Source organism: Dipteris shenzhenensis, chromosome 21, assembly GCF_047967505.1.
Source record: "Dipteris shenzhenensis isolate YYH24624 ecotype China chromosome 21, Dip_SZ_1.0, whole genome shotgun sequence".
NCBI lineage: Eukaryota > Viridiplantae > Streptophyta > Polypodiopsida > Gleicheniales > Dipteridaceae > Dipteris > Dipteris shenzhenensis.
Window position 1 is genome coordinate 45,550,099 of NC_141616.1, and position 288,358 is coordinate 45,838,456.

The 288,358-nt window shown below is 42.9% G+C and overlaps 5 protein-coding genes and 1 pseudogene across 9 annotated transcripts; 3 read left to right on the plus strand and 3 right to left on the minus strand.

Annotated features, from left to right (window-relative positions):
- The first annotated feature begins 4,263 nt into the window (after nt 1-4,263).
- Nucleotides 4,264-26,630, plus strand: LOC147888933 (serine/arginine-rich splicing factor). Of its 2 annotated transcripts, none has more exons than XM_087392520.1 (8): nt 4,264-4,463; nt 4,973-5,983; nt 6,317-6,368; nt 6,496-6,597; nt 7,031-7,104; nt 7,233-7,430; nt 25,709-25,795; nt 26,384-26,630. In XM_087392520.1, the coding sequence occupies exons 2-7, from the start codon at nt 5,018-5,020 to the stop codon at nt 25,787-25,789; spliced, it is 1,473 nt and encodes a 490-aa protein (XP_087248646.1). In that variant the 5' UTR covers nt 4,264-4,463; nt 4,973-5,017; the 3' UTR covers nt 25,790-25,795; nt 26,384-26,630. The 2 variants fall into 2 exon arrangements, with proteins under 2 accessions (XP_087248646.1, XP_087248645.1); XM_087392519.1 differs by having other exon boundaries at nt 25,709-25,775; nt 26,384-26,629.
- An 18,361-nt stretch (nt 26,631-44,991) lies between these two features.
- On the plus strand, nt 44,992-129,141 carry LOC147888934 (cyclin-dependent kinase C-1-like). The gene is made up of 14 exons (XM_087392291.1): nt 44,992-45,429; nt 45,741-45,822; nt 60,224-60,314; nt 87,037-87,090; nt 87,197-87,306; nt 87,471-87,543; nt 115,026-115,146; nt 115,349-115,466; nt 126,590-126,729; nt 126,858-126,915; nt 127,383-127,453; nt 127,579-128,094; nt 128,340-128,409; nt 128,660-129,141. Exons 1-14 carry the CDS (start codon nt 45,320-45,322, stop codon nt 128,768-128,770), a joined length of 1,725 nt encoding a protein of 574 aa, XP_087248417.1. The 5' UTR covers nt 44,992-45,319; the 3' UTR covers nt 128,771-129,141.
- A 36,759-nt stretch (nt 129,142-165,900) lies between these two features.
- On the plus strand, nt 165,901-170,822 carry LOC147888935 (hypersensitive-induced response protein 1-like). 2 transcript variants are annotated; one of them, XM_087392189.1, is made up of 6 exons: nt 165,901-166,057; nt 166,647-166,850; nt 166,971-167,091; nt 167,236-167,327; nt 169,556-169,652; nt 170,273-170,820. In XM_087392189.1, exons 2-6 carry the CDS (start codon nt 166,662-166,664, stop codon nt 170,638-170,640), a joined length of 867 nt encoding a protein of 288 aa, XP_087248315.1. In that variant the 5' UTR covers nt 165,901-166,057; nt 166,647-166,661; the 3' UTR covers nt 170,641-170,820. The 2 variants fall into 2 exon arrangements, with proteins under 2 accessions (XP_087248315.1, XP_087248314.1); XM_087392188.1 differs by having other exon boundaries at nt 165,942-165,965; nt 170,273-170,822.
- A 33,029-nt stretch (nt 170,823-203,851) lies between these two features.
- On the minus strand, nt 203,852-234,002 carry LOC147888936 (Calcium-dependent lipid-binding (CaLB domain) family protein). 3 transcript variants are annotated; one of them, XM_087392626.1, is made up of 7 exons: nt 233,887-234,002; nt 207,478-207,582; nt 207,155-207,281; nt 205,653-205,724; nt 204,796-204,838; nt 204,299-204,656; nt 203,852-204,207 (listed from the first exon to the last, which is right to left on the minus strand). In XM_087392626.1, exons 1-7 carry the CDS (start codon nt 233,924-233,926, stop codon nt 204,188-204,190), a joined length of 765 nt encoding a protein of 254 aa, XP_087248752.1. In that variant the 5' UTR covers nt 233,927-234,002; the 3' UTR covers nt 203,852-204,187. The 3 variants fall into 3 exon arrangements, with proteins under 3 accessions (XP_087248752.1, XP_087248754.1, XP_087248753.1); XM_087392628.1 differs by having other exon boundaries at nt 204,299-204,659; nt 233,887-233,988; XM_087392627.1 differs by lacking the exon at nt 205,653-205,724 and having other exon boundaries at nt 203,853-204,207; nt 204,299-204,659.
- Nucleotides 234,003-261,577: 27,575 nt separating this feature from the next.
- On the minus strand, nt 261,578-267,195 carry LOC147888937 (putative chloride channel-like protein CLC-g). The gene is made up of 7 exons (XM_087392224.1): nt 266,579-267,195; nt 266,301-266,501; nt 265,152-265,329; nt 263,725-263,987; nt 263,310-263,582; nt 261,999-263,139; nt 261,578-261,910 (listed from the first exon to the last, which is right to left on the minus strand). Exons 1-7 carry the CDS (start codon nt 266,857-266,859, stop codon nt 261,755-261,757), a joined length of 2,493 nt encoding a protein of 830 aa, XP_087248350.1. The 5' UTR covers nt 266,860-267,195; the 3' UTR covers nt 261,578-261,754.
- A 12,919-nt stretch (nt 267,196-280,114) lies between these two features.
- Nucleotides 280,115-283,087, minus strand: LOC147888938 (protein CLMP1 pseudogene; annotated as a pseudogene).
- Between the last annotated feature and the right edge of the window lie 5,271 nt (nt 283,088-288,358).

The window sequence follows — 288,358 nt, forward strand, 5'->3', positions numbered from 1 at the left end:
ACAAGCACATTAGCTAACAAGACAACAAATCAAAGGAAAATCAAAGGCACAAATGACTTGATGCACTTGCAAATACACAATGATGGCAACAATCAAACACAGGCAAAGACTACTACATTGTAGCTTCAACCACTCAATCACACGCAACATGCACGGCATTAAAAGAAAAGAAGATATGCACTAGAACAAGCAAGATAACACAAGAAGAGAAACAACTTCAACGTCCAATAGTGACTCACAATAGCTATGGCTGACAATATATAAGCAAAGGCAACTCAAACAAACATTTGACCAACAGTAAAAGCCCAATAGATCATAGCAATGCGTGACATGTACAACAAAAGGAACTACATCATCTTCATCTCCATCAAAGAGTTGTCGCCATTACCACCACTACAAAGTCTCCCTGCATAAATTTTTACTAACCACTTTACTTAGCTTTCACATAAACTGCCAAGTGGTAGTAGGGTTTTAGAAAGCCTAGAGAGGTCAGTGATTTAGCAAGTGTCGTGTGGCAAATAGAGTAGGCCTAGAGTGGCATGTGTTAGCATTGACACATCATCTGGCTAGCTCAATAAGCACGTGTTTTGATTGCCACATCAGCAAATGACACATTAGTAGTGGTCATGTCAGTAGTGCCATGTCAACCTACCACCTCAGCTTATGCTAAATCATCATGTGGCACACAAGCACACTTTTGCAAGCAGCATGTGAACACACAATGGTACATCATAATATTTACCACTCCTTGGACAAAGTTTGGAAAATTTTTCAAATGGCTATAAATTTTGATCCTCGAGGAATATTGCAATGGTGTGAAAAGAAAATGATCAATAGATCATGCTCTACACACTGACCACATCAGGCAAATCTCCACTCTAAGTTCAAAATCATCCAATCCTCATCATCTACTCATGTACAACCATCACATTCATGCATGGATCTGAATCCATGTACTGTCACATCTGATGATGTCGATAAATAGTAGGATTCCAATAAAAGTGACCATGTTGATTTGTAGCAGGTAAGTCATCAATATGAGGCTCTCACATCTCTAGCTACATATGGAGATACATGCGTTAGTGCATCTAGCTTCTTAGGTGATTTCATTCCAACATCTATCATTGATGCTTTCACTTCTGACATCGAGCATATCATGTACTTAGGTTTTGCTTCCATCACTATTTCAGATCTATGAATTAATCATCAGGACATTACAACATTGGGTCAATCATGCCGCAGTGCACCATGCTTGGATCCAGTGATCACCATAATCCTAGATCATTCACAAGCACAAGGATATTTATCCATCATTACAGTCCTACCCTAGTGTAGTGGACATTCTCGGCCCTAGAGCAACCTAGGGAACCTTAGTGTTCCAACATGCACTTATGGCTATAGTATACAATCCATACTTGATGCAAATTAGTGGTTGGATCTTGGACTTCAAATCCATCCTAACATCTACATTTGGCACCCCATATACCTTAGGGGCATCTTATGCATTTTTTATTGTATTTCAAGTTTCAAGGAAAATGCTATCAACTTTGTTATGAGCCTATGAAAAATGCTACATCTTATACTAAAGGATGTTTAGCCATACACATAGCAAATCACATTCAACTCATAATAGTTGTGAATTCATGCTTGATAGGCTTTCATGCCTTATAACTTTTTCAAGCCTCTTTGGTAGAGCATAGTACCATACTTCACCTTTGGCCCCATCTTTTATGCAGCCCCTAAATCACCCTATCCATAGTGACTATGTAGTATGCAGTCTTCTATGACATTGCATCATCCGATAGAGATTACTTCATTGTAGTAGTATTGTTAGTTCTTTTGGATTGCTTCTGACAACCTTGTACGTCACAATCTTTGATCAACGAGGACTTCATTTTATGCATATTTCCTTCCTCTTCCCTTTGGCATATTTTTTGGGTATTCTTCCCAAAGGGAAAAAATGAACTACAACTTAAAGAATGAACTACAACTTAAGAGGGGGAAATGCACATTATGTACATGATCATATAAGCTATACTCATTGTACAAACTTCCACTATGTAGCGATCCTCCATCTAGAGATGATTGATTTGAAGCTCCTCCATTTTTTCTTTGGTTTTGCCAAGTCTTGGCAAGGAGATGATGACATGTTAATTTCATAGCATATACATTGGATATAAAGTAATAAGATTTTGTTTGCCTCCTCCAGGGTCCTACATCTTGAGTACATGTCAACGAGGAAGGTCCCAACCACTGCGTCTGATAGAAGACCATTTTGATAACAAGGGGAGCAAGATAATGTTGAGTCTAACATAGACATGCTTCAATTTGTCCAAAGACAGCATGTCTTCTTTGGCTACAATATCAAGGATTGATAAGGTCAGTTGTCTATGTCTCCCACAGTGCTTAGCATTACTTATACAGCCTAGTTTGAGTCGAAAGCCTCTAGGGAGCAAGTGTAATTCTATTGAGCCATGCACTAAAGACTACAAGACCAGCTATATGTTGGGATCCACATGTAGTGAGGGTAGATTAGAGACCTATATGGAAAGTATTCAAGATTAAGCATATAAATCCCTTTGGGATTATTTCTTTCAGTAAGAAGCAACTCATCATTGCACTCTCTTAAATAGAGGAACGGCACATGACTAATGCTTAATGATGTGTGAGATAGTCTAGCTCATGAGATTTTTGGTAGGCTAGGTGAAATTAGCCATCCAATGGCCAAATACAATAAGATTGATAAGGTCTATTTCGCCCTCATTGCAACTCAATGTTTCATGCAATAACTCACAATTGCACGCTCTTGAATAGAAGCACAACATACGATTAATGCACACTGTCCTGTGAGGTAGTCTAGTGATAGTCTTCCTCATAAGGTTCTGGGTAGGCTGGGTGAAACTAGCCATCCATGGCCACATACAACGTGATTGACAAGGTTTATTTTTCCCTCATTGATACTAAATGTTCCATGCTTAGACAAAGCAAATTCAAGTACGAGACCACTATGTTAGGAAGCAAACCTTGAGCAAGCACATAGGGCATTACCTTCGTATTGAGGGAGGGACATCGACTACTACATGTCTGCATTTGAAAGCCTTTAAATTCTGATGCAATAAGAGGCTTTCGATTAGACACTAACATTTTGGGTGGAATCTAGTACTATTTCACGTATAATTGAGCACCATCTAGGACCGAACGATTGCATTGTATGGATGCCACTTAAAGCTAGTTAGAGGGCAACTTCAAGTGATGCTTTGAGTTCAAACAATTACTTCTTTTCTACTTCTTCTTTTCCCACTTACGCCCACTATGAGGGGCACATCTGCTTGGGGCCTACATTAAGTATAATCTCATGAAGCACCTCTTCTTTAATGTAAAGCATCATGTATAATCTCATGTGCACTTTTATAACTATGTTGAACTCAAATTTAGATGGTAGACATCTTGTATGTTTATGCCGCATACCCTTATTCATTTTTAGATTGACAATGTCTTTTAAGGCGATCATACTCCTTAATTCGTCTATATTTTATATAAAATTGACATTATTCTCTCTCTAGAACTCAATGTTCTCTTTCTAAACGTGTCACCTTCAGAAACCTCCCAAAAAAGAGGATTTAGGGTGGTTACACACAACCAAAGGGTGCCCCAGAGGTGCCCAACTTGTGGGCGGCCAAGAAAAGCTTTGGAGAGTCTTAAATGGGCAAGGGGGTTACACACCGCCCAAGCAAGAATCTTTATAAAAAGGGAGCATTTTATGGGAAATGATCCTGTACTTGAATCTGATTGGTTGAAAAATGGGTGCCCAAACTTGGGTAGCCAAAGTTTCCTGCCCAAGAAATATATTATCATGGGCACGAGGTGGCATTTGACTCAGCTTTTGGACTCCCCTAAATTTTTGCTGTGTGTAAAGGGGGGAGCGCCCATCCACACCAATGGAGAATCCTAATTGGCTCCCCCCATTTATGATGGGCAGGCACTCTTTGGTGTGTTAAGGGCCTTAAGAAACAAAGAAATTGGCAAGTGGGAGGAGAGGCAAATCAACGTGCAACTGCACAACCAGAGAAGGCGGCCGTGCACGCCTGCCACGTGGTTGCGTGCTGTCCACCAAAATTTGAATTTGCCGAGCGTACCTAAGCAAAGAAGGCATACGCGGGCTTGCCATGTGGCAACTATGGTAAGAAGACACTCTCGTAAACTATAATACATAAACTATAATATATATATATATATATATATATAAGACTATTCCATCAAGAAGACACTACTGCCATTCTCTCTACAAAGTATTTGGGACAAGTGCTCTTATCTTACACAAATGAGCACTGCAAACCAAATTGCAGGATCACTGAAACAACAATCATAGCAACTTGTCGAAAGCGTCACGCCATGGACACACAAGAATACCTGGACGTTCCACGGCAGATTCCTTATTAGCAGGCTGTGAATGGGATTGCAACGTAAGTGCCGCTCAGCTGTCACAGCTTCAGGATCTAATCGCTTGATTTTTTACAGTTACAATTTTCGAAACAGAACTCAGTAAAGAATGCCATAGATTTTTACAAACTTGCAGTACGGCTATGATTATGTAACAAGGAACTGTACGTAGTAGAAAGGGAATTTCGTATCTTTGCAAACCGCAAATTTTGTAGAATTTGCCTTGTGACAGATGAAACTACGATGCATATCAGTGTCTTTAAGGCAGCCTATAGGGTGGAGTGGTTTCTCACACACGTCTCACTTTAGTGCTCGTTGTTTTTGTTACAGACAATTTCTCGTTTTCCCAAATATCAAAACACGATACGTAGTAGAAGAAAGGGAATTTCGTATCTTTGCAAACCGCAAATTTTGTAGAATTTGCCTTGTGACAGATGAAACTACAATGCATATCAGTGTCTTTAAGGCAGCCTATAGGGTGGAGTGGTTTCTCACACACGTCTCACTTTAGTGCTCGTTGTTTTTGTTACAGACAATTTCTCGTTTTCCCAAATATCAAAACACGATACCTGTAACCATGGAAGAAGATAAGGCTGCAGCTTACTATGACGAGCTGCTTAGAAAGGGTGGAGGTGCTGCACGGTTTAAACAAGGTCTTGGTTATGGCACACAAGCATCGGACACGCTGGCAGATAGCAACTCCAATCCTTCATCACGCAACTTTGTCAAGGGTGGGAGCCCTCGGAATAGTTATGCAGCGATTGAGAAAGAAACGAGGCTTGCTACTGTCAGAGATAAATTAAAAAAGAGACATGAAGCCAATGATGTTCGACTTGAACATGATGTCAAACAGGGTATAGGGGAGAGGGTATCTTTGACGGAGAGTAAGACTGTCTCCCCTGAAAGAGATCATAAACACTCAGAAAGTAGAAGTAGAGGCTCACAGGTGCGAGATAGCAGTCACTCTGCAAAAAGGCACTCCAGCTTTGATGTAAAACGGAAAAGAAGACACAGGCATAAAAGTAGCAAGTCACCTAGTCGTAGCTCTTATAGTGGAGACAGCTCTAGTGGGCAGAGCCCTGATACAAGAGACAGGAGGAGGAGGAGGAGGAGGAGCAGAAGGCGCTCTCAAAGTTCCAGCTCCTTGGAGAATAGGGGCACTTCATTTTCTCATTCTCGTGCCCGAGAAAGCAGCACCTCCTCAGCTGACAGAAGGGCAAGAAGAAAGCGGGGGACACCAAGAGCAAGAAGGAGAAGCCATAGTGGCAGCATAAATTTCAAGCGGTCCTCAAGAAAGGCCAGAAGGCGATTGTCAAGTGCTAACAGTTCCGAAGATCAACACCGTTCACATGGAGAGTCCAACCTTGGCACTCAGAGGTCTTCAAATCGTAGCCATAGAAGTCGCTCACCACGCATGGGAAAGAAAGAAGAGAGTGAGTATAGAAGGGATGCAAAACATAAGATGATTCAGAGGGACAGGCTTGGTGAGAAGAAGTCCACAACGTATGATTATTCCAAAATCATTCCAGGATTTGAGTCGATGGTAAGTCAATGCCTTGTGCCCCACCATCTGTTTTTGTAGGTTTGATTTATGTATAAAATTTGTTGCTCTTGTTGCACATAATTTTCTGTTGGTTTTGCGTGTGGGCCATAGTTCTAAGTATTTTCAGGAAAAAGGACGAGCTTTTTACTCAAGCCTATGTTTTTTGGCTTTACTGCCTATCTTTTCTTTTAAAAATTGATAGTTGCATGAAGTGAATATTTGCATTTGGGTGAATGGGGAAGATCCGTACAGAATGTTCAGCATTGGGTTGCTGGTTTTACCCAAATTGAACAGACCGTAGTGCTAATCAAATTCCTGGAAAAAGTTGTGCAGACTCCAGCTGAAAAAGTGAGAGCAAAAATGAAGTTGCAGCTTTCAGAAACTGGTAGTGATTGTCTTGCAGTTGTTGTAATTCTTCTTATTTTTAAACCTAAATTAAGGGCTAGTATTGATGGTATATTGGTGGCTTATGAGTTGTGTTTGAATCTGTACGTCACCTGGTCATTTAACAGTTGTCAAAGATTCTGCCAAGGGCATGAGCGGGGAATGGGAACGCTTTGACTTCAACAAAGAGGCTCCTTTGGATGATGATGCCAAGCTTGATTACTTTGGAGGTCAGCTCTTTTATCCCTTTCCTACATCTCTCTCTTTTATTTTTCTTTCTCATCTACACCTTCAAATAATTCTTGATTGACCCTGCTAAGGTTTTATGGGATCATGATCGTTTTCTCCACGTTTTTATGTTCTCCTTGAAATACAAGGAGGTTAATTACCACCTTTTTGGGGCTTATGTACAGATGCTTATTCCGTCTTAATTTGTGACCCTTTCTATTGTTGGAATGTTCACCTTAGCAGGGGCTATAGTGGTTTATCACCTTGTTATAATTGGAATACTAGAGTCTTACAAAGTTTTTATGTTAGAATCCTTGTTCATATGATCTTGTAAACTTTATGATTACCCCTTTACAATCGTAATGTACCTTTCCAGTTACAATCGTAGTGTTTTGGTTATACTCTTTTTAACCTAACCACTCGCACTATATGCAGATGGTACAGGAGCACGTGATGACACTGCCTTTCTTCAAAACACGGGAAGCACCTTCGTGTCCTCCAACCAACAAGTAATATGTTACATTTAATTTTGCTTTATTCCGGCACTTAGGGAAAACACTTTCCATAAGTGGCTGGGAAATTGGGGCCCTAACTTGGACAAATTTCAGACTGTTAGTGTTTGTTGTAAGTTCTGCAGGCAAGAAGGGAAGCTCAAGTGAAAGATGCTCATGACGCTGCCATTTTTGGTGCACCTACGGATGTGCCTAGTGGGGGAAAAGAAACTGTTCCAAAAAGAGGAGAGTACGTCAGCTCTATGGAAGAATTAGCCAGAAATACTACCATTGGGGTGCAATCAGAACTAACTCCACAGGCAAACAATCTACTGAGTGACCAGGTAGACCCTTCCTTCTTGTACAGAGTAATGAGCAGCTGATGCGTTGAAATGACGGACATCACTAGCTTCTTTTGTGGCTTGTTTGGAAAAGAAAATCTTGATAACTGTCCTAATCCCATATGTAGAAGATGTGTATCAAGGCTCAGAAAAGATTACTTTATGGGAAGCCAAGAATGAATGTGCCATTGTTTGCTGGGGAGAGTTATTGGGAGCAATTATCATCATCATCTTGACATTTTGGAAGACTGCAGCCGACAACTGGATTCTATTGGTGAAATTCTTTGGAACCATGATGAAAATTTTGAAAGTTCCAATTAAACAGGAACTCTATAGTCTGAAAAGGGCACAATCTAGAGGCTCATCTCACTTCTTCTTTTTCCCCTTTCCCAAAAGAAAAGTACCGTCTATTAGAAACTTTGATAACCAGCCTAGTGTCCCATACCACCAGGTGGCGCCTAGAGGCCTGGGATCTTCTGTTGAGCCTTGGGCTATGCTAAGATGCAGGCGCGCATCCGCGACTCAATCCAAGATTAGACCGAGTACCTGGGAACGAGACTTGCTCCCATCGGCTCTCCTAGAACTGAATCTCTGGGCCCCTTTTAAGACTCGGGTCCAATGCGCCAAAATAAGCGAAGACCTAAATTTGGTACATACCCTTGCCACTCAACCCGAGAATCAAGCCTGCCTAGCCCTAAGCCTCCCTAGGCTACTTGAGCTAGTCTTGTGTACCCCAGTACACGTCAGATACCAATCCGTGCACATGACATACTTCCCCTCCTCTAAGAACTTACTCCTAAGTTCGCTAAAAAACTCGGGAATGTCCTCTGGAGGTTCGGTAATGTCTCCCATGTTGCATCCTCCTCAACACGATCCTTCCACTTGATCTTGTATTCCGTGATAGTTCGATTACGAATCTGTCTTTCACGAAATTCAAGAATACTCTCAGGTTCATGTGGAAAAAAAGTCAAATCTATAACTTCTACTATTTCTTGAGGAGAAACAAGTTGATCATCTGCACCCAGTAACTCTTTCAGTCTATTGACATGAAACACTGGATGTACTTTAACATCAAGAGGCAATTCTAGTTTATATGCAACTGGTCCAATTCTTTTAATAATCTTGAACGGACCACAGTATCTAGGGGATAATTTCAGAACCAAACTAGTACTTAGGCTCTTGGATTCCTTGGGAATACGTAAATATACCATCGTCCCTTCAGAGAACTCTTTGGGTGAACGATGTCTATTAGCATAAAATCTGTCCCGATCTTGGGCACTTCTAATAGATTCCTTGGCAAACTACAACATTTCTGGAAAGAAGTGAGAGATGGCCAGATAGGAGGTGACGAAAGAAAGGAAAGGCTGGCCAATGAAAAAGGTAGGCTGGTATGAGCTGATGATCAGCTCGAATCTCTTAACCCGAATACTCCCGCTCCTGGCTGTGCCATACGGACGTATGCAGCAGGCCATACAACGTATCTGGCTCTTGAACAAGATGGCGTACAGTAGCTTGAAGCATGCACAGTCCACATGTTTGGAGTAAGAGACGAAGTGGCCGAGTTATAAGGCGGGTAAGCAGGCTTTTAGAAAGCCCTGCTTTTCAAAAGCCCACCCTCCAAACTTGGAGGAGGTGGTGCTTTTCTTAGCCTCCAGGCCCCCCCGAATAGCACCTGGCCTAGATCGCGATTTGGCTCTAGCCTGCTGGGCATCTCTTCGCGCTCTTCTTCTGCATGCCAGCGTGTTTCCTGAGCAGCCAGTCTGTATAGAGAAACGATAGGGTTTGTAGTGGAGCGATCAAAAAGTAGACAATACTCAGACACAACTGAAGAACAGAACTCAGAAAACATAGTGCCTGTCGGTAATATGAAAAACTGAATACAAGAACCTCAAGCTATTGTGTCTCAAGGACCGTGGCTGAGGTGAATCAGAAAGATGATTCCATGTAGAGAAACTGTAGAAAAGATAGCAGCAGAGGGAGTGTAACGCAGTCCTTCGTGTAGCTCGATGATGATGAAGATAAGGAGCAGATCTGGAGCAGGAGGGGACAGATCTAGAGCAGAGGAGCAGAAGAGACAGATCTGGAGCAGGATGGGACAGATGTGGAGCAGAAGGGACAGAGCTGAAGCAGAGGAGCAGATCTGGAGCAGAGGAGCAGAAGTTGGGGCAGATCTGGAGGAGAAGATGGAGCAGCCAGGAGGCAGGAAGGAGAGACAGAGAGAAGGCAGCAGCCAGGAGGCAGAGAGGAGCAGATCTGAAGAGGAGAGGTAGAAGTGGAGCAGGAGGGGCTGCAGCAAAGCATGGAGGAGAAGAGGAGCAGCTGCAGGTCCTGTCCTGTCTAGAGGAGTGTGGGGGCTTGTGCCTTTATAGGCCAGACCTAGCTGGTCGGCCAGTTCTGGTCGGCCAGACCAGCTGGGCTTTCTAGCCACTTATTTGGCTGAGGTGGCTGGCCTTTTGGCTGGCCTGTAAGCTGTATAGATTGCCCCAGAAATTGGGGATTGTTAGTTGCTTAATACCCCCTCTCAATTGCCAATTTGGAGGGGCAGACATTGTGAGCTTGGAGCTTCGTGTAGGGATGTAATGCAAAAAATGCAGAGAAGGTCACAAGAGGAGTGCCCTTGCAAGGGAATTGTTCACTTCCTCAAGTGCCTGAGTTACACGTATGATACCATATAGAAATAAGAACACTGTGAAGCTTGAGAGAATAAGCCACCCCCTCTCACCGCCGAAAGGTGGAGGAAAGAGCAAAGGTAAAGAACAAATTTGTTGTAGCAGCACTGATAATCCAGAGAGGTCGGAGCTGAACAGTGAGCCAGTGTGTGTCCGATCTTGGACCTCGGGAGAGAGGAGTCTATCCCTGCCTCCATGCAGACACATTTGAACAGAAAGGGACCCGCCTAGGGAGAACTTGTAGATCCTGGAAGTCGATGCCGATGGTGGTAGAGGTGAAGGATCATGACCCCCTCTTTCGAAGGAATGGGGAGTGTCAAGTCGGAAACTGAAAGGGGAGGGAGGGATGGGAGTAGAAGATGGAGTTCTGAAAGGGAGGTAGGGATGGGAGTAAAAGATGGAGTTCTGAAAGGGAGGGAGGGATGGGAGTAGAAGATGGAGTTCTCTCCCTTAGTGCGCAGCGGAATGAAGAGGAAACTGATATGTTCATAGGAGTGATGCTCCCTGTACCGATGGCCTCCATGAAGAAGCAGGATCTTTAGATCACCAGAGATCTGGGGTCTTTAGCTCACCATGGCTTTGATACCATATAGAGAAACGAAAGGGTTTGCAGTGGAGCGATCAAAAAGTAGACAATACTCAGACACAATTGAAGAACGGAACTCAGAAAACGTAGTGCCTGTCGGTAATATGAAAAACTGAATACAAGAACCTCAAGCTGTCGTGTTTCAAGGACCGTGGCTGAGGTGAATCAGAAAGATGATTCCATGTAGAGAAACTGTAGAAAAGATAGCAGCAGAGGGAGCGTAACGCAGTCCTCCATGTAGCTCGATGATGATGAAGATAAGGAGCAGATCTGGAGCAGGAGGGGACAGATCTGGAGCAGAGGAGCAGAAGAGACAGATCTGGAGCAGGATGGGACAGATGTGGAGCAGAAGGGACAGAGCTGAAGCAGAGGAGCAGATCTGGAGCAGAGGAGCAGAAGTTGGGGCAGATCTGGAGGAGAAGATGGAGCAGCCAGGAGGCAGGAAGGAGAGACAGAGAGAAGGCAGCATCCAGGAGGCAGAGAGGAGAAGATCTGAAGATGAGAGGTAGAAGTGGAGCAGGAGGGGCTGCAGCAAAGCATGGAGGAGAAGAGGAGCAGCTGCAGGTCCTGTCCTGTCTAGAGGAGTGTGGGGGCTTGTGCCTTTATAGGCCAGACCTAGCTGGTCGGCCAGCTGGTCGGTGGGCCTGCCAGCTGGTCGGCCAGTTCTGGTCGGCCAGACCAGCTGGGCTTTCTGGCCACTTATTTGGCTGAGGTGGCTGGCCTTTTGGCTGGCCTGTAAGCTGTATAGATTGCCCCAGAAATTGGGGATTGTTAGTTGCTTAATACCCCCTCTCAATTGCCAATTTGGAGGGGCAGACATTGTGAGCTTGGAGCTTCGTGTAGGGATGTAATGCAAAAAATGCAGAGAAGGTCACAAGAGGAGTGCCCTTGCAAGGGAATTGTTCACTTCCTCAAGTGCCTGAGTTACACGTATGATACCATATAGAAATAAGAACACTGTGAAGCTTGAGAGAATAAGCCACCCCCTCTCACCGCCGAAAGGTGGAGGAAAGAGCAAAGGTAAAGAACAAATTTGTTGTAGCAGCACTGATAATCCAGAGAGGTCGGAGCTGAACAGTGAGCCAGTGTGTGTCCGATCTTGGACCTCGGGAGAGAGGAGTCTATCCCTGCCTCCATGCAGACACATCTGAACAGAAAGGGACCCGCCTAGGGAGAACTTGTAGATCCTGGAAGTCGATGCCGATGGTGGTAGAGGTGAAGGATCATGACCCCCTCTTTCGAAGGAATGGGGAGTGTCAAGTCGGAAACTGAAAGGGGAGGGAGGGATGGGAGTAGAAGATGGAGTTCTGAAAGGGAGGTAGGGATGGGAGTAAAAGATGGAGTTCTGAAAGGGAGGGAGGGATGGGAGTAAAAGATGGAGTTCTCTCCCTTAGTGCGCAGTGGAATGAAGAGGAAACTGATATGTTCATAGGAGTGATGCTCCCTGTACCGATGGCCTCCATGAAGAAGCAGGATCTTTAGATCACCAGAGATCTGGGGTCTTTAGCTCACCATGGCTTTGATACCATATAGAGAAACGATAGGGTTTGCAGTGGAGCGATCAAAAAGTAGACAATACTCAGACACAATTGAAGAATACAACTCAGAAAACGTAGTGCCTGTCGGTAATATGAAAAACTGAATACAAGAACCTCAAGCTGTCGTGTTTCAAGGACCGTGGCTGAGGTGAATCAGAAAGATGATTCCATGTAGAGAAACTGTAGAAAAGATAGCAGCAGAGGGAGCGTAACGCAGTCCTCCGTGTAGCTCGATGATGATGAAGATAAGGAGCAGATCTGGAGCAGGAGGGGACAGGATGGGACAGATGTGGAGCAGAAGGGACAGAGCTGAAGCAGAGGAGCAGATCTGGAGCAGAGGAGCAGAAGTTGGGGCAGATCTGGAGGAGAAGATGGAGCAGCCAGGAGGCAGGAAGGAGAGACAGAGAGAAGGCAACAGCCAGGAGGCAGAGAGGAGCAGATCTGAAGGAAACTGATATGTTCATAGGAGTGATGCTCCCTGGACCTATGGCCTCCATGAAGAAGCAGGATCTTTAGATCACCAGAGATCTGGGGTCTTTAGCTCACCATGGCTCTGATACCATATAGAGAAACGATAGGGTTTGCAGTGGAGCGATCAAAAAGTAGACAATACTCAGACACAACTGAAGAACGGAACTCAGATAACATAGTGCCTGTCGGTAATATGAAAAACTGAATACAAGAACCTCAAGCTGTCGTGTTTCAAGGACCGTGGCTGAGGTGAATCAGAAAGATGATTCCATGTAGAGAAACTGTAGAAAAGATAGCAGCAGAGGGAGCGTAACGCAGTCCTCCGTGTAGCTCGATGATGATGAAGATAAGGAGCAGATCTGGAGCAGGAGGGGACAGATCTGGAGCAGTGGAGCAGAAGAGACAGATCTGGAGCAGGACGGGACAGATGTGGAGCAGAAGGGACAGAGCTGAAGCAGAGGAGCAGATCTGGAGCAGAGGAGCAGAAGTTGGGGCAGATCTGGAGGAGAAGATGGAGCAGCCAGGAGGCAGGAAGGAGAGACAGAGAGAAGGCAGCAGCCAGTTGGCAGAGAGGAGCAGATCTGAAGAGGAGAGGTAGAAGTGGAGCAGGAGGGGCTGCAGCAAAGCATGGAGGAGAAGAGAAGCAGCTGCAGGTCCTGTCCTGTCTAGAGGAGTGTGGGGGCTTGTGCCTTTATAGGTCAGACCTAGCTGGTCGGCCAGCTGGTCGGCCAGACCAGCTGGGCTTTCTGGCCACTTATTTGGCTGAGGTGGCTGGCCTTTTGGCTGGCCTGTAAGCTGTATAGATTGCCCCAGAAATTGGGGATTGTTAGTTGCTTAATAGTTTGTACACGGGATCCTCTCGGTTCACCTCAGCACTACGCTTGCCTCACGGCTCCCTTCGCACTTCTCTACCCGGACCTCATTGCTTCCTCCTAACTACACCTCTCTCTCTCTCTCTGCCCTTCACATCTAGCAACGAATTCACCCTTCCTCTCACTCTCTCTCCTTCCTTCAGAACCACAACCCTTAAACGATGAACCAACTAGCACTTGTAGAGCATGAACATGAATTTCGAATTTGAGGCATACCTGGAGAAAATCTCGTCCAAATTTACTCGTTACAGAGATTCCTACCTCAAGAGTTGGCTCTGATACCAATGGACACGTCCCCAGCACTCGTGAAAGCTCTAATCTACAAGGAAACACAAGAACACACTAAATGTGGGGAATCTGAGCAGGCTGCTCACCACCCAACCATGACATCTATGGGATGCAATCCCGAATCAGGAGATGTCCCCTTTGAGCCACGTGCTAAGCTACTGGCACGAACTCCCAACCAGATCCTAACCAGCCTGGTGTCCCATACCACCAGGTGGTGCCTGGAGGCCTGGGATTTGTTGCTGGGCCTTGGGCTACGCTAAGATGCAGGCGCGCGTCTGCACGTCTGCGACTCAATCCAGGATCAGACCTAGCACTTGGGAACGAGACTTGCTCCCATCGACTCTCCGAGAACTGAACCTTCAGGCCCCTTTTATAGACTTTGGCCCAATGCGGCAAAAATATCGAAGACCTAAATTTGGTTCGTACCCTTGCCACTCAACCCGAGAATCAAGCCTACCTAGCCCTAAGCCTCCCCAGGCTACCTGAGCTAGTGTTGTGTACCCCAGTACATGTCAGATACCAATCTGTGCACATGACACTAGGGCACCCGGAAGCTGGCGCCAACAACTGTATGGAGGACCACTCAAACAATGGATTCCTCAATTTGTGAAAATGTAGAAGATACGTCAAGCCATGCCTTGCAGAACCTCTCAGGTCGTTTGGCGGTCTTCCTAGAATGCCTCCATGTTGCTCCCAAATGGCTCATATGGTTTAGACGGTGTCATGCCAACGGTAACTGCAGGCTTCCCCCCCCCCCCCAAACAAATCACTAGATTGCACCATGCTACCAAAATATTTCAGGCAGTTTGGCAACAGTCTCCCAAGCATTGTCCTGTGGTGAGAGTTTCGATTGCCGCTTTGAAGGAGGGGAGGAATCCTAGATGTAATGGCTGATGACGCTTTCTCCATCTAGCAAGTAAGATGGGGAGATCATCTCTTTGTTAGCCTGCCACCATGCCCCAAGTTGCCAATAACTCTTATTGATTCTGCTTTTCCAAGCTGGAGGAAGACTAGGTGACCTTTATAGGTAGAGGTCGTCGGGATGTCTAGATAGTTCCATAATCCTAAGGAGGAAGGAGATTGGTGCGCAAGGGTCCTCTTGGAGTAGGCTCTGAGGAAAAGGGAGGGGTGTGGGTTTGGACAGGAGGGCCGGCTTTCAAAGTGAAGGATGGTGTAGGAGATTGGGTCTTGATGAATGTCATGAGTGTAGGCTCAAGGAAGCGGAAGGAGATACAAACGTGGAGCAGAACGCTGAAAGCCGTCACATCAACAACTAACAAATGAAAGTACAAAGTACAAATAAAGGGGAACCCTAGGACAGTGTCCTAGTGGTACCACTAGTACTAGGTGTCATAAGACACTAAAAGTACTAGGTGACCTAAGTGCAAATAACTAAAGCTACATGGCACATACCAGGGCCCAAAGAGCATCAATACAACTGGTAGATGATGGCCTACAATGAGGCAAAGTAGGGGGAAGAGAGAACAAACATACCTTTGGGGAGGTTTGGTGCGATGTGCTCTTTGGAGGAGATTGTGCTCTCTCTCTCCCAAGTGGGAATTAGCGATTGGGATGTTGGGTCTTACTTGTGAGATCGCAGGTTGTGAGGGCAAGTCTGAAGAATTCGGAGGCCAATACCTCTACAATACCTCTAGGGGGTTGTTCTATCATAAGGAACGGAGGGCCCTCCTCTGTGACCTATGCTAAGGGTTGGGTGTCTGCATAGACTTAGAGAGACTTGACTTGGGTCATACTTTTGTTGAGATTTGTACATCAGGATAATTAGAGGGTGTGAATCTACATCAACGTGATTGGTCGATGTGTCGTCGATAGGATGTGGATTGGGTGATGGAGCCTCACCTTATCTCTCTTCTCACGTTTTCGCAAGGTGTCTCTAGCGCTCTATTCTCTCACCTCCATTTCAACATGGTATCAGAGCCAAGATAGGCCACTTTCCTTCCTTTTGCAGCTCCTCTCTAGCTTCTGTTGCCATTGCTGCTAATGGTGCTTAGCTGCTTTAGTTGGTTCTTCCACCTTACTTCAACTAGTTCGTCAGATCTTTGAAGTATTCGACAAGTATACGTGCTTGGAGAAGGTTTCGTCTGCAAATATTGGGCGACATCATTTTATCTCAGGAGGAGGCCGTCTTACTATGTGCTGCTGTCACGTTTTCCAGAGAAGGCAATATTACTAGAGGCTGTCATCATTGGTGTTTTTTCTTGCTCCGATTGCCAGTTCCTGCCATCACGGATTCCTTATCAGTTGCCTGGAGGTTCTATTTTCTTGGGCAAAGTTATCAGAGAGTGGTTTTAGAGCTGCTGTTCTACTGTTCATCAGATGCAGCATTACGCCTGAGGCTGTCATTGCTGGTGTTTTTTCTTGCTCCGATTGCGGGTTCCTGCCATCATGGATTCCTTATCAGTCGCCTGGAGGTTCTATTTTCTTGGGCAAAGTTATCAGAGAGTGGTTTCAGAGCTGCTATTCTACTGTTCATCAGATGCAGCATTACCAGGCGTTTCTATATCTGCTAAGAGTCGCCAGAATTTTCCCTTCTCTATGTGCCATTGTCTCGACTCCTTTTGTGCTGTTCTGTTGCCGGTTGTTTTCTAGGAACAGTTTACCAAGTTGTCGAAGCTTATTTTCTGTTGCTGCCAAGAGCTTACATATTTCGGACCCTACTCAGCCGGATTATGTGCACAAAGACTCACCACATTGATGATGTTGCCCTTTCTTGCATTGTTTCAGAAATCCTCAAAGCGTTTTTTGCTAAGGTGAAAGAAGGTTTTATTTGGAGACACGTGGCAGTTTTAAGTCTTGGGCCCTTATCCCTTTTACAAGGTTTCTGTTAAACTAAGTCAGCCATTCAGTTGACCGAGTTTTTAAGGCCCTCCTGGTTAGAAAAGTGACCTCTTACACAGAGGGTATCCCGCAGCGGAAGACTGATAGTTAGCCCAGCAATTACACGCGGAAGTGTTCACTATGGAATCAATGCTTCATCAAGTGTGTGTACTTCACAACATTCATGTGTATGTGCAGACAAGCAAATAGTCTGTCCTCAGAGACAAATATAGAAGCTCCACAAACTGGACAAGATACAATACCAAAGGGTTCTCCTGCTAAATGCCTAGCACCTCTAGATCTCTGAGCCCGCGTGCTCCACTGAGCGTATGTAGACTCTCTGTCCAAAGGATCCCTCCACCTTGCTGTCCGGAACCTCAGCCTAGGTGGGCACCTCCTTCAAGCCAAGTCTGCAGCTCTTCAGCCTTCTTGTCTCCTCCTGGATGAGGCCCAGATGATACTGATCTGCTGCTTGCTGCTCTAGGTGATGGTAAATGAGCCAAAAGGGCCACCTTTTATAGGCCCAAGGGCCTGCCCTAAAAAACGACCCAGCAGGGGGCTGAACCGACCCCCTTGCTGGCCGACCTGTCTGCTACAAAGCCGCCCCCTTTGGGGCTCACAAAACCAGGGCTTTAGGCCCTCTTCTCCATGCAGGGGCCCAGCCCCTTTGCTGGTCTGTGGGCCGACTTGGTTGGCTGGCCCAACCGACCTGGTTGGCTGGCCCAACCGACCTGGTTGGCTCAGCCCAACCAGCCCCTATATAAGGGCGAGGGGCCAGCCCCCCTTGCTCCTCTCTTTGCCCTCCCTCTGTCCTCCATGTAGTCCTGCTGGTCCTGCATCTGTTCAGGCCTGTTTCAGCCCTTAGATCCTGCTCCAGCCATCCACTGGCAGACACGTGGCATCACCGTACAGTTGCTGACATCATCTGCCCTTTGTTTGTCCATGTCATCACTGCCAGGTCCTTGCTTTTCCTTGTGCTGCCCACATGGCAGCTCATGTGCTGCCCTTCCTCTCTCTGGTCCAGCTCCCAATGCAAATCTCATTTGGGGGCTTACAAGTGGGGAGGTGACCATTCATTTTCCAACATTCATAGCCTTGTTTTCACTCCACAAGGACCTGGTTCTTTTGCTACATTTTGCTATCCATTGAAGCCCGGAAAAGTCATTGCAAGCATTTTGATGCAGCATTGAAATTCATAAGCGTTTTTTACAACACTTTTATAATCTATTCAACTCTACACGCTTTTGGTTATGTGTTGAGGATAATTTCAATCTCAGTTGGTTCAATGGCCAAAGAAATCTCAGCCATTGAGAGGTTTAATGGTGAAGGATTCCATTCTTGGCAAACACACGTCACATACTTGCTCATGTCCAAGGGTTTATGGCCTTACTACGCCAACGGGAAGAAGGCCTCGGATCCTACAAAACACGATGAGGTTGAAGATCATGAGAGAGCACAAGCAGTCATAAGACTTACCATGGACAGGGTGATTGAGACATGGGAGCCTATAAGATAGGTGGTACCTTGTGTATTTGTGTGGATCACAAGGAGCCTTGTTCATCGGAAGGTTGATGGTTAATGCAATTGCTTTATGCTTTGGCTCATCTTGTTTTTGTGGTCTTTCGAAGAAGCTGGTCATGGATCACCTTCACCTGCATTAGGAATGGCAGCATAAGGCTACCTTTAAGATATTCAAGATTGTAGAGTTGCCTTTGCCCTATCAGCTAGATTTAGATGCTCATTTGGGAGAGACTAAAATGAAATCGTTTAGACTTCACAAGCAGTTGTAGCTTGAATGAAGAGATTTTGGACTACTTTTTGATTAGCCTTCTCCTTTAGTGCTAGCGTTCGTCATGGCTGAGTCTGCCCTTCACGTCCGGAGTGCCGACAAAAACTCAGTACGAAGACTTTGTATAAGTGGATGCTCAAGTATGTGTGGGTGTGTGGATTTGTATGTGTGAGAGCATATTTTTTATACTATGGTCTACCCCCACTGTTGGGCGCTGATGACGTCAGTGGGGATGTCATAGTAGCTAGTCCCTGCTATGCGTGATGGAGTTTATGGTTTTCAATCTTATGAGGGACTATCGTGAGATTGAAACTGCACTATGTTGTGTTTTTAGAGGATGAGTTTGGGAATGTTCCTGGATTCATCTAGCCTTTGCAAAGGACAGGGAGGGGGTTTGAGAAGACATCCCAAGGGTCAAATGGCTGGGATGGGTTTGAAACGAACCCTGGGGGCGTCAAGACAATCTACGAGGATTCCCAACAGCACACAGTGGGGTGGGAAGGAGGCAGAAGGCAGATATGAGGGGCTTCACTCTATGTCAACTCGGGGCAGGGGGAGTGGGGGGGCAAGAAGGCCCTTGAGCAGGCCTAAGACCCCCTGCAGAGGGGGGCAAGAAGCCCCTTGAGCAGGGCTAAGACCACAGAGGGGCAACATGAAATACCCAGGGTAAGCATCACATAGGCCACATAGTTGTGAACCCATAGCCCATGGAGGGAGGCCTGTAGAGATCCTGCCAGGCAGAGCAGCAGCACACCCATTGCAGGGGGCCAATGGGGGATGCATAGCAGCCTGACCTTGCTGGAGAAGAAGAACAGAAATTGTGAAAGGGGGGGCAGTCATGGGCTGGAGCTGTGCACACGGGAGTGAATGGACGAGGGGATCAGGGGGTAAAGGTGAAATGGGATGAGGGACAGATCGCAATGGGGAGGGGCTAGGCCTGACAAGCAGGGAGGAGCAGCAGGGAGCTTCCTCCCAAAGACTTGGAGCTTCAGTGTAGATTACATCATGTGTGTTCTACTATTCATGGTGTATCAAGTCTCTTGATTGATGGTAGAGAAGCTGTCCAAGTTTAAGATTCGTATTCTATCTTGATTCAATTTTCAACTATCTTACATCTAGTTTTGCATAATGCATCAATTTCATGCATGAATGCTGAAAATTCATCTCTTTGTTATCTGATCACGTCTGTTTGTGACAATGGTAGGGGTAAAAATATTTCTGGTTTCGCGGAGGTTTCAAACTCTCTTGCTGTTTCAAAACTTCTGCAACACTTGTGTGTATTTTGGATGTGGGTGTGTGCATGCGCAGTGCATGGTTGTGTCTCCTCTCTCTCTCTCTTAAAGATTTATCAAACCAAGCTGTCAAAACAACCTCAAAATTGAACAGTGAACAGCAAACACACTGTTGGATCATGACGACATGGGGCTATGTAAAAGCTCTCGAAAGTGCAATGACAGTCTACATGGCAGGTTCACCACCCAATAATACTTCCGAGGTCTTGACTCACCTCAGTAAAATTTGTATGGCTTTGATTGAGAAAGTAGATAGCCTTGAGACCACCAATGTGGCACTGTTGGCAGAAAAAGCACACATTGACAAAACATTGAATGAAATCAAGAAACAAGGAGGGCGTATGCAAGAGGAATGGAAGGAGAAAAGCAAGAAAGATGAAAGGGAGAAGGAGAAAGAAACACGGGAAGCGGAAAAGAATAGCCTTAATGAAAAATGCAAGCCATGGGGACATAATTACAGCGGCTGAGGGACATGCAAGGGACACCGGAAGGGACGTGCAATGCAATGGAAGTGCTGAAATTTGAGAATGAAAAGCTCAAGAAGGGGATGGCAGCCTTGCAAACTACCATACAAGGTAAGCATGCTGAGTTCTCACAACAAATCACTAAAGGGAATGCAGATATGCTAGAATGGAAGAATGTGGTAAAGAGGGTGCAGCAGCGCCCAAGAAAGAGATCATCTCTGAAGCTTTGGAGGAAGAAAAAAGAAGGAACATCAAGGCTTTAAATGTCTTAGTCAAAGGCTTAACAGTTGGAGACACCCCCATGTCAGATGCCAAGATTTTATTCACCAAAATGGGAGTCAACCTCACATGCGAGACAGCATGGAGGGTTGGTAAAGTTGAGGCCCCTTGTAATGAAACTCTGAACAATTGTGGACAGGTCTACTCTCATGAGCATGAGGGCAACCTTGAAGGATATACTTGGATGATGACCTCACATTGCTGCAGCAGGAACATCAAAGAGAGGGAATGGTTTGGGTTATGGCAGCAAGAGACATAGGTAAATGGGCTGCCTACAGGGATGGAAAAGTCATTATTAGAGAGAGAGCAGACAGGGGAGAGAGGGAAGGAAGAGAAGAAGGAGAAATAGACAGCACATGAGAGTGTCAGACCCAGGGGAAGAGGGCACAAGGGGACTTGAAAATGGCGGTTTGGAACTGCAATGGCACCCTCTGGTCTGACCCAGGAGGTTTCCTGGAGACATACACTGAAAGGGACATAGTTTTCTATACCCAGACACACAAGAGCCCAGAGAGAGGGCTGCCCACCGTGACAGGATACACATGGGAGTCTGCCCATAGGAGGGAAAGGAGAGATAGTGGAGTACGAGGCTCTGGGGGTGTGGCTGTCCTCTTCAAATCAGCTCTCAGGCCACTCCTTTCAGTAGTTAGGAAAGAGGAACATGCACAGCACATGTGGATTAGAGTTCAGATACAAGAGGCACGACCGATCTTTATTGTGGTGTGCTACTTTCCTCCGGATACATCATCCTATGCACATGAGGTTGCCACAGAATGGAACAGCCCGTATGCGAGTATACATGATGATATCACAGAGTTCTCTAGTAGGGTGACACCCTCCTCCTTGGTGACGCACACGGGACAACGAGGTGGGACTACTTGACTTTGCATCCAATTCCCTCATCGTACCAGAGTTAGATGCAATTGAGCTTGGGATAGTGAGACGCTCAGCAGATGCTCCACACGTGACAGGGTATGGGCGGCACCTACTTATGATGGGACCAGTATATGATCTGATCATATACAATGGCCTTCAGAGATGGCCATCATCCTGTGGACTCGCTTGTTTCCCACATGGAGGAATGACAAGCAAAGTGGACTACTTGATGGGCTCCCTTGCCTTCACATCTCAGATTCACGACTTTGTAGTACCCCTTCTCCCACTCGGTGCTGATCACTCATATCTAACATTCTATATTTCCACTACCAGGCCAGTCACAGAGAGAGTCCTCCATGTGCCTACTCGGATCCATGTTCACTTTGACTGGACTCTCGATCCAGTTTACGTGAGTCACTTAGCTCGAGAGCTTCCGACCCTACATGGAGCGGAGGTAGATCTTGCTCAGGTATCAGCCACTCTGGCTTCAGTGGTACACGAGGATACCATCATATCTTTCCGTACAACTCGACCCACACATGCCCCGGTTGGGAAGATGCCTCAGAACCCCTGGTACGATGATGAGTGTAAGGAGATGAAAGCTCACCTCACACGCGAGCAAGCCCTGGGACACTTGACCTCATCTCACGTCGGATGACATGACTTAAGAATCATACTTTCTCACTCGCAGGATTGATGAGGTGGTCGAATCCTTTTGAGGGGGAGACCCGACTATCGGTTGGGGATTCCTATCAGAGAGGGAACGGCCCATTCCCATCACGGGCCCAGAGATTTGGCACAGATATGCATGCTCCTTATACGACATCCCAGGTTAGATGACACCAGATATGTCCTCTATGCCCAGACCCACTACTTGTCACTTGTTCACTGCGCAGAACGTGAGGAATGCCCTCCTTCGTCTGCACAATCGGAGAGCACCAGACCATGAGGGGCTACGTATAGAGCACTTCGCACATGGACAGGAGGTCGGTCCCGATTCTAGTGTAGCTGTTCGACCATGCAGTATGTCATGATTCCCACCTACTTGGAGCACTACCACATTGTACCGATACATAAGGCAAGGAACCCCATGGATACTGAGAATTACCGCACTCTCATGATTGGCCACACTCTGGCTAAGATTTATGGATCGATACGGGAGAGGGCGATCAATAGTTATACAGAGGACCATGGATAGCGGGCTCTTGGGCAGGCAGGCTTCCTGAGACAGCACTCCACACTGGACCATATTTTTACCCTAAGAGCCATCATCGAGGAGGCAAAGTCGAGGCGCCAGAAGGTCTACACTTGCTTCATGGACTTTTGAAGGCTTTTGACACAGTCCCTCGCTCTCACTTGATTAGGCGACTACATGAGCTGCATCTCCCAGAGGTCAAGATCTGGGGAGTGATGAGTCTATGGGAGTATGTCAGAGGGTGAGTCCACGCCCCTGGGGGGCTATCAGATTGGGTTGAGAGCACCATAGGGGTAAAGCAGGGCTGCCCTCTCTGATCGACCCTCTTTGGGCTATACATTGATGAGATCACATCCTTTGTTGATCGCCTAGGAGGAGAGGGCTCCACAGTAGCTGATTTGATGGTACAGATACTACTATATGCAGATGACATAGTCCTCATTTCATCCTCAGCTGAGGGATTGCAGAAACACTTGGAGGCTGTTCTGTAGAGAGAGGGACCTGACAGTCAACCTTGGGAAACCAAGGTTATGATCTTCAACATACCCCATGCAGTGCTTCATCAACATCGACATCGACATAGTTTCACTTACCGCGGGGAACCCATGGAGATAGTGCAGTCCTACACGTACCTAGGGGCAGTATTCACGGGACCAGGCTTCATGATGACCCATGCCGCTAGAGCAGATCTCACACGAGGAAAGGGTTCCCTAGCCTGATTAGAGAGACAATGCTTCCAGGCGCATCTCCAGGATTCCACTGACGAAGGGCTAGCTGACCGACTACCATGTATGTAGCACCTTTTTGGGGGAGTGACATTTCAGCTACTGGCTGGAAGGGATTTGAGAGGCTATAGGTGATCATGGGATCTAGGATGATTCGGAGTAAGCCTTCAGTTCCCCATCAGATCATACAGGCAGAGTTCGCCATGACACCTCTCCAGGTGGATGCCCTCTTTCAGACCGTGACTTTTCTCCACAGAGTTTGGGCCCTACCTCAATGGAGATTACCGAGACTGGCACTGGAATCATCCCAACGCTTGGCAGAGAGAGGCTTTGATACAGCATGGTATGCGCGGGTGTCCACATGGTTTGATAGCCACGGTATCTAGATGGATTGGCTCCCCCCCTTTCAGTACAGCATGGATGCACCACCGGAGCTCCTTCCACATGATGAGATTAACCGTATCATACGGTTAGACATTCTCCAGCTTCACACATCTCGGGCTTGGGGGGGAAGATCAGGAGCTTCCCACCAAGACCCAGTTCTATCATGACCACTTTCTGAGGATATCGGAGCATGGTCTCATCATCTGACATCAAGCCCCAGTACCTCGATGATAGGAGAGTCTCACACGCCTTGCGGATTGCTATCGGACAGATACGAGTCTCGTCCCACCAGTTGCGGATTGAGGCTAGGAGAGTGGCTGGCATACCTAGTGAAACCAACCTCAACAACGTAAAGGGTGGTAGGATCCACTTAATTACAGCATACACAGCAAATTGACAAGTAAATATGCACCACAAACAAATCACAGGGGAGCTAGAGCGCTCCTACTCAGAAACAAGGACACCGATTGGCCCCAAACGTTGGTGCCCCTTGCGGTATTTATTTAACATTCATTTGAAGCCAAGCGGCTGATTACAAAGGTCTCTGGGAAGCTACACCACAGGCAAACCAACGTCCGCAGAGTCTCCGTCCAGCCCACCCTGTAATTCCCTGCTCAACTTCAAACGGTGAACGGCATCCAATCACTAGACAATCCTTTATCCTCAGCCAACCAAAGCATGCAACAGAGACCCCAATAGCATCCATTGTCTGAACCACTCCTACGATCTTACAACCAAGTGCCCAACCGGCCAAATATGGCTAAACAACTGCAAGTCAAAGCCCTCAAGAGCTGAACTCTGGTGCAATCAAAACAACCAAACACTTCCCAGCGGGTTGCCTCAATCTATAGCCTCCCTGGCCACTGCCCAACAACATAAATCAACCCTTCTTTGCGAGGAAAGAAACCCAAACCCAAACGCAATAACTAGCCAGCAACCAATCAGGGAACAGCGAAAGCATGCCAAAAAGCAAGCCTCTTTCTACCGAGTATCCATAGAGCTGGGAGGTCGAGACAGAGAAGCATTTTCTCTGTGTTTGTTCGGCCTACTATGAGATCCTAGGGTGATACCAGTGTCTCTTTTAGGAGGGGCTCGGCTTCGGACCACTCACACGACTGATACATTTCCCTGACCAGGTTTGCATTGGACTCTACCTGATTGAGATGCAGAGACACAGAGATTCCCTTTTGCGGCAGGCTAGAGGTCAGCTATAGTCGATGCCTCAGGACACTGAGCTAGGCCGAGCACAAACACGTGTCATTAATTTTTATGCATCCGAGCCAGCACCAGATGAGATCACGGGGGAGGAGCTCGAGGAGATGAGAGCACTATGGATCAGCAGTGAGACCCGTCACCAGGATGTGGTTGGACGAGAAACGCGGAGACCATACACGACACGTGGGACGACCAGAGCATGCCCAATTGAGGTTTGACCTATCTCAGCCCTCCTCAAAAGGGCCACCAGAGACGAGGCATTACTCTCGATGTAGCCCATCGGATACAGAGATCCAGGAGAGTGTGCCCCGCCACCGCCTGACAGAAATAGATACGTGAGCTCTTTGGATCACATCTGAGGGCCATTAGGGAGCCAGGTTATATAGAGCCCCCACATGTACTAGGAGCTGTGGTTCTGAGCAGTACTTGATTGCTCTTTTTTTCCTACTATATTTTGTACTAGTTTTTTGCATTCGTAGCACTCAGCAAGGGCCTTAGTGAGCCCTTTGCTTCAGCCCATAGTGGCTTGTCTGGGTTACATATATCTTGTATCTTGTCTCATAGACCCGCAAGGTCTCCTGAAGACGTTAATACACCTCTCTCTCTCTCTCTCTCATTTGCTGCATATGCATCTCCATATTAAGTGGAAAGGGCTTCCTTTATTGTATTTTGACGTGCATCCTTGGTTTTGAAACGCATCCATCACAATCTGTAGTTATTGGCAGCCTTAGAGAAATTGAATCTTTTGCAGAAGATGAAACATTTGCACAACTTTAAGATTTTCTCATGATCATGAACAGGTGTTAGCCATGCAGCGAGGATCGTGGCGAGAGCGGGCTTTGAAGATCAAGGAGCAGAGAACTGCAAGTATAATCTTGTAGATTTATGTATATCTATGCCTTTCAATTGATTGATTAACACATGATATCATCTGCATTACTAGTACCTTTGCCGTATTGCATAAGCATGTATGCTGTGATTTTAAAGGCTGTATAGAGAAATCATTCCACTTCAAATGCAAGTGACCTAGACATGATAGGAGCTGCATTAGTCTGCAAGTACCGATTTTGTACTCCATAGTTTGTCACAAGGGATGCGTGGGTCCAAATCATGTCAACCTAACGTCTTAATTATTTGGATTGGAGACAAAAACTGTGTGAGCACACTTCTTTAACATTGTAGAAGGCCTTTCCTCTTTTATTACAAGTTCTCTGTTTACCTGAAAAGGCAACTTACCCTGTAAAACCCCAAGAAACAACCTTATAGAATCCTAATGCATATCTGGATACCTTTGAAACTTCGTACCTTTTTCCCAAATTAAGGTGCAAGGACATGTTTTTTATTTTCCCCATTTTTGAATTCTTGGATGCATTTAATTTTAAGTTGATATGATTCAGTCTGAGAAGGGGAAGCTCCATTCGTACAAGACACATATGGCCTGATTTGAAGCTTTTTTTATGACTAATTTTCTGCAGAAAAAGAGAGTGACTGATGCAATTGGGCCAATTTTAAGTTTGGGAAGCATCAAAGATGCAGTCTTTTTCTGGTCTGGCATCTTTGGCAAGGTTGAGCAAGACTCCCCTGATAGAATCAGGAATAAGAGGCTTAAATTTTGAAACATTGAGATTCTTTAGAAGAAGCAGATTCTTCAATCTTGTTTGTTGTCACATGTCTTGTATTTTTCCTTGTGTCTGTTGTTATGGTTAATTTCTCACTCATTATAAGGAGGGTGAAAGTAGTATCTAGTCTCTCCCTTGTTTTGTTTTGTTTTAGGCAAGCTGACTGAAACACAAACCAGATACAATCTTCTAAGCCTCCTATGTTCTTCCACATCTATGATGGCCTTCTCTACTATCATCGACCACCATTCTAGCCATTTCTTGTACGGCCCATCCTACAATTCATCATGGTCTCAACCATGATTTGAACCAAGTTCTTCTTGCTGCAGTTAAGAGCATAAATCCATTTACATACATTCCTTCCAACATGTCAAATATTAAGTCACCTATTCATAAACCTTTCCAATTGGCAGCTTCTGACATAGCAAGAAATGCATACATTATTGTTTTCACAAACTATGCAACATATACCACTTAAACTAATTCGAGCATCAGATGTAGTAGAGTTCTTGATTTTAGAGTCCATTTTACTCCATAGGTATCCCCAATATCTACCCTCATTTTACGTCGTATCCACAATATCTACCTTCAAACCAAGGTTCGAATTTCAAATCTAAAAGTGTTGAAGATTGTGGCTAGTTAATTCAATATGAGACAATAGTTTGCAAGTCCAAATCATCTCAATTGCAATGGGTAAACATAACATTAAACAGTTTATGCCTTCCATTTACATAGATCCTCAACATCGTCCTTGGGCGATCTCTTTACTATACGTTGAAGTCAACACGGTGCTTCAAGATTAGACCCTTTGAAGCACTTTTTGGCCAAGCACCCAGCTTCCTATTGAATTGAGACACATTTAGCTTTAAGACATAAAATAAGGGATGCACCAAAGTGGGCTCAAATTTTGAAGGGGCTCTCACTTTCCTTCATTAGAACTTCACTCTAATTTAAATAAAGCTCGATATCAATGAGAAAATATTGTGTTAGAAAGCACGCTCAACTCCAATTCGAAACACAATTTAGTTATGATGAATTTTTCAATTATTATAAAGAAGCTAGGAATCACGACATGCTTTCTAGAACACTATGTTCTCGCCCACAAGATTGAAATCATAGCTTACATATCACATATCAAGCCATTCAATCTTTAAGGGGGAAAAAGACGGTGTCCCAATCATAGCTAGATGACTACACACCATATGCCACATAGTGATTGTTGATCAACCTTGTGTAGTTAGGTAAAGAGCCTAGTGATCTATTTGAAGCATATCTTGAACTAGAGATGAAGGGAATGATGTAGTAGGTGTAGATCAAACTATATTCCTAAGCTTTTTTTTTAATTTGTCTCATTCTTCTTCCTTTTTTGAGTTACTTGACTTTCATGATCATCATGATGCGCTCAAAATGAATATGAATTATACTCTAATTTGGATTATTCTTTACATTTTTATTCGTACAAAAATTAACTTTACCATTTCATACCAGTGTATATTGGTGGTCACCAAAACATTATTTTTGGTTACTTTTTAACCCTTTTGCAACATGGTGTCATTAGAAACCATTACTTCTTTTTTAGCTAGCCCCTTTTCAATAGAAACTTAAAAATCACCACAATGTTTTCTTTAACAACTCAAATCGATACATTCAGTGGGCTTTGCATTTATTGCACATGATACTGGGATTTTGACCCCTTAAAATAGGGTGAATGGTAATAGTAGGAACTCAAAAAATGTTCCATAGTATGATTAGTGTTTTTACATCTTGTGAAATTTTAAAAAAAGAAATTTACTTTCAATGCAGTATTCAACTTTTTTGTACTTTCTCCCTTAATTTGGACACTTTCCTATGATGGTTACCTCCACTTAATACTCACTCGGTAAACTCTGAAATTGGGTGTATTTGTAACAGTGCATAAGTCAAGTCCACATGAATATGACCTGATAAAACTAAAAATTCAACAAGGTTGTAAATTGGTGGCCTCCAATCAATGATGATCTAGTGAAGTCCAAAAGTCGGTTCAATTGCAAAACTATGCAAGTCACCTCCACACCTTTCTTCAATTTTTGATAGTGAAAATATATGATAATATATGCATAGGGTTATAATCATGAAGTAATTGAAGAGTTTGTTGAATTTAACATATAGGTAGTGCAAAGATACACCCTTTGTTTAGAGCAAGGCATAACAATTGTTATCCTATGCTTTTGAATCTCATTCAAAGTCGTCAGATACTAGTTTTGTATTTTAAGTTGATGGATCAAGTCTACTCAAATGATAATATTCAGTGTGTGTGGGGCTACAATCAGGGATTGTGAAACATTTTTCAACATCATATCCACTCCTTTTTTAAGACTTTAGAGTCCTCAGCAATGAATAATGCTACTCACTTTTACCTTTGTCAAATTCTTAGTTTGGAACCCATTCACATTTCTTTTGCAAGCAATCCATCTCATTTTATATTTTGGGAGACTTTTAAAAGGGTTTAGCTCATACCGCAAATCTGTGAATGTGGTAGGGATTCCCTCTTTATCCCTTGCTAGCTAAACAAGCTTGGCCACACAAGTTAGGCCACCTTAACCATCCAAGTATAATTTTGGATTAGGTGCCTAAACTGCAACTAAAATGCCCTCTTGAATTTTGTCACATTGTACAAATCTGGTAAGGGCTTATAATCCTTCCTATAATAAAATCATCTAGAACGTTTTTTTGCAATCTTTAAATGTTTGGAACTTTGTTTCAAATAAATAAAGTTTTGTGGACCCTTCTTATTATTGAGCATCCATCTGGTTGATTGTACAGTCTTCTTTGTAGAAGAAGTGATGTGGAATACAAGCTGTCAACCAACACCAATGACAAGTTTGACTGTTGATAGGGTGGCAACTCTTGCTCGAGGTGCAGTTGTCATATGCAACAAGCGCCAATGCAATCATCAAGGTGTGATGGTTGCAAACAATCGATGCCCAAGTTATGGGATTGATGGGAAGACTACATGGGTACACTAGTTTGTGCAAAAATTAGAGGGACAGCACAGGGATGTGTGCATGCGACATTTTGATGGTGCACTGCATAGCAAGGGTGGAGATGGCTTCCTTATGTACCGATGACATCTCAAACTGGAGCGGACAATGGGGCACCTAATGTTTGGGCAGGGTTTATGTCAAACTTTGTGTGATAGATTTTTAGGTGTGATAGAAGACTCTAATGGCTGGCACAATAGGGTGGCAAGTTTGATTTCCAAGGGTGAAATCAATGAGAGAAGTGTGAAATCAAGGCATTGTATTTTTTCATACAACCTTCTAATTGGAGGCTTTCAAAAGGACCATATAAATACATGTTTAAACAAGTAAGATTTATCCATAAAAACCTACGTCTTGGAAGTTTTGAAAGTTTCAAACAAACATACAAAATATTTCAAGGAAAATTTATCACTTTGAGCAATAAATGCACGTGTAGCATGAATGCAAGTTTCAAAATTACAAATGTGAAACATACATGACTCACAAATCCAATAAAATATGAGTGCACTAAAACTATAAAAAGTTAAAAATCCTTTGAATTTTAACAATCAATCAAATGCACAAATTACAAATGTGAAACATACATAACTCACAAATCCAATAAAATATGAGTGCACTAAAACCTTTAAAAAGTTAAAAATCCTCTGAATTTTAGCAATCAATCAAATGCACAAACCAACAGTTATAGGACATTAAACATATACCTCATTATTAGAGACTTGAGGCTCCTTTGCCGTAGAAACAATCCAAACATAGAATGAAACTACATGCTAAAAGCATGTAGTTTCATTAAGCAAAAATTAACATAAGTAAGTGAATTAAGCAAACCAATCATTCTGTGAAGTATTCACTTGACTTATAGTCAAAATTTTCTATATCACATCATTGAATGATAAGCTTTCTTATGAGACATGCATTGTCATTTACATTTTGTAGAATAGATGCGTCCACATCCCAAGCTAACACATCATATATAGAGAAACGTTTTTCCTAGCTTTGCTTTCACGTTGGACCAGACAATCTGTGATAGATTTTGTTTGTTTTATGTCGACAAAAACCATTCTTTCTGAATGCATGCCTTCACATCCAACCAAGATAATCAAATTTCAATAGCCTACATATCCACTTCCCCTATACATCTTGACCCCTTAGGTTGTTAAGTTGCCCATCCTATGAAGGTGTTAAGCTCCCTCACAACACATTAATATATGGTTTACTTGATGTTGTGCTTTGATTCTCATGTGTGTGTGCATGCACTTGTATGCATGTGCATATGCTTGTGTGTACTCATGTGTGAGTGCATGTGTGTGTGTGTGTTTAAATTTAAAAGTGCCATCAATAATTGAGCCATACAATTGATTCCATCAATTAGATGAAAAGTTAAAAAAGGAAAACATATAAGGAAAAAATGTTTGAGACATCTAAGTTGAAAAATGCAACAACTAGAGTTTGCAAAAATTTCGATGAAAATTAAGAAATGTTAATAATATTGAGTTTGACAAACATAATATTAAAAAAATACGTCAAATCCTTAGGCAGTCTAAGTTTTGAGGTCGGGGTCCACTTTACCTGCCACCATCCAAACAAACTCGTTGTTATAACATCATAGTTACGTTTGGGTAGATAGGTAATGCCTGTTTTTCTTGGCTTGTTATCGCATTACCTAGGAATATAGACAACCATATGAATTCTTAGATAATTTAAACAAATTTAAGCCACAAGTGAAGTTTAAGTCACAAGTGGAGTAAGGAGCTAATGAGTTATATCATAGGGGGTACATAAAAGAATAATTCATAGTTGGGAAAGTATACATGTGTGTGTTCGTGTGTGTAAAGAAATAAGTGTCTATGTGTGTGAGATATATTTACTAACCAAAATTATTTTAAAATTTTTTGTGTGTGTATGTGTGTGTGCGTGTGCGCACGCATGCTCATGCACTCAAGCTGATACACAAGTGTCTTTGAATTTTTGAGATGGTAAAGTATCTCAGGCAGAGCCTCATTCTGATCAATTGGACTCGCATATGTTACCTCATTCAGATACAACTATGGAGACTCCACTGTTGGAATTAAGGTTGAGTCCATTGTTACTACACCTAAATCAAATGTGGATACTTGCCTCTCTATCCAAGATGCAGCTTCTGATACTTCTTTTAATCTAGAGCTTTGAAGTCGGCATTTGATCCAACTGCTTCAAAATTTTAGAATACCGGCTATCATTCATAAGAATCATAGGTGGATCAAACAGATTCATTTCAATACTTGTGAAGTTGTTCCTCTACAAAAATTTTGGGAAACCCAACAATTGACTCTGAAAGATGTACTCTTAGTATCTCACTCAGATTCTACTTGATTATTGCATCTTAAGTTTCCTGATTCTCGTGTCGGGATCTTTTATTTGTAATTTTTGAACTTGTACTTCATGATGGGTTTCACCACTTTTGAGGTTTCCCACTCAGTAATATAAGTATTACTTTGTATAAAAAATTGTGTGTGTATGTGCATGCATGCACGTGTGTGCACACGCATGTGCCTATGTATGTGCATGTGTGTGTGTGCATGCACGTGGGCCTATCTGTATGCATGAGTGTATGCATATGCATGTGTGCGTGCAATGCCTATTTGTATGCATGTGCTTTCATAATGTAAAAACCAATACACATTATCAATTGATGCATAAGCTTATAACATGACCCTATTATACATTTAGTATAGGATAATGACTAGCTACAAGGTCAAAAAAGCTTTTCTGGGAAAAACTTGTATTAAGTGAAAAACAAATAAGCATAGGCATTAGGACGATATCCAAGACTAGCTACACATATAAATGGTGAAGACATACACACTAGTTTAGAAAATAATCTATAATGGGGAAAATAACGATTCAAGTACAACCCATGCATTAGCATTATATGCATAAAAATTTATTCATTAGATTCATAGGCATAAAAATGGAAAGATAGTAGCTTTAAAAGTGTTAATCATTTTAAAAGTAAACTAGAATGCATCACTTATGAGGAGAATCCTATGCAATTGCTACTACGACAATCATGTGTGTGTGTGCGCATGCGCGTAGGCACATGTGCATGTGGGTGTGTGCATGTGGTTGTGTGTGTGTGCATGTGCATGCATGCAGGGGGGTAGGAAGGGGGGCACTAAATATCCACAAAAACATTGTATATATATCCCAAATCGGAGGAAAAAGTCCCAAAATAACTTTATTGAATTACATTTTAGAAAATTGAAAAGACAAGAAGGACATATAAAAGGATTTATTTCTCAAATAGGTGGACATGGTTGCAAGCTATAGAGCTTCTTTGATTGAAAAGAACACAATTATTATTAAATACAAAGTAAAATAGATAAGATTCTATAAAAAAGAGCATAGGCATTTGGATTCAAGTATATTTGAATGCATGTATCTATTTAATCATGCATAGATATAGAGTACACAATAGCGACCATCATTAGAACTAAATTATTTTGTAAATTACCAAAGAGCATTTCAAGAATTCAATGGATTATGTATCTATGGATTAGAATAGTTTACATATCTATAGCTTATAATAGGTCACATATTTAAAGGTTAGAATGAATTACATCGAGGGTGTAGATGCATCCAAGTCTATCATTTCTTGAGATTGTCCATGCTTATACTCAAGGAATAAAGTTTGTCAAGCAAGAGACCGAAGAGAGAAGGAAGACAAGTTCGCAAGTTGAGGCACAACTGAGTGTAGGCAAGAGGCATGTACATCAACACAAAAGTCAGCAGCTAGATACATGATGAAGAGATGCAACTCAGCTGGTGTACCTTGCTTGAAACTAAATAATGAACAAGGAAAAGAAATTGGGCTTAAAGAAAAATCCACCATCCATGGAATATCAAGAAACATAAGTTGCTATGTTGGCTCGTAGACCAATGTATATTTGTCTACATAAGAAGAGAAAGGGACAAGATACATACTAGGTGCAACACAAATTTGACAACAAAGCGAATTGGCTAACTTGAACATTATTCACTAGTAATGCCAAGGTTGATGTAGCTCATTCAAATCTTTTGTAAAGGAAGAGGATGACACAAACATCCTTCTTTATAGTAAAGCAAAGGAATTACTGCCCAATCATCTCAGCTATATCAATTCATCTTGGAAAACCTTAGCTAATGACCTATTTGGCCAATCATGGTTTGCCTTTTGGCCTTTGTGTATATGGTTGAGAGCTTCATAATGTGAAGCCCAATCTAATTTATTGTTTAATGCCTACAATAATTGAGTATAAGTAAGATAATAATTAGCTCTACAAGGTCAAAAAATAATTTTATGAAGAGCCTATATTAAGTGAAAATAAAAAATCATAGGCGTTAAGACAAGCTAGACACATAAAATGGCTAAACATAGGCACTAGTTTAGAAAAGCATCTATAATGGGGAAATAACTAGTTGTGTATAGCCCATGCATTAGTGTTATATGCATAAAGTTTTATGCATTATTCTCATAAGCATGATAGTTTGAAATAATTAATAGTTTTATAAGTGTCATTCAAAAGATATGCACCACTCATGAGGAGCTACTACAACAATCAAATAAGGAGAGAAGAACATCAATTGATTCATGAACCAAGAGAATGTGTGTGTGTGTGTGTGTGTGTGTGTGAGAGAGAGAGAGAGAGAGAGAGAGAGAGAGAAACTATGCACATGCATGTGCATGCATTTTGCACCTATGATTTCATATGTGTGTGTGTGTGTGTGTGTGTGTGTGTGTGTGTGTGTGTGTGTGTGTGTGTGTGTTGCAAGACTTACTTGTGACAAAACCCATACAACTTTTGAACAATACTTTTACATGATGTGACTATGTATTGATGGAAGAAATCAAGGCCAAAGAATACATTACTAAGTAAGATTTACCCTTCATGAAAAGAAAAAATGAGACAATTGTATTAATGTTGGAGTTCCACTCACTACATCCATCCACAACAAGGAATTGTAAGAACAAAAAACCTTAAACTGCGGGACTACATGCTACATTGCAAAACTCCACTTGTTATCGATGTCATAACAACAATAGCACCTTAGTTGGGGGTGCCTCATGAGGGATTTCCATACTAAATTCATGTGCTTCTAGATGCTCCATGATTTGTATTAATTTATTGTGACCACTCCTTTTGTAATCACTGTACAAGGTCACACGATGAGTGAAAGTTGCATCCATTTGTACATAATGGACCATGTTGATTAAGCTATTTAACATCCCACACATTTATGCCTACCATTCTATGTATCATTGCCGTTTTAGGGATGATTATGACCACTGATCAAAGTAGAGACCTTGGCAAATCATAGCATGCATTTGCTACCAAGAGGGAATGAAAGTTTTCCATAGGTGTGATGAACAAGAAAATATCCATTTGCTACCATTTTTTGTATAACAAATGATACTATGAGGTGTGATGATCAAAAAATACCTCTTGGGCTCACCTTTGTCTTCAACTACTATGGTTTCACAGTAGTCTGACTCCTCTATTGATTCCGTAGATGTGAGCTTGGCCTTTGGTCTACCACTGCCACCTTGTGTGGCAATTTCTACTTCATTGTGCACAAACAAGTACCCTATGAGATCTCCTTATTATCAATTTTGCATGTTGGAGTTTGAATACATACAAAATAATTACCTCGTGATCGAGCTAGTTATGTCCACTCAAATTGTTGTCATTCTTCTTGGTTCTTAAATGTCCACCACCCTTTTCTTCTCAAATGTCCACAATATCCATGTGTTTTCTAAAAGTATTTTTGTATATTCTATGCCCCATAGAAAAGGAAGAATAATGATATTCAGAGATGCAGTGATTGCCAATAATCATTTTAATACATTTTGAGCTAATTGTATTGTGGTCATTGTATTTCCATGATCATATGTACCCAATCTGCCACTTTTTAGGCGTCAGGAATTCCCTATCTTGTGCTTGGAATCATATCAATCCATGCATATTATTTTGAGAGCCGCTTACTCATTATATCCACCTTACGTGTTACTTAGCATAGTGCAACACAAAACATTAGTTCTCACATTTTGGTAATGAACCTATGTAGCCAAAGCTAAGCATGTGTCCATTTTCTAATCAGTAGCCTACCTTAGTGCTCGTTGTTGTAAAACTCCAAATTGCCATGTTTCCCACCTCACAACCTCCTTGTATCACAAGTTTGCACTCTAGTAAGTGCCAAAAACATAGCGTACGCAATGCGTTGACGTCTATGATCTCACTTTCCACAGCTATTGTGTTGTGTACCTTCATACCAGTATGACATGAGCTTAGTTTTTAGTTAGCCACCTCTACTTTGAGTGGCTTATGCTCGATTGCCATCCACAAAACAATGGTGCATCAAACCCATAAGCATCACATAAGTGATGATTTTCTTCACTTTCATAAACACTGGCGCATCAAACTTGTGAGCATCAAACCCATGAAAGACCGCATCAATTGCATGTCACCAGCTCAACGCAATGATTTTGCATGCAATTTCTTGCTTCATCCGACTTACTCATAGTAACAGTGCTTGAGCTTGAGCTATGTTTGCTGGTCAATCGCCTTAGTGGCTACATGACATTGTTGCTCTTGGTTTTTCTACCGCCTGTTACACTCATGTATTGGTTTGAGGCCTCATGATCTTTGTCCAGTTCTCTTTGGCATGCCAACGTTTAGCAAACTTGTGAGAATTCAGTTTTCTTGGTCCCAAAAAACTATCAACAAATTAATGGATTGATCTTCAGAGCCTTGCAAGATAGTCAAGGGAATATGGAATATCATCTTTAGGCCCCGCTCATTATATATGCAATCATCCTCCCTCTTGACTGTCTTTCACGTACTCTTAGAATTCTTTTGAAGAACCCAACCTTTCATTTTACTGGTTATGGTCATTTTTACCTTGATTTACATCATTGTAGTTTGTTGAAAATGTATTCTTGAAAAATACATTTTGTGATGATGTTTGCCCTCTAAATGCATTTCTTAACCACACAATAATGCAATCTTATGCCTACATTCCTAGAAAAAACATCACTTTGTGGATTGCTCATCCAAATCTTTTCGTGGATGTCAGAGGTCTTCTTTAGAGCATACCCATTTTGGTTGTGTCTCCACCCCATAGGACTATAATTCTAGTCCTTGAACTTATTCCTAGTAGTACTTGCAAGTCAGTCGCCTTACCTAATGCTCTATCCAGTAGCTCACGTAGTGGAGTGCTGACCCAAAGCAAGATGTGACTAATTCTTATCACATGTTCTTGTATGGAAGTATATATGGCTAGTATGCTACATGTATGACCCAAATAGTCAGTGGGAGAAAAGTTTCTTCTTCAACCTAAAGTCACACATAACATTTGTCTAAACTAGCTACATGAAAAAGACTTCTAAGTTCCACTCACTTGATCTGGTTTTTCTTGGTGTAATGGAGGATGCTAAATTATTTGAATTGATCAAAGTGATACCAATTGGGCAAAGAGGATTTTGGGAAAATATTTGAGGATGCTAAATTATTTGAATTGATCAAAGTGATACCAATTGGACAAATAGGATTTTGGGAAAATATTTGAGGCTAAAAAGCATCTAATAAATAAGAGCAAAAGGCACTCAAATGAGACATCTGATAAACAAGATGGATGATCTCCTTTAAGCCGTTGGCTTCATGAATGCGAAGAAGAGAACATTGGGGATAGATTGCCCACAATAAAGACTACAAGTGGGAGATAACAAAAACAAGAGGTTAAAGAGAAAATAATCATTGGTTGTCCTACACTAAGGGAGAGATTGCAAGAGAAGGAAGAGAAGCAAGTCATCTAGGTAATGTCCTCCTCCTATAGTTAGATTCTCCCAATATTTAGATTGATCTTAAGATAGTTAAATAGCCTTTTCTTCTACTAATTCAAGAAAGAAGAAGCAATTGAAATGACTTAACATCTAACTAATTGCAAGAAGGTGAGAGTAAGGACTACCAAGTTGGGGAATGGGGAGGATGAGATCAAGTTGGCTAGAGGGAGATGGAGGGGAAGTACTTTTCCATCCCTTTTTTTGTGCATTGTTGTTTTGGGAGAGGTAAAGGGTTGCCTTTGTTGCTTAAGAACATCCTCTCTATTTTATCACTTAGTAATGTAACTTATTCATTTTTAAATGTCACAAATTGACTTGATTGGCTTTCAATATATGACTATATATTGAAATGTCACAAATTGACTTGATTGGCTTTCAATATATGACTATGACTTTAGTCTTTATGCAACTCAATCAAATTTATATTTTTATCTATTAGTGACGCTTTGAAAAAACTCAACTCAGGCATAGTGTTAAGTGACATAGCTTTGTCATTTATAGTATTGGTTGATAGTGTGACATAGCGGTGCTCAAAATTACATTACTTTCTCAAAAATTATACAAAGTTTTGAAGAAGGTGGAGCAAGTGAGAAAGAGGAGTGCACAAAATATGACTACTTATACACTACATTAAAATGAAAGAAAATGAGAATACATACATGTGGCACCCCTTAGACTTAGGGTTCGTCCCATGAACCCTATGTAGTCCTCTCTAGATGGTTCTATTTACACCATTCTCAATAGCCCCTCTTAAATTGCATCGGAGATGTAGAGGGTACTTTACATAATATTCTCTTATATTTTTTGAAAAGAAAAAGTTGCATTATGTCAACAAAGGTGATAGAGAATAAAAATAAGAAAACTTTTATTATGAAAACAAAGATGGTAGACAAGGAAAACAAAAGAAAAAGAAAAAAAAGATGATAGACAAGAAAACTAAAAAAATGTACACAAAGTGCAATGGAAAAAGCATGTACAACTTCAGATGTTGATTAAGATGATTCTCGAGGATACCAAGCCAATGTTGAAAATTTCTATGCATAGATGTGTGTACGTGCATGTGTGTGTACATGTGTGCATGTGTGTGTGTGCATGTGTGTGTGTGTATGTGTGTGCATGCACCCACACACACACACACATGCTTGTGCATGTAGACACACACCTTTTTTAGTGAATCATTGATTTAATGCATGCATAACACGCACACGCGTGCATGTACACACACACACGAGAGAGAGAGAGAGAGAGAGAGAGAGAGAGAGAGAGAGAGAGATATTTGTAGCTTGTGCTTGTGTAAGAACATGAAATCTCACCACTAATTACTTTCTCACATATGAAGTGACAGTTCAATATGCTTTGATTTGGCATGAAACGCTAGGTTCGTTTGACAATTGAATACTATTGTAGTAAGATCACCTAATAAAATCTCAAGTTCAGAGAGTAACCTTCTAAATAATACTACTTATCATGGAGCACCATTGTTAGATCCTCTATATTTTGATTCAATAGATAATAAAGCTACAATTGGTTGCTTCTTGTTTTGGCACAAGAAGTTTGATGGTTCAACACTAAAGGATTTTTTTCATTCACACTACTAGCCCAATCTGCATTAGTACAACCATAAAGGTCTAAATCTATGGATTTATCATATTTGATTCCATGTATCATGAAGATATATGATAACTCTTTAAGCTATATCTAGATGAGCCTTTTGGAAATTTACATATACTGACTTAGTATGCCGATTAAATATAAAATATTGCGTTTGGTAATCTTGGGTTTGAAATTCTACATATACTAACTTAGGAGACCACTTGAATGCAAAATTTTGGGTTTGATAATTATCAAACAAATTAGACTCCAATGGGTTGTCTATATTGTTGAGAAATTGTATATAGTGACTAGTAGACAAGGGTTTGCAACAATAATGCATGAGAAATTGCTTCATAACTTTTTGAGTGTACTTACCTTGAGTTAGCACAATACCATGTATCTCTCCATATTTCTATGCCAAGGAAATAATGGAGGTCTTCCATGTCCTGCATGTTAAAAAATTTGATGTGAGCTAACTTGTGACTTGTAAAATTAGCTTACCATTGGATATTGTTATGATTAAATCATCTATAAATATGAACACTGTCTTGTGATGTTTTATTGATGTATAAAGAAGGATTTAGATCTAATGGTTAATGATATAGTGATTATGGATATTGGCAGTCCATGCTCTTAGTGCTTGCTTTAATCCACACAAGGATTCGAGCAATTTGCAAACTTTTTGCTTGACCAATAACATAACCCTTTGGTTGGTGCATGTAATTTCTTTCCAAAAATCTATTCAAGAAAGCATTTTTTATATCCATTTAATGTATTTGCCAAGCAAGGTGTGATGCCAGAGCAACGACTATTCTAATAGTCATCATTTTTGTAACAACTGGTGCATAATTTTCTTGACCTTTGACAGCATACCTTTTGGTTGTTGCATGTAGATTTCTTCATCCTAAAAGACATTTAAGAAAGCATTTTTCACATCCATTTGATGTACTAGACAATCAAAAATGATGCTAGAACACTAACTATTCTAATGGTCATTGGTTTTACAACAACTAGTGCAAAATTTCTTCATAGTGTGTGCCATATCCTTGTGCCTAACCTTTGGCAACAAGTTTGGCTTTGTACTTGCCAGCAATACCATTTTGATTCAACTTTATTCTATAAATGCACTTGCATCCAATGGGCTTCTACTCTGCCAAAATATCTAATAAAGACCAAGTTTGGCTCTTGATGAGAGCATTGTATTCTACCATGGCATGCTACAATTCAAGTAGTTTAATTACTCCTTTGAAGGATGCATGTTCATCAATGTCCATAACTTTCTCCATGAAATAAAAATTAGTTTTGTAAGTCCACCTATGTGGTTCTTTTCTCCCATGAGAAGATCTTCTAACATTTGCAATGGAACTTTCCGGGATGTCATTCATGACTATGGTGGTTCCAATGTCAATAATTTTTCTTGCCTTTGCTTTGTGTGGTCATTATGGATTGGGCATTGTTTGATTATGTTGGCAAGGTAATTATTTGAATTAGTGGATCTCAAAATGGAATATGTATTTAAACTTTTGTAGGCTAATCAAAGTATGATGAGTTTAATCAAGAATGACATATTTGGAAATTACCAACCTAGATCATACAACTTGTATGCCTAGCCGCATGCTTCAACTTCTTCTTAATATCATGACATCAAGTTTTTTCTTGATCTCATTTGGAACATGTGCATAAGTGAGAGAGCCAATCCTGTGAATAGTGAGAGAGCCAAACACTCTCAAATGATCAAGTGAGTGCTTAATTCTTATGAATGCCCCTTTTAGTGTTATGTTTTGCAAGATAGTAGTATAACTTTTATTCATAAAATATATAGCTATATCTCAAGTTTCTACCCAATATATTTGCAAGCGAATTATATTCTATCCCAAAGTGTGTGCAATATCATTGAACTCAAATGACTTGTATTCTCCTCCATTATTACTGTGGATAATTTTGCCACTTTATTTTTCCATAAGTGCTTTGAAATCCCTGAATGCATTGAGAGAATCCTAATTCTACTTCAAGAGTGTATCCAAGTCTTTCTATAATAATAATAATCAATGAAGGTGAAGAAGTATAATGTTCTAACTATTAAGTGAATGGTAACTATTAAGTGAATGGATCTAGAGAACATCACCATGATGTTGGACATGGTTGCCCCTGTGTTGTTTTCCCATCCAACATGATTTCCAAGTGTAACTTGTGCAAGACTTTTTACCATGTTCAGATTTGGATCTTGAAATTGACTTGTCCAAACCTCTTATGCCGTAGTCTATTGAGATATGTATCTTGATTATGATGATGAGAAACAATGGCTCTCTTAATTGAAAACATTGATCAAAGCATGAACATTTTTCCAATCTTGGCACCTTTACTAATAATAGAATGTCAATTCTTATTCGAAAAAAATTCCTTACTGTTCTTAGTCATCAATGGAATTAAGATTTTGTGCCATAGTTGGGAACATAAAAAGCACCACCAATACTATGTGCAATACGTTTATCACTGTGAAATTGTATATTCGATTTTATGCGGTGTGTGATCACCCGTTATCACATTCTCTTTAAAACTTTCCTTTGGGTGTAGTTATTAAAACCAATCCTTGTCAAGAGTCATGTGATTCCTTGCACTTGAACCAAACCACCAAGTATTTACATCTTGATTATTTTGATGACTTCCTCTTCCAAAGTTTCCTTTTTGGGATTCCATGTCCCCCTTTGAGTGGAGGACCTTGATATGCTGATGATAATGATGACCTGATGAAGATTGTTAACTATTAGAATGTCTACTAGGATTGTGTGGAAAGTGTCCTCTGGCCTGATTATTGAATCTACCAAGTTTCTACCTTTTTCTCTATGAAAGCCTCTTTCTTTAGTACAAAATGCTTGATCAAGACTTTGAGTATCTATATTTGCGTCTCTTCCTTTGCAAAGAATGCTTGGTCATGACTTTTACTATCAATTCTTGCACCTCTTCTTAACTACTATTGCATGAGTATGTCTAACATACTTATGCAAAAGTATCATGTATAACATACTTATTGCATAAATATGCTTCTTCACTATTCTTGCATAAGTATGTCTAACATAATCTCAAAAAGATGGTGGTGCATCTCTAGTAACCATTGCTATCATTAGCTAATCATAGCCTTTGCCAAGACTAATGAGTGCAATATGAACTAATATTTAAATAGATGTCAATTGATCCACTATGTCCTTTGTTTTGATCAAGTGTAATCAATACCTATTTTTGTCTGCAATTTGGATGCATGTTCACCTAAATTTCAAGTATAGCGATTCTATACTGCTCTTTGCATCAAGTGGCGGATAGATCTCTCCATGCGTCTAAGGATAAGAATTTTGACATGTTTGACATTTAAGTTGATAAGGCTGAATGCCAATTGTGCCTTTTCATCATATTCTTTTTGTTATTTAGTAACTTTGAACTTTATCTAATGTCAATGGTGTTGTTGAAGATAATATTGGAGCTCCTAATCTCTTTTCTTTGTTTATAATAGTATTCCACCACTTTTCATTTGGACTATGTTCACAAGTTCAAACATCCAATTATTATCAAATTTGTTATTTTGGTCCAAAGAAATAATCTCATCATGCCATTGCAAACATACCTGAATACGAATTTCATTTGACCAATGGATAGCCAAAATTGCCCAAAATAACGACCAAAACTATTACAAGAGTTATTATTTGGTAAAATGTACTTGCAATAGCAAAAATGGCTTGATAAGGATGGCATTTAATATGATAGACAAGTCGGTACAGATAACACTAAAACATAACCAAAATTGACCAAGATATGGCCAAATAGCTAAAAATAACTTCCTAATTAGTGCATTGATTATAGTGAAAATGATGCCCCAAAATAGGCTTTATGGCATCATTGTTTTTAAATAACATGTACTTTCATTTTTGAAACATCACTTCAAATTGCATTCAAATGAGATGCAAATCGACTAAGATATAGCTATCTAAAAATAAGTAATTTCAAGATTTTGAAATAAACTTGGTTGAGGCACCTATTCATCCATGGAATTGAAGTCATAGAGACTAGATGTCCCAATTAGTTTGCAATAATGGATTTTTTAAAGTTTGATCTCCAAACTAACCTAGAGGATCGGCTAGCCTAACCATCCACTACTCTATGCATGAAGTAACTCTAAAAAATTATGCATTTTAATGCAAAATATAGTGTGAATGTGCAAGAGTGTGCTAGAGGAGGGGTGTGCTTAGCATGCATTGTATGACATGGTAGTGGGTGTGCATGTGATGCAAATATCAGTGTGCTTGTGTAGCACAATGTGCTTAATGTGCTTATAAGGCAGAGATGATAATGTGGCCTATGTGCTTAAGTGGTAGTCCAGTGGTAGTGCTGAGGTGGTAATATATGCCACATGGCAGCTATGATGAGGTGGTAGATGTGCCGAAGTGGGACGCCACGTGCTCTAGTGGATAAGATGTTGATGTGGACTACTCACGTGGTACAGTGGATAAGGTAACAAGGTGATGCCATGTGACACCATGATGTTGATGTGGTAGATAATTACCATGTGTCAATTTGGTGGTTATCTATACCTTAACTACTTTGCCACGTGCCATGTGTCAACATGAAGTACATGCTAATATGGCATTACCATCTTCAAGGTTTTGAGAGGTTATGTAGAGGTCGAGGGGGGGGTCAATGAGGTTATGTTGGGAGTTGTGCAGCATGCAAGGTATTTGGAGGCAATTGGGCCTTGACATGAGACAAAGTTCTTTATCATCAATTTGCTTGGACAAGATGGCTGCACGCTGACATACATACTCAAAGGCTAAAAAATCCATGACACACAAGATAATGGACTCCTCAAACTTTGGGCTACAATCTCTTTGTCTCTTTTCTTAGAAACTCTCTTTCTCTCAAAATTCACACAATCTCTCACATAGAGAATACAACTGTCACTAAGGAACTCAAGAAACACATAAAGTTCAAAGTACCTTAACCCTTAGTCCATATATCAGAATGACAAGCTTTTTATCTCAAGATGGAGAGGGAAACTGGAAGTGCACAATGGAAGCAAGAAGTAGAATAATGCCTCAAAAGGAGGGAGTCATGCCTCGACGAAAGTAGGGCTTGGCTCTCATGAGGGAGGATGGAGCTCACACTACACAAGGAGGCTTGATACCATGCTGAAGAAGATGGAGAGAGTGAGAAAGGAGAGTGCTTAAGAGACGACAAACTGTATACTACATTGAAACGAAAGGAAATGAGAATATATATGTATTTAACGCTTAGGGTTAGGTTTAGGGTTTCTTTAATGAAGCCTATATAGTAATCTCTAGATGGTGCAATCTAAACCATTCTCAACATTCCACTTGGAGCCCCGTTGTGCTTTGAGCTCGAAGACACATTTTGAAACCATAATACTGCTTCTTTTGGCCCTCTTAGACAATACCAAACAGAATGATTGTTAGCACAACAATCATCACCTGCATGAAAAATAAAGTCTATCACTTTTGCATAAAGGTGATGAGTCTTTTAACTATATCACCTCTCCACTTGAAAGAGTCTTTCATTCATTGCTTAGTTTGTGAGGGACATTGAGTAATCTAGGAAGAGAGTAGTTAAGATCAAGTACGAAAATTTGCTTTATATCTTTGGCTTTTCCACGAAAACTAAAAGGTTTTGCTTTTCATACTTTTTCCATGGTATTCATTTCCATCTTTCTTAATCCGTGGTGTCCATTCTCCATGTTCCTTATAGTGTCTATTCTCCATGTTCTTTTACCCAACCTCGATACCCTCTACTCTCTGGCTCAATGCTTGCCCAATTGTCTATTTGTCTCGCTAGGATAATTAGCTTCATTTTGACATTCGTATTCGTATGTAGAATTATGAAATATAAAATTGGGAAGGCCCAATTATATGTATTAGTTAAGCGAGTATGATGTGCCATTAACAATAAAAAGGCATTAATGAAACCATTTAACCAATTTGTGATTGATCAAAGGTGGTTGTAAGTTTACCCTACGTCAGGAAGAGAGTGCAATGGCGAGGCAGCTATGGCGATGACGTTCCCTCTGCCATTCCTAAGCTCTGCGTAGATCGATTTCAGATTCTATCGCTGAGGAAGATTAACTTCGCCATAGGTTGCCCTCAACCTTGAGCTCTGCAGATCAAAATTCGAGCTTCGAGTACTGCCTGCCTGCTTTCAGCTGTTTACTGATTGGAAGGAGACCGAAAGTGCGACTTAGACGTGTATTGAGGAGGCCGGAGACAGACAGAGAGCTTCTAAGGAGACACTTAAGTTTTTCTGCCAGCAGAGGTAGCAGAGGAGATGGCGGTCGCCGCCCCCGGCCAGCTCAACCTCGAAGAATCGCCCTCGTGGGGCTCTAGGAGCGTCGATGTCTTCGAAAAGTTAGAGCAGATCGGAGAGGGCACGTACGGGTATGTTGCTTTTGTAATCTCAATCGAAATTTTTATTCGATTCTTTTCAGCTTTCGGAGTCCAAGCCTCTTCCTCTCATGACCTAGGTCTGAGTCTCGCAATTCCCCTTTGGGATTTTTAGCGCCGTATGTGTTAAGCGTCTGTCAAGCGGTTCTCAATTCCTTTGTGCGCTATCCGTCTTCTATACCCCTTATACCTATGGTCCCGAGCCACTCTCTTTCTCTCTCTCTTTGTGCCTCTTTTCCTACTCTCCTCCTCGTTTTGTACGTTTTCTTGCATCGTGAGTGTTTGAATGTGCTGTTATTCCTCAGGCAAGTCTACATGGCCAAAGAGATCGCTACAGGAGACATCGTGGCGTTGAAGAAAGTCCGAATGGACAACGAAAGAGAAGGGGTAGGTGTTGAGCTATGAGAGCTAACGTATACTGTAATGTTTTTTTTATGGCACTGGTATCTGCACAATGCTTACATTTTTAAGACCATTTTTGTTCATTACATGGGTCTAGGATAGAAAAGAATAATACAAGAGAACTTAATTGCCTTCTTTGTTTTATGTTAAAGAGACTCTAAAGCCATGGCCTTTTTGCAAATTTAAAATAGTCAAGCATAGCCGTTTTTTTTTTTGCCCCATGACGAAGACTTCTGTTATGTATGCGAAAAGCTCAAGGCACAGCCGTAATATTTGACCGAACTCCTTCCGCATGTGATTGGAAATCCTTGACGAACACAAAGAATATGAGGATTTATAAAGGGGGCACACCTTCGATTCGTTGTGACCCATGTGCCATGTCGGTCATCACTACACAATGGGGCATGAATATCTATAGGAACAACTTGCATGTTATGGGATTAATGTCTTCCATGTCAGGTCGTAAGTTGTCAATTGAAATACATTTGTGCGATACGGAAGTGGGGTCTTCATGAATGGGCATTTCTTGGAGGTGCCACACCCTGTGCACAGGGGTGACAGTTTACTGTAATCTTCACTCTTGTGTAGTATACGGAATGCCGACTCTAGTCTTCTGGATTTCATTGTACAATTAAACCAAAAAAAGGACCTGGCTCTTAATGTGTCATCATTCGTCTGCGTGTCCGTTTTTAAAGCCTCCATGTTGTTGTACTTGAGCCAACAAGTGTGAAGGTTGGCTGCTTCATCCATGTGTATGGCTTACGATTGTTTTTTTACAAGGTCATGGTTTATACCTCAATATTCTCCAACTATTTGGAGAACAGCACTTTAAAAATTTATAGTGGGAGCCCATTCAATATGTAGGTGTGGGCTCATTTCTATCGTTTCAACTACATAAATACCCTTTTAATTACTGGCTCCCAAGGCAGTCATGCAACTCCTATCACTAACAAAAGGATAATTGTATGAGGCAACTCTATTCCTTGTGCTTTGACTTGCAATTTTTTTTGCGCATCAGTAGCTGATCTTGGTTCTGAGCAACTGATCATCACACTAAGAGCATAGAATGGCGTATCTTTTTGAATGCAGGGTTAGACAGCGTATTCTCTAGCTCCATCCCTATGATTTGAAGCAAGCCCCTAGGAGTTGGTGTGCAAATATTGATGATTTCTTTAGAGAGAGGCAGATTCTGTATTTTGCAAATGGACAGTCTGGTGATGTGGTGGGAATACTGTATTTAATGATGTGATCGCAAATGAGAGGAAAATTATTCACCACATTGAGATGACAGTTATAGGGCTGCTACGCAGCTTGCATTCTTACAGATTTTTCAAGCAAAGTATTCAAAAGGAGTATTAAAGACAGTTGGTGTGGAGGAGTGTTTTGAGAGCGTCGAGGTTTTAACGTGAAATTTGTGTAAGGAGGTTGCTGAGGATCTTAATGGAACATTGTATCTACAGCTATAAGGGATGCTAACATGCAGCTGGACATCAGTTGTATGATCATTCATTTAGTAAATTGTCACTCCAAAGGAGTTTCATTGTCATTTTCACATACATGAAAGATACCCTTTAGTACAGACTAGAGTATGTGGTAGATTGAGGATGCTAGACTTGCTCGATTGAGACATAAATACTAGCTGCCTAGCAGTTGATTGTAGCTTGCCCTTGATTACTTGGAAGTTGGCATAGGTGCCCTTGCAGGGATCAGTAAAAAGCAACCCGTGCTGGTTTTACGTTAATTTAAAACTGAAGATATGCATTTATGACTCATTGTTTTTAATGCTTATAGGCTACAGCCTACAACCTACAAAAGAGAGATTGAGTCTCGAGGTTAGAAATGAGTGCTAGACTTCAAACTACCAAGTGCGCACAACTTACAAGCTAGCGTGGGTACAATGGTAAGAAGCAGTGAAATAAGAAAATACCCCAAATGTGACGTCGTATATCCATTAAAAATTCCCTCATAGTGAAGGGGTGTTTTGCCCTATAGCAATGATGTTAGAAATGACTCAACAGAGGGTATGCACAGCGGAAGACTGAGAGAATTGCCTAGGAGCTCACACAGTGTGGTGTGGGGTGTGGAATCACAAACTTCTTAACTTAATGTGCATTTGGTGTGCAAGCGAGTAAATAGACAATGCTCAAAAACAAATATAGAAGCAACACATTATATTTCCATCCGTCCACAAAGTAGGACAGGATACAATACCAAAAGGTTCTCCTACTAGATGTCAAGCACTTCTAGATCTCTGAGCCTGCGTGCTCCACCTCGAGCGTATGTAGACTCTCTGTCCAGAGTGTTCTTCTCCACCTTACTGCCTGTGAATCAGCCTAGGTGGGCAGCACCTTGCTGAGCTAGGTCTGCAGCCTTCCAACTCCCTTGGTCCTCTAGGATAGGCTCCAAGTGTGCTGGTGTTTGCTGCTCCTTCTGCTCCTGCTTTTGCTACTCCAGAAGATGTTTGTATGAGGCACAATGGCCTCCTTTTATAGGCCCAAGGCCTGCCCCAAAAAACCGATCAGCAGCCTCAATCTGGCCGACCCAAAACAGGCCGACCAGGTTGCCCTAAAAGGGCTCTCATAACAAGGGGCCCCTGGCCCACGAAATTAGGGCTTTGGCCCTCACTTCAAGGGCAGATGCCCTCCTATATATGCAGGGTCCAGCCCCCTTCTGCCCTGCCATTTTCTAGGCATGGTAGGCTGGCTGGAACCAGCCCTACCAGCCCTATACCTTTCTGACCAGGCTGCTGGTAACCCCCACCATGTTGTGCCTCTACCAGGCCCTTCTTCAGCGCCATACAAATCCGTACACCCTGCAGATGTCAGCGCCATGTCATCGCCTCCTATTCTATGTCCCTTGTGCTGGCTACTGCTTCGCCTTTTGCTGCTGCAGATCCTTCCCAGCTCCAGGTACCTTCCATGTTCTTTGATGTGGGGTGCTGCCCATGTGGCAGCCCCACCTCTTCTTTTTCTCTTGGGCACATCCTGCCCTAGGTCTCCCTCCCCCGCACTCTCCTCATATGGGAGCTTATAGATGGGGAGGTGACCTTTCCAACAAATGAAACATATGGGTACGTTTGGATTTATTTACTGAATTTGAAGCAAGAGAGGCCTTCAAGACTCCTTAAAATTTGCAAGGAGGTGAGGATAGTATGCAAAAGAATTCTCACCAACCCATGGTGCCATGTGGGATCCCTTATGCTTGAACTTTCACCAACCCATGGTGCCATGTGGAATTCCTCATGCTTGAACTGACATGCATATAAGCACTTGTGGTTGTTGGTCCTTCCTAAACTTGTGAAGCAAAATCTATTTGGCGTGATCCACTTCTGCATCGTGGACAATCTCGCTGCTCCACTTTTGGAATCTATGTCGTCCCACATATGGCATAAGCCATGCCACATGGAACATTGGATGCATCGTCCACTTGAAGCTCTTTATGGCTACATCATTGATAACCTGAATGATGGGGAATGGTGTAAGCGACCCAAAGGGGCCGCGTGTCATCACTAGATGCATCATGTGCAGAGGGTCCCACTCCTCTATCCCATAGCCGTGCAAGGCCTCCTAGAAAGAGCGGGCGGGATATCGAGGAGGGGCTTCATCACCTCGTTATATTCCATAATCATTCATTTAGCACTTCGCATATGGGAATATAGTCCCCCATACCCACATGAAACACAACTTCCATGAGGCAGTCTGGCCCTCCATATTTCATCAACTCTCATAGTCAATTACAAGCCATGAGGGCAATGTGCCAACAACCCCCCCAATTGGCCAAGCACCAAAGTCACCTCCCACACAGGACCAAGCTCAAGCTCCAAGTACCACCCACATAGGGCCAGACGTTAAATTTGACCATCCACAAGGACATGGCGTGATATCGAGGAGCTGCTTCATCACCTCATTCTATTCAGTAATCCTTCATTTAATTTACCACTTTGCATATGGGACTATAGTCCCCTTTATCAACGTGTCATACAACACTTCAGCCTTCCATGAGGCAGGTGCTAGGGCCAATGTGCCAACAAATGGTTTGCCCAAGTCTTGGTGAGCACTCTATCCCTCCTAGACTACAAAAGAAACAAATGTCAAAAATAGTCTTATGGTTCTAAATATCTATCTCCCTCTCCTCCCCGCCTTCTGAATTGTGAGATAAAAACTTATCTACTTAATAAAGAGGCAATTTTCAAAGCAAAATCACTTCATTACCTTGAACTTATGTGTTCCTTCTTTTGAAGTTGATCCTTTATACTCCAATAATGCAGAGAGGGGCAAAAATGATAAAATGCCCGTTTTTCTTGCTCCTTCCAAGTAGAATCGGGTCATAGCTTTGGTTTTTAAGAGAGAGGAGAGCAAGTAGAGAATGAATGGAAGTGATAACGAAATAAGAGAGAAGAGGGACCAACATCGCTTGAACAGAAGTTTCATTGAGAGATTTTCGCATGTCGAAAGGAACCTTAAAATAAAAATGTGAGCTTGATCCTCTCTTGTTCTGAAATTTGGAAAGCAATTATGAGGATGACAAAGTCTTTGTTGGAAAGGTCACCTCCCCATCTGTAAGCCCCCATATGAGGAGAGCATGGGGGAGGGAGACCTAGGGCAGTACCCAACAGGAAAGTACGGAGCAGAAGCAAGACAGTCTGGGACAGATTGCGGAGGATCTAGGACATGGAGGCGCACTGTTTGCAGAAGCGCAGACATGGCAGGGAGTGCAGGCTCAGATCTGCAGCAAGGAATGTGACTGTCAGTGGGCAGGTGGCAGGCCTTTTATAGGCTGCATATTTGCCTTGAATGGAGGGCCAAAAGCCCTGGAAGTTTGGGCCATAAAAGGCCTGACTTGTGAGCCCTTTAAGGGCGGTTTTTACAGACTGGTCGGTTTTTTGGTGCAGGCCTATATAAGGAGGCCATTCAGGCCTCATTTCTACATCATCTGGAGCAGCAATTCCAGCAGCAGAAGGAGCAGCAGCAGGGCTACCTTTGGGCCTACAGTCAGGAGGAGAAAGAAGTACCTTGTGCTGCAGACCTAGCTTGCAGGAGGCTGCCCACCTAGACTGGTTTCCAGACAGCAAGGTGGAGAAGATCATTCTAGACGGAAAGTCTACTCACGCTCGAGGTGGAGCACGCAGACTCTAGTCTAGAGATAGCCAGCAGATAGGAGGAGGACTTTTGTGGTAAGATCAGAGGACCACACCATTGGTGGGACTCTGGATCTGTCTCTTTTGTATTGTGTCCATAGTTGTGGACGGAAATATATTATTTGGTGGTTTCTCTATCTGGTTTGGTTCATTGTCTATTGATGAGTCTGCACACCTATTGAATGCACATAAGTAAAGAAGTTTGTGATTCCACACCCACACCGCACACTGTGTGAGCTCCTGGGCATTACTATAAGTCTTCCGCTACGTGTACCCTCTGTTGGGTATTTTCTAACATGGTATCAGAGCCCAAGTAGGAGGCTCACAGGTGTGGGAGCCTGAAGGCAGGGACCTTGCTGAAGGAAGACCCTGATTCAGAAGCTCTAGGGAATCGACTTCCACGACTGGAGGATTGTGCCCTTGCGAGAAGGAGGGTGACTCAGGTTCAGTCAGGTGCGTTCAGAGTTCTGGTTTACTGCACTTGAGTTTGGTTGACTTTGCTATATACAGCAGAGATGTCGACAGCCTCTTCAGCCCCTGCTATCCCTTCCTCCTCCTCCAGTTTTCTCTCTTTCACTATCCCTAACTTTGGTGAGTCTGGGAACCTGGACGGGACTAATTACCCGATCTGGAAAGTGAAGATCCGGAGTCATTTAGTGGCTCGGAAGTTGTGGAAGCTGACCACAGGAGAGGAGTCGAAGCCGGCAGACATGGTGGACAGTAAAGGGAAGGTACTCATGGCAGTAGACAGAGAGGAGCTTGAAGCTTGGGAAGAAAGAGATGCCCATGCCCTGGCAATAATCATAGGGACTACGGCGGACTCTGTTCTTCCGCATATCCAGCTGGCCGAGACGTCAGTAGAGGCGTGGGCCACACTGAAGGATCTGTACGAGATAGATAATACCTCCCGGATCATGCTTCTTCAGCATCAACTCTACAATCTTGATATGGAAGAAGGCGATACGGTACATAGCCATCTGACAAAGGTCAAGGTGGTGCGGGATCAGCTGGCAGCAATTGGTCAGAAGACGGACTCATGCCATCTGGCCTTGATGGTACTGAGGAGATTGCCTCGGAGTTTCAAGAGCTTTGTTACAGCTGTGACAGCAGGACAGAGGACCAAACCTCTGACATTTGAGGAGTTGTGTCCCTTACTGCTACAGGAGGAAGCTCGGGAGAAGCTCTACAACGGGGACAAAGATGACAAGGCGATGCTGGTGAAGGATTCCGCAGGTAAGGGAAAGGACAAGCCTAACAGTGGCAAGTCCAATAAAGATGACTCTGACGATGAGGGGACTTCGAAGAGGAAGCACAAGAAGAAGTGCTTCTATTGTGATACGCCCGGACATTTTGCAAAGGACTGCAGAAAGAAAAAGGTGGATCTGAAAAACAAACAGGAGTCTGACCCAGATTCAGAGGGAAAGGCCAAAGCTAATGTGGTAATCGAAGAATTGTTCCTGGTGACATCACCGAGTGTTACCGAGGTCAGGTATGTTGATCCCGAAATCACAGTAAGGATGTCTGACATAGAGAGTTGGGTCGACGAGGAGTCAGATGCCTTTGTGAAGGTGAAGGACAGTATGGAGTGCTTGGTACCTTCTAGGTGTGTAGCTGTTGACACTGACACGAGGGTGGATTCCATGGAAAGCCCTGGGGTCTCATGGTCAGATGGATGCTGGACTTCAGAAGGGGACAGTACAGGATTACACAGGATCTTGGCGAGTGCCTCATTGAGGTACAGGGTTTGCTTTCAGAGCAAACATTCAGGCAGTACAACAGTCTGGTATGTATTTGATATTCTGCATTTGAGCCTTTATAGCATGCTGTGGAGAGATTCTGCTCTTCATTTGTCTCAGGTGATAAGAGATTGGAAGGAATTGGCCTTCTTCGAAGGCAGAAGGGGAAGTATGGGTGCTTCTTCAAATCTCGGAAGCAGATTGCTAGAAGGTGGTGGACAAAGAGTACTGAAGCCAGAAGAGTACCTGCTTGAGAACTAAGCGAGAGTTCATGGTCCAGGTTATTTGGAAATATTCATTGGTTGCAGACCTTGCCAAAGGAAGGACGGGTTGAAACAGACCCTCAGAGCATGGTGCCTGGAAGACTCTAGGTTGTTCACTCATTATGAGGGGGACGATTGGAAGATCGTGACGGCTGGGTGCTCAAGTTCAGAGGCGGGAATGCGACTGAAGGAGGTGGTACCAGGAGGTGCTACCAGAGATGGACCTGTGTACCAGGATGGTGTGCGGAAGCGGAACCGGACCTGGTAGCAGGAGCCACTGGATGCAAAGCCAGGAAAAGATTTCGACACCGAAAGGTTCCAGAGGACTACGACCAGGGAGTTACTGGAGCATCTTCATCGACGTGTTGGCATTGGGCTGAGATGTGTCGGTGAGAGGGGGTGTTGGAAAGGTCACCTCCCCAACAGGAAAGTACGGAGCAGAAGCAAGACAGTCTGGGACAGATTGCGGAGGATCTAGGACATGGAGGCGCACTGTTTGCAGAAGCGCAGACATGGCAGGGAGTGCAGGCTCAGATCTGCAGCAAGGAATGTGACTTTCAGTGGGCAGGTGGCAGGCCTTTTATAGGCTGCATATTTGCCTTGAATGGAGGGCCAAAAGCCCTGGAAGTTTGGGCCATAAAAGGCCTGACTTGTGAGCCCTTTAAGGGCGGTTTTTACAGACTGAGTCGGTTTTTACAGACTGGTCGGTTTTTTGGTGCAGGCCTTGGGGCCTATATAAGGAGGCCATTCAGGCCTCATTTCTACATCATCTGGAGCAGCAATTCCAGCAGCAGAAGGAGCAGCAGCAGGGCTACCTTTGGGCCTACAGTCAGGAGGAGAAAGAAGTACGTTGTGCTGCAGACCTAGCTTGCAGGAGGCTGCCCACCTAGACTGGTTTCCAGACAGCAAGGTGGAGAAGATCATTCTAGACGGAAAGTCTACTCACGCTCGAGGTGGAGCACGCGGACTCTAGTCTAGAGATAGCCAGCAGATAGGAGAAGGACTTTTGTGGTAAGATCAGAGGACCACACCATTGGTGGGACTCTGGATCTGTCTCTTTTGTATTGTGTCCATAGTTGTGGACGGAAATATATTATTTGGTGGTTTCTCTATCTGGTTTGGTTCATTGTCTATTGATGAGTCTGCACACCTATTGAATGCACATAAGTAAAGAAGTTTGTGATTCCACACCCACACCGCACACTGTGTGAGCTCCTGGGCATTGCTATAAGTCTAAAGCTACGTGTACCCTCTGTTGGGTATTTTCTAACAGTCTTTTTGTGTGTCATGATAGTCCTAGTGCTGAGTTTTCCAACTTAGACTTGAATAATCCTTCCAATAAAATCCATCCCAAGTACACTACAAAAATCTCCTAAACATTATCATTATCCAACTTCCCAAGATTGAATCTTTTTTAAGACCTAGTTGCTGGTAGGCTTCTTCTCAGAACAATCCCAAAAGGCCCTTGTCCATAAAAAACAATCAAATCGAGGGCCATGATGGGAAGTTTCTGTCATTAAATTGTGATAAAGAAGAATCATTAACAACCAGTTTATCTGCCTTGGACCAGGTGTCCATAACTGATGAGCTTTCACTCAAAGCTTCCACTGGACCCTGAAAAATCATGACCAGACTCTCAACAGATCGTCACAACCCATACCCTGGAATTCAGAAGACGAATGCAATTCTAAAAGCCCTATCTCGGGAGAGAAGAAGGGCATATCATTATGTTTCTTTTGTGATTCCTGAGCTTGTTGTAAAACTAATAACTGCTGCTGCCGCGTATTTTGCATTTTGAGTAAGAGAATTTTGTAGCACCTCGGCATCTATCCAGACTACCTGCACATGCTGTGGAGCAGAAGGTTCAAAAGCTGTGCTTTGCAGAGTTCCCTCCCCATAAGTTTGCTCCATGATGAGAGAAAAAGGATGCAAGAAAGAGGGCGTGAAATTGATGAGATATCACAGCCTTTCTCCCTTCGCAAAGAGAGCAGTGAATGCTTGAGATAGACAAGCTTACAGCAACCTAGAGCTGTTGTGGATCAGCTGGGATAGAGAAAGCAACTTCAGCAGTCGATTGCAGCCAACGAGAGGTCGCTAGATGGAGAATAGACGAGTTTAGAAATGCAGGAATAGGCTGGATTGGCAGTCCACAAGATGTAGTGTAGGGAGAGAAAAGTGTGTACATGCATAGGCTGCATGGTAGGCAAGGTGGTTGTGGGGAAAGGCTTGGAATGCGGGCCACAACACTCCACAAGGCTTAGTCTCCACACAAAGTACTTTTAGAATTTACTTTTAGGACTTAAAGTGGCTGTTTACTAAAGGTAAACGAAGAACACATGCATGTAGCCACTTGTCAAGTTTAAACTCACATGGCGGTCCCACAATAGTTTGCATGGCAAGTAATGCACCCATAGTGCTTGCATGAAGCTTACTTTTCACACAATCCAAGGTGTAAAGTAGCGGCTTTCAACAGTTACAACTACTTAGTTACTTTCCAAGCCATGCAGCCTAGAAAACTAAATGCATGTCACACATGCAACCTCTCTTACCCAAAAGAGTAGGATTGCCCTGCATCAACTAGTCTTCGTCACCCCCATAACAATCCACACCTAGCCCTTGGAGACCCTGGGCACAACCCTGAAGCACCATATAGCTTTGTATCATGAGATGGTTTTTTGACGCCCCAAGAAATAAAAGAGAAAATAATTTCGACTTCGGTCAAAGAGTTTTGGCTTCGATCAAAGAATGTTGACTTTGGTGAACAAGAGAAAAGCTGTTTATGTGCATGTTAAGGACACCCCATAGGACTTGGATTAGTCTAGAGGACTAGAATGCATGCATTAGTTGACCTTTAAAGTGTTAAAGTGTGTTGGATATTGTGGTAGGACCTTGGAGAGTGCAAAAGGCATTCGTTTTAAGGGGAAAAGCACATAAAGCAGGTCCCTGAAGAGAGAGAGAAAATATGGAGTAGAAAGCACATGGCAAGGGGGCGAGCAGCCTAAAAGAGGGCCCACATGGCTAAAAGTAAGGAAATCACCTATTTGGATAAGAAAGCTATTGCTTTCTAGCAAAGCTGGCGTATTTTGGCTAAAAGCAAGCCCCAACTTTTTTGGGGTAAGCCTAGCATTTTGGTTGCATGCCAAGTTTATAAATTTGAGAGCAAGCCTACTCTTTCTATGGGAAATCCAAGCTGTATCAGCTTCATGCTCCTAGTTTTCTATTGCAATAAAGACCTTTGGGGGGAGAAAGCCCTTATTTCTAGCCCCTAGTGTGGCTCCCTGTTCTCTCTCTCTCTCTCTCTCTAAAATCTATATGACAAGAAATTACAGCAACAATGCATAACAAGATTGACAAAGTTGATGTTTATGGAGACGTACAAGAGTAGGGAGCCATAGCAAGAAACAAGAAGATCTTACGCATTGGGGGATTACAAGACAGTTGCATTAATTGTTTTAATGAGGAAGGTGAATACACTGAGGAAGAGAAGTATACCCAACTCAAGAAGGCAATACCACAAATCGAATGGGATGAGAAGGACATAGGCCTTATCATGCGAAAATGGAATCAAGTGCAGGTCTACTTCAAAGAAAAGATTTCAAGAACCAAGATTCTCAAACAAACCAACAAGTTGAAGGGCACTAGAGTTTGGATATTTGAAGAGCTCACTCCGACTCAGAGCAAATGAACTTACCAAAGTGAAGGGAGCACACAAAGAGGGCAAATGGGTAGTTTTTCGAGATGGGCAGGCACTAGACCCAAAGACTCTCAGTCTTAAAACCGATGTTATTCAGACCAATTTCAGGGTAGTATTTGGAATGTAATAGTTATGCTAAAATAATTTCGAGCTGAGATGCCATGTGCATTGCTCGATCCAGATGTTGTAAGTCATTTTGACATTTTGCACTTTGCCCCATAGGCCCGTGAGGCCTCCCAAGGACGTTAATATGACTCTCTCTCTCTCTCTCTCTCTCTCTCTCTCTCTCTCTCCCCCCCCCCCCTCTATTGCGATTCAAGTTCGAGCTTGATCGTTAAGTTTTTCTTGCTGTATTGGGTTTCCAGCCAGTATTCAAGATCGTTTTTGAAGTGCTAAGTGCTCAGACTTGCTGTGAATTCAATATTGAAGCTATCTTTTTGTTTTGGGAAAGGTTTTAGTGGTATCAGAGCACAGCCGAGTTACTTTCTTTGGTGACTATGATCCAAGCTCCTAAACTTTGCTGAGATTGTTGCGATTGAGAGTGGGAGAGAAAATGCGCCATCAACAAAGCAAGTAGAAGGAGCGTCAGATTACCAACGATTCAAATCTAGGAGCAGCCCAAGTCAATTGCAATTTGCAGATGACAATTGCTTAGCCCTAGAAGCAAGGAATTTCAACCAGCAAGCCATCTCAGAGTTTGGCGCAATTGGGCATGGAGAATTCTCCATTGTGTTTTGTTTCAAAACAACAAATTCCGAGCTCAAAATAGTCTCAAATCTTGACGATTTGATTTAGTTTTTGTTCCAAATACCTAGTTGTTTGAAGAGTTTTTGCAAAAAGTGTCGATTTCAGCTCAAGATTTTTAATGTGTCCCAAATCGCAATTTAGATCAGCTTGCTTCTTGTCAACAATTCAGCGCTTTTTGGATCAGTTTAAGTTTCGAACAATCTTGCTTAGATCGTGATTTTAGCTGCATACGCACACACAATTTTGAAATTGTGAGCTGTTTGTACTTGATTTGAGGCAGTGCCATCAAATGCTTGCGACTAGCTAGGAAAGAGAGCCCAAATCAGAAGATCAATTCCTTTCAAATTCGACTTGCAGGTTGCTACTGAGAAGGGGTAGACAAGCAACTCAACAACCCATGTTTGGAATTGTTTGTGTTGAGGGTTATTCCAGTACTTCAAGCTTCGACATTGAACATCGTAATCTTTGTTGAATCACGAAGGCAAGGATCACAAAGATCTAGAAAACGATCAAAGGATCAAATACATGTGGAAATTCCTTATTAAAAAGGGAGTTCCAATAAAGGCTAAGTATATTTGATTTAATAGTTGTTTTTATGTGTCTAAGTCCTAAATGTTTGTGTGTTGTTTTCCTTGCTTATTTCAAGGAAACAAGAGTAATACACACTTGGCTTGGTTATTTAACTAAGTTATACTTCCATGGACTTTGGAAGAATTCCTTATGGGACAAAATACAAGCATTGGATACAGCAAGGATATTCAAGTTTTTATGCCAATGTTATATGGAGCTATGGGATTGATTTTCTTTGTTTGGCAGATCGGATGTTTGCTATGAATTACAAGAGGTATTTGCAGAGTAAGCATGGATGTGCTAAGGAAGAGAAGTGTGTCGACTTGATTGTTTCAGAAACAAAGATGATTCAAGCATGGCCTGACTTGAATTGTCTTATAACGTTTAGATCAAGGTCAGACCCCACTTGAGGGTAGCATGCTCTAAGTTAGCCCAGTTGACAATCATGAAAATGGTTTTACTCCATTATGACACAGTTATATGTTTCCAGTTATCTCATTCCTTTGTTGTCTTCTTTCCTTGAGAGATCCCTCAAGTCTTCTTGAATGGAGTGATATGCACTCCATACCGATACTCTTCCACGTAGTGTGAACCTCATCTTGGAATGCTTTGGAAAGAACTGCTCTTTGAAGAATTTCTCAAATTCCATTCACCGCTTAAGTTCTCTCTTTTCCACAAGATGTTCTTCCTGCCAAACACTTACCATGCCTGTTAGGTGTAAGCTTACTGTTCCTAACTTGGATGGCTCCCGGAACTTCTCCTTCCAAAAGAGTATGTTACTAACAGATAAACTGTAAAGCTGTGTCACTCTAGCCAAATTAATCTATAATCGGTTTTTAGCAGACTTTAATAAACTTTCTTTCTTTTCTTTCTCTCTCTCTCTCTCTCTTTCTCTCTCTTGCGATTCAAGCTCCAGCTGTTTTTCTTGCTGTATTGGGTTTCCAGCCAGTATTCAAAATCGTTTTTGAAGTGCTTAGTGCTCAGATTTGCTGTGAATTGAATGTTGAAGCTGTCTGTTAGTTTGGGGGAAGGTTTCACTTTGTAACCCCAAACACACCCTTTGTTTCTTAGTTGCACAGCTCTAGAACAGTTTTGCGACTCTTCCTGGCTGCTCTATTTGTTGCAAACAGGCGAAATCAGCCACAAATAGGCCCAAGCAGATTTTGATTTTGGAATACGCCTCCAGCTAGCTAATCAGTGCTAGCAGGACCTGCGAATGAGTCCTTGCCCAACAAACGATCGCCAGCTTCTATAGCTTATGAGCAGCAATAGAACTCACCTCGAATTCTAAGTAGAAGGCTGCGAATTTCAGACAGCTACTGATGTTGGGTTTCCTTCCACTCTGATGTTACATGTGCAATCACCACGCCATCAAGACACCGGCAATGGTTTTATACCATGCATGATGCATGGTTGGATATGCATGCATACGGTTGGTCCAACCGTACGGATTCCGTATGCATATGGTATGGCCTTCCGTATGCAGATTTTGTGTGTGGGGGGGGGGGAAACGGGTCTGGGGACCCATTTTGGTATGAAAACGGAGCAGCGCATCCCCTTGGAAATCACCCGTGGGCCGTATGAATCTTTGTGAATCGTCTTGCATATGAGCTCACTGATCAAATGATGGAGAAGATACAAACTATGGATGGGATAGACTCCTACTGCTTGTAGCAGCTTTTGTTCTCCATCCTATTGGAGAGAGAAAGATCCAAATTGTGACAAGGAGGTGCATGATGGGTGGATGGATGCTATAGAGCACATTGAGGTATTGTCACTTGATCAGGGAGTTGATCGTGGACACATAGGTGCATACTTCAGCACCTTGAAATTCTAACAAGAATCGAGTAGAGAGCCAGCTGTAGCTGTTGACAGCAGACCTGACCTTTAATGTAACCGATTTTCTAGTGACAAGACTAAAAATTATATCCAAGGTGCTATTCTAGTGAGGAACTCCTTGATCATCAATGGATGAGGTCTTAAAAAACATAGTTCATCCTCTTCGCTGCAATTTCTTCTCTAATATTAATACTTTGTCAAATAAGCTTTTCATGAGAAACTTTCATACATCTCCTCATGATTTCTATATCTTGTGCAATCTAAGAAGCCTTTTGTGGCTCACAATGCACACTTGATGTGTATTCCCTAATGATGCATGAAGATATATTTTCTTGAAATGGTGGGTCAGATGTGGCTATATACAATTTCATGATCTTTGATAGTGATTATTTTACTGCAGTTTCCTATAACAGCGATTCGGGAGATAAAGATATTGAAAAAGTTACAACATGCTAATGTGATCAAGTTGAAGGAGATTGTCACCTCTTCAGGTCAGATCAAGATTCTCAGGTTTGTTTCTCTAGAAAAGTTTATTGACGAATTGTTTGTGCGATGCTCAAATTCCGTTTAAGTGCAGAATCGGTTTTCATGAAATAGTTTGCTTGAGCTTTGTGCTCCATTGTGGTTGATAGCAGTGAGGTAAAGAACAGTAAAGAACAGTAAGCTTCTCCCTGATGGTTGATAGCAGTGAGGTTATGAACAGTAAAAAACATAAGCTTCTCCCTTTTATGCAGGTTGTAAAAAGATCTATTGAGATGCCTTGTTTGTCATAGTTTTTAGTTGACGCTCTACATGTGACTCTCTTGGTTGTTTTGGTTTACGTTTCTAAGCTCATAAAACAAACAGCATAAATGCTCACGGGCATTGTTTACATGGGGTGCGTGTGTGTGAGAGAGAGAGAGAGAGAGAGAGGTCCTCGGGAGGCCTCGCGAGCCTATGTGACAAAGTACACCAAGCGAAAAAAGCTCATACAAGCCTCGAAAGGCTGAAGCAAAGAGCGTGCTAGGGCCCTTGCTCAGTACTATGATAAGCTAAAACTAAAGCTATAAGAGCATAAACAAAATACCACAAAAGCTTGCCGAATGATAGAGGTGATGACGGTGATCTTAAAGACGCGGGAATTTTTGAATATAAACGTCACAGTTTCCTCGTTCGGAATGCGTTGCCCTTTGCAATTGTTCCATTCGCTTGCAAAACACTTCCAGCACAAGTTGCTTTACAGTAATGCCTCGTTGCTAATTGCTTGCTTTTGCAAATTGATTCTGGTTGCCCGTCGAACGCTATTCTTCAAACTCATTGATGTTGCAAACCGTAGAACCCAGTTCTTCAAAGTCATTGATGTTGCAAACCGTAGAACCCAATTCTTCAAACTCATTGATGTTGCAAAGAGAGCAGCAGGAGGCGACCGCATCACAAGCTACTGAGGCAGACTGAGCACACATGCCACAGATTACTATGCATTTGGGGTCGAGTTCCAAGACATAGTGGGGTGGAGGAGGAGGAGACAGCTGATATGAGGACATTATGGATTAGTAGAGAGAGTGGACATGACTCTCTGTAGGCCATCTCCTGGTGGTTCTAGTGATGCCCTATAGGCCATGGTATGTGCCTTGTAGGACACTTAGTCCTAGGTCTCGGTACAAGTACCTTGTACACTCTTTTTCTATTATCCAAGTTTAACGTGACGGCTAAGACTTGTGTGACGCTTTGCTACCTGCACTCTCTCTCTCTCAACCGATCCTACAGTGGTATCAGAGCAGGGGTCTACACTTGTCTTCCAGCTCTCCTCAGCTTCCCAAGTCCTCCATTGCTCATTGGGAGTCTGCTCCTCTGCTGGTCGTCACCGCTTCAGCCTGTTCGTCGTACAGACTCACTGGACCTGTACTCCTATCCCCGGATTTGCGTTGCTCACAACTTTCAATAGCCTCAGCTGCACTCCATCCGTACAGTTCGTACGATTGTACAGACTTCCATATGGATCACGTACAGATCCCAAGTCTTTTCACCCAGCTGCGTCCCTAGCTGTTTTGCCCGTCGCATCACCTTCCGTACCTGCGCTTGTACAACAGTGCTTGCACAACAACTGTTCCGTACAGTCATACATGCACACAGTACTTGTTTCGTACATGTATACTTGCATAAGTACACAGTTTCGTACAATAGTGCGTGCAGATGTACAGGTCTCCCGTATAGGTGTACTTGCATCGTACTTGCTCTGTACAGGTTCATTTGCTCCGTACTTGTTTCGTACGGTCTCACTTGCAGATCAGAGGTCAGCAACTTGTACCTGTATTCCGTACACACGTGATTGCATATCAGCTGTCCGTACAGCTCGTACTTGCTCCGAGAGTTCCGTACAGGTTTTGCACGTGCGAAGTTATTTACAGTTTGGGGGCTTTTGCAGGACATTGGCAAATTTGGGGCTTCCAGTCATTTTCACCTTCTTTGGTTGCAATTTCTTGCAAGAACATTGGGGCTTTGGAGTTTGGTCTGCAATCTCTTGTATGTTTGCAGTACATTGGGTCAGATTGCAGGACATTGAGTCACTTTTGCAGGACATTGAGTTAGATTTGCATACATTGGGTCACATTTGCAAAAATTTCAGCAAAATTTGGGGCTTTTCTGCATTTGCCCTCTTTTTGGCCTATTTGCCCTCAATAAATTTGGGGCTTTTGCCAGATTTGCTGTTTTTGCAGTGAACATTGCCTGCCACAGTCACATTTGGGTCAGATCTGCATTTGCCCTTTGATTTGGGTTGGAAATTTGCAGATATTTGCTGTCATTTTTGGACAGCCAGCTTTTTGCAGTGATAGCCTTGAGGCTTTTGGGTTTTCAGGTCTCTTTCAGGGTATCACATTTGCTATGGCTGGGAACAATCGGTGTTCTTCGTGAAGACGATAAGTTGGATGGCACCAACTATCTGATGTGGTCTTATCTCATGAAACATATTCTTGTTGCAAAGCATTTGTGGAATATTGTTTCTGGGGTTGATCTGAGGCCAGCCAATGCCACACTGGTTGCCTCTACTGCTGGTCCCTCTGCAGGGGGTACTACTCCTGATGCCTCATCCTCTAGCACTTCTGCTACTGCTCTTCCAACTTAGGAACAGTCAAGATGGGATGCAAGAGATGCAAATGCACATTCATGTATTGCTTTATCATGCAAGAGAATCATTATTCCACACATCCGGTCTTGCAGGACAGCAAAGGATGCTTGGGATAAATTGGCTTCTCTCTATCAGATTTTCAATGAGGCACGTGTTGCATATTTGAGAAGGCAATTATAGGAAGTCGCATGAATGAAGGTGACTCTATGGATGCATACCTGACAAAGGTCAAGGACCTCATGGAACAACTTGCCAACATTGATGAGGTGGTGCCAAATTCACAGCTTGTTAGTACCACATTGAATGGACTGCCAGATACATATCAAGGGTTTGTTACAACCCTTCGATTAGTGGCCATGGGTAATCTAGACCACTATTTTTTTGATCAGGTAGTTACTTTGCTTTTGCAGGAAGAGCAAAGTAGAGCTAATAGACAAGCCATTATTCCTGATCATGCATTTGCTTCACAGCAGACAGGAAGAGGCAAGGCTTCCAAGCCTATGGGCAAGCCAAAATCTGCGCATAGCAGCCGCAATTCCTCCCATGCATCTAAAAATACAGCAGATAAGTCAAAGAAGAAAAGATGCAACTATTGTCGCAAGCCTGGACATGACATTCAGAATGCAGGAAGCGCATTGCTTCGGAGTATATGTCAAAGGAGTTTGATGCATTTCTGTCTTCACGGGGAATTATTCACTCATGCACTACTCCTTACACTCCTCAGCAGAATCTTGTTTCTGAAAGGAAAAACAGGTCCACAATGGAGATGGCCAGATGCATGCTTAAGGCCAAGTCTTTGCCCAATAAATTTTGGCTTGATGCAGTGATGTGTGCCAACTATGTGCTGAATAGATCACCTACACGGGCATTGAAGACTGTTACACCTTATGAAGCATGGAAAGGCAGGAAGCCTTCACTTTCACACATGAAAGTTTTTGGGTCTCTTGCATATGTTCATGTACCATCTCAGCTGAGACATAAGCTTGATGACAAGGCAATCAAATGCATATTTATTGGTTACAGCCAGGAGAGCAGAGGGTATCGGTTATACCACTTGACATCAAGACTGCTTTTCTTCATGGGGATCTGTAGGAAGAAGTATATGTCACACAACCTCCTGGCTTTGAGGTTGTTAATTCTGAAAATAAGGTATGCCGGCTTAGAAAAGCCCTTTATGGTTTGAAGCAGGCACCCAGGGCATGGTATGCCAAAATTCATGCACACTTACTATCCCTTGGTTTTCAGAATAGCCCCACAGAACCCACTCTTTATGTCCACGGGAGTGGATCTGATTTTTTTAGTGCTGATTTTATATGTGGATGATATGCTCATCACGGGCTCAGATACTCAGCAAATTGCAGCTTTCAAGGCTGATTTGCAGCAGGTTTTTGAAATGTCAGACATGGGACATTATTTGGGCATTCAGTTTGCTCATGTTGAGGGGGGTATCATGATGTCTCAGTCCAAGTATATTGGACAGCTCCTTGATCGTTTTCAGTTTGAGGATTGCAAGCCAATCTCTACTCCAGTGGACCCTGGCTTCAAATTCTCAGCTCATGATGGGAGCCCACCATGTGATATCACTCTTTATCAGTAGGCTGTTGGATGCCTTATTTATTTATGTCACACCAGACCTGACTTACAGTATGCAGTATCTCAGCTCAGCAGACTCATGCACATGCCCAGTTCATAGCATTGGCAGGCAGTGAAGAGATTCTTCAGATATCTCAGAGGCACTCAGGATTTAGCCCTCTTCTATGGTGATCAGGGCTCACTTACCATGCATGCTTACACGGATAGTGACTGGGTAGGATGTTCCGACACCAGAGTGTCACATACTGGCAATTGTTTTTTGCTTGGCAATTCATGTATCTCTTGGGTCAGCAAGAAGCAACCAACAATAGCCACGTCTAGTTGTGAGGCTGAGTACAGGGCAACTTTCACCGCTACAGTAGAGTGTGTTTGGCTTCGACAGTTACTTACAAATCTTGGTATTCGCCAGACATCCTCCACTATTGTCTACACTGACAGCCAGAGTGCTTTGGCCATTGCGCGTAACCCAGTGTTTCATGCGCGTACCAAGCATATTGAAGTTTACTATCATTATGTTCAGGAGCGGTTGTCAGCAAGAGACATAGAGTTGTCCTATCTTCCCACTGAGGACAACATAGCAGATATGTTTACAAAGGCACTTCCTCGTCCCAAGTTCGAAGTCTTCCGACAGGCTTTACACTTGGTTCCCTTTGTTACATGATCTGACATCCCTTGTACATTCATAGGTGGCTATATCCTTTTGGATAAACATGTGCCACCATGACCGGAAAATGTTAGAATTATAGATATAATTCAGCAGTGACCAATGTAATATAATAAGCTAGTTAGGGGCACTTTTCCCTCTTTAAGAGGTTTTTTCCCCTAACCGCAGTTAGTTCACTAACTATGGTTAGTGACTACTAAGGTTTTGTCACCAGGACAAAACCTTATCTCTCTCTCATTGAGTTGTACTCTTACACACTCTTCTATTGCAACTCAGCTTTCAGCTTCCAAGCTTCCAGCTCTCACTCTCTCTTGCTCTCTCTCACTCACCATCTCCTCACATTTGGTATCAGAGCATTAGATCCAACCCCCTACGACTTCCCCGTTGAGCTCTAGCTGCAACTCACCTTCTTTGCAACACACATCGTCCGTACAGTTCGTACGACTGTACGGAACCTTCACTTTATTTCTGCACGTCCGTACCTGTCGTACTGCTCCAGCTCCCTCCGTACGTCCCGTACCTGTAGAGCGATATCAGCACCATATTGTACCGTACATGCCGTACCTGTTCGTCGTACTGCTTATGTACCGTACCTGAAGTACCTGCTCGCCGTACTGCAGCATCACCAGAAGTACCTGCTCGCCGTACTGCAGCATCACCGAAAGTACCTGCTCGCCATACTGCTCACCTGTCGTACCTGTGCGTCGTACTGATCCGAGTCGTACAGATCTGCGCCGTACAGATCTGCATTGTCCGTACTGAAGGAAATGGAGAGAGTGAGAGCTAGAGAGAGTGAGAGAGTCGAAAGCTTAGAAGCTGTAGTTGCAAAATAGAGTGTAAAAGAGTACAACCCAAAGTGAGTAGGATAAGGTTTTGTCATAGTGACAAAACCTTAGTAGTCACTAACCGTAGTTAGTGAACTAACTGCAGTTAGGGGGAAAAACCTCTAAATGAGGGAAAAGTGTCCCTAACTAACTTATTATATTACATTGGTCACTGCTGAATTATATCTATAATTCCAACACCCCCCTGCAGTGCCAATGTCATGTACAAGGCTGATCAATCACCAAACGGATATAAGTTCAGGGCACTGCGAAATGCCTCAAACTTCTCACGTGGTAGTGCTTTGGTGAAAATATCTGCAACGTTGTCATGTGTGGACACAAAGATCATACTGATCTCTCCTGCATGCAACTTCTCTCTGACGTAGTGATAGTGAACCTCAATGTGCTTCGTGCGAGCATGAAACACTGGATTCTTTGCCACTGCAATGGCACTCTGACTATCAGTGAGAATTGGAGAAGGACCCTCCAAAGACAGATGAAGATCAGCAAATAAACGTCTCAGCCAGACACATTCAACTGTTGCTGTGAAAGCTGCCCTGTACTCAGCTTCACATGATGAGGTAGCCACTGTAGATTGTTTCTTGCTCAGCCATGAAATGCAAGATTTTCCCAAAAAGAAACAATTGCCACTAGTGGACTGCCTAGTGTCATAATCACCAGCCCAATCTGAATCACTGTAGGCATGCATCTGCAAGTCACCCCCCCTGGGAAATAGTAAGCCAAAAGACTTGGTGCCTTGCAAATAACGGAAGATGCGCTTAACTGCCTGCCAATGCATAGTTTTGGGGCTGTGCATGTACCTGCTCACCTGAGATACTGCAAACTGAATATCAGGCCTAGTATTGCAGAGATATATGAGGCATCCAACAGCTTGACTGTAAAGTGTGGCATCAACTGATTCTCCTGCATCATGCATTGTGAGTTTCAGCCCCGGTTCCATAGGAGTAGATATGGGCTTACACTCTTGCATGTTAAATCTGTCCAAAAGTTTCTGAACATACTTGGACTGAGACATAACAGTGCCACGTCTCTCATGAGAGAACTGGATCCCCAAATAAAAGTGAAGCAGCCCCAAATCTGACATATCAAAGTGGGTCTGCAAATCAGTTTTGAAATCTGCAATTTTGTCGTCATTGGACCCTGTGAGCAGTAAGTCATCAACATAAAGAAGGATGACTAATATTTCCCCCCCATCCATCTTGATGTAGAGGGTGCTCTCAGTAGGACTATTGTGCAGCCCCTTGCTGGTCAAAAAGGCATGTATCTTGGCATACCATGCACGAGGGGCCTGTTTCAGCCCATATAAAGCTTTATTAAGCTTGCAGACTTGAAGTGCATTTGCTGTAATTCCAAAACCCGGAGGTGGTTTGACATACACCTCTTCCAGCAAGTCCCCATTTAAGAAGGCTGTTTTGATGTCCAACTGATGAACATTCCACTCAAAATGTGCAGCCATTGCAATTACTGATCGGATGGTAGTCATCCGGGATGTAGGAGCAAAAGTCTCCTCATAATCTATGCCCTTTTTCTGAGCATAGCCTTTAGCAACCAGCCTGGCTTTATATCTGTCAATGGAGCCATCTGGCTTCCGTTTGACTTTAAATACCCATCGTGTGCCAATAGCATGTTTACCCTGTGGCAAGTCCACAACATCCCAAGTCTGATTTTTGGCAATGGACTGCAACTCATCGTGCATGGCATTCATCCAATGCACATTACCTTGTGCCTCTTCAAATGTGGCAGGCTCCTCTTCATCAAGGAGAGTACCTGCATATGCTGATTCCACTGAATTAGCACCTTCCATGTGCCTTGCTGCACTGCGAGTCCTGCCAGGTAACGGAGCATCAAGTTTACTCTCCCGGAGAGTCTGTAACAGCCAGTTTGGGACTGTTTTTGCTGCATGTATGTCTGCAATTTCTTGCTGCACCACTTGTTCCACTGCCTGTGGAGGAGGCATGACATCCTGTGGCGGAACTGAAGCATTTGAAGGTTGCTGTAAATTCTGATTTGGATCAGAAAAATCAGCAGGGGAACCCAAAGCAATGGGTAGCAACCCTTGAAAGACATCTTCTGAAGGTGAAGGCATTTGAAAATCAGCCTGAGTGTGAGCTGAATTTTCAGAAAATATCACATCTCTACTTACAATGATTTTGCGTGTAGCAGAATTGTAGAGACGATACCCCTTGCTTTCTGCACTGTATCCAACAAATATGCATTTGATGGCTTTATCTGACAATTTGTGCCTAAATTCAACTGGCACATGTGCATAGGCAAGGCATCCAAAGACTCGGAAGTGTTCCACTGAAGGCTTCTTGTCATTCCAGACCTCAAAAGGAGTTTTTGTTTTTAAAGCCTTAGTGGGAGCCCTGTTCAAAATGTAATTGGCACACATCAAACCCTCTAACCAGAATTTATGAGGCATGTGTTTGCTTTTCAGCATACATCTGTCCATCTCCATGAGGGTTCTATTTTTCCTCTCAGCTTTGCCATTTTGCTGAGGGGTTAGCCTGACTGTGAGCTGATGCACAATACCCTTTTGTTTGAGGAAAGCATCAAATTCTGCAGATAGGTATTCCCCACCTCTATCCGTGCGTAATGTCTGGATCTTGAGCCCGGTTTCATTTTCAACCATGGCTGAAAAGTGTTTAAACACTGTGAACACTTCAGATTTCTTTTTCAGCCCATAAACCCAAGTAAAATTGGAGTAGTCATCAATAAATGTGACAAAGTAGAGATGACCACCCAATGAAGGAGTCCTCATGGGACCACAGACATCACTGTGTATAAGCTGCAATTTGCGAACAGCTTTAACTGAACCATCCTTCTTGAAGGGAAATCTATGCATTTTACCTAAAATGCACCCTTCACAGGCATGTGGAGGAGGTATCTCAAGAGGTGGCAATGCATCAACCATTGAAAATTTCTGAAGTGTCATTAAGCTGTTGTAATGCATGTGGCCATATCTGGCATGCCATAATTCTGCATTTTGCATGGCAACTGTAGGGGTAGAAATTGCCAAAGCATGAGCTGCTCTTTTCTGAAAAATATCAAGCTGAAAAAGCCCACGCAGCAGAGTACCAGATAACATTAAGGCATAGTTAGCTTCCCTGTCCCGGACAGCACATTTGTCATCCTCAAAGATGACCTGAAATCCCCCTCTGTTAAGAGTGGACACTGAAAGGAGATTTTTGGTTATGCCAGGCACATATAAGACATCAGAAAGTCTGAAAATTGAGCCATCAATTGCAGTGAGCTCAACTTCTCCTGTGCCACGTACTGAATATGAGGAGTTGTTGGCACAAGTGACTTTCTTACCAACAGGAGGTGGATGCAAGGAAGTAAAGAGAGACTTCCTCGAAGTGATGTGCTTGGATGCACCGCTGTCAAAATACCATGTGTTCAGTGTTTCATCAACACTGAAAGCAGATGCATCTGAAGGAGAGTCAAAACTGCAAGTCAAAAATGCATATGTATCATCACTGCAAGAAGCTGTACTATCCCGAGCATCTGGAACAGCCAACCTAGAATCAGAAATGCAAGATAAAAAGGCATAATCTTGACCAACAAAGTTGGCTGCAGCATCCCCACTGTCAGATGCACAAGGGGCTGAATCTGAAACAGCCATTCCTGAGCTGTTTTTCTTTTCCTTTGCAATCCTTTTCCTGCATTCTGCTATGTGATGACCTGGCTTTTTGCAGTAGTGACAAAAACCCTTCTTTTTGGGCTTGCTTGCATCACTTTTAGCCTTTTGTGAAGGCTGTCCTGACCCACTGGAAGGCTGATTTGCTGCTGTTTTTGCCTGTCCCTTTGTTTTTGATTTGAATTTTGAGAGCATGGCTTGTTCACCTGCACGTGAAGCCAAATTTTTCCTGGTCTGCTCTTCCTGAAGCAGAAGTCCTATCAGCTCATGAAAAGAAAGAGGATTTGCACCCCCCCTCATTGATAAATTCAGCGAAGTGTGAAAGCTGAGATAAGACTCAGGAAGAGAATTCAGAGTGGTTGTAATCATCTCTGAATCAGGAATAATTTCATCTATGTTCAACAACTGCTCTCTGAGATCCTGTAGCTTAGTGAGATGGGCTGACATGGAGTCACCCTCCTCCATATGTGTATTGCTCAACTCTCTTTTTAAAAAGGATACCCTGGCATCATTCCGTGCTGCATACATGCTTTCCAAAATATCCCACGCTGCCCTGGAGGTCTTACACGACCGGATATGCGGAATGATTGATCTTTTCACTGAAAGAGAGATGCATGACAAGGCTAAGGCATCCCGTGAATCCCATCTCTTTTGCTCAGGAGTATTGACTGTAGCTGCACCAACAACTTGTCCTGCGGCTGCACCTTGTGCACGACCTCTTCCACCTCCTTGCTGAGGAGGGGTAGCAGGTGCAATATCTGCTGGTCGGATTTCATCCCCATTGACATAATCCCATAAATTGCGAGAAATCAGAATATTACGTACCATGAAACTCCAGAGGGAGTAGTTGGTACCATCCAATTTGTCTTCCTGTGAAAGACCACCGAACTGGAACTCATTCTGATTTTGATGGGCCATATCTGAAAAAGAGATTGAAGCAGATACAAAGCTGAATTCCCTTACTGGGAATAAAATGCACAACTCCCAAAAACACAGCCAAGCACGGGCTGTATATGCAACTTAGATTTCTGCAGTTGAGCTGTCAGAAATCTGTCCAAGCATAAAACACTCTCCAAAATCTGCCAAAAGTGTTCCAAACACTCCAAGAAAGGCAGTATGTACTGAATACTCCAAAAAATGCTCTCCAAACACAAAAGCCCCAATTTGTGGCTAGAAATTGCAGCCAGAAAGGGGTAAAAATGCTAAAAGCCCCAAATCTGCAATTTTAATACAAAAGCCCCAAATTTCAGACTATATCTCCAATTTTTCTCCAGATGTAGCTCCAAAATTGCACAATGATTGCAATGTCTGCAATATGCAAAATGCCCCAAATATACTCGCAGAATACTTAGCCAAACAATGGCTGTCTGCAAAATTAGCCTGCCAAAGATCACCTGCTAGTTCTCTTGTACAAAACCAAGGAGGTACCTGCTGCTGTACTGAAGCAGATTCAGTACAGATTTACTGTACTGAATACTGTACGGAAATGCCGTACAGTTTGTACGGCACTGTACGGCTAGTACGTCGACAGGTACGTAGACTATACAGAAATGATAACCTGTACGAAAAACAGGTACAAATACGGTACGGCGTCGATGTACGGGAGTTGTACGGCGACGGTGTACGGTACTTCACGGAACTGTACGGCCTTCACGATGTACGGCGACGATGTACGGTGAACAGGTATGTACGACGGCGTACGGTGTACGGCACTTCACGGACGACGGTACGGATGTGGTACGTCGATGTACGGAAGCTCGGAGCTGTACGGCAGGCGAAATTGTACGGCGAGCTCGTGTACGGCGATGTACGTCAATGGACGACACTTGTACGGCGTCAGAATTTCGTACAGTCGTACGGACTGTACGGACAGATTGGCGCAGGCTGAAAGTCGAGGCTGAGTGTTGGAACTGAAGGGAGCAAGGAGCACCAAGCTCTTGGACCTGCTCTGATACCAAATGAAGGAAATGGAGAGAGTGAGAGCTAGAGAGAGTGAGAGAGTCGAAAGCTTAGAAGCTGTAGTTGCAAAATAGAGTGTAAAAGAGTACAACCCAAAGTGAGTAGGATAAGGTTTTGTCATAGTGACAAAACCTTAGTAGTCACTAACCGTAGTTAGTGAACTAACTGCAGTTAGGGGGAAAAACCTCTAAATGAGGGAAAAGTGCCCCTAACTAACTTATTATATTACATTGGTCACTGCTGAATTATATCTATAATTCCAACACGTACTCCGCACAGCTCCCGCCGTCCGTACTCCGTACAGCGCCGTCATCCGCACTCTGTACATTCGTACGGTCATCCGTACAACGTACGAATTCCGTAGCTGATAGCTCCGTACGCTGACAGTTTCGTACAGTCAGCTCACTGTCCGTACACTTCTGCTGCAGGCTTTCTGTGCAGAGTTTTACTTCTGCAGGTACTCGAGCAATTAGTTTTTTGGGCAGGCTTTGTTTGCAGATAGCCATTGTTTGGCTCAGTTTTCTGGGAGTACATTTGGGGCATTTTTGTTTGTTGCAGACATTGCAATCATTGTGTAGTTTCGGAGCTACACTTGGAGCAAAAATTGCAGATTTGGTCTGAAATTTGGGGCTTTCTGCTGAAGTTGCAAAATTTGGGGCTTTCAGCACTTATGCCCCATTCTGGTTGCAATTTCAAGCTCGAAATTTGGGGCTTTCAGTTCTGCAGTACAATTTCTTGAAGAAATTTGGGGATTTTGTGATTACACTGCAATTTTGCAGTAAGATTTGGGGCTTTTGTATTGGTAGAGCAATTTTTGGAGTTTTCAGTTCATACTGCCTTTCTTGGAGTGTTTTGCAGCACTTTTGGCAGATTCTGGAGAGTTTTTGATGCTTGGACAGATTTCTGACAGTGCAAATACAGAAATCTGAGTTACATTTACAGCCCGTGCTTGGCTGTGTTTTTTGGGAGTTGTGCATTTCATTCCCACTAAGGGAATTCAGTTTTGTATCTGCTTCAATCTCTTTCTCAGATATGGCCGATCAAAATCAGAATGACTTCCAGTTCGGTGGTCTTTCACAGGAAGAGAAGTTGGATGGTACCAACTACTCCCTCTGGAGTTTGAGTTGCAGTCCATTGCAAAAAATCAGACTTGGGATGTTGTAGACTTGCCACAGGGTAAACATGCCATTGGCACACGATGGGTTTTCAAGGTCAAACGGAAGCCAGATGGCTCCATTGACAGATATAAGGCAAGGCTGGTTGCTAAAGGCTATACTCAGAAAAAGGGCATAGATTATGAGGAGACATTCGCTCCTACATCCTGGATGACCACCATCCGATCAATTATTGCAATGGCTGCACATTTTGAGTGGAATGTTCATCAGTTGGACATAAAAACAGCCTTCTTAAATGGGGACTTGCTGGAAGAGGTGTATGTCAAACAACCTCCGGGCTTTGAAATTACAGCAAATGCACTTCAAGTATGCAGGCTCAACAAAGCTTTATATGGGCTGAAACAAGCCCCTCGTGCATGGTATGCCAAGATCCATGCCTTTTTGACCAGCAAGGGGCTGCACAATAGTCCTACTGAGAGCACCCTCTACATCAAGATGGATGGGGGGGAAATTTTAGTCATCCTTCTTTATGTCGATGACTTACTGCTCACAGGGTCCAATGAAGACAAAATTGCAGATTTCAAAGCTGATTTGCAGACCAACTTTGACATGTCAGATTTGGGGCTGCTTCACTTTTATTTGGGGATCTAGTTCTCTCATGAAAGACGTGGCACTGTTATGTCTCAGTCCAAGTATGTTCAGAAACTCTTGGACAGATTTAACATGCATGAGTGTAAGCCCATAGCCACTCCCATGGAGCCGGGGCTGAAACTCACAATGCATGATGCAGGAGAATTAGTTGATGCCACACTTTACAGTCAGGCTGTTGGATGCCTCATATATCTCTGCAACACTAGACCTGATATTTCGTTTGCAGTATCTCAGGTGAGCAGGTACATGCACAGCCCAAAAACTATGCATTGGCAGGCAGTTAAGCGTATCTTCCATTATTTGCAGGGGGGGTGACTTGCAGATGCATGCCTACAGTGATTCAGATTGGGCTGGTGATTATGACACTAGGCAGTCCACTAGTGGCAATTGTTTCTTTTTGGGTAAATCTTGCATTTCTTGGTTGAGCAAGAAACAATCTACAGTGGCTACCTCATCATGTGAAGCTGAGTATAGGGCAGCTTTCACAGCAACAGTTGAATGTGTCTGGCTGCGACGTCTATTTGCTGATCTTCATCTGTCTTTGGAGGGTCCTTCTCCAATTCTCACTGATAGTCAGAGTGCCATTGCAGTGGCAAAGAATCCAGTGTTTCATGCTCGCACGAAGCACATTGAGGTTCACTATCACTACGTCAGAGAGAAGTTGCATGCAGGAGAGATCAGTATGATCTTTGTGTCCACACATGACAACGTTGCAGATATTTTCACCAAAGCACTACCACGTGAAAAGTTTGAGGCATTTCGCAGTGCCCTGAACTTATATCCGTTTGGTGATTGATCAGCCTTGTACATGACATTGGCACTGCAGGGGGGTGTTAGAATTATAGATATAATTCAGCAGTGACCAATGTAATATAATAAGCTAGTTAGGGGCACTTTTTTCTCTTTAAGAGGTTTTTTCCCCTAACCGCAGTTAGTTCACTAACTATGGTTAGTGACTACTAAGGTTTTGTCACTAGGACAAAACCTTATCTCTCTCTCATTGAGTTGTACTCTTACACACTCTTCTATTGCAACTCAGCTTTCAGCTTCCAAGCTTCCAGCTCTCACTCTCTCTTGCTCTCTCTCACTCACCATCTCCTCACAAAAAATACCAGGTATTCTGAGACGTTTCCAGAGTACTTCAGCCCATCCCATGGAGGGGGGTTTGTAGGCCATCTCCTGGTGGTTCTAGTGATGCCCTATAGGCCATGGTATGTGCCTTGTAGGCATAAATATAGGCACTTGTAGTGTTAGTGCCTTTTAGGTCACATAGGACACTTAGTCCTATGTGACACCTAGGACACTTAGTCCTAGGTCTAGGTACAAGTATCTTGTACACTCTTTTTCTATGATCCAAGTTTGACGTGACGGCTAAGACTTGTGCGACGCTTTGCTACCTGCACTCTCTCTCTCTCTCAACCGATCCTACACTCGCCTGAGCGAGGGGCATGGAGACCTCACTCGACACGGAGAGGGACCATAGCACATACGATCAGGTTCGGACTATCTCAGCACTCCTCAGAGGGGACGGCTAGAGACAAGGTGTCACTCTGGACATAGCCCGCCGGATTCAGAGATCGAGGAGACCACATCCCTTGCTGCAGTGCAAGGTAGCTCGAGAGACACAAATCCGAGGTATTCTCGCAGCTCACCGGAGAGCCACCACAGTGCCGAGCTTCGATCTCTGAGCCTCAGCTTTGATTTTTGAGCCTCAGCTTTGATTATGTATTTGAGTTCTGAGTTTTATTGCAATAGCATATCTTTGTGTCGTCGCATCTCAAGCAGATAGAGCCCAATGCAAACTTGATCATTGAATTGAATCAAGCGCGAAAGTGGACCAATGCCATGCCCCTCTTGAAAGAGGCAGTGGTATCGTCCGTGGATCTCGTAGTGGGGCAGATACATAGAAAATGCTCCTTTGTCTCGACCTCCAGCATGCATAATCTGCAGATCGACTACTCTCTAGATACACTTGTAGTCCTCCCTGTCTCAATCCTCAATTGATGGGACTAAACCCGCATCTGTCCAATGGCAATCCTCAAAGCATGTGAGACTCCTCTGTCCTCGAGGTATTGGGGTCTGATGATGAATCCATCCATACTCTCAAGAAGTGATCGCGATAGCCTCCCCAAATCCGAGATGTATGGAGCTGGAGGAGATGTAACCATATGATACGGTTAATCTCATCACATGGGATCGTCTTGGTGCATCCATGCTGTACGCGGTCCATCTGAATACAGTGTGTGGCAAACCATGTGGATATGCGTGCGTACCATACTGTATCAACCCCTCTCTCTACTAGCTGTCTGGATGACTCTAGCACCAGCCTTGGTAGTCTCGTATGGGGTAGGGTCCAAACTCTGTGGAGGAATGTCACTGTTTGAAAAATGGCATCAATCTGGAGAGGGATCATGGTGAGCTGTGAAGGGCCCAAAGGGGGAAGAAAAGCAAGAAGGAGAGAGTGAGAGAGAGAGAAGACTCAAGTGTGCGGGTGTGAAGTGATGAGCCACACCACAAACTCATTAGTTTTATTAGGATTAGGTTTTGCCCTATGACTGTCTTAAGACAGTCATAGGTGTCCTATCTTTAATAAAGAGGTGGCAATGTGCCTTTACCCCAACAACCTCCCACCTAAAGGCCAATGTGCCAAAAAGGGGAGAAAAGAATAAAAATTACAGCAATATACAGTTACTGTATACAAGACCATAAAATAAGAATGGTCTTATCCTAATCCCATGATGTGGCGGCAATGTGCAAACCGCTCTGTAGGCAAGCTCTTAGTGAGCAAATCTGCAGGATTATCATCAGTGTGCACTTTCACAAGCTCAAGTTGCTTGTCTTCCAGTACCTCCCTGATGAAATGATATTTCACATCAATGTGCTTGGTCTTTTGATGAAAGACCGGATTCTTTGCCAACATGATAGCACTTTGACTATCACAATGCAAAACTGGCATATCTCTTGTAATGCCCAAATCTCCCACCAGTCGAGTAAGCCATATTGCTTCCTTGCAAGCCTCAGTGGCTGCAACATATTCAGCTTCAGTAGTTGACAGTGCAACGCATTTCTGCAACCGAGACACCCATGATATTGCACCTCCTGCAAATGTGAAAATATAACCGGTAGTAGACTTCCGGTTATCTGCATTCCCTGCATAGTCTGAATCTGTAAAACCATGCACCAATGCATCCTGCCTACCATAGCATATGCACAAGTCTTTGGTACCCTTGAGATACCTCAAGACACCTTTCACTGCTTCCCAATGCCTCTTGCCTGGATTTGCCATATACCTGCTGATGACTCCCACCGCAAAAGCAATATCCGGACGAGTGGCAACCATGGCATACATCAAAGAACCAACTGCAGATGCATACGGAACCTTGGCCATTTCAGCCTTATCATCATCTGATCTGGGGCTGTCCTTACTGCTGAGTTTTAAATGTGGAGGCAACGGGGTACTAATTCACTTCCCCCCCTCCATTTTAAAGCGCTGCAGTACTTTGTCAATGTACTCCTTCTGTGACAGAAATAAAAGTCCCTTGGACCTGTCACGAGTAATCCGCATGCCAAGAATATGGTTTGCATCACCCAAGTCTTTCATGTCAAAAGACTTATGCAGTTGTTTCTTCAAAGCACTAATCTCATCCTGAGATTTACTGGCAATCAGCATGTCATCCACATATAGAATGAGAAGCATCAAACTGCCATCCTTTGCCCGTTTGGTGTACAAGCAGTGATCGGTCTCACACCTATGATACCCTTGGGACTGCATAAAGGCATCAAACTTCTTGTACCATTCTCTTGGTGCCTGCTTGAGTCCATACAAGCTCCTCTTGAGCTTACACACAAGCTGCTCTTTCCCTTTAACAGCATATCCCTCTGGCTGACTCATATAGATCTCATCATGGAGATATCCGTGAAGAAAAGCTGTCTTCACATCCATCTGACATAAATCCATGTCGTCATGAGCAACAAGAGCTAACACTGCTCTCAAAGTAGTCATCTTGACTACAGGGGAAAAGATCTCATCAAAGTCAATGCCCTTCTCCTGCTTAAATCCCTTGGCAACCAATCTGGCCTTATACCTCGGTAAAGCATTTGAATCCACTTTGACTTTGTAAACCCACTTGCATGGCAAAACCTTTCTGCCTGCAGGTAGCTGCACCAAGTCCCATGTATCATTTTGAAGTAGGGAGTCCATTTCTGACTGCATGGCTTTCTCCCACTTCTTTTTCTCTGTTCTTCCCATAGCTTCCTTGAAGCTGGAAGGCTCACCACAATCTGTCAGCATGATAAAATCAGCCACATTATTGGCTCCTGGAACAAACCTGGCAGGAGGCCGTTGTACACGGGAGCTCCTCCTAACAAAATGTTCCGGATTAGGCTGCTGTCCAGCCTGTTCGTCATGCATGACGGGTGGCTGTACCACCATATCTGGCTGTTCTGCAGCCCCATCTGCTGGTATATCCAGTGGTGCATCATTGGCAAAATTATCTGGCTGATTTTCAGCCTGTATACCCTCTTGAACAGGGTTATCTGCAGCAGCCTGCTGCTGCATATAAATGGGCATTCTTTGCTGTCCAACATCATCATAAATGACCCTCCTGTATTCCACAGGTTGCACGGGTTCCTTGTGTACACTATCCTCTTTAAAGATGACATCATTGCTGCGTATAATCTTCCGTTTAGCGGGATCCCATAACCTGTACCCCATTTCACCTTCATCACCATAACCCATAAAGATGCATCTGATAGACTTTGGCTCGAGTTTGGTGCGCAGTTCTTTGCGTACATGAGCAAAGCACTCGTAGCCAAATACACGTAAGTGCTTATATGAAGGTGGCTTGCCAGACCACACCTCCTCTGGCACTTTCAACTCCAAAGCCTTGTTTGGCGACCTGTTAATAATGTGAACTGCTGTTTGCACGGCTTCTGCCCAAAAGCCATGGGGTAATGCAGCATAAGACAACATACATCGAACCTTCTCCTGAATAGTTCGATTCATCCGCTCACTTGCACCATTTTGAGATGCATTATGAGGGGCTGTGAGTTCCTGTTTGATGCCCTTAGCTTGGCAAAACTGCACAAAAGCATGTGACACATACTCACCCCCATTATCGGATCTGAGGCATTTCAGCCTACGACCTGTCCGATTCTCAACCTGAGCGACAAACTTCTTGAAAGCATCTAAGGCATCGCCCTTACGCTTCAAGAAATAGACCCGCACTTTGCGTGTGGCATCATCAATGAAAGTAATAAAATATTTTGCACCCCCTAGTGATAACTGTGGCATCTCACACAAATCAGTGTGCACTAGATCAAGTGGTGCTCTATTCTGGGGAGTTCTCCTCTTATGAGGAGTCACAGAATGCTTGCCAAATATACAATGATCACAAGTAGGCAAATTTGAAAAAGAAAGAGACGGCAGATAACCCAAACGTGACAGTTCTTGCATTCCTTTAACAGACATGTGTCCCAACCGGCTATGCCACAATGAAACCTTTGGCAGCTCGGTTATGGCAACAACATGATTACCCACACTGGAAACATAAAGAGGGTACAAGGTATCACTCTTAAAACCCTCAGCCACTACAGCCTGGCCATCAGTAATCACCCATTTGGAATCCCCAAATGTGCTGTGGTAACCACTGTCATCCAATAAGCCAGTGCTGATCAGATTTTTCTTGATTTGCAGCACATGGCGGACACCATCAAGCATGAATATGCGTCCATCAGGAAATACTATCTGTATACTGCCAATCCCTGCAATCTGACATGCATAGTTGTTCCCAAGATGAAGAACTCCATGAGTACCTGTGTAGGAAGTAAACCACTCCCTATGAGGAGTAACATGAAAAGAAGCACCTGAATCCAAGAGCCAGGTGTGCATGTCATGGCCATCAATAACCAAAGCATGTGCTATTACAGCAGAAGAGCATAAAACATCATGTATGTCACTGTCACTGTCCTCTGCTGCAACATTCACTGCATCCAAGTCATCTGCCTTGGCCTTGCCTTTGCCTTTGCTTCCATTGCGTGCATCCTTTGTTTCAGCCTTCTTGGCTTTCTGATCCCGTATGAACTTGAAGCACTTAGACTTCACATGTCCCTTCTTGCCACAATAAAAGCATTCAATATCCTTTTTGCCACGGGACTGACTGCGGGATTTGGACTTACTAGCAGATCTCCCCTTCTGCTGAGTTCTGCCTCTATCCTGTACCTGCAAGGCATTTGAAGACTTGCTGCTCGCATTATTCTTCCTAGAGAGCTCTCTACATCAGCATACATAAGAGTGACATTCGAATTTGACAGGGTGGTCTTGAAAGTGTCCCAACTCTCAGGGAGGGTACACAACAAGAAAGTAGCCTTGAACTCCTCATCAAGGTTCAATCCCTGTGCAATCAGCTGTGTAAAGATGGCATTGAACTCACTCAAGTGTGAGGTCATAGCTGTACCTTCCTTCATGCGAAGATCAACCAGCTTCTTCAACCAATAAACCTTACTGGCTGAGCTCTTTTGGGCATACAATTCTTCTAGCCTTTGCCATAGACCATAAGAGGTCTTTTCAGCCTGAACATTGAACACAAGAGTGTCAGAAATAGTGAGCATGATAGCTGCCCTTGCGGACAAATCAAGCTCTTCCCAGTCATCAGCTGCCATGTCAGATGGCTTGACACCCTTCACCCTTATGGGCTTAGAAATCTTCTTTAACAGAAGTACATTCAAGCACTGTTCTGCCCATAATGCATAATTGTGTGCTCCTTCCAGTTTCTTTATGTTCAGAATTGAAGATTCACTTCCCCCTGATGCCATATCAGATAGGGAAAGTACCTGACTCCCTGGAAGTTAAAAAAAAAAAACAGAATAAAAATTTTGATTTCTCAGAAAAAACCTGCTCTATCAAGAGCCAGGAGCACTCACAATAGTGCTGTTTTTTACTGTCAGGAAAATCTGCAGCAAAACAGTAAATGTCCCTGCAAATACTGTACCTTCTGACACACTGTACCTTGCTCAAATAGGCATAAACCGTAATTTCAGAATGCTGCAGCTGCTCCACAAGTGCTTTAACAGTGCATCATCAGCTGACAAAACACAAAACACAGCTGTCCGCACAAAACACAGCTGTCCTGATCACTTCTCCCACCTCAGATGAGGTATTGCATTGATTGAATATGCATAAACCACTTGGCATACACTGTTGTGTTCACAAAAAAAAAAAAAATCAGACACTTCAGCCTGTCACAAGCCTGCAACAGAAAAATGGGACAAATCCCAAGCAATCACCCTTCTGCCAAGGGGATAAAAGGCATCTGAAGATCTCTGACGGTAACTCAAGTGCTCTCAAGCAAAATCTGAGCAAAAGCCCTTTGATCTGACACTTGTACCAAGTGAAAACAACCTCAACACTGAGGTAGCATACAAAATGTAAATCTCTCTGACAAAATCAACTATCAGTGTAATGCAAATACTGCCCCTGTGTAGAAATGGCATACACAGATCTCAACGTACAAACACTCAATGAGGAGCCTTTTGAGCTCTGTCAACGATGGACAGTTAGGGACCGAGTAAACTCGATGCGCCCTGGCCAAGCGTGGCTCAACTGAGGTTCTCTGAGTGTTGCACAAGAAATGTGACCTGCAAGAAAATGTCACCTCGACACTGCGGAAATCGAGACAAATGTGTGCTCTCTGGCACCACACTGCCTCAAGGCATACAAAGCATCACCTGCCGGGCAAAAGCCCTATGATCTGCTCACCCGGAAACTGAGATTCAAGCCCAGTAAAAGCATAAAAGTCCTCTGCAAAATCAAGGCATTTCTTTCACGAAAAACAGACAACTGTGCAATCAACCACACAATGTGGTTCTCTTCACCTCAAGCACGAGGTAAATGAAGGTACTTGCTGTACTTTCAAGAAAAACACAGTTTTGTGAACTGAAAGATGATCCTGAATCAAGAGCAGAGAGTTCTTTCTCCTTCTTTTTCTTCCCAAAGAAAAAATCTGCGCCTGCTGTACTTCCTATACCTGCGCAGTCCTGCTGTACTTTCTGTACCTGCGCAGGGTACGGAATCCCAGAAGAGGAAAAAAAAATTTCGGAAGTTCTTCCTCTGATGCAGCTCCCCGCAGGTACGGCAGCTTCGTCCGTACTGTAAGGACGCTCGTACGGAGTCCGTACGACCGTACGGACGGCCGTAGGGTCGTGTACCTTGCTGTAGCCTGTGCGACGCCCGAGGGCTTAACAGCTAGCAGCTGCTATGCAGCTGCTGGCGTGACACAGCGCCGCCCTGCTGCAGCTAGTAGCTGCTATACAGCCCGCGCCCAGCTCTATGCCCGCGCCCGCGCCCGTGCCCTGCTCGATGCCCGCTGCTGCCTGCAGACCTGCGACGCCCGTTCGTACGGATGTACGGACGACGTACGTCCGTACGGCGCTGTCACCTGCTGACCAGGTAGAGGTCGAGGGGGGTGGGTAGGCAAGGTTAGAGGGAGAAGTGGCTCTGATACCAGTTGAAGGGCCCAAAGGGGGAAGAAAAGCAAGAAGGAGAGAGTGAGAGAGAGAGAAGACTCAAGTGTGCGGGTGTGAAGTGATGAGCCACACCACAAACTCATTAGTTTTATTAGGATTAGGTTTTGCCCTATGACTGTCTTAAGACAGTCATAGGTGTCCTATCTTTAATAAAGGGGTGGCAATGTGCCTTTACCCCAACAACCTGGTATCAGAGTGCTTGTACTATTTGATGAGGGAGTGAGGGCTTACTCCAAATCATCCTAGACCCCATAGTCACCTACATCTGCTCAAATCTCCTCCACTTTGTCGCCGAGAGATCACTCCCCCAGAAAGGTGCTGCATACATGGTAGTCAACCTCATTAGGGTGTCGAAAAGCCAACTCTTCGTTGGTGGATTTTGAGAGTGTTTTTGGTAGCACTGCCCCTCTAGTCGAGCCAAAGCTGTGCCCTGGGTGCATGAGTCATCGTGAAAAGTGATCCTATTAAAACTAGCCCTAGTTATGTACTGTCTCCAGTGGTTCACCTCGGTAAGTAAAGCTATGTCGGTGAAGCATTGCACACGAGGTGTTGAAGATCATAACCTTGGTCTTCCCAAGTTTAACTGTTAGATCCCTCTCTCTATAGAACACATCTAGGGCCTCTAGATGTCTCTGCAACCCCTCTACTGAGTATGATATTAGAACTATGTCATCTGCGTATAGTAGTATCTGCATCATTAGGTAACAGTGAGCTCTTGCCTCCCAGCAGTCTATAGAGGATGTGATCTCATCAATGTAGAGCCCGAAGAGAACTTCAAAACATACCAGGCCGCTTGAAGGGCTTGTGGCCGACCCTTTCTGCTGTCCCTTGTGTGGGAAGACTGCACCAAACAGACGCCTTGTAGTGCTGCCTCAAGATTGCCCTTTGTTGGTGCTCCGAACTGTTGCCTCAAGTTGGCTTGGGCAGGCTGCTCCGGATCTCCTTGGACCTCTATCATCAACTTGCCTCGAACCAGCCCTACAATCAGCGCCTCCGAAGTGCCTTGGATCTGCATAGCAATGCTCTAGATTTGCGTCAGCTCAGCGTTCCCTTTGTCCCTCATCAAGGATGACGTATGATGCCATGTGAGAGTTGTGCACGTGTAGAAACGTGTGTGTGTGTGTGTGTGTGTGTGAGAGAGAGAGAGAGAGAGAGAGAGAGAGAGAGAGAGAGAGATAGGCAATAGCAACTGTATATTCTAGGGTTACAACCACAGCCAAGGGGGCTGGTCAAAGAGAGAGAGAGTGCTCCAAGGGAGGCCCCCAACGTGAGACCACGAGTGGAGAATGGGGGAGCCATTTATAGGCCCCCCAGCAGGCCTGGTCGGCCAGCTTTGGCTGGCCTTGGACCGACCAGCAGGTCGGCTGACCTGACCAGGCGGGTCGGTTGACCCGCCCTGGTTGGGGCCCAGTTTGGGCTCCCATCTCAGCGCTCCCAGCGTGCTAAACTAGCCTATCCAGGCATCTCCCCAACCTACCTCTCTAGGTGGGTACACCCACAATAATAGCCCTCTTACTATGCGATGCCATACTCTAACAGGCACCGTGATATATTAAACTCATCAAGTGCAGCAAATGGCCAGCCTGGGTTGACCCAAACTAGGTTGGATCAGGTCGGTCTAGTTTGGTTGACGTGGTCAACCAATATATAAGGGGCCTCAGCCCCCCCTCCCCCCCCATTTTGGGGCATTCAGCCATCAGTTTCACCTACATTTCGCGGCTCCATTCAGCTAGCATATGACAGCATCAGCATGGAGATTAGGGTGTCTCCTCCTCAGTAGTCATCCAGCATTATCAGTAGCCCGCATGATACATATTTGTATCCATTTTAAAGTAATTTGTAGTCCACCATTCAGGCATTTTTGCCAGCATTTGTAAATCATAAATAAAGCATGTGTACAATAGAAATCTCACATGTCCTTGTTGCTTGATTTTTCTATTTGCATACCTCTATGTACACACATTTTCATTGGGCTCCTGTCTTCACCTGTGTGCATTTACACCTTGCGGCAAAATAAGGGATGGAAATTTTTAAATCTCTGGCAGGCATTGTTGCAGTGCTGAGAGCAGAAATGGAGGGACTATTTGGGTCAAAATCTGGCAAGGAGTTCCTGCCAGCAATATGGTCCCCCTATCGATTCTTCCTGTAGCTGGTATGGCTCCAGAACAAGACTGAACACTTCCGCTGCCACAATAGGTTGGCTGGTCTAGGCTGATCGCGGGAAGAAGCTGGCATACACCCACCTCTTTCTTCTGAGGTTGGGCAATGAAATCGGCAGGCTCAGCAAGCCCAACACGTGCTTCCATGTTGGGTGATTTCTTCAGTCCTCCCCTATCACGGGATTGTGCCTCAACCATGGCATTTGAGCATGGAGGACGTCCTGCAGCAGGCTGCCCAAGGCAATATCAGCACCAGGAGTTCAGATGGAGGGTTGCTCTTCTTTTTTACTTTATGATGAAGATAGATACAGATAGGCATTTTCTCCCAACTCTCTTCTCTCGACTCGTGAATCTTGAGTCTTGACTATAATTGCTTTTAATTCTGACTACAATAGTACAACTTACTAATAGCCATTGTGACTTTTAACATATATAGGTTGCAAGGATCAAGGTGGTAATTGCTTAAGACGAACATGAATGAAACGTTGGGTGCTGATGACGTGGGTGGGGTTGTCATAGTAGCTAGTCCGTGCTATGTAGTTTTCAACCTTATGAGTGACTGTCATGAGATTGAAACTACACACTGTCTTGTGTTTTTAGAGGATGAGTTGGGCATGTTCTTAGATTCATATGCGTGTGCGTGTGTGTGTGAGAGAGAGAGAGAGAGAGAGAGAGAGAGAGAGAGAGAGAGAGAGTAATAGCTGTTCCACTCTGGGATAGCTATGAATGTACATTCTTCTTAATGCAAAGTTTCTTTTACCCAAAAAAAAAGATGTGTGTGTGTGTGTGTGTGTGTGTGTGTGTGATGGAGGCAAAGGCTTTTGCCTCGTTTTCCCGGTGCTTGTTTTGACAAGCCTTTCTGGCTATGTAGTTTTCACCTTGTGAGGTATGGCTATGATATTCTCTTTATTGGGTTCGTTATTGGGCACTATGGACTCTATGGAAAGATCATAATAATTGAGTCTTTGGTGATCCATCTTTGGCTAAGTGTCAGTTCTTTCAGGCATCGTTAAGACAATCATTGTATGATTGTCTACATGCACGGCATCCAGATTATTCTACTTTCTTGTCATATAATGATATCTTTTGAAAACTTGTAATTGGCTGTCCCCTTTCATGGGCCTGTTCTTTGTAGTATAATGACAAATGGATTTCACCAAAAAAAAAAAAGGAAGTGTGTGTGAATCATAGTCTTTGGAGATTCTACTTTTTCCATGTTCCTCTATTTTCGGATGTCCCTCAGGGAATCTGTCTGTCAGATAAATTACTCTGTTTACTTTCCTCACTATGGTTTACTTTCCTCACTATGAAATCTTCTGATGTTGTAATTGCACGTCTCCTCTTTGGGGACCGCTTTTTGTAATTTAAACATACATGGATTTCACCAAGAAAAAAAGAGAGAGTGTGTGTGGATGGATGAAATGTCCCATACATGGGATGGCTACTCTTTGCCATCCTCTATTCAAATCCCTAGAGCTATTTATGAATTCATTTCTATTGCTCGATAGAGATGCCGATGTGGCTCGTGTTTTCACACAGGATGTGCAGATTTCCACATATCAGCTACCTCACGCAGGAGAGAGATGTGTTAGAAGCCCATTGAGTGGTGGGAGACGTAGGCCATGGCACTTCGAACTTGTGGGTCTTCTGCAGTTTGCATCCTTTCCCAAGGGAGCATTTAGATTTGCCGTTAAGCACGTGTGATGTGCCATATTTCCATGAGATGATGAACCTTAAAGGCTTGCGCCTTGACTCTTATGCCATATTACCAGGAGATGATGAACCTTAAAGGCTTGCCCCTTGGCTTTTATTCTTAGCTTGGCAAATTGTTCTTTACAGTTGCCTTTATGATCATAATTTGTTCTATAGGATTGCTCTGAAGGAGCTTGTGAGAGGAATTAGAGTGCTTACTCACTCGTGCAAACGAAGATCAGAAATCAATTGAGCACACAACAATTACAGAGGATGGTGTTTTGCAGGGCAAACCTTAGGTTTGTGGGGAGGTTGAGGTCATTAGAGGGACTAATGCAGGTATATATCTTATGATCAAGGACCAAGGTTGAATGCTTATTTCAAAGTAAGGTATGACCAATGCTAACTTGAGTCTTGTAACTTGCAACAATGCAGGTGAACCCAGATCGTGTCAAGCTCACCCCAGATGATGATGCTACTGCTTGAGTGGATGCGGAGTAGAAGGAGATAAATGCCCAGCATAGGGAGTTGGAGATTGTGGATAGGTGTGTGAATCGTACTCGTGGTCGTATGAGCACACAAATCATTATTTTAGTTGGTGATGCTCCACTAGGTCGAGACATAGGATGTGGACACATGAACGCTGGCAAGGATGAGGTTGTGGGTGTGGGCGTGATTATCTCTCTGATCTCCTTGCTCTGGTGCCATAGGAGTTCGCAGAGGGGGAGGCATTGGAGGCTCTTGAAGAGGTGGTAGAGCGAGAGCCTGAGTATGACAATGAGGGCAATAGTCAGTGAGGGAGACTTTAGGTCTTCTTCATCATGCAATAGTGACTCTTATGATGATGGTGATGATAAGGAGGATGGCTCTGATAATGATCAGGATCCAATGACTTGTCCTCGATGAGCATTGAGTGACAAGTCATTACCTACTACTAGTAGCAACGAGCATCATGATTTATGGCACATGCACACATTCCTATTTAGGAGGACATTACCTGCAGGTGAAACTTTATTAGAATATCTTTACTACTATTTATTTAGCTTGGACCTTCGTTGCTGGAGCCGAGGCTCAATTATGCAGGTTGATGTTTGAATGTACATCTATGAGCCCTCCCCTTGAAAATTTTAAAAATATAAAGTCACGCCTCTTATGCCTCTTACCACTATGCTTCTGATCCCTTGCAGGCCCACAGAGGCATGGATAGAGGTAGGCAGGTGAAGCCTTCAAATGTTGTTTCATGATATTCGATATTGCTTCTTGCAGGGCCTGAGAAGGAGGAACAAGGGAAGTCAGGGAAGGATGAACAAGGAAGGACGGGTGGGACCTCCGATTATTGTTTATGGCATTTTGTATAATTTCTGGGAACAGCGAAAGGTTTAGCTATAAATCTATGTCTTTTGAATGCATCTGTTGCTTACTGCAGATGGCAACAAATACAAAGGCAGCATATACATGGTATTTGAGTACATGGATCATGATCTGACAGGCTTGGCTGATCGTCCAGGGATGCGATTCTCAGTACCTCAAATAAAGGTAATCGAAGGCTCCTAGCAGTGTTAATTTAGCAAGTGTACATGAACGTGCTGGTGCTTCTATTAAACACTGCATGAATGGTTGAGTGCATTCTGTCTGCACCTACATGCATGTTGGATTCATAGTATTAAATCAGGCTTGGTATTATCTTGCTGCTTCTGCAGTGCTACATGAAGCAGTTGTTGACTGGACTGCATTATTGTCATGTGAATCAAGTTCTGCATCGGGACATAAAAGGTATTGATGATTCTCAAGGTTTTACTTTTTAGAAGGATTTCCTCGTGTGCTTAAAGGCGTTTTCCTTTCATAATGGAGAATGCTTAGTTTAAGGTTTTCTAAATGGTCTGTAGTGTGGGGCCCGTACAATTTATACATCCCTTGTAGGATGGACTATTCTGCTATTGTAAATGCAAGGATTGAGGCTATTAGGTGGACCATGCTTGCATTCATCATAGCTTTAATTGTCGTGAGCCCATGGGGTTAGCCTGTTAGGTTGCCGGAAAGAAATGGAGCTGAGAAACGGAGCTTTGAAGCTGAAATTTGCAGCAGCACAAGAGTGCAAGAGAAGTACAAGTGAATTGATGGTACATCACTTTTAGGTCTAATGCTGAAGCCCTAGCCCAGTCAACCCATTATAAGGTTGGCTTTATGCTAATGAACATTATAATAGTGCACAGCGTGCACACCAGCACACACACTAGCCTACAAGGCCATAAATATTTATTGAACCCCCCTCCATGATATGGGTGAAGTACTATGGAAACGTCTCAGAGATACTGGAGCATCCAAGAGGATAGAGCAACCTATGGAAGTACAGGGATGACAAAATCATTTAACAAATGGAATCAAGGGTAAAGGTTGCCGAAAAGCTTCAAACTTGAGTTGTGAAATCGCCTTGGTGAAGATATCTGCCACGTTGTTGTAAGAGTGGTGTGCAGTGCGGAAGCATACATCAGAGAGAGAGAGAATCGACACAGATAAAGGCAATGGCAACTGTATAATAGCAGGGGAACACACCAGAAGAGGAGAGAAATGCTCATGAACCATAGAGAGGGCAGGGCTATAAATAGCCTACCACATAGGTCGACCTAGGGCTAGCCAACTGGCCAACCCCAGGGTCAGTCAACCAACCAGGCTGGTTGGTTGACCCGGCCTCCAAGGCGGTGTGACCCGACCAGGGTGAGGGCCATAAATGGCCTGGCCAACCAGTCCTTGAGGCTGGGCCATACAGCCCCGCCAACAGCTGTGGAAAAAAGCGTCCAAACACAGTCTATCCTAACCTGAAAAAGGGTAGGCACACCCACGCAACATTAGCAAAATGAGTAACACATGCCTTAGCAAGTTGCTCTCTGGAATTAGTCCAAGTACCATCCAAGTTTTTAACCAGCAAATATTTGCAGTTTGCCTCTTATAATGAAAACCCTTAAAGAATTCCTTTGAGAAGCATTCCTTATCAGTGAAAGCTCTTTGTCTGGCCCTGGTTTCCCATTTCTCCACCTTCCAGTGGCTATTGCAGTGCCTGACATAGGCACACACTCGCACGCGCGGGCACAAACACACACATATGTAATGAACTAATAGTGCACAATAGTCTAGGACGAACTTGCAAGTCTTTCCTGCAGGCCGAACCAGAAGCATCTGTCAAGCCTACATGTAGCCTGTAGGCCTAGCTCACTAGCAGATATGTCCTGCAGCAGGCCTGAAGCAGCAGTATACAGGCTTGTCTTAGAGCCGCCAGGCCTCTATCGTTACCTCAGCCAATTACAGATAGGCCCTAGATCGCACACCCACCAGGCCCAAGTCCTACTGAAGAAGAGCTTGCCATGAAGGCACCACATTCAACTGCCCACCCGTGCAAACATTGCAGACTTTTTACATGCTCAGCACCTAATCCTTCACAACCTAGAACAAGTAGTGACATATAAGATTATAGCAAGCTTAGCAAAAGGGGCAAGATCACAATAGGTCAAAGGGTTTTATCTGTAAACAATGAGAACGAATCCCTTGCTTTTATTCATTGCTTCCAAAGGATGGATGCCATCGAAGAAGAACCAAAATACTTGTTGAAGAGAAGGGACCGCAGACATTGCCAATTGAAAAGCACCAAGGCAATGAAGGTTCACCAATGTAAATACATGCATGCCAACAGATGGGTACATGAGCTTCAAATTCATGACTACGTGGAAATTAGGATATTCGTTATACATAAATGACAGCTTGGTTCAAGGGTGAGATTATGCATGCATGTGAGAGCCAAAGACTAGGTAAGTGAAAGGGGAATTCAAAAATCTAATATAGGATCTACAAAGAGTGGCGGCTAAACTATCAGTAGCGGAAAGGAAAATTCAGCCATACATGAAAGGGATCAAAAGAGGTGAGCTATCAAGTCTTCTGGGATTGACAAAGATGAAATGCCTGATGCAAGAATGTAATGCAAGCAGTGATTGAATCCATCATCCTCAGCTTCAAAGTGGAATACAACCCACCTTAATGAGAAGGATTTGAATGAGAACCTCGTACGTGATGCATAAGTACAATGCTTGTGTGAGGGAAGTTACATATAATGACATGGAGATATTTCTATGGCTTTCAAGAATGAAAATGAGAAACTGGGTGTTGTGTGCTATAGAACTTTATTAGCAAGTGATCAACGTGGACCGAAATAAACAACAAGAGGTCACCAAGAAGGTAGAAGAGTTGAAATAATCGTTGAAGGAAACCTCATTGTGGGTAGAAGAGGGTTGAAAGGGCAGTAAGAGAGAAAAGACCGGCTGCTTAAACGAGAGAGTTCAGCCAACCGCAAAGAAGAGTAGAGATGGACCTTTAGAAGCAAGAATAGGGTCCTTGTGTGAGAAAACAGAATGGAAGCAAGACTGAGCAAAGAGGGAGTGAGCTGAACGTAGTTCACTCCCGAATGTCAATTGAACTGAAGTGAATGAAGTGTGTGTACAAGAAAGAGATAAGGGGTTTTGTCTAAGTGACAAAACCCTATCTAATCACTAACTGAAGTTAGAGATTAGACCGTGGTTAGGGGGAAAAACCTCTAAGAGGGAAAAGTGCCCCTAACTCACTTATTACATTGCATTGGCCATTGCCTAGAATATATTAATAATTCTAACACCCCCTTGCAGTGCCAATGTGGTGTACAAGGTAGTGATCAATCACCAAAAGAAGATAAGTTTAGGGCACTGCGAAATGCCTCAAACTTCTCACGTGGAAGTGCTTTGGTGAAGATGTCTGTAACATTGTGACACATAGATCATACTGATCTCCCCTGCATGCAACTTCTCTCTGACATAATGATAATGAACCTCAATGTGCTTCGTGTGAGCATGAAACACAGGATTCTTTGCCACTGCAATAGCACTCTGACTATCAGTGAGAATAGGAGAAGGACCCTCCAATATGAGACGAAGATCAACGAACAAACGTCACGGCCAAACACACTCAACTGTCGCTGTGAAAGCTGCCCTGTACTCAGCTTCACATGAGGAAGTAGCCACTGTAGATCGCTTCTTGCTCAGCCAAGAAAAGCAAGCGTTGCCCAAAAAGAAACAATTACCACTAGTGGACTGCCTGGTATCATAGTCTCCAGCCCAATCTGAATCACTCTAAGCATGCATTTCCACGTTACCCCCCTGGGAAACATCAAGCCAAAAGACTTTGTGCCTTGCAAATATCTGAAGATGCGTTTTACAGCTTGCCAATGTGTTGTCTTTGGGCTGTGCATATATATGCTCACCTGAGATACTGCATACTGAATATCGGGCCTAGTATTGCACAAGTATATGAGGCATCCAACAGCCTGGCTGTAAAGTGTGACATCCACTGATTCACCGGCATCATACATAGTAAGCTTCAGCCCCGGCTCCATGGGAGTGGCAATAGGCTTACAATCATGCATGTTGAACCTATCCAAGAGTTTCTGCGCATACTTGGATTGAGACATAACGATGCCACGATTGTCTTGTATAAACTAGATCCCCAAATAAAAATTTAACATGCCCAAATCTGTCATGTCAAATTCAGCTTTCAACTCAGCCTTGAAATCTACAATTATATCCTCATTTGACCCCGTGAGCAGCATGTCATCTACATAAAGAATGATGACTAAGATATCCCCCCCATCCTTCTTGATGTAGAGGGTGCTTTTCGTGGGACTATTGTGTAATCCCTTACTTGCCAGGAATGCATCTATCTTGGCATACCATGCACGTGGGGCTTGTTTCAGCCCATATAAAGCTTTGTTAAGCTTGTATACCTGAAGTGCATTGCCAGAAAGTTCAAATCCAGGAGGTTGCTTGACATAAACCTCTTCCTGCAAGTCCCCATTAAGGAAAGCTGTTTTTATGTCCAACTGATGGACATTCCACACAAAATTTGCAACCATTGCAATAACTGACCATATGGTGGTCATCCGGGATGTAGGAGCAAAAGTCTCCTCGTAATCTATGCCCTTCTTCTGTGCATAGCCTTTGGCAAGCAGCCTTGCCTTGTACTTGTCAATAGACCCATCTGGCTTTCTTTTTACCTTGAAAACCCACTTGGTGCCAATGGCATGCTTACCTTGTGGCAAATCCACAACATCCCAAGTCTGATTTTTTTATATGGACTGCAACTCATTGTGCATGGCATGCATCCAATGCACATTATCCTTTGCTTCTTCAAAAGAGTCAGGCTCCTCTTCATCAAGAAGAGTCCCTGCATAAGCTGTCTCAACTGAAAGAGCCCCCTGCGTGCCTTACTGCACTATGAGTCCTGCCAGGCAATGGAGCCTCAAGCCTACTCTTCCTGAGAGTCTGAAGCAACCAATTCGGGACTGTTTTGGCTGTGTGTATCTCTTGAATCTCTTGCCTGACAACTTCATCCACACCCTGAGGTGGTACAAAATCAGCCGGTGGCTGAATCCAGGCATGTGGATCTGGAGGAGGTTGCTGTAAATTCTGAGTTTCAGCGGGGGAACCAAATGCTATAGGAAGCATCCCCTCAAACACATCATCTGAAGAAGAAATTCAGCATGTGTATGTGCTGAATTTTCAGAGATTATAACATCTCTACTAACAAAAATCTTGTGTGTAGCAAGATTGTAGAGACGATAGCCTTTGCTTTGTGAACCATATGCCACAAAAATGCATTTGAGTGCCTTATCTGTCAACTTGTGTCTAAACTCCACAGGCACGTGGGCATATGCAACACAACCAAAAACTTTGAAATGGTCCACTAAAGGCTTTCTCCCATGCCATGCCTCATAGGGAGTGAGTGTCTGTAGGAGCCCAAAAGTTGGCACACATGAGGCCTTCAAGCCAAAACCTGTGAGGCAACTTCTTACTTGTGAGCATGCATCTATCCATCTCCATGGCAGTGCGATTCTTCTGCTCAGATTTGCTATTCTGTTGAGGTGTAGGCCTCACTGTAAGCTGATGCGTGATGCCTTTCTCCTAAAAAATGCCTCAAATTCATGAGACATATACTCTCCCCCTCGATCTGTGCGAAGTGTCTGCAACTTGAGTCCTGTCTCGTTCTCAACCATAGCCACAAAGTGTTTGAAATGCATAAACACTTCTGATTTTGCCTTGAGACCATAGACCCAAGTGTAGTTGGTGAAGTCATCTATGAATGTAACAAAATAGAGATAACCCGCAAAAGCATGTGTCCTCATGGGACCGTAGACATCACTGTGAATAAGCTGTAATTTCTGTGTAGCTTTCACTGCATTATCCTTCTTGAAGGGAAGTCTATGCATCTTGCCAAGGATGCAACCTTCACATGCATGAGGAGGCGGCGATTCCAAAGGAGGCAATTCATCAACCATATCATGCCTCTGAAGTGTCATTAAGCTGCCATAGCTCATGTGCCCATACCTAGCATGCCATAACTCCGCATTCTGCATCGCAGCAGTGGGAGTGCTAACTGATAATGCAAGATCGAATCTTTTTTCATATAGATCAAGCTGAAAAAGACCCTGATACAAAGTGCTAGACAACATCAAAGCATAGTCATTCTCTTTGTCTTTGACTGCGCACTTGTCATCATAAAAAACAACCTGAAATCCTCCTCTATTGAGTGAGGACACTATATAGTGACACTTAACGAATCCTGCTTTGGTTACCGACGATTAGCACCCCGCACACGCTAAACGTCAGTGCTTAAGCGTCGGAATAGGACCTGTGTGTAGTAGTGCATCATCTTACTCAAAGGTAGGTGATAATACATAAGAATTCAATAGTATACTACTTGTAGGTGAATAGCCAAGAACAGTCTTCAATTAAAATTCTACAAAAAATTTGAACAAAATAGTAAATGCAAACTAGACTAGTTCGGATAAGCAATTTCATTATGCTCTTTGGGCAGCTTATAAATCATTTGCTTCTCAAACTCCATTTTCTCTAGTATATGGCTTGAAGGCTATGGTAACTATGGAATTCGTGGTGCCTATTCCTTGAATTGTTATGGGGGAATGATTGGGTCTAGAGGGATCAGAGGAGCCTCAGCTTCATATCTCAGTTGATTCAATGCCATACTTGGTTCAAATTATCATGTAAAGAAATCACAATGTCTTGAGATTGGAGTACCAAAGCTACCCTCTTCTAACTTTGAATTATAGAACGGTGCCTAAATAATTCATGAAAGACTAATTCACGGCTATCTCCTCAAATAGTTCCCTCATAGTTCCTATGCCATCTTGATAGCATCTTGGATTTTGACGCCATGGGCAATCTTGCCTATCCATGATTCATGGGTAGTATACCGGCATGCATGTGATTTCATTACTGAAAGTAAATTCTTCTTTATGCGTGGCACATCTGAAATTCTGAAATTTGTGCCATCAATGGATGTGAGAATAATGTCTCCCACTCCACACACTGAATAAGAAGAATTATTTGCACAAGTCACCTTCTTTTTGGTGGGTGGAGGATGCAGATACAAACATACTCTTCTTGGAAGTGTTGTGCTTTGAAGCACCACAAAATACCAAGTATGAAGTGTCTCATTGACACTAAGAGAGCATACATCCTTTGAAGGATCATAGCTGCAAGTCAAAAAAGCATATGGGTCATCATCATTAGCGGCTGTAGCATCAGAACTACCCATTGAAAAATCTGAAGTGCAAGATAGAAAGGCATAGTGCTCTTTCACAAAGTTGGCTACAACATCTCCCCCATCATGAGAATGTGGAGCTGATGCATCTGACACAGCCATACCCGAATCCCTTTTCTTCTCTTTGGCTATGCGCTTCTTGCATTCTCCAATATAATGACCCGGCTTCTTGCAATAATGACAGATGCCCTTCTTTTTCTGCTTATTTGCTTCACCCTTTGCCTTATAAGAAGGTTGTCCAGAATCAGCTTTATGCTGATGTGTGGGCTGATTGGCATGTGTCTTTTGCTGCCCTTTACCCTTGGGCTTGTACTTGGAGAGCATGGCATGCTCGCTAGCCCGGGTTGCCATATTTTTGCGAGTCTGCTCCTTCTGCAACAAAAGTCCTACTAACTCGTGAAAAGAGAGAGGATTGCTGCCTCCCCTCAAGGACAAATTCAGCGAGGTGTGGAAACTGAGATAGGATTCAGGAAGACAGTTCAGAGTGGTGGTGATCATCTCTGAATCCGGAATGACTTTATCAATATTCAGCAATTGTTCCCTCAAGTCCTGAAGCTTTGTGAGGTGAGAATTCATGGAATCTTCCTTATCCATATGTGTATTATGGGAAAGCTCTTGCTTCAGAAAGGAAACTTTGGCATCATTTCTTGCTGCAAACATACTCTCTAGTATCTCCCAAGCTGCCATAGATGTGTTGCATGACCGAATGTGAGGTATAATGAACCTCTTGACAGAAAAAGAAATTAGTGAAAGAGCTTGTGCATCTCTAGAGTCCCATCTTTTCTGCTATGTTGTGGAAGCTCCTGGAGCTGCTGCTCCAACTACTTGTGCTGCATTTGCACTCTACCCCTGCCTCCAGTTGTAGGAGTGATAGGTGTAGCTGCTGTCTCTGGTCTTGCTTCATCTCCATTGACATAATCCCAATGATGTCTGCCAACCAAGATATTGCAAACCATGAAACTCTACAAGGAGTAGTTGGTGCCATCCAACTTATCCTCTTGTGTGAGAACTCCGAACACCTCATTGGGGTTGTTCTGAGCCATTTTCACCAGATAATCTCAAAAAACACAGCAAACTGACCAAGTAAAATCCCTTCCTGGGATGTAAAATGCACAAGTAAAATCTGCAAAGTTAATCTGCCCACAGTGACAAATACTGTCACAGCCTATCAAAGGCTCAAAATGCACTTCAATGCTCTGTTGAATGCCAAAAAATCTGCAAATAGAGTTTGCAAAAAGTGGCAAAAGTCTGCAAATTGACTCGTATTGAGTCTAGAACTGCTTGCAAACTTCGAAAATGCTCTTTTTCTTACAAAATTGCAACCCAAATGCAAAAGCCCCAATTTCTTGCGGGAAATTGCTTACAAAAGAGGGCAAATGATCTGAAAGCCCGAAATGTTGCACAAATTGCACTCTGCTTGCAAAAGCCCCAAATTTCACTGCCAGATTGCAGTGCAATTGCAAAAAGCCCCAAAATTCTCCAAAACTTGCAGATCTACTGCAATGTTTGCTATAGCTTCAAATGTGCTCCCAAAAGCGAAGCCAAACAATGGCTAATGCACAACTTAGCCTGCAAATGAACTCTGCTTGCAAATGACGGACACCGAACACCTTTAATCTGCAAAAATCTTGCAAGTATAGAACTGTACGGAATCGTATGGACATTCTGTACGGACAAATTTGGTGCAAAGGTACGAAACTGTACGGACGGCCGTACGAAACTGTACGGACGAATTATGATGCGCAGTACGAAAATGTACGGACGGCCATACAAAACTGTACGGACAAAATCTGGTAATCCGTACGACTGTACAAACGAATTGGTTTTTTTTTTGGGGCGTGGGTGTATGGACTGGAGTAGGCGTTAGTACGGAATCCGTATAGTTGTACGGGAGTGTACGGACGACAGGTCACAATGAGGCTATACGGACGAGCGGGAGCTGGAAGCAAGAGGCTGGGAGCAGGGAGCAGGTCCGGGAAGGAAGTGCTCTGATACCAAATGTGAGAAAACAGAATGGAAGCAAGAGTGAGCAAAGAGAGAGTGAGCTGAACGTAGTTCACTCCCGAATGTCAACTGAACTGAAGTGAATGAAGTGTGTGTACAAGAAAGAGATAAGGGGTTTTGTCTAAGTGACAAAACCCTATCTAATCACTAACCGTAGTTAGAGATTAGACCGTGGTTAGGGGGAAAAACCTCTAAGAGGGAAAAGTGCCTTTAACTCACTTATTACATTACATTGGCCACTGCCTAGAATATATTAATAATTCTAACACCTTGTTGTTGCTTCACATCTTGAGATAGCCACCTTGTTTTTCTCTAGTGCCTTAGGGATTACTTTACCACTATGTAGAGAAAGCTTATGTGGTGGGGAATGCTTAGTGACAAACCGTGATCATGAGGTCTATACATAGGAGGCTAGACATGAGGCCTTGGAAAGAAATCTATATGGATGAAGAACTTATGACGATTGCTTGAAGCAGGTATACAAAGTCGCGGGGAAGGGACATCGGCACATAGTTTTGCAATTCAGGGTCTCCTCATCTATAGTGGTGTCAACCATGGGTGAAATCTTGAGAGTTCACATGCTTCATTTAGGGGGAAGACGAAAAATGTTGTAGTGTGGTTGATTATCATATGAGATCACTATCTTTTGTGTGTGTTGTTATAGATCTTAGTATTGCATCTAGCAGACCACATAACCATAATGTTCTCCCTACCCCACCCCCCCTTTTCTCATCTTTCAAGGACTTATCATCACATTGTTGTCGGACAAATGTTTCTCTATGTAACATCCGGGGACTTGCTGTGCGGAAAATAGATGAATGCACAAAGGAGAACTCAAGCATGAGAGACACCAGAGATCTTCCTAACAATGGTACACTGCTTTATTTATAATGTTGGCATAAATGCCCCGATGACTGTTTTACACTTCCTTCAGAGTATCATGCTTCTGTAAAACGACTGCAAAATGCAATGGAAACTCCCCTAATTGCTGTGGAAGCCTTGTGCTGCACTAGGCGTCTGGATATGTGGGATCTGCTGCGCCAGTGCTACTGGGAGAAGTGGCCCCAAACTCTCTGTCTGAAATTGGGGGCAAAGAGCCCTTTTTATAGGACCTACAATGGTCGACTAGCTCAACCAGTTGATTGACCAGTTCAGGCCGACCTGGTTGGTCGGTTGACTGCCTTGGTCTGACTAGTTCTGGTCGGATTGAATGGTCTCCAAACAGACTTTGAAAGTTGGCCGCATGTGATCTGCCCTTGTTTGGCCGTTGTTTTGTGCTTTCTGGTGGTTTGAGCTTGGCTAGCCATGTAGGTCATCATCTCTCGGTCGTATTGATGCCCTTTGGGCCTTGGTATGTGCCATGTAGCTTTAGTTATTGGCACTTAGGTCACCTAGTACTTTTAGTGTCTTATGACACCTAGTACTAGTGGTACCACTAGGACATTGTCTTAGGGTTCCCTTTTATTTTGTACTTTGTACTGTCTTTCTCTAGTAGTTGATGTGACGGCTTTCAGTGTTCAGCTCCACATTTGTACCTCCTTCCGCTTCCTTGAGCCTATAGTGGTATCAGAGCACGTTCATTGCTCTAGGCACATGCTCCCCTTACTTTGCCTCGACCCCTACTGCTCTTCAAGCTCACGCTATACATCCCTGTACGTACTCCATTTGCAACAGCAGTCATCTGTACAGATGTACAATGTACCTACGTCAACCGTACCACGGCAGCTCGTACAACCCTACGTACAAATCTGTTGCAAATCTGCATTCTTGCGTGGAAGTGCCATACAGATTCGTGGCTCAGCGTTGGTCATCCATACACACGGTTTTGGAGTACACTCCGTATAATAGGCGCCGTACAACACGTTCACTCTTGCTTGTACAGATTTGTTGCCAAGGTATAGATCTGCGTTCTCGCTGCCCAGTGCCACGCACAAAGGAACTGCTCATCGACGCTTATGTCGCCACCTAGCGTGAGTTTCAACCATCTCTGTGCAAGCATTGACGCCATCTCTGGGCGAGTCACCATACAATAGTGTGTTGACGATTTCTAAATGAAACATGTCGTACAAGTGTTATCCTTGCTTGCAAATCGTCATACTATGCAATCAGCATAGCAACAGTCGTCAAATTTGGGGCTTTGCAATCAACACAGAAGGAATTGTCAAATTTTGGGGCTTTTGCAGTATTTGCCCTTCGTTGGCTCAATTTCATTGCAAATTTGGGGCTTTTGAGTGCTTTGACGTCCTATTGCCAATTTGTAGCAATTTTTGGAGCATGTTCCTCAATTTGCCCTCTCTTGCTGCAATTTGCCCGTTAGAAATTGGGGCTTTTTACATTGAGCTTTAATTTTGCAAAGGACAAGGCCTTTGGCAGATTTGCAGATAACTTTTTCCCTCAATTTGAGTGAGAGAATCTGACATTTGCTATCTCTAGGAGTGAGATTGGTCTATTTTGGCGTTTTTGCAAGACATTGTAGTCAGATTGCAGGATATTCTCAGATTTGCAGGTTATTTTGCCACATTTGCTCAAATAGCAGTGACGTTTACCTGCTTTGATCTGAAATTGGCGGTTTTCAGTGAAATTGACAAGAAATTGTAGGACATTTGGTCACATTTGCAAAGTTGCAGCGTAATTTGGGGCTTTTCCACATTTGCCCTCTTTTTGGCCATTTTTCCCTTTCAGATTGTGGGTTTTTTTGCCTTAGCTTCTATTTGTAGTGATCTCATTCGGTCACATTTGCAGTTGAAAGCCTTGAGGCTATTTTTGCATCACTTGGTCAGTGCACTTTTACTTGTGCTTTTTACAATGGCTGGCAACAACAATGATTTGTTTGGCGTTCTCCGTGAAGATGATAAGTTGGATGGCACCAACTATCCTATGTGGTCCTACCTTATGAAGCATATCCTAGTTGCAAGAAACTTTTGGAATATTGTTTCAGGTATTGATTTGAGGCCAGCCAATGCTCAAGTGGCTGCCCCTACCGCTGGCACTCCTCTAGGGGGGGATCTTCCTGACTCTTCTTCCTCTAGTACTCCTGTCACTACTACTCCTACTCAGGATCAGATTAGATGGGACTCTAGAGATGCAAATGCACACTCATGTATTGCCTTATCATGCAAGAGAATCATTATTCTACACATCCGGTCATGCAAGACAGCAAAGGCTTGGGATAAGCTAGCTTCTCTTTATCAGGTTCGCAACAATGAGGCATGGGTTGCATATTTAAGAAGACAATTGCAAGAACTCAGCATGAAGGAAAGTGACTCAATGGATACATATTTAACAAAGGTCAAGGATCTCATGGAGCAACTTGCAAATATTGATGAAGTGGTGCCTAATTCTCACCTTGTTAGCACTACATTGAATGGACTGCCAGACACATATCAAGGGTTTGCTACAACCCTTAGACTTGTAGCCAATGGAAATCCTGATCACTACTCATTGGATCAGTTAGTCACTTTGCTTTTGTAGGAAGAGCAAAGTCGTGCTAATAGGCAAGCTACTATTCTTGATCATGCATTTGCTTCACAGTAGAAAGGAAAAGGCAAGGCTTCCAAGCCAATGGGCAAGCCTAAATATGCGCCTAACAGTGGCAATTCCTCCAATGTATCTCAAAATACAGTAGATAAGTCAAATAAGAAAAGATGCAACTATCGTCACAAGCCAGGACATGAAATTTCAGAATGCACGAAGCGCATTGCTTTGGAGAAGAAGAAAGCAGGATTGACCGTACATGCCTCACATGCAATTGAATCCCATGAGCTAGCAGATGCCTCACATGCACATGCTCTCCAGGATGATTGGTCATGGGCTGTCCATTGCTCTTTTGATCCCTCCAAAGTTGATGCATTCTTTTCTGCTAATGATGCTCAGTCTTGGTATTTTGATAGTGGTGCTTCCAAGCACGTAACCTCTTGCAGAAATTTGTTTCATTCCTTGGCTAATGCACCTCGAGGGGGGACTGTCACATGTGCTAATAATGCTTCCTATGCTGTAAAAGGAATTGGAGATGTGCAGCTCACATCCATTTCAAGCCATCCTGTCACTTTGACAAATGTTCTTTTTGTGCCTGGAATTGAAGTCAACTTGATTTCAATTTCAGCAATTGCCACTTCAGGTTTCAGAGTGATTTTTGATGGATACAGATGCCTAGTATATGATCTTCGTGATGACAATGCCATAGTTACTCACTGACACTTTGAAAAAGGGGCTTTATCACCTTGATTATCACTCAGCTGCACTTTCTATTGAAGCATTTGCTATTTTAGATTCACAGCTTGCTGAAACTCATCTTTGGCATGAGAGAATGGGTCATCTAAATTATAGAGCTCTTGCCACATTACATTCACAGGGCATGGCAAATAATGTACCTCAAACTCACACAGTTTCCAAACATGTGTGTGAGGGTTGTCTTTTGCGTAAGATGCATCGTCTCCTTTTCAAAAGGATTGTCCAAAATTCTCACAAAGGAAATTGCAGCTAGTGCACAGTGATGTCTGTGGCCCAATGAGGACAAATGCTATTGGTGGGTACCAATATTTCATGACTCTAATTGATGACTTCACAAGATATTGCTGGGTATATGCTTTAAAAGCCAAATCTGAAGTGTTCTCATGCTTTCAGAGGTGGCTGAATATGGTTGAGAATGAATGAGGTTGCAAGCTTGTCACTCTCAACACAGATAGGAGGGAGAGTATATGTCAAAGGAGTTTGACGCATTTTTGTCTTCACGGGGCATTGTTCACTCATGCACTACTTCTTACACTCCTCAGCATAATCTTGTTCCTGAAAGAAAGAACAGGTCCATTATGGAGATGGCCAGATGCATGCTTAAGGCCAAGTGCTTGCCCAATAAATTTTAGCTTGATGTAGTGATGTGTCATGGGGGCCTGAAATTCTAAGTACTTTAATGTACTACAAGACTGTGACAACTTTGGTTTTAAAAGTCCAAGCGTGGGCTTAATAATGTGTAATTAAACGCGGCATGGTACCTAGCACATAAGCGTAATTATTAATCCCTAGGCCCAAAGGCATTTCAAGGAATTTAAACAGTGGTTGTTGGAAAATGATGACGTGGCATTTTTAATGGGCTTCCTAGAGAGCCATGTACCTTCAGTGGCCCCCCTAGAGTTCCAGGTAGCTCTAGTGCCTTCTACATGCTCCTTTGCCATTCTTGGACCTTCTAAACTTCATGTGTGGTTTTCTCTCTCATCTTCTCTCTTTGTTGAGATTTTGGATTGGTTTTTTAGCCTCTTTCAGCTGAATTCCGTTTTTCTTCATAATCCTCACCCGTTTGGATTCCTCGACTTCCGTTTGGCCCGATGGCTTCCCCTTTGCGTCCCCTTCGCAGTGATATGCTTTTCCCTTCGTGCGTTTGGTAGAACGGGCAGAGCTGAGCACTTTTTTTGCTGGTCGAATTTGCAAAAGTGGCTTTTTCTAGACCTTTTTGCTTCTATAGCCTCTTGGGCGTCTCCTCTTGCAAAGCTACAGCTTTCTGTTGAATTTTGAGTGGTCCCACGCTCTGGTTGATTGGTTTTTCTCAGTTTTGGAGGACTTTCTAGTGATGAAACTTCTCCAAAACCTTCTCAACGCATTCCTCTTTGAAGCACGAAAAGAAGAAGTTTATGGAGTTCTTCATGGGGATCTGCAGGAAGAAGTTTATGTGACACAACCTCCTGGCTTTGAGGTTGTTGGCTCTGAAAACAAGGTATGCCGGTTGAGTAAAGCCCTTTATGGTTTGAAGCAAGCACCCAGGGCATGGTATGCTAAAATTCATGCACACTTATTGCCCCTTGGTTTTCAGAATAGCCCAACAGAGCCCACTCTTTATGTCCGTGGGAGTGGATCTGATTTTTTAGTGCTGATTTTATATGTGGATGACATACTGATCACAGGCCCTGATACTTAGCATATTGCAGCTTTCAAGGCTGATTTGCAGCAAGCTTTTGAAATGTCAGACATGGGACAGCTGCACTATTATTTGAGCATTCAGTTTGCTCATGTTGAGGGGGGGTATTATGATGACACAGTCCAAGTATATTGGCCAGCTCCTTGATCGTTTTCGGTTTGAGGATTGCAAGCCAATCTCTACTCCTATGGACCTTGGCTTCAAATTTTCAGCTCATGATGGGAGCCCACCATGTGATATCACTCTTTACCAGCAGGCTATTGGATGTCTCATTCACTTGTGCCACACCTGACTTAACTTACAGTATGCAGCATCCCACCTCAGCATCTTCATGCACATGCCCAGTTCACAGCATTGGCAAGTAGTGAAGAGAGTCTTCAGATATCTCAGAGGCACTCAGGATTTAGCCCTCTTCTATGGTGATCTTTGTTCACTTACCATGCATGCTTACACGGATAGTGAATGAGCAGGTTGTTCTGACACTAGAGTGTCACATACCGGCAACCATTTTTTGCTTGGCAATTCATGTATCTCTTGGCTCAGCAAGAAGCAACCAACAGTTGCCACATCCAGCTACGAGGTTGAGTTCAGGGCAGCCTTCAACGCTACAGTAGAGTGTGTCTGGCTTCGACAGCTACTTGCAGATCTTGGTATCGGCCAGACATCCTAAACTATGGTCTACACTGACAGCCAGAGTGCTTTGGCTATTGCGCGTAATCCAGTGTTTCATGTGCGTACCAAGCACATTGAGGTTCACTATCATTATGTTTGAGAGCGGTTGTCAGCAGGAGACAGAGAGTTGTCCTACCTTCCCACAGAGGACAACATAGCAGATCTGTTTAGAAAGGCACTTCCTCGTCCCAAGTTTGAAGTCTTTCGACATGCTTTACACTTGGTTCCCTTTGTTACATGATTTGGATATCTTGTACATTCATAGGTGGCTATATCCCTTGGGATGAACATATGCCACCATGACCAGAAAATACCAGGTATTTTGAGACGTTTTCAGAATACTTCAGTCCATACCATGGAGGGGGGTTTGTAGGTCATCGTCTTCCAGTCGTATTGATGCCCTCTGGGCATTGGTATGTGCCATGTAGCTTTAGTTATTGGCACTTAGGTCACCTAGTACTTTTAGTGTCTTATGACACCTAGTACTAGTGGTACCACTAGGACACTGTCCTAGGGTTTTCTTTTATTTTGTACTTTGTACTCTCTTTCTCTAGTACTTGATGTGACGGCTTTTAGCGTTTTGCTCCATGTTTGTATCTCCTTCCGCTTCCTTGAGTCTACAAGCCAGTGTGTCACCATGCACCTGACATAGGGGTACATGTGGCACTCTGATTCCGAACATTGAATCTTAGGATAGAGCTCTTCACCACCATGTCTTTCTTCCAGGTGGCAGTGCAACATATTCGAAGTGCCTCTTTAATTGTTTTGACTAGAATACCCACAACAAAAAACACACACTTACCTTGACGAGAAGAAGCTTTCGGACAAATTGAGAATCCCTTGGAGCTTTGACCAATATCTTGACTTATTCTTAGTATCCTCACAATCTTTCAAGACCAACAACTCATAGATCCTTAGTTCTCCTGGACTGATACTGTTGGAAATATGAAAAGGGTTAGGGGTATCTTTTATCTTTACGAAGGTTTTCCTGCCTAACCTTAGTTAAAGGTTGAGTTAGTCACCAGACATGTTTTGACCCTAGTTAGGGCCCATCCCAGGATTTTGTCTCTATGACTACCCTAGCTTTGTAGTTCATTCTAGTTGTTGCAATTTCATTTCAGCTTCCTTCAGCTCCACTCTTGCATACTCTTGCTTCCATTTCCAACTTTGGTATGAGAGTGGGGCTACTGTTGCCTCCCAGCACCTCCCCCACATCTATGGAGCTGTTTAGTCTCGAGAACCTACTTTTTTGTGACGAAAACTTGCAGTCTCCATTTCGTCTTTTAGGGCAGTCTGCAGTTGGGAGCTGTCCAAGGCAAACCGAGCTCACAGGAGGCTGTTTCCAACCAGATCAACTAGTTTGCCGCAAATTCTATGTGATTTTGGAGCAATTTGGGAGCTGGTCAACCTGTTTCTTCTTGTATTTCATCACCTACTGCTGTGTGCCTCCTTTGGAGTGTCTTGGAGCTGTTCTGACACATTGGGACTGATGGAGCTTTTTCTGCGTAAGGAAAGCTATTTTTGCAGTTTTCAACTGATTTCTGCAAGTTTTGACCTGTTTGCTGCATTTTGAATTGCTGATCAAATCAACTCACTCCTAGAGGAGTTTTGCTGCAGGGTGCCTTTGTCTTGGAGGATTTTAGGCTGTTTTCAAAATGGTTGAACCACTTTCTGGTAGTTTTTCTTTACAGATTGAAGCTGCAGCACGTGAGCTAGGTCAAGTTGTTTGAGTTTTTGACCTTTTGGAACAGATTTTAGGACATTTTCAGGTCAGTCTTGACCTCAACCTGTTGCTCAACACTGTTGCTGACTGCTTTTGGGCTCTTGGAGCTGTCATTTTACTCTTTAGGACCTGTTTCAATAGCTTTGTGAAAGTCCAACTCATTTATTGCAATCTCAAACCTAGATGATCGGTTGAACATAGTGTTAGAAATGTGAAATCCCTACAGAGGGTATCCCGCGGCGGAAGACTGATAGATGGGCCGAGGAATTGCACACGGAAGTGTTTCACTATGGAATCAAGCTTCATAAACATGTGTGTACTTCACAACCATTCATGTGTATGTTGTTGGGGTAAAGGCACATTGCCACCCTTTTGTTAAAGTTATGACACCTATGACTGTCTTAAGACAGTCATAGGGTGAAAGCCTAATCCTAATAAAACCTATGAGTTTGTGGTGTGGCTCAACACTTTTTGACACACCCACACATTTTGTGTCTCTCTCTCTCTGTCTTCAACGTTCCACTCCCCCACTCTTTCCCTCACAACTGGTATCAGAGCTTCTACCTCTCCCCCTCTCTCAGGTCTATCCCTCTACCCCTTCCTCTCCCCTCGGGCCTAGTGCCCTCAGCGGCTAGCAGGGCGGCAGCGCGAGCAGATCGGGGCAGCGCCAGCTAGCGGGGCAGCGCAAGCTTGCAGGGCAAGCGGCCAGTGCAGGAGCGGCTGCTCACGCAGCCTTAGCTGCAGCAGCAGCTAGCTGCTGCTAGCTGCGCGGGCGGAGCCAGTTCGCGCACCGCACAACACCGGCCGCGCGCAGCCACAGCGCGACCAGCGCGCAACACAGGCTGCGTGCAGCCCTTCGTACGGTCAGGTACGGCTGTCCGTACCAATCGTACGGCCGCCGTACAGGCAGCCGTACTGTACGGATGCCGCCGTACGGACGCTGCGTGAGGGAGGTACAGGTCAGAAATTATTTCTTGGGATTTGTGCCCTCGCAGGTACAGGGTACAGCAGGTACCCTGCGCAGGTACAGCAGGTACAAGAGGCACATTTTTTTTTGGGGAAGAAGGAAAAGAGAGAGCACTCTGCTCTTCATTCCCGGTTGTTCAGTTCTCAAAACTGTGTGTTGAAGGTACAGCAAGTACCCTCGTGTCCCTCGTGCTTGAGGTGACTAGTGCCACAGTGTGTGGTGGTTGCACAGTTATCTTGTTTCGGGAAGGTCAAATGCCTTGATTTTGCAGAGGGCTTTTATGCTTTTGCTGAGTGCAAATCTCAGCTTTCGGGTGACAATTTCAAAGGGCTTTTGCCTGGAAGTTTATGCAGTGTATGCCTTGAGGCAGTGTGGAGCCAGGGTGCTCACATTGGTCTTGTTTCCGCAGTGTATTCAGTGACATTTCTTGTAGGTCACATTCTGTGTACGACACCTTGAAAAATCTCAGCTGAGCCACGCTTGGCCAGGGCGCATCGAGTTTACTTGGTCCGTAACTGTCCATCGTTGACAGTGCTCAAAAGATTTTCTCTTCAGTGTTTGTACGTTGGGATCTGTGTTGTTATTGTGTACACAGGGCCGTTTATGCATTACATTGTTAGGTGAAAGTGCCAGGAGAGCGCTGTATTTTGTATGCTACCTCAGTGTTGAGGTGTTTTCTCACTTGGTACAGGTGTCAAATCAAGGGGCTTTTGCCCAGATTTTGCTTGTGAGCACTTGAGTTACTGTTTGAGACCTTCAGATGCCTTTTATCCCCCTGGCAGAAGGGTGATTGCTTGGGATTTGTCCCATTCTTTGTTGCAGGTTTGTGACAGGCTGAGGTGTTTGGAGCCTCTTTTCAGTGAACAAAACAGTGTATGACAAGTGGTTTATGCATATAAAATCAATGCAATACCTCATCTGAGGTGGGAGAAGTGTCCAGGACAGCAGTGTTTTGTGCTTCGTCAGCTGATGATGCACTGATAAAGCACTTGTGGAACAGCTGCAGCATTCTGAAGTTACTGTTTTATGCCTATTTGAGCACGGTACAGTGTGTCAGAAGGTACAGTGACTGGAGGGAAAATTTTCTGTTTTGCTGCAGATTTTTTGACAGTAAAAACAGCACTATTGTGAGTGCTCCTGGCTCTTGATAGAGCAGGTTTTCTGAGAAATCAGAATTTTATTTAGTCGTTTTTTGACTTACAGGGAGTCAGGTACTTTCCTTATCTGATATGGCATCAGGGGGAAGTGAATCTTCAATACTGAACATAAAGAAATTGGAAGGGGCACACAATTATGCATTATGGGCAGAACAGTGTTTGAATGTACTTCTGCTAAAGAAGATTTCTAAGCCCATAAGGGTGAAGGGTGTCAAGCCATCTGGGATGGCAGATGATGAGTGGGAGGAGCTTGATTTGTCCGCAAGGGCTGCTATCATGCTTACTCTCACTGATTCTCTTGTGTTCAATGTTCAGGCTGAAAAGACCTCTTATGGCCTATGGCAGAGGCTAGAAGAGTTGTATGCCCAAAAGAGTTCAGCCAGTAAGGTTTATTGGTTGAAAAATCTTGTAGACCTTCGCATGAAGGAAGGTACAGCTATGACCTCACACTTGAGTGAGTTCAATGCCATCTTTACACAGCTTATTGCACAGGGATTGAACCTTGATGAGGAGTTCAAGGCTACTTTCTTGTTGTGTACCTTCCCTGAGAGTTGGGACACTTTCAAGACGACCCTGTCTAATTCAAATGTCACTCTTATGTATGCTGATGTGGAGAGCTCTCTCCTTATGGAGGAGATGAGCAGGAAGAATAATATGGGCAGCAAGTCTTCCAATGCTTTGCAGGTACAGGAAAGAGGTAGGACTCAGCAGAAGGGGAGATCTGCTGGAAAGTCCAAATCCCGCAGTCAGTCCCGTGGCAAAAAGGATATTGAATGCTTTTACTGTGGCAAGAAGGGACATGTGAAGTCTAAGTGCTTCACGTTTATACGGGATCAGAAAGCCAAGAAGACTGAGACAAAGGATGCAGGCAGTGGAAGCAAAGGCAAAGGCAAGGCCAAGGCAGATGACTTGGATGCAGTGAATGTTGCAGCAGAGGACAGTGACAGTGACAGACATGATGTATTATGTTCTTCTGCTGTAATTGCACATACATTGATTATTGATGGCCATGACATGCACACTTGGCTCTTGGATTCAGGTGCTTCTTTTCATGTTACTCCTCATAGGGAGTGGTTTACTTCCTACACAGGTACTCATGGAGTTGTTCACCTTGGGAACAACTATGCATGTCAGATTGCAGGGATTGGCAGTATACAGATAGTATTCCCTGATGGACGCATATTTATGCTTAATGGTGTTCGCCATGTGCCGCAAATCAAGAAAAATCTGATTAGCACTGGCTTGTTGGATGACAGTGGTTACCACACCACATTTGGGGATTCCAAATGGGTGATTACTGATGGCCAGGCTGTAGTGGCTGAGGGTTATAAGAGTGATACCTTGTACCCTCTTTATGTTTCCAGTGCAGGTAATCATGTTGTTGCCATAACTGAGCTGCCAAAGGTTTCATTGTGGCATAGCCGGTTGGGACACATGTCCGTTAAAGGAATGCAAGAACTGTCACGTTTGGGTTATCTGCCGTCTCTTTCATTTTCAGATTTGCCTACTTGTGATCATTGCATATTTGGCAAGCATTCTATGACTCCTCATAAGAGGAGAACTCCCCAAAATAGAGCACCGCTTGATCTAGTGCACACTGATTTGTGTGAGATGCCACAGCTATCACTAGGGGGTGCAAAGTATTTCATTACTTTTATTGATGATGCCACACACAAAGTGTGGGTCTATTTCTTGAAGCATAAAAGCGATGCCTTAGATGCTTTCAAGAAGTTTGTCGCTCAGGTTGAGAATCGGACAGGTCGCAGGCTGAAATGCCTCAGATCCGATAATGGGGGTGAGTATGTGTCACATGCTTTTGTACAGTTTTGCGAAGCTAAGGGCATTAAACAGGAACTCACAGCCCCTCATAATGCATCTCAAAATGGTGTGAGTGAGCGGATGAATCGAACTATTCAGGAGAAGGTTCGATGTATGTTGTCTTATGCTGCATTGCCCCATGGCTTTTGGGCAGAAGCCGTGCAAACAGTAGTTCACATAATTAATAGGTCGCCGAACAAGGCTTTGGAGTTGAAAGTGCCAGAGGAGGTGTGGTCTGGCAAGCCACCTTCATATAAGCACTTACGTGTGTTTGGCTGCGAGTGCTTTGCTCATGTACGCAAAGAACTGCGCACCAAACTGGAGCCAAAGTCTTTCAGATGCATCTTCATGGGTTATGGTGACGAAGGTGAAATGGGGTACAGGTTATGGGATCCCGTCAAACGGAAGATTATACGCAGCAATGATGTCATCTTTAAAGAGGATAGTGTACACAAAGAACCCGTGCAACCTGTGGAATACAGGAGGGTTGTTTATGATGGTGTCGGACAGCAAAGAATGCCCATTAATATGCAGCAGCAGGCTGCTGTAGATAACCCTGTTCAAGTGGGTATACAGGCTGAAAATCAGCCAGACAATTTTGCCAATGATGCACCACTGGATATGCCAACAAATGGGGCTGTAGAACAGCCAAATATGGTGGTACAGCCACCCGTCATGCATGACGAACAGGCTAGACAGCAGCCTAATCCGGAACATTTTGTTAGGAGGAGCACCCGTGTACAACGACCTCCTGACAGGTTTGTTCCAGGAGCCAATAATGTGGCTGATTTTATCATGCTGACAGATTGTGGTGAGCCTTCCAGCTTCAAGGAAGCTATGGGAAGAACAGAGAAAAGGAAGTGGGAGAAAGCCATGTAGGCAGAAAGGTTTTGCCATGCAAGTGGGTTTACAAAGTCAAAGTGGATTCAAATGCTTTACCGAGGTATAAGGCCAGATTGGTTGCCAAGGGATTTAAGCAGGAGAAGGGCATTGACTTTGATGAGATCTTTTCCCCTGTAGTCAAGATGACTACTTTGAGAGCAGTGTTAGCTCTTGTTGCTCATGAGGACATGGATTTATGTCAGATGGATGTGAAGACTGCTTTTCTTCACGGAGATCTCCATGATGAGATCTACATGAGTCAGCCAGAGGGATATGCTGTTAAAGGGAAAGAGCAGCTTGTGTGTAAGCTCAAGAGGAGCTTGTATGGACTCAAGCAGGCGCCAAGGGAATGGTACAAGAAGTTTGATGCCTTCATGCAGTCCCAAGGGTATCATAGGTGTGAGACCGATCACTGCTTGTACACCAAACGGGCAAAGGATGGCAGTTTGATGCTACTCATTCTATATGTGGATGACATGCTGATTGCCAGCAAATCTCAGCAGGAGATTAGTGCTTTGAAGAAGCAACTGCATAAGTCTTTTGACATGAAAGACTTGGGTGATGCAAACCATATTCTTGGTATGCGGATTATTCGTGACAGGTCCAAGGGACTTTTGTTTCTGTCACAGAAGGAGTACATTGACAAAGTACCGCAAAGGTTTAAAATGGAGGGGGGGAAGTCTATTAGTACCCCGTTGCCTCCACATTTAAAACTCAGTAGTAAGGACAGCCCCAGATCAGATGATGATAAGGCTGAAATGACCAAGGTTCCGTATGCATCTGCAGTTGGTTCTTTGATGTATGCCATGGTTGCCACTCGTCCGGATATTGCTTTTGCGGTGGGAGTCATTAGCAGGTATATGGCAAATCCAGGCAAGCGGCACTGGGAAGCAGTGAAAGGTGTCTTGAGGTATCTCAAGGGTACCAAAGACTTGTGCATATGCTATGGTAGGCAGGATGCATTGGTGCATGGTTTTACAGATTCAGACTATGCAGGGAATGCAGATAACCGGAAGTCTACTACCGGCTATATTTTCACATTTGCAGGAGGTGCTATATCATGGGTGTCTCGGTTGAAGAAATGCGTTGCACTGTCAACCACTGAAGCTGAATATGTTGCAGCCACTGAGGCTTGCAAGGAAGCAATATGGCTTACTCGGCTGGTGGGAGATTTGGGCATTACAGGAGATATGCCAGTTTTGCATTGTGATAGTCAGAGTGCTATCATGTTGGCAAAGAATCCGGTCTTTCATCAAAAGACCAAGCACATAGATTTACTGGAAGACAAGCGACTTGAGCTTGTGAAGGTGCATACTGATGATAATCCTGCAGATTTGCTCACTAAGAGCTTGCCTACAGAGCGGTTTGCACATTGTCGCCGCATCATGGGATTAGGATGAGACCATTCTTATTTTATGGTCTTGTATACAGTAACTGTATATTGCTGTAATTTTTATTCTTTTCTCCCCTTTAGGCACATTGGCCTTTAGGTGGGAGGTTGTTGGGGTAAAGGCACATTGCCACCCTTTTGTTAAAGTTATGACACCTATGACTGTCTTAAGACAGTCATAGGGTGAAAGCCTAATCCTAATAAAACCTATGAATTTGTGGTGTGGCTCAACACTTTTTGACACACCCACACATTTTGTGTCTTTCTCTCTCTCTGTCTTCAACGTTCCACTCTCCCACTCTTTCCCTCACATATGTAGGCCAGCAAATAGACTGTGCATCAAGACAAATATAGAAGAAACACATATATTTCCGTCTGTCCACAAATTGGACAAGATACAATACCAAAATGTCGTACTATATGCCTGGCACCTCTAGATATCTGAGCCTGTGTGCTCCACTGAGCTTAATGTTGACTCTGTGTCCTTCCACCTTGCTGTCTGGAAAGCCAGCCTAGGTGGGCTGCCACTAACTTATTCTGCAGCTTGTTCTGGGTCACCTTCACCTCCTGAGTATAGGCCCAAGGTAAGCTTTGGAAGACCCTAAGGGCATGAAGAGCAGGCTGGAATATGGGCAGGCCTGCCTGGGCCAATGGCAGCCTGCCACGTGGCCAGGCAAGCCAGCCAAAGTCTGGTGATTTGCCCCAAAGAGGGGATTTATATGCTGCAAGAAGAAGTTGGCCTGTTTGAGTTCTTCTCTTTCTTTCTCTTCTTCTTGTTGTCTTCATTTGAAGAGTCCGCTCTGTCATTAGATTTAGGCTTGCCTTTGATAGGCTTACCCTTGCTCTTGCCTTTGCTCCTATCCTGAGCTATCAGGGCCTTGTCATTCTTATCCATATAGTTGTACTTCTTTTCCCGAGCTTCTTGTTGTAGCAGCTTCTCGAAAGTTACCAGCGCCGCCCTATGCCCTGCAATCATTGTAGTCACAAAACTACTACAGCTCTGGGGGAGCATTCCCAGCAACAACCTTGCCATCCTGGTCGAGCTCGTCCTTTGACCAACTGCAGCCAGTTGATCCCGCACTGTACTGATTCCCCTTCATACACCCTCATTATGTATAGCTTTGCTGGAGTTCCAAGATTCTTGCCTCATTGTCGTGCACATACATATCCCTCAATGTCGTCCAAGCCTTGAACAAAGTGCTCGCCATCTGAATACGAGGCAGCACCATTTCCGCCATCGTACCCACAATGATAGCCAAGGCTTCCGCGTTTCGGATCTGCCATGCTCTCACGAATATAGGGTCTGCTGGCGTTAGCACCACCACCGAGGTTGATGTGGTTGAAGTAGTTATGGTGGCTTGAAGTATCAACTCTGTCCCCATCGCAATCCCCCACGACTCCCTCAACACCAAGTGACTCCAAGCCTTCATTTTCCACCATGGGTAATTGGTCCCATCTAGTATCTATTGGCCATGATAATGAACTGTAAGAGGTAAAGAGTTTTAGAGTGTTGTACACCCGTCTGAACGTGCGCTTCCCACTTGCGTACAATCATTCAGGTGCCTACCTGAACGTGAGCCTCCCCGCTTGGGTACAATCCTTGAGACACCGAAGCTAATTCCTCTGATTAATGAATCAAGGTCGTCCTTCTGCAAGGTCCTTGCCTTCAAGCTCCACTTCTCGAGAACTTATGTCAGGGCTTTGATACCATCTTAGAAAAGTGAAATCCCTACAGAGGGTATTTTGCAACAAAAGACTGATAGATGGGCCTAGGAATTACAAGCGGAAGTGTATCAAGCTTCATAAACATGCGTGTACTTCACAACCATTCATGTGTGTGCAGGCGAGCAAATAGAATGTGCGTCAAGACAAATACGTATATTTCCGCCCGTCCACAAATTGGACAAGGTACAATACCAAATGAATATCTACCATGTGCCTGGCACCTCTAGATCTCTGAGCCCTCATGCTCCATTGAGCTTATGTAGACTCTCTGTCCAAAGGATCTCTTCCACCTTGCTGTTCAGAAAGCCAGTTTAAAATGCTAGTGCCTGGTTCGATATTCTCCTCAACAGATGGAGTGGCTAAACAGAAAAATAGGTCACTCATGGAGATGGGAGATGCATGTTTGAGGCCAAAGGATTGCGGCATAAGTTATCACATTTTAAATCGGTGTCCCACTAAAGCACCTAACGTGTTGACACCATATTAAGCGTGGTATGACACAAAACCTGATTCCCGTAAATTTGGATGTGTGGCCTATTCACATGTGCCTCAGGAAGTGAGGGGGAAGTTTGATGATGAGTCTGAGACGTGCATTTTTGTGGGCTACGGTATTGAGAGCAAAGGCTACAAACTTTACAATTTGGTGATCAAGAAAGTCTTTACTAGTGGGAATGTCATTTTAATCCAGACCTGCCCCTTGGTGTTTTTGAGTAAAATCAGGTTCATCCAATGCCTTTGATGGGCTGCTGCCGATTTCATTTGATGCTGCAGCTGATATACCTTTGGAAAATCAGAATCTGCAGCAGGTCTTCAAGTGGTTGATGCCTCAACTCAGCCTATGGCTGGTCTGGTCACTCAGCAAGACGTTGAGCATGCAATGGAACAAGAAAGTACTACAATATAGGAAGCAAGGACAGTTCCTCGTTGGATGCTTGGTATGGTTCAGATTTCAGCATTGCAAGCCCATCTCAACTCTTGTGGTGCCAGAGCTTAAGCTGTCCATACATAATGCTAGTGAACCGTATGATGCCACAGTTTATAGCCAGGCTATGGGATGCCTCATTTACTTGCGTAATACTCAGCCATACATTCAATATGTAGTGTCCTGCTAAGCAAATTTATGCACAATCCTTACTTCTCATTGGCAGCCGCTGAAGTGTGTGTTCAGATACCTGCAAGGTGCTCGGTCTCTTGGTTTTATTTCCTAGGGGTGGTAACTTGCATTTACATGCTTACAGTGATTCAGATTGGGCTGGTAACTTTGATACCAGGCAGTTAACCAATGGTAATTATTTCTTTCTTGGACACTCATGCATGTCTTGGGTGAGCAAGAAACAGTCTACGGTTGCTACCTCATCTCGTGAGGCTGAGGATAGGGCAGCTTTCACAAGCACAATGGTGTGTGTGGTTGAGGCGTTTGTTGACTGATTAATTTCATCATTCGAGGAGTCTACTCCAATACCTACTGATAGTCAGAGTGCCATTGCTCTAGTGAGGAATCGTGTTTCATGTACATATGAAGCGCATACAGATACATTATCATTATGTCAGAGAGAGGCTACATGCAAGGCTTGGTCTTCTACCCTACACAACAACAAAGTGGTGGATCTTTCCATCAAAGCATTACCTCGTCCTAAGTTTGAGGCCTTCAGCAAAGCTGTGAACTTATATTTGTTTGGTGATTGATATTAATCCTTGTACATTGTGACATTGTCATTGCAGGGGCTTGTTAGAAATATTTCCTAAGACAGTGGCCAATGTAATAAGGGACTATAGGCTATAAGTTTTTTTCCCCTAACCTCAATTAGAGACTGAGTTTGTGGGTGGGTTAGTCACCACACATGTTTTGACCCTAGTTAAGGTGCATCCTAGGGTTTTGTCTCTATGACGAACCTAGTTTTCTCTTTCATTCTTGGTTGCTGCAATTCCAATTTCAGCTTCCTTCAGCTTCGTGTTCTCTTGCACACTTGCTTCCATTTCCAATGTCATACATGGCTGTTGTGCGGTTGGTTTTGTGATTGCAATGGCTTACCATCAACTTGACAAGCGAATATATTTAGCCTATACCAATGCTAGACTCCATGGACCCATCAAGTTTCATCTTATAGGATAATTACTCCATTGGGGCTCATAATACTCTCATAACATAATACAGGCATGCCGTGGTGCCTTACCTTGAGGGGACTGTTATCTCCTTGATATGAGTGTATTTTATCCAGTATTGCCATTGTTTAGTGGTGGTCCCTTTTGTCACGTGCACTCTAGCTTTGGGCAGGTTGTAGTCAATTAATGTGGTCTAATTGCAGAGTAAACTGCTTATTTACTGATCATCATGAGATCTATGACGGTTTTTTTTTCCATGTGTGCATATACAGGATCCAACTTACTTATTGATAACAATGGAATTTTGAAGCTTGCTGATTTTGGTTTGGCAAGGTCATTTTCTAGTGATCAGAATGCAAATTTGACCAATCGTGTCATAACACTCTGGTACAGGTATGATTTTTCTCAAGTAAATTTTTCCACATTTCTTTAGATTGTTGACTAGGGGGTATGTTATCAATAAGATCAACTTAGTCCCGGTCTTATAGATTCATTCATGATGGTTCAAAGAATCTGTTTTCACTTGAGTTATAGCTGATCCTATTTATGAGCAGCAGGGTGCAATGGGCTTATTTGGGTTCCTTTTTTGTGACAGGCCTCCAGAACTGCTCTTGGGCTCAACAAAGTATGGACCTGCTGTGGACATGTGGTCAGTTGGTTGTATATTTGCGGAGCTTTTACATGGAAAACCCATTTTGCCTGGGAAAAGTGAGGTAATAGTCTGTGCAAGTGGAATGCTTATTGTCAGAATTTGGCCTTTATCCAGTACATAATGGTTACCGAGTACTCTAAAGAATAATACATATCAGAAAGCAAAACAAGGGGATGAGCAATCTCCAAACAGCTTGTACTCTGAATCCAAAATACGCATTGCGGGGAAGCTAAAACTTATCGCGATAAATTCATAAAGTATATCAGGTAAAAGATACAAGAATGGTGGTTCTGGTCCTGAGTGATATCTAGCAACAACAAGTCTAGAATGTAAGTGCGGGAAAAGTATTTAGTGAATTTTATCAGATATCAGTTTGGGAGGTTGTACTGTGCTATATTGTGATAAAGTCTTCTGATTTTAGTTATGTGCTGGCCTATCAGCTATCTTTTCTAAGTGAAGTCTGTGTAGGTGCATGGAAATGTATGTGTGAGCATATGTTTATACATTGGTCTATAACCACCGTTGGGCATCGGCGACATCACTTGAATGCCATAGTAGCTAGTCTTTGCTATATGTGATGGGTTGTATGAAATCCCTCCTCGTAAAAGACAGCAGATGCCAGAAACACTCTCATTTCTCTCCCTCTCTCAACATATACACTAGGGCCCAGGACAATTGTCGGGCTGGACCCCCCCCGAAGGTTTTTATTCATCAGAGAGAAATCAAGTACATGAGTTCAGCGTGGAAGCTGTTCATACAAAATTCAAACATGAATGAATCATTACATGAGCTCTTAGGCTTCCTTTCTTGGCAACAAGCCACTTGTCAAATTCTAGCTTTCCTAATTACATGCCACTAAGGGCAACTCTGGAGTCTTCGAAGCACTTGGTCACGCGAACCGCTGTTGGAATATGGAAGAAAGAACTAGAACTAGAAACTAGAAATGAGATGACAAGACTGAAAAATAAGAAATACCTTGAGAAGAGTGTAGACAAGACACAAGCTAGACTGATAGATTACAATGATGTGACCCATTGAATATATGGGCCAAAGTACAAGACATAAAGCAAGAGTGCTTATGGGATAATTGTAGAAGTGCCACATGGCACACACTCAAGACATAAAGACTAGACTTAGACTTAGACTTATGTAGACTAGGAAATAGTACTTAGTGTGCACTTATCTCCAACACCCTCCTTAAGTGGACACTAGGAGTAAGACAGAAAGACAAGACTAGAAGACAGACTTGATAGACTGAGAGATAGAAAACATGACAGACAAATGATCCTGAGACACCCCTCCTCAAGTGATATCCTCATATGGGTCCACAAGGGTAAGGACAAGATGGATCTAAAACACAATCAGATTGATAGACAAATAGACAGACAGACAAGACTAGATAGACAGAAGACTGACTGTAGACAAATAGAAAGACCAAGACACTAGAACCCCTTGACCTACATCATCGGTGGTCAAGGTGGTAGACAAAACATAGAAGTAATCAGAAAGCCCACTTCTCATCATGTGAGGAAGGAACAACAGGATCAACTGATGGAGATGTTGCAGAAACATGGGCTGAGGTAGTTGCAGGAACTGATGTAGAGGTTTTGGAGTAGCAGTCCTTCTCCCGGTGATTATCACGGCCACAAATGGTGCATGGATGAGCCTTGAAACAGTCCTTCTCCACATGATTAGTTTTGCCACAATGGGTGCAAGGCTTTCTTACCTTAGAACTTCCTTTCTTTGCTAAAAATGCAGTGTCAGTTACCTTTCGTTGTTGAGTTCTTTCTTCCTCTTGGAGAGCATTGATGATACCCTCAAGAGAAGGATTATTATGATACTTGAAGGTAGTGACAAGAGTATCATAGGAGTCAGGTAAGCTTTTGAGAAGCACAGCAATAGCAATATCTTCGGAGATGGGAGACTTGACTGACGCAAGCTGAACCATAAGACTGCGAAGATAATTGACATGAGAGGCTATAGTAGCTCCTTCCTGCATATGTAGATCAAAGAATGAGATCATAAGTGCAATCTTAGAGTTTTTAGATCGGGCTCCAAAAAGAGTATCCAGAGTGATCCATGGTTGAGGAGCAGACTGTATGTCGGAGATGTGATGAATGTAATCGTCTCCAAGGCCGAGCAATATGATAGCATAGGCTTTGTCGTTCTTGGCAGCAACAACTTGCTCAGATGGACCTTCGGGAGCATCATGGTGAACAATGTCCCAAAGACCTTCTTTCATAAGATGGCACTTGATTTTGATCTGCTAAGTATGAAAGTTGGACCCATTGAATTTGTCCATAGATATGAGAGAATGAGAGGAAGATGCCATGTAGGAAGGTCTTACCTCTTGCTAGGATGCAAGGGCAGTGTCTATTCCCTTACAATTTTGCAGAAATAAATGAGAGGAAGAGATCCCAGAAGCCGGTTCTCTCATCACTTTGTCAAGGCCATAGCATATGACAGCCCATCGAAGCAGGAGGGACCAGCAAAAAAGGAGAGACTGTTCAGCAAACTGAAAGAGGCAAAAGCTGAGTACCTTAATTCCGGGCAGAAGTTGAAGTGTAAAAAGGATGTAGATCTCCGTGAAGATGGAGCAGGAGAAGTCGTCAGCCTGTGCAGGTACGGATTCCGTACAGTCGTACGGACTGTACGGACTGTACAGACAGCTGTACGGACGACGTACGGAGAGCAGAGTACGGACGATGGCGCAGAGTACGGACGACAGATTTACACAGATCTGGCGCTACGGCAGATCTGGCGCTCAGATCTGTGGCTGAGCTGCACAGATCTGAAGCGCAGATCTGGCGCAGAGACTTGGAGCAGGCGTACACGCAGACCTGACTGCAGATCTGAGCGCAATGGCGGGGCAGAAAGAGGGCAGATCTGAGCACAATGGTGGGGCAGAAAGAGGGCAGATCTCGGAGAAGAGGCGGCCAGCAGAAGCGTAGAGGAGGGCGGTGCAGAGGTAGAGGTGCCACGAGAGGCTGAGGTGAGAGATGCCGGAGGGAGAGGTAAACTGAAAGGAGAAGACGAAGCTATGGCTACAGCAGAGTGAGAGGAGAGGAGAGGGGATCTACATGCTCTGATACCATGTTGGAATATGGAAGAAAGAACTAGAACTAGAAACTAGAAATGAGATGACAAGACTGAAAAATAAGAAATACCTTGAGAAGAGTGTAGACAAGACACAAGCTAGACTGATAGATTACAATGATGTGACCCATTGAATATATGGGCCAAAGTACAAGACATAAAGCACTAGTGCTTATGGGATAATTGTAGAAGTGCCACATGGCACACACTCAAGACATAAAGACTAGACTTAGACTTAGACTTATGTAGACTAGGAAATAGTACTTAGTGTGCACTTATCTCCAACAACCGCCTCCTAGACTCTTGTTAGGTTCCCGTAGCGCTTAGGAAAATAACTCTTCGTAGTATCTGCAACAATTAATTAAAGGGTACCACCATGGCACCCATTAATTGTTAGCGCTTTGCATGTAAATAACACACTGTGGACTAATTCTAGTCACGGTGGGCGTCCCCACTGAACACATGTGCACACATAACAAATATAAAAATATATATTTATTCTCTGGTTGACCGAAGTCAATGCTCTTGATCATAATTAAGGAGCTTTGACCAAGGGTCGAGGCGCCTTAATTATAGTCAAGTCTCTCCAACCGAAGTTGGCACAACTCTCCAACTGAAATTCAGTTGACCTCAACTGAAAAGCTTCCTTGTAAACATCCAAAAGCTGTGGATGATCGGATAACATGTTTTCCTCCATCCACTTGGCATCTAATGCCGTATAATTCTTGAATTTTACAAGATACCTGTAAAACTCCTTGCCCTGAGGGCCTTTGCGTACAGTATGGTACACAATTTGCTCTGGTTGAAGGATCTTCTCCAGCTCATCCACTTTTGGTGGATCCTCTGATACTGGCTCTGTAGGCTCTGGTCCTTGGAATTTCTTTAAAAGACTCACATGGAATGCATTGTGAATCCTCCAATGCTCTGGCAATGCTAACCTGTATGCAACCTCATTTATTCTTTCTGTAACCCTGAAAGGGCCATAGTATCTGGGAGATAACTTTGCATACACTTTCTGTTTGCCTTTGAACTTACGGAGCCTAGCTTTCTCGAACTTTAAAAGTACCCAATCCCTTTCCTTGAGGTCTAACTGTCTCGTATGCTTATCTGCAGCTCTTTTTATGTTTCTCTTGAGACCTTTCGATTGCTGTCCGGACTTGGCTGTAAGCTGTCTGGAGGTCTCTCACAAACTGATCAGTTGCAAATATTTCGTCCTTGGTCCTCATGATAGGTGGCAGAATCACCTTTCCATAGATGACCTCAAAGGGGACTTTCTCTGTAGAGCTGTGTACTGTATTATTGTAAGCAAACTCTACCAATGGTAGGTACTTTTCCCAGTCTGAACCTTGGTCACCCACGTAGCATTTCAGCATATCCAATGTTGTAGAATTTGCTACTTCACTTTGATCATCTGTCTGGGGATGGAAAGAAGAAGAAAAATTCAAATTCATCCCCATATTATCAAATAAAGCTCTCCAAAATAGATTGGTCATTTTGGGATCCCGATCACTGACAATGGACTTAGGCATACCATGATGCTTAAAGATCTGTACCATGAAAAGCTTAGCCATATGATCTGCCTTTATGGTTTTGCGAACCGGAATGAAATGAGCTTGCTTGCTGAATCTATCAATGATAGTCCAAATCCCATCATTCCGTGACTTTGATCTTGGCAAATAAAAAATGAAGTCCATTGTAATACTTTCCCACGGTGCCTGAGGCACGGGAAGAGGCATAAGTAGGCCAGGTGCCTTCCGTCTATCATACTTCACTTTCTGACACGTAAGGCATTTAGTAACAAACTGATGTATATCTTTCCGCATCCCTGGCCAAAAGAAATACCTCTCTAGTGCTAGAGTTGTTGCTGTAATTCCTCTATGTCCAACATAGGGAGGTGCATGGCATTCCTCCAAAATCTTTTTCCTCATCTCCTGGGTGATGCATAGGCAGTCATCTTTTATTAGATACCCATCTTTCAGGGAATAGTGACTGGTGGACTGCCCCTCTTGTATTTGCTGTAAAATCTCGCCAAAACCTGCATCATTAGCATATTGCTCCCTCATGCCTTCCAAGTCCTGATGATAAGCAATAGTCACATTGTTGACCTGGGGTCTTCAGGACAAGGCATCTGCCACTTTGTTCCGAATTCCTGGGGTATGGACAATCTGAAAATGATACATTGACAGCATATTTGCCCATTTCATATGCTTCTCGGAAAGTTTTGTATGAGTTAGAAAATATCTCAGACTTTGGTGATCTGTTTTAACAGTAAAATCTGCACCCAAAAGATAATGCTTCCATGTGTTCACAGCATGAACTACAGCCAATAACTCTCTCTCATAGATTCCCAGATATCTTTCAGCATCACGCAATCTTCGGCTCTCGTATGCTACTACATGTTCATTCTGATGTAATGCAGCCCCAACACACTCTCCTCAAGCATCGCAATCAACATCAAAAGGTTGATAAAGATTCGGGACTACAAGAATAGGCTCTGTAGTCAACTTCTCTCTGAGTGTATAGAATGCTTTCTTATGTGATATTCCCCATGTGAAGGCTGCATTTTTCTTAGTAAGGTCATGTAGTGGAGCTGCTATATCAGCAAAATGCCTGATGAATCTCGTGTAATAGGAGCAAAGTCTCAAAAAACTACGGACTTCATGCACAGTTTTCAACTCAGGCCATTCTTGGATGGCTCGGATCTTTGTAGGATCCATTTGTATCCCATTCTTGGATATTATATGGCCCAGATAATGGATCTCTTCCAAAAAGAATTCACTTTTCTTGCTATTGGCAAAAAGCTGATGATTTCGAAGTTCTTGAAATACCAAAGCAAGATGTTCCCTGTGCTCTTCTTCTGTCTTTGAAAAGACTAGGATATCATCAAAGAAAGTACTCGTGAAATGCCTGTATTTTCGAAAGATGCGATCCATCATTCTATTGAATGTGGCTGGAGCATTTGTCAACCCAAAAGGCATCACTAAGTATTCAGATAACCCGAATGTAGTGCGAAAAGCTGTCTTATGCACATCTTGCGGTTGTATCCTGACTTGATGATAGCCACTCTTCAAGTCTATCCTGCTGAAAACTGTTGCTCCTTTGAGCTGGTCAAGCACACCGTCTATGCGTGGTATCGGAAATCTATATTTGATGGTCATCTTATTCAATGCACGATAATCAATGCACATTCGAAAAGAACCATCTTTCTTCTGTACTAGAAGTACTGGTGAGCAAAAAGGAGACGAGTTGGGCTGAATCAACCCTTTGGACAGCAAGTCCTGCACCTGAGCCATAATCTCCTCTCTCTGAGTCGCATTGACTCTATAAGGTGGTCTCTTTAAAGTTTACAAGAAACTGAAATTTATCTTTGTCTGCATCATTTATTTCAGCATGCATATCATTCTCTTTTTCTTTCACAAAAACCATGTACGCGGAAATTGCAGACTTTATTACTTTACCACATGTAACATCAGATACAATGGGGATAGTCTCCCCTTTATTCCTGGCAACTAAACGCTGATTTTTCCCCATATGGATAAAACTCAGCACCCTCTAAGGGTATTCTATTGTTACTTTCTTTCGATGGAACCACGGTGTACCAAGTACAACATCATGCTGCTTAAGAGGAGAGATTAAGAAGTCCTGATCTACATAGCTCTGCACATGGACACGAAGCTTTCCAATCAAGGGAGTAACTTGCACTGGATTCCCTTGGAACATTTGATCAGCATCAAGAGCTCTGCCTAGCTCTTCAGTTTTTATCCCTAATCTCAGGGCTAAATCTTCAGATATAAAATTGTCTGTAGACCTTGGATCAAATTGGATTAGTGCTTGCTGATCTCTTATCTTTCCCCATGATAGCAAAAGCTCTTTTTCCTTTGGGTCTGAGGTACTCCCCAAAACATCTGGGACTGCTCCCACCTTTGGCCTCGGTGGTACTTGTGGCTTTTTCTGCTCCTTAGAATCCGAAGGCTTCTTAGGGCACTGGGCAGCCATATGCCCCTCTTTCCCACACTCAAAGCATTTCCCATCTCTGCGGAATTCAGCTATCTGTTCAGGAGTGAATGGGGATTTGCCTTTATATGACTTTGAAAACTGAGTACCCCTTGGCTTCTGAGGCTGAAACCCTTTCTTTTCAACCTTGGGATACTCTTTCGTTTCTGATTTTGAAAAATCAGTTTTCTTTCTTTCGGCACGTCTTGCATGCAAGGATAGTACCATGGATGGATCTTGTAACGGCACAAGACTAGCTATTGAAGCTGAATGCATAAGGTCTTGAATGTTCTTTGTCCCTAAAGCATTCACTACTGTCTGAATTCTTGGACTGAGACCTGCTCTGTACCTTCTCATTTGGGTTCCTTTGGAGATCTTTTTGAAAGGTGCAACCTGCAAATAAGCATCCCAAAACTTTTGGTTGTACACATCCACTGTATCTCCTGCATCCATATGCAAATTGTCCCAATCTTGAAGAGCATGATCTCTAAACTGTTTAGGCATAAACTGCTGGTAGAAGGCTTTCTTGAAGTCCTTCCACCTCTTTGGGGCTGACCCATTTGTGGTCTGTGCACTCCACCATGCACTAGCTGTCGCTGTCAAGTGCAAACTGACCATTCTTAACTTGGAGGATTCTGAAAACTTTTCAGTACCGAATGCAACATCAAACTGCCTAATGAACTGCAATGCTTTGTTTGTATGACCATATTGTCCGTTATAGGTCATAAACTTGACAGATTTACCTCCCTCTTTGAATTCCTTGCTCTCTCTTCCTAGACTTCTTGTGTTTCCTTCTTTTCCTGAATGGTTTATCTGATAAAGAAGAAGATACATAAGTCGAGCTCGAGGTAGACAGTGAAGGACTGGGAGATCGGTGATGATGCCTCGATCTCTTCCTGCTATAAGACCGTCCCCTATGAGATCTCTCTCTCTGTGGCTGTACACGGGAGTGTGCCTCTGGCATTGGCACATCATGCGCTGCATTAGGCATAGCTTCTGCTTGAAAAAAATGCTGAGCTCTTGGATCCCTTCTGAGATTTTCCATGTCTTGCATACCAGTGCGTACCATCTGCTCAAATTCTTGCTGATTTTGCTGCACACTTCTTTGTCTTGGATGTGCATCCCTATCTTGTGAATCCCACTGGATAGGTCATTGGGCCATTTTCTTTCGACTCGTCTGAGATCTGCAAGTTTGTCACACACACTGTGTATGCAGCTGATGCACGCTGCCTTTGCTTTTCAAAGAGACAAATTACGTCAACAAGAGGTGTCTTGCATTCACAATCTATGCCAATACTGGGCTATCAACTCAAGGCATATACCCACAAAGTTGCCAAGGCATCAACAACTATATCGCCCCTTTTCTGGCTGCTGCAAAAAGCACTGAGTATGCATCTGATTCCTTTTTCCTGAGCACAAAGGCATGCATCCCTTTACTTGTGCAAATCTCTGATTTTTCTCTGATTTCTGCTTTTTCTGACAGTAAATACTCTCTCAGATAGGTGAAAACTGCTAGCAGAAACAGTCTCTGCAACTGTCAAAATTTTTTTTTTGGGGGACAGTAACCAGATAGGTAACTACTGGTTACTCTAACCAGACTGACTGGTTAGTCTGTGACTGGATGGTTAATGTCTGGTCAAACTGACCAGACTGGTTCTGTTCTGGTCTGGTTTGGTTGGGCCAATTAACTGGACCTCTGACCATGGTTAATTAACCAGAGTCAGCTAACTGGATGCCACGTGTCAATCACACACATGTGGGCGCCACGTCACCTGTCACATGTCCTGCCACGTCAGCATATGAGCTGGCTGCCACGTGTACTGCCACATCAGTATCACTCAGGCCTGCCTTGCTTGTCATGTCAACGCCACGTGTCAGGTCTCCCACGTCATCAAGCCTAAGGTTCCAGACCTTGGCTTGCTGATCTGCGTCGCGCGTCGCGCCTGCGCCTTCTAGAGACCTCTGTCATCGCGGGACTTCTGTCAGTGCTCAGCGTCGCCAACCCGGCCACCCTCGAGCATACAGAACTACACCATATTCCTGGGTGAAGGCTTCTCTCAGCGTGCTCTACGTGGAGATCTCTGTCGAGGTCATTGGTCTTCTCCGTACGCCACTCTACCACCGAATCTCCGTTGGTTGACAGACTATGCTTCCATGAGCATAACTTGCGTGGAAAGTCCTTCAGACATCCTTGGGATCCTGCGTGATCACAATAGTTAGAAATCACCAATCACCCAGGGACTTCACGTCCACAAATTCTCTTGGATCGTCACAGTTTGAGGAAGCTGTGAAACCATGCTCTGATACCAATGAAATCCCTCCTCGTAAAAGACAGGAGAAACACTCTCATTTCTCTCCCCCTCTCAACAGATATACTAGGGCCCAGGACAATCGTCGGGCTAGACCCCCCCCGAAGGTTTTTATTTATCTGAGAGAAATCAAGTACATGAGTTCAGCGTGGAAGCTGTTCATACAAAATTCAAACATGAATGAATCATTACATGAGCTCTTAGGCTCACTTTCTTGGCAACAAGCCACTTGTCAAATTCTACATTACTTTCCTAATTACATGCCACTAAGGGCAACTCTGGAGTCTTCGAAGCACTTGGTCACGCGAACCGCCTCCTAGACTCTTGTTAGGTTGCCGTAGCGCTTAGGAAAATAACTCTTCCTAGTACTTGCAACAATTAATTAAAGCGTACTACCATGGCACCCATTAATTGTTAGCGCTTTGCATGCAAATAATACACTGTGGGCTAATTCTAGTCATGGTGGGCATCCCCAGTGAACACATGTTACACATAACAAATATATATTTATTCTCTGGTTGACCGAAGTCAACGCCCTAGATCATAATTAAGGGGCTTTGACCAAGGGTCGAGGCGCCTTAATTATAGTCAAGTCTCTCCAACCGAAGTTGGCACAACTCTCCAACCGAAGTTGGCACATCTTGGTTAACCGTAGTTAACCCTCTTGGCGTATGCCAAGTCTCGTTGACCGAAGTCAACACTCTCTGACCGTAGTCAGCTTTGTGGTTCTCTGGTTAACCGTAGTTAACCCTCTTGGTAATAAACCAAGTCTCCCTTACCGAAGTCAGGCATACTTGAGCAGAGTCAAGTATCTTTGATCGTAGTCAATTCTCTGACCATTAAAAGTACTCGTTGACCATAATTAACACATATGAAAACTCTTTAATTATGATCAAATAAATGGTCAACTGTACTTTGACTTAGGATATTTACATTGTGGTGACATTGTATGGTTGTTAACCTTGTGGGTGACTGTCATAAAGTAGAATTGTACGATTTGTTCTGTTTTGGCTTTTGAGAGTATTAGTTTGAGCAGGTTCTCAGATTCACTTACATACATTTATGTATGAGTCTACTTTTGCCTTGGAGTGGTGACAGGAACTTAGTACAAATATCTTTGTATAAAATTGCTTGCTCAAGTGTGGTTGGATGGATACGTATAGTTGTTGTCATTGGGACTCCCTTCTATGCGTCATGGAGTTCATGGTTTTCAACTTGTTGGGTAATTGTCATGTGGCTGGAACTGCACGATTTGTTTTTGTTTTAAGAGCAGCAGGGGTTTCAAGGCCTTTGAGGAAACTTTTTTGAGGAAGAGGTACAAGCCAGCACCAAAGACCAGCAAGTAGCTGAGGTTAAGCTCAAATCAACCTCAGAAGATTAGTAGACAGACATGATGCACAACTAAAATAAATCTCTCTCACTGCATTGTAAGCTTCGTTAGAGAGAGGGTATAAAGAAGACTACTTACAAGAAGGTTGCTGCTCTGCAAGAACACATGAAGCACAGAGTGCCTAAGGAGCAGCAACGGGGCAACCTTTTAGGAAGCCCATGAAGTATCAAGTAGCAAGATGTCACCATCACAAGCCTCAAATTGGATTGTGCTGAGCTTGTGACCAGAATCCTTGCATGCTATTTGTGGGATGAACGACGTTGAAGGAAGACTGTAGTGTCCATGTCTGTGTCTGTGTCCGTGTGTGTGTCTCTGTCAAAATGAGATTCATCGCGACATTAGCACTTTGAAAGGTTTAGCTACATTTTGTCTCCATGATGCTATAAAATTTTGCAGGTAGAGCAATTGAATAAAATATATGAGCTCTGTGGATCTCCTGATGAGACAAATTGGCCTGGAGTCTCAAAACTTCCGTGGTATATCCAGTTCAAGCCAGATAGAGTCATCAAAAGACGGGTGAAAGATGTATTCAAACAGTATGTAATTCTCATACATTGAAGTTTAAAGCTTCATTTCTGTTAAATCTTTGAATTAAAGAGAAAGTTAAAGGTTAATTCACATTGCTTTGCCTCGATTTCATGCATTGGCTTTGTATCATTGGCAGTTTTGATCGACATGCACTTGATCTGGTGGAGCGCATGCTTACTTTGGATCCTACCCAGGTTATCTTGATACTTATCCCTAGCACGTTTTGCGTGACTTTGGTCCTTTAAAAACCACAAACACTTTGCCTGTCCACTTCTTCGTATGTGGATATGTACTCGTTATTTTATTGGTATTGTGGAGCCAAAATGAGAAATTTCAACTTTACCTTACAGGGGTGGGAGTGAGAGCAGCAGATGAGTCATATGCTTTCTTCCACTTGTATTAAAAAAAAAAAAATTCAAGTCAAAAAGCTAGTACGGTCCCATGGATGTGTTGAATTGATCTGGAGTCAGTAGTCCTTAATTAATCAGATGAGTCATATGCTTTCTTCCGCTTGAATTTTTGTTTCAAAATTCAAGTCAAAAAGCTAGTACGGTCCCATGGATGTCTGGAGTCACTAGTCCTTAATTAATCAGCTGGAGCAGAACATTGATGCCCTTGAAAACTTTCTTTTTGTTGCTGTATTCACTGTGCTTTTGTGCAGAGAATAGCAGCCAAAGATGCTTTGGATGCGGAATATTTTTGGAATGATCCTTTACCTTGTTCACCAAGCAGGTCTGTTATTTCCTGATATTCAATAAGACAAAATCAATTCTTGGTAATTGAAAATCTAAGACCACACATGGAAATTATTTTAGCATCAGATTTGTTCACCATCATTATGGCATGAACTTTGTCAGCCTTCCCAAGTACGAAGCATCTCATGAGTTCCAAACAAAAAAAAAGCGACAACAGCAGAGACAACAGCAAGAAGAGCTGGCTAAGCGGCAAAAGACTCAACATCCTCAACAACCCCACAGTCGTTTGCCTCCATTGCAGCAGCCTGCACAAGGTCACCCCTTGAGGCCTGGACTTAATCAACCCGTCCATAATCCTACTGCTGTGCCTTCTGGCCCAAGCCATCATTATGGAGGCCCACGGGCATCTGGTGGTCCCCAAAATAGATATCCCCAGGCTGGTCGCCCACCACATGGAGGTCCAGGTGGAGGTTACAACCAAAGTCGTGGAGGTCAAGGTGGTGGATATGGTCCAGCACAAGGTGGGGGCTATGGTGCACCTACTGTTGGTGGTCAGGCTGTGCGGGGAAGTGGTTATGTCGGTGGAAGCGCTGGCTATGCTCAGGCAGGTTCTTATTCGGGGGTTGGTGGAAGTAGAGGTCCCAATCTCACAGCAACTGGGCGCGGACAACAATATGGGTAAGGTTTCTGTCCTAGGATCAAAGTATTGTGTATATCATAGGATATTTATTTACTTTCAACTTTGTGCTGGGGTTCTATGGCTCACTAATAACACTTCTAATTGAAGGGACAAGCAAATTCCCAAACTCCAGAGTTATTGCTACATTGTTTGTCCTTTCATTTGAGTTGCTTCTACATTGTTTGTCCTTTCACTTGATTAATTGTTGTTTTAGTTAAATTCTTTCTTTGATGGAATAAACCAGGGCTCCAAATGCACAAGGCATGTCTCAGCCCCCTGGTGCTTACGGTGGTCAGCCGTACATGTCACAGCAGGTGAGCCAGTATGTTGTACATAATTTTGATTCTAGTATTTACATGTCTTGAGTGCGAGTTTAGCACCACATGTTCTGCAAGGGAATGTCTTGTTCTGGTGAACAGTAAAGGTCTATTCTGAGGGCAGTCCTTTCACATGATACATAAGCTACAAGATCCAGGAAGTAGATGGGTTTTTAGGTCTGTCAAGCTTTCCGTTAAATGTAGTAAGATGTGCTGACAAGATAATTGAAATTTGTTGGCTGTCCAGTACGTTGATGCAGATGGTGGCTACCCTCGTGCAACAGCTACCCATAATAACTATCAATTGCCTCCTAGTTCCCCTCCTCACAGGCAAGACTACCGTCAACAGCAGCGATGACATTTGGATGAGTGACACTAAGCATTGATATCCTTCAAAGGGGTCTTTACTAAGAACCGTGTTTTGCATTGGGAACAGTGAAATAATTGATATTATGCTTTATGCTTCAAGGTCAAGATGCTTACTTCTTCAAGGTCTGAGAAGGCATGTTCTATTGGAATCGAGCTAAGGTAGAAAGGCTTTCCTGTCCAATCAAGGCCTAGAAAGAAATGCCACTTCTAACCAGTACTCCTCGATTATGTTATGGTTTCTCGCCAATGCTTATGAGAAGAATCCTGAAAGTGGGATGCTTGGTATCCATTGGACTTCATGTGAAGTTCGATTTTGTAACATGATAGCTACATAATAAAAAGTAATTTGATATTGTCATACATCAAGGAGCAATTATATGCAAGTAGCAGAGCCATCCAAGCACACTCGCCTCACCTTTGTTCGGACAGATTCTGCTTAAAGGTGTAATCGAAAGTGTGTTTTGCATTGCAACAGTGAAATAATTGATATTACGCTTTATGCTTCAAGGTCAGAATGCTTGCTTCTTCAAGCTTTAAAAGGGGTACGAAATGTTATAGGTTATGATGCAAAGAGCAAGTTATGTGGTCAAAGAAGGCCATGCTCTATTGAAATTGAGCTAAGGTGGAAAGGTTTCTCTGCCGAATCAAATCCTCAAAAGAAATGCCACTTCTAACCAGTACTCCATTATATATAATGGTTTCTCACCAATGCTTATATAGGAATCCTGGAAGTGGGATGCTTGGTATTTACTTCATGGGCTTCATCGATTTTGTAACATGGTATGCTACATAACGAAAGTAATTTGATATTGTTATACATCAAGGAGCAATTAATGCTATGACAGATTCTGCTTAAAGGTGTAATCAACAAAGTCTGTGTGTTTTCTTTGGCTATATGAACATGATGGTGGGGGGAGCGTGTGGGTGCTCATTGTTTTATTGGGCCGTTTTTCTTTGTCTTAAGTCCTTCAAACAACGCCATATAGAGGGAGATAATGGTCACTCAGCATTGTGGTTAAAGGTGTCTTATTCAATGAATCACATTTGCCTTACTAGGGATTTTTTTTAAAAGATTGTTTCCTGTAGAAGTGGATTTCAATGTCAGAGATTGCTTTTGGAATTCATGAAGTAGATGCCTGTATATTGCATTGATTGGCTTTTTAGAGCTAGATACCATCTTGGAGGGAGTTTTTGGCTTGTAACTACCACTTGTGGGAACGTCTCTTGCATGGCAAATGATTGCCATTTTGCATCATTGTAATGGTGGTTTTTGCTAGCTCAGCTAGTGTCCAAGGCAAGTAGCTAGTCTCATGACAATCAGTGGCTAAGATGGGAGCTAGCTTGGTCTACTTGTGATAGCATTGATATTTTATTACGACTTTGGTTTTCTTTTAGTTTCAAAAGAGAGTTAAATTGAGTATGCATGTGCTTTCTAAGGAATGTAATTTTGCATCTTTGTATCAACCGGTACATATGTGTATGTGGTTCCTTCAGTTTTTTATGTTTTAAATAGTTCATTCTGTAAATTCTTTCTTTCATTCATGAGAGAGAGAGAGAGAGAGATTTTATTCCTGCTTTTTACTGGATTGTGTTTCTTGATTTTGCTTAGTTACCTTCTTCCCTTCTTTATTTCTTGTTAGTAAGAATTGGGTTTGCCCAAGAGACTCCGTGGGTCTTTAGAAACCCAGTATAGCAGCTTATGCTTGGCGCCAATGATGACATAAGCGTTGCTTTGCTTGCTAAGTATGTCTACGTTTTGTTAGCTTGTTTTTCTTCTCTTCAAATTTTCTCTCTTAGTTTCTTTCTTGAAACTTGGATGTTAGAACAAAAAAAATTTGAATTTGTAAGATTGGATATATTCATCTTACAAAGGTGGAGGGTGCCAATTTTAGAGAGGATGAATTTCCATTATAGATTTTAATTATGGGATTTAATCTAGTCCATGATAGTTAAACTCGATATGTATCTACCATCTCTTGTTCAACCATGAGAACAGGAGTGAATGCGGCAAATTGTGAAGGCATCATCTCTCCAAGCATCTTGGGGTCATGAATTACTATTTTCGAAAGAAAAAACCCACCAATTACTATTTTTGAAAGGAAAAACCCACCAATTACTATTTTGGAATGTGTTTTGTTGACCTTTTATGCAAATTGATTAACCTAGAGACTCAGGTGAGACGCAATTGGATTTGGACTTTAAAAATCACTATAGGCCTACTAGTGCATTCGAGGAATCACTAACAAAGGTGAAATTAATTACTATTTTAGGTGGAGTTAAGAGACGACTTCAAATAAATGGAATAACAGTCTATTTGAACTTTCAATTGGGAATAAAGCAATCAAATAGTTATCCTATAGTTCGAAGACTCTCCTTTTACATCCCAAGAAGAATTTGAAGGGAGGGCAATAAATAATTGAGAATCCAATTGAAGCCCTTGAGAGTGCCAAGATGGAGGGGGGTCAAAATCTTTTAAATGCAACGATTGTAAGAAGTTAAACATGCGCCACCGTCAATTCTCCTTCACTTACTACAATGATCACTAAGCACTTGCATGGTCTTAAGGACAAACTTTTCACAATCAGACAAGGTAAATCTATGGTTTCATCACAGTTTTTAATAATTTGAAAATACTCCTAAGACATACTTTAAGAATTGCTCTAACAAAAAAAATTATGATTGACAAACAGCTCTGTCTAGGTGAGATGTAAGTAAATGTAAAAAGAGTTTTGTTTTGTGTAGCACTTCTATTGAAGTAAGCTCTGGAGGTATGCTTTTAAACCAATGTTGATGTTTAACACCAATAGGTCTCTGTTTACTTGTTATATCACATGTTTTATTATACAAGCTATAAAAAGGTAGCTAAATTTTAGAGAATTGTGATTGTCGTTTTGTCCTCTGTATTTCCACTTTTTGGGCAAAAGGATCGTACTAGTGAGTTCAACATTTGTTCCTCCTTTAAGGGATCCATGTAGGGTAAACATGGGTGTAGATTTGCAAAGTTATTAAGCATAGAGGGTATCATATAACCTTGTATCTCTCTTAATTGCTTCCATATGCTTCTTTTTATGTAAGTATGTAATCTTAAGGATGTAATATTCAATAACAAGCTTTTGACAAGTTCAGAAAGTAAATGTTTAGTTGTAAATTGCGTGTATCAAGGACAAGTAAAGATATCACGAGATAAAGTAAAAACAAAATTTTGGCTTTGAAAGGATGAGTTTTAGATTTGCTCATGGTCTACCTCAACATCTAATGAAACATAGACTGCTCTAGTGTAAGTTTTAGTCATACACATTATTGAGATACTATTGCATACTCAAGGTGAAGAAAAGATACTTAGGGAGCTCCTAAAGTAAACTGATTGTTTGTTTAGTATGATAACTAGCAAATTACTAATTGATCCATTAATGAAATCACCATATTGTTGGAATGGAAAGCACATGGGCCCTTTTAATTCTTTTGTTTACTCTTTTCACACCACCTAGCAAAGCAAAGTTCACGTACTCCTTTCATACCTTTTAGCAAAGTAATGTTCATGTTTGGTACTTTAGGAGTTGACATGGTAGGCCATAGCAATGACATGATGAAATCCTAAATCTAGGGAATTTAGTGTATTTTTTCCCCATGCCTTAAGAGTACCTCAAGAAATAGAGCTCGCATGACTAACATAAGCCGAAATGGCGTTAATCCAAAGGATGTAACATAATACCAGCTCGTCTTTTCACTATCAGACCTCACTTTCCCTTAGCTCTTCTTAGCTACCCCATGGATGGCTTAGGTTGGTGGTTACTATCTTGTTACAACAATGGGTAATTTGTAAGTGGAAGAGATGCACGTGAATGGTAGGGTGGCGAGCTCTTTTGCGGTCCTTGAGTTGCGACGAGTTTCCATCAAGGTTGGATGTTAAGTCTTTAATGCTTTTTTTATTTTCTATATTCGCTTTACACAAGGAGTAGATTGCACCCACCAGTTATTGGGAATTCTGTTGGTCTCCATCACCTTTGACGTTGTGTGAAGGTGAACCTACTCGTTGTATTGCTCTTTGTCTTTATGCATTGGTTTCCCTTCATTGTTCTTGTCTTTAGTATTGTTAGTTTTCGAGTTGTGGTGATGAGCAATTGAATGCTACTTGCGGTGCTTTTATGGGCCAGGGTTTTCTTTTAGCCTTGGGAGATTAGGCCTCGCCCATGCCAAAAGTGAAGAAACACCTAGCACATCAACACCTACTAAAGATGTAGAAAACGAAAAAGCCAAGTATTGAACATTGAGGCTATCGGTAAAACGACAACCTATAGTATTTGAGGTAGATAAAATAATAGATGCAAAGGCTAGGGGACCGCGATCCACCTTGGTATGTAGAAACATTGATTAAACCTCCACCCACCTAAAGGATATACCGTAGCCCAATCGGATGTGGGAAATTTTCAAAGGATGGATTGAATTTGCACAAGGCTCTCCACAATCATTATCCCAATTGGAACCCTACTGAGAAACTACCCAAAATGTGGGAAATTTTCAAAGGATAGAATCTACACAAGGCTTTCCACAACCATAGAAAGAAGATGAGGAATTTTCTATGACATATGGTAATCAGGATGACATCATAAATGTGCCCATCACCATGGAGGATAAAGACCATGACCTATGTCCAACAATTGTGGATGGTGGGATAGTAGGGAACACCTTACAAGGCAAAGGAGCCCTAGGATGTATAGGGAATATCACTTGTGAGGATTGCCCCATTCAACATAATACTGGTTAGTTGATCACACCAATATAAAACCTTTGGGAATCATATATTATGTACCGACAAAATAGATGGAGTTAGGTTTGCAATACAAATCACCATACTAGATCTTTCCAAAGGATTGGCAACATACCAAATACAATTGGGGGAAGACTATCGTTAAGAGAAGCATTAGTACTTCATGATGGGAGTATAGATAAGATACCTAGAATAGAGACACTATAGTCAAAGACAATTTGGAATAGGAGAAATCAAGCCCACTATACCCAAGAACATTGATGACATCTCTTCCATCACAATTGCTAGCCATGCATCCCTTCTAGATGACCTATCATATAAGATGATGCACCACATTAATATCTCATGGATTGTAGTCTGCATGGAGCTCAAGCTAGTAGAAGCTGACATGCAAATTGAGATTAACACTTGGATACATGCATTGGGACAAGATGACACATCCAATGTTTGTAAAATTGGATGCATAGATGATAAAATCGGAACTGCCAATCTAGGACAAGGAGCTAGAAAAGCTAGACGTCCCAATGTTCATGGCAAGTATGGAATGGGATACTAATGCAGAGGAGGCAATAATTGGTAACTATGGTGTAGCCTTTATATTAGGACTAGAAATAGAAGCTAATAAAGCCATATCAGAAGCTCGAGTTTTTAATAATAATTTGGTGATACTTCAAGTATTATGGTAGTGAAACTCCCCAAGCTAGACCTCCTAAACTAATGAATAGTAGGAGATCAAGAAAAAACAAGGAAGTTGGACAATGCTAGCAAGCTGAGGTCAATCACTTAATTACTTGGAAAGAGTAAAAACCTAGATGGTGGAATTGTACTTGAAAAACTCGCATAGGCATATAAACACCAAACTTTCAATGGGAACCAAAGGGGCTTGAAAGGGCTTGCATGGTCAAGGAACTATTTACTTGGGAGCCAAACTCCCAGAGAGAATCAATCACCATCAGATGTGATGTTGATATGGGACTTACACAATGACATGCATAACATATGTTCCACAATTATAAAAATTTCTAGTAAGTAGTAAACTTGATAAGTGTATGTTCCAAAATTGTAAAAATTTCTAATAAGTGGTACACTTGATAAGGCATATTGGTTGGGGCTCCATTGCAGTGACTCTCTCAGTAAGCATCTTGTACATGTAGACACTTCTATTTATAAAATCCTAAGATGGAAGCTTGTATATGGATATACTTGCATTGTAAAACCTCGATATGGCATGGATACACCTTGTCTCTTCCAAATGTTAGAGACATTCCCAGCTAGATATGGGATTATCTTAATAGTCGAAGAGGATTGTAATGGTGGAACATCATAATACAATCTTATGAGGATCAATTTGTAATGATTCATTTAGCACTTCATACCCACAAGTGAAAATAATATGGGTTAGGATCTTTGATGAGTGGTAACAACCATGTAGACACATAGAGTAAGAGAAAGCTTGAAGTGATGCATACAATGATATAAGCGTCTACATGCCCTATATTTAAGTTTTATACTTAAGGATACATATTAAAGGGTCTGCATATCCTATATTTAAGTTTTATAGTTAAGGATACATATTAAAGTGTCTACATGCCCTATATTTAAGTTTCATACTTAGGATTCATTTTAGTAAGAGATTGTGGCTCTATGTTATACACATGCTTTTCAAATTAATGGAAAGTGCATACATTATATAGTAAATCCCTATGGGCAGTTGGTGCTCTTCCTAAAGGAACCGACTTTCATTCTTATTTATATACCCATGAGATGGGTGACTATGACTATATGAAGGTATTGCATTCTATGCCAAATACCTCAATACAGTGATGGATGTTGGCTACGAATATTGGTGACATGCAAGATGATGACATACCTAACTTCTAGATGAATGACACATTGATAGCTACATGTTGGCTAGAAATGCATCTTGGGACAAAAACCATCATGGTGGTTGGGAGGAGAAACAATAGCTAAGCGTTGGCTGAGTAATGTTACAATAGTGTGGATGCATCGATAGAGGAGAGGACCAGTTATACAAGCTGTGGACTGAGAAGAGGTACTGGTAGTTTTATTTTCATGATGTCTATGCTTTCTTTCTACTCATACATGATGCATAGAGTCTTTACAAAGACTAGATTCTATTTCACAACAACTCCCTTTACATCCTCCTTAATATGAGATGGGTTGGTTGGATGCCGGCATATGGACATGAATAGGTGGTTGGATGCATAGGCCTAGAACTAGTTTTTGTACAAACTGCTAGGAACCAGAATCAATGGAATGTTACGGGACAATAAATGTTTTACCTTAGATATAATAGCAATGCATGTTCAAGCTTGTCGGAGCACACCTCACAAGAAGACGTTGGCATGCACTTCGATGTGCAAGATATTTAGGATCGATCTATTAGGCATCTACCAACAAGATAGTGGCTAAGTTTGTGCTCGAGCCACATGACAAGCAATTTGCCTTGTATAGTGCTTATGATTTGGGTACATGCCTATGACTTGAAAAGCACATTTTCCTTGCCAATTGGATCACATCAAGAATTGGCTATCTTTCATGGGCCTATCATTAGAAGGAATGATGATGGCATCTATCTGATATGGCTCATGATTGTCTCTTTTTGGTGAACTATGTCGAGTGGCTTCTAAACTCGCATGAAAAAACTCTCTTAATAGAAGTGTAAATTGGTCCACCTAACCACTCTTCTCTAGTAACCAAGTTATCATAGTAGCATCTATCTACATGGTAAGTGATTTTAAAAAAAAATTTTGATAGGCCTTGAGGACACATTATGGGATGTGAAAGGGCTCATTTTTGAGGTTGATATGTTGGTTCTAAATTTAAAATATTTTGGTTCAACCAAGTTGGTAAGTGTATGGTTTTGAGGTTATATATTGGTCTTACCCCTCTACCTCCTTCCAGCTAGTACCATCAATTGCATAAGATAATGTAATTAATAGTAGCTGCGTAGCTCATATAATGGCATCGGTTGTATTACTAACACTTGTGGCCATACATGGCTTTTGATTGACTTGCATGGCTTCAAGAAGTACAATCCTATAACACGAGTCCTTAACTTGGGGTGCACATTCTTTTCTCGTAGTGGTCATATGACCAAATACATCTTGGTGGCCATTTGGGTTTGTTGAAATATATGTATGACTTTGAGATGTGCAAGCTTTTTATGGAACATTTAAAGATTGGTGACTCAAACATTGAGCTACCCCATAAAGTACCTCTTTCTAAGGATGTAGATTTGATTTGATTTGTGATTGCATTTGATATTCTAACATAAATAACAACTGGAGCATTGCATTGAAGCTTGTAGCCCACAATAAAAGGTATTTGTTATGACATATCTTTTCTGTGGATGGATGCAAGTGATTGGAGCTCATTGATATCATCTATGTTTTATAGTACTTGTCAAATACAATATTCCTTAGCAATGCAAGATTGTAACATCAAGTTGGGTATGAACCATACTTTGTCTTTTTTGTTATGTGTCTCATTGGTGTGTTTGTCTACCTTTGTGGAAGTTAAAAGTAGGGTATGTCAATAGTCTTGCAAAATACACACATGTGGTGGGATGGAGAACTGAGATGGTCCATGACATAAGCTTAACTTCTCCTCTTAGGTCCATTACTAAACTATAATTGGTATGATGAATTGGCAAACTTGAAAACAATAAGCATCTACCATCACCTACCATGGGTGTCCAAGTGTTTTTGGCAATCATTACAAACATGGATAGATATTGATTCATTCAAGTATTCCATATTCACCTGGTATCGTTGGAACATGATTGCTAGAAGCCTCTCCTTGTACAACTCTGTGTATCAAACTAAGAACCTATGGTAGCTTTTTTTGTTACTCAAGACATGAGACAAAGCACTGGCCACATGAAAGCTATATGGATAGCTTGTGACAAGGCAATTTCTAATTATTTTCTATAGTGGACATAAGTTTTATATATGTAACTTATGGAATGATGTTGGCAACAAAATTCTTCATTTGGTGAGCAAGACGGCCTCTCCCCACTAGGGGACCTAGTGGCCCTCATGGGGTGTGGGCCCATGTTTGTGTGGGCGGATGGTTGGGCACATGTGTGTGTGCACATGTGCACATGCCCCCCGCCCCCCCGCACATGCATGTACACATGTGCATGTGCGCATGCACGTGCACACACACACACATACACATACACGTGTGTTTGATCAATATGTGACGTTGATATGGTACTTACACAATACATGTGTAACATATGTTCTAAGATTACAAGAATTTCTAGTAAGTGATACACTTGATGAAGGGATAGTGATTGATGCTCCATTTCACTAATCCTATCAGTAAGTATCTTGTACATAGAGACACTTCTATTTATCAAAACCTGAAATGGAAACTTGCAGATAAATACACTTCCATTTATAAGACCTTGAGATTGCATGAATTCCCATTGCCTCTTCTAGATTCTAAAGACATTGAGGGTTAGATATGGGATATTCTTGATTAGTCAAAGAGGATTCCGATGGTGGAAAGTCATAATAACAATATTCTAAGGATCAAATTGTAATGCTTTAGGAAAAAGAAAAGATCTTCATACTCAAAACTAGCATATCTTCATACGCACAAGGGAGCCCGTGCCTGCTCTAATTGCCAGCCTATGCTCTATACTACAGAGTTCTATGGCTTCCCCCCCCTCATGGCCTGTATGTCAAAATTGCATGACTGTGTTCACTGCCTTTGAGCTGCCCCTCGCCCTAGCTTCCCGTCCTTCACATCTACTCCCCGCTGCCTGGCACCCATTTACTACTTGTTGTCCTACCCCTCACCTTACTCTGTACGTTCCAAGCCTCCATGCCGACCCCTGTGCGTGTTTACTTCCTCCCCCTGTGCACCTTTACCTCGCCATACTTCCTTGACTGCATCATCTTTTGCTCTACACGTGTCAACATCATGGACCCCTAGGTTTTTAACTTTTTAATATTTTCCTTATTGCTATCCGTTTTAATACTCACTTCTAAATACCCCTATCTTCCCTTAATTTTTCCCATTAGTTCCTTGCTAGCCCCCTTTGTCCTAATCTACCCTTCCTTTACTTAACCCCTCTATAACCCCCCCCCCCTTCCCCCCTCCCCCCTCCTTTTTACTTGTTTCTTTTTTCATGCTCAAAATGTCTAAACTAGTAAAACAAATTTAGAACCCTAAAGCCCTAACTCCCTCCCCCCCTCCCCCCCTTTTAATCTCTTTTCCCATCCCCCTTTCCTATATACATTATTTCCCTTCTCTATATCTTCTATTTCCACCCCCCCGCTCCTTTCCTTTTTTTCATTAGTTCTTTAACATCACTTCCCCCTTTAGTTCCTTAACCCCCTCCCCATCCTTCTTATCTCTTTTTTTACCCCCCTCATTTTTTCTTCCTTGTAAATATACTTGTTTATTGCTGCTCTAGCTTTTCGCTCCCACTTAGGTTATTTTTACTTTCCTCCCCTTCATTATTTCATTGTTCTCTCAAATTTACTTTATTAAAACTATCTCTTTGTTTCCACACCACCCACCCCCTTCTCTTTCAATTCTTTTTGAAAATTTTATATCCTCCCTTTCTTTAAAATACTACCCCTTCCTTTTTGACAATTTAAATTTATTTAAACCCCCTTTCCTTTCAATGAATTAAAAGACACCCTTCTTTTAATTTTCTCCTCTTTTGAAGATGTAACACACCCCTCTCTTTTTCCCATCCTTTTCTCATTGGTGTTTAATTCTAAATGTCTTTCTTCGTTATCCTTTCTTTAATTTTTCTTTAAAAATCCCTTTATCAACTTTCTTCCTCATTTCTTAAAGCTTATTTTCTCCTTCCTGCTTCAAACACTTACCCCATCATAGGAGTTATCACTTCTATTTTTAAATTTTCATCTCATTTATTTTACTATTCTTCACATCTTAATTACCCTTTTCCTTTCTCGTGACTCAAAATCTCATCTTCTTACCAGTTCTTCATTTAGAGATTCCCAAAACTACCCTCTATAATCTAAAGCCCAAATCTCACTTATAGCTTCTCCATGCTACTCAACACTCAAAAGGTTTGATCAAGCTCGAATAATTTTTACCACTTTGTTTAATTTTTTAACAATCCCCCCCACCCTTTTATTAAACTCAAATTGGTATCACGCCATTCCACAATTTAAATACCCATCCTTTCGCACTAGTAATTCTACATTGACCTGATTAAGTTTATGGTTAAGCCCTTTTTATTGTGATCTTGATAACAAGGGAGGGGTGTTTATGACACTTGTCTTCCCAACTAAGTTAAAATATGGTTCTTATCATTTTTCTTGTTGGGTGGTGGTAGGTATGCAGACTCCCCTCTTCAATAAAAGTGATGCTAGCTAGGACTTATTCAAGCTCAAGTTTTTTGAAGTTTAAGCGTACTCATTTTTACAAAATTGCCTAAATAGGTTAACTTTTATTAGTCAGGGTTCACCAAGTTGCTCAAACTTTTCCTTTAATGCAATAAGTTCTGCTTTTATTTCCATTGTTTAGCTTCACTCTTTTGTGATTTCACTAACGCAAAGGGGTGTTGTCAAGTCTTCCACACACATGTCCTTTCCCCTACAATTCTGGACAGTTGCACATAGTACACTTAAGTCATTAAGGCCTTTTTGGCTTCTTGACTCCCTTCTCTAACTTGTTCCTTATTTTTAGATTAAACTTTTATTAAAAGTTTTTATAATCCTTCTCTTGTCCTTTTAGAAATATTCCTGGGACATCACACTCCAATCCAAATCTCTCAACACCCCGTTCCTGACTCCCCATTCTGCCTCACAAACTATACATTTAGGCACCATGGCCCTTGGCCTTTTGACTCTTTTTATTGCTGAGCTATATTGTTTTATTCCGCTTACCTTTAGATTTTCATTTTTAAAAACTCTTCTTACCCAAATAATTGCCAAAATTGCCCACTTTCCTCTCCATACTTGATATTGCTATTATTAAAACCACAACTTGCCTATAGACTTATATGAAATTAATTTACTTCCACACTCCTAAATTTTAACCTTTGTTTCTCAAGTACATCTCTTCCATTCCTTAAATTTGCACTTCTCAGTACTTCTTATCCTCTTCGGGTAGACAGTAGGTCAACACACTAGGTGATGAACTACTATCTCACCCAGTGTGTTGTATCCTACTGGGGCAAAGGTGGGTACACACACACACACACACGTGCACACATGCACGCACGCAAGCACGCACGCTCACACAAACGTGCACACACACACACACGTGCGCGCGCGCACACACACACACACACACACACACACACACACACACACACACACACACACACACACACACACACACACACACACACACACACACACACAAAATTCTCTCTTACCTTTTGCATCCACATTTTTTAAATTTCTCCCTATTTCCCCCCGCCCCCCCCGTGCTTTTCCTCCTAATTTCCCTTATCCTTCCCCCCCCTAAACCCCCTGCTTTTCCATATTTACCCTTACTTTCCTTAATTCTCCCTGGTTTTCCCTATTTTTCCTTGAACCCCCGCCCTTTTTTTTTCCTTTTTAAAACTTCTTCCCATTATTTTCTTATTTTTCCAAAAAATATAAAATTTCCTAATATTTCCCTATATTCTCTGTAATTCTTTTCATATTTTTTAATATGTTCATTAAACTCTTTCCCTAACTATACTTCCCCTTAACTCAACCCCCTAAACGCACACACACTTTCTACCCCTTAAAATGTTTTCTCCTTACGTTTCATACACCCCCCCCTCTTAAGTTTTTCCTAATTATTTCGTGTTTTCTCCCCTACTTATTCTCGCTTTTTATTCCTTTTTCTATTTATTTCTAATTCTTTCCTTATTTTCCTTTGTAATTCTTTCCTTATTTTCCTTTACTAATATTCTGAAATTTCTTACCTTCTTGTCCCCTTGTTTTATTTTTTCCTTACTTTCCTTAATTCTTTCTTATTTTCCTTAGTTCTTTCTTATATTTCCTTATTGTCCTTAACCTTTTCTTATTTTATCTTATTTTCCTTAATTTTTCAAATGTAATTTCCTTAAATTTTTGTTATTTTCCTTAATCTTTCCTTAATTTCTACTTTTTCGTGTTTTCTTTTTTCTTTTTTTTTTGCTTTTCCTTATTCTTTCCTTTTTCCTTAATTCTTCCTTATTTTCTCATTTTCCTTTATTTTTCCTCCTCATTAAACTCTCTCTCCCTACGTTTCCCCTTCTTTCTCTTTGATTTTCGAAATTATTCACGATTTTAAAGCTACTTTACCTAACCAAACTCTCCCAAACACACCCAAACTAACCACACCCCCAACTCTCCTCCTCATCTCTCCAATTTTCTAACTTTCTACATCCTTGACCCTTGCTCTTCCCAACTACATAAACCCCTTGCCTATAATATGCCTCGCATCCAACCTTTCTTCCTCAATTTGTCTCTCCATCCGGTTGGGCTACCTCTCTCCTATTGAGACAGCCTAGAGCTTGAGTACGCCTCCTTGTTGTTCGTACCCACTCTAATTGCTAGCATATGCTTTGTATTGCAGAATCCTGTGGCATCCCCCCTCGTGGTCCGTACATTAGCTACATGACTTTGTTCATTGCCTCTGAGATGCCCCTAGCCCCCAGCGTCCAGGCCTTCACATCTACTCCCTGCTGCCTGGCACGCACCTTGCTATTTGTTGTTGTCCTGCCCCTCACCTTATTCTATGCGTTCCAAGCCTCCGTGCCACCTTCGTGGATCTCGGCCCTCGTGCATGTTTACTTCCTTCCCCTATGCACCTTTACCTCACCACACTTCCCCAACTGTGTCATCTTTTGCTGTACATGTGTCGATGCTATGGACCCCTAGGTTTTTTACTTTTTAATATTTTACTTATTGCTATCCATTTTAATACTCACTTTCGAATACCACCCTCTTCCCTTAATTTTTCCCATCCAGTCCCTTTCTAGCCCCCTTTCTCCTAATCTACCCTTCCTTTACTTAACCCCTCTATAAAACACCCCCCTTCCCCCCTCTATAAAATACCCCCCTTCCCCCCTCCTTTTTCCTTGTTTCTTTTTTCATGCTCAAAATGTCTAAACTACTAAAACAAATTTAGAACCCTAAAACCCTAACTCCTCTCCTTTTAATCTCTTTTCCCCTCCCCCTTTTCTATCTACATTTTTTCCCTTCTCTATATCTTCTATTTCCACAACCCCCCCCCGGCTCCCTTTTGCTTTTTTTTCATTATTTCTTTAACATCACTTCCCCCCTTAGTTCTTTAACCCCCTCCCCATCCTTCTTATCTCTTTTTTTACACCCCTTATTTTTTCTTCCCTATATATATACCTATTTATTGTTGCTCTAGCTTTTTCTAAGCTCCCACTTAGGTTATTTTTACTTTCCTCCTCTCCATTAATTTTTATACATAGTGGGCTTTTTTTATGCATGCTTAGCAAGTCCCAATTGCTTTTCAAATTCAATGGGCCTTTCCGACTACAATAAAGCTATGCACCATGTGTGTGTGTGTGTATATATATGGGCCAATTGCTTTTCAAATTTAATGGGCGCACACACACACACACACACACACACACACACACACACACACACACATGGTGCATACCTTTATTGCAGTTGGAAAGGCCCATTGAATTTGAAAAGTAATTGGGACTTGCTAAGCATGCATTAAAAAAGCCCACTATGTATAATAATGCCTTTCATAATTGCCTTCCACTAAAATGATACGGAGCAAACTCATACATATACATATATATATACATATACATACATACATACATACATACATACATATATATACATACATATATATATATATATATATATATATGTATGTATGTATGTATAAATATAAATATATGTATGTATGTATATATATATATATGTATAAATATATATATATATTTATACATACATACATACATACATACATACATACATACATACATACATACATATATATACACACACACACACACACATACATATATATATATTTATACATACATACATACATATATATATATATATATATATATATATACATACATACATACATACATACATACATACATACATACATACATACATACATACATATATATATATATATATATATATATATATATATATATATATATATATATATATACATACATACATATAGATAGATGTATGTATATTTACACTTATATACATGTTTAGATATATGTTTTTTATTCTACTAGATATCTATTTTCTAAATATATAATTCGTGAAAGGCATTCTTATATATATGATTTCTTTATATATACATTCCTTGGTAGTTCTAGTAGGCCTTAAAAGTACATTTGGGCAGATCTCCGTGTTTATAGGAGTCACAAGTTTCTCTTATATATACATAACTATATGTATTCTTAAAGAATAATTGGAAGCTAGTTATGGCACTCTAGTAAATACCCTGATGGGCATGTGTAGATGTAATTATGGTGCATTTATTTGATATTTAGGATGCATGTTTGTATAATCTCTACGTGGAATGTATTAAGCCATAATTCGTTTTCATTGGCCCACCTACCCTGATGTGAATTATTGTGCATTTCCTGTTAATTCCTAAAATAGCACTTTGGCTCTTACTACTAAGCTAAATCTTCTTTGGGCTTAATAACTACATGCATTGGAGTAAATCCTCATTACCCGCATCATGCTTTTATGTGGCACTCATGTTTTTATGAATTACCAAGGATTTTATGACTACTTCAACTTATGATTACCTAAAGGATCCCAAGTGGGTGGTACACTTCCATCTCCATAATTTGCTTTCACAAGGATAGTAATTGCAGTTTAATCTTACGCAGCACTTTATGCTTTTGGATCTAGAAGGTTGTTTGGTAAAAGCAATAACAAGCCAGGGTAAGCATGCATTACGTGTCTACCCATTTGAAGCTATGTTGTTCTAACATGTAGTTTCTCTTGGATGGTGGCAGGTAAGTTGACCCCGACCTCGGATCTCGAATAACTGGAAAGATTCAGCATTTAAACTTTGTATCCCTAATTTGGTATTGATCGACTATTTATTATCCCACATTTGAGTTATTATATGAAATAATCCACTGGTTGAACAATATTTCATTCGATTCTTTGAATGTAAAGGTATAACATCTTTTTTATCCATCTTATGTATTTTTCATCAAATATTCCTAATGATGGGATTAACTATATGGTTCTACATTGATGGGAGTATTAAATTTGAAAACACACACACACATGCACAAACATAACCAAGATATTTGAAGCATAGCCTCTCTCATCAAATCAACATCAAGTATGTACAGAAAATAAATGACACAATAAAAACTAAACATTTTGAAATATAATGATGGAAAGAGGCTCACCCCTATTAGTTATTTTCCCAGTATAAAGGACTCATGACACTCGACTATGTTGTTGTCATACCAAGGACAATAAATAGACCTCTCACACCAAAAGACTCACAACCCATAGATACTATGAGCCAACCAAGAGCACGTGGCGAACCGATGATGACTAACGCTATACGGTTCTCATGTTCAGCCTTACTAGCTTTACCAAAAAGGGATGGCATCATCGAGGAGGAGAAATTATACACCATCACCAAAATAATTTCTCTTATATATACATAACTATATGTATTCTTAAAGAATAATTGGAAGCTAGTTATGGCACTCTAGTAAATACCCTGATGGGCATGTGTAGATGTAATTATGGTGCATTTATTTGATATTTAGGATGCATGTTTGTATAATCTCTACTTGGAATGTATTAAGCCATAATTCATTTTCATTGGCCCACCTACCCTGATGTGAATTATTGTGCATTTCCTGTTAATTCCTAAAATAGTACTTTGGCTCTTACTACTAAGCTAAATCTTCTTTGGGCTTAATAACTACATGCATTGGAGTAAATCCTCATTACCAGTGTCATGCTTTTATGTGGCACTAATGTTTTTATGAATTACCAAGGATTTTATGACTACTTCAACTTATGATTACCTAAAGGATCCCAAGTGGGTGGTACACTTCCATCTCCATAATTTGCTTTCATAAGGATCGTAATTGTAGTTCAATCTTATGCAGCACTTTATGCTTTTGGATCTAGAAGGTTGTTTGGTAAAAGCAATAATAAGCCAGGGTAAGCATGCATTACCTGTCTACCCATTTGAAGCTATGTTGTTCTAACATGTAGTTTCTCTTGGATGGTGGCAGGTAAACTGACCCCGACCTCGGATCTCGAATAACTCGAAAGATTCAGCATTTAAACTTTGTATCCCTAATTTGGTATTGATCGACTATTTATTATCCCACATTTGAGTTATTGTATGAAATAATCCACTGGTTGAACAATATTTCATTCGATTCTTTGAATGTAAAGGTATCACATCTTTTTTATCCATCTTATGTATTTTTCATCAAATATTCCTAATGATGGGATTAACTATATGGTTCTACATTGATGGGAGTATTAAATTTGAACACACACACACACATGCACAAACATAACCAAGATATTTGAAGCATAGCCTCTCTCATCAAATCAACATCAAGTATGTACAGAAAATAAATGACACAATAAAAACTAAACATTTTGAAATATAATGATGGAAAGAGGCTCACCCCTATTAGTTCTTTTCCCAGTATAAAGGACTCATGACACTCGACTATGTTGTTGTCATACCAAGGACAATCAATAGACCTCTCACACCAAAAGACTCACAGCCCATAGATACTATGAGCCAACCAAGAGCACGTGGTAAATCGATGATGACTAATGCTATACGGTTCTCATGTTCAGCCTTACTAGCTTTACCAAAAAGGGATGGCATCATCGAGGAGGAGAAATTATACACCATCACCAAAATAAAAGAACATTAAGCAATGCAAAGGAACTACCACTGACAGAACCAAGCTGAACACTAACCAAAATGACCAGACCAAGAGAAAATAGGCCACCCACATAGGCAAAGCCCTAAAAGATGAATCATCGAGATAGGGTAGGAACAAAACATTAAAAAAATTGCCAAAATTTGAAAAACATATTTGTCCTTGATGCTTCAACTTTCTCTAGAAACTATAATTCATTTACAAAGCTCAATCGTCTACATGCTTGTATTCATCAACAGTCAAGCAAGTAGATAACTCTACCATTGTTAAGAGAAATTAAGATTGCTCCCAAAGAGCCAAAAATTGAAATGCCATCACGTACAAAGTGCCAAGTCTCAACAAATACATTGATTGAAGTAAAAAACCTATCCATAACCATCAAAAGAAAGAGGTCTTTAGAAAATATTCATCAACAAAAGATTGTTTGAAACCATTTGAAAAAGAAAGTCTTTAAAAAATATTCACAATGAAATCAATGTCAATGCACTTATAGGTCCATCGTGCTTCCATTGCACCAAGATTACTCACAAAACTTTGTGCCCTCAAACTTTCCAAAACCTCAATTTACTACTCAAAGTCTCCAATGCCTTGCATGCTCTTGACACCATTGTTGGGAAATAACCAAGATATTTGAAGCATAGCCTCTCATGACATCAACAAGAAGTATGTAGAGAAAATGAATGGCACAATAGAAACAAAAAACTTTAAAATTGAATGATGGAATGTGGCTCACCCCTATAAAGTTTTTTGCTAGTACAAAGGACTCACGACTATAGGCCATCATCTCCCAGTCGTATTGATGCCCTCTAGGCCCTAGTATGTGCCATGTAGCTTTGGTTATTGGCACTTAGGTCACCTAGTATTTTTAGTGTCTTATGACACCTAGTACTAGTGGTACCACTAGGACACTATCCTAGGGTTCCCCTTTATTTTATACTTTGTACTTTCATTTGTTAGTTGTTGATGTGACGGCTTTCAACATTTTGCTCCACGTTTGTATCTCCTTCTGCTTCTTTGAGCCTACAGTGGTATTAACTCTTGGTCGTATTGATGCCCTCTAGAACCTGGTATGTGCCATGTAGCTTTAGTTATTGGCACTTAGGTCACGTCATACTTTTAGTGTCTTATGACACCTAGTACTAGTGGTACCACTAGGACACTATCCTAGGGTTCCCCTTTATTTTTTACTTTGTACTTTCATTTGTTAGTTGTTGATGTGATGGCTTTCAATGTTTTGCTCCACGTTTGTATCTCCTTCCACTTCCTTGAGCCTACAACGACACTACACTTTGTTGATGTCATACCAAGGAAAATCAATAGACCTCTCACATCTTAAAGACTCACAAAAAATAGACACTTTGAGCCAGCCAAGAGGGCCTAATAGTCCAATTGATGATCAACACTACACAGCTCTCATGTGCAACCCGGATGTCTTACCATGGAGAGATGCCCATAGATATAGATTATATGGACCACTGTTGCGCACCACAAAATGAAAACTCAAGGTTATGATTGGAATTCCATGTTGATTGCATGGCCAAGTCCATGCAATGGCCACTTGCTGCCATTGAACCTTAGAAACATAAAATGTCTTTTAAGATGGCCCCCAGTAAGATCGTTCCCATCATGCACACACACACTCTCTCTCTCTCTCTCTAAGAGTAATATTTAGGGGTTTTTTTATACATGAATTGTGCACGCTCTCTCTCTCTCTATGTTTCTCTCTCTCTCTCTCTCTCTCTAAGAAAGATAGTTAAATATTTATTATTTTACATGCGTCATGCATGACACACATGTAGATGTATATACACGTATAAGTGTGCATGGATGCATACATACATACATACATACACACATACATACTTAATAAACATATGTATGTATGCATGAAGGTAGGAATGTATGCATTTATTGATACAAACATATGTATGTATGTATGAATGTAGGAATGGATGTGAATGTACATATATACACACATGGATGGATGCATGGATATATGTATGCATGAATACATACATAGATACATGCATACATGCGTGCATGCATACATACACGCATGCATGCATTTGCATATATATATATATAGATAGAGAGAGAGAGAGAGAGAGAGAGAGAGAGAGAGAGAGAGAGAGAGAGGGGGGAGGAGAGAGAGAGAGAGAGAGTCATATAATTAAGATTTAGATAATTGGATAAGAAGCACAAAATGGATTATGAATTGCTATGTGGTTTTGTCAAACTATACTTGGTATCTACGACATCCAATTCTATCACATACTGGTCCTACTTATTTGACTTGTTTGGCTTATTATGGCATTTCACTCTTATTCAACTCTATATATGCTTTATATGTAGCACTTTCTCATGAAGCTTTAGAATGAGGGCATGCCACATTTAATTATTAACAAAGCATAAGGAGCAACAAGTAGTTGATGAGAACTCATTCCAAACTTCCTCACCTTGGAATTTATCTCTCTCTTATTTCCTTGTGCTCATTGATTTTTTAGCAACACTTTGAGAATGTATACTTCTTCAACTCTATATATGCTTCATATGTAGCACTTTCTCATGAAGCTTTAGAATGAGGGCCTCTCACATTTAATCGTTAACAAAGTCTAAAGAGCAACAAGTAGTTAACAGTAACTTATTCCAAACTTCCTCTTCTTAGAACTTGCCTCTCTTTTAATTACTTATACTCGTTGCTTTTGTAAATTTGTTCTTCTAAGCATCATGAATGTAACTCTTCAATTTAATTCACAATCTTGTCACAAGTATCCAAAAACAAATAATATAAATTAGTTAGAGGGGTGTGGATAAAGGAGGGTAGTATAAAAGCTTACTACAACAATTTGGTTTGAATATTCTAAAATTTTTGATAACTTTATATTTTTTCCATGACTAGTCAACAAAACAAATATTATAGGTTAAGTCTCTTTATTTATAATAATATTTATAACAACAAAGTGGATGTGGAGGATAATAGTATTTATGCTCTATGGAAAATCAAAATTTAACAATGACATAAGTCCCAAATAGATGAGGGAATGGATGGCATAGAGAATTCAAATATTTCTCCATTCTATATTAGCAAAAATGTGTATGCATGTGTGTGTGTGTGTGTGTGTGTGCATGCAAAAAGTGTGGGGGGGGGGACTGGGGGGGTACGTGTGTGTGTGATCCTATAGAGGAGTTCTCAGTACATATATGCTGGGCATGGGAGCCAAAAGAAGAGATGCCATGCTTGCCAACAATTGTGTGAATGCAAAGATTATTGTTGGGTGTGGAAGCCACAAGAGGTGATGCCAAGCTTACAAACGACTGTGTGTATCTATATATTATTCATGTTCATCCATATTATTCATGGTTTGGCAGTAGGGAGAATATTATTCACATGTCAATAATATTTTTAGACTTGTTGCTACATATATCTTGCCAAGGAGAATACCAGTCGATATCAAACTGAGAAACTGGGAAAAGTTTAGTTGTTTACCTTGAGAGTAAGACCTCGTGGTTTTTTGGTCAATGAGCTGAATGAAATAGCGATAGTATGAAGCGAGTTAGTGTGATCATCTACTTTGAGATGTGATGTCAACCTTCCAATATTCGCTTGTGAAGGTAAGGTAATGTTCATGATTTTTATAGCATGTAAAAAACTAATGGTGTTACATTTCTCATGGCTTCCTCTATCTAAGCAACTTATGAGCTTGACTATTAATGTCTCCATTCACCCATTCATCTACTAACCCTTTGAATTACATAGGTATACCACTAGTCCTTGTAGTGTTCCTTAACCTTAGCTTAGGTAGGACTATTTGTACCAAGCTGACAATATTGTATATCCACTATTGTCATGAATTGTCAAGAATGTGTGTGTGTGTGTGTGTGTGCACGCGTGCATGTGAATGTGCATGCACATGCACACGTGCATGTGTGTGTGTGCACGCACACATGTATCTATGCGTGTGCTTGTGTGTGTGTGTGTTTTGGAAGACTATCAACATACTCTACTTTGAATTTCCACAAAATTAGGCAAACACATTGATGAATCATAGAATAGACAAGAACTGGTAAAAAAGGAGACCTTTGAGGGAGCACCAAGGACATCAATTATGAAAGGGGGCAGCCTCCACTCATTTGAGGGAGTGCCAGGGACATCAATTTATCATAGCAGGATGCAAACAAGAAGTCAAGCAGGATGCAAGAGGGGGAAGTCAGGCATGAGGCATCTGAGATGAGGAAGGAAATGACTTCTTTTGAGACATATGCATAGAGGGAAGGAATTAAGAGAGGAGTGGGTAGTGAATGAGCAAGTAGGAGTAGACAACAGATTCTTGTGTAGAGGGAAGAAGCGAGGATAGTCATTGAGAGCAAAAGGAGCATAGTGGGCAAAGAGGCCTCAGCTAGGTAAGGGGGAAGAGGAAGTGAAGGCTCACAAGAGGAGAAGGTTTGCAGGGGCTTGCAACAACAGAGACCTCGTTGGGCGAAGATCATGGACAAAGAGAGCAGTAAGTGTAAGACAAACAAAGAGCAACACTCCATCAATGAACCCATAGTCAAGGGGAGAGGAAGCAAGGTCTTGAAGCCCATGAGGGATGAAGGGAGGAGGAGAGCTCATGATAAAATTGAGGGCTTGCAAGGAAGAGAGGGGAGAAGAAAGTCATGAGAAATTCATAAGGAGGGAGGCTTGTTTAGAAGAGTTGCTATAGTTAGATAGGGACTATGTATAGTCCTTACTAGCCCAATAATAAATGAAAATTTGCCACTTTCCATCCAATGTAAGACATATATTTGGAGCCAAGGACCAGAGAAGTACTCTTGGATTCTTTTTCAAGGATTTCCAATCCCACACGTGGGATGGTTATTCCCTATAGATTAGGAAATATAATGAGTACTTGTAATTAATTAAATGAGTTTGTTGGATGCCTTCCATAATTCAACAAAACAAAAGATTTAGGGGGATTGAGCACACCACCCCTCTCACCATCAATAAAGACTTAGGGGACTCGGGAAAGGAGAAGATATTAGCCACAAAAGGAGGCCAAGGTAAAGTAAGTGTGAAAGGGAGAGATATGTGTATTACAAAGTGGAAAAGGCCATTATGAGGAGGGAGAGGTAGAGTAGTAAGTGTGTGTGTGTGTGTGTGTGTGCACGTGCTAGGTGCATGCGTGCATGCATGCATGCATGCGTGCATGCATGTGTGTGTGTTTGTGTGTGTGTGTGTGTGTGTGTGTGTGTGTAATTACCCCCCAAAAAAAAAGATGTGTGTGTGTGTGTGTGTGAGATTTCAACAAAAATAGAAGTGCTTGTGTATATCGACCAACATTTTACCCGAGTGGAGTACAACACACTAGGTGAGACAGTAGGTCATCATCTAGTGTGCCGATGGTCTATCCATAAGGAGGAGAAGTTTTAGTAAGTCCCAATTCAAGTGTATGAAATGATTGGTGGAGATATAGCCAAGGGTGATTTTGGGATGATTTTGTAGGAAATGATTAGTGGTGATATAGTCAAGCATGATTTTGTTTATTTTGGGGACATGGAAGTCATTGTCATAACAAAGGTCAATGGGGATTCCTAAATGTAGGAAATCCTGGAACTCATTAGAATGGGAAGGAAAAAAGTGGGACAAACCTTCTAAGATGGATTTGGAGGTCGATTGCTATGAACATTAATGAGACAGAAATTATGGAAAAGTTAAGAAGTTTTTTCTTCTAGACAAAGGATGATGAGGAGCCTCCAAAAAAGGAGGGGTAAGTAATATTTTAGTGTTGAGAAAGATGGTGCTAAGGCCAATGAGGATTTGGTTGGGATCAATAGAGGAAGAAATGCTACATTTGTGTGAGATGATCCTTGATGTGGATAGACGGTAAAGAGATAATCATAATTGAAGGATCAACATGGGTTCAGGAAACTTGATAGTAAGAGGATTGTTTGCAAAGAGAATGTCATCAACAAATTAAGAAGAAAAAGGGGAGGAGATCAATCTTGCCAAGATATACGAGTTTTAAAATAAATTTGGATTCAAAGGATGTCAAATAAAGGCCATATTAGGGAGCGGAGCAAGAGTTCCCCATGGGAATTCATCTTTTTTGAGTCAAACATTGAGAACCAACTTGGATAACACAAAGGTCAAGAAGTGGATGGTTGTAGCTAAGAAATTTGTTAAACAAAAAATGTCTTTTCAACTTATCATTTTTCTTGAGGTAGAAGTGATGGTTCTTAAGGTAAAAGCCTTTGAAGCCGACTATGAAGTCCATTTTGCAAATAAAAGAAAGGCAAAACATGAGACTATTATCCCTGTGGTGTGAGGAATAGCCTCATAGTAATTTGTGATATAACAAAGTATAAACAATAAATTTTAGAAGAAGTGTTGACAAGAAAGTCAAGATTGGAGTACCCACAGGATATTAGTGTTGAGATTAAAAAATCTTTTGTAGGTTAGAGGGAGCTTGTGGCCAATAAGGGTAATAGATTTAAGTTTCATAAGGCGAGAAGAGATGAGGTTAGTAAGGGATCAAACACACAATTATGTGCATTGGTGAGCCAACATAAGTTGTGTTTATGTGCTTTGTAAGCTCACATGAGAAAAGGGAGAGAGAATTAAAGGAATGAAGGAGGTCAAGGTTGTCTATGGAGTGAGTGATGGATGATAGAGTATCAAAAGGGGAGGTGGGAAGGGTAGTGAATTCTTGGGAGTGAATTCCATTTAAAGCTAGTCTTTATACTAGATAGTTGCAAAGGATTATAGGAGTTTGGGAAGCTTACCTAGGCTAGTAATGCTTACATGGTTGGAGAGCCAATTAATTTCATCAAGGAGAGAGTTATCTTCAAGTGGACATTTATCTGTTTTGATTTTTGGAAAGTGTTTGTAGAAAGAATCCCAAAACCTTGAGAAAGGTAGTTAATGCAAGAGTGGAGTCAAGGTTTTTAGACAAGAGTATACATCATGAAAACAGTTAGTAAGGGATTTGAGTGCAAGGAAATGATTTAAGGGGGTGATGGGGATATAATTGGGACCTTTCTTTAAGAGCTAATTATTTTTTTATGGAAGAAGGTGGCTCAAACGTGCAAACATGGGATTAATCGTAGAGTATCTACAAAACCATATGCCAAATGGAGTTAGTGTTTGTCCCAATTTTTTGCCAAGATTTGAAAGTGCATCACTTTAAGAGCTTTATCTTTTTGTAGTGAAGTGGTTGAAAAGTCTAGTTGTGAGTCTTTGAACCTAGGAGGAGAGTGAAGGATTGACAAAATGAGAGAGAGTGGAGACAATCTTTTGGACTTTTCTAGAATATTTGGGAGAAGGGAATTTCTTTTGTTTAAAGGAGGAGCATTAGGGGAAAGGGAAAGGAGGTTGAGGGAAAGGGAGGGACTTGCAAGGTTTAGGATGGTGAGAAGTAAAAAAAGGGGCAATGGATTTGTCTATTTCAAGTATAATAAGCCTTGAAGTGCAAAAAGGTGACAATAGAGAAGATGACTTCTTTGGGAAGTTTACTGGCTTATAGGGATTCAAGAGAGAAAAAGGTATTGAGGTGATTAAGCATGTACCATATTACATGGTTTAACAAGAAAAGTGGGAGTGGAGGTACACAAGAGGAGAAGTTGTTGAGGTCTCTTCCATCAATGAGTTTTGGAGGTTCCTTAAGGGATTGAGAGATTATTTTAAAGAATTTTTTATCACCAAGAATGAGGTATTCTAAGTTAATGAAACCATGCAAATGTTCTCATTGGAGTGGGAAAGACCAACTAGGATGGGAAAGGGGAAGGCACCCTTGCACAAGGGTATTGAGGCTTCATATTGCTAGAGTAGTCCAGCCATAGGTGCAGTCAAATAAGTGTGATAGATGTAAGTAATGCACTGTATGAAGGGTCAAATACGTATTAAGGTCATGGGAGAGATTATCATCCTATTGCTAGCACATGGGCCTATCTTTAATAATTAATGGAATATAAATAGGGTGAGAAGAAAGTTTGATGGAGCATCTTATTTTGAGGTTAAGTTTGACCATTAAGGGTTGAAATGAAGGTTCATATAGATAATGAGAGAGCGAATGTGGGTGGAAAGGAAAAATTATTGAAAATTACGGGGGAAAGGAGAAGAGTATTAGCCACAAGAGGAGGCCAAGTCAAGGTAAATGTGATCAAGCATAGATAGAGTAGTACATGTATTACATAGTGGAAAAGGCCATTCTGAAGAGGGATAGAGTTGTGTGTGTGTGTATGTGTGTGTGTGTGTAAGTGTGCATGCGTGTGTGAATACATGTGTGCATGCGCACATGTGCACGTGCATGTGTGTGTGTGTGTGTGTGTGGACTTTTAAAGACATACACACTTGCAGTCAGTTCTTCAAACAAAGAAATTACTCAAAAGTAATCCAGTCACCTCATGCATATGCTCATTGATCCTAGGTGAGCACTGGACCTCTCTCTCCTTGGTGATGCAAGCATCGACAAATTGGTCCTAGGTGCCTATGAAACACTGGTACCATTTCGAGGTAGAAAGTCGCCTCCTTAAAACTCTGAAAATAGCCAACAACATGCTCATAGGTTCCCTTGATGCGTTGTATCCCTCATTCGGTTGACTCGATCTGTTGATGTCTACTAGTATGCTCATCTTCACAACGTATCTACAAGAAGCCTTAGGATATGTACTAGCCACCATTGTTGAATATGGGAGCTAAGGAGAGGACTGGCAGCAAACAATTGTTGCAAGAGTAGATGCATCCAAGTCTCTATATAGGCTTAGGTCCTCAAAGCATTAAGGGCGATATCAAGAAGGGCACAGAGGCAACATATGTAGAGACCACTCATCTAGGTTGATGGAGATGAAAGGTCACAACTGTATATGCAAGCCTACTGCTAAGTGGATGGCGATGCTGATTTGGTGTGGGGGCAGCACATATAAATAGAATTCAAGCTCAAAATCCAACTTGGTCAGTTCTTGGATCACTCTGACATCCATTCATTTGGCTCATATTGTGGAATACATGTTGGCATTATGTGTTTAATTGAAGAGTTTTGAGGGCCTTAAAACAGCAATTCGTGACTATTCGGCTCTCGGATCACTCTGACATCCATTCAGTTGGCTTATATTGTGGAATTCATGTTGGCATTATGTGTTTAATTAAAGAGTTTTGAGGGCCTCAAACCAGCAATTCGTGACTATTCGGCTCCTACTTGTAGTCATGTCAAAATTTGTCAAAATGGCCGACCTGTTTGTCTACTATTTCCCATGTGTTTGGACCTATATGTACAAGGCAAAGTCCACCTAACTATATCACTTATTCCATTTCCATTCTCATGTACACATGTTGATATACCAAAATGCAGCTAGAATTACACACATATTTTTGTATCTACATTGAATCAAGCTAGAAACTCATTAAAAGTTTGGTATCATAAGTACAGAATACTTATTTTCACAGGTCTTTCTCCATATGAGCCATTAATCTTTCTCCATATTATTGGCAAATAGATGGTATATCTTTTGCAAATAAAAGAGAGTCCTTATCTTCAAAATATGGTCATCAAAATGTCAAGTGGCAAATAGCATTATTATAGCCATAAGCTCAGTTCACCTCACCAAATATGCTACTTATTCAAAGTTTATCACAAAATTTTAGGATCATATCCATACAAAGATTAACTTTACATCAAGCTTGTATATGCTTTATGGGACTTTATATGAAATTCTTAGTGCATGTACCACATTTTCACCACATGTGTATGTGTACACGCACATGCGTGCGCACGTATGCATTCACATATACACATGTGTGTGCATGCATGTGCGTGTGTGTGTGTGCATGCGCACGTGTGCACATGAGAGAGAGAGAGAGAGAGAGAGAGAGAGAGAGAGAGAGAGAGAGAGAGAGAGAGAGAGAGAGAGTAAAAAAGACCCCCTAACGACATAGCACACAAAGCTAAAAATACCAAGGTAGCCAATTTCTTATAGAAAAATCATTTCATATTGAGTTTGAAATTTTGATCTTGTGTTGAAGAATTTTGAATTTCAAAAGGGCATTAGGGGGATATATATATATATATATATATATATAGAGAGAGAGAGAGAGAGAGAGAGAGAGAGAGAGGTTTCACCAAATATGAGACGGCATGTAGTTTGGGGTAATTAAATCTGAGAATTTAATGAGAAGCCCTAAATTTGTAAAACGAAATTGGTAGATTTTATGTAGTCTCTCCATAAAAAATGGAAAGCACTCAAGGCTTGTAAATTCACACCAAGAAGACTATTTTTACAATTAGATTGGTTGGTACAAGTTGAATATATCATTCTACATGAGAACCAAATTTGATTTTGTGATTTCCTAGTATTGGTTTAAAGTTTACGACAAGTATTAGAGAAAATTTATATCATTATAGGTTGATAGGGTGACAACAAAAGATCATCACACTAGAATACTTGAAGAATTCCTTGTATTTCATAGCATTGCACATGGCTATATAGATAATGATTGATGAATCTTTGTGAGCTTGAGAAAATCCTTTGACGTTGGAGAAAGGGATAAAGGGTTTTGACTTGATCATTTATTGATTGGTCTTCCTGTAGTTTGGGAGCATAAAAAGTAGTGTTAACATCATGATACATAATACAAAAACAAATTAATGAAAATGTGTATACATGGAGATGGAAGTGCAAGTGATTAACATGTTGGGTCACTTACCTACAGAATGCAAAATGTCATGTATTGCAAAATGGAAACCATAGTATAATGTCAATTTAATTGATAAGTGAATAATTAAATAGAAAGTTCCAAGCAGGCAAAATATGAGCTCACCAAGAGGCAAATTGCAAATCGGACAAAAAAGTAGGACCCAAATATAAAGTGATTAAATATTTATAGTCAGCAAACAGAGATTTTAGTTTTTTCATAGATATAAGTATGGGCATGCATTACATCAATAGGGATCAAGGCTAATGAAAAATGCCAGTGATATATCACTATAGGATCACGTAGAAATTAAACCACACATTTTTTATAGAAGAAGAATATATATAAAGATAAACAAAGGAGAAGACATTTACTTAAATACCCTTAGAAGACCTTTTTAGAAAAAGGAAGGAGCCAACACAACTACGCAGAGGTTGACCTAGAGATTTGTGTATTGGTGCAATCAAGTTCTTCAAGAGTAGAGGTTGACTTATTGATTTTGTGTATTGGTGCACTCAAGTTCTTCCAGAGCTAAGAAGAGGTCGAATCAACACTTTAATAGATTATGAGAGCATGAGTTTGTAAAGTTTTAGCTTACAAAGTAGTCTAGAATTTTGAGAATCAATCTATTCAAATTGCAAAGTAATTAACATGAAGAGAATGGGAGAGCAGGTGGGAAGGTAAGAGACGAGTAGGGAGGAGTGAGAGAGGTGAATGAGGAGTGAGAGGATGGCGGTGAAAGGGAGAGTGAGTGAGAAGACAAGAAAGGAGTAGGGAGGAGTAAGAGTATGGGGGTGGAGGAGGTGAGTAGGAAGCAAAGAGGGAAAGATCGATAGGATGACTGGGAGAAGGAGGGTAGGAGGTGAGTAAGAGAATAGAAAAGATAAGGAGACAATTGATAATTGTGACATGAGAGTCCTGATAGATGCAAAACTATCATACAGAAGCCAGGAAGCTTGAGAATGTTAGGGTAATCAGGCAGTAATGCAGTCGAGAGGCACAATGGCAAGTAAGGTAATGTATGATGGACTACAGGAGTGTGTGCTAGTAGCGACATATGAGAGTAGTTTTGGATGGAAAAGCCACATATAAGAGTAGTTTTGGGATGGAAAAGCCACAAGGCTGAATCTTCCACAAAAGTAGAGGTTGATTGTAATGAGAACATGGAGAGGGAGGAGGTTTAAATAGAAAGAGAAGGAGTAAGTTGATGGAATGTTGAACCATAGTTAGAACTTGAGTAGTTGTGGGTTCGGTGTCATGCATATGAGGAGGGTTGGTGGAAGGTCAAGGAATTAGACATTATTAAAATGTTACCTAAGGGTAAGATTGAAAGACCATTAAAGGTTGATTTTTGAAGGCTTTGGATATATGAGATGGAGGAGAGAATTAAAAAAAGAATAGGAGTGGAAAGGGTTCTAGGAGAGGAGGCAGAAGCAAGATATGTGACATGAACTAGTGGTAAAGGCCATTGTGAAAAGGAGAGAGAGAGAGAGAGAGAGAGAGAGAGAGAGAGAGAGAGAGAGAGAGAGAGAGAGTGCATGCATGTGCATGCACGCACGCGTGTGTGTGTATGCATCTGTGTGTATGAGTGTCTGTGTTCTCACACACGTGCATGCATGCTCAAGCATGTTTGTGCACATGTATAAGCATGTGTGTGCATGCGTCTGTGTGTGTGTGTGTATGTGTGCGTGCGTGTGCGTGCGTGTGTGTGTGTAGGTGTGTGTGTAGGTGCATGTAATTTCATAAAAATGTGACTAACTTTATGGAGAGAGAGAGAGAGAGAGAGAGAGAGATGTTTCAGTTAAAGTAAACAAGAAGTTATGCAAGGATATACAACACATATTTCGTACTATAAGGCAAAAAATTTGGGATGATAAAAGCTGAGACTTTAATGAGAAGTCCTAAATATGTATAACGTAATTGCCAAATTTTGTGGTCTCCATCAAAAGTTGAAGGCACTCAAGGCTTGCGAATTCACACACTGATGACACTATTTTCACAGTTAGATGTTTGGCATTTATCATTCTACATGAAACTTAGATATTCTTTAGCGACCATTTAAAGGTTTTTGATGATGTGTTTTCCTATTATGTGGTTTTTATAATGCCCATGCAAAGAATTTCAAGAAGCCATCCAATGTTCTCACTTCACTCATCCATTTAAAGGTTCTAATGCCCGTGCAAACCATGGGTAGAGAGCAATTTCTTACTATGTGGTTTTTATATTATTATATTTTTGGGCAGAAAAAAAGTTTGTGTTATATTAGAACATCATCATCATCATAAATATTTACATGTTCTTTGGCAAAGAATAGCCAGCCCCTAAGGGGAGAGTTTCTTCATCAAAACTTTCTGAGAAATAGTCCTGGGATTGACATAACAGTAGCAGTAGAATCAAAAGAGAGGAACATAGGAGTTATCTGTATCATCTTTATTGTCATCATTGAAATAGTATGAGTAGTTGAAGCTCTCTGAGTCCCCAGAGCTGTTAGTGTCATGTGCCTAGGCTTCACAGGGTGAGTCTGGCTCCTTTTTAATAGTTGAGGGGGGTACCTGTTTAAGAAAATCAGTGATCTCAGCAGGGATTCAAAAGGTGTGGTATTGTCAATCCTAAAACAGCTTTGAGTATGTTCTTGAAGGTCAACATTGAAGAGGGCAGCCTCTGCTCTGAAATTGTGTATCATTTCTATGATTTTCCTTTGGTCCTGTTCAGCCAGTTAACAAACAGTAGGTCAGCTTGCAAGACAATTTGATTAAACTAGAAATTGTTCCTGGTTATCCATATAAACCAAAGTGCATGTGCTCTCAAGTGTGACCATATGTCCTGTTTTGTCCTTGCAGAGTCTCCTAGTAGAATGGCCTTCCAATTTATTGGCTCCCCTGTCTCCAGTTGCACTATTTTCCAAACCTTTCTTGCCACAGGACGGCAACAAAGAGATGGAAAATATCTTCATTTGTAGAGGGGCAGTTCATGCATTTGTCATTACCCTTCCCAATCCTCAGTCCTCTAATGTTAGTCCACACAGCTTTATGCAATTATGAGCCACAGCAGGCATTTTGTCAGGGATTGCAGTTGACCAAATGGAACAAAATCTGAATTTCCATTTCTCCTTGGAGTCTTGTAGTTTCCACCTGCCATTAAGGACCCTACAGAGATCTCCAATGTCTCTGCTTGGTATGGGGATAGGGAAGAAAGAGGTGCTTTCCACCCAGTTGAACTCTCTACTATAGACTAGGAAAGATCCACCTTTCCATTGCTGACTGCCCTTCCATAGTTGAATTCTATCCAAAACAAGTGACTGGCTTTGATTATTTAAGCTGAACTCTCTCTTAATCTTAGCCCAGGATTTCCACCTTAATTCAGCTCTGCTGACCCCAACTTTGCAAACCCTTTTTGAAGAGAAGAGCAGCCTTAGAAAATTCTTCATCAGACAGAACAGCTTCTTTGAAGATAACATAAATCCAAATTGAGTCCAATGTCATAAAAGCTCCTTTGCCTGAAAAGACAATTTGGCTTTTAATACCTTCAAAGGCTGTCCATAGAGAGATCCAAAGCTGGCTGCCTTTAGCTTTACAGGGTTCTGGGTTACAAATAGCTGACGCCATGGGGTACTTTTTCCACTTGGGGGCTCTGAGAGTTCTTAGGGAGTTGACATTCCTTAGAAGAATTTGAGCCCAATCCTCAAGAGGGTGTAGGATTGCCTTAATTATCCATGTTGAGGAGAGCTTCAGAGCAGCTTACTCTATATCAATAACCCCTAAGCCCCCCTCCTGTTTGGGTTTGATTCAGAAGTCCCATCTGACCTTGGCTATCTTGCCTCCCAAAAAAAAAGATATGCAAATTTTTATGAATCTGTCAATTCCAGATTTGGAGGGGGACCATGACGTGAGGTAGAAGATGATAATAGGGTATATGCAGTGGTTGAGAATAGCTCTTCGTCTAGCCAGACTAGCTTGGAATCCTCTCCATTTCTCAATCTTGTTTTGGAATCTGTTCAAGAACCAATCCCATCTCTGTTTGAGGGAAATATCAAACCCCATGGGGATACCCAGTAATCTGAAGACTGTGCCATGTTTGATTCTCTGGCAGCCCCATCTCTTCCAAAATAGGTTATTCATCCCCTTTGAGAGTTGCATATCTAGTTTTGGAGTGGTTGATTTTGGAACTAGAAGCTTTGCAGAATATCTCTAAGGACTCCATAGCCTCTTTAATATCTTGGGTATCATTCCTGAGGGTTAAGTTTGTATCATCAGCAAATTGTTGACATATAAGGTGCTTGCCAGAAGGTAACTCAAGGAGTCTACAACAATTGCAAAAAGTAGAGGAGCAATAGGGCATCCCTATCTTATAGACCTTTTAAGATCAAAGGGTTGGCTCATGATCCCATTAACACATATCTTGGCTATAGCATTAGTGAGAAGGAGTTTGATAAAAGAGATGAACATGGGGCCAAGGCCCATGTCAGCCAGAGCTTGCTGCCATTTGGATACAGACCTAAGGGTTGGCTCTAGGATTAATGAAAATTTCCTTCTCAACTCCAACTATCTCACCCAATCCACTGCATAGACAGGCTAATTGGTTGCATAGGAAGAGGGGTAGATCTGGGAGCTCAACCCATATAGGGGTAATGGTGGATCTAGGTAGATTAGGATTGAAGTTTTGCTTCCACTTCTCTAAGTAGAGAGGTTGGTGTCTAGTAGTCCATAGGGTACAGTTGAGAGCCTTGGAGGCCATGCTAGGAGACTCAAAGAGGAAGACAAAGAAACCTTTCCTCAAAAATCTAACATTGGTGACACTAATACCTTGTCTAACCCAATTTGCTCTCACCCAATTCTCAATAAAAGCTAGAGGAGGTCTGGGACCTGGAAGGAATCCAATCAAGGCATGGGTGCTAAGCCATTCAATAGAATCAGAAAGCAGGTCTTCATTGATGAAGGTAGCGATCTGCTTACCTCTTGAAGATTTTTGGCTCTCACCACCAGTTGTCTCTTCCTCTTCAGCAAGTTTGGAGCTGTTCTCTGGGGCCTGTGGGTCATCCTTTTCCTTCTCGCGTGGTGAAGGGCTTATTGGTTCCTTCTCTTCCTTGGAGCCCGTTGCTCTTGCTTCGGGGGGCTTTGCGGTCTGCACTTGTACTTGGGGATCCTCTATCTCATTCTTTACTTCCTTGAGCGCTTCTAGTACCTCCCTTTCCTCTTTTACCTTCACCTTGCTCGGGTTCCTTTGCTCTCTACTGGGGGTCTCTGGATTCTTGTAGCTTGGGGGCGGGAGTATCATGTCCTTCTTTGACTTCGTCGTTAGTTCCGTCCTGAGCTGGCAAAGCGAGAAGTAATCTCCTTTCTTGCTGGGAGGGAAAAGAACCCTCCTCTAGCTTTCTGAGTAGCCACCGCGTAAGATACCGTGCCCCCCCCTCTCCCAGCTCTGAAGGCTGACGGGAAACGTCCATCTCTTTCCTGAGGTGGTGGAGTTTCTCTCAAGCTGGGAGATACTTTACCTTGTTTGAGGGCCCGTGAGCCACTTTTCAGCGTCGACTAGTGGAGTTCAGCTGCAAGTGTTCTCTCTATGGGCAGTTCGAGGAACGTGTCTTCAAAGGTCACATCCGCAGGAACACTTTGGATGGGATCGATGATCCTGTCGAGTTAGGCCGTCAGCTTTGTCTGTTGTTTCCATGTCATCATCATAGTCATTTCCTAGATCATGCCCACTGTCAGCTCCAAGTGGTGGGCGGGGGAATCTAGTGCGAAAGCTTCCGTCCTCTTCTCCTTCTCCATTGTCTATTTCCATCATCGTTTTCTTTTTTCTCCTTAGCTGAAAGAATTTCACCTCATTGGAGGTTTTTCCTAGTAGTTCAAAGGGGTTTTCCTTGAGATCTTGTGGTGTGCTCTCTAGCTGTGTCTCTCCTCATCTCCACTCTTCTCCTCTCGGTTTTTATATTATTAACTAGTTCTCTACGCATGCTTTGCATGGCATTAAATGTGTGAGGGAATTTAGGTTGGTCATTTTGAAATTAGAAAGGAGGCATGCCACGTGGAGGGCCTCAACTTGCAAGGAAGAGTGGTGCCATTGCTCGCCACATGGCACCCTTCTCTATTAGTAATATATTATTAAAGGTTAATGAGAGTGACAATAACAGGTCATCACAAAAACAATTTGTATGGTAGCTTGTATTTGACAATATTGTGCATGTTGTTTAAATAATCATGGACTGATGTAATCTTATGACTTGGGAGTAGAAAAGGACAAAGGCTTGTGACTTGATGGTTTATTGATAGTAGCATTATTGGACTTGACAAAGTCTTCACGCCGCTTGGGAACAAAAAATGTCAGCTTGTTAACATCATGATATATAATACGAATTCAAATTAATGAATTGGTAAACAAACTAGGAACCCCAACATTTGGGCAATTGACTCACAATTTTGCTACTCATATAGCAAGCACACTCTCTCATATACATACCCATATTTTTGCTAGTGGCCAATAAGGAAATGTATGAAGTTATTCATGACATCTCTTCCCTCATGTTCATGGGACTTCTCTCATTGTCAAAATTTATTTTTCCATAGCGCACGAGTATTGTTGACTAATATCCTCTAGATCCACCATTGTGTGGACCCTTATATACACTCATTTGTTATGTATGTATATGTGTATGTACACACATGTCAATAAAAATATAAATATATGTCTTTTATGTGTGTGTGTGTGTGTGTGAGGAGAGAGAGAGAGAGAGAGAGAGAGAGAGAGAGAGAGAGAGAGAGAGAGAGAGATTACACCCAAGCCCTCCCCCTCCCTATCGCCTTCTAACCCCTTTAGGCAAAGAATGTGACTATATTCAATACTAGGCATAAACAATCTTTTTTTACAAGGATTGTATAGGCACAATAGTAGGTATTGTGATGGATGGGATGCCTAAGGAGGTTTGGTGATACTTAGAATAGATGCAAAGGGTGTGCAAATGATTAGATTGCATGACCTGGAGGATGTGATGTTGGGGGACACTCTTTTAAAGAGAGTGGATAGCTTTTTTGGATGAGTTAAGGAGATGATGGTGAAGATGGCTTAGTACATTGTCATCTATGGGAATGATATTTTGCTAGTGGGGCAGCATATTGTTGACATTCAGAGAAAATTGAATGGGATTGGTTAGTGTGTGGAGTGGGATTGCACACGAGTCTATTTGGGCAATTGAATGGCTAAATGGAAGTCATGGGCCTCATGACCTTGAGGAGAGCTACGGGGCAGCAAGGAGTAGGGAAAGTGACAGGGGAAGCAAGTAAATGGGAGCTTGTTATCTTTGATAGTAATGAGACATCTATTACAAAGAGGATGACATATCATTTTTACAACCTTTGGGAAGTTGATGATATCAAGAGGATAGTTTTCGTAGCACTCGGATTGAAACTCTTTTGTGAATTTACATGTAAGAATCAATTAAGTGTGTGTTTCAAATTGCCATTTATGAAGATCATCCTACAAAAAGTGCCTTTTAATAGCCAATGTCCCTTTAAAAAATTGTTTGCTTTCTCTTTTGCATCCAAAAGCTCTTGCTTTATCACTATGCTAGGAGGCAGTGCCTAAGGGCACTTGTTTTAAGAAAGCACTTGATTACATGGTCAGGGTAGTGAAAGGGACAACATGGGTATTTTATCACTCTCTTAAGACTATGTTTTATCAATGCTAAGGTGGCATCATGAAGTTTTCCATGGCTGTGCCCAATTTGGAGTAAGTATACTACTAACTTGGGTGAAATTTGCCTTGAATTTTCCATTTTTTTCTAGAGAGTCTTAGCTAGCAACTCGTGGATGTGTGCATTTGAAAGCCACTATGAGATTACACAATTTAGATATATACCCTATAATTTATGCTTTGAGAAAGAGACTGCAGAACCTGAAAAACACACTGCCTGGGGCATGCTGTAAAGGGGCCTTATGACATGGTGGGAGTTTTGTGGGAAATGAGAACTTTAATGCCAAGGTGGCATGTGGTCCCCCTCCTTTTTTTCCCATTTTTTCCCCACAAAACTAGGGAACTCTTGAGCTCACGGGATTTGTGGGAAAAGGGAATTAGTGAAGCGTTTAAAGGTTGAAAATGACATCTAGTCCACATTTCCACCAAACAATATGATATTCATCATGGGTAATTGAGTTTTCCCACTAAAACCTTTTTCCCACAATGTCATAAGAGCTTAAGTTTGACCCAATTTAGATATATACCCTTTAATTGGCCTGCCCTAGGGGGTAGGCTTATGTAAAGTGTCACCCTCCTAGAGAAACGAAAAACTTGTGGTTCTCATTGGTTATTTTTGTTGTTTCCTCATTGGTGGCTTTGATTTTCTATTTTTGTTCATCCCCCTTTCTCTCTTGTTGCTATTTTGGTCCCATCATTTTCTCCCCCCCCCTCTCTCTCTGTCTCCCTCAGCTTGAATCCCCCCCCCCTCCTCTCTCTCTCTCCTTCTTTTGCTCGCACGCGCGCTCTCTTTCTCTCTCTCCTTCTTTTGCTGCTTCTTATTCTCTCTCTTCTTCTTCTTCTTCTTATTCGCTCAGCTTCGAGGGCAGGCCTTTTGAATGTATTCAACTTGTTTCAATGAGTGTGTGAAAAACACACTCCCTAGGGCAAGATGTAAAGGGGCCTTAGGGTGTTTACAAACTAGAGCCACCCATGCACACATGATCTGTGGGGGGGTGCCACGTCAAGGTCATAAGGGGCCAGCAGCCAAGAGGCGACGGCCCGACCCTTCTGAGAACGGGCCATGTGTCGCCTTTCCCGTTGCCCCACTCCAAAGTCGTCCAAAGATGGCGTTTTATCCGCCCAAAAAACAAGCTCAGGTCTCATCGCTCTTCCCTATGCCATTCGCAGTTCGTAGCGGTCGTGATTTGCAGTCCGTTTTAGATTTTACGCTTTAGCCACCCAATTTCAGGTATCATCTCGCTTCCTTTTTGCTAGATTTATGTCATTCCTAGTTCTTGGTGCTCTTGATTTGTATTTCCGTTTTGGATTTCCCGGTACACAAGCTTTTAACAGTGTTTAGATTGCGAAATTCGCCCTCAATTTCGACATGCATGCTCTTGTCATGGAATTAGAACAAACAATTTGCACCAGTAGCCAAAAGAACGATCGGATCCCTTTTTCCTGTCGGCTTACGCTTTGCGTAGGGAATATAGTTCTGTCGATTGCGAAATAAGTCATCGAAGTACCTTCCCTTTTCTCTTCTTTCGGTATTCCTTATGCTGCCGAAAGTCGCGATCGTTTTACGGCGGAGAATTGACAAATTCTCGTACACATGAGAGTTGGAATTGTATCTTTTTTCTTGCTTAGTTGGTTTTTGACTTCGAGACTTTGCAGGTTTGAGACGTCGCGCCTAATCGAAAAGCGTGATATGTCTAATCACCAATTTGAAACTAATATGTATCCTTTGTGCTGATGTGCGCTAGCATCGTAAATGCGCCCGAAGCTTTCTACGGTTACAGCAGTAAGGTTGATTTAGCGAACCGCTGTTTTGCTTGCAGAAAACTTTCATCCTCATGGGGCAATTACTCGGTTGCATGCAAGTCGATCAGGCCACGGTAGGCATCAAAGAAAGGTGGGGAAAGTTCGAATCAGTTCTTGATCCTGGGTGTCACTGCGTAGACTGGTGTTTTGGAAGCCATGTTGTTGGTCTACTGTCCTTGAGAGTGCAGCAACTGGATGTTAGATGCGAAACAAAAACAAAGGTTTGCTTTCTAGGTCTGTTGATGCAGCTTCATGATTATGCTTCTTTTGGTGAGGTGATTCTTGCCTTTGTGGCTTTGTTTTCATAATACTGACAAGAAAGCTTGGTAATTATGCCGCAGGACAATGTTTTTGTCAATGTTGTGGCATCAGTACAATATAGAGCCCTTCAGAATAACGCTAGTGATGCTTTTTACAAGCTCACAAATCCACGTGAACAGATTCAGGCTTACGTTTTTGACGGTAAGAATTATGGTGACCAAACGTCATCCCATATGAAAAGTCATATGGCCTTGTTTTATAGCTTTGCAGGAATGGCAAGCAAAAGTATTTAGCCTACCATTAGAGAATTGATAGCCCATTGGGTGATGATTGCCCTTTCTGCAGTTGTGAGGGCAGCCGTGCCAAAGATGAACTTGGATGATGTGTTTGAGCAGAAGAATGAAGTAGCAAAGTCTGTGGCAGACGAACTTGAAAAGGTAATAAAAGTTGCTCTTTTTTGTCCTTTTATAACTTCATGCACAGATTCGAGCACATGAAACCAAAAAATTTGCACCTTAGATGCCTTGCATCTGAAGAAGATTCTCCTCATTAAGTAGATAAATAAAAATATGCCTAGGATGACAATAAGCAAGCCCAAATATTAAGCAACCAATGGGGAGCCTTGTCAAATAAATGCATGATGTTACACGGACAATGTTGCAGCTGTTTCTTTTTGTTGAATTGTTGATACACCTTTGGCATCCCACTGATGATTGCTGACAGTGGAAGGCGTCCATGCTGGAGCTGAAAGAAGAGGCTGTGAAGGCTTTGTAGACTGAAGTGCCCTCCACTCACATGCACATGGAAGATAGGTGCACACACAATGAATTGCTGCGATGGAAATGCCAACACTGGATAGAATGAAAGCTAAGTGCAAGCATGCACTGTAAGCACAGGAGGTGTAACGGAGAAGCCACCGGGTGGCTTGTCACTGTGAAGCTAGGGCTTCAGCCCCTTCTATGTGGCACCGACAGAGTGTGCCAAATCAGAATGCATCAAACACATGCCTAGATGCAATATTGGCGACTGATTGGCTGCCCTAGAGTTTGTGAACATGGTAAGTGCTCTGCCTATGTGACAGATCAAAAGCCACATGAGTGTGACATGTGAGTTGCTTTGTGTGTGTCTCACGTGGAAAGCCAACTTTGACCTGTAAAAGAGTGCCATGTGGCACACACACCCTCCATCCATGGTGGATGTATGTGGGTGGATGCTTAAAAATTTCTAGCCACTTGAAACACCCCTTACAACGTCTGTGTTGCCAATCTGGAGTTACAACTCTCTTCTCTATTCCCAAGATCATCAAAGGCTACACAGGGACACACAAGGATGCAGGCTAGTGCGTCACTACCAAACTGCAGATCCTCAACCTGAGTTAGGGATCAGGCAACCCTTGACCAACAAGCAGATAGATCATTCTCAGAGACAAAATTATCTTCTGCACCCAATTTCTCTTTCAATCTATGGATATGAAAGATTGGGTGTCCCCAAAGACCATCAGATGAACACAACTTGTAGGCCACTTAATTGTTCATTTTAAGGATCAACTTTCAAGAATGGACCACAAAAGTGTGAAGATATTTTATAGACCCGACGTGTTAGCTATGAGGTACAACCCTATTCTCTATCTGCAAGCTACCTCTATTCAATACAAGTATATACATGGTGTACCATTCAACAAAAATTCTAAATTTGTATGATTGGACTTATTCTAGTCTTACAAAGGTATATATACCATTCAACCATAGAAGTTCGCAAAGGAGCTAGAGGTCAGACAACCTTGGACAAGTGGTCTTCCAGGTCCGCATAGATGTCATTACGGTGATGTAGCTCAATATTCTTAGGAGGTTCCATTCCAAAGAATGCTCCAAATTATCTAAGGATTACACTTATATAAGCATAGGGTGTCTCTAGATGTCTCAACCCTAAGTCATCTGTGTGGCTCTGTGACATGAACCTATTGACACAAGGAAAGCCATGCGAGTTTTGTGTCATGGTGAGTGCTTTGCTTGTGTGACACGTGGCACATGGTGTGACACATGAAAAGCCAGATGAGTTATCATGCTATGTCTTTATTTTAGGTTACATGACCCTAGATTATCTTGACCACTTAACACTAGCCACGTTATGTCCAAAACGTGGATGCAACATTGCAATCACCAGTAGATTGGAGCAGCAGATCAGCACCAATAGGGCCTAAGGTCGTCTAGAGGAGCTGACGGCATAGCTTGGAAGGGCTGCACACCTAGGCTGACATTCAGGGCAGCAAGGTGCAGGGATCAAGGCACGGTGACTAAAGTCAACAGAAGCTCGACGGGGATCACATAGGCTTAGGCATCTAGAAGTGCCATGGAGGTAGTTAGACAACACCTTTGGTAAGGACAGAGGACCACAGTTTGGTAATTAATGTATGTATATTTTCCAAACCTTGGTAGGGCTTCCCTATAGTAGCACAGTAGCAGCTTGTCTTTGCTAGTAGATTGTGTGGGGAGTTCCCACTTGTACACTTTAGTGTATAAGGACGTTCTCATCTTCCAATTCTAGATGTGTGATGTTTGGCATTTCCTTGGAGGGATTTCATTCCTTATTAACTTTGAGAGAGAGAGAGAGAGAGAGAGAGAGAGAGAGAGAGAGAGAGTAAATTCCATTCTTTTTGTCCTGGCAGGCCATGTCAAATTATGGCTTTGAGATAGTGCAGACCCTGATTGTTGACATCATTCCAGATGACACCGTGAAACGAGCCATGAATGAAATCAATGCAGGTACTTTTCTAATTGCTATTGATCCATAAGTTTTTTCCCATGTTTATCATTGTTAGACTCTGTTGCATTGGTCAAAGCAAACAATGTCTTCTTTTATTGATGCTCGTCTGGGAGGGACTAAAATGAAATCGTATAGTCTTCACAAGCAGTTGTAGCTTGAAAGAAGAGAATGTGGACGACTTCTTGATTAGCCATTTCCTTTAGTGCTAGCCTTTGTCACTGCCCTTCACCTCCAGAGTTCTGGCAGAAACTCAGTATGAAGACCTTTGTATAAATGGATGCTCAAGTATGTATGGGTATGTTGTGTGAGAGCATATGTTTATACTATCGTCTACACACACTGTTGGGTGCTGATGATGTCATTGGGATGTCATAGTAGCTAGTCCCTACTATGCGTCATGGCGTTCATTGTTGACAACCTTATGAGTGACTATCATGAGATTGAAACTGCACTATGTGTTGTGTTTTTAGAGGATGAGTTTGACCATGTTCCTGGATTTATCTAGATATATAACCTCTACTATGTGTTGTTTTTTTAGAGGATGAGTTTGGGCATGTTCCTGGATTTATTTAGATATATAATCTTTTCTTTTTACTTAGCCTTCCCTTTGTGTTTTTAGCCGCAAGAATTAGACTTGCGACTACAGACAAGGCAGAGGCAGAGAAGATCCTACAAGTGAAGCGTGCAGAAGCAGAGGCTGAATCTAAGTATCTGTCCGGTCTTGGGATTGCTCGACAGCGTCAGGCCATAGTTGATGGTTTAAGAGAGAGTGTCCTTGCTTTTTCAAACGATGTTCCTGGGACAACAGCCAAGGATGTGATGGACATGATTTTGGTCACTCAATATTTTGACACAATGAAAGAGATTGGGGCTTCCTCAAAATCGTCTACAGTATTCATACCCCATGGACCAGGAGCTGTGCGTGATGTCGCAGAACAAGTCCGAAATGGGTTGCTTCAAGGGCATGCTGGGTCAAGTTTGATGTAGGAAGATGTTCATTATCATGTAGCCTGCTAGTACCAGCGTCATGTTGGAGCCTTACAAGGATGCAGGGCTGGCTAAGTATTGTTCTTTATTCCCTCAGAAAATAATGAATCATGACATTCTATACAATGCATGGAGATTCTAGTATTGCTATCATTTTTCTTCTTTTCAATATATAGAGACTGTTTTGAGTGTTTACAGATTCTCAGAGTGAGCTAAATTCTCTCATTATGTAAGATGTATTTGATTTTTGTCTTCATGAAGTGATAAATGAGATTTACTCCCTTCCCCAACCCCGCCCCTTTGCACGCCTGTCGCGCACCCCCCCTTTTGCGCGCATGTTGCGTACCCCCACCCTCCCATGCCCCCCCCCCCTTTTGACACACCCCATGTCCCCCCCCCCTTGCACGCATGTCGTGTACCCCCCCTCCCCCCCTTCCCCAACACCCCCCCCTCCCCCCCTTTGCGTGCATGTCGCATACCCCCGCCCCCGCCCACCCCCCAATGATGTTGGCTCGTCTCGCCATCACCTTCTTTTGCTGCCCCCCCTTTTGATGCTACGAGCTACCCGCATGTTGCCGAGGAGCACGCTATTGTGCAATGTTGCTCCTTTGCAGCCCTTGCCGAGGAGCACGCTATTGTGCAATGTTGCTCCTTTGCGGTCCTTGGGTAGTTGCCACCCCCATTTGCTTGGGCATTGCATAGCTGATTAGGAGGCCCTTTTAGGTGCCTTCTGGTTCTACGGCTATTTTGTGGATCAGTCACCCCCTTTTTTCTCTCTATACTCGGTTATCTGCAGAGTTTGCTGCTACAATGGGCGACTAAGGAAGAACCTTCAACAGCCCCCTCAATGGTTGGCCTTTTTTGGAGGGCTATTGGTGCCTTTGCAGCATCCCCCCTCTTCCTTTTCTTTTGTTTTCTCCTACCTTCTCTCTCCCCATTATCAGCATAGACCTCTTTGTTATTACTTGACAAGTGTTTCTTGGTGGTGACCCTTGGTTTGACAAGAGGGGCTCAAACGGCACCTGCTCGACTCCCTCAACCATTCAAATCCTACTTTCTTCGGTGGAGATTGCCATAGAGTCTCTTTAGGATAGGGCATTGGTGGGCTGAATTATTTGGCTCTCCCTTGTGATTGGCTATAGAGGGTGACCACATTCTGGAGGTTAACAACTACGGGAGGGGAGTCTCCCTTCTCCAGTTGAGCTCCCTTGCCAGTACCCAGGCCTTCATACAACAGAGCCCTATTTTCATTAGGCTGCACTTAGTATATCTCATTCCTTGGTATAATAGGTTCACAATTGATGACATGGAATCGATGAACCATGTGCCATGGTTCTCAGTGATGTTTAACTGTTGGAGCTCTTGACGATGAATTGACCCATCCTTCCCTCCATCGAGCTCATTGTTTAGAGTTCCCATCAATGGCAACTATTGTAGATGATGGGGTCCCCCGATTTTTGAGTATCCACAAACTTTGCTAGAGGATCCACAAACTTTGCTAGAGGAGATCTTTCTCGAGATACTAGATGGGGGAGAGATTTGACAAAGGGAGGTTTTCGACCTCATGGGCCAATGCCTTCATTGTAGACAGAGCGTCACTTGGCACGGGCTTTTCCTGAGGAGGCAAGCTGGGCACCCCCTCCCCCTAGTGTCGCTAGGGGGAGCAACGGCAAGAGTTTTGTGAGGAGAGATCTCAGAGTCCGTCAAGGCAACATCAGGAGTCCTAGACCCCCTGAGTGGATCCTTGAGAGGGGTCTTGCAACGATGGGAAGAAAGAAGTCTAGCAAGGGAGCATGAAGAATCATAGGTGGCGAGCCCGACTTTGATAGTAGGCAATGGCATGCCAGACATCAGTTTCCCCTTCTCAAGATAGCCTCAAACTCATAAGGGTAAGATTTTCTATGACCTCCTGCAAACCCACCAGAGTCAAGTGGCCTGGAGCATTGAGGCAACTGCACAGAGGCAGGACATAGGAGAGAGCGTCACATCTACCTCTCCCCCCCTGCCCCTCGTGTTTGCCTCCTTCCTCCTTGCGCCCCTTGTATCTCCCTTGCACCCTCACCCTATCCATTCACCTCCCTCGCACCCTCACCCTCGCCATTCACCTCCCTCGCACCCTGCTGCTGCAGTTACCCTCACCACCCACCCTATGTCCACCTATTCCCTGTTGAAATGTGCAATGTCCAATTGTTGGGATATTGTGTTGGTACCCTAGAGGGGTATGTTTGTGGGAATTATGGTAGCCACACAAGAGGATGTGGACTACATGAATGGATGTGGGACATTGGTCACCACAAGTTGGATGTGGATCAGAGGATGCCACACAGTAGGCTTATGCCTTGAGACTCTCTATATAAGAGGTCTATCATTGTATTGTTTATCAAGCATTGGAATACATTGTTGAGTGTTGCCTACGTTGTTGTTTCTCCATTATGGATTTTCTTGTATGGTTCAATCCTCCATGATTGTTACACTAATCTCATGTAGCCCTAGGCTTAGTGGCGGTCTCATTCAGTTTCTTAACATGGTATCAGAGCTGGTAGTCCACAAGCTTAGGTAGATTAGTGTGTTTTCTTTCATGTCTTTTGTATAGATAAGAAATATGGCAACACTCTTTATCATTTGATTTGGGAGAGATTATGTGAGAGCTTATGCAAGAACAGAGAATCAAGTTGCTGCCCATGATGAAGACCATTGTTGAGATGCTACAATGAAGGTTGCTGGAAACAAAGATTGCTGTCGAAGAGAGTTGCTAAAGATTGGAGCTGCCCATGGAGGAGGAGAATTAATGCTGCAAAGGAGGGAAGGTGGTTGGAGAAAGCATAAGATTGCTGCTTTACAAATGGAGTCTGTTGCAAACGGATTGCTATCATGGTATGGTTGATCCATTATTTAGGTGCTGGCTATGTTACTAATAGTTGTGATGGTTTTGTCGTTGGGATGAAGTTTCCTAAGATCTTGGATGAAGTTCAAGCTGAAGACTGGTGCGAACAATAGCATGGCTTCTCAATTTATCTACAGTTTGAGCAGAAGATGCAATGAATTGGGCGTGAGTATGGCCCAGCAAACTGTCGTGCCGCCTGTTCTCTGCAGGCAAGATGATCACGAGGTCACCGTTGTTATCCTTGCTTATAAGGAAGATATTTAGAATAACCGCGATCTGTTTCAGCTCGTGGAAGAGTTCTTTTTGACAACAACCTTGCCGCTTTGGAGTTCTGTACCGCTGCTGAATGCTCCATCCCAGTTCCATCTTCATCTCGATTTCTACATAAGCTTTTGCAACATTGCCATTTGCTGTTCTTAAACAGCTCCAAACTTGAGGACGAAGTCTCCTTCAAAAGGATTTCCGGCCATGAGAAAGAGGTTGAGCTCACTCAACATGCACTCGATTTTGGGTTGTGATGGATCCCTGTCAAAAGACAGTAATTTGAGGGCCTGATTGTGTCTCGGCATCCTGAGGCAATCTACGACAAGCCTCACTATCAAAAGGAGCCCACTTCAAAGAAGGAAGCAGAGTCGCATGCCTCGCCTGATAATGTTGCAAGTGGAAGAGAGGAACGACAGGTAAAGCCAAAGGGCTCAAATGCCATTTTTGGTGCAAATGGATCCGATGAGAAGTGTCAGCTATGCGAGAGCATAAGAAAATCGCAGAAGAAAGTCGTTGAAGAGAAGCATAACAGCGGAAGGAGAAAATTGAAGAAGCTCGTGAGGATGACGGCTGAGAGAAAGAGATGGCTGCCTCAAAATGGTTGCTTGGGGATGAAAACCCTAAAGAGCTTGTGTGGTGTAAATGATCTTACCTTGTGTGGTTTGAAACAAGCCTTAGCCCCTTATCCTCTTATCCTTTCCATACCACTTCCTAAGATGAACCTCCATATGGAAATCAAAATATATGTCAATCTTGGTTGTGGCAAGAGCCACATATTTGGTCAATGGCATATTATGGCATAGACATTTTTGTGTCAAATCTAGTGACACATGTATTGAAAGATTGTGAGAAGTGATGTGCTCATTCACAATCTATACCTATGGATGTATTTTTAGGACACCTTTATTTGTGGGTGCCATGCCCTTGCATCGACATAAAATGGATGTAATTTTCTCTCACCCATGTTTATGAGGGTCCTCTGCCCGAGCCCACGGGTGCTCAAAAAGATATTTGATTGTGGTGTGCAGGAGTAGTGTACATTGATGATGCACTACTTGGGTTGGTTCCTTTTCCCGAACACATGGGATGTTCAAAAAGCACTTGGGTGTCCCGCCCGCACAACATGGTGTGCAAAGTGGATGTTAGGTGTCTAGATTGGTAGACACATGCACACGCACGTGGTTGTACACTCCAAATTTGTCATTGAGGGGGAGTGTTGATAGATTAGATTGGCAATGCCAAAGTGTAATGGGTGAGAGGTGAGATGGGCACATATGATTGTACATTGAGGAGGGGTGTTGAAATGTGCAATGTCCAATTGTTGGGATATTGTGTTGGTATCCTAGAAGGGTATGTTTGTGGGAATTATGGTAGCCACACAAGAGGATGTGGACTACATGAATGGATGTGGGACATTGGTCACCACAAGTTGGATGTGGATCAGAGGATGCCACACAGTAGGCTTATGCCTTGAGACTCTCTATATAAGAGGTCTATCATTGTATTGTTTATCAAGCATTGGAATACATTGTTGAGTGTTGCCTATGTTGTTGTTTCTCCATTATGGATTTTCTTGTATGGTTCAATCCTCCATGATTGTTACACTAATCTCATGTAGCCCTAGGCTTAGTGGCGGTCTCATTCAGTTTCTTAACATTCCCCATCACCCCCTCCTCCCCTACAATAAAAGGCCCTCCTGCTTCATCCTCTTGTCGTCCCCCTTGGAGTTCCACCCCCCTTGGTGCCTAAGCCAACAGGCAAGGATGAATCTTCGACCTCTCTCTCTCAGTCCCAGCCCAGCCCTTTCTCAACATACCAATGTAGATCTCACTAGCAGATTGAGGCAGATGCATCATCCTCTAAGCTTTCAATCCTAGGCCATGCCCAAGGTAGCCTCTTTCATGCAAGTTTTAGAGGCTTGGACCTTGGAATTATCTTGATGTCTCAGATGATTAGCCCCTTGCCTTGGAGAAGATGGTTTTGATCTTGCATGGGGGCTTTTTTGGAGTAGTTGGTTTCTCTTCTTGTCCTTTTTAGGGTTTCAATTTCGCCTCCAAAGAAGTGGAGCCCCGTTCTTTTTGAACTCATCATGAGGGAATAGAGTGTCTGCATGATGGAGGAGTGACTGGGATCCCAAGAGAGGGAGTTGTGAATTCCCACAGCAACATGCAGAGGAGCAATGAAAGGAGCTCTTGTTCTAGGCACTTTGTTGGTGACACTCGCTTCAGGAGCATGAGAGTAGGGAGATGGGACGTGGCTTCCATAGAGCAGGACCTAGTCTCATAGTGGCTCACAAACTATTATGAGAGTGTGTGGCTCAACCTTTAGGCATGAGATCCATGGGTCTAAGTTCATGTATCATTCTTCCCAGGTATGATGGGTACAACAAGGAGACATGATGACCAGCCAGTTTTTTAAGACCACTAGCTCCAGTTCAGCAGGGATACAACTCTAGCAGCTATGAGATGAGAGCTAGAAAATGGGCTCACACCTCTAGAGCTGACCATAGACTTCCACCAACAGTTGTTTCATTTCGAGGTGAAGTCCTCCTAGGTCCTTGCAACTCAGGAGGTAGGCTCGGCCCATGTCCCAACAATGGTCTCTTGGAAGTTGGAGTGTAAAGCAGGCAAGTGGAGGCACCTTCCACCAATGAGGAGCTTTTGGAGGCACTCAAGGCCCTCCCTCCTTAGAATATGGGGAGGATAGATTCACACCGACCTTCTTTAAGTGCTTCTAGGAGCACATTCGCATCCCCCCCCCAGCCTCTCTTCCACAATCCTTGACTTTAGGTTGGATTTGCTTCATCTCGAAGGGGAGGGATAGGTCAAACATTTGCTAGTGGAGAGCTATTGGACACTGTTTACAGGATCTTACCTGAGGTCAAGCTTGCGGTTGCGGTCCCACCTCGCAGATATCATCCATGACATGCATATAGGTCTTGTTCAGGAACAAAGTATGCTGGACAATATCTTCATCTTTTAGGAGGCAACTGATTGGGCACGAGAGGATTCTTAGCGTATTATGCTCCTTATTTGGGATTTCGAGAAGGCTTATGACCGAGTGGAGAGGGTGGGCTCTTTAGATAGACGGATTTAGGGGTTTCGTCCATGCATGCACGAGTGCCAACCAAATGATCATCGATGATCACATGGGATAGACCTTTGCTCTTTCTTGCTCAATTTGTCAGGAGTTCCCCCTCGCTCCCTTCCCTGGAAGAGGCTTTGGGTTACTTTCTATGCTCTCAAGTAGTAGGCTTCACTGGGATGGGACTCCCGATTCATCAAGAGGAGGACCTACAAGGCTCAAAGTTCATGACACTCTTTGTGGAGGGCACAACAAAGGGCCTAGGGGAGGGGGGGGCGGTTTCCCGTGGAGACCTAGAGACATACTTGAGGGCCAAGATCAATAGACCAAATCAGTTTGCTTCTTCATAGTGATGGCTAAGGAGGTTCAAAGATTTGGGATTGGGGGGATGCACTTGGCTTCCAATGGATTCTGCATGGGCATAAAATGAGGTACTTACATTGTGAGGTGGGCATCGATATTTTAGAAAAGGAGTAGATCGCCTCAATCCTAGGGAGTGTGAGATCCAAGCTTTTGTACTGGAGCTCAGCCAAACTCTCTCTAGCAGGCAAGTGGCCAATTAGGTGCTCCTGGCTATGACTTGTTATATAGCATTTTTTGGGTGCTTTCACAAAGGCTGTATGGGTCAACTTAGGCTCCTAGTGCTTACTTTCTTGGTGCTTTCACATAGGTTGTATTGGTCATCTTAGGCACCTAGTAGCAATTTCTTGTGGTCAGGTTTAGATGGTATGAAGAACACTATGGTGCTCCTACCCTAGGCGCAGGGAGGACTTTGCATTATTGATCTCGGGTTGCAGAGTAGAGCCCTTTTAGGCAAGCTAGTGGTACATGGTCTCACCCCAGGTTTCGAGCCTTGGAAGCACTTGCTTCAGCGAGGGCTTCTGAGGAACACCGCTCATATAGGAGGTCATTGGCAATAGTCTAACAAGTGGATTTTTCAAAGGCTCCCCTCATAGGGAAGGGCTCCACCCTAATGAGGATCCTCCACAGGGTTTAGCAACAATTGTATGGAGGACTCATGTGGGCTAGTCTGAGGTGTCATAGTGGAAGTTTGAGCAACAACCACTCTTATGGCATCTAGGGGTTTGAGACCAAGAGGGACTCATATTGGGGCAGAGGACACACATCAAATGAGCTCAATGGGCTATTGGCCCAGCCAATCCTTTTGGGACTTTGAGCTGTCTTCCGTGCGAAGCAGAGACACAAGGTTAGGCACTCTCCCATCTGAGGGCGACAGGCATGTGGTGTACAAGGATCAATGCTACATTCTAGAGTCAACGTGGGAGGGACTCAGTGTGCCTCGGACCACTCATTAGTATGAAAAATTTTCCAGGGTTGGGGTGACCCTCAGAATTCAGCTTTTGCAGTAGCAGTCTCTCACCTCCTGGGACTGGGGGCCTTCTTCATCCTGAGACTATTGGGGACCCTGAGGTTGATGAGGCATTGGACTTTCTTGAGTGGTGGTAATGGGACGCTTGGGCAAGAACTAGTCTTGATAAGGTAGGAGGGTGTGTAGTGGCACCTCTAGTTATGGGAGGGTTGGCCTCTTTGGGAGATTCAACAGTATCTAGGTTACTGCTTTTGGACCATATGACTAGGGGACTTAGATAGGGGGGAGGCGGTTCCCTTCTTTTCATAATGACACACATTGTTTGACATCTTCAAATAGAGGTGGGAGCCTAGAACCTCTTGAAGAGCGTCATTAAGTGGAGCATCAGGTTTCCCAAGAGGTTATCTTCCATTTTTAGCCACACCTATGGACCATCCATAGGACAAAAGATCACGTATTTCTTCTCGATGATGGCACATGGAGGTTTTCCTATTGGCCCTTGGTTGGAGTAGATGCGGGTATAGTAAGTGCCACTATTACACAAATAGAGTTTTGCAGATGATCTTGCATTGTCTATGGGGTTCCCTAGGTGTATTAGGAAAAAAGGGTGCTCATTTTGGGGCCCTGAGAAAAAAATCATGATTTCTTCATTTTTCTTTCCTCTAAAACAATAAAATATGTCATAATCCCACTAACATACAATGCAGATTTTGGTATTTTTGACATCATTGGTGCATCTGGAGCGGGCCAAAATCCTCGGTAGGACTTTTGAAATGCTAAAAACGGGCATTTGGAGGCCCGAAGAAGGCCAAAAAGGCCTAGAGATCCAATTGTACAAATGAATGTTATTTCACAGGTTGGCTGTGTTGGAGGTAATGGCTTTCACCCTCATGTGCATGTGTGGAAAAATACAAGAAAAAGAGGGGGAATAACCTGCGTTGTTGACACAAGGGGGATGACCATCCCATAATCACTTGTGGCCCTTGGAGAACCTTGTATATAATGCCTTGATTCAGCCCCTCTCTCTCATCCCTTTCGGGACTTTTTGGGAGGAGAGAGAGGCTTCTTGCACATGGCTGTGGGGCGAGGTTTGGGACCCCTGCACCTGGCGTGTTTCTTGGGACACGTGGCGTTTGCTGCGTGTCCCTTCAGGCTAGTAGAGTGCCAACTTGTCAAATCGCATTTATTTGCACAATTAGCTCTCCAAGGATCTATGGCCTTTTTCGAGCCTTTGGGTGCCCGTTTTTGGCATTTCAAAAGTCTTGGCAGGGGTTTTACCTGCTCCGGACATGCCGGTGATGTTAGAAATACTAAATTATGTACCGTATGTCAGATTTAATAAAGTACCTCAAGTATACTAATTGAATGCAAACTTGGTGGTATTTCTTTTTTGCCCATTTTTCTACATTTTCCAATATTACGTTGGCCCTCCTTTGATTGGTGGAGGGCTATTTTCCTTCCAGGCTAAAAGGCCCCAAAATGAGCTGTGATTTTCCTAATGTGCAAAGGATCTAGATGGGTTCCCTCCAAATTGTTGGTTAGCATACAGAGGATGCAATAAGGCTTCACTATAGGGATGGTTGCATGGTCGAAGAAGGGGGTCATGACTTATCCCTTGATTTGGCCTCTCTAGCCTACAAGATGAAGGGCTAATGGGTCTTTAGGGTAGACACACAAGTGTGATGCCTCCATCCCTCCTGCACCCTTTTCCTTAACCATAGTATGTTTGGAAGATGTTGTCCAACATCATTGCTTGGATCATCTAGGTTTCTTGTTACAGTTTTGTGATGAGAGGTCATTAGGCTCCCCCAACAGCCACCCTCATTGCCATCTAGCAGGATATCAATTACACCTTGTGTAGCCATCTGGGAGCATGGGGCTTCAGAATCTAGGATGACCGCCAAATGGTGGGAGCATTTTTGCAAGGCTTGGCCTACAGGTGCATTTTATGTTTTTATTGTGTGAGGTATTTGATGGATGTATAGACACCCACCCCCACTTGTTAGCCACTATTCTAGAGATTCCCTAGGCAGTGAGTTGGGTTCTCTAGAAATAGGTTGGTTTTTTGTACAACCAAATTTTCTCCTTTTCCCCATAATCAATGCCTTTGGGTCAGCTACTTTGTATGATTGGTCTTTCAAACATTAAAAGAAATTTATTTGCTCTAAAAAAAGTATGACTCTTATGAGTATATATCTAGTTCCCAAATCAATGAGTCCCAATTTGTTTTTTGAGATTTGAAGAAAAGATTTTTAATAATGTCTCCTAATTGGCCGACTACTATTCCTAACACACCTAGTATTCAAGGTGAGAAATTGGAACTATAATAATTTTCCATTAGGTGGTCATAAATTTCTCATTCATGTATGGTTTATAAATTGGCTACAAGAGGATCATGAAAGTGGTATGCAAGATGATCAAAGAAAGAAGTCATCCTACTGGGCCCTCTCAATCCAAAACTTTTAAGGGCCATCACCTTGGATGTTTAAAATATATACCAAAGGCAGGCTCAAAAACTTGCAAGGATTGTGAATCTTGTGAAGTGGGACTTATATTGATAGGCTATTCTAGCTTTATCATGGTAAGATCCCAAAACCATAGACTCGCCACAAGGAGAAACTTAATATGATTAGAGCCTCCTCTTTGTAAGATGATGACAATGCTTACATTGTGGGCATGTTGAGGAAATCCCATGAGTCATCCCAACTAATTAAACATATGCTTGCTAGAAGCAACATATTGTGATTGGGTACACAAGTTTAATTATTGGTTGTAGTTATCACGGCAAGTTTTGGTCTTACTCCAAGATGTGGAGGTTGTAGATCACCTCCCTTTACCCCCAACCCATGATCTCTAGGACTACATTGTCATGAATATGAGAAAGAACTTTGACCAAGCTTTTTTTTTTTTTGGAAACATGAAAACTAATCTTGAGGTGGACACACAACTAAGGCCACCAGGTGGGTCTTCTATAGATAATACTACATATGTTATAAACTACAATTCATACATTAGTTGTTGTCATGACTACATTTAATATATGTTTTAGGTAGATCCTTTTCTTGCAAGGTGAGGGCTTCTATCACATGTAGCACACATCATGTGGGATTAGGTGACAAAAGACTAATCTCTCTATATGTGCATGGAGCTGTACGATGGGAGAATATTATATCTGCCAACCATCCTCATTGGAAGTTTGTCTTTTTAGCTACATTTTCTACATACTAACATGTCCCTTGGATGCTTCCTCTTCTAGAGTAGGTCCTAATGGATGTGGATATTGAATCTCTCTCCCTCTCTCTCTCTCTCTCCCCCCCCCTCCCTTAGGCCCTTTTCAAATTCAAAATTCAAAATCTAACACAAGATCTAATAAAGTGCGGGAAACTTTACACTTTTGAAATTCAAAATTTAAAAGGTAGCAAACCCCACATTCCAAATACACGACATTGTTTCACATTCTTCTAAACATTCTTTCCATTTTTCTAAACACTCTCATCATGTTCCTCTTCTTCCTTCTCTCCCTTCAAAGTTGGCTTAGCCTCCTCTCCTCTCCTCTCCTCCCTTGAAGTTCACTTCGCTTCATAAGTTTCCCTTCTCTCCAGCCCTCTCTTTCCTTTCGTAACCTTTTTTTTCAATCCTCTCTGACTCTCTCTTTCTTCTCATCTAATCTTTTGTCCTTTCTTTTGTTCTTTCCTTCAATTCTTCCTTTTTTTTGTTTCTTTCACTCTTTTCTTTTCTAATCTCCCTTTATATTCTTTCCCTTTCTTCCTCTCTGGCTTTTTCTCCTCTCTTTCTTTTTTTCTTCATAAAAAAAGTAAAAAAAGAAAGAAAAAATGACTGCCGTCCTCCCCTCATCATATCTCCTCCCATTCCTCCCCATAAAAAAAGTAAAAAAAAAAAAGAGGTAACTCCCTCCTCTCCCCTCCCATCCCTCCCCTCTGTGAGAGGAGGCTCCTCCCCTCTCCACCGGCCCTCCTCCATGGAGCAGCCTTGGAGCTCCCCTCTCCAAGGAGAGGGGGGTTCTCTCAAAGAGGAGGACCCCCATGGTGCGGTTGTAGTGACATTGGCCGCACCATGGAGGGGGGGATTCCCTTCTCCTCCATGGCATTGCAGCGACCGCAGCTGCACCATGGAGGAGGAGCAGGAGGGCTCCCACCCCCTCCTCCATGGTGTAGGCTGCGGTCGTGGCCGAGGGGGGCTCCCCCCTCATCCATGGCATGGCCATAGCCGCACCATAGAGGAGAGGGTTAGAGGAAAGGAGGGCCCTCCTTCCTACATCACTCCCTCCCCTTCCTCCTCCCTCCCTCTTTCGTGCATAATTCCTCCCTTCTTCCTCCTTCCCCCTTTTCGCATGCATCCCCTCTCCTATTTTCTTCTTCCCTTTCCTTAAAACTGAAAGAAGTTGGAAATTTTCTTACCTGGAATTGTGGAAACTATCGCATGATCTTCCTCTTCTTCTTGGATTAGAGCTCCAACAAAATCTCATTCCTCTTGGATCTTTTGATTAAGAGGTGATTATGAAGGAACCTCCTAAATATGTAGTCATACTTTTACCTGGACATAAACTATCCTCTTCCTTAAACCCCTCTCTAAATATAAACACTCTTTTTACACTCTCATCTTTCACTCCAACACATACATATGGTCACCATAGAGTGATGGGGTTAGGGGCGATGGGTGTGCTCCGGGAGTCGACGGGGTCGAGATTGACACAGGAGATCATGGCGTCAGTGCCATCAGGGCCGAGAGCGATGCAAGGGCAAGTTGGGGCAATTCTTTACTTCACAGTTGTCATGCCCATACGCTTCCACATCATAGTGACCATGCCACTTTTCCTACCCATGGGCTTCCACGTCATACTCCACACTCCACCTTGGATACCCATCAGCTTCCACATCATCGTAATCACTCCACCTTTGATACCCATCTGTAGCTTTCACATCATAGCGGTCACGCCATCTTCGGTGCCCATTAGCTTCCTTGTTATAGTCATCAATCCAATGTGGAGTGTCGTAGGCCTCATGATATATATATATTATACACACACACACACACACACACACACACACACACACACACACACACATACACATGCGCACACACGCACACACCTGTGTGTGTGTGTGTAACATACATACATACATACATACATTTATGTGTGTGTGTGTTCATCCTATCAAACAATCTATCCTACCACGCCACTAGACCAGTTTCCAATGTCAAAGTAAACCCATTGCAAACATCTGCTATTGCCCTTTTCAAACACCTAGTGAGAGTTGTCCATTAGTAAAACCAACCTCTTAATACTGCAATAATTCATATCATACAGTTTCTTCTGACAATGTGTCAAAGTGGGAGTCAATTTTTATACTCACATTCATGTGAGTACACTGCAAAAAGTACAACAATATTGATGACTAGTCTCCAATAGAATGTCCAATGTTATTTATCAGTACTTGGAGATAAACTACTGTAGAGTACGCCTCAAAGTTGCCAACACCATATCCTCATCCTTGAAATTTTTCAATGCAAACCTGATGGAGAGGTATGCCGACTCACCTACCCCGTGCTCAAGAGCTGCTTCTACCAAAGTTGGTTCACTTTTGTTTGCCGAAGTAGCATGCTTCACCCAAGAAACAGTAGCTTAGGAATCCTGATTGCCATATTTTGATTCCTGAGATCTAGCAAGCTCTTGAAATTGACATGACCATATCTCTTGTGCCATTTTGCAGATAGTGGCATCTATTGCAGTTGAGCTGACATGGCATGCTTATCTAGTAAAGTAGCTAGCATTTTGTACAAGTTTCCTTCCTTGACACCTTTTCCTAATAGAGATGAAATCTTTTGGATTTGTCTCTGATAGTGCATTCATCTCCGTCGAAGTTGATTCGATAGTTGTGTTCCATCATTTGACCTACTAATAACAAGAGGTTCTTGCTGAGCTTTGGAACGTAGAGTACATCTTTCACCAATCCTTTTGTACCAGTGAAATTATTCATAGGGATAATGCCTGTCCCTTGAACTGGATTCGGTGTATTATCTACTGTGTTCTAATGGTTTCATCTTTGTGAATTTGTCATATGAGATGATGCACCGCTGTCGATGTACCAAGGATCCTATTTTGGTTGGTCGACTTGATAGCTAAAATCCTCTTTTGGATTGCAATCAGTGTCTAGATACACTGTATCAATCTTCTGCATTTCCTCCTTTGCAAGAAACATATTCCCATGTTCATTTGCATAATGATTGTGACTAGAATGTCCGCCACGATGATTTCCTCTTCCGTAAAAATTCCCTCGATTGCTACTGGATTGACCGCCTTGTCATACTACTTCTTGCGGCAATCTCTTTCATAGTGTCCAAACTTATGACAGTACTTGCACTGGATGTTTGACACATCGTTGGTAGATGCATTCCCTCGTCCTTGGAATCTTCCTCGGTTGAAATGATTTCCTCTTTGCTGAAGATGATGTTGATGCTGATTCTGACTTTGCTAATGACTTTGATGCTGATCATTGACCACTTCTCTGGAATGATCTACCTCTACCTCTGCCTTTGCTTCTGTCTGAAGCTGTGAATGCCTGATCATTAGAATGACCTTTGCGTGCATGAATGGCCTGAGTCCTAAGTTCTTCACCGAGTAAGACTGCTTGAAGTTCTTCCAGTGTTGGAATTTGCCATTGAATGGCAATACTTTGGAGTAGATTCTCATGTCCCTCTCCCAGTCCATTCAAGATGACTTAAACCATTTCTGATGGATTCATGGTCTCTTTTGCTGCTGCGAGTTGATTGTTGTAGTCTTTGATTTTGAGTACATAAGCATGACTGGTTTCACTGCTATTGCGGAAACTTTGGTTGATTTGGTTTCTTAGTGTGAGAATCCTGGAAGTGTTCTTGGACTCGTAGAGAGTTGCGAACATATCCTATGCTTCTTTTGATGTCTTAACGGTGTTGAGTTGTCCTAGCATGACATCTTGCACATTCTACTTGATCAGATGATACGCATACTTATCTTTCTTATTCCATTCTACCTATGCTCCACAATGGCAAGATCTGCTACAGGTGCGAAAACTGTTTGTGTAGCTAGAGATCCCGCTATTAGTGCTATGACAAAAGGTGGAGTAGTGCTACTGATAATTAGATCGTCCAATGGTCTAGGTGTAGATCCATCGACATACTCCCATTTATTCTGAAGTACAAGAATGGTCTCCATTCAGTATTTCCATGTGCCATAATTGGACTGATTGGCAACTTGGAGAAATTCAAAGTGTCTCCTCTATGGTGATCTACTCTACTCTAATCTAGATCTATACCAACCGTCGATCGATGAAAGAACAACAAATAATTTATTTTCTTTGGTTCTTTTTATGTGTTGGGTCAAATGCGTCGATGTAGAGGTTGATGTGCATGTAGGAAGTGGATTTTACAACGACACTAAAAAGTGAGTAAAATTTGTACCAAAATTGTGCATGATGTGAAGAGCACGTAGAGCACAAAAAATTGATCGTTTTACCATTTTGTAGCACCGTCAAATTCCTCCTGGATCAAGAGATAAGGCTTGATCTATGTGAAGGGATAAAAAAAGAGTGAAAATGTGTAGTGATGATGTGGCACTGAGTCACATGCAGTGATGATGTGGCATTGAGTCACATGTAGTGATGATGTGGCACTGTGCTTAGCAAGGGGTGTGCTAGTAAAGCACTGTGGTGATTGCAGGTAGGTGCACATGCAATGTGTGCACAGTGTGCCTGTGAGGGGGGTGACTGTGCCTGGCAAGGGGGTCAATCCCATGTGGTAGTGATGATGTGGTAGCTGACTAGACTGCTGAGTAGACTAATGAGGTGGTAGGCTGGTGATGTGGCATATGATGATGTGGATGCCATGTGTTAGCTAAGGTGGCAGATAAGATGATGTGGCAGTCGAGACTGCCACGTGTCAAAATGTTGACCAAGTTGCTTTGTGGTAACCAGGGTGATGTCAGACTAACCATGGTTTGGTGACCACTTGTGACATGGTAGATAATTGGATAGGTTGTCGCGTGGCCAAAAATTGACAACTCCTCAAACTCAAGGTGAGCTAAACCTTAACTTATCTGCCAAGATAAGGTAGAGAGAGATTCTATAGAGGGAATGGAGAGAGAATTCTCTGCATGGAGAAGGCAACGTTGATGGAGGTGAAGGCTTGGAGCAGTGCGCTTTAAGAAAGGATGCGCTTGGATCTAGGATATTGAGTCGTTGTGGATGGAGAGATCCGTGGAGCTATGAGCAGTTCGCTACTTGCAGGCTGTTAGTCATTCGATTGATGGGAGCGTCGAGTGGCGTAGCTTGCATGGGCAGAGGCAATGTCGATGGAGTAGTCCATTGTGGGAGTTTCCTTGCTTCCTTGCTATGAGGATAGAGCTACTGGAGGGCCGATTTGATTGGTGGCTCTGCAAGTGGATGTAGAGAGTCATGTGCATAGAAGTCATTGGATGCATAGTTCTCGTTGTGTTTGTGAGCTCTTTGGAGCTTTGTGTAGGCTATCATCGATGGAGCGTTGTATGCTTGGCGAGCTGGCTGTAAGGAGATTTGGATGCAAAGGAGTTGCAAGGTAGTCGTGCAACCTTGCTGGGTGCGCCTACTGTCGGCTGTCCGTCTACTTGAGGCGCTAGGTGTTGTCCCGTTCTTGTTTGTTGCTCACTGCTGTGGATAGTGTTTGGACATTGTTGTAGAAGTCATTAGCGGCTATAGAGCCTTAGGTAGAGCTCACCTTAAGCTCATAGAAGGCACCTTCATTGGTCAGTTGTGTGATAAGGTACACAAACCTTCCCAGATGCTCATCTGAGTTGCTAGGGCTCATAGTAGATGCAGTCGCAAATAGATGGAGCTTTGGAGGTGCTTAGAACATCGAGGTCTCAGATGATTGGCCTCAGTTTCTGAGTAGAGGATAAGTCAACCACCTCTATATCTCTCTCTTTCACAACAACGAATCTCTCAAAGCATGAACTTACATAAGAGAATAGAAATTCTCTCAAATCTCTCTCAAACAATAGAGCAAACTCAAGGATCTCTCAGCAAATTTCAACAAGGCTTTTCTCACAATCTCTCGCAAAGGGAAACTCACCCTCTCTCTCCCTCAATGGACAAAAATTCCTCACATGAACGGAATTATGCAAGAATGAATGAACATAATTTTTCATCAACTAAATGAAAGAATGGAGGCGCTCAATCTCTCAATCTCTCGATCTCTCTCTCTCTCTCATGCTCTCACACAAGGATCACCATGTCTTAGTGGAAGACATGCATGCTCTGATACCATGACAAAATATGAAGAGGGGAGAGGAGAAGAGTGGAGATGAGGAGAGAGGGCACAGCTAGAGAGCACACCACAAATGACTAACTGTTCACTACATCTAGTTGAAAATGTAGAATATATACAAACCCATTTAGGGTTAGGGTTAGGGCATCTAAGCCTTTCCTTTATAGCACTCTATAAGTGTTAGTGCTATGCACATATGATAACATGATGTTGAGCATGATCTCTCAACAAAAACACTATTTCACTATGGGATGGGTCCATTTTTTGAGTTAGAAAATGTATGCTGGAATATGAGTCGAAGGCTACCAAGTAATGAGTGGTGGCAGTAGAAGGGATTGTGCATGGATGAGAGGGAGATTCTCATACTTTGAGAGGGAACTATGTATGGGCAAGAGAGGAACTCTTGGGTTCATATCAATTGGTGTGAGCCCTTCCTCTTGATCTTCGTTGGTTTAACTTCAACCGAGGACACATAGCATATTAGCTAGATCTGCGTCCTGTGGCTACCCCATGATCAGTTTGGTCCTAACGTATGTAATGCAAGAGGCCTTTAGCACACACATAATGCAGGAGGCTCTGTTAATGAATTTTCTCAAGGACTTATTGAGCATGAGAACAGTGAACTAGGTGTTCATGAGCACACAAAGTTCTAGTCACATAGAGTCTGATATAGATCATCCAAAGTGTCAAGTGCAAGTGTAGTGGCATGTTGTGGGAGAGATGCAAGCACACATACACCCCAACACACACACTCTCTCACCTCAACCCACATTCGTAGTGTGCAAGGACGCAGGTCTGAAATGGCCAATCATGACTAAATAAACATTTATTCTGCTACTGAGTGAGAGATTTTGTGGAGTATAACAAGGAGTATATCAATTATCATACAATCTCATTGTCACCAGATCATTGCGATAGTGCAAAGTATGATCATGTAAAGCTACTGAAGCCAAGAGAGAAGAGCAACTTCAAATGAAGGAAATCAGAAAAGAACCTGGGCTATAGTCCGTCCATAGTGACTGTCATTTCTTATTAAGCAAGTGTTGTTAGGTAGCTGACATTGATTGTTGAGGGGATCTCCTTCCCTCTCGAATCTAGAGGCCAACATTCAAGCTCCTGATGAAGCTCCTGAACCCTCTTCCTTCAAGAATTTGGTTTTCTTTTACTCTTGCATAGTGCTGCAAGGCTCTAGATTCCTCAGGATGGGAGTCAATGGACTTGTCCATCACCATTGAACTTTCTTACCTTCTCTATTTGTGCATTGTTAGAATGTATTATGTACACGAGTCGCCAGCAGTCTCACGTACAATATGTCCTTCTATAGTATCCAATAATATCAACATGTGATCTTTCCATATAGGACCCCCTCCAAAAAGCTTAATTGTATGCAATATCTTCACGGATTTTATATTCAAATTCTTACTTTAAACAACATAATAAAATAAGCTCATTAATATTTCCTTTATCACCAAGAGATAATTACACTAATCCATGTTACTTGTTGGAGCTCTAGTATCCATGTCTATCTAAAAGGATATAACAAAGTGTATAGATTAGGGTGAAAAGTTTAAAGTGGTCTTCCAAAAGTCTAAAGTGTGGGTGACTCTAAAAGAATAAAGATCCATAATTAGAATCAATGATAATCCTCATGAGGGTTGATCCACGTGCCCGCCAAGCTTCGATTTGTAATTGTCTTATCATGCCATCCAAAAGCTAGTATAAAGTACCAATACAATATAAATTCTCCCCTATTCACAAGCCCAAGTCTTTCAAGTGTCTATAACCTTAGTTATGTCATTGACAATCATGAGGATCCTCCCCTGACCATGGGCACGCATAGTTGGTCATCATATAATCTGGAGGGTCTATATATCCTTTTATTATCAAATATGTAGAGTAGTGATCAAGCTTCCAGATGGCTATCACATAATGATATACATGTCCACACTTTACGAGGATTCCCAATGGGGTGTGTGTGTGTGTGTGTGCGCGCGCGCGCGCGTGCGTGTGTTTCCCACCGATTGCATTCTTGCAGGTCTCTATCTTCTATGACAAGACAAATAAGGATGACATGTAAGGAAGCCACAAGGTAAGTAGAAAGTGAAGAACAGAGGAGAAGTGTGAAATAAAAGAGACCTGTAATACGGAGGCAGCATGAGCAAAAATGGTCGTGAAGGATTCTTGAGGAGCAACATGAGCCATGCAGTCCAATCCAAGCAAAGAGGAAGACCACTAAAGAGAAAATTGTGTTACAAAACCAACAAGTACAATAAAGCAACAAACCTAAACCAGATGAAAGTCGAAGGTGGAGAAGAATTGCCATGGCACCAAAGGCCTTGAGTGAAAACAAGAGGATCAAGGCAATGGAGAAAGACACTGTAGAAGGGAGACAGGGGAGAATGAAAGCGAGCAAGGAGAAAAAGATAAAGGAAGGCATAAGATAAGGTCACTATACAAAGAATTGACAGATAGAGGGGCGGTGGCAGTTAATCAAGATTAGCAGTGAGTGGGAGTGGGGGAGAGCGTAGGGATAGAGTAGGGTATGTATACAGAGCCAATAAAAGGTTAGAGTAGGCAATTTAGTAGGTACACAATTTAATGGTAGCACAGATCCTACAAAATTAAAGAGTGCCCATAGATAATTAGAAAGAAAATCAATAATAATCTACTATGGAGGTGAAAAGGGTAAATGTTTTTAAATCTAAAAACGAGGTTGTAATTGTGTCAATAAATATATAGTAACACAAGACTATTAAAAAAGGTTTATCAAATGGAAACAATAGTAAATAAATACTTAAATAAAAGGAGGGGAAATATAGAATTATTAAAATAATTATCCACTTTATGAAGAGAAGGTTGGGGGTTTGTGGGGTTGTGTGTAAGTGTGTGTGTGCATAAGTGTGTTTGTCAAGTAAAGAAAATGTGTGTGTGTGTGTGTGTGTGCGTGTGTTTCCCACTGACCACATTCCTGCAAGTCTGACACACAATCCAAGTGAGGGCAGCAATCCGCCCATCACAGTGGGTTGGGTCGAACTACTACCCTAGAAAAATTCTACTCAAGAATCATAGTGGTCGCAAATGGGTCATCATCACCCATTACTCTCGATAGTGGATGTGAATTATTAGTTGACAAGTAAGTAGAAGTATCAACCCTCTCTAACCAGTTGGTGGAGGGTGTCCAAATTTCTAGTCATGGAAGAGTCCTTACACCAGTAGGTTGGGGACATTCGTGGAGTGTATCAAGTGCAAGATGCTCAACCAGTTGGTCGAGGGTATCAATCCCGAGTATTGAAAGAACAACCTTATTATGAGAATTAACACTTTGAGCTCTTAGCTAGATTATTTCTACTATATGGAGACTTATTGCGAATATCAAATATGTGAAGAGGAACTGCATCTTCTCGTAGACTTTTCTTATCATGGGCAATGTTTGCATCCAATAACTTGATGTTGGTCCAAGCATCACAGCCTAGTAACCAAGGGAAGAGGCTGGTTCCATAGTCCTCGTGCCACAATCATGCCTGAAGCTTAAATCAGTCGACCCAAGTATAGCCATTAGTCCTAACATTTCTCTTATCTTACAATGGAAATACTCGTGTGTGTTCATCCTATCAAACAATCTATCCTACCACACTACTGGACCAGTTTCTAATGTCAAAGTAAACCAATTGCAAACATCCGCTATTGGCCTTTTCAAACACCTAGTGAGAGTTGTCCATTAGTAACCAACCTCTTAATACTGCAATAATTCATATCATACTGTTTCTTCTGACAAAGTGTCAAAGTGGGAGTCAATTTTTATACTCACATTCATGTGAGTACATTGCAAAAAGTATAACAATATTGATGACTAGTCTCCAATAGAATGTCCAATCTTATTTGTTTATACTTGGAGATAAACTGTTGTAGAGTATGCCTCAAAGTTGCCAACACCGTATCCTCATGCCTTGACATTTTTCAATGCAAACTTGATGGAGATGTATGCCGTCTCACCTAGCACCATCACAACCAAATGAAAGTTAGAACAATTCATTCAAGCTGTGGTAGCAAGGCTTCAATGTCGGCACATAGTTGTTATCTGTGTCACTCTATCTAGACTCGCATAATTAAATCTTGGCATTCTAGTAATAGAGAATAATCAAAGGTTGGCATTTAGACATTTACTGAAATGCTTATAAAATGTTGGGGCTATTCCCAAGGGAGTAGATGGATTCCTCAAAGGCCTTGTTGACCTTTAATTAGTTCTCAACCAATCATGATGATGAACATGTTAGGCCTGCAAGCAAGAACCATTAGACATGTCTGACTTGTCCATGAGAAACTTGTAAGATAATTCCCATATGCAATAGAAGGAAACTCTTTCTATCTTTATACCCTTCTATTCAAGCAATGGACTTTAGATAGTCACACCTCCAAAAGAAAATCCAAGAGATAGTTAGAATACGAATGCTTCTTAATTCAATAGATAAAAAATCTCTCCATCTCTATAAGATAACTAATAAGATAAAAGAAGATTCCAATGGTAATTTTCTCTTTAATTACATTAAGGGAGGTTCGTAAGAAATGCAACACAATGCAATTCCAAGTTTCACTTTTATAATCTCCCAAAGACACTAATGTCGTAACTTAAAGAAGATTCCCCATAACTGTACTAAAGGAACTGAAGTTTCCTATCCTTTTTTGTATAGAAATCCCTTCCCAAGTGTAAAAAAACCACTGAAAATCTAGTAAAAAATTATCCCAATTAAGAGACATAGATATCCATGGCAATTTACCCAAGCCCTAAGTGGTCTATCTTTTTTTCTCTGACCCAAGTAGAAATAAAGTAGACCCAAGCCCAATAACTTATATACAAATACACAAGCTTATAGCCCATCAATAATTAATCTAATGTAATACAAGTGGTCTTTCTTTTTTTCATGATCAAGTCCGAGATGGACCAATCACCAAGAGTTGTATGCATCCAAGTTTTGTCTTTGGTACATCCCCGCTATTGGGTGAATGCCTTTTGGCCTTCCCACATAAAAACGGGCCTTTTAAAGTCCCATGGCAATTGCCTTCTCACCAAGGTTAGAGAAGTGCTTACGAATTAGAGGGTCTTAAACCGACCAAATATAAAACAAAGTGTAATCAACAAATTAAACTTGTCATTTCTTTTTCTAAAAGTGCAAAATCAATCAAAATTGACACATTTCTATAATGTTCATAAGCCCTTCTCCACACCCGGGACTAATCCAAGCTAAAGATCTTAGTAAAGTAATAAAGATCATTTAAAAAAACCAAATAAGACTCCCATATAAAAACCGTACATAGAAATCGTCAATGTAGAAATCAAACATCCGGGTGCAAAGAAGACGTGTCTAGTGACTTGTTCGAAAGTTGTTCCTATGTAGAACGATCTTGCCGACTCAGCTCAGGTAACCGAAACAATGGAAACATCTCCTTGGGCTCTAGTTTCATTCCAAGATTCAAGAGAACAGAATACCTCTGTGTAAACTGGTGTCATCATAATCAAGGCATGTTGTGATTGTGATAAGGAAGCTACTTAAAAATCAATCTGCCTTGGACGTTAGAGCTCGACAACTCAACATCATTGACTTCTACTAATCGGAATCCCAACAGCGTCCAATTCTACCTCTCCATGAGAGCCCCATGCATTATTTCTCAATGGCCAAGCCTTCCTAACAAACCCAAACATGGATAGAACTACACATGGGCAAGGTGCCATGTTCATGTAGCAGTAGAGGAGCTTGATGAAGCTGAGTCAAACTGGGAACAAAGCATTACCATCCTCTGTTATACTGTCCTCTGTAGATCCACAACTATAGTGCAATGTTCTTCCATCATCAGCGTAATGTTCTCGTTTCTTCTATCAATAGAGAGTCATATACATAGCTAGAAGAAGCTAGACGGTGCGTGAAAATGCATGGTTGATACGTTTTCTCAACGAAAACGGGAGCTATGTACAACTAAAGTTGGCATACTCAGTCTAGTGTTCCGACGACTGGTTCATAGCGCACGTAAAGACTCTATGTTTAACTCTGTGTTTCGACTGGAGCAGATGGGTCCTCTCTCATCTTTTACGCAACACAAAATCATACCCATTACTGGGCATATCATGAAGGCAAGACTAAACGTCTCCAATGCATACGAGGCGTTCATGCTACTCGTATGCTAGTCTACGTTGCAATGCAGCTAATGTCTCACGCAGATTGAAAGAGTGCGCTGCTGCTGATAGTCGAGCTCCTGGCTAATAAACGAAGCTCCAAGAACCCATAAGCTCCCATTGTTCCAAAAGGAGTCGAAAAAACACTAGTGCACTACGAGATGGGTCCATTTTTTACTCGGAAAGTATATGCCGGAATATGAGTCGAAGGCTGCTGGTAATGAATGGTGGCAGAAGAAGGGATTGTGCATGGATGAGAGGGAGATTCTCATATGTATGTATGTAGGTATGTATGTATATCTATTTTAATTAGATATACTCTCTCTCTCACACACACACACACACACACATGTTTTCTTTATTCCAATATCACAGCGAATTGAACGTACAAAAGAATCTGAAATCAAGTAAAGTTAATAGATTATTCAAAGAATACTAATGTTCTTTCAAATTGTTGGTGCAGCTTGGACATGGGGACAAAGATTGATTTTGGGTTGGAAGTGATTTTATGTTATAAAAGGGAGAAATAGTTGCATTTCCAACTATTCATGATAGGGATCCAAATTTTGTCTACCATTTTAAAAGACTTGGTAAAGATAATGTGGTTGTTATTGTTTCGGGGGTTCTTAGTCCCCATGTTGAGCTAAAGCACAAATGTGGAGATATGGAAACACTTGGCGATGTTATGTTTTATAATATAGCAAACAAAGCTTTCATCACATGGCATAGAGATGAGACTTATGCAAAGGACTATCTTATACATACAAAGCACATCTCGTTGGATTTTACAATGGGAGAAATCATGCAAATGAAATTATTTGAAGGTTAGGTTGTAGCAGAAGTCAAAGTATTGGTCTTTGAACAGGTGGACCGATTCTCATTTGCACATATTAAAATCGTGAAAGTCACTGAAGACGGTATGGATGATCTGTACTATGAGATAGGTAAGTTTATGAGATGGAGTACCCAATTTCTAAGAGGAGACATGTGGCTTTCATTGATCAAAACAACGTATATTACCCTATGGCATAACTTTAATTTGAGAATTTGGACGATTTCAAAAATGATGAATTTATTCATAGAACTGATGCCTTATCTGGAGTGGATGACCCATTCCATACAGAGTGAACCATCGAGAGACCATTGTATTGATTTTCCAGCAAGTGTACCAGCAAACAGTTGCATCTCCTAATAGAGTATTGAAACTACTAGCTTTCCATCGTGTTTCGAATTGCACTACATGACTATCTAGGTCTTGTTTGTCTTTATCCCGAAGTTCTAAGGATTTACACTTCAGATTGGCTACCTATGGGTGCACCATTTGACATCCTAGCGATGGAGGCACTGACAATGTTGATGCCCGCACCAGCACTTGATATACTTCTTTTTGCTTGGATTCTTTATCCAAATTCCTTATGTGTCTCCCAACTCCTTTTGTTGGGTTGTCTTTGTCTTTGATTTTGGATTCTTGATACGATTCGTCTATCTAGTTTTCAAATCGTTCGTTTGAATTTTCTTGCTTCTTTTGGTCGATCCTTCATTTGATTTCTCGTAATTTTCCTCAACACCTGCGAGGAGTGGATATTTTGGTGCTTCCTCTAAAATCTTGAGGACAAAATTATTCGGTTCTTCAAGTGGTGGGAGATCGGGTAGTAGTTCTTCATACTCTAACTTGTTAGGCAAAAGAAATTCGAAGGGCAGTCGGTAGTTTGTTATTCTTGTTTCCAACTCGTCCGTTCCAAAAATTGCAGTGAGCTCCGGATTTACTCTCAATTGTTCTTGTGGACTTTGTGATTTTGCTTCTCCCTGAGACACCGATTAAACTGTCATCCACCCGTGGTGGAACTGCGGGTTCAATCTCACCCTCGCTTATTTCTTGTTCATTGTTTTGTTGCTGCATGCACTCTATTCAGAGTCGAATTTGAAGACATGTTTGTTTGGATATTGGATCTTCATCATTTTGGTTATTCACATTCATTCTCCTACATGTTCCTTGCCATGCCCACATGCATTTTGCTTGATTAAGTTTCAGAAGAAATTTTGAAAACATTAGGACCTGCCTCTTTTCAAAAATCCTATTTTCAAAAATCCAAGCTGGGGCTATCTAAATCTCTAGACTGGGAACAAAACCACTAAATTTTCATCATTGCAACACTAGAACTATCCATCTAGTAGCACACAAGCCTTCATTTTGGTGCACGCCAACACACCCTCCCCATCCATGATCACCAAACTTGATTGAGTCTTCAAACTCGTAGGATCGCCAGTGTAATGGGGTTAAACATTCCGACTTTGTATTCATTTGGAATGGGTTGCAATGCAAAGGATGAACCTCACTTCGTGATCGTCTCGCTTCTCTTAGAATCAATATTAATAAATAGTCAAGCGAGAACTCTCTCTCCCTCTCATTTTGGATTGAAACATTCTGAACAAACCGAGATAAATAAAAGATAGGCTAGCCGAATTGTGACATTCATATTATAATTTAGATTTGAAAATGGATTACAAGATCAGAACACTTTTCAAGAGAGAGAGATTCTCATCCCCCGCACATTGTGTGGATATCATTCCAAAACTGTCAACCCGGTTCTAGCAGTTTTGTTGTTTCATTTCATATCCCTTGGATCTTACACTGCTAACCCATAGCGGGTTAACAATGTTGTTAGAAATGCTTCAAGCCTAGTTCTTAGGCTTCCATCGTTATTCCACTCATCCTTTCTCTCTATATTTAGTTGTCATACAATTTTCTATTTAGGTCCAAGAAATACATCATCATAAGCTAGTCCCTACTATGCATAATAAAGTTTATGGTTGTGGGTGATCATCATGAGGTTAAAGCTTGTTTCTCAATCCATCTCTCTCCCTCTCCTTCTCCCTCTACCTCTCCCTCTCCCTCTCCCTCTCTCCCTCCCTCCCCACCCCCCCCTCTCTCTCTCTCTCTCTCTCTCTCTCTCTCACGTGCGCCTGCACATACGCGCGCACACGCACACACATGTGCATGCCTGGATACTAGGCGAGAGGAGGGGCAAATGTGAATCCCTTTTCAAGGCAAACAAACGAAGCAAATGCTTGATAAACGCCAAGAATATATTAGTTTATCTTTAGGAGGTGCATTTTATGTCACATATGTTATAAAGTAGTACCCATGGTTTACATTTTTAAAGCAAAACTCAAAGAATATGGTTTATATATGTTATAAATAGTACCCATGGTTTACATTTTTAAAGCAAAAACCAAAGAATATGGATAGTATCCAAACAATCAAAGTTATGGTTACAAGTTTTTTTATATAGCAAAACCACATGACTCAATGAGTTTTGCAACACAAATGGATGATGAGATACACTTATTTACATTTACTACCAAAGAATTCAACTATGGAGAGGATGTATATTGTACCCTTGGAGTGGGGGTAACTTTTTCTTTTTAGGTGTGAAGAAAAGTAACTAAATTAACAAAATAAAGAAATACAATTGTTCTGACACAACCTAAAGGCCAGCCTCTAAAGCAAGAAAGGAAGCCAAGAAGCCTACCCTGTTGTGTTGTAGTCTTCAATGATCCTAAGAACATACAGTTAATCTTCTTGAAACAAATAAGATGGCAACTTTGTATGTCGAAAAACTCACATTCCTATGTGCCCATACTTGATGAAGGACACCTGCTCAAATGAGCTTCCACATGCATACGAATGCTTCATTTAACCCTCCTAAATCACCAAAAAGTGTGTGTTTCCATTTCATCAAAATGACTAGCTGCGTTTGAGCATCCATTGATGAATATATCTCCACAACGATTGGGTTACAAGACCATGGAATATTATACTGGTTCTCATGATATAGTTTACATAGAGAGCATACTGGTGGAATGCCTTTGCACTTGGCGATGGGATCTTTAGTGGGAAATTTGCCTCTGAGGGCTCTCCAAAAGGAAATTTAAGCAATTGCAAGGGGTTGCAGATGACACCCTTCATAATCAAAGTTGAGCATGGAAATCATATGGTGCAACCTTTTTCTAGGATGATTGAGCTTCCTGTGGTATATCAATCGAAGGACTGAAAGAAAAGTCCTTCAACGTTAAGCGTGATAATTCCTTATCGCTAAGGCATGTGCATCTACCATCGGTGTAGCCTCAGTGCGGGGAATCCCACATGCTCTGATGTTGAGAGCCTTGCTAGCTCTCTACTACTGCTCCAAGAGGGTAGCTGAAACGATTACCTTTGCAGGTTCCCATTTGGCTACGTCGACCCATCTGAACGTCTCCTCGATGGCAGATTGCATGCTCGCAATCTGTGCCTCCACAACTGGGGTGCTCCCTTGGACTGTACGTATAACAGTGACCTCCTGTCGGAGCTGTGAGATCTCCTATCTGAGCCCCTGAATAAGCTCAGCCTGGACTCTGATAGCTTGCGACTGATCCTGTATGAGACATCCCTGCTCCTGGGTGAAGCGTGTCTGCTCCTGTGCGAAGCATGACAGCTCCCTCTCATGCTCTTGGATGCTCTAGACCTCCATTAACAAGTACTCCCAAGCCTCTGATGGATCAGCTCGTCCATGCTCTAATGAAAACTGAAAGGAATGTGGCCTGAAAGTGTGAGGATGAGATTGGAGGCTGGCTGATGACTGGGTGAGATGGGTGCGGTATGGAGATGATAGTGGCCTGGAGGAGGTGATCCCAACAGGGTGTGGAAACGTGGGCTAACTGAGAGGCAGAGGGGAGAAAAAGGTCGAGTAGTGTGGAACAGTGTATGACCCCTCCAAAGTAGGTGTCATAATCGAAGAGAGAACTGTAGTGGGAGAAGAAGGGAGAGATGGAAGAGATGGTGTCAGTGGCAACCCCTCTATCCTAGGGGAGGATGGAGCAATCGATGTCATGGGTACGGGTATATCAGAGCCAATAGCTGTAACTATAGAGGCTATGGGCATAACTAGAGCTGAAAGTGTAGTTGAAACTGGAACTAGAGTTGACGCTGAAACTGAAGCTGAGGCTGAGGATGAGGATATAACTGAGACAGAGGCTGAGACTGAAGCTGAAACTGAAGCTGAAGTTGTGACTGAAGCTGAGGCAAAGGTGGTCCCACCTTTGCTTTGCTGTCCACTCCGAGTCCACTGCGGTTGTAGCATGTGTTCACATCTTCGAGTTTCAATTGTGTTTGTTTCTTGGCTTTGTTGTCATCTTTCTTGGCGGCTTTATCCGTATTCTTGCCACCTTTCCCCATTTCGTTCGACAGACCCGTGTTCAGAGCAGGTCTTAGTCTTATTGCAGGAGCGGGTGTGGGAGCGAGAGAGGGAGCGGGAGCGGGAGCATGTACCCCCCCCATGATGGGAGGAACCCCTAGGGGACTAAAACGAGCCACGGAGCCGGAGAGCTCAATGGAGGGAGTAGGAGGTGAGGCTGTAGGTCGGGGTGGAGGAGAAGTAAATGTGGAGGGGAATGGAGGGGGGAGGAGCGGTGATATGATAGGCTAGGGCGAGGGAGGGGGGGGCTAAGGGGTGGTGAGACAAGAGGTGGGCTGAGGGTAGGTGAGGAGGGTTGAGGGGGTGGCGAGGTTAGTTGAGGGTAGTAGGGTGTGGTGGCGAGGCTAGGCGGGGGAAGCCAAGAGGGAGGGTGGAGCAGAAGCGGTGGAGAGAAGGCAATGGGTGGAGGAGCTGCAGGCGAGGAGGTAGAGGGCAGAGGAGCTGTAGGCGGGGGGGAGCAACAGGCGGGCTACAGACGGGGGGGAAGCAGCATGAGCAAAGGGGCAACGGGGGGAGGAGCAGGAGTGGAGGGGCAAAGGAGGCAGTGGGTGGAGGAGCTACGGGCAAGGAGGGAGCTGCAAGCGAGGAGGAGGGAGCTACAAGCGAGGCTAGGTGGGGGAAGAATAGAAGAAATAATACTCAAATGAAAACATAAGAGAGAGAGAGAGCCTAATTTAAACCCAACCTTATTAACCCTTTGTGAAAAACAAACATACTATCACAGTCTTTTTGGTGAAATATCACACGCGCGTGTGCACACATACACACACACATAGGTCTTAAAAAGAGGAAAATTAAAATGTAAAGGCAAACTTCTTTATGAGTACCAATAATTGGTTACATGGATAGTTTTTGGTTACATCATCCACGAGTGCAAAAGGTAAACACCTTAAGAGGCATCCACAAGACACAAACCCATTTGACTTTACATAATTGATTGCATTATTGATTATGTTGTACATTCCAAATGATGAGTTTTACCACACCAATCAACAATTTGCTACTTCTAGAGAGGAGAAGGGAGCAACACGTGTAGGACGTGGAGCACGAACATGAGCATGAATAGCAACAGCAACAAGAGGAGAAGCAAGACGAGCAAAAGCAATAGCAACAATAGGGGGAGGAGAGGGGGAAGGAGGAGGAGCAACAGATTTAGGAGTGGAAGGAGGAGAGGGAGGAGGAGAAGGAGAGTGGCAAGAGCTAGATGAGAGTCTCAAGAGGAGGATGAGGAGAGGGAATGAGGATGCAAAATGGCCATTGCATTAAACAAGAGGGGTAGAAAACAATAAAGAATGCAAATTGCAAGACAAAGTGAGTCCTAGTCTTTAAAAACAATCCAAGAGATAAACACCGTGAAGACGTATAAATGGTACAATACAACATTTGTGCAAATACATGAGCCCAATGACTAAAATAATGAAGTTGAGCATTCCAGACAGAGATATGCTACGTATAAAGTAAGGCTAGCACTTCAAAAGATCCGTCCATGGGCGTATTTATGTACCACAAAGTAATAAAGATGTCACAACAAAGAAAATAAAAGAGAAGGAAGCTGAGGATGTTAAGCAACTAGCAATCCCCAATTTATGGGGCAAACATACCAGTCTGCAGGCCAGCCAAAAAATCAGCCAGCAGGGGTCTGGCCGACCAGCAGCCTGCAGGGGTCTGGCCGACCAGAACTGGCCAACCAGCTGGCCGACCAACTAGGTCAGGCCTATAAAGGCACTAGCTCCCACACTCTCAGTGACAGGACAGGACAAGACCTGCAGCTGCTCCTCATCTCCTCCATCCTTTGCTGCAGCCCCGCCTGCTCCAGTTTTGCTTTCTGCCATCTTCTCCTACCACAGGACAGGACCTGCAGCTGCTCCTCTTCCATCCTTTGCTGCAGTCCCTTCTGCTCCAGATCTGCCCCTCCTGCTCCAAATCTGTCTCTTCTTCTCCTCTGCTCCAGATCTGTCCCCTCCTGCTCCAGATCTGCTCCTCTGCTCCTCTGCTCCAGAGCTGTCCCCTTTTGCTCCAGATCTGCCCCTTCTGCTCCTCTGCTCCATATATGCTCCTTCTGCCCCAGATCTGCTCCTTTTCTTCATCATGCTGCTATTCCAGATAGCCTGAAGGTTTCTTCCTCAGAGCATGCTGGTTTTCAGCCATTTCCTAGGGCAGCTCCAGCACTATCTTCTTCGTCATCATCGAGCTACACGGAGGACTGCGTTTCGCTCCCTCTGCTGCTATCTTTTCTATTGTTTCTCTACATGGAATCATCTTTCTAATTCACCTCAGCCACGGTCCTTGAGACACCGGCTTGAGGTTCTTGTATTCAGATTTTCATATTACCGACAGGCACTATGTTTTCTGAGTTCCGTTCTTCAGTTGTGTCTGAGTATTGTCTATTTCTGATCGCTCCACCGCAAACCCTATCGTTTCTCTATATGGTATCAGAGCCATGGTGATCTAAAGACTAGATCTCTGAGATCTAAAGATCCTGCTTCTTCAAGGAGGCCATAGATACGGGGAGCATCACTCCTATGAACATATCAGTTTCCTCTTCATTCCGCTGCGCACTAAGGGAGAGAACTCCATCTTCTACTCCCATCCCTCCCTCCCTTTCAGAACTCCATCTTCTACTCCCATCCCTCCCTCCCTACCAGATCTCCATCTTCTACACCCATCCCTCCCTCCCTTTTCGGTTTCAGGCTTAACACTCCCCATTCCTTCGAACAAGGAGGTCATGATCCTTCACCTCTACCAGATCTCCATCGACATCGACTTCCAGGATCTACAAGTTCTCCCTAAGCGGGACCCTTTCTGTTCAGATGTGTCTTGATGACTGTTGTTTCGAATTCTTCTTTCATGGAGGCGCGGATAGACTCCTCTCTCTCGAGATTCAAGATCGGGCACACACTGGAGATTCAAGATCGAGCACACACTGGATCACTGTTCAGCTCCGACTTCTTCCTTTGGTGAAATCCTACCATCTCTGGATTATCAGTGCTGCTACGACATATTTGTTCTTTACCTTTGCTTTTCCCTCCACCTTTCATTGGTGAGAGGGGGTGGCTTATTCTCTTGAGCTTCACAGTGTTCTTATTTCTGCTGATCATACGTGTAACTCAGGCACTTGAGGAAGTGAGCAATTCCCTTGCAAGGGCACTCCTCTTGTGATCATCTCTTGGGCATTTCACAGGGATAGCCACCATCACCGTCGACATCCCTACACGAAGCTCCAAGCACACAATGTCTGCCCCTCCAAATTGGCAATTGAGAGGGGGTGTTAAGCAACTAGCAATCCCCAATTTATGGGGCAAACATACCACAGTCTGCAGGCCAACCAAAAGGTCAGCCAGCAGGGGTCTGGCCAACCAGAACTGGCCAACAGGCCCACCGATCAGCTGGCAGGCCCACCGATCAGCTGGCAGGTCCACCAACCAGCTGGCAGGCCCACCGACCAGTTGGCCGACCAGCTAGGTCAGGCCTATAAAGGCACTAGCCCCCACACTCTCAGTGACAGGACAGGACAGGACCTGCAGCTGCTCCTCATCTCCTCCATCCTTTGCTGCAGCCCCGCCTGCTCTAGTTCTGCTTTCTGCCATCTTCTCCTACCACAAGACAGGACATGCAGCTGCTCCTCTTCTCCTCCATCCTTTGCTGCAGTCCCTTCTGCTCCAGATCTGCCCCTCTTGCTCCAAATCTGTCTCTTCTTCTCCTCTGCTCCAGATCTGTCCCCTCCTGCTCCAGATCTGCTCCTCTGCTCCAGATCTGTCCCCTTTTGCTCCAGATCTGCCCCTTCTGCTCCTCTGCTCCATATATGCTTCTTCTGCCCCAGATTTGCTCCTTTTCTTCATCATGCTGCTATTCCAGATAGCCTGAAGGTTTCTTCCTCAGACCATGCTAGTTTTCAGCCATTTCCTAGGGCAGCTCCAGCCCTTCATCTTCTTCGTCATCATCGAGCTACACGGAGGACTGCGTTTCGCTCCCTCTGCTGCTATCTTTTCTATTGTTTCTCTACATGGAATCATCTTTCTGATTCACCTCAGCCACGGTCCTTGAGACACACCGGCTTGAGGTTCTTGTATTCAGTTTTTCATATTACCGACAGGCACTATGTTTTCTGAGTTCCGTTCTTCAGTTGTGTCTGAGTATTGTCTATTTCTGATCGCTCCACCACAAACCCTATCGTTTCTCTATAGAGGACACCCTTTTGGATTTTTTCTGATGATTTTATTGTGGTAAGCAGACCACAAAACATGTTAGAGGTGGTCATAGATAACGCAACCACATTGTTTTCAGATTTTTTCCATTCAAAAAGAGAGAATACTTCGGCTTAGAACTACTTGCAAAGAGAATCACTACCACGTTGCATTGCTGCACCATCTATCTGAAAACCCCTAGCTTTTCTACTTGAAAGAGAGCTCAGTACAGCAGCTTTGAAGAATGAAGAATAGTGCATGTAGCTATCAAGTAGGCACAATAAAGGCTATATAAGAGTGGTACAATGCATGTGAAAACAAGCATACCTAATTCCCCCTCGTCAATAAAATGGGCAATGGCAGAGTTGGCCATTGTGATGCACACTTTGAGATAGCAGTGAAGTGGAGGGCGCGAAAAGGCATATTCAATGAAGTTGAAAGAAACCACATCTGTCATGAGGAATTTGATCAACATGAGAAATCTGGATAAGCCCACTAAGTATCAGTAAGTGACCAGACATAAAATCTTAAGCTTTGGCACATGGCATTCAAGCCATTTCCTTCTACTCTTGGCGTTGTCATTCAAGCCACCTCCTGAGCATACGAGACATTGACAAACACTCCTGACGTTCAATTCTGTGTTATGAGGACAACGTACAAAAGGCAAAAAAACACCTCAAAAATAAATAAATAGAACTTATTTAGAGAGAGAGAGACAGAGAGAGAGAGAGAGAGAGGGGGGGGGGGGGGGGGGGGGGGATGTGTGGGGCGGGTTGCCTTTACAAGGGGACATGAAACAAGAGAGAACTCCTTAGCTAAGTTATGCTTCTGTTCTCATCAATACGCAAGCTTAGCTTCCATGAGTTTCAAAAGATTCTGGAATCCTTCATACATATCAGAAACACATTCTTGGCAATATAGAATCATGCCCAACACCTGATTCAGCCGAAGCTGCTACATGACAAATGCCCATTTTACAAATACCCACAAGAAAAATAATTTTAACCTCCAATATCCCCTATCTAGAGAAAGAATGTTCATCATTAACCCCAACAAGGCGATTTTATCTTTTTAAAATAACTTTTTGTAGTTCCTGTCTGAACCCTAATACTGATTGCTGCCACCTGCCAATAGAGTTCAGCAATCCAGAGATTATAAGAATGGATCTTGCCAAAAATGAGACAACAGAAACATCTATAGAGCACCACGGTATACCTTGGTGAGGAGGGTAAGCCCCTGGAGGAGCTCCATAACCAGGTTGTGGTGGGTATGCTTGCGGTGGAGGGTACATTTGTGGAGGATATGTCTGTGGAAGATATGTCTGTGGAGGATACGTCTGTGGAGGATAATTTCCATATGGGGATGGAGTCCATTGGGCAGCAGCTGGAGGATACCCACCTGCACCATATGCACTTGGTCCTGGAATATGTCCTGAGGGAGGGTAGGGCGAATAGACAGGGGGGTATCCTGGCTGTCCTGCTGAAGCTGCAGGTTGTACATGCAGATATACAAGGGGAGCAGTATATGGAGGCATGTGATATGGTGAGACTGTGGAAGTTGCTGCATCCTTATCCTTCTGCATTAAAAAACATTTTAGTTTTTGTTTACAACTAGTAATGCTGGAAGCACACCCTACTGGACATGCCATAAAACACCAAGGTCCCAGACAACAGTTGCATTTCTGCATTAATCTGGTACAGCACAATACTTACTGGATTTGTGTAATGCATGATTACATTTATCTCTCCAGCTCTCCTGCCAAAAGCATGAAAAAACTCTTCATTTCGACGATACAAGGTTTGATACAAATGAGCAATTGTTCACAAGATGAAAAGCATTACCATCTGACCATGTCAGCACCAAGATGCCATTTTATAACATAAAAGACACTAAGGATTAGAGGACGCTTATCTACACATATCACAGCACAAACTTTCTGTATCAGATCATTGTGACAAATCACTTCCTTTGAATGAAGAAAATACTTGGAAAAGGAGCGACAAATTACCATCCGACCAATGTCAGCACCAAGATGCTCGTGAAAATAGAGGCCCAAAACACCTTTTCAGAATATAAAAGACACTAAGGACTACAGGAAGCTTATTGTAACTATACTATAAATATCACAGCAAAAGTTTCTGCATCAGATCATTGTGACAAATCACTTCCTTTGAATGAAGAATATACTTAGTGAAGGAGCAACAAATTACTAAAATCATACCATTGAATGGGAAATGGACCTCAAGGAAGTATTTCACTTCAAAGCATACCTTTCCACATACAATGGACACAAGAAATAGCCTATTCAATGGGTCATGACATTCATGAAAAGGCACGCCTCCCATCATGTACCCCTTGTGGCACACACCCTGTGCCATCTGTGGTCCTTCAAACCTACCATAGACTCTCAACTTACACAAGGGGTTCAGATCAACATGACGTACATGTTGACTTAATGTTTGTTCTAACTTTATGTTGCTCTGGTCTACTTGTTCACTATCTACTATCAACGAGGTTATAGGATCATTAGCCCTTACAGGAAAGGGTAACCCCCAAGAACCTGACTTACTTGCCGCTTCTGGATGTAAGAGGCCACGAATTATCATCATAGCCTGCTGACAACGCCTTTTGGAGAAGTATTCTGGAAAACAATAGCAAAACAGGTCTTTGTATTAAGGAAAGAAGACACACGAAATACAAATTTATTTTACTTCAGATATATTATGACATACCGAGGGGTTCATATGGGCATACATGCAAACAGTTTTATATAACCAAATCCAGTCAAGTGCGCTGCATTTACGTCATCACTTTGAGCACAACAATTCACAGAGCAAAGTGTACATAGAACAGAAACCATCAGGCACTTTTAGATTAAGTCCTGCAAAAGGGTTAAAAGGGCTGGTCCGGTATCGCAAAATATGATCCTAATCAGCGGTGACATCAAAACAATACCAGAGCATGCAAATGTGCTCAATGAAGTGGGATAATTCTGCTACAATGATTGCTACTCAATCCTGAGCTCTTTTTTCAGAGCATTGGTTGAGACTGAGTCCACATACCAGGAAGAGCTTCCCACTTCTCGCAATGGAAAGCTATGAAGAAGGAAAGTATGAGAGGCCTTCTTTAGTAATAGCCCCAATATTTGCTTTCCTTAAACAAATTACCTATCTGATCTCATTATCAACCCTACTCCCACCAGGAAATACTCTTGCAGGAGCTCACGTGCAACACATTCAATGCAGAATAAGATATTTTTCAAGTCCCTCAGTGACAAAACACACCTGAGCTCAAGTATTCGGATCCTCCACAAAAGGTAAATTCATCACAGTTGTCAGCAATGTAATAAGCATCATGAAACTGACCTAAATATAAACTGAAACGGAGGCGTTTTTAGCTATTGCTCTCAAGACATACTAGGCTCTTTAAACTGCTGTTCTTTCACTGTGTGACGAGGAGTGGGAAGACAATGGACATTGTTGCAACTTTCTTAAGATAACTCAAGTATCCTGAAGAAAGAATCCTATCACAAAAGATTCAATAAAAAAATTATGAGTTCTTCAACTAGCCTCCCTCCAATGTGAAGCAAGAAGACGACAATGACACCTGTATCTTGCTGAAGAAAGGGGAACAAAGCAGAGAGGAGAAACTGAAGATGAGGACAGTTTCATGCTTGCTGGCTGCACTCACATGCTGCCCCAAGCAGGCTGCCTGCAGCACTGGTGGTTTTCCAGTCTCCTCAACCCCTGCTCATCCCTCATAGTTCCTGCTTTATTTTCATGCTTGTTGGCTGCTCTCACATGCAGCCCAGGCTGCCTGCTAGACTGATGGTTTTCCAGTCTCCTCAAACCCTTGCTCATCCTCATAATTTCTTCCTGCTTATGCTTAGCTTCACTGTTGCTCTCCAAGGTGTTACATCTGCCTGAGTTTATTGACTTGAAGCCTGAACTTGTTGCCACCCAAGCCACAGAGGGGGGTCTCATTGAACCGCATGAATTCAACCACATGCAATACAGTAATGACTTTATGTAGCAACCATAAAGTACTATTGAGAGTAACACCATCACGTACTTTCCAGAGCCGATAAAATCGTCGGCGGCTAATGTGTTGCTGTTCCAAACTTGCACATTGACTTCTCGAAGACCTTCAATCAACGGAATCATGTATTTCTCATTGAATGCTGGATTTCTTCCACCATCTGTAGTACACATTGTTAAACCGCTTAGGCATCCTCAAACAAGCACTATGTACTCTATACAACAAGAAACGAATTGGAATTGAGTGCCAGAGCATATTCATGGGCTTGGAGTTACCAAATGGAATCCGAAGCGTGCATAGTCTTCCATCTTAATGCCTTGTACACAGGAAAAACGGGAGCAAAGAAAGTTATGAACCTGTGTGAGTTTTGGTCCTATATCTGTTGCCTGCATATTCAAGGATGACATATGGGTCTTGCCTTGATATCCATTCAGTATCTTTCAAATGCTTACATCCAATAACTGTCACAAAAAGAAAACCACTTTTGTCACCTTCAAATCATCTCTTTCCGTGAAATTTCATTCACAAGAAAAATAACTTGAAAGAAGAATATGCATGTATCTCCGAAAGAATGTATATCACACCTACTTAAGATTAACATATATAAACTCACAAATTGTTTAAATCGCAGTTAAGAAACAAAAGAACTGTATGTGTCCATGTGCACGTGCAGGTGTATGCATGTGTGTCCGACCAAAGAAGCCTATGAGGCCAAGTCAACATTCGCCAGCCTATGGACATGTCCGTACAATCACAGTACCATCCTTCAATGGCACTGTCAAAAGTCGTAAAACTACCAGTTACATCAAAATACTCAGGTACGACCAATAAGTACATCCAGTTGACCCCCTCTTAAACTCGAACCCATCCAAACCTTGAAAAGCACCAAGTATCACGGGTCTGCTTTAAACCCTTTCTGCGACCAGCACCATCTATAACCACTATCCAAGTACCCTAGAACTGCTCCCAGCTGTCTCTAGACACAAGATCGGGATGAGCTCCACTCAAGTTCAAATCAAGGTACCAAAATGCTCCTGATCATATGGCTCCTCAAACTCTGACAAATAGTATTTGATGAGGTAGACAATGCTCCAATAAAATTTTCTCGAGCACACCTAGCCTACAAACAACGTTTGCTACATGTTTTAAACTCCTTTTTCATAGACTCTTCGCAAAAGAGAGAATGAACAAGTTCAAAGATGTGATGCAAAGTCATGGTGATAGATCCTGATGTTGAAATATGGAAGCAAGAGCTAGAAACTAGAAAACTAGAAGTAAAATAAGAACAAGATTGAAAGACAAAGAAGTACCTTGAGATGAGTGTAGACAAGACACAAGCTAGATAGATTGCAATGATGTGACCCATGAATATATGGGCCAAAGTACAAGACATAGAGCAAGAGTGCTTATGGGATAATTGTAGAGGTGCCACATGGCACACATTCAAGACCCAAAGACTAAACTGAGACTAGACAAATGTAGACTAGGGAAATAGTACACCTAGTGTGCACTTATCTCCAACACCCTCCTTAAGTGGACACTAGGAGGAAGACAGAAAGACAAGACTAGAAGACAGACATAAAGACCGATAGACTGAGAGACAAGACAGAAGACATGATAGACAAAGATCCTGAGACACCCCTCCTCAAGTGATATCCTCATATGGGTCCACAAGGGTAGGGACAAGATGGATCTAAAACAAAACACAGTCAGATTGATAGACAAGTAGACAGACAGACAAGACTAGATAGACAGAAGACTGACTGTAGACAAACAGAAAGACCTTGGAGACATTCCCTTCTCAAGGGCAAACTCTTCCTCTTGGGTAGGGACAAGAGAGGTCCAAAAGCAGAATGAGTAAGACACTAGAACCCCTTGACCTACATCATCGGTGGTCAAAGTGGTAGACAAGAAATATGAAGTAATCAGAAAGCCCACTTCTCATCATGTGAGGAATGAACATCAAGATCTGCTGATGGAGATGCTGCAGCAACATGGGCTAAGGTAGATGTAGGGGCTGATGTAGAGGGTTTGGAGTAGCTGTCCTTCTCCCGGTGATTATCACGGCCACAAATGGTGCATGGATGAGCCTTGAAGCAGTCCTTCTCCATATGATTAGTTTTGCCACAATGGGTGCAAGGCTTTCTTACCTTAGAACTTCCTTTCTTTGCTAAAAATGCAGTGTCAGTTACCTTTCGTTGTTGAGTTCTTTCTTCTTCTTGGAGAGCATTGATGATACCTTCAAGAGTAGGATTATTGTGATACTTGAAGGTAGTGACAAGAGTAGCATAGGTGTCAGGTAAGCTTTTGAGAAGCACAGCAATAGCAATATCTTCGGAGATGGGGGACTTCACTGATGCAAGCTGAACCATAAGATTGCGAAGATAATTGACATGAGAGGCTATAGTAGCTTCCTCCTGCATATGTAGATCAAAGAATGAGATCATAAGTGCAATCTTAAAGTTTTTAGATCGGGGTCCAAAAAGGGTATCCAAAGTGATCCATGCTTGAGAAGCAAACTGTATGTCGGAGATGTGATGAATGTAATCATCTCCAAGACCGAGCAAGATGATAGCATAGGCTTTGTCGTTCTTGGCAGTGGGAACATAAGTGACAACTTGCTCAATGTCGGAATCTTCGGGAGCAGCACGGTGAACAACATCCCAAAGACCTTCTTTCATAAGATGGCACTTGATTTTGATTTGCCAAGTATGAAAGTTGGACCCATTGAATTTGTCGATAGACATGATAGAATGAGTAGAAGAGGCCATGTGGGAAGGTCTTACCTCTTGCTAAGATGCAAGGGCAGTGTCTATTCCCTTACAAGATTGCACAAATGAATGAAAGAAGAGATCCAAGAAGCCGGCTCTCTCACCACTTGTCAAGGCCATAGCATGTGACAGCCCATCGAAGCATGAGGAACCAGCAGTTTGCAGATATGAGGATAACAAAAAAGACTGCTCAGCAAACTGAAAGAGACAATGCACAGTACCTTGTAGACTCTTCAAGAGGAAGTGATGGCAGAACTGAATGTAGCAAATAGCTCGTTAACAGGAGGAAAGTCGATCTGCAGCTGCCTCTAGATGATGTGCAATAAATCCCAGGCAGAGACAGCCCCTTGAGTCGATGAAGAAGGCAGCCAAGGAGAGCAGCAACACGGGAAGCATCAGGGTAGCACGTGGGCGAAAAAGGGGCGGCCTGATGCAGGTTGGGCAGAGATAGAACAGCTTCAGCTCCTCCTTTGTTTCGAACAGAAAAGGTATGGGCAGCAGCTTCAGAAAGTCGTGGGCAGCTCCTTCAGCTCACGAAATCGGGGCAGAAATGGCAGGCAGATCTGCAGCAATAGAGGCAACCTGAACAGGAATGGCAGCAGCTGGAGGTGACGGTCTGAATAGCAGCAACGTGGAGAAGATGGGCAGAAGATGGAGATGGCGGGCAGCAACTTGGAGCGGCCTCCTCTTCAAGATGTCGCTTCTCCACGTAGGTAGTAGAGGTCCTCAAGAGGAAAGAGAGCATACTCTCTTACACTTAGAGAAAGAGAGAGAGGGCATGGCTTCGCTCTGATACCATGTTGAAATATGGAAGCAAGAGCTAGAAACTAGAAAACTAGAAGTAAAATAAGAACAAGATTGAAAGACAAAGAAGTACCTTGAGATGAGTGTAGACAAGACACAAGCTAGATAGATTGCAATGACGTGAACCATGAATATATGGGCCAAAGTACAAGACATAGAGCAAGAGTGCTTATGGGATAATTGTAGAGGTGCCACATGGCACACACTCAAGACCCAAAGACTAAACTGAGACTAGACAAATGTAGACTAGGGAAATAGTACACCTAGTGTGCACTTATCTCCAACACCTGATGTAATGCAAGCCATGATGATAAATGAAGACCATCACAATGACATCCTTCCAACCATCTGACATGCAACCCATCCCTTGGGGGGATTCAATAACCCAGAACTACTCAGGTGGGCTAACATACATGTCATAGGAGCTGCCCTACAAGGCAACAAGCTCTTTACTGAGGCTTTTCATCATTCTTCACTCACTAGATATCATTCTTCTCCATGCTAACAAGTTACAATGCTGCAAGCTTCCCAGTTCAATCTTGGTGCCATGTGATGACTTTCATGTAAAGACCTACAACTCGTTGCTAATATAATAGTAATCCCAAAGATGTATCTCATTTTATTCCACCCCTTGCCCATTGTCCTGGTGGTACTCTTGCTATAGTGGCAGCACTGCTGTATTGTGGTAATCATACGTTCGTGCTTGGAACTGGTAAAGCTTTTCTCTGAAGCCTCTCTAGTAGCATACCGTCTGTTTTGACTCTCACTTTTCCTTGTCAAACTTAGCACAACTTTTCACGCAGGTAGATCAGCTTGTACTGGCTCTATTGTTGCAGTCTTGGGAAGTGAGAGGAGCCAAACCGGCAGGACGAGTGGGCATGGGGGGGTGGAGGCAAGGCTGGCTGGGTCAAATTACAAGGTGAGGGGCACAAAGGGGCCATGGGATATTGGGGAAGCATGGTCATGAAAATGTTTGTAGGGCCCCAACGCTGGGGTTGGTGGGTCTGCAAACAATTTTGGAACTCTCTTCTTCCAGTTACAAATCTATTTCAATAAAAAATTCTCAAAGAAGAAGCGACCATATTGCATCGATGGATTGAGCTAGTGTAGTCTTGCTGTATCATCTCTATAAGGGCCACGACAGTCAATTTTGATGGATTCCTTTGAGAAGTTGTTCAGTGACGAAGGTGTGCCTACTTTCAATTATATTTTTTAGACCGCCCATCTCGGAGGCTCTGCAATTATTGAACAACTAGAGTAAAGAATTCCAGCTTAAACACGAGTACATGGCAGCCAGCAGGAAGCATTGTCCGACTATGGGATATGTTCAGTGCTTGCGTGCTCTTTAGTCTGGAATTATTGGCGTTGGAAATCTATCGGACATAGCATTGGCGAACACCTGCAATTGCCATGATTGTTCAAGGCAAGGAGGTAGTCTAAGAGGCCGTAGCTTCAACAATGGCAAAATCCCACATTGATCAAGCGGATCAATAGAAAGGCAAACTTGTTTATCAGAATGCACATCAATTGAAAGCAATGTTGAGGACCACATTCATCACTTAGTATAACAATTAGAAGCCATGTCAATCAATCCATTGCCAGATTGGACAATCAAATCCCATCGATTGGAAGACAGATTGACAAATTGGATGCTATGTCCATCAAACAACTGATCAAAAGGCACGATGTTCGATTAAAATGCACATGAATCGAAAGCAAGATTGATTCATCAATCAAATCTCAGAATACCAAACTGATCCACTAACAAAACAATTGAAAACCACATCAATTGATCAACTGAACATTGGACAATCAGATGATATCGCATCAATTAAACAATTGAATACCAAGTCGATCAATTGGAAGCCACATTGATCAAGCAAATGTCACATCAATCAATCCGATGCTACATCGATGGATCAGTCGAAGGCCATGTTGGTCGATCATAATGCACCAGGTATTGCTTGCATTCCCATCATTGCCATTCAATTGTTAAGCATAATCACTCATAATTCTAACATTTATAGTATTGCATTTAACATGCCATTCAACCTTGAAGCTCAATTTTAAGCAATGCGTTGACTGCTACTATTGATAGAAATTATTTTCATTGCTCGAAGATTATTTTACTGAGAAAATTGCTCAAGAAATGGGCATCCTCGTCTTCACCCAAGTCACCACAAACTTCTCTAGCATCATGCCTTCAGTCCATAAGAAATTTTCAACTTCAGCATCATCCGCCAGAATAAACTCCGAAGAGCTATCTACACTGCAAGTCTAACCAACAGAAGGCTCCAAAACCCTGCCGAGAAAGCTCCTTATGTGCCTGTTTAGGAGGTTTTCACCTTGAACCTAGTAAACGATCCTTTACATCCTCCATGATCGACACAACCTCGTCCTCACCATGCTCTGAACTACCTTGTTGTCCTCATCTACAAAGTAATCTGGACCTTCTGACCATTGCTCAATATTGGGCACGAACACCATCACAACTAAGGTATCAATGAAAGCACTACACTCGATGTAGAATAATTAAACTCGATGCTTGGCAGAATCCTCCCTTGAGATTGGTCGTCCTCCTTTTGATCAACTTTTTCTTTAGAGTACTTCCATCTTAGATTGGTCCTCCCTTTGATCAAGGTTTTTATCTCTTGCCTTATGTCCAAGCATATCATAGTAGTAGCATTTACTTGCTCTTACTGTCAAAAAAGTCTCCATCCTTAGAAGTGTAGCCAAGATTCACAAACATTGGCTGCTGCTCCTCCTTTCTCCACCAAAAGGATCAAGAGAGAAAGATGTATGCCCCTATGGCACAATGGGCATCGCAAGCTGCTGTAAATGTTGCTTCTGCAGATATATAATAATATGGTTCATATGGGTTATCTAAGATATAATCTGTGACATGGATGGATCATGGCTCAAGCAAAGGTGGCTGGGGAGGGGGTGATTGTCATGGGGACGTGAATTTTGTAAGCAAATAAGCTATGACTAAGTTTGTAACCAGTTTGATCATGGGGGACTGGCCTAGAGGAGCGGTGAGTTCCTAAAAGCCCCTAGTGTAACATCTAACTGGACACGATGGCTAGACCTAGCTGTTAGAATCAAGGCATGGCATCACTTTGACCCCACGGAGGGGTGTGATGGAGCTAGGAAGTTTGCCCCTAGATAGATTCCCAAGTTTCACATTGGAAGAGGGGTTAAAAAGGATCAAAAGGTTGCCCCTAGACAGTACCAATGTTTGTCATTGGTTAGTGGGGTTAGAGCCCTTAAAAGTTGCCCCTAGGAAACCAACGTTTCCTTGGTACAGTTAAGTAGTTGTTTTCAACGGCATGGCTGACCACCACGTTTGAAGTGGACATTATGACTCAGTGGCATCAGTTTAATGCAAAGGGTTGCAGAAATTTGGATGAATACAATAAGAAATTTTGGGATGCCTTGTTACCTGTCAGCTCTTACCGCCAGGTTCCCTTCTCTGAGCAGGTTGACAAAAACTGTTGCGGATTGCCTAAAGAGATAAGGGATTATTGCACAAAAACACAGGTGACAAATCTGTCCCAACTTATAGAGAATGCAAATATAGCATATGCTTTGATGCAGGGACGGATCAATGGGTTTAAAAACAGCTCGGGAAACAAAGGAAATGCTAGGGAAGAGTTTAAAAAGGCTAAGCGGTTCGAAAAACCAGCAAAATCAGCCTTTGTTGCAGGCCAGAGGCGTGGACAGCCTTCGTCACAACCTCGGTTGTCTCCCGAGGAGAAGCAAGCACTGTTTGAAGCCCACAAGTGTTACATTTGTAAGCAGGAAGGCTATAAAGCCCATGAATGCCCACATCAGAAGAGGAAGTCTTTTGCAGAAGAAAAGCATGAGCATAAGGAGGAAAAAAGAGATGACACAAGGGGGGAAAAGCCAAAGCCGAGTGCTGGTTTGTTGCCTGATGTTATTGGAGGCACGCATGAATTGTAGAAAACGGAGTTATGCAAGGCTTGGGGAAAGATTAGGGATCAATAATATCTTATTTTCTTTGATCCGGGAGCCTGAGCGAATTTCATTTCACCTGAGGTCGCAGCAAAGTTGGGTATACGTGCAGAAGATATGGGAGCTGTTGGAATGGTCACCTCCCCATCTGTAAGCCCCCATATGAGGAGAGCATGGGGGAGGTAGACCTGGAAATATTGGGGCTGCCACATGGGCAGCACATGAGCTGCCATGTGGGCAGCTGTCAAGACAAAGGGCAGGCCATGGACCTGCAATTGGAGGCGCAGTGTGGCGACCTGTTTGGGCAGGCTTGTGCACAGGGTTATTCAGCAGGTCCTGAACAGGACGCAGACCTGTATGGCTGCAGTATGGCTGCATGGCGGGGGGCTATAGGCAGGCATAAGGCCTGCAATAGGCGCAGGAATGGGCAAAGGCAGCAGACCAAAAGGGGCTGCCAAAGGCCCTTATATAGGGCTGGTTGGACCAGCCAACCAGGTTGGCCAGCAAGCAGACTGGTCGGCCAGGATGAGGCTGGCTGGTCGGTCCACCAGGATGAGGCTGGCTGGTTGGTCCATTCAAGGGGGCCTTGTGCCCTATAAAAGGAGGGCTTCCATGCCCTCATTCTACATCACTTGGAGCAGCCCTCAACCAACAGATAGGAGCAGCAGAAGGAACTACCTTGGGCCTACATTCAGGAGGTGAAGGTGACCCAGAACAAGCTGCAGACTAAGCTAGAGCTGCTGCCCACCTAGGCTGGCTTCCGGACAGCAAGGTGGAAGGGATCTAGACAGAGAGTCTACATATGCTCGAGGTGGAGCACGCGGGCTCAGAGATCTAGAAGTGCTTGGCATCTAGTAGGAGAACCTATTGGTATTGTATCCTGTCCTACTTTGTGGATGGACGGAAATATAAAGAGTTGCTTCTATATTTGTTTTTGAGCATTTTCTATTTACTGGCTTGCACATCTATGCACATAAGTTAAGAAGTTTGTGATTCCACACCCCACATTACTATCAGTCTTCCGCTGTGCATACCCTCTGTTGAGTCATTTCTAACATGGTATCAGAGCCCAAGTAGGAGGCTCACAGGTGTGGGAGCCTGAAGGCAGGGACCTTGCTGAAGGACGATCCTGATTCAGAAGCTCTTGGGAATCGACTTCCACGACTGGAGGACAGTTCCCTTGCGAGAAGGAGGGTGACTCAAGTTCAGTCAAGTGCGTTCAGAGTTCTGGTCTACTAAAAATTGAGTTTGGTTGACTTTGCTGTGTGGTATAACAGTAGAGATGTCGACCGCTACAACCTCTTCGGCCCCTGCTCTCGCTTCCTCCTCCCCCAGTTTTCTCTCATTCACTATCCCTAACTTCGGAGAGTCTGGGAAACTAGATGGGACTAACTACCCGATCTGGAAGGTGAAAATCCGGAGCCATTTAGTGGCTCAGAAGTTATGAAAGCTGACAACGGGAGTGGAGGCAAAGCCGGAGGACATAGTGGACAGGCAAGGGAAGATACTCATGGCAGTTGACAGAGAGGAGCTCGAAGCTTGGGAAGACAGATGTGCCCATGCCTTGGCATTAATCATAGGGACTACGGCGGACTTTGTTCTTCCACATATCCAGATGGCCGAGACCTATACAAGACGGACAACACCTCCCGGATTTTGCTTCTTCACCATCAACTCTACAATCTTGATATGGAGGAAGGAGATACGGTACATAGCCACTTGACGAAGATCAAGGTGGTGAGGGATCAATTGGCAACAGTTGGTCAAAAGACGAACTCATGCCATTTGGCCTTGATGGTACTTAGGAGGCTACCTCGGAGTTTCAAGAGCTTTGTTACGATCGTGACAGCAGGACAGAGGACCAAACCTCTGACGTTTGAGGAGTTGGGTCCATTACTGCTACAGAAGGAAGCTCGGGAGAAGCTCTACAATGACGACAAAGACAACAAGGCACTGTTGGCGAAGGATTACGCTGGCAAAGGTAAGGACAAGCCTAACACTGGCAAGTCCAAGAAAGACGACTCTAATGACGAAGACACTTCCAAGAGGAAGCAGAAGAAGAAGTGCTTCTACTGTGATAAGCCAAGACATTTTGCAAAGGATTGCAGAAAGAAAAAAACGGATCGAAAAAAAAAAGGAAGGAGTCTGACTCAGATTCAAAGGGAGAGGCCAAAGCAAATGTGGTAATTGAAGAGTTGTTCCTGATGACATCACCAAGTGTTACCGAGGTCTGATATGTTGACCAAGAAATCACAGTGAGGATGTCTGACATAGAGATGTGGGTCGACGGGGAGTCAGATGCCTTTGTGAAGGTGAAAGACAGCATGGAGCGCTTGGTACCTTCCAGGTGTGTGGCTATCGACACTGACACGAGGGTGGATTCCATGGAGGGCCCTAGGGTCTCATGGTCAGATGGATGCTATACTTCAGAAGGGGACAGTACAAGATTACACACGCTTTTGGTGGGTGCCTCGATAAGGTATAGGGTTGCTTTTAGAGCAAGCACACAAGCAGTACGACAGTCTGGTATGTACTTGATATTCTGCATTTGAGCCTTTATAGCATGCTATGGAGAGACTCTGCTCTTCATTTGTCTTAGGTGATACAAGATAGGAAGGAATGGGCCTTCTTCGGAGGCAGAAGGTGAAGTATTGGTACTTCTTCAAATCTCGGACGCAGATTGCTAGAAGGTGATGGATAAGAATACTGAAGCCTATTCAGTGCTTGCTTGAGAACTCAGCGAGAGTTCATGGTCCAGGTTATCTGGAAATATTCATTGGTTGCACACCTTGCCAAAGGAAGGACATGTTGAAACAAACCCTCAGAGCATGGTGCCTAGAAGACTCCAGGTTGTTCACTCATTATAAGGGGGACAATTGAAAGATCGTGACGGCTGGACTGCTCGACTTCGAAGGCAGGAACATGACTAAAGATGGTGGTGCCAGGAGGTGCTACCAAAGATGGACCTATGTACCAGGATGGTGTGCGGAAGCGGAACCAGACCTGGTGGAGCAGGAGCCACTGGATGAAAAGCCAGGAAAAGATTTCGACATCAAAGAGTTCCAGAGGACTACGACCCGGGAGTCACTGGAGCATCATCATCGACGTGTTGGCATTGGGCCTAGATGTGTCGGTGAGAGGGGGTGTTGAAATGGTCACCTCCCCATCTGTAAGCCCCCATATGAGGGGAGCATGGGGGAGGTAGACCTGGAAATATTGGGGCTGCCACATGGGCAGCACAGAGCTGCCATGTGGGCAGCTGTCAAGACAAAGGGCAGGCCATGGACCTGCAATTGGAGGCGCAGCATGGCAACCTGTTTGGGCAGGCTTGTGCGCAGAGTTATTGCCTGCAGCAGGTCCTGAACAAGGCGCGGACCTGTACGGCTGCAGTACGGCTGCATGGCGGGGGTCTATGGGCAGGCATAAGGCCTGCAAACAGGCCTGCAATAGGCACAGGAATGGGCAAAGGCAGCAGCCCAAAAGGGGCTGCCAAAGGCCCTTATATAGGGCTGGTTGGACCAGCCAACCAGGTCGGCCAGCAAGCAGACTGGTCGGCCAGGATGAGGCTGGCTTGTCGGTCCATTCAAGCGGGCCTTGTGCCCTATAAAAGGAGGCTTCCATGCCCTCATTCTACATCACTTGGAGCAGCCCTCAACCAGCAGATAGGAGCAGCAGAAGGAACTAAATTGGGCCTACATTGTTAGCACCTATGTGTTGGGAGTGTAGGGTGACACCTTAGGTGTAGGCCCGGGGCACTTTTTACTCCAACTAGTGGAGGTTTTTTCCCCTGAGCTTGGCAGGCACACTTCCATGTGACCTGCAGGGTGTGCTTAGCAAGCACAACCTTATCCATGTATATGATGTGACTTTAGTCACATCTTCTGTATCAATCAATCATTCGAGCTTTTTGTGCTTGCTCTCTCCTCGTGTGTCTCGTCTCTGCACCAACAAATGGTATCAGAGCCTCGTTGAGCTCCTGCTTTTCCAGCCCAAGCTCCTCCTTCCCGGATAGTTCGTGCTCTTCTTCCTGTTGCATTCTATTTGTACGCTGCATTCTCATTGGAGCATGCCATCCGTACAATCGTCGTCCGTACATTTCGAATGATTCTGCCGTACAGCTTGCTGCAAGTGCGCCATACAGCCTGAAGGCACGTACGTGTCTACGCCGTACGCCTGCCCCGTACCTTCCGTACGGGCGCTCTACCTACTATTGCCGTACCTGCACGAGTACACTGTACAACAGGTCGTCATACTTGTTTGCGTACAGGTTTTGATTCCGTATCTGTCGTACGTGTGGTACCTACTGTACCTTTTGCGTAATCGTCGCCGTACCTACTGTACCATCGTGTACCTGATCTACCTGCTGCAGTCATCACCTACGTCATCGCCGTACGTAGCAGTTGTACCTACGCGTACAATCCGTACAGCAGGTCTTCATTCCTGCTTCCGTACAGGCTCTGCTTCCGCACAGCAGGTCTTCATTTCTGCTTCCGTACATCAGGTCATTAGTCCTTCATTTCTGCTTTCGTACAGCAGGTCGTCAGTCCTACTTCCGTACAGTTTCAGTACCAGCACATCTCGTGGTACTTGTGCAGATATTTGCAGTACTTTGCTGTCATTTGGGTATTCTCAGGTTCACAGTTACTTGCAAAGCAAACATTGCAGACAGATCTGCAGATTTGGTCTAAAATTTGGGGCTTTTGTTCAGAATTTGCAAATTTGGGGCTTTTAGTGAATTTGCCCCTTTCTGATCGCAATTTCAAGCTCGAAATTTGGGGCTTTCAGTTTTGCAGTACAATTTCTTGAAGAAATTTGGGAAAATTATGTGCAATTGCAATGGCAGAAAGGGATGTTTTTGGATTGCTCTCTGCAGAAGATAAATTGGATGGGACCAACTATCCTCTCTGGTCGTACATGATGCGACATGTGCTTGTGGCCAAAGGTTTTTGGGGCATTGTGGATGGCACTTAGTTGTGTCCACATGCACCAACAAATACTCCTTCACCTAGTTCAGAGGGTGAGTCATCTCGGATTACAGAGATATCACAATCACCTACTCCAGAGCAGAGTCGATGGGATGGCCGAGATGCCAATGCACATGCCTTGATTGCATTATCTGTTAAAAGAAGCATTATTCCTCACATCCGGTCATGCAAAACAGCAAGGGCAGCTTGGGAAATTTTGGCAAAGTTGTACCAAGTCAGGAATGAAGCCCGTGTGGCATACTTGAAGAGGAAATTGGAGACTCTTCCTATGCTTGATGGTGATTCCATGGATGATTATCTCACGAAGGTAAAGGATTTACAGGAGCAATTAGCATCTGTGGATGAGATTATTCCGGATGCCTCGTTGGTTTCTACAGTGTTGCAGGCTATCCCCGACACGTATCAGAATGTGTCCACTACTATGCGGCTTATGATGAGGGTAATCCTAATTCAATTACCTTCGATGAGCTTGTTTCTGTACTCTTGCAAGAGGAGCAGTCCAGATATAATAGGACCGTGATCCGTGTGGCTGATCAGGCTTTTATTGCCAGCCAGAAAGGCAAAGGTAAGGCTGCGTTTCAGGGGGGCAGCAAGCCCAAGAAAGATGCAGGCCAGCCATCTGGCAAGTATGAAAAAGGGGGTGATAAACCCAAGAAAAAGGGGAAGTGCAACTATTGCAGGAAGCCAGGACACTACATTAATGAATGTCGCAAGAGGCTTGAGAAGGAAAAGAGCAAAGGGGCCAGCATAGCAGTGACGTATAATGTCCCCAAGTCGGATAACAAAGAGGCTGCAAATTACACTTATACATCCTCCCATGATGAGGAATGGGCTTTTGCAGTGTTATGCAGTTACAATCCGTCTATTCATGATGCATGCCTATCTGTGAGTGATGCCAATGTATGGTATTTTGACAGTGGTGCTAGCAAGCACATTACCTCACAGAAGGATTTGTTTACATCTTATGCAGCTGGTTCTCATGGAGGTACGGTGACATGTGCCAACAACTCCTCCCATCCTGTGCAAGGAGTGGGAAAGATTGTACTTACTGCAGCAAATGGTGGTGCATTTACACTCTCTGATGTGCTATGGGTACCTGGCATCAAAAAGAATTTGCTTTCAGTTTCAGCCATTGCCCGTGGTGGCTTAATGGTGAAGTTTTTGGATGACAGATGCACCGTACATGACATTAGTGATGGTGATACAATTGTGGCTTCTGGAACTTTATGCCACGGTCTTTACAAACTTGATCACTATGAGAGTGCTTTGCATGATGCTTTATTCACCACCACCCCATCACAGTTGGCAAATGCTGAATTATGGCATGCTCGATTTGGCCATCTCAATTTCAGAAGTTTGCTGCGTTTACACAGCCATGAAATGGTGTCCGAGATGACACATACATACTCCGACTCGCCATGTATACGAGGGATGTATCTTGGGGAAGATGCATTGCACACCGATTCCCAAAGATGGGACTGTCAGAGCTGTCCGTAGATTACAGCTTATACACAGTGATGTTTGTGGTCCTATGAGGACTCCATCTATTGGGGGATATCTATATTTTGTCACTTCATTGATGATTTCTCTCGTTTCACGTGGCTCTACCCATTGAAGGAGAAGTTAGAGGTGTTTACAAAATTCAGACATTTTATTACTCAGGTTGAGAATTATGCCTCAGAAAAAGTGGGGACACTTCGCACTGATAGAGGGGGAGAATACATGTCCAAGGAATTTCATGCATATCTTGCAGAGAAAGGCATCATCCATCAGTGTACCACTCCATACACCCCAGAGCAAAATGGGCTCGCTGAAAGGAAAAACAGGTCGGAAATGGAGATGGGTAGATGTATGCTGAAAGGCAAAGGTTTGCCCAACAGGTTCTGGATGGAAGCTCTCATGTGTGCAAATTATGTACTTAACACATGTCCCACAAAGGCCTTGCATAATCTCACCCTGTATGAGGCATGGCATGGTAAGAAGCCTTCTGTTGCTCATCTCAGAGTATTTGGTTGCTTGGCCTATGCACATGTGCCACGGCAACATCGTACTAAACTTGATGATAAGGCTCTCAAATGCATTTTCGTGGGGTACAGTGTTGAAAGCAAAGGGTATCGGCTGTATCATCCATCCAGCAGGAGGATTATTACAAGCAGGGATGTCATTTTTGCTGAGGATTCCACTCAGCCATTGCTGTCCTGTCAAAAACAGCCTGATGTCTACTCCAGGGATGTGTTTGAACAAATGCTGCCCGAGACAACTGAAGGTCCCTCATTTTCAGAACATTCCAGTTTGATTCCCCATGCTGTTACACAGGCCGGTACAGCAACTAATCAGCCTATTGTGGCTGAACCACATATGCCTATAGATGAGGCAAATATTGACCAGGCAGTTGATGAGGAAAGGACAGCCATTCAGTCATCCAAACGGGTGCCCAGGTGGCTGATTGAAACATTACAGGACAGCAGGTTACATACTCCTTTACCTGCGAGGACTCGTGCAAAATCTCATCATGCATCTGGGTTGTTTACTGATTATGCCTTTCAGAGCACATGCAGTGATGAAGAACCTCTGACATTTGAGGATGTTGCAGAGGACAGTAATTGGATGGCAGCCATGCATTCAGAATATGATTCCATCATGCAAAATGAAACATGGCACTTAACTGAATTGCCTCCAGGCAAAAAGGCCATTGGTACTAAGTGGGTCTACAAGATTAAGCGGAAGGCTGATGGTTCAGTAGACCGCTTCAAAGCAAGACTCGTTGCGAAAGCGTATGCTCAGCAAAAGGGTATTGATTTTGATGAAACCTTTGCCCCTACCTCTCGCATGACCACTATCAGATGCATGATCGCCATGGCAGCCCATCATGGATGGCAAGTACATCAGTTGGACATCAAAACAGCGTTCCTACATGGAGACTTGCATGAGGAGGTTTATGTTACACAGCCTCGTGGATTTGTGCTGGATGAACAGGAACACTTGGTGTGCAGGCTTCGCAAAGCTCTATATGGCCTTAAGCAGGCACCTAGAGCTTGGTATGAAAAGATACACACATATTTGGTTGCCCAGGGATTCAGCAACAGTCCAACTGAGAGTACCCTCTATGTTAAAAGGACTCAGGATGTTTTTTTTGTCATTGTTTTATATGTTGATGACATGCTGCTCACAGGCCCCAATGAGCAAAATATTGCAGCCTTCAAGGTTGAATTACATTCCTCATTTGAGATGAGTGATCTGGGTCCTTTGCATTTTTATTTGGGCATTCAGTTTATACAGCGGGATATTGTTCTGATACAAACTAAGTACATCCAGAAGTTGCTTCAGCGGTTCTCTTTCCAAGATTGCAAGCCAGTTGCAACTCCTGTGGAGACTGGGATGAAATTCAGCATTGAAGATTCTGGGGATGCTTTTGATCAGACATTGTACCAGCAGGCTGTGGGCTGTTTGATTTATTTATGCAATACACGGCCAGATATTCAGTTTGGGGTCTCCTTATTGAGCAGATTCATGCATTGCCCAGGAACCAAGCATTGGCAGGCTGTTAAGCGGGTGTTCCGCTATTTGCACAGTACTATGCACCTTGGTTTATTCTTTCCCAAGGGGCTGATCCACAGCTGCATGCTTTCTGTGACTCCGATTGGGCAGGATGCTTTGACACAAGAGTGTCCACTTCAGGTTTTTGCTTCTACTTTGGGCAGTCATGCATCTCTTGGTTGAGTAAGAAGCAACCCTCCGTGGCCACTTCCAGTTGTGAAGCTGAGTACAGGGCAGCTTTCACAACCACCGTTGAGTGTGTTTGGCTCAGGCGATTATTTGCTGATTTGGGTATGAGACAAGAGTCTGCTACCTCTATTTTTATAGACAGTGAGTGCTTTGGCAGTTGCGAAGAATCCCGTCTTCCATGCTCGCACAAAGCATATTGAGGTTCATTATCATTATGTCAGAGAGAGATTGTCTGCCTCAGAAATCAGCATGATCTATGTGCCTACACATGACAATATTCACCAAAGCATTGTCTCGTGAGAAGTTTGAAGGCTTTCGCAAGCTTCTGAACTTACTTCCTTTTGGTGATTCATATCACATTTGCCTTGTACACTGTCACCACTTCACTCCAGGGGGGTTTGTTAGCACCTATGTGTTGGGAGTGTAGGGTGACACCTTAGGTGTAGGCCTGGGGCACTTTTTACTCCAACTAGTGGAGGTTTTTTCCCCCGAGCTTGGCAGGCACACTTCCATGTGACCTGCAGGGTGTGCTTAGCAAGCACAACCTTATCCATGTATATGATGTGACTTTAGTCACATCTTCTGTATCAATCAATCATTCGAGCTTTTTGTGCTTGCTCTCTCCTCGTGTGTCTCGTCTCTCCACCAACATACATTAGGAGGTGAAGGTGACCAAGAACAAGCTGCAGACTAAGCTAAAGGTGCTGCCCACCAAGGCCGGTTTCCGGACAGCAAGGTGGAAGGGATCTAGACAGAGAGTCTACATATGCTTGAGGTGGAGCACGTGGGCTCAGAGATCTAGAGTGCTTGGCATCAAGTAGGAGAACCTATTGGTATTGTATCCTGTCCTACATTGTGGATGGACAGAAATATAAAGAGTTGCTTCTATATTTGTTTCTGAGCATTGTCTATTTACTGGCTTGCACATCTATGCACATAAGTTAAGAAGTTTGTGATTCCACACCCCACACGCACACTGTGTGAGCTCCTGGGAATTACTATCAGTCTTCCGCTGTGCGTACCCTCTGTTGGGTCATTTCTAACAAGAGCTCAGTGTGAAGTAAACATGGCCAATCCCGAGCTGGTCACTCCTATCATTCCGATCATCGGGAAGTTGCGACTGCACATTCAGAACCATGTGGACACAGAAGAATTCTACATTATGCCACTACCTAAGTGTGACGTTTTGTTAGGGATGCCTTGGTGTTACCGAGTTGGAGGTGTGCTTGACACCAGAAACAAGAAGCTGACACTTACTCATCAGGGCAAGACCCATGTTCTTGATGTGAAACATAAGGGAGAGTCAATCCCTGTTGTATCAGCTTCTGCTATTACAAATATAATGAAAAAGCATCTTTCAGCTTACTTGATTTTTGCAAAAGAGGGCTCTTTGAGTGAGGAAAATCTCAGCCTTTCAAAGTTGGATTAAAACAGGACAGATTTTCTTTTGCAATTTCAGGATTGTTTTTCTAATGCTTTGCCACAAGAACTGCCACCTGAAAGGCCGGAGGATCATGGCATTGATGTGATTCCCGGTAGTTCACCACCCCACAAGCCTCCGTATCGGGTTAGTGCAGCCCAACAAGAGGAAATCATGAGCCAGGTGAAGGAGCTGCTAGAAAAAGGGCTGATACAGCCAAGCTCCTCTCCTTATTGCTCTCGAGTGCTTCTTGTTCAGAAGAAGGATGGGTCATGGCGGATGTGCATTGACTATAGGGCCCTGAACAAGGTCACGATCAAGAATAGATTTCCAATTCCACGAATAGATGACATTCTGTATCGATTGGAAGGGTCCACAATATTCAGCCATATTGATCTGAAAAGTGGGTATCACCAGATACGCATACAGCCAGGGGATGAGCACAAAACAGCTTTCAGGACAACCTTTGGTCTATATGAGTTTTTAGTAATGCATTTTGGGTTAACGAATGCTCCTACCACATTCAACAAGATGATGGATAGAATTTTCAGAAATCATCAGGAGTATGTTGGCACATTTTTCGATGATATTATTGTGTACTCTAAGAGTGACGCAGAGCATGAGAAGCATTTGGCCATAGTTTTCGAAGAGCTGCACAAGCACAAGCTCGTTACAAATGCCAAGAAGAGTGAATTTTTCACGGCTGAAATTCACTTCTTGGGACACATTATCTCAGCAGATGGAGTGAGGATGGATCCTGCTAAGGTAGAAGCCATCAGAAATTGGCCACCTCTGAGGAATATTCATGAAGTACGAAGCTTTCTTAGCTTATGCTCGTACTACAGGCGGTTTATCCGTTAATTTGTTGAGATAGCATCACCTCTATATGCCTTACAGAAGAAAGGGGTCACCTTCAAATGGAAGGATTGGGAAATTGCAGCCTTTGAGGAACTCAAAAAGAAGTTATGCTCAGACCCCGTGATTATTCTACCAGACCTACAAAAACCATTTGCTGTCCATTGTGATGCTTGTGGACATAGCATTGGGGGTGTGCTTATGCAGGATGGAAGAGCTGTGGCATATGAGAGCAGGGTTCTCAATGATATAGAGTACCACATGCAGGTTTATGAACAGGAGATGTTGGTTGTTATTCATGCACTTACCACATGGAAGCACTATCTTTTGGGTGCTGGTTTTTATGTCCAAATAGACCATCAGTCCCTGAGGTACTTTCTCACTCAGAGAAAGCTATTTGAGAAGCACATGCGGTGGGCCTATTTTCTTCCTATGTTCCATTTTCAGATTGTGCATGTGCCAGGCAATAAAAATGTGGTAAAAGCCTCTAGTTTCAGCAGTGACCATTTCATATCACAATGAATTGGATGACATGGTAGATCAGTATGCAGAAGATGCTGATTTTTCACAGGTACATGAACAGCTTGTGGCTGGGCAAAAGCATGACCATTATGCCCTCAAGAATGGTTTTATGATGATGCATGGGAGACTCTATGTCACCAGGAAGCTTAGGCATAAGGTTCTCACAGAAAGTCATGCTCCGCCATACGCTGGTCATAGAGGTATTGAGGCTACGGTTAAGGCTGTGGAACTTTCTTTTTTTTTTCAAAGAATGTGGAACATTATTTTTATTGGCCTACGTTCAGAAAGGATGTGGCTGCCTATGTCAGGACATGTATCACTTGCCAGAAGGTGAAATATGATAGGCAAAAGCTAGCGTGGCTGCTGCATCCTTTGCCTATTCTAGATAGGCCCTGGCACAGTATTGCCATGGATTTCATATTTGATTTGCCTCATACATCAAGTGGACATGATGGGATATGGACTATAATTTGCAGATTGAGCAAACAAGCCCATTTCCTGGCAGAGTATTGCCATGGATTTCATATTTGATTTGCCTCGTACATCAAGTGGACATGATGGGATATGGACTATAATTTGCAGATTCAGCAAACAAGCCCATTTCATTCCAGTAAGGAAAAAGATTACAGCAGATCAAATGGCAAGACTTTTTATGTCACATGTGTTCAAACATCATGGGATGCCTCAATCAATTGTCAGTGACAGAGATCCCAGGGTGACTAGTCTTTTCTGGAGAGGTATTTTTGAAAACATGGGTACATCTCTGAATTTTTCGTCCTCTTTTCATCCAGAGTCAGATCAGCAGTCCAAAGAGGCGAATTCCACTGCCCTGGATCTCCTCAAGTGCTATGTTTCAAATCAGCAATCAAAATGGGAACAGTTTTTTCCACTTGTCGAGTTTGCATACAACAATACGGTGCATTCTTCCACAGGAAAAGCACCCTTTGAAATTGTAGCAGGGGAACGCAAGGTTCCACCCATTTTGCATACAAAGGAGAAATTTTTTGAAGTGGACGTGGAAAGTCTGGATGTTGCCTATCAGAAGGTCAAATCAGCCCTCCAAAAAAGCCAAGATAAGCACAAAAGGGTAGCAGATCAGCACCACCGTGAAATGATCCTAAAAGAAGGAGATTGGGTGCTGCTGCGTTTTCAGAAAGCATGGCTAAAGAAGAAGAAAGGCAAGGATAAAGTGTACACAAAGTTGAAGATGCGGTACTATGGTCCTTTCTAGGTTCTGGCACTGATAAATGACAGGCTAAAGCTGCCGGATCACTAGACCATCCATAATGCCTTTCATGTTAGTTTGTTGAAACCTTTTCAAGGTGAAGTGCCAGATGATATGCTCCATGAGGATCAGCCCGAGGTTGAAGAGCTTGATGAGCTACTTGTTCCTGAGCAGATTTTGGCATATCCTGACAGGAAAGCATGGCGTCGCACTCAGCGTCGCTACTTGGTAAAGTTTAAGAATTAAGTGCTTGATGTGAAGTGGTTGGAGGAAGGTGAACTCGTAGATTCACCTGAGCTAGTGCAGCTCTATTTGGATACATTCCAGTGTTAGAAAATACCCAACAGAGGGTACACGCAGCGGAAGACTTATAGTAATGCCCAGGAGCTCACACAGTGTGGTGTGGGTGTGGAATCACAAACTTCTTTACTTATGTGCATTCAATAGATGTGCAGACTCGTCAATAGACAATGAACCAGCCAAATAGAGAAACCACCAAAATAATATATTTCCGTCCAAAACCATGGACACAATACAAAAGATATAGATCCAGAGTCCCACCAATGGTGTGGTCCTCTGATCTAACCACAAGGTCCTTCTCCTATCTGCTGGCTATCTCTAGACTCAAGCCCGTGTGCTCCACCTCAAGCGTAAGTAGACTTTCCGTCCAGATCCCTTCCACCTTGCTGTCTTTGCACCAGCCTAGGTGGGCAGCACCCTCAGCTAAGTCTGCAGCTACTGTTAGCTCTCTTCTCCTCCAGTGATGAGGCCCAAGACAAGCTTCCTGCTGCTCCTTTCTGATGGGACTTTTCTGCTGCTCCAAGTGATGATGATCTCAGCTCCTTGCTGTCCTAGAAGACAGCCAAGGTCCAGCCCTTCCTGGCTAAGTCTGCAGCCCTTGTTGCACTCTCTCACCTCCTGTAGATAGGCCCAGAGAGTAGGCTTCCTGCTGCTCCTTTCTGCCCTGGAACTGCTGGTTGCTGGATGTGAAATGAGGCCACAAGCCTCTGCTTTTATAGGCCCTAAGGCCTGCTGAGAAAACCGACCAGCCAGCCCTAAATGGGCCGACTGGCTGGTCTGTTTGGGCCGACCAGTCTGCCCCAAAACAGCCCTATAAGGGCTCACAAAACTAGGGCCCTTTGGCCCACACTTCTAGGGCTTTTGGCCCTCCAATCTAGGCAGGAGCCCAGCCTATATAAGGCATGCCAGTGCCCACTGTCAGCCCCATTTGCTGCTCCACCAGGCCTGCTGGTTCTGCCCTCTGCCAGGTTCTCTGCAGCCATGTGTGCAGCGCCGTACACTGCTGATGTCATCGCGCCCTGCCAGGTCAGATCTAGGGCTTGCTGTCCCCGCCTTCTGGTTCCGTCCTTTGCAGCCTTCTTCTCTTGTGAGGTGCTGCCCATGTGGCAGCCCCCTCTCTCTTTCTTCTCTGGGCATCTTCTGCCCTAGGTCTCCCTCCCCCACGCTCTCCTGATTTATAGCCCCTAGTGCAACATCTAACTGGACACACTAGCTAGACCTAGCTGTTAGAATCAAGGCATGGCATCACTTTGACCCCGCGGAGGGGTGTGATGGAGCTAGGAAGTTTACCCCCATATAGATTCCCAAGTTTCACGTTGGAAGAGGGGTTAAAAAGGATCAAAAGGTTGCCCCTAGACAGTACCAATGTTTGTCATTGGTTAGTGGGGTTAGAGACTTTAAAAGTTGCCCCTAGGAAACCAACGTTTCCTTGGTACAGGGGGTGAGGGGCATTAATCTGCCACATGTCAGGCATGCAGCCCATCAGCTCCAATTTTAGCATCTCCCTCCTATTAGAGCAGTTGGCGTCCAGTTCTGGAGTCTGTTCTGGAATTCACCATCGTCTCCCTCTCTTGTTTGCTGCGCCAGACCTTCTCCAGGTTGCTGGTTGCTATCTGGTCGCTGTTTTTCTCTGTTTCCTTGCCCTCCAGCCCTGTTACGCGCAGTCCAAGCCAGGGATCATTTACTGCGATTTTGATCTGCTGCTGTATGGTGGAAATTACAGGTAGTCCATACAAACTGTACGGAATCTCTCCAGGCTGCGGGAACTGTGTACGGACTATACGGACAGGCCGTACAGCCTGTACAGACCTTGTTGCAGGCTATCTGTACTTACACGCAGCCCGAGGCTGGTTTTTCTTGCTGCGAATTAGGGTTTCTTGCTGCAAATCTCTGTTTTGAGGTCTTTGGCGGGGTTTTGGATACCGCGGGAACCTATTCTAGTGTGGAGCAGGGGTTTTGGTTGCAGCCCGTGCTGTGGGCACGCAATCCCTGAATTCCAGCCAAGTTTCTCTTTCTTTTCACTGTGGGATTTATTTCTAGTTTTCAATTTGAGATTCTCTACTGGGTTCCCTAGGTTTGTTGCAATCACCCAATTACAGAGGGTGAAACCAGGTTGATACCAGGTTGTTGAGGTCAGAGGATGCCTATGCCTATGCCTTGCTCTAGCAGTTGGGGTCAGAGGATGCCTATGCCTTGCTCTAGCAGTTGGGATGCACGGTTTGCCAATTTGATGCAATGGGTGCCTAGTGTGGACCGGTGAACAGTGATAGCCAGTGGGAACAGTTTAGGGTGCACCTTGGTTGTTATTTTGCTATTACTTTTCACTAAAGAAGAATAAAGAAATACCGCAAGGGGCGCCAAGTGTTTGGGGCCAATATTTCTGCAACCCCTTTGGAATAAGTTGAATGAGACCCTCTATAAGTGAGTTAGGCATATTACTAGAGTCCCATACACCCTCCAGGGCCGAGATAACATGGTCCCCAATCGTGTTCCAAAAGCAATAAAAAAGAAAGGTGCCAACCCATCTTAACCCGGGCATCTGCCCTTGTGAATGGCAAGAAGTGTAGTTGTGAATTTTGAATTGGTGAAAAATGCATCAAGTGAGATTCTCAAGTGTGCTTTCACCAGTACTGGGATACATTGCCAAGTTGTGTGTGCACATAATCATCTCTAGTAGATGTGTTAGGATCTGCTCAAAGGAGAAAGGCATAAAAATCTGTAGCTATACACAAGATGACATCAGGATCTATCCACAAAACTCGATTAGAGTCTATAAGCTAAGAAACACTCTCTTTACCGTGTCTCAGGCCAAGAGTAGAGAAAAAGTGTTTATAGACTCTTCCTCTTATCTAAATCTAGAAGGAATCCTATGCATGAAAGGCATACTTTGCTCTTTGATCTCGCAAAACCTACTGATGAGCCTTGCCAACAATGCGCTCTTGAATCCAAGCATCTGCAGGCCTTGGTTCTTTCTTCTAAGGTTGGTTCTCCTCATTCTGTTAATCTGCTTTCCCATTTGACAATCACATGTTGTGTGTCTGAGCTCATCATTGTAGAAGCATTTCTTCTTTTCCTCCTTGCCTCCTCCATCCGAAGCGTCCCCTACATCATCAAACAAGTCACCATCAACCTTCTTCTTAGGCTTATGTTGTCCAATATTTACCCTTATTTTCATTTCCCTTCCTTTGCCTACTGTCACAAAGGCCTTACCGTTGCCCATCATACAACTTCATCTGAGCTTACTCTGGTGTTATTGATGCTTCGAGGCACTCTTTTGCAAATGAGACGTCAACTTGATCAGCACATAACCCGGCACAATGACCAGCGTGTGAATCAAGTTTTTGCCCCTGCCCTTCAAGATAAAGGCAAGTAGCTTGTGTGTTGGAGGTGATATGACCTCACCCCTCGTGGACATGTAAAAATTCGCCTAATGTAAAGGGGGGCTCACACTAATTTACATGTTTTGGGGGACAACAATCCCATGTGCAATGTTGTGAATTGATGGCCCATTAGTATAATGCCTTGATTGTCTCCTATCATCCCAATTGCTTCCTTTTAAGGTTTGAGGAGGCATGCATGGCTATGGGACGAGGATTGGGACCGGTGCTTTCCTGGGCTACCTCTTGGCAATGTAACATGGTATCAGAGCCCGAATAGCTGGCGGCTGACACTATCATGCTGCTGACACATGGCAATTGTTCCGCCTAGGCTGACAACTACTATGCGCTGCACTTCGCAACGGTTTTTGCCTTGTATGTTGGCGGTATTTTGACCTATGGTGGTGCAAAGCCTTGTAGCGGCTATTGATATACCAGCACATGTTGATCCGGCCAGCCGTGTGACCATCTTCTTCTTCTTCTTCTTTGGAAAGACCGTGTACTCACTATTGATGTGATAGTCTATCAAAATATTCCCACTCAAGGACTCTCTTCACGAGAGGGTATTAGAGGTGATGACCTACCCCTCAAGGAAATGTGGGAGGCACAAGCTGATTGACACATCGATTTGGGGACAATTCATGGCCCTTGAACATGACTTCTTGATTAAAGACGGGTTTGAGGAGGCATGCATGGCTGGGATTGGGATCCCCACACCCTGTGCTTTCCTGGGTGCTACTTCGTAGTCTAACACTATGCCCCAGCTTGGGAATGGGAATACCGGATGGCCGAGATGCATTCTTTGCACCACGAGGTGGTTTTATGGCTGCTGCTCAAATACACTCCATGTCATGTCAGATGGAGCAGCCAGGGCATTAACTTGGCGTTGTTGGCGCATTCTTTGCAGCTCCATCTAATTTCATTCTAAACATGAGGCAGCTATCCAGTTTACAGCTCTCTACACCCTTGAAATGGAGCCTCGATTGCATCTTTCATTGGGCATCCTGATGATTCTTCCCATGAGCACCATTCTTCTTTTCAACCCACCAGTTAGCATGCATGGAGAGGCGTTACACTTCACGCCGTAATTCACAAGAGTGGAAGAAAGGCCAATCTTCCTCCCAGCCTTTTGGCTCGTAAGTTCTGCATCATGATGCAATTGGCAGAATGACACTGTACCCCTATCTTATTGTAGATGAAGCAATCATAGCTAGACAGCTCATACATCAACCAGGGGGTTCATGTGGAAGTGGCCCATCTAACATTCATCATATGTTGTCTGATGCTCTGCAGGCACATTGTGCGCCTTTGATGATGTGTGGAAAGATATGTCTTTCAGCATTATGTCACCTCGAGGTGAGAGGAGTCATGAGGGCATGGAGGTGTCCAGGCACATAATTATGTTCCAAAAGATGTCAAGGATAAGCTAATGGTGCACGAGTGTAAAGGGGACACTCGAAGCTTGAGGAAAGGATCACGAAGCTAGACCCTTAGTGGCAGCACAAGAGATATTTCCCGATAGACCCACCATGTGAGAGCAACTTAAGGGCTTGACAGTCACCACTTTTATTTCCCACTCATCCACGAGCAATACTTGGCTGGTTTTTATACATTGTCACAGACTGGCACAGTCCAAGAGAATTTACAGCAGTTCTGGAAACTTTCCCTCTTTGTGCATGAGATATGGAAGCAGAAGTTGGTGCGATTTGTTCACGGGTTGCACCCTTTCCTGGCATCCGACATGAGGGCACATGAGCTCCAAACCATGCACGAGCAAAGCCTGATGCTGTACCAGAAAATTCAGATATTAAGAAGCATACTAGGGCCGTCATGGATGGCAGAAAGAAGGCCAATTAATGCTTCAAGTGCAGTGAGAAATCGACTCCCGAGGCATGCAAAATGAGAAATGCTGGGACAGGCAAGCGATGCTCTTAACTAACGATGTATGGTCAAGGAAAAAATGGGATTTAGGATGATGAGAGAATTTGGGATCCAGATTACTCAATCTGATGAATTGCAGCTAGCAACACTGTTCACTGCCAACCATCGAATTCAGTCTTTGTTGATCCTTGCCACCTCACATCCAGCAAATCTAACCAGTTACTATTGTACCTATAGTTTAGGCGGCAAATCTAGCCAGGTAACTTAGTATCAACAATAGGGCCTCGTCCTAGACTATACGCCAAGTCAGGCTCGCTAATTTGGATTACAAACAAAAGTGCTTGATTCCATGACGATGCCAGTGAACAGCTATGTTACCGATACGTAAAATTCGTCTTCGTAACCGGCATATGTGTGAAAGAACTAAGGAGCAAAGTCTGAACGATATTACAAGACCAATTTTCGAGGTTTGCTCGAGACATGGTAAGACACACACAAAAAAAAAAGAATCGAAGGCGCGAAACATGTGATAAACTAAGATGAATCTCCGCCCAAAAGGGTAAAAGCGGGCGTGGGCGTAACAATTGGTTTCGCTGCAGGTTGCAGAGAAGGACTTGCCAATCCAGAAAGGCAGCCAGCATTACAAGGGATCGTCTAGCAAACATCAAGTCGTGCAATGCGCAGAGACTGTTGAATTCCCGCTCATCGGAAGCTTCTGAGATGTGTTATACGATGCTAATTTCGCTGGCCGCTTGTCGGTTGGCGCTAAATGACGATTCCCATTCCGAAATACGGTCCTTTCTCTCCGCGAGAAAACGTCGATCGAAACGCGAATGCTAAATTCAAGGTCAAAAGTCCAAATTTTCGAATTGGGGAAGAGGCCATGTGAGGGGCAGAAAAGAAGCAGAAGGAAAGAGCAAGTACCGTTGATGTCGAGGAGGTGACCTTGAATTGACATAGTCATAGTGGAGGGAAGGCGATGGTGAAGAGGAGAGGAGAGGAAAGGAGTGGAGACGGGGCAATGGAGCTCCAAAAGCTCTGGTGCTTCGAAGCTTACTCTCGAGTCTCAACCAGAGACTCTTCACCCACCAGGGGCTGGTTTGCAAACCAGGTGAACTTCAGATTTCAAATTGCGCTCACTTATGGCTCTCTCCAGTAGTTGAAAAACCTGGTTGCTTGTGTCAGCTTTGATAGGGACACGGTGGGTTGCAAAACACGCGCACAGGCTCTCAGCGCACCTCACCTCACCTCGCTGCCCGCATTCGATTCCCCGCTCGTCGAGTAGCGGGAAAAAAAATCACAACCGTCGAATCGCGACCTCTTCTTTCTACGAAAAGCAACTCGCAGCATGGAGACATCGCCATCAAGCTTCCAGGACACGCAACTCGTAAATGTGTGTGGCAAGAGAAACACTTAGTTAGATTGTAAAATATGAGATTGTATTGCAAAACATGAGATTGTAACCACTCGGATTATAACAAGTGCAAGCACTTAGTTTCCACCAAGAAAGAGAAAAGTGTCCTTGTAGCCACACTCTATTTGCCCCACATAACCATTTTCTTCCTCCACCTTCTCTAAAGCCAACATTTTGCCCTTCATCCACGCTTCAACCAAGCTTATCTCTTACCTCTATCTCAAAGTCATTAGCCAAATTGGTTAGATTGTTTGGAAATGTGAACATATCCCCACCTCTTTGAAGTGGCTTGTCACTATTGAAATTAGTATGACCCAGTCTCTACAATTGAAATATTGATAAGGTTCACATTGCCTTGACCAAAACCTGGCCCTTCACTTGGTCTCTCTACAATGTACTCCTGCCCTTGAAGTCACCTAGCTTGGTCTCACTTGGTGTATCTTAGCTCTAACCTTACGTAGGAGATGCGCCAGTTTTGTTCCTATTCGATGTGGATGCCTCGCACAACGTTCTCTCTTGACAAGGCTTGTAACTTGGGTATTCCTTTAGCTTCACGTTAGAGCATCCTTACCTACACATCCTATTGTAGCTTAGTACTTAATGCTAGTCATAAACAAAATAGCCCAATCAAATTACTCAAGTTTTTTTAATTAAGTGATATGAATTACTTGCCAGGTGAAGTCCATTAGCAACATTGTTTGACTACCAACAACCATATTTAGACTTTGTTGATCTTGGCCACCTCACTTCAACAACATGGCAAAAACACTATAATCCCAAGTCAAGTATAAATACGATAAATTCCATTAATAATTGGTAAAAGTACATGACACTAGTAAGAATGAAGGCATTACTACTATAATTGAACTAGAGCATCATTGTAATAAAGAAATATACCTGGGATCAGCCCAAGTAGGAGGTCTACCTCATTCACACTCCATTGGGTTGTCAGATTGTTCTCTCCTTCTCTACTCTAACTCTTGTGTGAAATTTGAATGATATGTGAATGATTGTTGATTTCTTTTTTTGGCAAAGAAAAGACTTCTATGAAATATGAAAGATATCAAAGAGCAAAGCTCGAGGGAGGAGCACATCATGCAAGGCATGAGAAAACAAACACTCTAATAGGGCAAAATCAAGATCCTATAAAAGAGCTACAAAAAATCTAAGGACTCCAAGAAGATTGGGGAGCACTCCACTCCCTAAGAAAAAGAATCCTCCTGGTAGAGACTGCCGAGGAAGGGGCCGGGAAGACCCTTGCATGCTCCTCGAAACGGCCACAAAGGTGTGTACAATATTTGTCCAAATATGTACCAAAACTCAGTGTAAGAATCTCTGCATCATGCGCTTCCTGCCAAGTATTTCCACAAGTGCCAGCACAGTTTCACCAACCACCTGTCAAATGATGCTGTTAAATAATGCCATCTCTGAAACACACACAAGCTCTAAATAGTTTCCTGGGTTTCAGATAAGTCAATACTCAACACAACTTTTATGATTGTTCCAAGAAAACGTCATAACCACTGATCCTACCATTGCCCATGCATTGAGTGATTATTACCTTAAAGCTCACAATTTGAAGAGAACGCAGATCATAAATATGAAGGTTGCCACTGCGGTCTCCTGCTGCAAGATAACTCCCATCTGAGCTGACGGAAATTGAACAAAAGCCCTTGTACGAATCCCCTAATTCTTCAGAATCAGCAAGAGAGGGCTTTACTGTCTGTTCAGCTCGCTTGTCTGCAGGACAATAATAGCACAGTGGACTTGAGAACCATCCAAGGCCTCTATGCATTTAGATCTCCAAATATGCTATGCCACGCTAATAGCTCACTATAATCTCCCATGTGCATGTATGTAAAGAGAGCCAGGAACGTCATCCAAAGAGCATGACTCAACCAAGTGTCGTTGTACCAAAAGAGCCCACCAAGAAGAGTCATGTCCCTCATAGACATCCGAGGCCCCGAAAGATAAAGCCAAGCTACCGAGCCTTGGGTCATGAAGAAAGGAGAAAGCATAAAGGTGCTTAATAAGCTAGCAATCCCTTGATCCTCACCTGTCTAGAGTTCCATAAGCAATGCTATATAGACTCCTTAGTAGAAAGGCAAAGAATACAAGGAGAGTCTTCCTCAAACATGGACCTCCACTCCCTACAATCCCTCTATGAATAGAAACCCAAAAGAAAAGAGTTATATTCCTAAGGGATTTCCAGAGTCTCTTCCAAAAGATTTTTTGCAAGTTAGGACAAATGTGAAAATTATCCCAATGAGGAGCTCTGGTGGGCTTCCAGCTTCTAAAACTTCATTGCATAATGACTATGTAGCAAAGGAAGGGAAGGCTCTTCTCTCAATGCCCCTGTTAGCGGGTTTTTACTCCATTAATGGAGTCTCTTGCCTATTTGAGCATCAGATTATCTTAGAAATGCCAGGCTAGAACCGAGACATATCACACAGAAAGGTGTCTAAAAATTTCGTAGAGGATGGTGGGTTGGATGGTTTAAAAGTTTGAGGATACTTCCTAAATCATTATGCATCTCGGCCAAGTGCTTTGAATTTGAGAGGTGTTTAAGCTTGGGAAGGTGTTTCCCCAAAATGCCCGTTAGATAATTAGAATCAAAACCTCCCTAGTTGAAATCAACCAACCCGTCAACAGATACTTCTAGATTGAGGAGTTGAACTGGGATGTATTGCCCCAAATTGCCTATGAATGGCAACCAAAACCAAATGTGTGTGCCACTAAAACCAACCTGCTCCTAAGCCTCATCATCATCAATGCCTTCTCTTGGTCATCTAGGGGACCATCATTGGGTGGGGGATAGCAACAAGAGCATGGATAGGAGGCTTAGGTAGAGCTGGAGGTAGACGAGGTGGAAGTTGGGGCAAAGGGTTTGGATTCAGTCCCTAACACAAAATAAAGCTAGAGAGGGTTCTGTACCACGGAGGTTGTAGTATCAAACTAGATTGGTGCAATGCTAGATGCCCATACATGCTTGATGAATCGCATAAAGCTGGTGGCCCTATTGGCACTGGCTGACCATTGGCTGACCATCACCTGCTACACAAGGTGGCACTATTGCGGGAAATGTCCCACACTTGTTACTGGAAGTGAAGCACCTCCATTTGTAGCTGTGCCTTCTTTGTTGTCAAACTAAAATTCTTGCCATGATAGGGTTAGGATTGATCTAGGGGAGATGGAGCTCGAGTCAGACTTTTCAGATTTCATTAGGGGAGACTTGGGGTCAAAAAGGGCCTCATAAGGAATGGATTGGGAAAATGGATTAAGGACTAAGCATGGGAGGGTGGGCAGTGTAGTGTGGAATCGATGGTTGCACCTCCTATGATGAATGCTGCTCTTCCTGTGTATGCCAAGAGAAGGACCCTTGGAAGATCAATATCCAATGTTTGCTTGTGATTGTAAGTCTAAGAAGTGCTTGTACAATAAGTAGCAATGTGAAAGTTTTGCATGTTCCTGCATTGCCAATGACAGATAAGTTTATGTGCGAATCACGCTTTGTGCACTTTCTGAGCTTTAAGTCTTTTAGTAAGACTCTTTGCTCTTGTGTAAGTTGCTTGACTTTGTGGTAAAATTCACTGTTTGGCATTGTTCTATATGTAAACTTTCTAGGCAAAGTAGTTTGCCTCTTTTTTCGTGCTAGATCTACTTCCGTAGCGTGGTCGAGAACTTGTGATCCCTCAGATCACTTGAAGATGTGGTATCTATTGCAGTATGCTGAGGATTGCCAATCTCTTCGACTAACAGTTTGTTGAATTTTATTTTTTATGCTCTATTGTTTGTTGATTTCCCTTGTATTTATCGTGCCACGTTGGAAACTCATTGTCAAGTTCATGTTCATCTATATGGAATGGTAAATTTAGGAGGCATAGCTCACGAAAATGCTTTTCTGGGTCCATCATATTGTAATTATTAAAATGAATTATCTTTGGACGATTCCTTTTGTGCAATCCTCTTTTGTTGCTAATGTAGCTGTGAATTCCACTAGGCATAGATGTAGCATGCTAATATTGTGCTTGCAATATTTCCTTATTTGGTCCTCAAAGAAAACATATGTACTGTCTAGATCCAATGCCTCTAGCTGGTAGCGTCTTTTCAGTAGAAGTGTCCGGTCTTCTAAAGCACTTGTGTTAATGTGTGCGAAGTTCTTGGTGCTACTTGTGAGTGGTATTGATAAGGGTATATACATAGTGTGGTGTACACTAATGTGTTGCATATTAAGAATAGCATACGGACCTTGCATATTCGTTCAGACGCTGGAGCATTGGTACCTAAGCATGCTGTCGTTGCTTCTTTGATTGCTTGTGATGTTGCTTTGTTTGCTTTAGTCATGTATGACATATAGTATGTAGTTGCGCTATGTGATCTATGTTTGCATCCCATAGTTTGGATATTTGTGGATTGAAATTGTTTGTGTACATATCTTTTGGTTTACATTGTAGCATTATCGTAGGTTGTGCTACTGTAGTGCAAAGGCCGTCAATGTATTCCTCATCTGTTAGCCCTATCTTTTCCAAGAAGTTGAAGAAGTTTGTAGTCATAGTTGAAGGGTCTCCTAAGACCTTCTCAATGTTCTTTACCTTCTCCTTCATGTATGGTGTTATTAGTGTAGGCTCTGATGGGAAGATAATTGTTGTTTTTTGCATCGGAGGTCTAGGGAATCCAAAACTACAATGTTTGTTCCATCTCCTACAAGTTTTTTGGTGCTTACATGTTTGAAGTTTAGTGTTGGTTGGTGATACCCTGGAATTGTTTGTTGTGATATAATCTTTGAGAAGTTGATAATATCTTCATCTGTTGAGACTTTGTACTTTGGAGCATAGACCACGGTCATGTTGGTTGCCTGTGATTTTGGAATTCAACTGCAAAGAAGTAGTCTAGCACTTTTCCAACAATTGTTTGATCTCATTTTAGCAACCTCTTTATCGCTTGGAACCTCTTAACGTAGTACCTAGCTGTGCTGACATGATTAGATCTAATGAGATCTCTTATCATTCTTTGTGTTGCACTTTCGTCTATACCATATGAAGTGTGGTAACACTCTTCTAAACATGTGGTGAGTGGTGTTTCTTTGCAGAGGAGAAGGTGATGAAAAACGTGGTCTTTCCCAATTGTCGAATCATTGCAAACAAGTTCTTTTTTAAGCTTGAACTTATAATCTAAGGATGTACAAAGGCATGTAAACTCTTGGTATCCTATGTTCTCTTGTAGAAGTTTCTCGATGTTTGTGTCTTCTATCATATCTTTTGCTTTTAGTGTCTTTCGTTGTAGTTGGCCTTTTCTCATGTGCACCCATGTTGAAGAGAGGACTTGTCGAATGAGAATTGTGATGGTTTTGAAGAATAGGTTCTCTATTGACTATGCGAAGTGACGATCCTTATTTATGAGCTCCCATCGAGCTATTTCTTGGTAACTTGTCCATATAAGAATATCATAGCTTCTCGGTTATCCATAAAACAAGGTTTGGGAAATGCAAGCCCTTCACAAAATTTATCTTTGAAGATACTGAGCCATGGAAAACCTTCAGAAGGAGCAACTACAATTGTTTTGTCCTCAAAGTTAACTTGTTGAGCAATATATGTACCATGTACCAATGTATCTATGTGTACTTCATCTTCATCAAGCATAAACTCATCGGTACTTGTGGTTTGTTCGTGATCTTCCATGTAGTCTTGCAAGTTGACTATGTGGTCCATCCACAAAGGGTTCAATTTGACATTGTTTTGCTTATATAGTGGTGTTTCCAATAGTTCTTCTATAGCACATACAGTTAATGTTGGATGTACAATACCACTCATGTAGTCATGTGTGTACTCTAACTTCCTTCTTATTGCAACTACAACTCGGAGAGAAAATGGGGAAGAACTCTTTGTACTCTATCAACATCAGTAAGAACATTAATGATGCTTCCACACAACCCATACTGTCCATCATATGACAACTCCCTTATTTGAGCGAACGAAATTCATATTGCAACGAGCCTAGTTTCAATTTCATTAAGTTTGAACATCTATGTTGTTTTGTTAGCTAGGCTCATTTGTGTGTGCAAAAGTATAGGTACCTTATTTTGCTTTATTGTTTCGCACATAATGAGCATATTTTTCTTTCATTGGGGTTGCTGGCTTGTTGAAATACTATGGCTTGGTCTATAGAGGAAGTGAATCGTTCACTAAGTCTTACTAATTGTCTTTTAAAATAAGTGATCCACAACTAACACATGGAAAACGAGGGGTGTCATAGATGGCTCTTTGGTATTCGTCTTCGAAGCAAGTATTATGTCATCATCTCACATACTTTCTCGATTCACTTAGATACCGAGCAAGGATTTCTAGCACCACGTCGTTTCTAGAATTGCATCCTTGCCCATTGTCTTCATTATGTGCTAATGCAAGGGATTTACACATCTTGTAAACCTTTCTCTCTATAGCCTTTAATGTGCCACAAAGTTCTTCCTCATTCTCATTTTTCCATGTAATATATACTCGTCTTTGTTGCTGTCTTGTCAAAGGAACAATTATATGGCGTGTGAAACTCTAATCCACTAGTATGTGATAACATTCCATGCGTGTGGATCCCTTAACGAGAAACATTGTTGATAATGCATTCCCGTCATATCTCAATACTTTAAATGATGCATCAAACCTCATAGAGGAAAAATTCGTAGTATGAAAAAACCACAACTTGAAATTTACTCCGCTTTCAAGTAATTGCATAACATTTTGTGGGGGCAATGGTTAAACATCATGATAATGCATTGACAACTTATACCAAGGAGATGTTTGACTTTGTTCATTGTAAATACTTTCATAAAGTATTTTGAAAAGTTTTTCATACAAAAACTCTCTAAAGAAAAATCCAATGCAGTGAATCACGTTTGCATTAGATGGATGTTTCGTGTTGAACTCATTAAGTTTAAGCGTATCATATCAGTGTAAATATGCTTGCTCGTAGTCCATTGCTTGGTGCTTTTAATTTTCTAGTACATTTTGCACAACATATTATGGAAGAAAAGGTATAAAAAGATATACAAACAAAACATCTTTTATTGCATTACAACAAAAGGATCCAAAGAACTGGCTACACAAACTACTTATTTGCATACAATTTATTTATGCAAGGAGCTCAAGCAACTTGCTCCCGTAAAGTATGCATCAACATCATGCATATGGCTCATACGCTATGATGGAGCCAGCACTATTGATTGTGAAGGAACCACTTGGCTTGATGTCCAGCAAAAGCGAGCGAGTCGGTAGCACATTGTCAGCATGAAGGTCCAGGAATGGAGTGTCTAGGCATAAAACAACATCGACATGGTTCCCACGCATCTGAATGGTCACATCAGTCCTATTAAGTAGCAAGCCAATGTGTTTGAACTCATAATAGATAGGAAAATTTATTTCTACATCAAAGAGCAGCGATGTTAGAAGCACATATTCAAGGGATTCTGTAGATGCACACTTGTCTTCACTTCATCTATTTTAGAAGCCACAATGTGCAATTTTTAGAACTGTAGTAAAATAGGAAAGCCATTTGCACAACTGTAAATGTAAGTTGTAAACTCCTTTCATAATAATATATTAATGAAAAATCTTACAAGAAAATCCCATTGTTCTCATATGTCCACTATGTGGCAGGAATGTTTCGTGTAAGGCTAAATAGCAACCTCATTCAAGAACATCGATTTTTCTATAAATCAAAGTAGCTCTTCATGTGGAGTTCTTCTCGAAATAGTGTACTACATTAGTTCTTAGGTTCAAAATGCATTAGAAAAGGAAGTGTTTGCTATGATTAAAAGCGATTGCAAATGGCACCTTCTGACACATCATGGCCATTGCATGTACTATACTTGCAACAATAACCACTCAGCCTAGGGTTTGGATAAAAAGATCATGCAAATAAGATGGCAACTGTGCTCCAAAGTTATTACTTCTTACTACTACAAATTGTAGGCATTGTAGAACACATAGAGTGATTCATAGGAGAAATATCCTTGCCTTTTATGTACACTTGCCTCGCTATAGCAAGGAAAGCTTTCTGCAAGGATTTCACAGCACTAGCCTTCTTTATTCCACTATTCTTTGAAATGTTTCCAGCCTTGATTGCTTTTGGAGTATGTTGTCATAACCATGGGCACATTTGAGGAAGCAGTGTCCTCTACTTGGCAAAAGTAGTGCAAGTCTTAAGTAACCCCACAACTACAAATGAACATGAAATAGCACTAAAAGACGATGTTATTAAGAGTAGGAAGCATGCAAAACAACAAGCTCACGCAAAGCTACTACAACAACATAGCATTACCAAAGATGCCTTGAACTATGATGCAAAGATGCCTCAAACACTGATATAAATCTCATGTGAATTTGTCCCAAGGCTACCTTCAAAAGTGTGAATAGGTGTGGAACAACTGCATCTCAATTCAAGCAAGGCTACCAACCAACCAATCGCCTCAAAAGCAAAAATTTGGCACCAAAACTGAGACATTGTCACCCCTAAGAAGCTTGTTTTATCCTCAAAGCAGTGCATGGAGAGAATAGAAGAGAGTGGCTACTTGGAAGTCCAAAATAGCACTTGGACAGCACAAAGAGAACTCAAAAGCAATGGAAAGTAAAATAGTAGCAGCTACCAAGAAACCAGTACGAAGTGCAAGTCCAGCTAGGCTAGCAGTGGTGGCTATCTGGAAGTACAAAACCACTTGGAGAGCAAAGAAATAACTCAAAAGCCATGGAAGCTAGATCCAAGACCACTGTGAAGTAGAGAAAGCTAAGAGAAATGCAGAACTTGAAGAGTGCAAAAGAGTCACTGAGCAACCTACCCTCGAATTTAGTGTTGAGATATCGAGCTCCACTCGTGATGTGCCAGGGTGACCATTGTGCATTTATGTCACCGACTTGTTAGCGGCAGATGCGGTTGGTACACTGCCCATGAATAATAGCTAGATGACAACTATCTTTATGTACTCTAGTTAGTGGCTCAATTAGTATGCCACCTAGGTTAGCTGAGTTTGGTTTGAGACCCACATATAGGGTTCACCTATTCCTTTTGTACTTAGAGAGAGCTCTTTTTGGCTTTCACAACTAAGAAGAGGAAAACTGTTTTCAGCCTCCACCTTTGTGTGTATTCCCCCATTGTGTATGTGAGAAAGCTGCAAGTGAGACTCCTTACTTCTCTCCCACTCTCTTCACATGGTATCAGAGCTCGGTTCGTGGTAAGGAGCTCAAGAAAGCAAACCAAGTTCGTGGTGTCTTGGTAAGAGGATCAATGTTGCTATCCTTTTTCGAGTTTGGGAGCAAATCTCTGCAGGTAGCAGAGCCGGAAAGTGCAAGATTGCACTGTCTCAGATTGGGATGCCCTTCACGGTGTGGCAAGAGGACAATATATGCTGCAGGAAAGGTGACATTATTTTTTTGATTCGAGGCCATTTTGGGGCTTGTTTTGGTGGCAGAAGTGCCCTGTTTTTCCTATGCGACCACTGTTCTACATGTCGGTGAAAAGTTGCCGCAGAAATTGCATCGTATGCTATGCACAGAGATATTGGGAGTGACAGAATCATTCTTATTGCCTGTTGATGCATAATCGTCACTAGGAAGTGACTGTGTGGTTAAATACCACTTTCGTCAGTTTTGCAGATTTGCCCTTGTGAGGCAGAAGTTGTGTTTTTTGCAGTGACAGAATATTTTTGCAGTGTTCTGTAATGGCATTAATGCTCTTTCACAGATTGTCACTGAAAAGCTTGACAAGAACAACTTCCAAGCATGGAAGTTTTGAATTACGAATTTCCTTACTGGAAAAGGCTATTGGGAGTTCATTACTAGAGCTGAACAAGAACCAGTTATTCCTAATGTTCCCAATCAATAGGAGTTGCAGGCATTTAAAGGCTGGCATGAGAGAGCCAGAAAAGTTATGTACTAGATGTCTATCAGTATTTCAGATTCAATGATTGTGCATATTCAGGATGCAAGCACGCCGAAGGAGGCGTGGGATACTTTGACAAAAATGTATAGCACAAATATGCAAGCCAAGAAAATGCAGCTCAAGCAGGAGTTGCATAATGTGCAGAGAGAAAATATGAGCATCAATGACTACCACATGAAGGTGAAGAAGATTGCAGATGCACTTGCTTCCATTGGGTCGCCAGTGGAAGATGATGATTTAGTTTCTGTGACCTTGAATGGTCTAGGAAAGGATTATGCACGATTCCGGACATCCATTGCTGTCCGTGAAAAATTTCCTAATTTTGAGGAGTTGATTGCTCTTCTAATTTCTGAAGAGTAGAGAAATGGTGGTGCATCTTCTTCAGGAGGAACTTCAAAAGAAATTGTCTTCTACTCTAATGCTAGGCTGATCTGGAGGCCATGGTAGAAATCAGAATGTGCAGCAAATTCAAGAAAACCAGTCCTATGGAGGAGGACATGGTAACCTTAGAGGCAAGGGGAGCCAAAGAGGTCGTGGTGGATGGCAGACAGGCCAAAATGCAAACAGCAATGTTGAATGCTACTACTGTGGTAAAATGGGTCATATGGTTAAAGACTGCTATAAAAAGCAGAATGACATCATGACTGGAAAATTGCAGCAAGGCAATTATGCATCCTGTAGTAGACAGGGTGATGACAGAAATGAGCATTTGTTTATGGTGCAGCACATGACCAATTCTGTGACAAGTGCAGAAGAAAGCAATGATGTGTGGTATGTTGACTCAGGTGCGTCAAACCACATGACAGGTCATGCAGAATGGATGCAGAATGCAAGGAAAATGGAAAGACCAGGATTCATGGAGGGTGATGATACTGCACATCCTATTGTGCAGATTGGTAAAATTTCTTTGTCTATGCAGGATGGGAAAAAGAAATACCTGTCTGATGTATTTCATGTCCCGAATATCACCAAGAACCTGGTTTTTGTTGGTCAAATGGTTGAGCGGGGCTTGCAAGTCAGATTTAATCCTGATGGATGCTTTGTTGAGGATATGAAAAATAAAGGTCGCTTGATAGCAAAAGGGAAGAAGAAGGGCAGGATGTTTACATTGGATGCGAACATGCCTGAATTGAGTGCAGCAATGTTTGCACATGGTGTTAGATATCAATGCTCCACTCTCGTGTAACTACGCGGGAACCAGCTAACTCTACTTGTAAGCCCCCCATATGAGGAGAAGGCATTTGAGTAGCTCGGTTATCCGGTAGGTCCTGGTTTGGACACCAGATGGGGGCCATGTGTGGCCTGATGGCTAGACAGCTTTAGATAGAGTTGGCACACCGCCAACTAGGCTACATGCAAGTGCGGGAAGGCATCCCTTGACTGACCGCACTGAGGGTAGACATAGCATTTCTCGGGGCAGCCCACTCTCGGGTTGCGGGGCGCGTTTGGAGCCTCAGATGATCCTGGATGGCTCTAGGCCGAACGGAGACCGTAGGTTAGTTTCTCTATTTTGCACACCGGTTCTATCGTATGGTCGGTGGCCTATTTCGGGACCGACCCCCCGTCGACCGTTTTGGGCGGACTGGGTCGGTCACCTAATTGAGCCTAACCGACTACGACTGGTGGCTATATAAGAGCAAGCCCATGAAGCCCATTTCATCACTGGCTATAGCAACCCTGATTCCTTAGCATCCAACCTCCGTCTTCTACTGTTTCCAGCATGCCATCGAAGCTTCTTTCACAGGAGCGCACGGTTGGGAGGCAGCACCATCTATTGTATCAGTTCTACAGTAATCAAAATTTCGATTCTCCATACTATCTTGTTTTCTCTCTTGCGTATGAGATCCTGTTATCTGTTGAGCACAGATGTATTATTTTCTTATATGGTATCAGATCTTGGACTCTAGCAAGAAGATTTGGTAGTGTGTTTTCTATTTGCGAGCAGATTGTGAGAGATGGCCCAGCCCGCAAGACTGCGAATCCCACCGTTCGGTGAAAGCGGAAAGTTGGACGGCTCTAACTATCCACTCTGGAAGTTCAAGATGAAGACCATCCTAAGCGCATACGAGCTTTGGGACTGCTACTGGGGTGGACGTGAGGCTAGTTGCGAGATCGGATCCAGCCAATGCAGGACAACAGATAGTACCAACTGCGGATGAGATTCTCGCGTGGACAAGAAGAAATGCAGATGCCCTGTGTTCTATTGTTTACAGTGTTAGTGATTCCATCATGGCGTTAATTCAACATGTCACCACAGCAGAGGAGGCATGGACGGTCTTGAAAAATCAGTACGAGACCACGAATCAGATGCGGATTTAGAATCTAGAGACTCAACTCGCGAACGAGAAGTTGTCTGAGTCTGAAGCGGCCGAGAAGTTCATCACCAGGGTGAAGAATCTGTGCGATCAGATGACTGCGATTGGCATCACTATCACCATCGAGAATCTAGCCCGAAGGTGCATACGGATTCTCCCACCAAAGTACGATGGTCTTGTTACGGCGCTGAATACACAGAACAGAACTCCACCCCTCAACTTTGAGGATTTCAGCACGATGCTTCTGGAGGAGGAGATGCGTCAAAAGATGAGGACTGGAGAAGATTCGGCTTTCTGGACTGGATCAAAGAAAGGTAAGGGTAAGGACTTTGGTAACCCATCTTCTTCTGATGATAAAAAGAGAAAGAAGACGATCAAGTGCTTCTATTGCAACAAGGCAGGGCACAAGCAGAATGAGTGCCAAAAGAAGATTGCAGATGAGAAGAACAGAGTAACGAAAGAGTCCAGCAACAACGCACAGGCAGTACCAGTAGAGCTGTTCATCGCAATTAAGGAGATTTGCACGGAGGCAGTTCATGTACCTGCGGATGAACCATGGATCAGTGACAGTGGTGCATCGTGCCACATGACCAGTTGGAAGGATTGGTATACCTCTCTACAGCCGGTAGGGAATGACATCCTGGTAGCAGTCGGCAATGATGCAAAATGTCCAGCAAAAGGAAAAGGTACGATTGCTCTCAAGTCAGATGGAGTTGTAAAATAGTTGTCCGATGTTCTTTATGTGCCAGATATCAAGAGGAACTTGTTGTCCGTTTTCGCGATCACGGATCGGGACCTCAAAGTTCAATTCGATAAGAATGGTGCATAGATTCTGGATCTTCAAGGGAAGGTCATTGGTAAAGGTACATGATGCAACAACATTTACGAACTCTCAGCTTTCAGTGCTCGAGCGGATGTGAAGAACACTAAGCTGTGGCATGAGAGGTTTGGTCATCTAAACCTTAGTTCTTTGAAGGAGATGCATAAAAGTGGAATGATTGTAGACCTACCAGAAATTTCAGATCTGCCCAATGTATGTGAAGCTCGCATGATGGGCAAGCAGCATCGGCAGCCCTTTCCTAAAGAGGCCAGTAGGGCAAAGGCTCCTCTAGAGCTCGTTCACACGGACCTCTGCGGAAAGATGGAGACGAAAGCTTTGGGTGGTTCCTACTACTTCATGACGCTGATCAACGACTATAGTAGAAGGATATGGATATACTTCCTGAAGACTAAAGACGAGGCTTTTAGTAGGTTCAAGGAATGGCATGTAATGGTCGAGAAAGAATCGGGGAGGAAGGTGAAGAAGTTGAGATCAGATAGAGGTGGAGAGTTCACATCAACTGAATTCAAAAGTTACTGCAAAAGTCACGGAATCAAGAGGCAGAAACCCCCGCCACATACATCACAGCAAAATGGAGTAGCAAAACGAAAGATGCACGTCATCTGCGAAATGGGCCGGAGTATGATGAAAGGGAAAGATTTGCCAAAGACTTTTTGGGCTGAAGCATGTAACACTACAGTTTACATCCTGAATCGTAGCTACACGAAGGCTGTGAACGGGATGACTCCACTGCAAGCCTTTTCTGGTAAGAAACCTTCAGCTGCACATTTCAGAGTTTTTGGATGTGACTTTTTTGTGCATGTCCCTGATGCTACCAGGACCAAATGGGAACTGAAGAGCTGGAAGTGTATTTTCTTGGGCTACAGTGAAGAGGCGAAGGGTTACCGTCTCTATAACCCTATTACCAAGAAGGTAATTGTAAGTCGCGATGTGGTCTTCTCAGAACAGCCGCATCAATTGGAGGAGGATGCTTCCTTCCCAGACAACCAAGACCAGGATATCCATCCAGTACCGCCACCAATAGCAGACCGAACTCCCCCAACGGTGCTTGGGAGGATTCAAGACAAAGAAGATGAAGAAGAGCCTGCAGAACCACAACGGCAACGGCCATTCCCGAAGTGGGTAAAGCAGCTTTTGGACGGCAGAGAACCTCCAGCCATTGAGGAGGAACCATCTGAACACCGCCGGTCCAAGAGATTAGAGGAGCAAAGAAGGGCGCAGGAACACTTGGTCAACTATGCTTTGATGACAGAAGTGATCCATGCTGATGAACCCAAGTGTCTTGAAGAGGCACAGGGCGATGATAGGTGGATGGAGGCTATGCAGTCGGAGTATGGCTCCATAATGAAGAACAACACTTGGGACCTTGTGGATCGACCACCAAAACGCAAGGTAATCGGAACCAAGTGGGTGTACAAGACCAAGTATAAGTCCGATGGAACGTTGGATAAGTACAAGGCTCGGCTCATGGCAAAAGGATTTGCACAGGTACATGGTTTTGATTATCAAGATACTTTTGCTCCCACAGCTCATTCGCAGTGTTTTGGCTTTAGCTGCCCAGGGAAGTTGGCCCGTGTTTTAGATGGATGTGAAATCCGCCTTTCTGAATGGAGATCTCAAGGAGGAGGTATACGTGGAACAACCACCAGGTTTTGAGATCCCCACTTTAGAAGGTAAAGTCTGCAAATTGAAGAAGGCACTTTACGGGCTGAAACAGGCCCCACGAGTGTGGTACCAGCGAATTGATGCCTACTTTCTGCAAAACGGGTTCAGGAGGAGCCCATCTGATGCAAATTTGTATATCTTCAGAGAAGGAGGCAGGTGTATGATCGTGGTCCTTTATGTGGACGACCTTGTCATAATAAAGAACCATGAAGAGAAGATCTCGCAGACGAAGCATTTGCTAGGAAGAGAGTTTGAAATGACAGACCTCGGACTGATGCATTTCTGTTTGGGGATTGAAGTTTGGCAGGAGCCGAAACAGCAGATCTTCATTTCACAGCTGAAGTATGTTGGAGAGATACTCAAGGCATTTGGCATGGCTGAGTGCAAGACAGTTGGTACCCCTATGGAGGTTGACGCGAAGCTCTCAAACGAGGATTCATCACCACTGGTGGACGAAGCGAAGTATAGAAGGGTTGTGGGCAGCTTGATTTACCTGTGCAACACACGGCCGGACATCAGTTTTGCGACTGGTGTACTAAGCAGGTTTTCTATTAAGCCCTGGGAGAACCATTGGAGGGCAGGGATGCGGGTGCTGAAATACATCAAAGGCAAACTTGATTATGGCATCACCTATACCAAGGGCAACATCTTGACCAGATTCTGTGACTCGGATTGGGTAGGAGACGTGGACAGCAGGAGATCAGTGACAGGGTACTGTTTCTCACTTGGATCTGGAGTTGTGTCATGGGCCAACAAGAAGCAACCCACAGTTGCTCTTTCTTCTACCGAGGCTGAGTACAAATCTGCATGCTTTGCTTCTTGCGAGGCAATGTGGTTGAGGAGGATTTTGAGGGACATGGGTGTAGTGCAGAACAAGCCTACGCAGTTATCATGTGACAATTAGAGTTGCATGGCGATTGCAAAGAACCCGGTGTTCCACGCTCGCACAAAACACATTGAGATTCAATATCACTTTGTACGCGAGCTCATCATGGATGGAGAGGTCGACTTGGTGTACTGTCCGACTATAGAGAATGCTGCGGACATCTTGACGAAGGCTCTTGGAAGAGACTTGTTGGAGAGGCATCTTCATCGACTTGGCATTGGGCCGAAAAAGTAAGTTCACTTGCGGGTGGACATTGAGGGGGGGTGTTAGATATCAATGCTCCACTCTCATGTAACTACGCGGGAACCAGCTAACTCTACTTGTAAGCCCCCCATATGAGGAGAAGGCATTTGAGTAGCTCGGTTATCCGGTAGGTCTTGGTTTGGACACCAGATGGGGGCCATGTGTGGCCTGATGGCTGGACGGCTTCAGATAGAGTTGGCACACCGCCAACTAGGCTACATGCAAGTGTGGGAAGGCATCCCTTGACTGACCGCACTGAGGGTAGACAGAGCATTTCTCGGGGCAGCCCACTCTTGGGTTGCGGGGCTCGCCGTTTGGAGCCTCAGATGATCCTGGACGGCTCTAGACCGAACGGAGACCGTAGGTTAGTTCCTCTATTTTGCGCACCGGTTCTATCGTATGGTCGATGGCCCCCAACCCCCAGTCGACCGTTTTGGGTGGACTGGGTCGGTCACCTAATTGAGCCTAACCGACTATGACTGGTGGCTATATAAGAGCAAGCCCATGAAGCCCATTTCATCACTAGCTACAGCAACCCTGATTCCTTAGCATCCAGCCTCCGTCTTCTACTGTTTCCAGCATGCCATTGAAGCTTCTTTCACAGGAGCACACGGTTGGGAGGCAGCGCCATCTATTGTATCAGTTCTACAGTAATCAATTTTTTTATTCTCCATACTATCTTGTTTTCTCTCTTGTGTACGAGATCCTGTTATCTGTTGAGCATAGACGTTGTATTATTTTCTTACACATGGGACCGGTGTAGTTGCAGATATTGATATCTGGCATAAATGCATTGGTCATGTTAATGTACAGCGACTTAAATTAATGCAGGCCCAAAATATTGTTGCAGGATTGCAGAAGTTCAAGGTTGCAGAAATGCATAAGGTATGTGAAGCCTGTCAATTTGGAAAACAGGCAAGGAAACCATTTCCTAGACATGTTCAAGAGAGTAAGAGGCCATTGGAATTAATCCACTCTGATGTGTGGACTACTAAAGCTGCATCTATTGGAGGCTGTCATTATTTTGTCACTCTTATTGATGACTACAACAGAAAAGTTTGGGTGTATTTTATGAAAAAGAAAAGTGAAGTGTTTGGGCATTTCAAAGCTTTTAAAGCTATGGTTGGAAAGGAAACAGGCTTGCAAATAAAATGCCTAAGGTCAGATGGAGGGGTAGAGTACCTCTCAAATGAGTTTGCAAGGTTCTTGCAGGAGCATGGCATAAAGCAGCAATATTCATGCAGTCATACCCCACAGCAAAATGGACTTGCAAAAAGGAAAAATAGGCATATTGGAGAGGTATCTCGTTCCATGCTCAACGAAAAAGACCTGCGAGATTATTATTGGGCTGAAGCAGTTGCCACAGCAGTCTACATAATGAACAGGACTCCCACTATAGCAATACATGGCATGACGCTAGAGGAGAGGTATACTGGTAGGAAACCGGATATCTCTCATTTGAAAGTTTTTGGTTGCATTGCCTATGTTCATGTGCCAGATGACTTGAGATCCAAGTTGGATCCAAAAGCTAAGAAGTGCATCTTTATTGGCTATTCTCCACAACAGAAAGGGTATAGATGCTATAACCCTTCTACTCGTAAGTTTATAGTGAGCAGAGATATTGTTTTTGATGAGATGAGTAGTTGGTATAAACCAGTAAATGTGATTGACGATGTAGATGCACAAAATGGTAATGCTGCACAGAATTCACAGCAGCAATCACAAAATATTAGTGGACCTGTAGTGTCCTCTAGCAGTGGTTCACATACTTCGCCATGGACGAGCAGATTGAGATCAGGAGGATCTCCTCAAAGCAATGCAAATAGTGGTATGCAAGTATCACGAAAAGGAAAAGAGGAAGTAGATCAGCCCATGGTTGATGTGAATGCAGGTCACTCTTATGTGGGTGGTGAATCCAGTGGCTCAGAATAGAGCCTTGATGATGAGTTGGGTATTCCTTCTGTCGTTACACCTAGAGTAAGAAAGACAAGGGATGTTTTGAGAGCACTTGGTAGTGAGCCTATTTTGCGCAGGTCAGTGGTGCTGACTGGACAGCTGATGTGGCACTGCTGAGATGGCACAGATGATGATGTCAGCAAGGTGACATGGCAATGATGACGTGACTGATGATGTGTCCAGATGACGTGGTAGATGATGTGTTTGTGCCGATGTGGCATAGGTGACGTGGCTAATAAGGATTGCCACGTGGTAGTGTCTTGACCACAGCTTAACTGGGGGTTAACTTGACCCGGGTTTACCTAACCAACCCTATCCTATCTTGACAAAGGGTGGCTAGCTTGCCAGGTGTCTGACTACTGGGCACCGAAATCAAGGAAAGGTACTGATGGAATCTACGAGATTTCGTCGATAGAACTTTGGAGATGCTTAGCTTGGGAGCCGTGAGCTTCGTGTGTGGAGGCGCTGGCGTATGCTGAAAGCTTGCACAGGTCATTGTGGAAGGCAGCCATTGGTAAAGCTTCTATTGATGGCGGAGCACGTTGGTGGAGCAGCTGCATGGAGCGTTGCTTGCTAGGTAGTCTACTGGAGAGGCAGGCGCTAGAGAAGCGACTCGATTCGGCACTCGTTGGAGAAGGTCGATGGCGGCTACTGTGTAGGCACTTAGGGATAGACTATTGGAGTTTTTTTATGAATCGAATCTGAAAGCTCACACGTGCCTCCCTCCCCAAGCCTTTGACGGTCGGGAAAGGTGGGGACAAGCACTTTCCTACTCATAAAATGGCTTGTAGGCCGCACCCCATTGGTAGCCCACAGCCATTTTATGAGCAGGAAAGTGGGCCTCCCCCACTTACCTATCCACCAACTCTAGCAGGAGGCACCCAGTTTTTCCTCTTGTTTTTTGATGTTTTTTGTACCAGACAAAGTCTCTTGTGAGGTTACCCAACTTCCTTTTACCTCCTTTTACTCTAGCTTCTTCTCCTAGCTTGTTTTTGGCTTGCCCTGGTAGAAGGGGAGGTCATAGTAATGTCTTTTGGCCTAGAGAAGTGAAATTAAATGGCATGTAATTTCAATAAATCGGCCCTATTTGTCATGTTCACATTGGCTGGCCGCCTTTGACCATCAGTTTGCTGGTGTTGCCCACCGGGAATCTGGAGTCCCCGTGTGATCTCATGTATGGACCTCCTGTATTTGTAGAGGCTATTTTGGAAGCGTGAGCACGTCTATATAGCAAGGGAGCATCACTGTCTGAGCTCAAAGCCTTTGGTGACGTTTTGTTCGCATATCAAGTGGTTTATGACTGTATACGTGCTATCGTTAATGGCTAGATCGGAAGGAGGGCTCACTCGATGGATATTGGTAGTGGCACATTTGGGATAGGTAGGTGGTTCCTGATTTCATATTTAGATTTCGTTTCATTTTTAAGACTCTGCGTTCATTGTGTTCGGCAATTGGGTTAGAGTGATTGCCATGCCTGTCGACTTGATGGAGAGAAAGGGTTTCTAAAAGGACGAGAGTTTGGTGAAGAAGTCCGAATCTCGTAAGAATTCGAAGAAATCGCTTAAGAAAGGGTTTGAGGTTGTTGGTGCTCAAGCTTCTACATAGGGTAAGAGTGACCCCAGCGTGATTGCCTTGGTGGAGATCCTCTATTTTGCTTGTGCTTTTTTTCAGCATATGATTCTTTCGCCAGTGCTGAAAACGGGGTGGGTGTCGTGTGCTTGCTATCTAGTACAAAAGATTCTTGCTAGTGACTTGTGTTCGCCCATTTGTGAAACTAGCCTAAGGATTGGAGATGTGTCAACCATCGTGTTTTATTAATGCCTTCAAAGCAACGTTTCGGCTCAGCTGTAGGATTCCGAAGGTATTTAAATAGCTCTATCTTGACTTTGGTCCTTCGCCTTACATGAATTCGGGTGCAGCTACTTGCCATAATGAGCCACCTAGACAGGTTTTGCTGGAGAAGCATGAAGCGTCGAACTCCATTGTCTGCATTTGGTTCTACATAATTTTCTTATGACTGTGTTTCGTCCTCTTAATCTTTTGGCAGTGGTCGATTACTATTGTGCCTAGCTATTTGTCGTTGGTACCTTGGAAGCCACTTTGATGGAGAGCCATCAAGCGTAACTTGTTCTAAAGAGAACTCAATTTCCTGCGCCCCATTGGATGCTTCCGTAAACGAGGAAAGACTAAGACATTACATTCTTTTGTGTTTATTACGACAAGCGTATGCATTACCAAAAGATGAAAACCCACGTCTACCTCGCATCTACGCATGTAAATCAGAATCGCAAAGCCTATATACGTACTGTGTAGATAAAGACGTTCAAATTCTAGCATTTTTGCTAATGTGGCCCTCAAATGTTGTGTATCTAGCTTGAGGCCCCACCCAAGTGAGTCCTCAAATCTGCCTCCCTCCTCTAAAATCATGGCCACAGCCACAACACATCTACCATGACACAATCATAGTCTCGTTTCACGTTTATTAAGCACCAACAAAACAATAATTTTGAAAACACAAAAAGACATGTAAAATTTTGGAGCACCCGCACCCTGATTACCACCACACCAAACTGCACTTGAGAACCTCAACACTTTCCCTTGACAGAAAATTTTAAGGTCCGGGGTCTCTTTGGATTTCTAAAGTTATCTACACTTGATTGCAGCAACTACCATTGCAATTGTTAAAAAAGAAGAGAGCACGGATGGTAATAACGAAGCAACAGAGGATGGTCCCTCGATCAACACCTTAACTTGTAGAGTGCTTGTGCCAAACAAGTTAAAGCCATTGAACTCCAACGCACTCCCTGCAATAAAGATCAGTGCTTTGTTAGAGTTCGTCGACCACCGGTTTGCTTTTGAAGGAAAAGTCCTTGCAAAATATGGCACGTTCAAGGCAAGAGATGTTGCATATGCCACCTATATGGGGCTCGACTTAACTGATTGTGATTGTTGCCAGACAGTCACCTTGCATGTTCCGCATGCATACGTATTTCACTTGAAAGACATTCTTGAAATAGATGGGTTTTATAGAATAGAGGGTCCCACGGTCACAAAGAAGAGCCCTGGCGAAGGTGGAGCGTGTTTAGTATCATTGTGTGTAGATGCTACCACTAGTGTGTTGAAAGGAGAACCTTTCGACAGGACTCTCTTGTTTGGCCCTGAGAAGAGTATCAGTACATATGTGCCATGGGTGTCCAAACAAATAGAAACCGAAAATGTCCCTTTCACTTCAGTCATGAGGGCAATTGCATTTGTTGTTATGAAGGTCAACCTTGATGATCCATTGTCTGAACAAATCATCATAGTGGACGGCCCGAATGCTAAAGACCGTGCGACACTAAGTCTTCACCCCTCTTTGCATAAGCCACACATCATGGGCTTCATTGGAGCTTACCACAATTTTTTTGGTTTTGTAGTTATTGTTTATGAATGATCGAAGGCAAACCCTCACATGCATAGTTCTAGAATTCAATGATGTGGGGATCATTATGTATGTGGAGAAAAACATCTCTTACATGTGAGCTTGACATACATTGGCCGTATTTGATTTCACTATTCTCACTGCTGTTCCAAAAGAAAGACTCCATGCTACCCTTCAAGATGCATTTGCTCATCATCAGGTCTCAGATCTAGGATACGATTAGAAGGTGCCACTTCTTTATGTTATAGTCATTTATGTAGTCATAGGCACAAACAAGTAGTTTGCATGCTTAACTTCTTGATCACTATGTGCTTAGGTAGGTGAAGTACTTCAATTCACCAACTTGAATGGCCCTTTGGTTGAGTTTCAATGCGGTACATGTGTAGGCTCTCGCATGAGCCATGATCCTACACGCCCTTTCTACTACACACGCGCTAGCCCACAAAGCATCTTATGCATTCTTTCTCTGAAAGGCCGCATTGTACTTCTCGATGGTTTAGATGTTGACATGAAGCTCCATGGCACGCATGCAGTGGGATTGCACTGTGCATTCATGGAGTACCACAACCATAGTGTAGTAGCTACGTGGAACCCGTTGATGTATTGTTACCCCTCTGGGCATTTCACAATAAACAGCTCCGGATTTGTCACTGCATTCGAGCCATTTGCATAGACATATTGCCTGCATAGGCTAGCCTTGCAGCATATAGCTTGAGGTTTAGTTCCATTGTGCATACTCAACTAAACTCATGCAAGATTGTACATACATTGGGGTGGGAATAAAACCTATTGCGTTGCATAGTTATTTAGGTTTTCTTTTGTCATTGTTCTCCAGTCCAAGGCACACAAGATTATATATATTGCCACAATGAAATAAAGGCCCTTACATCCACTATTGAGTTCACTTCCATTGCACTGTGGTGTACTTGTTTTGCTTGAAGCATGCAAGATTGCACATATCACGTACCAAGAAAAAATCCCTTGCCTTGGCTTCGAAGTTGGCTTGCACGGCACTAACACAATAAGTTCTCCTGCTATCAAGGCGCCATTCAGGCCATTCAGTGATAGCGTGTGCACACCACCCGATAAAGGAGGGCCTCATCAAAGTGCATCTGCACATGACCACACTACAATTACATGTTCACCTTGTTCTAAGCTACGGTCCCAATAATTGCAAATGGACACACACATTGACCTCACCACACACAATGTGACATGGGATGATGACTTCATGGAGAACAACCCGAACACGACTGATGTACTTAATTGCATTACGGCGCTAGTCAAAACACATACATATAATTCACTAATCGATGTCTTGTACAAAACATCTCCACATCTACTTCCAAAAGAGTGACGCCATGGCACATCTTTGAACACCATGCAAGAATCATGGCGCTGACAGCTTGACTAAGGATGATATTGTAGGTCTCCTTAGAAGCTCCTCAACATCAAGGGTTTTGGTCCATGATTGCTTGTTGCGCGTCTCAGAGACGTTCCGCACATCATTCACTGTACTGATTCATGATGGTGTCGCATTAATACAAACAATCAAACTCGGTGCAAACAATAGCAATAGGAACCATACAATACTACTAAACGATTGGGCTTGCCCTCCATTAGTCACTCCATTTCATTCGCTTCAAACCAAAAGGGGTCACCTGTTACGGGAGGTCAATTTCATGTGCATCTAAACCCGTGGATATTTTGGCCACGAGGAATTGGCTTAGAGGAAGTGTCTACTGCCTAGAATTCTCTACTATGCGGGGATTGGCCTAGAGGAAGCGTCAACTTCTCAGAAGTCCTTAGTTCGATTCTTAGAGCACCCACTAGGCCCAAGCGCTGGGGCAAGGTAAGGCTAAGAGGGGTCCAAAAGTTGGGCCCAGGGAAAACCAATGTTCCATTGGTTGTAGAGGGTTAGGACTTTAATGTGGGGATAAACCAATGTTCCATTGGTTTGGAAGAGTTAGACTTTCATAAGGAGCCACATGGCGATTCCTCATGCAAGTCCCTTCCCCCCCTTCCAGCTCTTTTTGCTTTCACGTTTCCCAAGGTTACCCACTCCTTGTTTTTGGCCGATCCACGCATTTTGATGCCCTCTCTCTCTCCTTGCTCTGTCAAAGTCCCTGGGGCTCGGAGGAATGATCCGAACCGTTCGATCAAGTCACTTTAATATCCATAAAATGGTGGGCGCTATGACATGGTTGATGTGTCAAGAACTTCCATGTTTGCCAATCACATCATGGTTAAAAAGTTCCATGCATGCTCACGTGTCCTAAACTTCCACACTAGCCCATCACATCAAAGGTAATTTTGTAAATATTAACCCTCCTTGCCCCATTAACCCTCCTTGCCCCATCTACTTTGACGGTCGGTAGAAGCCATTGGTCTATCTTTACCCCATGTAAAAGTAACTCGGGGCTTCTCCCATAGTCACTTTCACATGGGGTAACGGCCTCCCCATGGCCTCTACCTACTTCTACAGGCATCCCAAGGCACCTTCTCCTTACTGTATGGACTCGTCCTCCTTACTGTGCAGACCTTTCAACAAGCTATACGGCTAATTTCTACTGCATTTTAGCCCGTTTTTGCTACTGGCACGCATCCCAAGGTAGCTCTCCAGCACCAAAACTGCTCGCACTCAATACGGGACTTGATTTCCAGTTGGTACAGCATGTTTTCTTGATTGATCAACGACCCATTCTGAAGCTGTACGAGCTTTTCTGCACCTCCAGAGATCCTGTTGCAGATCTTTTAGCCTTTCTCTCTTGTTAGTACTGTTTGGGAGTCGTTTCCGAGATATACACCGTCGCACAAGCTCTTTGGTTCCAGACTCCAGTTGTAAGAAGTGCTTCCCAAATTATGCCTCCGGATTCTGTCCAGCTCCTTCATCCTGACTTCTCACTGGATCCTGTCTCGCTCCCTAGATCCTATCCGCCTGCCTAGATCCTATTCGGCTCCCCGGATCCTGTCCTAGATCCGGATTGGCTTGGATTTTTTCCCTGCCACCTGGTCCAGATTCGCTTGGATTTGATCCTGCTTCCCAGATTGGCTCGGATTTGGTCCTGCTTCTTGGCTTCTCGGAGTCAGTTCTGCCTGCTGGACTCCGGCAATTTCGTCACGGCCATTGAGCAGTCACCCCTGTTTTCAGGCTGTTTTTGGACCTGTTCAAGCTTTCTTTCAGTAAAACACAGGGTGTCGCCCCCGTTTTGGTGCTTTCGTTGTACAATTCACATAGAGAACGTGCGTTGCTTTAAAATCAGTTTTGTTCAGTCACTTTTGAGCTGGATTTTGATCAACCTAGTGTGTTTGTTGTCCATTCATTTGGCGTTCTTCGTGGTACATGCAGGTTGTTTAGCCAAGCATTGGCTTGTGGTGACAACTGAGAGCACCAAACCCTTTATAGTAAGTGAATTTTGTGAACAATTTGTGTATCTTTCTGAAAATGGCTTAGAATGACAATTCCTACGGTGGAGCTTCCTCTAAGGAGGACAAGTTTGATAGCACCAATTACTCTTTGTGGAGTTTCATGGTTAGAAATTTTGGTTGCCAGAGGTGGTTGTTGATCATTTGAGCAAGAAGCAGAACCTGAAGTGTCTACGCAGGCCCAATCTGTCCCTGCCCTTTGTCCCTTTGAGGTGACTACAGTACATCGCACTGGGTGGACCAGTGAGTCAAAGAGAAGCGGCCAGGATCCTGAAAACGTGAGTCTAGCTAGTGGGTTAGATGCCTACTCAAACAAGCCTACAAACCCTCACCGAGGAGGAGAGTAGGACCACATCATCTACATATAGTGGAAACGGAATCAAGGAACCAGCTAAGAGTCATGGTGAAGAACTCAAGCTCATTGATGTATGGAAAAACAATATCGGTGATAATGGACAACCTTGTTTGATCCCAATTGTGTTCATGATCTCCTCTGTCCACCTCGTCAAAGTCTTGACTCTTGATCCGAACTACCTAGATGATGTCTTGACTATTTCCTAGATCTAGTAGTTAGGCTTGTGATACAATGCCATAGGTTTTGCGAAAATCCACAAAGCAATAATGAAGTCTCTCCTTCTGTGCTCAAGCCTCCTCAATGATAGGTCTCAGTGTAAAGATGTGGTTCAATATAGCATGATCTACCCAAAAATTTGCCTACCGCATCACTCTAAATGCCTCACACCCTACCTCTTGGATAATACGAGTGTCAAGTGTTGCTACATAAATGTTGGAGATAACATGCCCAATGATGGTGGGTCTGTATTTTTTTGAACTTATGGGATCTCCTGTCTAATCTAGGTGCGAAAGAAACTGATGCAAAACACTTCCTTGAATCGCTTTGCCAAGATCAAGGCTAGTCTATTGATACTGTGTGCAATGTACTCAGTGCAAAGTCTCTGGTAATCTTTCACTCAGCCATTGTGTAGCTTGAGGGTTGCATGTTTGACATTACCAATGATGAAGAGTAAACAGAGAATAGGGCACGATAGATGTGGGAGGTCTGGGCAATTCAACCTGATTGAGGGTTGCTGATGAGGGATGCCATAAAGTGAGTGTGTCTGCGCACACAGGTGTGCCAAACTTCGCTCGAGAACCTTTCACCAAATTCTTGGAATTGTTACTAAACAAAATGCTTACGAGTTCTTCCTCATCCTGACAGATCAAGTGGCGCTTCTTCCGATGGACCAGACTATGATACTCTCATGTAATCTCAATCATAGTTAGAAGGTGATTCTTGGTCTCGAGTCGGAGCTCATGGCACAAGGCCCTTACGCTCATCATTGTACCGAATATTGCAAGGGACGATCCAATGAGTGGTGGACGGTTAGATCTATTGGTGTGAGGGAAGCACTAGATGGCGGCATCATGTAAGGAACGGGTGATAAGTACAGCTCTGTCCTCTAGTATAGGTACTCATCATGGTCCTCAAGCATGGTAGTAGAGAGGCGAGCATCATATTTTGCACTGAACATTTTTGTGTGCGCAAAAGTTAGTAACCATTTGAGCGTAAGCACAAAATTATAGTCTCTCACATAAAAGTCTTTGCAAGATAATTTTCATGAACATGATAAGGTGAAACTCTTAGAATTAAAGTCAAACCATACTTGCCTTTGTAAATGAACACATCAAATTGAATAAAATAGAATTTTCTTGAAAAGGTTTTTCATATCCTTTTACACTAGAAATCATGAGTTGCACGTGCATAATTGCACATTTTTAAAACTATAAAAAGTTCACCAAATGTACATAATGTTTGACCCTTGGATGTCCATATGCAACACAAAGGAAAATTACATCTTAAAGAATGAACCATGGATTTAGAAATTAACACCCGTTGTAAATGGAAGGTCAACAAAAAATAAAATCAAATTGCTAGACCAAACATTTCACACATATAATAGAAGTGAGATAATATACATAAAAGACCCTGAAAGAGAGAATTAAAATAAAGTGAGAGGCCAAAGCCTCCTTTTCCCTGATTCAACCCCTTTTTGGTGCGATGCAGTTAATGTTTCCGTATCTGAAGTGCTGTTGCCCTTAGAAAGCTGCTCCAATGTGACAGATGCGAGATTCTATATCCCACGTATACCTTTGTGAACTCCACACGTAGCAAGCAATAACTTGCACTGCTATAATTTTGGAATTCTCATCAGACCTTTCTGTTGATCATGCATGAGTAATGTTTTGGCTGGCTCACTCATAGGTGTAGCAAGTTAGCAATACATTAACGACAGAGGTGAGGTTTAGAAAAATGCATCAGTTCAAAGCGATATGCAAAATAAGTGTAAAAGTTAGCAATACATTAACGACAGAGATGAGGTTTAGTGAAATGCATGAGTTGAAAGCGATATGCAACATATATCAAGTGATCTGTAAAACGTCATCTGAGATATTTTTACACTTATCTTCCGGTGACTTGGTTTCCAACACTTTGTACAGGAACATAATAGCACTGGACTTTGAAATCTGTTGAAAAATCATGAAGTTGTTCAATAGAATACAATAAGAAATGTATGATCCAAAACGCTCTAGTTCTCAAACTATTGGGCAATGGAAGCCTTAACTGCAAGAAAATTTCTGATTACAATGTGTGCACATGCTTAAACTGTGCTGATTTGAAGTGTAGTCTTTAAAATGTATTTTATCTCGAAAAGTTTCCCCATTCCACAGCCTTCTGGATTAAAGAGCGCCTAAAGCGTAATCTCGTCCATTTACTATGTTTTAAGTGTGGATATAGACTCAGCACATGCTCTGGCATAAAATCATGCCGAGTCAATATTCCAACTATAGGTGAGCGCTGCATAGACATAACAGTAAACCTATCAGCGTTTCATTAGCTTTCAATGGGTTGAAAATGAATAAAACAAAGATTCAAAGAGACTTACATCTTGAACTTTGGGCACCACACATAGATGTCGCAAACCCAGTTGGCGGAACAATCGGAAAGCTTTTGCTAATGACATCGTATCTACCACAGTATAGGGTGATGTATTAGTGAATGGATGAAGATCTACAGACATCTCCTGCTCCTGTGGGCTCAGTTCAAGATCGGCAAGTGTTACTCCCTTCCCTGATCCTGGCTTGGCAAAATCTACAGAAGTAAATGGATTACTGGTAACACCATTTTCCATTTCCGTGAATGACAAAAATTCTTTTCCTTTCAGCAGAACCAATAAATGCGACCTCAAAATAAGGCCATAAAGAATGAGGGTTTTAGAGGAAGGATCATTCTCGATCACAGGGAAAGCATTATGGTTTGTTTTTTGTAAAATATCCACAATATTTCTGACTTTTTCAATCCCAGTTAAAGTGACAAGGGGAGCACTGCAGACATCAAATGCTGTCAGGTGCTTCATATAAGGTTCAGGGTGCTCTTCAAGGAAGGGTAATCCTTTAATATGAACTATCTGATCATATACACTATGGTTAAATAGGTCTCCAATCGTCTTAGATATAAGAAGGACAAGCATTGTCAACGGAAGCATGAGGAGATTGTTTGTAAGTTCAAGAAGGATAACACAAAGTGACACAGTCATTCTCATAGAGCCTCCCAGAAAAGAGGCAGCACCCAGCACAGCATATAAACCCTCATCTAGCTCTAAAAGGCCAGAGTTCAAAGACCTCATAACCATGCCAGTTAAACGGCCATATGCAGCTCCTGTAATGATAACAGGTATGAAAAGTCCTGAAGGAACAGGGGTCCCATACGTCACAACTGCAAGAAAATAGCTTGATATCAAATATATAATCAAGGATTCATACTGAAATTCATTGCTTGTATTGAGGCTGAACAGATTGCGTATGACGTCATCATTTATGTTGTAAAATAAGCTGGCCAGATCGTTGTAATGCCCATCTGGACAGGTAAATTGTTTGAAATTTCCAGAACGCCCTTTAGTGGGGCAGGCCTCATCTATATTAGATGGGCAGACTGTGCATGAACCCATCCATGGAAGCCCAACCATACATGCAGATGTGATGAGTGAAATTGCAGCTGCATGAAAAACCTTAATCATTGGTCCATGCCTGCAAGGAGTCACACATTAGAATTTACTCTCCTTGCCCTTACCAATATCAAAATATAGTTCCTGAAAAAGACCCAAAATCCCATATGGAGAGTGCTTAAAATGTGACTACAAACATGAATTGAAGAAACAATGCTTGAACCAATAAAGTTTATTTTAGAGTTTACTTACTTGTTATGCCAGAAAGAATACAATTCTACAATCTTGCCATTGATGTAAGTGAAGAGGCTTCCCAACAATCCACCAATTACTCCTAAGATCAACACAGGGAAGAGTTCTACAAGTCCAAACTCAATAGAGATATCTCCAAGGTTAAACATGATCAAGCCACCGCTCCCAAACAAGCCACAGTTGTCATTCCCACAATAGGTGATAGCTGTTTGCAGCACAACAGCAACCACTGCTGTTGTGAAGAATGTCCTCCATAAAAGAGAACTACGCCACCTGCACAAGCAGTTGGCTTAAAGGAACTGCCCTAATGCTCAGCATAAGAACTCAAACTTTTGATTTTACAGAGACAGATAATATAACAAATAAACATTCAACTCAATGGCAAAGTCCTCATCTGAAGAGAATGTTGATATACCATGATGCGGCTTCTTCCAAAGCAAACAGGACACCACCCACAGGTGCCCGGAAAGCGGCAGCAACTCCAGCAGCGGCACCACATGTGACAAGATCACGACGATCTCTATCATTTTTAAAGAAGCGTAGCCACCTCCATGTTAAATGATAGCGCTTGGAACCACCCTGACTTAACAGAGATGCAAAGCAGGCACCTACATGGACCAATGGCCCTTCCTTGCCAACATCAAGGCCCCCTGCCACTGCACCTACACCTCCAAAAATCTGCACAGACGTAGATGTGATGTAGCCACCCAACCAATTTACTTCAAAAGAACAGCAGATTTTCTAGATACAAGATTCTGCTAAGCCTAATAATCTCAGACAGAAAAAGGCAGCTTACTACAGAAAAGAAGGGACTACTGACTTTCTTTCCCACTCATAATGTCTTCCCAAAAGACAGAAAGAGGATCTAATCCAGTAATGCAATAATCCAAATGCTGAGAGCTTCACTCGTGTTGATGGATTCTAGAAGCAGTCCCCCTACCCCCCACCCTCGCTAAAGCCCCTCTGACACTGGATGAGGCCTACGTTGGCTTACATAGCCTCAGCTGAATTCACCATCATGACTATGAAAGTTCTACCTATCTTAATTATGACAATCCCCAATGGATGGATTTTTGCTTGCGATCTGAGATAGAGAACACATCACTCACGAGTTGCATCCAATGCGCCCACATTGTGTGTCTAGGCCCTCAAAAGAGAGAAAACCTCTCTCTCCTAAGAGCAACAGGGGGTATCGCTCCCTTGGTCTCATGGGAAGAAGAAACCATCATTGGAGAGAGGCTTGACATGATGTAGATACCAAGCTGGAAGGACAATTGGCTCTAGGAGGTGGTCACATGGGAGCGTTTCACTGAAATGTCTGCCTCACGTGGAGTCCAGACAAGCCATAGGCACTAGTCACGTATGTTATGAGCACATTACCTGACTAAAAGAGATTTGAGGCAAAAGCAAATTAACCAAGAGGCAGAGTTTAAAGATGGAAATAGGATGAACTCAAACAGCCTTCTCTGTCAAGATAGATTTAAAGCTTAACATACAGCTTTGTGCCGTTGATTTCTTAATGATGCTCTTTTTCTGAATGAAAACACCATCAGGTTGGTTCATGTCTCATGGACAACTGCTGTGGCTGTTTCTCAACATGTTCCCGTGTCAGAGGCGTGCTTGCAAATGTAAACTCTCCAGTAAACTTGAAAAACCTCACAAAAAGAACAGTAACTTTGAACCATATGCATTCACATAATCAAACGACCTGAAAGTACAAGGAGACCAAGTGTGCAGTCCAGAGAAAAAGTGTCAAAACCAAATCCAAATTAGACTTCAGTAATCAATTTCTAGCGATGCCAGGACGAATCAGAAACAAGCCATCATTCTTGTAGGCTATACCTTAACGATAAGAGTTCTTGGAGCAAGTATGTGGGGTGCATCAATGCCGTTCAGATAGGCCTTCACTTCAGGTATTCCAGAGCCAGCTGCAGCAGGAGCAATATAGGCACACAGCAGAGCCGCAAAGAGCACCAGTACTAAATTGATTCCGACCAGGAGGACAGATGCCAACACTATCCTGCAATAGGCCACCCTGTCATCAATATGTCTCTCACCGGTAATCTGTTCAAGATATCACTTACCACTCAAGTTACATGGCTGAATGAGAAGAATCAGAACACAAATGCAGAGCACGATTCCACACTCGGCCTAAAAACTCGTGATGATGAAACAAAATGAAGCTTCGATCCTATGTTGGCTGGAACCCAAAGGGCAATCAGATGAGGACAGAGATTTGGAGCATTCCTGATGAATCCTGAGAAAAAGAACGCAGGAAGCTTCTTCTGTAGAGATGATCCTAATTAAAACCATGCACCAGGTCAAGATTTGAAAGGGAAGGCAATACGGCTGCCCCAGTGCTCATTTGGATAACAAGCTCTCGTCAAAAGATCTTTTTGCTATTCTGAGGACGATCCATCGATCCAAAGCTAACACAGCACCCGCAGTTTGGGATAAATATGTCCCCTAAAACTTGACACATATCCTCATTAGGGAGCATTTACCATTTACTGGTAGTATTATCAGAAATTTGTCTAAAAGAGCACAAGCGATTTCCGCGTTGGCAAAAATAACTCTCAATTCAAGTTATAGAATTTGTGGGCGCAAAGCATTGAAGAAGAAACGGTCCATTCGGGTACGTTGTGACTGAAATGATCACATGATTACAATAGTGATATACACAGGTTGCCAAACTATGGATGAATGTATTATAAGACGGGCTGGTTACATGTTTTTAGGCCCTTGCGGCTGATCGAACGGTGGCACCCTTATGCATCATCGCCTTATACACCATTATCGATGTCGCTAACAAATGCGACATCAATCTATTCTTCAGATAACGCTCGTTGATCGCATACAGTAGCGGCCAATTCCCGTAGTGGTCGGGCTGCCAATGCTCGTATTGGCACAAGCTATTTCCGACACTGACTGACTTCCATTTCATACTTTTCTGTACCCACCGTTATCATGAAGGAAATTTCGAAAATATACCTGCCCTCTGCAATGTAGTCCTCGACTTTGAGAAGCTTATATCCAGCAACATTTTCTACAGTCAAATTCATAGCAAATGCTGTGACGCCCGTAAACAGACCCACCAAACACGCTAGCGTCCACTTGAGCGCGATATACTGCAAAATTTGTACTTTGGTTTGAGATCGCCAGTCCTGTTTAAAAACGTCGTTCTCCACGATTCTGAAACGCAGGCAATGCAGGATCAGAACAAGAATTCGACGTGCAAATTGCGGGTGAGCTCTCGTCCGTGATCTTACTCGTAATCAAGACTCTCGACGGGAGCAAATTTAGCGCCAATAATGGCCAGCTGCGAGGTGTCATTGGAAAATGAGAAAGCGCTGCCACCACGGGAGAGGTTGCGTTGGGTAAGGAGGGGCTGAAGGAAGGCATCGTCGGGGCGGATGGTATAGGAAGGGAGGCGTTCGAGAGGGGGAGGTACGTCTGCGTCTGCGTCCACGTCTGCGTCTGGGGGGGCGAAGTCGCCGAGATCTTGGGATTGCTGGGCGAGATCGTGAAGGAGCTCGGAAGGCTCGTCCATGGAGGATATGAGGGAAGCTAAGCCATGGGCAGAGGGGGAGGGGCTGCAAAGATCCAAATTCGGGAAGCTGGAGGAAAGCTGGAAGCTCAGCAAGCAAGCTAGCTAATCAATCGCCATAGCCAAGGAGCTACAGAAAGAAGCTGGAGGAGAAACACGAAGTGTTCGTGTGATGCTGAGCAAGGAAGCGAGCTAATCCATGGCCATAGCCGGCAAGGGGCTACAGAAATGATTTATGAGCAAGAAAGCAAGCTAGCTAATGAATCCATCGCCACAGCCACGGAAAGTCTTCCTATCTTCTTCTTCATCTTCATCTTCATCTTGTTTTAGTCTGCTGCTTTTCTTCATACACGCAAGCTATTCTTAACCCCTCCTGCTCATGCTGACTCAGCCTTGCCCTTTTCCATGTGACTCAAAAACCGTTCCAGCTCTTTGCCAACATGTTGCCTCCTTATTGGCCTATTTTTTCTCTCCATCTTATTTTTTAAAAAACGCTTTTCCCTTTTATCCTCCCACTTCGATATTTATGAGCTGCCCCGACACACCCTTCCCAGCATCTCCAAAATTAGATTCGATTAATTATTAGAGGGCATCCCCCCCCCCCCCCCCCCCACCCATTGCCCACATCCACCTCTCGGATTCTCTAGGCTCCTCTTTCGGATGGTGCTTGCGAACCTAAGAAATTTTCCTTCCGCTCGAACATACCTCACTTTGGCAGGACGCAACCCGGTGACACCAAATTGTCTGATTCGTTGCAACGTCCATAGAGAATTGGAAAACCAAATTGCACGCTTATTTCACCTCAAATCTCCGATGTTAGCGCAAGGTCCTCAAAACTATGGCGACTACATTGCAAAGTATAGTATTTGGCTAATCATGAATATCGGAACAATCATCTCGACATTGCGGAAACGTTCTCTTAGTTGTGGGGAAGGCGTGTTCTCATGCTGATTAACCTAAATTAGCTCAATTAATTAGAGAGAAGGGAGGCAGGTTAGAGATGGGCCAATGGTGGCGAGGAAGATAGTGGGTGAGAGGCAGGGCACTAAAAAATAGGGAGGAGAGGACCTCTTAAATAGGAATGGGAGAAGATGCGAGAAGGCACCAAGAAGACTCTAGAAAAAGCTAGAGAACAGGTTCCTTTAGCAAATGCTTTTCCATGCGCTTACACTTAGGTTAATTTTTCAATGAGAGAGGGTACTAATACAAATAAGATTTTTTAAACATCATGGGGACCTACTATTCACATAATGTTTCATGGTGCAAACACGAGCTCACGAGCACCTCTTTTTCTTAAAGGGAATATCAACATGGTTGACGAGAACAACAAATTGAATGCTAAGTTCTCCCTCTCTCTCTCTCTCTCTCTCTCTCTCTCTCTCTCTCTCTCTCTCTCCATCTATCTATATCCCTAGCAAGTGGATAGGTGGCATAACTCTATATATATAGCCACCCCATAAGTACACCCTTGTAAAAAACATCCTTAAAGTTTCCATAGCACTTATGGTAGATGACATTGTACCATGGTATTGTACACGCCATCTTACAATTTAGATACTCCATCTTTATAATTAATATACTCCATGTATGAAAAGTAATGATAAGTAAAAACATACAATTTTCAAATATTTGATCACCTATTTCTCTTATTGTCAACCTTGACGTCTAAAAGAGCCCTCAATAGTGTAATTTTTTCTTTCTATCAAAATGCCATTAGAAAGTAATTTCCCAACAACAAAAGCCAATCATAAGGACTTTTCACATATCATCCCAAAGGATACAACACCATCACTCTTGCACATTTTTTAAAAAATTATTGTTCTAATTATAAAACGCATAGATTATCTTTTTATTTTTATTTTTTTCACCAAAAGGGTTGGTAAATTGATGGGGCTGGTATATTTTTTTCAGAAACGTTACCTTAAAAAATTTGGCCAACAAAGAGGGGCTAAAACCGCCCAAGGCCTACGCACCTCTTATAGCACGAGATAAGAAAATATTGGATGCTTTCACGTCACAAGCAATGGAATACCATTGGAAAACAAAAAAAGACAAGAAAGCTCTTCGCCTCCTAAAAGTTGAGCTAGTTTGTTCTCCAAAAATGCATGGAGGGCTCAACATTTTAAACATACACTATCATTTGATTACTCGGAAAGCCACTATGATACTTAATTTTGTAGCTCAGAAGGAGCCATCGACATAGATGCTGGCTGGAATGTGCACTAAGGTTCGTACACATGCTTTTGGTAATTGGGAGACCACTTTCTAGGATTTTATTATGGGATCTCTTTTCAAGGAAACATCCCTGGCAGCCCTTTCTCTAGTCGATTGATTGCCGACTGGCAAGTAATCCTGCAATACATTTGCTGGTCTGGACGTTCACCATATATGGGAAACAACATGGCATTGGAAAGTATATATTGGAGTAGACACCTCTAGCTGCAATAGAGACATATGTGCGGGATGTCCTTCAAATGATGGTAATTTTATGTCCTTTCCTATAGCGTATAGGCATTAACGCTTTGGGCATGCACTCACGGCCTATACAATAGAAGCTACGGGACTTAATTCAACCATTCCTCTCGATTCCTTGTCTTCGAGTGCAAGATTGACTGGAGGATTAGAAACTTAGAAGACGAGAAACAACTTGCCAGAACCTACCGATGATGAAATCGACTATTGTGAGACCTTATCGTATATTGATTCCCCCACTGTGGATACATCATCATGCCAATGAGCTTTGGTGGTTGAATAAACCTCTCAAATGGTGGATAAGATGCATGCGTACCATCTAGAAGAATGGGCTTCCTCTCAAGAAAAAGGTTTTCATGTGGCGGTGTTTGCTGGGGGTTCTACCAGTGTGGACCACAATGGCCCGCCGCCGTATAGCACCTGCGTATTGTTTGTGTTGTTCTTCTCCCAGAGAACAATACTCCATCTCTTGTGGACATGTTCAGCTACTAAGGATCTCCTTGCAACCCTATCTGACAACATTCGGATTCGGTTCCCTTCGCAAGTTTTTCCAAGCACTTTTGGATTTACGAGAGATTCCATTCGTCTCTCGATGACTACGGCCCTTTCTTCTTGTGGGTTAGATTTACTGCATACTGGACCATCGGCATAATAGAAACCATCACATTTCCTCTCATGCCTCTTTGGATACTTGTGCATTTTTCTGGCACTCTTTGCATACATCCCTATGTGATGCTTATCATATGGGTGACATTTCTCTACATCTTTTGGAAGTGTTTTCCAGATGCCACACTTGATTTGTAAATTTCATTAATTAATTGAATCAGTGGTTTTCACAAAAAAAGAAAAAAAGTGTGTGTGTTAGGCCTAAAAGAATCTACCCAGGGAGTAGGTAGTGGTTTTGGTCCTCGTATCGTGCGTAGAAAAATGCCTTAGAGTTCTTGATATTACACTGAGAGTGAAACATGAGAAATACAATAAGGTATAAAGCCCTTTGATAATTACAATCCTTAATTTGAGGTGATGACGACCAAGGAGAGCATTGAAGACATTGATCTCATTGTTAGCTACATCAAAGTGTATTCCATTGTTGTCAGCTACTCTAATTGATCATAGGGACAAAGTTTTAAGATTAGTCCAAAGCATAACTCAACATGGAGTTGCTATGTTTCCCATTTATGAAAAATAAATTTCAATAACTAAAAGTTAAGAGTGCCAACCAACTTAAATGGATGAAAATAATATTGAAATATGGTAAAAGAGGGTAGGTGACCACAACATTGAAAAATAGGCATTTCAATTAATGGAGGGCAATGCGATGCACGAATTAAGGTAAGCTTAGTGAAATAATTAATTCAAGCACAGCGATTAACCTAAGCGAGTTGCCAGGAGCAAAATTAATTCGAGGAGAATCGAGAAAGTTCTTTCTAGAATGTGCAACTTCTAGAATTTTCTCTAGCTTCTGCGTTGACCGATTATATGAGAGGGGGGGGGGGGGGGGGGAGAGTTGAGGGAGGGGAGGGAGAGGGAGAGTCGAGGGATAGAGGAGCAAGGGAGGGCAGAGTGGAGGCTAAACGAGAGAGGGGAGTGAGTGGGGCAGAGTTGAGGCTGAGTGGAGGTGCAATATGGCGAGTTGGCGAGGGAGGGGAGAGGTAGAACTTAAAGCCCATATTGCTTCAGATTAAGCTTGATCAAGCATGAAATGAAATGCAAACCACCTCTCTCACTCTCAGGCAAGCTTTTGAATTTTATACACAATGTTACAAAAAGCATGGTGTTGGTTTGAAGGCCATCAGAGCTCTGTAGCAAGAGATAAAAAATTTAGAAGAGAGTAGGAGCAAATTATCGAAATGCGATTTTGGCAAACAAGTGGTCAAACATTTGCATCGAAAAAATCATGACGTCTACATAGCAACATTTTTGGCCCTACAACAAAGGGTCTTAGGGAAGGAGTGGAATTTTGGGAGGTGGGTTAGGAAAGTGTGTTTTAGTGAGCAAATAGTCAAATTGACTTGGTTAACAAAACTAGAGTGGGTAAGACGGTAGCCGTGGTTAGGTGAGGGTGTTGTGGACGGTGGGGATTGGATCGGGGAATGGAGGGTGAGGATTTTATCGAGTTGTGAAGAGTTTTTTAGGGTTCTTCCTTATGTCTGCCTTCATTTGCAAGTAGGGCTTGCTTTTCATCATGGTTTTCTCTATTGTTGGTAGATCTCTGGCGAAGCAGGTCGGACGGTCTATCCCGAAGATTCTCGGGCATGCAACTTTCCATTGTTGCATGTCGGAGTTCGCGAGTACAGAAACGACCCTTCCAGAGCCTTGTGGTATGTGACTGGTTTGTGTCTTCTTGCTGCGTTTAGTATGTGAGGGAGGTGGCAGAGTCCTTTCAAAAACTGTGCGCTTGAGTTGTGAATGGGATTATGGGTTGTTTGAGTATCATATGTTGCATTTTGCTTAGTGGAGTGAACAAGAAGAGAAAGAGCAGGTTCTAGAGTGTGTGCATTCGATCGTTGCCACGTTTAGTATGTAGGGTAAGCGGAGGAGTTTGTTCGAGAAGTGTATGGAGTGGGCGAAGTTGCTTGTGTCGTTTGTGTTTGCCTATAAAAGTAGGCATAGCTACATTCGAATGATATCCACGAATGTCAGTTTGATTGTTGTGAAATCGAGAGTGCAAGTGTGGAGTATCGGGAGCTACAAGAAAAAACATTATTTTGCTATGGATATGGCAGAAAGTGTAGGAGGTGACTTTTTGTCTTTCATGTGTTATATTTCATTTTAAAGCTTCAAAATTGAGATGGGTATGGCGTTTACTTACAAACGGAGCAATGAATTTTGAACCCGACTTTCTGAATGAGGCTGTTATCATTACGTTTTCATTGTTCACATGGCGTAGTATATTCGTGTGTGGAGAGGCAGAAGCTGAGCTCTAAGTTTCTATTTTTGGGTAGCAAGCAGGCCGTGAACGGGACTGTTTCTACTTTTGTGATGGTCACTGGCTCTTGAAATCTAATTTTTAACAAGGATGTTATAGCTTCAAACTTAACATGGCTATATCGTTTAGTTGTTTTTCTTAATGGATGTGTTGTTATTAGATTTTGAGTGTGTACGTGTTGCAGGATATAGCCTGTGTAAACAAACGTCGAAGCTGAGCTCCGAAATTCTTTTTTGGGTAGAAGGGTGCTGTGAACAGGACTGTTAATAGTCATCTGATGTTCACTAGATCCAAAATTGCATTTTCTCGTACCAACTTCATCCAGGCAGTGTTTGTGTTGGTGAATTCCATCTCTCAGTTTCAAACCTCTGACATGTTGACTGGTTTTTCTTGTGTACCTAATTTTGATAACTCGTTAGTGGAAATCAGTGCAATTAGTCTCTGTCGTCAATGCATGTTTCCTTGCAATGTCTGTCTTGCCTTCCAAAATTGTTGGAAGACACTCTCTGGAAGGCCCAACATTTATATTATCCGCCAATGTGTTCTGAGTTTATGATTATGTGTTATGCCATTAGCCAATTGCAAGATCATTTATTGGCTGTAGGTCTTGCTTATGCAGGACACACTATGAAAAATAGTATTTTAATAGGGCATCTGACTAGATTGGACAATATGGTGGTGCGATTGAAGAGCTTTATCTTGTTGCAGTTGTGAAGTATATTACATATATTACAAATGCAATTGAAGATCTGCACCTCGCCAGTGTTTTGCATTAGCGAAGAGTTGCAATTGTACATTATCCATGCTCCAAACTTGCCTTGATCAATAATTTTTTTAAAATGTCTATAACTCTCTCCAATTGTGCTGGTGAAAGTATTATTTTTTTAATGGCGAAATTAATATGGAAGGAGTTATGATTATTAAAAAATTAGTTGTTTAATGGTAATTTTTGAACAGTTTGTGTGATGATGTGGCTTGCATTCGTGCATTCTTCACTTGTGGAGAATGTGTCATTTGTAGAGTTAGGAGTTTTTCTATGTATGGATATGTACACGGTTGGGTCCCTTAAGTGTTGGCAACGTGATTTGTGTCTAAGGAAAATTCCTGTTGAAGGGTGTTAACTACGCCAACAATCTTTTTCTCATAAAGGAACCCAAGGCTTCTTTTTCTTGAAATGCCCAGCATTTTGTCTTGTATCTAGCCACCGTGAAATATTTTATTGATTCTTCGATTCGGTTTACTTTGGTCAACGTAAGTTATAGGGTGACGCATTGTGGCTGCGTTGGTGATGTAGACAATATATATTTGTAATTCTAGAAGCGTAGCGGACAGCTTTCCAGAGGGTCAGGCTACAGATTTTAGCAATAAAAACCTCTGGTGGAAATTAGAAATAAGAGGCGAAGTTGTGGGTGGACAAGGCTTAGATGCGAGGTGTTGATTTTGAGCCATGATCTCTTTGCTGTTCAAACTAGTCGAGGTAGTTCAACACTGTTTTCTTGGAGCCTAGCTTTACCTCTGGGAGCTATTTTAGTGCTGCTGCATCTGAGTTTTGAGCTGTTCCAACTTGGATTGCTCTATTGCAACCAATTGTGGACAGATTTGACTCATTTGCAGCTCATTTCTAGTGAGAAATTTGCAGCTTTTAAGGGTTGACTGTGGTAGGATTGCCCACAATTTCTAGTGAGAAATTTGCAGCTTTTAAGGGTTGACTATGGTAGGATTGCCCAAACATGTTTGTGGAGGATGTCTACTCCATAAAATGCATCGGTTTTCATCCCTATAGATGGGGAGTGTTGGTGCAGGCTCGTAAGTTGCACTTGGTTCACAGTGATATGTGTCATCTATTGGGTGTTATCCATACTTTGTTACTTTTGTGGATGATTTCACTCGACGTACTTGTCTTTATCCATTCAAATCCAAGTCAAATGTATTTTCTTGCTTCAAGAAATTTCTTGCCATGTTTGAGAATAAAAGCGGACACAAGCTTCCCACATCCACACTTACAAGGGGGATGAGTATATGGCCATACATATAGCTTGAATTCTCATAATGACACTTGGGAGTTGTGTGACTTGCCTAAAGGCAAGCGTGCTATAGGCACAAATTGGGTATATAAACTCACGAGGAAGGTTAATGGCTGCTACAAAGCCAGCCTTATTGCAAAAGGTTATGCTTAGCAACAAGGCGTTTGATGTTGAGGAAACATTTACACCCACATCACGCAATACTACCACTAGGCGTGTCTTGTACCTTGTACTTTAGGAGTTTCATGTAGATCAATGAAATGTAAAGGCTTAGATGCGAGGAGTCGATTTGGGCCCATGATCTTATGGCCGTTTGCTTACAATTATGTTATGGAGATTCTATGTCATGCTCTTACATCCTTGAAATTTTTACAGCCCGACTGTATATCAACATAGAGAGTGGCTTTCAGAATAGAGATATATAGAGTGGCTTTCAGAATTTGGATATAGAGAGTGGCTTTTAGAATAATATGAAGGCTTTTGTTCCAATTAGCTTTTTTTGTTTTTTTGGTTGGCATTGGTAGCGAGCAGCCGCTGGTGTACATGTTTGTACCCTCTTTTTTACCTGAAGCAGTTGCAAGATGTAACAAAGATAGCATACGTAATTTACCATCACCTTTTTAAAAAAAAATGAATTTTTGGCAATAGATCATAACTCAAATGTTTTATATTTCAGATTCATCAGTCGTTGGTTCGTATGTTACGAATGCATGCATACCTTGTTTTATTCATCCCAATGTTGAATTGATTGCACGTTGCTCCTCCGTATTTGTTCTACACCGTAAATCATGCTTTGATATTCTTGAATTTCATATAATAAATGAAATGTGCATAGTTTGGCTTCTTCACTTAAATTGTGTTAGGTACTTAATGTGTGACTTGATGTATTTCGCACTGTCATGCATTTATTTTTAGTCAAGCATTATGATTGTGCTGCGAGACTACTCGACTGTCTATACATCATCTTAAAAACTTAGGAGCTGAACGCAAAGCGTTGAAAGGAAATTATAGTTTTTAGCAGTCGCTTCTAATGATGTCTCTAGAGATCGCATCTTCCGATGGATCTTCGAACTTGAGATCCATCAACGTTAGGAAGAAGACACAAAAGAGAAAGGTTGTCGAGTGTAAGAAAACCAGAAACAAGAGTACGATGAAGCCCTGGTACTATGAAACCGCAAGGGCATTAGGTTTTTCGAAGTTTATAAGCACACACATGCACTTGTACGGTTAGCACTTTCAAGCTAAGTGGTATAGTGTATACATATTATTATACATATCACTTTCAAGATAAGTGGTGTAGTTTGTACATATCACTTTCAAGCTAAGTGGTATAATTTACACATGTTGTACATAGCACTGAAAGTAATGAAATGTAGATAACTTTGTTATGACAAGGTGTCAATAAGGTCAGACATGTCTAATGGTTCTTGTTTGCAAGCCTAACATGTTCATCATCATGATTGGATGAGAACTGATTAGAGGTCAACAAGGCCTTTGAGAAATCCATATAATCCCTTGGGAATCATCCCAACATTTTTTAAGCATTTCAGTAAACATCTAAATGCCAACCTTTGATTATTCTCTCTTACTAGAATGCCAAGATTTAATTATTTGAGTCTTGATAGAGTGACACGAATAACAACTGTGTGTCGGCATTGAAGCCTGGCCACCACAGCTTGAATGAATTGTTCTAACTTTCATTTGGTTGTAATGGTGCCAGCTCAGTCAACATACCTTTTCATTAGGTTTGCATTGAAAAATGTTAAGGCATGAGGATACGGTGTTGGCAACTTCGAGGCATACTTCGAGGCATACTCTATAACGGTTTATCTCCAAGTACAGATAAATAAGATTGGATACTCTATTGGAGACTAGTCATCAATATTGTTGTACTTTTTGCAATGTTTTTAACAAGTGGGACGGGAACATGGAAAACATATCTTTTGATGCTCATAAATCAAGGTTTGTTGCGACATTATAATCAAACAATTCAAAACATAGATTACAATTTGATACATGTCCTAATGTTAGCTTACACAAGAAAAGTAGCATATAACATAAACGAGCTCACTATTCACTCTGCACTTCATTTACCATTACAAACAAAGAACCTAACAAGCTTGGCCAGAGAAAAACTAGATACACTTATTCGCCTCTACAAACATGTACAACTTATTACATTCGATGAGATTTCACTAGTTGGTAAGCGAACTTTAGATTTTGTAGACCTTTGCATGCGTACATTCAAAATAAACCACATGGAATACTTCGGTGCCATCGATGTCATTTGTTGTGGGGACTTGTACCAAGCCAAACCAATAAGAGACAGTTGGGTGTTCAAACAAGAAAAATAGACACTCGAAACATTAGCGGACACATATTGGCTTACAAAACCACAATGTTACGAGCTGAAACGACCAATGCGACAAAACGACGACAAATTCATAGAAGCACTCAACAATTTCAGAATATGTGCACACTCTAGAACAAATAAAATACATAAACGACTGCTGCTTCCATCCACCACCACAAGACTCCACTTTCCCCCATCTTTACTACACAAACTTGGACATGAATAACCATAACAAAAAGGGAATTTCATGCAACAAAAGGAAAAGAATATAACATTAAAGCAATTGATACATTTAATAACAGTAGCCACATTTCATGTAAACTATTAGAAAACCCTAAAGCAACAAACGGCTTAAGAACAATTATACAAATTAAAGAAGAAATGTTGGTTGAATTATGCTCAGGAAACATAAATCAACAAGATGGACTGATCAAAGGTGCAAACGGTATTTTCATGAGCATGTCTACACATCAAAATGACGACATCATATGGATTCAATTTCAAAACCCACAAATAAGAAGAGAAACAAGAAAAAATAATATATACATGCGTACACAAGTACTAATCGCAAATAGACACCAATATTAAGAGCAACAAAAGAAATACAAATTGACCCTTCTAAGAAAACCATCCTCACTCGACGACAATTCCCAATCCAACCAGCTGCAGCAAGAATCATACATAGATCCGAAGGGCTAGCAATGGAAAATGTCACCTTCTCTCCAACAAGCATTCAAACGCATGGTCTCAACCCTGTCACGCATGAAAAAAATAGAAAAACTCTACTTGCTACAACCACTACAACAACAAAACTTCCTTGTAGATAAAGATGTACACGAAGAAATGCAAAGACTAGCTACTCAATCAAAATGGAAAAACATCAACAATGAAATCCACAACCATAAAGAAAGAACTATTCTTATTCAATCTTTAAACACAAGATCATTACAAAAATACAAAGAAGACATCGTAGGCACTCCAACACTTATGAATTCAAATATTATTTGCTTACAAGAAACACACTGAAAAAAGTGAAGCACCTCTCCCTTCAACTTTTAAATGCATAAACAACCGCTCCACTTGCATATTAGTATGAAATAGCATCACCATTCAACAAACAAATAACATTACACAGCTCGGAATTAAAATAACAACTATACACATCAAAACAATAAACAACCAATACATAATTGCAAATATATCCAGATCACATATACATTATTCTTCCAATTATTAAAAAACACATTATCAAACATCGACAACACAAACAATGTGATATTAATAGGAGATTTCAACATCAAAGTAATACAAAAAAACAAAACAATCACAAACATTAAAAGAAATTATGGCTACCTTCAAGTACAACTTACAGTGCCATCACATCATGACAATATATGGAACACAATTGGATCACATCTAGAGCAACATATCGAAAAAAGCCACTCAATGTGAAACATCATACGCATATTGGATGGATCATTCCATAACATACATACATGCATAATAAAACAAAAAAACTCAAGAAATACTATACGTTGATCGATTTCTAAAGAGAGGGGAGAAAAGAAAGCACTACCTTCTCGCATAAAACCCAAAATAATAATAATACAAATCAAGAAAAAGGTAAAAATCTAATATTGCCCCCCCCTCCCCCCCCCCCCCAAAAAAAAAACATACAAAACGAGAAAAAGAATTCTAAAAAACAAGGAAACACTCGTTGAAACCTTGAAAAAAAACCAGGTAGGGCCATAGTGGCACTGCCACCTTTTTCAAATTATTACAGACAAGACACACCGGATCACTACCCATGATCCCATACCAAGGAAGCTCAGAAGTTCATGAGATGGAGACCTGACACAGCTCTGGAGAGAGGTAGGAAGCTCAATCATTTAATCACTACGACTCACAAAAAGAGATACGTACATTACTTCAGCTAATCATATAGGCACATAGGCATAGATAGTGCAAAGATTATGCCGTTCAAGCCGTCATTTTGGAGCCCTTACAAAACTGACGACAAGTAAGCTAGCATAAAATTTCCAGCTGTGTGCTAGCTCTGGATCTCAGATATGCCACAGGGTCGATGGAATACGAAGGAAGATCGGGGGAATGAACCCGCATTAAGACCTACGTGGAATATAGCATACAAAAATTGTGTTAGGAACCATGCTGAACGTAGCCAATAATAGCTCCACCTGATTGGTAGGGTAGGCATACACAACTACAAGGGGACTACAAGTACTCGCTTGAGGAAGCGCTAGGGGGCTTCACTTCGTGACCCGCGGTTAAGATTGTATTTGGGAGTTGAGATTGCTTCAAAATGAGCTTAACTGGTAGGGGAAGAAAAGGCTACGCAGATAATTACAAATAGATGAGGCTTCCATATGTTAAAGAAAGGAACCATAATTCTCAGAAGCCATCAATCGAGGCCGGTGCTTCTAAAGTCTGCAATCAATGAGATTCATGGAGATCATCGAAAGCGAAAAGACAAGCATTACACCTTGAATTCTTAAAGGGGTCACAAGTTACAACGAGACGGAAGGGATGACTATGAAGGGTCTGCGATGATGTAGACTCTATGATTATGCTTGTTGGGGTGGCAACCGATGACACTACAACTGCTTGTGAGCAGTCTTAGAGAGAGGGAGAAAAGTCACTTCTCACAAATCGTCTTCATAAGTTGCGATGCACTCATCTTCAAGAGTCGAGAGGGGAGGGATGGGATATGGTATTGATAGGAAAGATGAGAAGGGATGAGCGGATGAGAAGTAGGGGAGAGGGAAGGGGGATGGGGAGAGTGCTTAGAAAAGGAGTGGGGGGAGCAGGGAGAGAAGAGAACATGAGGATGGAGAGGGAATGAGCTGCATGTCGTGGATTAGGCACTCGCTGGGAGAGTCATTTTGCTCGAAATCGCACTTGCTGCTTGCAGCCTTGTCACATCAATTACATCACAAACATTGTTTACTGAGCATATATGTTACAAAACAAGTTTGAATAATCAAATCCACTATAAAAGAAAAGCCTAAGTCATCGCTGTCTCTCTCTCTCTCTCTCTCTCACACACACACACACACACATACACATCCCTTGAATCTTGTCAACCAGTTTACTTTTTATGCCAAAAAGCTACAACACAACATGATCCAAAATTTTAGGAAAATAGATACCCACTGCAACACTCCATCCATACCAAGTGGAGTCGTGTTGTAGTTCTCTGCAAGCATATGCACTGCATTCTTTCATCATGTCAGACAGCATTCCGAGCCAAAGGGGAGAGTGAGATTAGTCGTAACACCTGCCACCTTCCACAATACAATCAAGGGAGAGCACCCATGACTCTTCGACCAATCAGCATTCCTGGCAACACTGTGACCCTTTAAGCTCTCACCCAGGTGAGGGTAGAGTACATGGTGGAGAACTCATCTCCCTCATAGATCATGGAGTTTAAGGGTTCAGGAACAAAGGGTTTAGGAGGGGAGAAGAACACAATTGAGCACTTACAAATGTGACTCCTGCAAGCAGTAAGGTAATGGACACTCCTGTGAAGATTTAGGAGGGAACAAAACAGAAACCTCCATGGTCAAATATCATTCATTACATGGGAGATAGAAGCACCTGCTGCCACTCAAGCGTCAGAGAACATGTGTGCGAGAACTACCAAGCAGCGCCTTCCACCTTTGATGTATCCTGTTCCAGCTTTGAGATGGGAACAGTGTTTTGCTGCATGCCTGAGGGAAGCCTTTAGCTGACAGTTTGGCCCATATTGATATCATCAAGCAAGGTAAGTCTCACACTGATCCATTCGCCAACCTTGTTTCCAAAACCGCAGTATCCACAAACACATTATTTTCATCAAATGCATGTTCCTTTCTCTTCACAGCATCACCAGGGATCTCCCCATTTTCGTGGACATGACTGCCCTTCCCATGTCCACATACATGCTCACAATGCTTAGCATTTGCTGTTGACGGTTCATGACAGTTGGAACAATTGGAAATATGTTTTTTTAACACTGTTGCTATATCCGAAGGGGAGGCACCAGCTAGCTCAAACTTTTGCACCGCTACATCTAATAACTGTTTCCATGAAAGCAATCCTAGCCTGGACTCTACCTGCGAATGCTCGAACAGTATATTGCCCCAGAAAAGATTAATCTGAGATCTAATAGCCTTGAAATGTTCAAGAATCTCAGCCTCAGCTACATGGGAAGCGTTAGCATGGCCTCGCGAATCTTCTTTTGGTGAATGAGAATTCCTCTTTCCACCTTCAGAGTTCTTAGCCTCCTTAATTCGGCACTCCTCCAGTTTCTCACACATTCCTGCTGCTTTCTGCATTGTTTCCTCCGCATTGGTAAAAAGATTTACCGTCTCCGATGAATTCCAAGTGCTCAAATCCACCTGGCTAGCTAAAGCAAGAGACCAGCGAAGCTTCGCACTTTCAAACTTCTCCTGTCCTATGGCAAGAATCCCCTCACAAAAGTCTGGCTTCACCCGTAAAGCCTCCTCGTACTTTTTCTCAGCTAAATCATATTGAGCCTGTGCCCAATCAAATGCAGTTCGGAGCCTATCAAGAAAGTCAAATTTGTTGCTGTTATCATCAAGAGGCATCCGCTTTCTTGCTGCGCACATATGTATATTGCCCCAATTGAAGAACGCTAGAGCTGCCACTTCCTGAAACTTACAGGCGGCCTGTTCAAAAAGGTGTTGAGCCTCCTCGCTGGTGACAGTCTCATCTAAGGCCTCAGAGCAGAGCTGCATTCCCAAATCATGTAGATCAACATGCCCATCAGGATCTATTCCCAAATGCATCCGGAAAAGATGGGCAAAGTCTAACAGCCATTCATCGATCTCTGTCTCTTTACTATTCACTTGCTCGGCTTCCCGTTTATCTGTACTTCCAGCAGAAAGAACCTTACTACCTGCTATTTCATTCTGCCCTACACTGGGGTCATCAGTCTCTCTGTCTCCAGCAACAGCAGACTCCTCTGTACGGTGGTGCAGATTTTCAAGGTTTAACTTCATAATATCATCCTCTTCCTCCATAGTAGGCTCTTGTTCAGAAGGCACTTCAACCACATGAAGCCTTAATGGGGTCAAAGCGGAGGATAAAGCAGACGATTCGATGGTAGATTTGTGCTGCTGAGTGTGAACGGAGGCACTTTCTACACCCTGTGCGATTGATGAACCTGCAGGTGCGAGGTTTTTTCTTGAAGCTTCAGACGCAGCAGCTGCTTCTGCAAGCCTGAGCTCCCTTGTGCAGGTTATTGTAACGAGATCACCGTCCATATCCTTATACTTTAATAAAACTGCCTTCGACGAAGGGAATCTATTCTTTACCAGCTCCCTCAGATCGCCAAACTTGCAACCGACAGGTATCTGTGATAATCTAATGTCATGATCATAAATCAACTTCAACGGCCTCAAATTTGCTGGGGTTTCAGCCTTTGAGCTTTGGACTTTTGCCTCCTGAAGGCAATTCTGTGACGACCCTCCTGAAGGCCCATCAACAGTCTCCATGTTACTAGGAGTCAGCTTCACTTGCAAAGATTCATTCGCAGGCACTTGAGCATGTGACACCTGCCTGGTGGAACCCATGGTTCGAGGCTCTGGGACACAGGAGGCAGGGCTGGGCGGAGGACTTAAAGGTCCATTCTGGGTGACATCAGAAGCAGTACCTTTCACATGCGATGATGGTTCGGGCTTACCTCCCTTCGTCTTGGGCAATGGTCTAGCAGGAAGACAAGGCCCTCTGCCAGCCACGACGGAAGCCCCCAATGCTGCAGGCGAAGATGCTGCTGCAGCAGCAGCAGCAGCAGCAGGCCTCACTTGGGAATCCTGCTGGGCTTCCTCACGATTCCTAATAGCAGCACGAAGCTTTTTCGCTAGCTCGAGGGCTTCGCGATGGTTCGTCTCCCCCTGCAGCAGTGTTTCCACATCCTGTAGAGCAAGCTCGAGCTTGCCAGTGGCCTCAAAAGCCCTGGCACGCCGAAAGAGGGCTTTGCCGAATCCGGGATGAGCCTGCAGAGCGAAGCTACACTCACTAATGACGGCATCGTAAGGCACAGGCTTCATTTGCAAGAGGCAAGCGGCACGGTTACCATGGAAGACGGCGCGGTCGGGGTGATTACGGGGGGTGAGTTTGAGGGCTTGGGCGTAGAGCTCCATAGCAGCGGGGAAATCTTTAATCTGGAAGCGACGGTTACCGTCCTCTTTGAGCTGGTGAGCGCGGCGAAGGAAGAGGGAGAAGTCAAGGTCGGGGGGAGGGGCGACAGAAGGATGATGGGAAGAAGGAGGAGGAGCATGATGGGTAGTGGAAGTCGAGTTGAAGAAGGAAGAAGAAGAGGAGGAGGAGGAAGAAGAAGGGGAGGGCTTCTTCTTTCTGTTGCCGGACTTGGCCATGGCAACAACTTAGCTCACCAAGTTCCAACTGTCTTGCTTCCGCTTGGGGTTGTTCAATGAGCCCTTCCCCTTTGCCTTCTTTAGGTCTCCAACCACCACCCCTCTCTTTTATATCGTCCTCTCCCTTCCCACTCGCCCTTCCCTTTTCTATTTCAATTTCCATTCTCTCTCCCATTATCTTTTGCTCTCACTCTCACACATGTGCTTTGAGCACAGGGGCATCCCGGTCAACTTCCACGTGGGTGCCTGGGTAGCCTGGGTGTAGGATGCGGGGGTGACGTGCTCGAGATGTCGACGAATGAGCGACGTCGGTCGTCGAGACCCCTGTGTCCATTGTCACAACTTTTGCATCTGGACTCGAATTGGGACGAAACCTCTATCGATGCGTAGGGCACGACAAGCTCTTCATGCTTGGACAATCGGATCGGACGGCTTCATCCTTGGAGCTGGTTGGAAACTCGACAAAACATTCGGGTTATGGAGACCTAGTTGCGTAGGCTAATCCTCGGCTAGACGAGGAGTCGGCCACGAGGGAGTTTCGCTAGGGTTCACGATCCCTCGACAACCAACCATCTTGGCTAGGACGTCGAGGCGACACTCAGGTTCATGATGCCTCCTACTCATAGCGAGGTGTGCTCGAGATGGGGTTCAGAGACTTGCACTCGAGGCGAAGGCGGGCTTCCTGAGATTTCGGATATCTTGTGGAACTGGCACCTTACACCTCTCCTTCTGTTTTTGGAGCGTGGTGTGTGTGAGTATGGTGCCCTTTTCATCGTCTCACTTAGGGTGCATTTGGACCACCCTCCTTTCCATGGAAGAGGAAATAGAATTGGTTGTCCACACCAATTCGTCAACGATTACCACGCTGCTAAATTGTGTCACCAACTTGTCCTCAACTGTAGGCACTCTCCAAATCCACACGTCTCTCCAAGATCCTATGAGTTCCAGTGGATAAGTGCGGCTTGGTTGATTTTTGGTTCAACGGCAAGGGTTTTTTTCAAGTGACGGTTCGAAATGCAAGTGAAAGAGATTGACTGGTCTCTAGTTCAATCGGATACAAAGGTAACTTAGTCTATACAATTCCATTTAGTGCTAAATTCACTCTTGAAGAAGTGGCTTGGGTTCAGCTCCCTAATATCAATGAATTGTTGGCCTTTGAGCTAGAAAAAAATGCTTTGGTGTTGGGCGAAGTGTTATACTTCCCACCTATGCAAACAGAAAAGGCCTTGCCCAAAGTGTGCTTGCTCTGGGATAGGAGGAAAGATCCTCCTAAAGGGTTGGAGCTTATGTTGGCTAATGGTTGGAATGCCTTTGTTGAAGTGTGCTTCGGCATCTTTCCTGATGCATGTTATCTATGCCATTCGTCAGGTCATTACATGCAAGATTGCCCATATTGACTAAGTAAAGGAGGCCCCGGTGATCAACGAAGAAGACAAACTTGTTTGCTAGTAAGTAATTCCTAAACTTTTTAACTGCATATACCATGGCCAAGCCTTCACGTTCAGTGGTGGTGTAATTCATTTTGGCATCGTTCAACTGACGACTAGCGAAGTATATTGGATAGTCCAAATTAAACTCACATGGCTGTGCTAGTACGCACCCTATCACGAATTTTGAGGCATCGATGTGAACATGAAACTCTAAGTCCCAATTGGGCGCCCATGCGAAATAGGGGTTGATGCCAATACCAAGTTAAGGGTCTCATAGAACAACTGACATTCTTCTGTCCAATGGAATATAATCACTCATTTGTACAGGGGACGGGCAATCTCTACATAATAAATTGGCGGTAGTAGCCCGTATGCCCAGTGAGCTGCTGTACACCCTTTGCATTTGTGGGTGGGGGTAATTCCAAAATTAGTTTGATTTTGTTGTAATCAGTGGAGATCATATTATTGGACACTATGTGTTCGAGTATTACCCCATGTTTCACCCAAAACTTAAAGGGGTTGAGGGAGATTCTATAGAGATGACATCTTTCGAACACCAATCTCAAATACTTAAGATGATCATCCCAATTAGAGTGAGCATACAGATCATCTAGGAAAACTTCTATAAAAACCCTCAAGTATTCCTTGAACTTAGTGATCATTAGTCATGCTGCACTTTCGAAGCATAGACTCCCATGGCAAAGGTAGTTTCATGATGATCCTGGGGTGCTATGGACACTTGGTTATACCTTGAGAACCCATCCAGGAAGCTATAAGCTTCTTTGCCTGCGACTCTTTCTAGGATGTGCTCTGTAAAGGGCAGCACAGCTAATGCTTCTTACGGGTCATGGCATTTACCTTCTTGAGATCAATGACCTTGCTATTCTTTTTTAGTACTGTAACGATGGGAGAAACCCAATCTATATGCTCGATCCCGTATATGAACCCTGCGTCGATCTGCTTTTGTATTTTCCTCTCGGACTATCATCGAACAATCTTGAAATTCATGCAACAAGGCAAGCAACGTCTGTTCTTGCTCGGAAGTAGATCGTCAACTCTGTAAACTGGCTTAGGGTCCTCTCCTGGACCAGCCAGGTGTACTTCCTTGACCTTTGTGGCACCATTTTGGTCTCCATGCTTAGTAGACCTCTTACCTATTCCAGTAGTATCCTATGGTCCTGTACCGTATAGGCTTTAAAGTGTTTGGGAACCTGACGCAGGTCAGTCTCTTCCTCATCCTCGTCATTTTTTATGGCGTCTGGGACAATTTGCTTTCCATTCCAAGATGTCTTAGGATCCTCAGCTTTTGAGGCCTTGGTCTTGTGGTTTATCCTCTGCGGAGGGCTTTTCTATAGGGGTGCCTCCTCCACTTTGAGGGAACCTACGGAGGCCTTTAGCCTATTCAATCGGGCTCCCCAGTCTGATGAGAAGTCGTGATGTGCCGTAACTGCACCCGCATACCTCATCCAATGAAGGTCTGTTTTAAGTTTCCTTACCCCCTGATCTTCCATGGGATCTCTCAAGACATTTAGGGGTACCACCATGCCTGGGCCCTTAGGATCAAGAGCTTATGAAGATAGTGGGAGAGAAGGAAGGATTCTCACTTGTGGCTTTCTCACATACACAATGGGGGAATACACACAAAGGTGGAGGCTGAAAACAGTTTTTCTCTTCTTAGTTGTGAAAGCCAAAAGAACTCTAGTACAAAGAAATAGAAGAACCCTATATATGGGTCTCAAACCAAACTCAGCTAACTAAGGTGGCATACTAACTGAGCCACGAACTAGAGTACATAAGGATAGCTGTCATTTAGCTATTATTCATGGGCGGTGTACCAACCGCATCTACAACTAACAAGTCGATGACATAAATGCACACCAATCACCCTGGCATATCACGAGTGGAGCTCAATATCTCAACACTCCCTCTCGAGCTCAATCCCAATTCCTGCACACCAAGCAGGTCTCTGAACTTGCGCAGCTTCTCTGAGCCCAATGCCTTCGTGAATATGTCAGCTACCTGATCCTCTATGCTGACATAAACTGGATCTATAAGACCTAGTAAAGCCTTCTTCCACACATAGTGATAATGCACCTCAATGTGCTTTGTTCTAGCATGATAGACTGGGTTATTTGCCGAGTGTATACTGCTCATGTTGTCACAATAAATGACAACTGGCCCATCTGTAGACTTGTGCATATCATAAAGTAGCTTATGCAACCAAGCTACCTCACATGCATCCATTGCTGCACCACTTGCTGCACCACTGTACTCAGCCTCTGTGCTCGACAAGGCAACTGTAGGCTGTTTCTTGCTGCTCCAAGTGACTGCAGCACTCCCAAAAGAGAACACATATCCACTGGTAGATCGTCTATCAGAAATACTACCAACCCAATCAGCATCAGTGTATTCATGCAACTGTATCTGAACCCCAGTCTCATAAAATAGTCCATACTGCAATGTGGACTTCACATACCTGAGTATGTGTCTAGCCGCATCCAAATGCGGTTTCCTTGGAGCCTGCATAAACTGACTTATCAATCCAACAGCATAGCTCAAATCTGGCCTGGCAATAGTCATATAAATCAAACTTCCTACTATGCGCTTGTACATAGTAGGGTCTTCCAGAAGCTCACCTGCATCTGCGCTCAGCTTCACATTCTGCTCCAAAGGAACTGAAATAGGCTTACAGCCTGTCATCCCATATTTGGACAGCATGTCCAATCCATACTGCCTCTGCAAGAGCCATATCCCACTTGGTGATCTAATCACCTCAGTAAGGCCCCAATCCCCCACCCTTCCACCATAGCCTCACAAATAAGGGAGTGATTCTCCAATCTCATGGGATGGTTTGGTTTGGATGACCCCCCCCACCAAATTAATCCATTTGCTAGGCAAGATAGGGTGGCTGAGGAGTAGCAAGACCCACCATCAACCATAGAATCTGGTCATGCACCCAGCAACCCCATACTCATATCAGCTGAGTGACCTTTAGCACTGCACGTACAGTTCTATGAGGGTGAACCCTCCTTCACAAGGACTTATGAGCCCTAGGTACCTAGATATTGGCCTCCTAGTCCTAAAGGATGAAGGGCTGATCAGATGGACGTTAGGGATAACGCTTTCCCAATATCAATGGCCCCTTATCCCAATCTATTTGCAACTTGGGGAGGAGCTCCAAAGAGAACCTCCTTCCCCATGTCTTCATCCTATAGACCGGTTCCAAACTTGAATACACCCATACCAAGGCCCATACCGGTAGGACTTATAGACCCAAGCCCACTGTTGTGTATTTTGGCTCCAAGTCCCATGAGGCCAAGACAATCCATTTTGATCCCTATCAGGCTAACAAACTTTTATAATCGATCCCAAGGACCACCCAAATTTGGCAATGTGCCAGTACCTCAAGCACCTCTGCCCGCACCATAGACGATACTCACTGATGAGGCAATGAGGATCCTAGTGCAAGTGATAGGAAAAGAAAAGGTGTCACCAGTAGTCATGGGGAGGGATACTAATGCTTCATGCAATCGCCCGATCACGATCTCTAAGCTCATCACTAGGTTCTTAGGTGAAGGAGATCCATCTCCCACATCAAAAGGTTTGAGCAATCTATGAAGCCTTTGGAGACATTGATGACCTGAACAAAGTGAACACGTTCGGGCTTAGCCTTACCAGTGGTATAGATCCCTATGGCCTGAAGAAAAGATCAACTGGGAGACTCTACGAAAGGCCTTCATAGTGGGATTCACACCCACAGGCCCAACGTGGAGCCCGAGCAACCAATTGTATGAATTTAAGCAAAAGGAGCATGAAATCCTTCGGGAATATATTGCAGGATCAAACATCTAAATGCCAGTTATGAACTACATGAGAGGATAAGTGGCGAGCATCTA

Excerpts from the sequence above, each read along its gene's own strand:
- LOC147888933 (XM_087392519.1), top strand. The coding sequence starts at position 5,018 with ATGGAAGAAGATAAGGCTGCAGCTTACTATGACGAGCTGCTTAGAAAG. Across the intron at positions 6,369-6,495 it reads GTTGCAGCTTTCAGAAACTG|TTGTCAAAGATTCTGCCAAG; the intron begins GTAGTGATTGTC and ends GTCATTTAACAG. Across the intron at positions 7,431-25,708 it reads ACAATCTACTGAGTGACCAG|GTGTTAGCCATGCAGCGAGG; the intron begins GTAGACCCTTCC and ends GATCATGAACAG.
- LOC147888934 (XM_087392291.1), top strand. The coding sequence starts at position 45,320 with ATGGCGGTCGCCGCCCCCGGCCAGCTCAACCTCGAAGAATCGCCCTCG. Across the intron at positions 127,454-127,578 it reads TTACCTTGTTCACCAAGCAG|CCTTCCCAAGTACGAAGCAT; the intron begins GTCTGTTATTTC and ends GAACTTTGTCAG. Across the intron at positions 128,410-128,659 it reads AGCCGTACATGTCACAGCAG|TACGTTGATGCAGATGGTGG; the intron begins GTGAGCCAGTAT and ends TTGGCTGTCCAG.
- LOC147888935 (XM_087392189.1), top strand. The coding sequence starts at position 166,662 with ATGGGGCAATTACTCGGTTGCATGCAAGTCGATCAGGCCACGGTAGGC. Across the intron at positions 166,851-166,970 it reads GATGCGAAACAAAAACAAAG|GACAATGTTTTTGTCAATGT; the intron begins GTTTGCTTTCTA and ends ATTATGCCGCAG. Across the intron at positions 167,328-169,555 it reads TGGCAGACGAACTTGAAAAG|GCCATGTCAAATTATGGCTT; the intron begins GTAATAAAAGTT and ends TTGTCCTGGCAG.
- LOC147888936 (XM_087392628.1), bottom strand. The coding sequence starts at position 233,926 with ATGACTATGTCAATTCAAGGTCACCTCCTCGACATCAACG. Across the intron at positions 207,282-207,477 it reads TAGGACCAAAACTCACACAG|ATGGTGGAAGAAATCCAGCA; the intron begins GTTCATAACTTT and ends TGTGTACTACAG. Across the intron at positions 204,208-204,298 it reads GGCTTACCCTCCTCACCAAG|GTGGCAGCAATCAGTATTAG; the intron begins GTATACCGTGGT and ends CTCTATTGGCAG.
- LOC147888937 (XM_087392224.1), bottom strand. The coding sequence starts at position 266,859 with ATGGACGAGCCTTCCGAGCTCCTTCACGATCTCGCCCAGCAATCCCAA. Across the intron at positions 263,583-263,724 it reads TTGGAAGAAGCCGCATCATG|GTGGCGTAGTTCTCTTTTAT; the intron begins GTATATCAACAT and ends CTGCTTGTGCAG. Across the intron at positions 261,911-261,998 it reads TGGTGCCCAAAGTTCAAGAT|CGCTCACCTATAGTTGGAAT; the intron begins GTAAGTCTCTTT and ends ATGTCTATGCAG.